Below are 288358 nucleotides of genomic sequence, written 5' to 3' on the forward strand. Positions count from 1 at the left end.
TGACCCTAGGCAAGTCACTTAACCCCAATTGCCTCACCAAAAAAAAAATACTTACATGAAGGGATAAAGTGAGCAGAACCAGGAAAACATTGTTCACAGTAACAGCAACATTGTGTGATGATCAACTCTGATAAACTTAGCTCTTCCCAGCAATACAATGATCCAAGATAATTCCCGAAGGACTCATGATGAAAAATCTTCTCCACATCCAGAAAAAAGACCTGTGGAATATGAATGCAGACTGAATCATACCATTTCGACTTCTTTTTGTTTTTGTTTTCTTTTTTGAGGTTTTTTTTCCCTTTTGTTCAGATTCTTTTTTCACATGACTAATGCAGAAATATGTTTGATGTGATTGTACATATGAAAGCTATATCTGATTGCTTTCTCTCTTGGGAATGAGGAAGGAAGGGAGGGAGGGAGAAAAATTTGAAGCTCAAAATCTTAAAAATAAATGTTGAAAACTATATTAAAAAAGAGTTCCAAACCATAGAACACCTTGAACCTGTGGTTGCCTTCATTTAAGGGGGTTCATTGTGCAAGTGCAATTTTGGGGCTTAGCCCAAAAGCATATTACATGGTTTGTCCTCAGTATAAGAATGTAGGCAAGAGCCCCAGACAACCGATGGATGTGATACTTCCCCCTCAGCAGGAGATGTTAAAATTACATCACTCAAGTTACACAGGAAAGAATCAGGAGTTTCCACCCTCTGTGGAAAGGAATGAGGAACTATCTTAGAGCAGCTACCAAAGATTTCCTTTTACCACCAAAGATCTGTCAACATCAGAAATGGATATGATTTCACACACAAGAATATTAAAGAAGATATGTTACCATCTTTTTTTTAACACTGAACCTTGAGGATATTGGGGACTTTCTATTTGCGTGGCTGCTGAGACCTCCTACATGTACATGTATTTCCCCCAATTATAATGTAAGCTACTAGAAAGCAAGGAATGTCTTGCTTCTCTATTTCTATTCCCAATTCAGCAGTGTTTTGCACATAGTCAATAAGTATGTCTTAAGCCACTATTATGATAAGCTAGGATATACCTTAAGTTCTAAGGATAGAAGGAAAGACAAAAACAGTCTCTGATCTTAATGAACTAACAAAATACATTGAAAAAAACTTCAGACCAATAAAATATATACAGGATAAATGTGTATTGTTGTGGTTTTTCCCTCCTTTCATTCATTCAGTTAGATGGATCTTTTAGATTGCTGAAAAAAGAACTAACAAAACCTGAGATGAATAGCACCCAGGCATGTGGTCTGGGTGAGCATTAACCTTAGGTACATTGCCTAGGAGATAAGAATTTAAAGGAGCACTTGCCTGAAGCCTAAAAAAAAAAAAAGTAGAATGCATATTCTCCAGCCAGTATCAAAAGAAGCTTGACGGAAATGGGAAAAAGTGGCTTTAGGACTGAATCATGGCTGCAGGGCCCAACTAAACAGTCATCAACATTGTCACCTGGGAAGCTGAAGTGTCTGAAAGCTAGATGGTGTAGCATTATGATCAATGGCCACCTGGCTTTTTCCAGTGACAGTGACAACTGAGGAAGCAAGAAGATGCCCAGAGAGCAATGATGCTTCTACAAACTAAGTGTGAATCTCTGAGAACTATGTCATATGTTCATATATTTAGAACTAGAATGGACTTCAGAAACTATCTAGTCCCATTAATCCCTCATCTTTGCAGACTGTATCCTTTCCCTACCCTCAGTCCTTGGATAAGTTGCTTTTTCGGGACTGAGGAAGAATTCTATGAGGGGAATTCTTTTTCACTGGTTTATGGAGGTTTGAGTTATGGAAATATGGGGGGTTTGATTAATTTTCTTGTTTGCATTTTTCTTGTTAACTACATTGTTTCACAATAGCATTAAATCCTTCACTATCTGATTTTCTGGTGATTTGTCTACTTTTCAAATAAAGTCTACACTGCATGGAGTCTTGAGATAAGGATAAATTTTCTTTCCTTCCCAGTGAATCTAGGCCCAACAAGGGGTTTCCCAGGATAGAATGGGAAAGCCCCATTATGCTTATATAATTTTTGTGTTGCTACCTCATGCAAAAGAAAAAAAAATGTTGATAAGGATCATAGATTTGAACTTGAAGGGCCTTTATATATCATCTATTCCAACCTTTTCATTTTACAGATGAGTAAACCAAGGTCCATATAGATTAAATGATTTGCCTGTGGTCAAACAATTACAAAGTGGAAGACAAAATTTAACTGGTTGTTTTCTGAAATATGAACTCAGAAGAGATTAAAAAGTGGTTGCTGTTAGTGTATCATGACCCCCTACTACTGCTATTGCTGCTGCTATTACTACTACTACTACTACTACTACTATCTTCTACTACTACTACTACTTCTACCAATGAACATTCATTTAGCACTTACTATGTGCTAGTCACTGTGCTAGGCACTTCAGAATTATCTCATTTAATCAAAGACAACATAGCTGTCTTCTTTCACCTTTTCCCCCACCATTTAGACCATCCAAGAATTTTCTTTCCTATTCAAATAAACGGTAGGATCCTATAACTATTTTATACAAATACAGTATAAGTCAGGGCTCTATCATCTCTGTCTCCCAGGACGTGGAAATCTCTGGAGAGGGCACCAGGGCCTAAGTGCATACTTAGCTTTATTAGATGGATGTACAGACTCTGCTTGCATCCTTTAATCCTCCAATCTCAACCTGAGGGAAACTCCAAACTTCTCAGGAATAGGACTTGGAAACAAGAACAAAACTACCAGAGAACCATGCCTAGACACATCAACAAACCCAAACTTCTGGAATATACAACTGGACACATCCACAAATCAGTAGTTTGCAACATGGTGTCTTCTGTATCAACCCTCTGATCTGGAAAATGACTTTGTAAAGATTTGATCCCTCAAACTGATTTGATTTGATTTCTCAGATCTGAGATAAAATGTGTTCGGCCTACATCAGCATGCCAAGTTCATTTTCTCCCCACTTTGAAGAAAGGTTCTGACCTTGTCCCTAAGAGCTGCAACTTGAAGATTGGATATACTTGTCTGCTCTTTCTTGGACATCTCCACTATGCCCATTTCCCCTCTAGAGTTGAACCCCTAAAACATTGGCAAGTTAAATGGCATGCTCTGAGCTAATAACACTCTCTGTCCCAAATAATGACAATTTTGGAGCATCTGCCTATACCAGGTTCCCTCTAGCTCCATGGACTTCTTCTTCACCTAGATCACTAATTAGGGAATCATTCCATATGTTCTGCCCAATATTCCAAATCTCACATCATACACTTTACTAGCTGTGTGATTCTGGACAAGTCACTTAGCCTCAATTGCCTTAAACATCTGGGGCCATCTCCTGTTGTCCTGATGCATATCTTTCTGCTGGAACCAGATGGCTCTGGAGGAGAGTGTGAGGTTGCTGACCTTGTACAGGCTTCCCTCACTTAAATCCAATTCACTGCATAACATCACCCTGACGTCATTATCTTCTCAAGAATGAAGGGACAAAGAACAACAACAACCCACAGAAGAAATCTCTCATGGAGACAAGACAATTTTCAAAGCCTTGAGGCATCCATTTTCAATGTGTTTCCACTGGTAAAGAATTCAAGCCTGCATTGTAAGTGTTTTATATCTACAATTTCAATTTTGTTTGTTTGGAAATAAGATCATTAAATATTTTGGGAAATCATTTTATAAAGAACTGAGTACTAAAGAGGGAGTAATTGAATTAATTTAGTTTTTTTATGTATCAACATAATTCAGTTAAGTCACTCAAAATGAATCTTCACATACAATGAGGTATGATTTGGGTAAGTATTTATTTTTGAAATTTTTTTTATAATTTTAATTCTTAAAATCTTTTAGGTAATAAAGGTTACATTGATTATGTAACCCATGTTACTCAAGGTACAGTGAGTTAAGAAACTAAACAGTTTTACAGAAATAGACTTCAGGACATCTATACCAGAGTATAGGAGATATAGATGCCTTGATAATGTGGGGACCAATTTTTAATAGGGGAGTGCTAGCTAAGCGGCTCGCCACAATATTGGGGCAAGGAAGGAAACCCGCAGCCTCCCTCAAAACAGAACAAGATTTATTTTAACAAGAACGAACTTAAAACACAAACACACACACACACACACACACACACAGGATCAGTAGGATCAAGGGAAAGGAAATAAAATTGGGAAAGGGAAATTATAATACCTGAAAAAATTCCACCGCCCACGAATCAGCTGAAAATACACAGCAGAATGTCTATCAAGTTCCAGCTTCCACCTAGAATGCCCAATTCTAGAAACACCCCACACAGTCCCAGCCAATGGGATGGCCGCTCTGACAGTCACATGACTGCCTTCACTAGGCTTCCAATCATTATAATTTTGCCAGGCCCATGTAGGTGTTGGCAAATGGTGATGACGTGAGGTGCCAGAGCCCTGGCAATGGCTACAACCAGTGGGTGGAGCACCATGCGGTCTGCGGAGCCCCAGGCCAGTGCGCGCTGAGGCATAAAAACCTCAAATAACAATTAATTCTTTACAATAATATACCATGGAAGAGCTAGATTATAGTACTTAGAAATTGCATTTAGAGAATACAACCCTTTCATGTTACAGATGATAAGACATTGCCTTAGAGAAGTTCAATAAATTATAAAAGTTCACAAGGATAGTAAGCAAAAGAGGCAGGATTTAAACCTCAGTCTTCTGACAACAAAGCAAGCAGATAATCTTTCCACTATGCCATGCTAACTCTCAAGTAATACTATTGTGTTGTAAAATAAAAATATGGTCACTGATGTCTTCAAATGTTCAGTTTTGCTGGACTGGTGGGGAAAAAGGTCAGACATGAGACATTTAAAGATTTAATGACTAGTGAAAAAATTAAAGCAGTGCATTCTTTATTCAAGAAGTTATTCGATAAATGGAAGAAAAGAAACAAAATGGAAAACAACTAGTATCAGAGTCATAGCAAAGTTGTTGCTGTCTTTTTCTCCAAAATGTTGTTGCTGCTGTTGTTTGAAATGACTTGCCCAGGGTCACATGGCAATTAAGTGTCTGAAGCTGCATTTTAATTCAGGTCTTCCTGATTCTAGGCTATGTCCACTGTACCATGTGGCTGCCCAAAATACTATGTCCTCTTTATATTTGTAGCAATAGTCAAAGAACCTGTGGAGAACAGGGTATTTAATGTGTGTTCCTGAGAAAGTGATACTGAAGAAGTCAAATCCCATAAAAATTAAGAGACCGTACAATGGAAAACACAGGTGAAAAGATTTGTTTTTTTAGAAAGTGCTTTTGCTTTGAGAGTAGAGGAAAAATGAGATGATTGGGAAAGCTTAGTTCCATAAAAGTCCTCAATATTTTCCCCTAAAATATATACTTGCTAGGAATCTAATGAACAACAAGAAGAAGAACAAAGAAAAACTGAAAACAAATGAGCAGTTTTGCAATTGTTGAAATAATTTAAATCACAGAAACAAAGAACTATTGGGAGTTTATATTACTATAAAAATTCAAAGCAATTCTAAATTTCACAAGCAGAATCTACCACGTACTTTATGTTATTGAACTTGAATTTATGTCAAATTTAGACCTTTCCATTATAAAAATGACAGTAATAAAAACATTTAGGAATAGCATGAGAGGTACTTTCTCTTGTAAAATAATGGAAGGGATGGGGCAGCCAGGCAGCGCAGTGAATAAAGCACTGGCCCTGTATTCAGGAGGACCGGAGTTCAAATCCAGCCTCAGACACTTGAGACTAACTAGCTATGTGACCCTGGGCAAGTCACTTAACCCTTATTGCCCCACAAAAACAAAACAAAACAAAACAAAACAAATAAATAATGGAAGGGAAACAGGAGAATATTTGAATCTATTAAAGTATGCAATTGTCCTATCTTTTAAAAGTTTTTTTATTTTTAAAGTATTTTATTATTTTCCATTTACATATAGGATAGTTTTCAACATTTGTTTTCATAGTATTTTTAGTTCCAAATTTTTTCTCCCATCCTCCCTATACCCCAAGACAGATATAGATCTGATATAGAGCACAAGGAAAAAACCTTTAAAAAGAAGGGAAAAAACCAGTTCAACAGGAGAAACAGTATGGTTCAATCTGCATTCATAATCCACAGTTCTATTTTCTGGATATTGAGAACATTTTCTATCATAAGTTCTTTAAAACTGTTTTGGATCATTGCACTGCTGAGCAGAGCCAAGTCTATCACCATTGTTTATCACACACAATGTTATTGTTACTGTGTACAATGTTCTCCTGGTTCTACTCCTCTCAGTCAGCATCAGTTCATGTAAGTCCTTCCAGGTTTCTCTGAACTCCTCCTGCTCATTGTTTCTTTTTTTTTTTTTTTGGTGATGCAATTGGGGTTAAGTGACTTGCCCAGGGTCACACAGCTAGTAATTATTAAGTGTCTGAGGCCGGATTTGAACTCGGGTCCTCCTGAATCCAGGGCCGGTGCTCTATCCACTGCGCCACCTAGCTGAACCCAAAGAAATAGAATTTCTCCAAATCTAGGGTACATGTGATACTATGTCCAGGATAAGCATACTGCTTTTGTCAATTTTTGTCACACAGCTAGTAAGTGTTAAGTGTCTGAGGCCAGATTTGAACTCAGGTACTCCTGACTCCAGGGCTGATGCTCTATCCACTGCACCACATAGCTGCCCCTATCCATATCTCAAAGGATTGAAATGTACTCAGCTTCTATTTATTTACTATTGCAAAAAGTGCTGTCATATTTTGCAATATAGGGTGTCTTTCTTTTTTGTCAAAAACCTCCTTCAAGTAGATGTCTAGGTGGGGCAGCTAGATGGCTCAGTGGCCCTGGATTCAGGAGGACTTGAGTTCAAATCCATCCTCAGACACTTATCACTCACTAGCTGTGTGACCCTGGGCAAGTCACTTAACCCCAAGTGCCTCACACACACACACACACACACACACACACACACACACACACACAAAGTAGATGTCTAGCAGTCTTCTCTCATTTTGCTTTGTTTTATTCTCAGGATAGACATATATTGAAAATTTATAAGAGACCCAGACTGAACATGCAGCAAAACATTCCAGGGTTTGTTTGACGGCTGATCATATTCCCTTGTAGGTCCTTCAACCTCTACATGCCATTTGGTTCATCGCTATATATTTAAGTTTATCATTCCAAGTTTTATAGCATTCCAGAAGTATGCTTATCCTGGACATAGTATCACATGTACCCTAGATTTGGAGAAATTCTATTTCTTTGGGTTCAGAGAAAAGATAATATCCCATAAACTATCCTCCCCACCCTCACCCCAGGGAAAGTCAGCCCAGGAAGAATAGCAGATATATTGTCAATGATGAAATTGTAAAGATACAAAGGGAGTAATTGCAATAAGGATGAAAACCTGGGATTTTTCTAAAGAAATTATTGTGGATGCACAGAGCACTCACTTGTTATATGTTAAAAAGAAATGTCCACAATAAGGAAACAAGGCCAAGTAAGAGAAAATGAATATAGGACTATAATAGGCACTTGCAAAAATGTCACGCATGCTAATGTTCACAATCAACTGAGAATAGGGAAGGAAGCTGGTAACAAAAAAGAGTAGTGTGTTTGTGTAACTATGTTGGGAAATTATTGTTCATCCCTTGTTCTCAAAGAAAACCAGAAATCAGGAGGGTGATGTCTTAACTTGCAAGTGAATTGAATTTAATTGAGGCAGAGTTGTGCAAAGTTATCAGCCTCACTTTCTCCTCCAGAGTCTCAGAGTCCAGTGTAAAGACATAGGTCAAGACAACTGGCAATGGCCCCCATTAGGAGAAAAATGAAGTTGAAGGACAGAAAGTATCTTAACTCACATAGACAAGACAATGATAATTGACAAAAAAAGGGAAGGGATTCCTGCTTGGTCAATTCCTATTCTATTTCTGTATTCTCTGCAAACAATGACCTTTGCATTGAAAATGACAGAAGAAAAATGACTAATAGGGAGTTGATACTTAAAATGCTTAAGGTAGATAGTAAGAAAGCATTTAGCTGTCTTTAATAAATACAAATCATCTGACCCAGGTGCAGTACTATCTTAGGTTCTCAAAATACTGACATACATGATAGCTGAGTCATTTTCAGTGATATTGGAAATATGGAAAATGTATTGAAAAACTGGAGAAAAATTGGACAAAAGTCTCAATTTTGAAAAAGAGGAGAGAACATAGTTTATAAACTAAAGACCACTTAGATTTTGATTCCTGGGAAACTTCTACAAAGTATAATTAAAGTAATTGTTGTTGAATGCCTAGAAGAGACAACTTGAATTCATCAAGTACATTTCAGACCAGATAGCCTCATTTCTTTTTTCCACAGGTTTACTAAACTAGCAGATGAGCAAAATGTTATAGATATAGTTTACAAAAAATTTAACGAAACTTTCAATAAGATGGAAAAGCATGGATTTCTTGATAATAAAATCAGATGGACTTAGAATGGTTGAGATGGGCACAAAGAACAGTTGTTAATTGTTTAAAGTGTCAACAATGAAGTGATATGTCGAAGGGTTCTGTATTTGGCCTTCTGCTGTTCAACACATTAAATAAATGGTTTGGATAAAAGCGTAGATTATATCCTTATGAAATTTTCAGATGACACAAAGGTTAGAGGAATAACTGATTCATCAAATGTTAGTTGATATACAAAAGATTCTTGACAGGTTAAAGCATTGAGCTGAATCTAATATAATAAATTCAGTAAGGATAGTCTTTCAATTGGTTACCAAAAAACCAACTAAACAAATACAAGAAGGGGAGCCATAGACATACAGCAAGTGTTCTGAAAATAATTTGTAAATTGTAGATGACTACAAGCTCAAAATGAATCAGTGGAATAATGTGGGAGCTAAAAAACCCTAAGGAAAAATTCGGCTGTGTTAGGAGAGGCATGACTCATAAAAGGGAGGTGATTTCACGGTCTTTTACCCTTATCATATTTGTCTCAAGTATTGTATTCAGTTTTGGGTGTTATAGTTTAAGAATATCAATAAGTAGTATATACAAATATTTAAATAATACAAAGACAACTAGTAGAGTTAAGGGCCTTGAATTTATGACATATGATGATCATTTGAAGGAATTAGGGAAGTTTAGTCTAAAGGGACATATTCTTCTTAATAAAAAAAATGATACCTCAATCATTCTTCACCCCACTCTATCTCTCTGTGTCTCTATCTCTGTGTGTCTCTCTCCCTTAGTTTCTTTATCTCTCTTTCCTCTCTCGATAAATATATAGATAGATAGAAAGATAGATAGATAGAGATATAGGTATATATTGTTAGGAGATGCAGGGCAAAGGGTACCCTTAATATTTTGTAGCCATTTCCTAGGGCAATTCAGTAAGTTGGGGGATAAGGGTACTCCCAGAACCCACACTAACTGAATTAGACTATATCTGTTGAAGGTAAACATTCATTTAATGTTAAGATAGGATTAATCTGTAGTGTGTTAAATCACATTTCCATCACTTTCTCTAGGTCTGAAAGCTGTAAAAAATTGAAGGTGAAAACAGATGGTGAAGCTGATACAGGATTGGAAAATAACATAGAAGACGATCAGGGGGAAGATGGAATCTAGGAATATTGTTGTTTGTTCTTCATGTTTGAAGAGGACCATGACATCAAGAGGTGATTTCATGACTTGTAGTGAACTGGATTAAAGTGAAGGAGGGCTATGCAAAGTCACCAGCCTCACTCTCTCTCCCAGAGCTATCTGAGTCCAGTGGCAAAATATATATCAGGATGACTGGACATGGCCCCAGATGTTTAAGACAATCAGGGTTAAGTGATTTGCCCAGGGTCACATAGATATTAAGTATCTGAGGCCAGATTTGAACTCAGGTCTTCCTCATTCCAGGGCTAGTGCCCTATCCACTACACCACCTAGTTACCCCTCTAGGTATATTAGTCAGTGTAAAAATGAGGAAATTGATCATGAAGTAGAGCTGGACATAAACTCCTGTGACCAGAAGGGGTATAAGGGCCAGATGAAATGTGAATAATCACACAATTTTAAGGCAAGATAAAAGTAAACAGCAGCAAACAGACCCTTCCTCAAACAAGAATGTCCTGTTGCTAAGTGGTGGGAGTGCATCATGAGGATAGAACATGAAATGTGACCAGTGTATGCCTTACAGTAACTTTTAAACAGTCTGACAAGTCACATAATTCAATTCAATGTACCAAACATTTAAGCATGCACTGTGCCAGACATTAGGTATACAAAGAAAACAAAGAAACTTATTTTTTTTTTTTGGTCATGTCACACCTTTACTCAAGAAAGTTCAATCACTCCTTATTTGTTCTAGGATCAAATACAAATCTTTGTTTGACATTTAAAACCTATCACAAGCTGGCTCCCTTACTCCCCTTCATGTATTCTATGTTCTAGCCAAATTGAACTACTTCCTCTTCCATGAACTCAACATTCCATCTCCCAGCTACATGCCTTTGCCTAGGCTGTCCTATTTTTCTTTTTTCTTTCTTTTTTTTTTTTTTTGTATATTTATTTATTTATTTATTTATTTATTTATTTTTCCATTACATGTAAAGATAGTTCTCAACTTTCTTATACAAGCTTTCCAATTTCAGATTTTTCTCCCTCCCTCCCTTCCCTCCCCCCACCTAGACAGCAGGTAATCTGATATATATATATATATATATATATATATATATATATATATATATATATATATATATATACGCATAATAACATTAATCCTATTTCTGCATTAGTCATGTTATAAGAGAAAAATCAGAGCAATGATGAAAAACCTCAAAATAGAAAAAACAAAAGCACCAAAAACAAAAGAAATAGTATGGTTCATTCAGTATCTATACTCCACAGTTCTTTTTTTTTTTCCTTGGATTTGGAGATCCTCTTCTATCATGAGTTCCCTGGAACTCTTCTGTACCATTGCATTGGTGAGAAGAATATAGTCCATTGTATTCATATACCACAACTTGTCCAGCCATTCCCCAATTGATGGGCATTCCCTCAACTTCCAATTCCTTGCCATCACATAAAGAGCAGCTATAAATATTTTTGTACATGTGGGTCCCTTTCCCCTTTCCATGATTTCTTTGGGAAAAAGACCCAAAAGTGGTATTGCTGGGTCAAAGGGTATGGACAGCTTTATCGCCCTTTGGGCATAATTCCACATTGCTCTCCAGAATGGTTGGATCAGTTCACAGATCCACCAACAATGCATTAGTGTTCAAATTTTCCCACAGCTTCTCCAACATTTATTATTTTCCTTTTATGTCATTTTAGCCAATCTGATAGGTGTCAGGTGGTACCTCAGAGTTGTTTTAATTTTCATCTCTCTAAACATTAGTGATTTAGAGCATTTTTTCATATGGGAATAGATAGCTTTGGTTTCTTCATCAGAAAACTGCCTGTTCATATCCTTTGACCATTTCTCAATTGGGAAATGACTTGGATTCTTATAAATTTGATTTATTTCCCTATATATTTTAGAGATGAGGCCTTTATCAGAAGTACTGGCCACAAAAATTATTTCCCAGCTTTCTGCCTCCCTTCTAATTTTGGATGCATTGCTTATGTTTGTACAATTCTTTTTTCATTTAATGTAATCAAAATCATCCATTTTGCATTTTATAATATACTCTATCTCTTGTTTGGTCAAAAACTGTTTTCCTTTCCAAAGATCTGATAGGTAGACTATTCCTTTCTCTCCTAATTTACCTATGGTATCACCTCTTATGTCTAAATCGTGTATCCATTTTGACCTTATTTTAGTATATGGTGTAAGATGTTGATCTATGCCTAATTTCTGATATACTATCTTCCAGTTTTCCCAGCAGTTTTTGTCAAATACTGAGTTCCTATCCCAGAAGCTGGAGTCTTTGGGTTTATCAAACACTACATTACTAGTGTCATTTAATACTGCATTTCCTGTGCCTAGCCTATTCCATTGATCTACCACTCTATTTGTAAGCCAGTACCAAATAGTTTTGATGACTGCCGCTTTATAGTAAAGCTCCAGGTTTGGTACTGCTAACCCACCTTCCTTTGAATTTTTTTTTCATTATTTCCCTGGATATTCTTGATTTTTTGTTTTTCCAGATGAATTTTGTTATTATTTTTTCTAGCTAGGTAGTCTGATTGGTATGGCACTGAATAAGTAAATTAATTTAGGCAGTATTGTCATTTATACTATATTAACTCTGCCTATCCATGAGCAATTGATATCTTTCCAATTATTTAGATCTGATTTGATTTGTGTGAAGAGTGTTTGGTAGTTGTGTTCATAGAGTTCCTGGGTTTGTCTTGGCAAGTAGACTCCCAAATATTTTATATTATCTACCGTTACTTTAAATGGAATTTCTCTTTCTATCTCTTGCTGCTGGACTTTGTTGGTCATGTATAGAAATGCTCATGATTTATGTGGATTTATTTTATATCCTGCTACTTTGCTAAAGTTGTTCATTGTTTCAAGTAATTTTTGAGTTGATTCTCTAGGATTCTTTAAGTATACCATCATATCATCTGCAAAGAGTGATAGTTTTGTTTCCTCCTTGCCTATTCTAATTCCTTTAATTCCTTTCTCTTCTCTGATTGCTAAAGCTAACATTTCTGGGACAATATTAAATAATAGGGGTGATAATGGACATCCCTGTTTCACCCCTGATCTTATTGGGAAGGCCTCTAATTTATCTCCATTACATATAATGCTTGCTGATGATTTTAGGTAGATACTGCTTATTATTTTAAGGAAAGCTCCACCTATTCCTAAACCCTCTAGTGTTTTTATTAGGAATGGGTGCTGTATTTTATCAAAAGCTTTCTCTGCATCTATTTAGATAATCATATGATTTTGGTTGGTTTTCTTATTGATGTGGTTGATTATGTTAATAGTTTTCCTAATGTTGTGAACCAGCCCTGCATTCCTGGTATAAATCCCACCTGGTCATAGTGTATTATCCTGGTGATCACTTGCTGTAATCTCCTTGCTAATATCTTATTTAAGATTTTAGCATCAATATTCATTAGGGAAATTGGTCTATAATTTTCTTTCTCTGTTTTTGCTTTGCCTGGTTTTGGTGTCATAAAACGAATTTGGTAGAACTCCTTCACCTATTTTTTCCAAATAATTTGTATAATATTGGAATTAATTGTTCTTTAAATGTTTGGTAAAATTCAACCATAAACCCATCTGGCCCTGGGGATTTTTTCTTAGGGAGTTCATTAATGGCTTGTTCAATTTCTTTTTCTAATATGGGTTTATTTAAGGATTTTATTTCCTCTTCAGTTAACCTAGGCAATTTGTATTTTTGCAAATATTCATCCATTTCATTTAGATTGTCAAATTTATTGGCATACAGCTGGGCAAAATAATTCCTAATTATTCATTTAATTTCCACTTCATTGGTGGTAACATCACCCTTTTCGTTTTTAATACTGGTGATTTGGTTTTCTTCTTTCTTTTTTTTAATCAAATTAACCAGTATTTTATCTATTTTATTGGTTTTTTCATAAAACCAGCTCTTGGTTTTATTGATTAATTCTATAGTTTTTTTTGCTTTCAATCTTATTAATTTCTCCTTTAATTTTCAGGATCTCTAGTTTAGTATCTAATTGGGGATTTCTAATTTGTACTTCTTCTAGCTTTTTAAGTTGCATGCCCAATTCATTAATCTCCTCTTTCTCTTTTTTAGTCATGTAAGCATTTAGAGCTATAAATTTTCTCCTAAGCACTGCTTTGGCTGAATCCCATAGATTTTGATATGTTGTCTCATTATTGTCACTCTCTTGGATATAGTTATTGATTGTTTCTATGATTTGTTGTTTGGCCCATTCATTCTTTAGAATGATATTATTTAGTTTCCAATTAATTATCATTCTACTATTTCCTGGCTCTTTCTTACATGTGATTTTTATTGCATCATGATCTGAGAAGGATGCATTTACTATTTCTGCCTTTCTACATTTGACTATGATGTTTTTGTGCCCTAATACATGGTCAATTTTTGAAAATGTGCCATGTACTGCTCAGAAAAATATATATTCCTTTCTATCCCCATTCAATTTTCTCCAGACATCTATCATGTCTAACTTTTCTAGTAATCTATTCACCTTTTTCACTTCTTTCTTATTTATTTTTTGGCTATATTTATCTAATTCTGAGAGGGGAAGATTCAGATCCCCCACTAGTATAGTATTACTGTATAATTTCTCTTGTAATTTATTTAACTCCTCCTCTAAGAACTTGGATGCCATACCACTTGGCACATACATATTTAATATTGATATTACTTCATTATCTATAGTACCTTTTAGCAAGATATAATTTCCTTCCTTATCTCTTTTAATGAGATCTATTTTTGCCTGTGCTTTATCTGAGATAAGGATTGCTACCCCTGCTTTTTTTACTTTAGCTGAAGCATAATATATTCTGCTCCAGCCTTTTACCTTTACTCTGTGTATATCTCTCTGCTTCAAATGTGTTTCTTGTAAACAGCATATTGTAGGATTCAGGTTTTTAATCCACTCTGCAATTCACTTCTGTTTTATAGCAGAGTTCATCCCATTCACATTCACAGTTATTATTACTGACTGTCTATTCCCCTCCATTTTATTTACCCACTTTGTGCTTTCCCCCCTTCTTTCACCCTAGTCCTCCTCACCGACGTTTTACTTCTTACCCCTGCCTCCCCCAAGCTGCCCTCCCTTTTTATCACCCTGTCTTTTCTTTACCCTTTTCTCCCTTGCTTTTGTCCTCCCTTCTATTAGTCCCCCCCTTTCCCTTCCACTTTTGCTTCCCTAAAGAATGCGCTAAGTTTCTTTATCCCAATGAACGTATATGTTATTGCCTCTTTGAATCAAATCTAATGAGATTAGGATTGAAACAATGTTCACCCCTCCTTTCTTTCCCTCTATTGTAATAGGGTTTTTTTTCACCTCTTCATATGATATAATTCATCCCATTCCACCTCCCCTTTCCTTTCCTCCCCTTAGACTCCCTTTTTAACCCCTTAATTTTTTTTTGTATCATCACATCAAAGACAATTTATATTTATACCCTCTGTGTACACTCCTTCTCTCTGCCCAAATACATTTACAGTTCTTAAGAGTTATGAGTATTATATTCCCATGTAGCAATATAAGCAGTTTAACCTAATTGAGTAACCTTTTTTTTTCCTCCTCTGTTTACCTTTTTAAACTTCTCTTGGGTCTAGTATGTTAAGATCGAATTTTCTATTCAGTTCTGGTCTTTTCATCAGGAAAGATTGAAAGTCTCCAATGTCATTAAATGTCCTTCTTTTCCCCTGAAAGAGAATGCACATTTTTGCTGGGTAATAGATTCTTGGCTGCAATCCAAGCTCCTTTGCCTTCCGGAATATCATATTCCAGGCCTTGCGGTCCTTTAATGTTGAAGCTGCCAGGTCCTGAGCAATCCTGACTGTGGCTCCATGATATTTAAATTGCTTCTTTCTGGCTGCTTGGAGTATTTTCTCCTTCACCTGATAATTCTGGAATTTGGCTACAATATTCCTTGGAGTTTTCCTTTTGGGGTCTCTTTCAGGAGGTGATCGGTGGATTCTTTCAATGATGATTTTATCCTCTGATTCTATGATATCAGGGCAGTTCTCCTTAATAATTTCCTGGAATATGGTGTCTAGATTCTTTTTATGGTCATGGCTTTCAGGCAGACCAATGATTCTCAAATTGTCTCTCCTCAATCTGTTTTCTAGATCAGTTGTCTTTCCAATGAGGTATTTCACATTTTCTTCTATTTTTTCATTCTTTTGATTCTGCTTGACTGATTCCTGTTGTTTCATGGATTCCTTATCTTCCAACTGTCCAATTTTAATTTTTAAGGCATTGTTTTCTTCAGTGAGATTATGCTCTTTTTTTTTCCATTTGGCCAGTCAATTTTTGTGCTTCCTTTTCCAAGCTGCTGATTCTTTTTTCATAGTTTTCTTGTTTTGCTTTCATTTCTCTCCCCATTTTTTCTTCTACCTCTCTCAATTGATTTTTAAAATCCTTTTTGAGCTCTTCCAGGAAGGCTTTTTGTTCTTGAGACCAATTCACCGTCCCTTTTGAGGCTTCAAATGTAGGCAATTTGAGGGTATTGTCCTCATCTGAGTTTGCGTTGGCTTCTTCCTTATTGATACAGAAGCTCTCAATGGAGAGGGCTCTTTTTTGCTTCTTACTCATTATTGCAGCTTATTTATTTATTTTTTTAAGTTGAGGTCTGCTCTGGGGGCACCAGGGTCCCTGTTTTGGGCTTCTTGTGCAGGGGTATAGGTGCTGTGTGACCGGCTTTTTACTCTGAGGCCTTTATAGTGTGTGCAGTTCGCCCCCCTGCACTTCCTGTCTGAGCGCTCGCGGCATCTGATCCCGCCTGACCGTTTGTGGAATCCCGGCCAGAGCAGATAGGTTTTTCCACTGTCCTTCTTGGCCATCAGATTTTTGAGCCAGGTTCCAGGGCCCTCAGTTGTTTGGCTGTGGACCATAGCTCCTGCTGACTTGCCCCGACCTCCTTGGCGCTGGGCTGCTGCCCTGCGCTGGGCCTCCCTTTTGCCCGAGTCAGATTGACCTTTTCATGAAGTCTTCTAAATTATCTCTGGTTGGAAGACTGTGTCTCTCTGTCTCTTTGCAGGTTCTGTAGTTTCAGAATCCGTCCAGAGGCTTGATTTAATGTTTTTTATGAGGGAACAGAAGGAGAGCTCAAGCAGCTTGCTGCTTCCTCTCCGCCATCTTGGCTCCGCCCAATGAAACATTTTTAAACTGAAGGACCTTACTTTTTAGGGATGAGGACAATCATTTATTAAGTGCCTACTATGTGTTTGGTGCTTTACAAATATAACATTTGATCTTCACAATAACCCTGAGAGGTGGGTGCTATTATTATCCCCATTTTACAGTTGAGGAAACTGAGGCAGACAAAAGTTAAGCTTGGTCAGGGTTAAATTTGAACTCAGGTCTTTTTGACTTAAGGCTTAGTGCTCTATACATAATGCCACCTTGTATAATTGGGTGTGCATGTGTGATAATTTTGTCAAAAAACAAATAAATATGAAACAAATGCAGTCACATCAGGTTGATGGACCTGGCTAGGGGAGAGGAAGAGATGTAGAAAAGGCCTGGCAAAAAAACCCCCAAAAGTCCTTGATTTGAACTTTGAGGGCACCAACTGATTCCCAGAGGTAATGGTAAAGAGGAAGTGAATTCCTTGTTTTGGCCAATACTTATACAAAGTGAAGAGGGTAGTGACAGAGACAGCAGGAGAAGGAATGTCACATTAGAAAACAGACAGTAGTTCAGTTTACAGGAAGATAAAGCACATGGGAGGGTAATGTGAAATCTAGAAAGATGAGTTGGAGCCAGATCCTAAAGGATTTTAATTTGTCAGAATATTCTGTATTCTATCCCTGATACAACAAAGAGCCTTGCAACCTTGAGACAGTGAGTGAAAGAATCAGACTTGTGTTTTAGGAATATTAATTAGGCATTTGTGAGGAAGGATGGAATAGAGAGAGGAAAGACTAGAGGGGGGAACAATTAAGAAATTATTGCAAAAAATTAGGCTCCAGTTTATAAAGTCCAAGTTGTTTCATGGCTTCTCATTATGAAGAAGGAATTTAATAATTTCTTTAAATGACCAGAATTGTTTAAATGAAACAAAATCACAGGTTAAAACAAAAGCCATGGTGGAGGTGGGGGTGGGCAGCTAGGTGATGAAGTGGATAAAGCACCGGCCCTGGAGTTCAAATCCAGTCTCAGACATTTGACAAGTACTAGCTGTTCGACCCTGAGCAAGTTACTTAACCCTCACTGCCTTGCCAAAAAAATAAAAAAGGAAAAAAGAAAACAAAATCCACAGAGGTGGCTACAGTACAGAGTATAGTATCATGGCATACCTTATGGCAAATCACTAGAAATTTCTAAACCACCTCTTTTTCCTGAAATGAATTTTTCATGCTACAATAGACAACCCTGATTGGAGATATTGAATATTCATAATTTTAAAGAAGAACCTGAATTTAATTTTGAAGACAAAGTTGTTTACCTAAATTTGTAGCTGGAAAGGAAAAACCTGTTCTCATACAATGACACAAATTGGCCATGGAATTTTAGAAAATATTTATTTTTTCTTAAGATTTTTATATTTTAATTTACTCATATTTGTAGAACAGTTGTCCCCCAAGAGATACGCAATATTATATTTCTTCTTTAATGAATCTAATTGTTTAATTGGGAAGAATATTATACTATGCATATTAGCAGAAAATATGGAAACCATGAAAAGACCAAGACTTTGTACCTCTATTTTTTGGGGGGGGGGGCAGGGAAATGAGAGTTAAATGACTTGCCCAGGGTCACACAGCTAGTAAGTGTCAAGTGTCTGAGGCCAAATTTGAACTCAGGTCCTCCTGAATCCAGGGCCGGTGCTTTATCCACTGTGCCACCTAGCTGCCCCAGTCCGTCTATTTTTGAGATGTTGTGGCAAGATGGGAGAATTTGTGTAAGAAATAAACATAGAAGTTGAATCATACAGGGAGAAGCCATTTCTGGACTTACTAGGCTTAGTTTTATGCAGAAAGGGAATATTCCCATATTTAAAACTTTAACCAAACCCTTTAACTGAAGTAAATAGTCAAATTAGTGTCATCAAATAGCTAAGTTCCACAGCTAAATAATATCTAGGCATAAATTGTTCATCAAATCTGGATGAAGAGAATTATGTGGATTTTTTAAAATGTTGACAAAATAGGGGGCAAATAGATGAATGTAACTGGTATTTATGATTATATTCTTATTCTGATTGATTAAATATTGTCATTTTCAACAGAATATTAGGAATTGTTGCCTGTGATTTTAAAGTCAGGATATTTATGCCTGATTTTCTGTCTTCTAGGGGGCTCTTGGAGAAGCGACTGACTACAAATGCAGATGAAAATTGTTCTATAATTTAGGCTCTTACAAATTGTCTGGGGTTCTGAAAGGTTAGATGATTTACTCAGTCACATAGTATTCTCTGAGGTAAGTCTTGAACCCATGTCTTTCTGACACCAATGCTATCTCACTTTCTTATTTTCTCTCTCAGGACATTTATATTCAAACAGATATCTGATAGCATTGATTTGCATGTTTGCTCTAACAATATAGAGCACAAGCCATGTGTCCCTGCCCAGTTTGTCTGTCTTTTGTCTTTATCCTGCTATAGTTTCAAATGGGCATCCATCCAAAGTGTTGTGGACTATCTTGATTCTTTCTGACATCATGAAGATGGCAATGGGAAATATGAACTCTCTACTTATTATCCCTTTATATTTGCCACATACCATCTTCTCTATGGATTATACATTTCTCTCATGACACCTTTGATTCTAATTCTTCAGTATCCTTTATTTGTTAGAAGATAGACTTTGCTCATTATCATCACAAACCTTTCCATTGTGATTTTAGGGACATGTGGTTTAAGTTCTTTAGAGACTGTTTTTTCATATCTTATAAGCATAAAACACAGTAGAATGTTGGGGTATTGAGTATTCTCTGGCACCTCTCTCTCCCAGATTAAGGCCAGGTACATCTCTCCCTAACTATCCTACCAGTACTCTTGAGGTGTTGGAGTTAGTCTCCTCTAATGCTATTGGCTCCATCTGACGGTGCTATCCTAGCTAGGTGGACAGTGGATAGAGTGCCATCCCTGAAGACTTCTTCTTGAGTTCAAATCTTGCCTCAGATAATTACTATCTGTTTGACCCTGGGCAAGTTACTTAACCCTTTTTGCATTCAGTTCCTCATCTATAAAATGAACTGGAGAAGTAATGGTAAACAACTCCAGTATCTTTGCCAAGAAAACCCCAAATGGAGTCACAAAGGGTTAGACATGCCTGAACAACAACGAACCCTATGTGTTAGCTACTTTTATCTAGTTCCATAGTTCTACTTAACTAAGTAATATTAAATAGCTTTTATAAAGAGATATTTAATTTGGATATATGATAATAACAGAAGTACAAACATTCTCCCCAGACATACCTTGGGGAGATAACTCCTCTATCCTTCTTTGGTCCCTGGGGAGAGTGGGCTCAAGCAAGACGGTTTCTACATAGCAACAAGTTCATATGTAAAACCAACATCATTGCTTGATTAGTTGTTGCTTCAACTAACCTGGGATACATTTAGAAGGGCACTCTTTGCTACTTGGGCCATTGATGCTGAGCTGGCTCCCAAATTTAGTAAGGGCTAGATTCTCAGACACCTAGACTCCTCCAATCCCAAATGACACATTTTTCAACTTTTTGAAACTGAAAAGGTCATAGCATTCAATTTCCTTCACCTAAAATATAAGAACCAAGGCCAAGGTAGGCAAAGAACTCAGAGTGATATTCATGAGGTCATATCTTGACACCAGATGGGGAGAAGACTTGAGGCTTCTCCCATTTAGTATTGTTTCTTATCATGAATCAAGAAGAAAGATGTCACTTGAAGAAAAGAGAGCAAAGCAAGGAAAGAAATATAACCAGGAGAGAAGAGACCAAGGCTTTTTTCAGCTATACCTTATGACAATCCTCCTCCCCTAGCCAATTAAAACTTCTTTTACCTACCACTTGGTGAATAGAACATCTTCCAGAATGTCTACACATGTGCATTAAGTGAAGTCTTTATATTATGTCTCTACATAGCCAATAAATGAAATGGCTACTTCATCTAACAAACTTATGACTTTATGCTGAATTGTCTTTAGCACACATTTCCTAGAAATGGAGTTTTTAATTATGACCAGAGATCCTTTTTTCCACTATTGTTTCAAGCATCTGCTGAAGGGATTTTGAAATGAAGTAAATTATGCAAGTAACAAGACCTTTGAAATCATGTAAGATTGTTTTAAATTTTGTAAAAGGAGAGGTAAGTTTTACTATAAATGTTTATACGTATAAGGTCAATTCATTGGCCTCATAATCTATATCTCTTTGAGAGAATGTGTTTTATTTATTTTAGGCTTGATTTTAGCTGAATTCCAGCCTAGTATTGAGCTCCAGTGGAAGTTGAGCTTATCAGAAATCATTAAGACATTCATCAACATAAAGGGAGGAGATAAACCCACCCATGAAGAAAAAACTTCACCTTTGACTTATATTCTTAGCCTCTGCTGTCTGACTTACAATAATAGGTGGTTAATAAATAGTTGTTAAATTGAATGAAATGTTCACTTCTTCCAATAATCACAAAGAGCCTAAGAGAAAGAACATAAAGGGTCTGAAAACGTTTATGACAAAAGCATAGGTTGTAAGGGCAACAGAGCTATCTAATACGCTTATTTAATTACTTTTCCTGAAGCTTCAGAGGCATTTTTTTCTCCCTTTCCTTTCCCAGGCTTGTTTTGATTTGTGCATGGGAAAGCATAGAAAGGATAATGAGTAACTTGAGAAGGCTGGCATTAGTGTTTTCCCTTATGCCCACTAGATGGCATGTAATGGTTTCAAAATACCTTTACTAGTGTGTGTTGTCACCTTGGCTTTGCTAGAACTATAAATGAAAACTCATTTGGTTAAATTGATGCATACGATTACAGCTTTCAAAGTTGGTAACTTCAGAAATTATCATCCTGTTCTCCAATTTCTCTACATTTTTAAATGGGAAAAAAAGCTGATAGAAAATAGGATTTCTAATAAAGGTTTTTAAGTTCCAACTACATCTATCTGGGGTGGGGGAAGATCAACAGCTCTTGGGAGTACTTGTCTCCAACGATAAATTTGTAGTTCGAAATACTGTAACGAATCTTTGCTTAAGTGTGCACATAATTTCCTCATGGGGCTTGATGCCTTTTTTTTCTCAAGGAAGATCGCTCCAAATTTGTATGTATTACTCAGCTAATCTGTTTCTTCTTATCTTTTCACAGTGTAAGGTCCTGGGGATCCGTTAAGCAAGGGGAGGTTGGAGATTACATTGTAACTTGATAATCGATTCACTTTTTTTTGGCGACAACAGAAAAAAAAAAGTATGAAATACACAAAGTAATACCTTATACTTCTGCCTCCATTCTTCTGGTTTAACTATTTTGTTTTAATTTTATCTGTTTTCTCATCTGAAATTTACTTTAAGATGTGCAAATCTCCCCTCAAAGCTGTTTACCTTTCTTTTGGGGGTCTAGAGAACTGGAAATGTAAAGTCCCAATCCCTATTGTAGAGATGTTCATTTCAGAGAAGGGTGTGTTCTGCAAATACAAACAGTACCCACAGATAGTTGCCTAGGGCACAGAACACATCTTTGCATTACACCTTGAGCCAGCATATTCATATCACTTCGTTTTTATTACATGTACCATAAATGACTGTAAAAGTTTGCAAATCTTTCGGAAAGACCTTGGCAATTAATTCTTAAGCAGGAAACCTACCAGAAAAATACTTCCATCAGATTTTCCAACTGTAGCTTTGAAAATGCCTGTTTTGGGTATTAGAGTTTTGCATTGATAGTGATGGTCCATTTTCCTGATGTTTGATTTAGCAAACCCTTCAAAGAGTTTCTTTTCAAAACTGTTTCCAGTAACAATCTCCAGTATTGGTTATGAATTCATGTTCACAGGTACACTATAAAAAGGACATTTGTGTGGCCTTAGGCAGTTGTTATCGTGATGACTCCTGCTCTGTGATTTGTATGCTTGGTAAGGATGAGTGTTTAGCGGCTGTGGAGGAGGGCTAAGCCCCTGACTGAAGAATCCTCTCCTTGGAGGCCATGACCACTCCTGTTTACACGTCTTGTTAAGGCCCCACTAGGTCAGGGCACAGCAATGTAAGCGATCGGTGCGGAACAATGGGAATGAGCCCTCTTCTGCCACATTATACAATTTAATGAGAGAAGAGTGACCAAGCTGGGAAAGGTTCTCCAGATCAATGATTGACGAGAGGCAGGAAAAGGGAAATCCAGAGGACATGGGCACAAGTCACAGATTTCGGCCTCAGGCTTATGCTACCTGGCTATAAAGAGCTCGCTGGAGGCAATTGATCAGAGAGTCCCTGCACTACAGCGGATTCGGATCCTAGGAAATGGCCCCAAGGCCCTCGTCACTAAGGTGCAGGAGAGACTTGGAAGGCGCCAGACAGCTTTATAGTACAAGGAGTAGAGCTTTATAGAGGCTTCAAGTTGGGCTGTGCTCTCAAGTTAAAGTCGCAATCATTTTCTGAAAAGCGGGTGCATGCATACGTGTATGCATCTGTGCCTGTGTGCACATACTCTGTGATCGGGTATTTTTGGATAGGGTAAAGAGGGGAGACAAAACAAAGTTGTTCACTGCAACGAAGAAAAGGGAGGCCTGCTCAGATTCGAGGTAATCTGGCTTTAACGTGACTGCAAGTGGTCTTTGACTATTCCCCCATCCCCCATAGCCTCACTCGGGAAACAAAAGCACACCCCCCTAGTGGCTTGATATCTTCGACTTCCCTCTCTGATGAATAAAACATCCAGAGGCCTCCGGAGGGTTTTCGAAATTCACGCGGAAGCTGGTTCACCAGGCGCTTTGCCCCCAGGGTCAAAACACGACCCCATTCGTTACATTACGGAACCGCCTGATGCTAGACCTCTTACGACTTGGTTAATTTCAATCTGGTCCCCACAGCGGCTTTCCCCTCTCACAGTCTATTAAACCGAAGTCCCTTTGAAGTGGTCCAGAGAAAACCTCTTTAGTAGCCAGCCAGCCCGCCCGCGGGAAAGGACAGTGTCTGTACCAAACAAACGTTCGTGGTAATTCATATAATCTGAGACTGAGCAAGTCAGTCAGTGAATGACCCTTCTGTTAGTCACATATCAAATGTTAAGATGCACTTTCAGAAAAAGGTCAGGCAAGGTATAATCATTCGGGGTGGAGTGGGTAGGGGGGAAACGGTGTTGAGGTCATCGGTAGATTGCGATGTTTCGGTCTCATAAAGAAGCCATAGCCCTAGACATTTTAAATACATTGGGAATTAAATTTCAAGTGTGTGTGAGCGGAGTGGGGGGAGGGAAGGGTGAGGGGTATATCACGCCTTCGCTCTTGTTCGCACACCTGGAGTCTCATTACCTGAGCGCACTCATCTTCGCCCCCTGCCCCCATTTTATTTTAATTAATATCTGAACTGTTATTAGAATAAATAAGCGCACTCATCAAAACAATCAAATGGCCGTTGGACACTTCCTTAGAAGTGGATGCTTTAGGAAAGAATTTAATAGACTAAAAAGGTAGTTAGCTATAATGAAATGTATGGTTGCAAGATTTTTTTAATAAAAGAAAATTTTGATTCCATCACTTTTTACTCAAAAACAGCAGAGAAGATAGTTACGCTTTGTTTTTGTTACCCCCTGTAACTCCCTGTACTAACCAGAAACTCTATATTTTTTTCTCAAGGAAATCTCCCCCATGAATAATCACTCCCTTTCCCCCCTGCATAAAATGATGAATCAGGGTGCAGGTCTCTCTAGGGAGCAAGATTTTTCATCTGCAGCAGTTTACACCCATGCCCATCGAGAGTGGTAATAAATTATTGTAAGGTTGGAAATAAGTGATGATCGGCAGCGGGTGAGTTGGTCTTAGTTTATTTACTGGAAATTGCCAAATCCAGCAAACAACAGCTGCTTCTCTGATCAGCCTACAGCTCCTCCAATTGCCACAGTTTCCATAGTGTCATTCTCTGATCCCGGTACCCCCCCCTTTTTTTTTTGCTTACCCGAATAGTGGATAGTACATAACCTCTTCTAGTGCTTTTTCCTAACTAGCCTTTTAAAGAAATTTAAATCCTTTACGTATTACTTAATACCTCTATGCAAATCCCATCTCAAATTTTAAGTTCTTTCTGATAATAATAATTCTTGTGGTAAATTTATTGGACATTTGCACTTGTTCTATCAAAGTAATTTTGACCAAATAAAATGGCATTTCTCTTTTTTGTGGAAGATTAGTATATTCATTCAATTAAAAAATGCTTCATTAAAAGGTAGATGTGAAAAATGTTGTGCTAGAAGCTGAGGGTGACTGGACCATAATTTAATTAAGCTAAACACTTTTTAAAAGTTAAGTTCCCGCTATACTTAAAGTGCAAAAGGGCACAGTTCCCTCCCTCAAGGAGTTTATAATCTAATAGGATGGTCAGATCCGATGTATATCTATAACTCTTCTCTATCCACATCTCTCTCTCTCTCTAGCTTCATATCTATGACATCAGACTGAATGTGACAAGACATGGATCTAGATCTCGAAGAGATAACAAAACTATACTAATACACGTTTTAAAATTGGTATTCTAAAATCGCGAAGCTAAAAGCTAATTTGGAAACAATGCGAATGCATTACGTTTAAAAACTATTTCTTTATTGGATAAACAAGACTTTTTATAGCACTGAAATATATCAGAATGAAATTGGGAGAAGGGGTTTTAGATTTGTAGTTTTGGTATAGGAAACTTTATCCTTTGCGTTTTGGGATTTATCCAATCAGTAATTTTTATTATCAAATCGACAAGAAATAGTAAATCAAACCACAACACGAATCTAAAGTATCTGTCTAAAAGAGATATTTAACAACATTTTCATAAAAATAAAAGCTAAGGATCTCCACAATTAAATATAATTTGCTAATTTTCACTTAGACTCTGTAACTTCCCGCCGACTATTAGGTGGCTCGCATAGAAAAGCGGCCCCTATTGCATCACAGTTCACATACATGAAGGTGTTAGCTATGAAGGACCAAAGAATGTGTTTTGTTTAGGGAGTTCAGATGTTCTTAATACGATCTCTCCCCTTTGTTCTGATTTCAAAAACAGAGAACAACTTGTTTTTTAAGAGCCTTTCAGCAAGAGATTCAGTGGAGGAAACCGAGAAAGTTTACTAAACCAGATCTAAAAAGAAAAGGTGGGGGGAACCCTCTGAACCTTTGATCTACGTGGCATTGTTATAGTCGACTTAAAATAACAGCCAACTCCGAAGTTGCGGGGGTGGGGGGGTGACCTAAACCTAGAGGATTATTTTACTATTTATCTTATGAAGGTAATTACATGTTTGACCTAAAGTTACTAATTCTTGCAAACAAGAAATTAAATTGCGAAGTTTTTTTTTCAATGACCTTGGCATTTTTTGCAGTATGATAAAGTCTACCTGTATCTCTTATTGGTGCTGAGCAACCCTCCTGGACTTCTTTGGTTCCTTGAGTCTAGGATAACGCGGAGCTATCGTAAGTCGTGGGAAGAGAGACCAGAAATGTAATTAGACAAATAGACAAGAAAGACTGATAATAACCGAAGACACAGGAGACTGAGAGGGCCCAAGCACCTACCCCGTCAAGGAAAAGTGGTTTCTTGTACGTATCTTGAATGGCAATTCAGGGGGCCCAATGTGGAATTGGAACATCTTGCTCCAGCTTCGAGAGGGGGGTCAGATCATAGTTTGGTCTCTAGGGGTCCACTTTATTCCCTTTATTGACAATTCCAGTCCCATAGTAGTGGATTTTATAGACTTGAGATTAAATAGGTAGCTTGGGGGGTCAGGCATCCCCTACTCCTCCCGCTACTAGGAGCTCCAGTTGATTGGAAGAGAGACACTACACTCCCTATCCTCCTGAGGTCTGAGAGAATTTCGAATGCAACACACAACTAGCAATGACTCATGTGGGCTGGGCAGGGGCGAGTGCATTATGCACCTGGGGCCACTACTTTAGAGCTCAATCTGGAGGCGCACTTGCAATGGTAGCCCTCGCGGCGTGAGAGCGCTTTACCAAGGTGGGGGAGGCAGGAATAATGACTGATAGATGCTGCTCTAGAATGCCCAGAGAGAGACACAAATTGCGGTTCTGTTGGGAATTCTGGAGTGACCAACCATGTTTGGTGGCAGGTGCAGCAGGGAGGGGTAGTCCCAGGACAAGTTAATTCCGTGCACTTGGCAAAGGGAAGCAAAACAGCACCAGGGGGTCCAGGGGAGTTGTAGTCTTCAAAGAAGGCAGGGGTGGGAACTGGCCCGCCCGCCCGCCTGCCCGCTACATGCCCAAGGGCCTTGGGAACCGGGAAATGAACCGGCGGTGGCCACTGCGGCAGCTTTCAGTTTTCATTGAGGCTGCTAGTTACTGTTTAACATCCCCACCCACGTTTCAGTTTGTTTAGTAAATCGATCGGTCCGTAGGACTGGGGCTGCTGCCCTGTCGCCATTGAACAAAGCTAATACTCGCTAGAGCATATGGTAAAATCTTTGCTAGCGACTTAAAATAAAATAGAAAAAGAAAAAAAAGGAAAAAGAAAGAACGAAACAACTTAACCTTCCCTCTCAGCTCTTCACCTCATCTCACCGCACCCCCACCCCCCCACCCCGAGTTTCTGCAAACTGCCTCCTCCCAGAAAAGCGCAGTGCCGGACACAGTTGGCGCGAGGGTGGGTGGGGGAATCCACTCCTGAGAGATGCCGTTGCTGTTGCCCAGCTGATTGCAACTCTAGAACCCCAGGGAGCGAGCGACTCAGTCCAGGTGAGTTTCCCCTGGACATCCGACTGCAGCAGCTCATTGAGAAACCAGGTAGCAGTCTCCCGCCGGTCTGGGGGATGGTCTCACGTGCCCAGCCTCTCTGAGCCCGACACTCCCTCCCCCCCCCCCAACCCGGGCTACCAAGAAGGGGCTGGAACGTTTACACCCCCTTCTTCAGATCGGTCAGCAAATCTGAGGGCAGTAACTAGATCCTACCCCCGCTCCCTCTCATGACTGCCCCTGAGGAGGAAGCAGATTTGGAGAAGGGAGTGGGGAGGAGAGATGTGCTATCCAGTGACCAGAGCAAAACAGAGCAAAGAAAAAGTTGGGTTGTTTGGGTGGAGGCAAAAACAATGGTAGCTACAGGTGAGTCACGTGCCATTCGGGTAGTTGGGGGAGTTCTTGGGCCTAGCGGAGGAGCAGGGGCACGTGGGTGTTTGGGGCTGAGGGGGGGAGTTGTGGTGGTTCGGATATGAAAGCTTTGGGGCCCTAAGATTCTAAGCAGGTAGGCCCTTGTTTCAAGAAAAAGTTGCATTTCCTTTCTCTAACCACCTCATCATCTCACAAGTAGCTCTTAGTGATGCTCTTGGAAGAAATGCTTTTGGGTAGTGTCATTTATTAATGTTGCATCATACGTTATACAAACACATGTATATATGTACATTCATGCAAATGCATATGATACAGAAGTTTCCTAAAGTCATAGAACGCTAGCTAGATCTTGGAGAGACTAGAGGAAGGGAACATTTATTAAATATTTACTACTTTACAAGTACCTCATTTGATTCTGACAGAAACACTGTGAGACAGGTGCTGCAATCCCCGTTTTACACTTGAAGAAACTAAGGCAAACTGGTGCTGTTATTATCTCCATTTTACAGTTGAAGAAACTAAGTGACACCCAATGGTTATATAGCTAGGAAGGGTCTGAGGTATAATTTGAGTTCAGATATGTATAGGGCCATTGCAGCACCTAGCTGCCTAGGTGGCATTTAGTATAATCTCTTCCTTTTACATATAAGGAAATTGAGGTACCAAGAAATCCATTTGTGTGAAATTGTTTGGCTAATCGGGAGGTTAAAATCTGTCCCCTTATGTATGGTTTGATTTTCTTTCGACTAAATCTTGTCCCGGATATGTGTGATGTTTTCCAGTTGTATGTATATCAATAGGATGTGTAATGTGTTTATAATATTTTAGTTTCCCTTAGTTAGAATGATTACAGTACTATGTTTACCAAGGCATAAGCCAACATGTGACCAAATAGTAGGATTCCATGAAGGTGTAGGGGTGTGTGTGTGTGTGTGTGTGTGTGTGTGTGTGTGTGTGTGTGTTTTGATACATTGACCTTTTTAGGCATACCTCCAATGAATCATTGTCCATTGGCAGGAAGGTTCATGGCCACCCTTCTTTAAAAAGTAAAATTCACTTCCAAGCCTCATTTTATGAACCCTCAGGACTAGAAGATGCAGAAACACAGAAACTTTTAAAATGTTAATGAGACATCTTGCAAATTATGTAGTTGCTCAGTTCCTTTGTTACCTTTCTCTCCTAAATTACAATCTCTGTCATCTCCCTCTTACTTGATTTCTTCTCCCTTCACTAAATATTCTATTAATTCTTCCTATGTATTTATAAGTTCTGCATGTGTATTATTCCATGCTTTTTATAACTCTGTCAAATACGGATGACTTTATGTTTGTTTTCATTTTCATTGGTGGTGGTAATAATAATGATAGTTAACGATGAGAAAGAGATAATAGTAGTAATAATAATTATAGCTAGTCTTTATTTACTAGTTTATATAATCTCATTTAAGCCTCAAAACAAGTTGTGAGGTCAATTCTGCAAATATTTGCATTTAACAGATGAGGAATCTGGAGCACAGAGTTTAAGTGATTTTCCCATAACCATCCAAATAGTAAGAACCAGAGATAGGATTTGAACCTATATAATCAGTCATCATCCATAATCATTACAAATGTTTCTCTTTTGTCTTCTCCAATCAGGCCTTGCCAGGATTCACTTAACTAAGGCTGAATTATCACAGAGAGGATTTACCTGGTATACACCACACACACACACACACACACACACACACACACACACACACACACACACACACACAGAGGTATACTTGGAGAAGTAAGAAAAGGAATAGCAGTGATCTATCATCCTGGGAAACTGCTTAGTGATCTGGAAATTTAGGAATTTATAGAGTGTGCTTTGTGGTATCTGACCTTGACCCTAACTGATGAATTTAATTACTTGTAGACATACTAGTCACTTTTGGCTGTTAGTGGCACACATACCAACTCACTACAATGCCCGGTATGGGCGGTGGAGCCTTCTTATTAGCCTTTACCTGGTCTCTAGGAATTTATTTGTCCATTTATTCTTAAGACCCCAACCTCTTGACAATTTATGTGCAACCTTTGTGCTAGAAGTGCTAGTAATACAAAAGGCTCTGGAGATTATCAAACTTCTCAGTGGAGCTCTAATCTAGGAACCTAAGAAATCCATATTACCTGATAGCCTTGTGTTCTTCTGCTCACATTCACAGTTAAATTCACCAAAAAATATTTTTGTCACAATTATTCTCCACTATTTAGTACTTCTGTGACATGGAGAAAGTCATAATCTTTTTGGGGGGACCTCAGTTTCCTTATTTGCAAAATGAAGGGCATATACTCAGTGACCTCCAAGTTCCCTCTGATCTATAAATTTAGGATCCTGTTATCAGGAAGCAGGTTCCAGGTATCCTTTGCAGCATCAAATTCTTTCATGTTTGACTAGGTGGGCCCAATTGCCCCTTTTTGTTTTTCCTATAGGATGAGTGTTTCTGGATTAAACTGTTTCCATACAATAGGAACCAGCAGAGTTAGAGTGCTGCTGGGGCAAATGTTTTTTCCCTGACACTCATTCCCTTTTGCTTTAATTCACTTAATAAGTCAGAGAGAGCCAGTGTATCCCAGCTATGGGTAGATTTGCTTCTCTCTTCATGCCTAGATTAGAATCAACTTCCTTCTTCCAAGCAGCCCTTTTTAAATTGGGTGATGCAGCCTGGGGTACCAGAACCTAGCTCCCATTTAGAAAAGGAAGCCAGAGGAGGTGGAGTATGTGAGAATTGGAATGATACCCCTTACTGGGAGGGACATTGTGAGTTCTGGCCTGAAAAGAAAACATGTGACTTCAGCATCCAGAAGTTGTGTCTGCTGTCTGTAGGTAGCTATCAGTCAGTGGTACCAGCCAATTAGCTTGGAGCTGTGTGTGTGTGGATGGTTCTGTTTCCTGTTTCACAGGAGGGTTCTGGGAGAAGCCCCAGGGGAAACAAAGCCTTTTGGTGTCTAGACTTGGACTTGATGGCAGAAGCAGCAGGGGACAGGCAGAATAGGGATACTTTATCCATGTATTTCTCTTTACTAACCCCTAATATACTTTAATAAATACTTAATGCCCAAAGATTGGTGCTACACATTTTCTAATCTAAGGCGACCACTCATTAGATTTTAGACATTATAGCTAGAATTTTAGGTCCTTACAGTTACAATATATGAAATGTTTCCTTGCAGTTGATTTGAATATAATACATCTATATTATATTGCATTCATATTTTTAGAGTCAACTTGGCAGGGAATAGTATGTGTCCTGGAGTAAGAAAGTCCTGAGTTCAAATGTGACCTCTAACACTTAATAGCTGTGTGACGCTAGTAAAGACTGTTTTAGACTCAGCTTTAAAATGAAGCGATTATAGTACCAACCATGTTTGTGTAGAGGATAAAATGAGGTGATATTTGTAATTGTGCTTAGTATAGTGCCTGAAATTTAGTAGGTACTAAATAAATGATGATTCCCTTTCCCCTGTCCTATTGATAGTTAGCTTAATTTATATGGCTCTCATAACTATGCCATAAAATATATACAAAAAAAAATAGCCATGGTATAAAGTTTTATTATACATATTTTAATATGTTTTCCAGAAATATAATCTTTTATATTTGAATAATATACTGCTTAAATTGTTAGAATCCATTTGGATGCCAGACTGAAAATATCAATGCCTTACTAGAAGTCCTTTGCAGTTGTAAATATCTACTGATCACTTATTGATTTGCAGTTGTAGCTGCTATTTGCTTCTTCTGTTGCTAGCCTGTGCTTCTGTGTCTTTATCCTGGAACTTTTTGACATCTTTGCTTAAAATGAGTCACTCCACTGCCATTTGAAAAAGAGCTTCAAATAAGATGATGCACAGCTGTGGAATGTTAGAGTCCAATAGCAACAAAGAAATCAGTTGTCAGGTTTCTGAGTTAGTACTGGATGCTCACTTTGGTAAGATGTTTCAAAGTGGATTCTAGGGACTTGTAAATCCCTTCATCCTCAGAGATTCTGTGCTGTTACCTGTGGTGCGACAACGAGTCCTTTCAGAATTTTTTTCCATTCAGTCTCTTAATAGGAGCTAGTTAAGTGACCTATTAATATAATAATAGTTAGCATTCATGTAGCCTTTAAGTTTTTCAAAGGGTTTGACATATGTTGCCTAATTTTATCCTTACTACAGCCATGGGAAATAAGTGCTATTATTGTGGCCCTTTTACAGATGAAGAAATTGAGGCACAGAGGCTAAGTGACTTGCCCAGGGTCACAGAGGTAATAAGTTTCTAGGCTAGATTTGAACTCAAGTCTTCCTGACTCTATTCCAGCGATTCTATACACATAATCCTCCAATAGAGTGGCTTCAATATAGTTGTATGATTAAACTGTTAAAGAAGTTGGATGTTATATTTGTGGGAAATTAAAGAATCATAGCTTTAAAATTGAGCATGTAACTACTGTCATTTTGATCCAGAATTATTTTTTTGAGAATGGGTTTCTTATAGTAGAAATGCAGTGGCCACTCAGTGATTGCTCCCCTGCTGATCAACATGGAAGCTTTGACCTGAGACATTGTTACAGCCTGGACCAGTTCATTCCTTGTTAGGAAGGTTGGGGCCTCACCATATTAATGCTGTATTTAGCACAGACATGTTATTGACTTTAGTCATACAGCCCAGAACTCCCAAACTCAAGCAATCTACAATTTCGGTCTCCCTAATAGTCAATAAACATTCGGTCAATAAACATTTATTACATGCTTATTATGTGCCAGATGTCTGTCACTGCACCTGGCTGATCTGGAACTTTTAGAACCTATTTTTCTCAGGTTTAGGAATACTGGGTCCATTTCTTGATTCAGTTTTCTATTTTCTTTTGTTTCTTTTGGGTTTTTTTTTGTACTTTATAAGATGTTTGTTTTGGAACAATTTTGGAAGATGTGTTGTCAATTCAAGTCAACAAATAATTAGCATTATATAGAAGTGTTTCTCAAACATTTTCTCTCAGGACCCATACATACGTAATCTCAAAAATTATTAACAACTTCCCAAGTAGCTGTTGTTTATGTGGGTTTTATCTATAGCTATTTGCCATATTAGAGATCAAAATATCTTAGTATTCTAATAAATATAGTTTTGATCTAGTGGAGCCTATGAAAGTGTCCCTGTACCACACTTTAAGAACTACTGCTATGGAAGAATTTACAGAATCTCTGATCCCATAACCAACACAGAGTACAGTGAAAATGACCACCTTCTTATTTTTGGGAATGGCATTTCTCACATTACATTTTTGGGTGTCACATCACACTACTAATTCATTGAGCATGACCGACAGCTAACCAAGCAAGATGCCTTCATCATGAAGAAGCAAGGATAGACCTACATCTTGGAGCACATAGTTCAATTTTAATGAATAATAGATAATAACAACAACAAAAACCAAAACCAACATGGGACTACAAAAGCCCTATTTTGCATACATCTTCTTGGTTATATAGAAGAACATTCACTCTAAAAGACGTGGAGTGACAGTGGTTAAAAAATAATTGGAGTCCAAGACAGCCAAAGAGAACAAGGGAAGGATTTTCTGTATCAAATGAGTTCACCATCTGATACAAATAAATAACATCCCAGACTGCAGAAATAATTTACAGATATAGTTGCTGAACTATTTTAAGTGATGATTAAGAAAGGATGGAACAAGATAAAGGGGTGTGCCATTGGACTAGAGAAGGATAAATATTTTCATTGATTTTTCCAAAGAGGAAGAGATATTTGACAAGTAGCATGATTTCCTCTGCTAACAAAATTTTGGAATGAATTATTACTCTTTTTGGTTAGTGAATCATTAGAAAGGGAAGGGGTAACCACTTGTCGTCAACATAGATTCACTAGGAACCAGTTGTGAAATTCTAACCTAATTCTTCTTTTCACAAGACTGGCAGATCAGAGAACCTCTATAAGTGTAATATAACTGGGTTTCAGCAAGGGAGTTGACAAGCAGTCATTCACAAAGTATATAGGAGAGGGATAGAGAAATGTTGCTATATGATAAAATTAGGGAGATCCATAACTGGTTGAAGTACTGGATTCACAGTGGTGATTAATGGAGTAATGTTCACCTAGACATACAGATAGTAGTTCTCTAGTGTTATGCTGCAGGACTTTGCATTTTTGGACTGTCCTGTTCAACACTGTTACCAATGATGTGGATAAGGACATAGAGGGCATACTGATCAAATCTGTGGGTTATACAAATTTAGGGAAGATAGTTAATATCATGAAATGATTAGGATTGGTTAAGATCTCAGCAGGTTGGAATGGGGTGCCTAAATTTAATATGACAAAATATAATATGGATAAGTATTAAGCTTGGTAATTAAGTTAATAATTGCATAAATACAAGACAGGGGAGATATAGCCAGATAGTTCATGGTGGGGTTGGGGTGGAATAGGAAGGGCAGGCACTCCAAGTTTATTTAAATAAATAGTGCAATGAAATAGCTTTTAAAAAGTGTGATTTTGAGGGGGACCACATTAATATAAATGAATTTTCATAGACAGGAGAAATTGTAGTTCTGTTGTACTTTGCCCTAGTTAGACCATATATGGAGTATTTTGCATATAACATTTTACTGAGGATGGTGACAAATTAGCCTGTGTCTGGGGTGGGAGTGGGGGGTACTCTGGATGAGGAAAGAACTTAAAATCTTGGTACATGAAGACTGAACGAAGAATGTGAAAATGTTTAGCATGGAGAGAAGAACTATGAGGTACACAGTAGCTATCTTCAACTTTTCAAATGCTTGTCATGTAGAAGAGCAATAACATTTATTTTTGTATCTGTCTGAAATACAAAATAAGACCAAGAACAGGGAGTTATAGGGAAACAACCTTCTGTTCAATATATGGAAAATCTTTAAAAATATTTTCCTAAAATAAAATGGAATGCCTTTTGAAGGAGTGAGTTCCTCATCGCTGGTGATGTTCCATGAAGATACATAACTGAGGATGTTTTAATTGGGATTCTTTCACTGGCCAAGACGTTAAACTAGACGATCTTTAACTCCTTTAGCAATTTTAAGATTCAAATTATTTGATGGGTAGAAGTTGATACAATCCGATTTTTCCTTGTTTACCTGTAATACTTTATTATAACAGAATTTCAGATCTGAAAGGATCCTATCTGGTCATTTAATCCCATTCTTGCTTGAAAAAGAATTCCTACTGTAACACACCCAAAAATGCAGTTACTATCCATGGATTATAGACTCATACTGAGATGCAACTCACTACCTACTGTGAAAGACTTAGCTACTCTGATTAAGCCAATGAGTCAAGACAAATCCAAAGAACCCATGATGAAAAATGCTATCTGCCTCCAGAAAGAGAACGGGTGAACTCTGAATGCAATATTGCTGTCACTGTGTGTGTACAATACTCTCCTAGTTCTGTTCATTTTACTTTTAATGAGTTAATATATCTTCCCAGGTTTTTCTGAAACCATCCTGCTCATAAATTCTTATGGAACAATTGTAGTCAGTTATAATCGAATACCACTCATTGATTGATGAGGAGCCTCTTCATTTCCAATTCTTTTTTCACCACAAAAGACCTGCTATACATATTTTTAAATAAATAAATACTTCCCCCACCTTTTTCTTGATCTCTCTGGGATACAGAACTAGTAGTGGTATTGCTGACTCAGAATATGCACACTTTTTTTGGGCATAGTTCCAGATTGTTCTTCACAATGGTTGAACTAGTTAACAACTCCACCAACATTGCATTAGTGTACCAATTTTTCCATATCGCCTCCAACATTTGTAACTTTTCTTTTCATGTGAGCGAATCTGAAAGGTGTAAAGTGGTACATCAGAGTTATTTTAATTTACATTTCTATAATTAATAGTGATTTAGGGCATTTTTCATGAGGCTATTTATAGCTTTGATTTCTTCTGAAAACTACTTGTTCGTATCATCCTTTGACCATTTATCAACTGGAGAATGGCTCTTATTTTTATAAATTTATCTCAGTTTGCTATATGTTTGAGAAATGAAGCCTTTATCAGAGAAATATGCTTTAAATTTCTACCCACTGTCCATTTTTCCTTTTAATTTTGGCTACATTAGTTTTGTTTTGCAAAACCTTTTAAATTTCATGTAATCAAAATTATCTATTTTACTTCCTGTGATCCTTTATATTTCTTATTTGGTCATAAACTTTTACCCTATCCCTAGATCTGGCAGGTATATTTTCCCATGCACCCCTAGTTTCCTTATGTTATCACTCTTTATATATAAACCATTTATCCATTTTTCACCTTATCTTGATATATGGTGTGAGATGTTGATCTATTCCTATTTTCTGCTTTCCAGTTTTCTTAGCAATTTTTGTCAAATATTGAGGTCCTTTCTAAAAGCTTGGATCTTTGTGTTTATCAAACACTAGATTACTATGGTCACTAACAATAACTTTTACATTAACTTGAACTTTATAAAATAGAATCATAGCAAAATAACTTTAATCAACCTTGAATTAATCAGAAATGGATATTTTGAATGGGATACCTTAAATTCTCTTATGAGTAATGCCAATTTTCAGCATTCAAATTGTTGTGATCTTCTCTGAGTAATGATGTTAATAATTGTGAGAGATCGCTGATGTTATCCAATAATTTTGTTAGGTTAATATGTAGATATCTTGAAGGTATTCTATGCATCACATTCCCATCTTCCGTACTGCTTTGATGCTTGACCTTGTATTATCTGCTGCCATCCATTTAGTGGTGTTACTTCTCAACTTTTCAGTTGAAAATGAAAGGCAATAGAATTTAATGGCGATCTTGCTGTTTATGAAGTGAGTTTGAATACTAATTGTGTTACTTAGCTGTGCTCTTGAGCAAGTCCCTTGTTTTGTCTTTTCCTTAGTATTTTTTTAATTCATAAGAATGCAATATATTGTCTGCTTTTAGAGTTCCCTTCAGCTATTTGTCTTTCTCCCTTCTACGTTTCTTTTGGACTCTATATAAATTCATCTTCTTGGGATTATTTAGGGGGATATATATATACACACAAATGTGTGTATGTATATATATGTGTGTTTATACATACATACATACACACATATACACATATATACATACACACACATATACATACACACACACAAACACACACACACACACACACATATATATATATATATATATATATATATATATATATATATATATATATATATATATATATATATACACATACATACACACCTGTACACACATTTGAATATATCCTCATGTACCTGAAAGTATGTACGACTCAAACAGTGGGAGAATCACATTCATACATTTGTTGGGGAAAATAAGACTCTGGAATCATCTCCTTGTCCTGTTTACACATCTGGGTAGATATGTCATCAGGTTATGGGCCTTTTTTTTTTTTCCCTTTTTTAGTGAGGCAATTGGGGTTAAGTGACTTGCCCAAGGTCGCACAGCTAGTAAGTGTTAAGTGTCTGAGGCCGGATTTGAACTCAGGTACTCCTGATTCCAGGGCCCGTCCTCTATCCACTGCGCCACCTAGCTGCCCCCTCATGGGCCTTTTTAAAAAACATTTTTCTTACAATTCTAACCATAGCAGTATAATGCTTCTTGCTACTCAATGACAGTGTCTATTTTGTACTTTTTGCTCTTGAATTTTTATATTGTAAACAGATAACTAAAGTGTTTTAGTTACTTATCTCTCAGTTATATGAATCATATGAGAAAGTGTATATAACACATTTTGCAAACTTGAAAGATCTTTATACATGTGAGTTAGCATTACCATAACAATTATTTCTTTTCTGAACCCTTAGGTAAGTGGTCATGGGTATTCTCATCTTTGTAGTAATGAATAGTAATTATTTTAATTTAAGGTAGTCTGTAATGGTTTCCTACATTTCCTAAGCTTTCCTCAAATTCCAGATTAGCAGCCATACATATTTCTTACCTACATGTGTCAAAATCCAAATTTTTTTGTGGTGTCATATTTTTATATCTTAATCTATAGTTACTATATTACATTGACAATGCATTATTTTCTTAGGTATAAATAAACACATGCTTTCTTGCTCATTTTCATCAAATGGACTTGGCACCATTAATTTAATCATTTTGGGACATAAATAGCGACTTGGTAAACAACTTTTGTCTTGGTTTCCTTAAAACCCTTTTTATTTTTTATTTTATTTTTTTTGCTTTTGTTTTAGGTTTTTTGGCGAGGCAGTTGGGGATAAGTGACTTGTCCAGGGTCACACAGCTAGTAAGTGTCAAGTCGCTGAATCCGGATTTGAACTCAGGTCCTCCTGACTCCAGGGCTGGTGCTATATTCACTGCGCCACCTAGCTGCCCAAAAACCCCTTTTAAATGAGTGGAGGATTTAGATAGAATTAAGAATATTGTAGAGAAGAGGAAACACTGTTAGGCTGTATTTGTGGGTACATATAATCTTGAAAATGGATGATGAAGCTGGAGGAATTGCCCTCCCTTTAGTTGGAAATGAAATATCTGACAAATTGATGGATATTTTATGGACTGAAAAATATTGGGGGATATTGGCTTATAATGCTCCTAAGTGCTTACGAGTGCCTGGAAAATGATGGGGAATTCATCCCCAATTTGGGAAACTTCACTTGGGATTCTGTGAATCCAGAGGATTGCCTGGATTTTCTGAAGAACCTTGTACTTATGTTCATTCTATCCTGTCTTCACTGAGACTTCTTCAATACCAAAAATGAATTTAAAATGAATTATCATATCAATCATATGAGATAGTGTATATAAAATGCTTTTAAACTTTTAAGTTCTTCATACATGTGAGATATTATTTTCATAATAATTATTTTTTCTGAACTCTTAAGTGATCATGGGTATTCCCATCTTTGTTGTAATGAACAGCTACTTCTCTTTTATTAAAAATAAAGTCACCAATTACGATCACCAGGATGTTTAAAAAAATCACTATTATCATCCCATACTCTTTCTTGCTTTCTTTTGTCATTGTGGGAGGTAGAAACCACTTAAATTCTCCGTTCAGACACAGTCCATGTTTCCATGTCCTTTGCCCTCTCTGGAGTGTTCAAGGAAGAAAAAGAAAAAAAAGACTTAAAAGTGCTTTTTTTTTGGTCTGGTCTTCAAAACTCTGACTTTTTCCTCTTCCTGTCTCACTGATGCACACCAACCCTGCCTCAGGCTGACTTCAGTAACATGAAAAAAAATCATGGGCAGAACAAGATCATCATTCAGTGATCTTCTGAATGTGCTCCTTTTTTGTGGATAAGCTGGAAGATTTTAAACTTCCTCACTTAACTCCTTTCCACTATTTCTGATCATTTTGTCATCTAAAAATTTCATGTGCTGGTAAATCAAATGGTGATCCAGAATGTTGGCATGTTAAAATCCAATATTTAAAGAAAAATAAGTCTACTTATAAGAAAGTAAAGTTTTATATATCACTCAAATAATAAAATTAGTCCATGTGAATACTGTCATGTTATATTGCTATTTATCTCATTCACCTTACGTGGCAACAGACTTTAGATTGGAAGTAGGTTTATTGATATTCCATTACTGATTCATTTTTTGGCATACAGTTACACAATTAAATCACTTCAACAGTTTTTACTAGATACTTTTTATTCAAAAAGCAATGTTGGGGCAGCTAGATGGCGCAGTGGATAGAGCACTGGCCCTGGATTCAGGAGGACCTGAGTTCAAATCCAGCCTCAGACACTTGACATGTACTAGCTGTGTGACCCTGGGCAAGTCACTTAACCCCAATTGCCTCACCCAAAAAAAACCCCCAAAACCCAAATAACCTTTTGTGGCAGCTAGGTGGCGCAGTGGATAGAGCACCGGCCCTGGAGTCAGGAGTACCTGAGTTCAAATTCGGCCTCAGACACTTAACACTTACTAGCTGTGTGACCCTGGGCAAGTTACTTAACCCCAGTTGCCTCACTAAAAAAAAAAAACAAACAAACAAACAAAAAGCAATGTTTTAGGTACTGATGACATAAACCTCAAAATGAAATAATATCTGTTATTGGGGAGCTTAAATTTTAATAAATTACAATGCGAGCATAGGTATGTATTATTCAGAGTAAGGGAACAAAGAGGAAAACAGACCAAGAACTCTTAGAATATTTGAAGGAGAGACAACTAATAGGTTGTGTGACGAGGACAAGCTTGTTTCAGAAAGCTAGGTTCTGAGCTAACAAACTTTGAAAGAAGTTAGGTACTTTGAAAGGAAAATATGTATTCCAGAAATGGGAGAGTATTTCCACAAGGTAAGGTGTTAAAAGGTAGAATGATAAAGCCAGTTTGGATGGAAAACAGTATGCATGAAAGTGAGTAGTGAAAAAAGGCTGAAGAGATAGGTAAGCACAATTTTTTTTTTGGGGGGGGGTGCGGTTAAATACCAGGCTAAAGGGTTTTCATGGTTTACTGGAGTCAATACAGAACCTCTGAATATTTTGGAATAGTTCCCTGACGTAATCAGAATTACTCCTTAGAATGATGACGATGACGATCATGATTTGGCAGCTGTGTGGAAAAACTGGATCTGATAAACATACTGTTTAACTTGTCCAGGTAAGAGGTCAATAAGGCTGGAAATAAGTGTTAGACACGTGAATGAAGAAAAGAGGATATAAGGGAGAAATATTCTGGAGAAATTATTGTCAGGATTTGTATTTAGGGGGTAGGGAAAAGGGAAGAGTTAAGGATGATACTGAGGTTACAATTCTCAATGACGGTAAAGATTATGGTGTTTCTAAGAGAAATAGGGAATTTTGGAGGAAGAAAGATCATAGCTTCATAGGTTTAGATTTAGGTCCAGAAGGAACTTTAGGAGTCATCTAGTTTAATCCCTCATTTTACACTGAGGAAACATTCTCAGACAGATTAAATGATTATCAAAAGGAAATACCCATAGGAAATGGCAAAGCTGAGATTTGGACTGTGGTCTTCTGACCCAGAATCCTGCACTGTTTCCTCCATACCAAGATGCCTCATTTTATGATAATTCACTTTGTCAGAGTTATCTATATTTAAAATATGACCACTGATGTCATAACTCCTATCACTGTGAAGAGTGTGAAGGTTAATGGTTTCACATGACTCATTTTCATTCTGAAATGACATACCTGCAAATAACACATGGGAATTATTTACACATTTTAAACTTATCATGATATAAAGGTTTAATTTTCACCAGCTTTTTGGGTAAACTTACAAAGAATTTGGAACCATTTCACTTTGTTCTTTCTTTGAGTAGCATTTGTTCTTTTGTGATTTATGTTAGAGTTTCATTAAAATCAGATGTCTATTTTTAATATATTAGAAAATTAGTATGTAAGAAATTTATTATGTAAAACTAGCAATAAAGAAGACTGTGATCATTGAGACATAATGGAATACTTTGTAATAAAAAATTAAAGAATTAATTGAAAAGTCCATTAACTCACACATAAGAAAAATCTATCATCTGTCTATCTTTTTATCTAAGCATCTGTCTACAGATAAACACATATATGGCTGATATGAAGAACAAAGATATGTCAAAATTTCTTAGTATGTTTAGTTTTGAGTATTCTATTACGTATTTTTTTGGAATGACACAGCTATATGTTAATAACTTTTTCACACACACACTCACACACATTCGTACTCTCTCCCTCTCTCTCTCTCTCTCTCTCTCTCTCTCTCTCTCTCTCTCTCTCTCTCTCTCTCTCTCTCTCCTTTCTTTTCTCCCATTCCTAAGACATATGTATTTATTTCATGTAACCTAGAGTTTGGAAGAGACCTTAGTAGTCAGCTAATTGAAGGCTCTCTCTGATGCATCTCCCCCTTCTAAAATATTCCTATCAAGTGACCATGACCTGTCTGAAAAGGCCTTTTTTGGTCCTTTGGATGTTTTGTATTTAGGAATAATTCAATAATTAGGGTTTTGCAATGACAGTTACAATTTTAAAAGATTGCAATTTATTGAAGATAATTTTTCTTTCTTCCTTTACTTTTATTGAGCAACTGAACTCATTGAGCAACCAATATATAAGCTCTGTGATTTAAAGGCAAATTAAATGATCCTTATTATAGTGAAATTAATCATACAGTGTATATACACTTATATCTTATGTATGTGTTAAGGGGCCATTTCCCATACTTGAATAAATATTAATAGCTACATTGATCCTGTTTGTGCCAGGATTAGCAGAAAAGAATCGTATAACCTACAAAGTAAATTTTATCTAAATATGTTTCTGTAGTACTTGCATTATACATGAATGGTATTTGCAAACAAAAATGAATGAATGTTACATAGCTTTATTATTTAAGATAAAAAATAAGTTGAACAATTTCATTTGAAATATTTATTGAATTATGTGACCATGCATGAGTCCAACAGCCAGAATTTGTTCTCATCAAACTTAATTGATAAATTTTAAATGTTCAAAAATAACTTTATGAAAATAAGTATCTTATGTCAGGGCTTGGTAATTGGCATTTTTGCTTAGATCTAGTAGTATGTGACACTGATAGAGCACTGGGCCTCAATTCAGGAAAACATGAAGTTAAATCTGGCCTCCCACACTTACTATCTGTGTAACTCTTGGAAAGTCACTTAATCTCAGTTTACTTCAGTTTCTTCCACTGTAAAATGGGGATAATAACAACACTACCTCACAGAGTGAGGATTAAATGAGGTAATATTTATAAAGCTCTTAGGACAATGCTTGGCACATACTAGGAGCTAGATAAATGCTTATTCACTTCTTTTCCCATTCTCCCACCTCAGTTGTGCTGAACTCAACAAGAGACCTTGAAATATGTGTGTGTGTGTTTGTATGTGTGTGTATATATGTGTATATATATATAATTGTGGTTTTTTTTGTAATTTTGTTTATTACTAATTTTTATTTACAATATCATTTATAAATAAAAATGACACAAAGCTGAAGTAATTATATAACAGAATTCAACTTTAATTTTTATTAAAGGAATGATAGCTGATATATAAACCTGGAAGAGCAAAAACAGAGAAAGAAAATTATAGGCCAACTTCTTTAATGAATATAGATGAAAAATCCTAAATAAAATACTAGCCAGAAGACTACAAAAATATATAAACATATCACAAATATTACACATGGTGACCAAGTGGGGTTTATACTAGGAAAACAGAGATGGTTTAACATAAGGAAAAAAAATATATATGTATGTATACATATATACACGCACATATAGTTTTTCAACATTTCTTTTTATAACATTTTGAATTCCAAATTTTTCTTCCTCCCTTCCTTCCCTTCCCATCCTCAAGGCAGAAAGCAATATGATATAGGTTATATATTTACAATCACATCAAACATATTTCCGCATTAGTCATGTGAAAAAAGAATCACAACAAAATGGAAGAACCTAAAAAAAGAAAAAAAACCAAACAAAATAAAAAGTAGAAATCTTATGGTTCAATCTGCATTCAGATGACACAGTTCTTTTTTCTGGATGATCCATCATAAGTCGTAAGGAAAACTATTAGCATAATTGATTATATCAATAACAAAAGTAACAAAAACCATATGATTATATCAATAGATGTAGAAAAAGCTGTTGGCAAAATATAACACTCATTCCTATTAAAAAATTGAAAGCATAGGCATGAATAGCTTTTTCTTTAAAATGATAAGAATTATCTAGCTAAAACAATTAGCAAGCATTTTTTTTAATGGTGATAAGCTAGAAGCCTACCTTGTAAGATCAGAAGTGAAACAAGGATGCTTATTATCACCAATCTTGTTAAATATTGTAATAAAAATGCTAGTACTAGCAATAAGAGAAGAAAAAAAAATCAAAAGAATCAGAGTGGGCATTCAGCACATAAAAAAAGAAAAATAAACAGAAAAAAGTAGAGGAAAGGTAGCCTCTTTCATAAATTACCTTGTGTTTTTACATGTCAGTTTGGGTAGTGGTGTGACAAATTTTAACTTCCATTTTTTGCCTTGATATTTAAAGGTTTTCAAGTTTTCATCTGATTTTAAAGTTTCATTTTTGATGCAAATATATATGTGTATATATACATAGGTATAGATATACATGTAATACATACATGTGTATATAGCTGGTAATTCTGATTTAATGCTTAAATTAGCAAAGTAGGAAATCAAATTTATTACCACTTAAGATTTCATGAAGATTTAGGGAAAAGTCATTGAAATAATAAAATACTACAAAGATTAATATCTTTTTTCAGTAGTTCTGAGGTAGCACCAAAAATTCAATTTAAAATATTCTGATCAACATAATGAGCTAAGCACAGTATGCAATAATAATAGTTAAGATTTTTATAGCATTTAAGGTTCAAAAGTATCATAATATTATCATAATAATAGTACTTTCCTTCAAGGAAGGATTTGTAGGATTAAAATGAGATATTTGTAATATGATTTTCCAACCTTAAAATGCTATATAAATATTATCTATCCATTAATCTATCTCCCCCCAATCTCTATTCATAACTGTTATTATTAGCGTGAAAGTATTATAATAGTATAAAATATATGTTCGCCTTCTTGGATAAATAGTGCACAGAGAAGGGCTTTAGGAAGAACATTATAAAAATACCATCGTTTTTCCTTATTTCGAAAAAGAGGAACATTTAAAGTGAATAATCTTTTTTTCAGTTTTCAACTGTCATTAAGATTGAACCTAAATTTTAACGTTTGTTTTAACTTGGTATCTTGATTCTGCAGGGCACTGTTTCTCAGAAAGTACTGTACCTTATCAAACAGGCCTCTAGATAATAAACAGAAATAATTATGGTAGCTTGGGTTAGATGACCTAAATCATGTGGTAAGGTGTGGTTTCTTTTTATACTTCAAAAAAAAAAGTTTATTGTCCTACAAAACCTATTGAAACATGAGATAAAATGTTAAAAGAAAGAACACTGACTTTAAAAGAATATCTTATTGCTTTTGGTGAGAGTTACTGTGATTTGCTCTGCTTTATTAAAAGAAATCAACATTTAAAAAAGTTTTTATTTTTATTGATAGCTTTGTTTTTATATCACATTCATTTCTCAGTACAGCATCTTGCTATTTAATAAGACTTAAAAAGTAAAGAAGAAAGAGCAGTTTGGCAGAACTAATCAGAATATTAACTCTGTCTAGCACATTCATATTCAAGATTTTATGACTTTTGTCAGTATTTCATAAAAGTATAAAGTATTTTATAGGAAAATGAGAATTTTGAACAGTGGTAGAAAGGGATTGGTATAAGGCAAGTTTAATTAGCCAACCAGCAAATATTTATTATTTCCGTACTACATGCCAGGCCCTGTCTAGTCTGTTAACTTCATCATTCAAGGATTCAAAGTATTAATCAGATTACTAAAAGGGTGATAGAATCTCATTGTTAGAAGCAATCCCATAGCTCACCTAGACTGAACAGTTGACCATAATTGACCATGAATCTGCTATATCACATCCAAGAAAAGTTGTCAGAAAGCCTCTTACTTCTAGTAATGGCTATGATCTGTTTCAAATAATGAAATACATGAACTAAGTTAAAGAGGACTGAAGGATAAAGGAAATATGTTAATGGGGAAAAACTGAGTTCTCTCCACCCTTTTTTTATGATTCCCCGAGGAAACATCTAAAACATATTTTTCTTTCTTTCTCTCTCTCTTTCTCTCTCTTTCTCTCTCTCTCTCTCTCTCTCTCTCTCTCTCTCTCTCTCTCTCTCTCTCTCTCTCTCTCCCTTCCTTTCTCCCTTAATTTCTCCCTTCCTTCCTTCCTTCCTTCCTTCCTTCCTTCCTTCCTTCCTTCCTTCCTTCCTTCCTTCCTTCCTTCCTTCCTTCCTTCCTTCCTTCCTTCCTTCCTTCCTTCCTTCCTTCCTTCCTTTCTTTCTTTTTACCAAAATAAACAAACAAACATTAGTTTGGTAGACATGGGGTTTAGTAAAGTTTTTATTATCACTTACAAATGGAAATCCTTACTAAAGTCCTATTTTGAAGTCTACAAATGTGAAAAGTTCTCAATACAGAGACCTGACAGTGGATTAACTCTGTGGTCTGAGTGTGGTGGGGAGAATAATTTCCAAAAGGTTTGTTATTATGTGATGACTAAATTATATCAGCTTATGAAACCAGGAAGGTGTAGAAGGGTCATGATATATGTTGGTGTGAGGAGTTTTGCCACAATGAAATAACGGAGACTGAAACAAAGTAAAGTACTAAAAATTTTCTCTCCCATTCTTATACATGTGTCTATACATATATATGTTGCATATATGTGATTTAATTTTGTGAATACATACATATATATAATATGCATGTGTATGATCTAATATATGTATAGATATACATATATATCTATAATACATATGTATGTGTGTATACACACACAAAGAGTCAGTTCTTGTCATTCACAGTAGTAAATTCTATGAAGTCACTGTGAACAATTAAATAGCGAATACTGAGTCACTATTCCTGGGGGAAATATAAAGTTAGGTTCCTGTAAGCCTTTGGTCACTACATTTACTTTAGATCTTCCCAGAACAGCGTCACATATAGATTAGTTTATTTCCTCTTCCTTTTTCTGAATCAATCAAGGTGCTGCCTACTGCACTCTGTCACCAGTGCTGTAACTCATGCCTAAGTAAAGCTTATCTAACACACTTTTTTTGTCTGTAAGGCACATCACTATCTTCTTTTAAGAACATTAGACAGCACTTAAGCACATGTTTGGGGGCCATTTAAACTAGTGAAATCACCAAGAAAAAGCACAAAAAATGAGAAAAGCTAGCCCTTGTTAGTGGTCCTAAATAGACTTCGAAAAGGATACTTGTTTACATTATGAGATCTAAAACAAGAAGGCAGAACATCACCTTGTTTGACTTAGTATGCCAGGTGATTCAAAGTTTTCTTACTCTCTGCTTATCCATGAAAACATAGTGAGTATTGATTTGGGGGTAAAAAGTAAATTTTAGCTAGTAGGCAAATTTGTAAACATAAAATCTGTGAATAATGAGATTCAAGTGTATATGCTTATGTAATATATACCTTATATATGTGAACACATATGTGTATATCTATTATCAAGGCATAATGGATAGAGAGCTGGCCTTAAAGCCAGGAAGCCCTGGGTTCAAGTTGTACTTCAGACATAAACTGACTGTATGACACTGAGCAAATGACTTGACCTTTCAATACTCTAGTACTCTAGGGCATATATGTATCTAGGTCACACTATGATTTAATTGTTAGAGGGGACCCGAGATGTATAAACTCCTCCTACCAATTCAGATTGGCACCTTTTCTGCAACATATAGTCTTAGACTGTAACCTGGGATAGAGTACTGAGAGGTTAGGTGAATTGCTCAGTGTCAGACAAGCCAAATGTCAATATGTCAAAGATAGGACTTGAACCCAATTGTCTTTGGCTTTAAAGGTTGCTCTCTGTCTACTACATCATGATACTAGATATATAGATAATTAGAGATATAGTTATAGCTATAGAGATATAGATAGAAATATGAATATATCGATGTGTTTAGGAATGTGCAGCCTATGTAGATATGTTTAGTAACTCAAGATGTGTATGTACATTTACATATGTGTGTAGAGAGACATCTATAGATATATCGAATCTATATAGATAATTTGTCAGAGAAAATATGACAAATGAACTGTTATAATAACATTATAATATGTAAAATTCTTTAGTGTAGACTGACAAAATTTGAAAGGTAATTAAAAAATTTGTTTTCTACATAATATAACCTTTGTCTCTCAGCAGTGTGATTAATATGTAATTAATATGCAAAGAGAAGGATAGGTATGGTTTATAATGAAAATACTCTTTTTCCTCATTTAAAAAAGGTTGTAAACTCACCCAGTAAAGATAAGCCCATTGAATTTTCATCATTTGAGAACATTTTAGTGTCAAAAGTATATATTAATATAAACGCAGGAAAAAATCTTGGAAGTAGCTCGTATCAAGACATAAATAGTAAATATGTAGAATATAGTTTTATCTGAGTGTTTTGTATTTTGTTGTGATAATATTTTATTCTATTAGAGCATGAGAGCATGCAAAGGTAAACTTAGCCATTAAATATTTTCTTTCTTCTAGTATTTCCCTGAAGTGAAAAACTTTCTTTAGAGAAGCTAATTATAACAGCTCTCTAATCAGAGCCATACTTTTAAGCCCCAAATGAGTCTTCCTGTCAGTATGTGTGAGATCAGGCAATACAACTATTTTGGAACATTCAAAACCAATTGAAGTGTCAACAAAATTTGAAAAAAAATGTCAGATTATTTCAGGTATGGTAAAATGAGCAAAACAATGTACGTACTAACTAACTAAAAATAACATCTATTCCACACATGTTTCTTGAGTGCTTACTATACAAGCTATTTTGATAGAGGAGTAAGAGACATAGTTCCTGCCCTGAAGGACCTTATAATATTAAAAAATTGATAAGTACCCAAATAATTCTAACAAATCTCAGAAAGTGCTAATAACAATAATAACTAGCATTTTGTTCAGTTTTTTTTTTAGTCATGTCTGACTCTTAATGATCCCATTTGGAGTTTTCTTGGCAGAGATATTTGGTTTACCATTTACTTCTCCACCTAATTTTATAGATGAGGAAGTTAAGGCAAACAGGGCTAAGTAACTTGCACAGGGTCACACAGCTAGTAATTGTCTGAGGCCAGATTTGAACTCAGAGATGAGCCTTCTTGACTGCAGGCCCAGAACTCTATCCACTGTGCCACTTAGCTGCCTTGGCTTGAATAGCATCCTACAAATAGTAAGTATTATAGGCTGTATTTAAACTTGTCAGATATCCCTGACTCGAGATTCAGTACTTTATACAGTGGGCCACCTAGCCACCTCTAAATGTCATGAGATGGAATAATTAGGAGGATGGACATCAGGAGTTTCATTGATGGCTTCATGAAATGGGTTGCATTTGACCTTCGGTTTGAGGATAGGTGCTATTTCAAAAGGCACAAATGGGGGTAATAGCAAGTAGGGGTCATTAATCACTAGGAATTTTACTTTGTTAACTTGCAATTATAGAAAAATATGGGAGAACTTTTTCTTAATTTTTGAGCATTACCTTTAATTTAATTAGACAAAATGAATAGCCTTAATGGATTTTAGCAGTATTACATAACTCTATAATTTTAGTCCCAGATCTTTTAAGCTATGAGCAGAGAGACATGCCTGTGTCTAGACATAAAAAGATGCTAATTTTTACTGTGTGTGTATGTGTGCACAATTCTCTCTTCTTCTCCCTCTTCTTTCCTGCCTCTTTATCCTTGACTCTTCTTTACCTTCTAATTGTATGATATTATTTAAGGTACAGAATCTTACTTGAGGAGGAACTGGTTGCCACAGATCATCTGCAATGACGATAATCACCTAGAATTGATTATGTAAGTTCACTTAAGTATTCCAGCTTGGCTGTGATAGATGCATGTACTGTATTGGTCTTTCCATAGCTTTGGTGTTGAATAAAAGGCATTGTTTTTGAACAAGCAGTAGAGGATAAAAAACCATGAGGAATTAGAAAACAGTGAAAATTCATCTGGTACTTCGAAAGCATAAACCATGCTGTCATTTTGTACAAATACTTTACATTTCTGCTCTATTATAGTACTCTCTGTTGTTTCAGGGCCCTTCATGTGGCTTCTTGTATTACCTTAGTAGTTGCATGGCTGAGCTTGAGTAAATCCCAATTGACTCAGAAATACATTTAATACTTTAGGGATATCTGAACATTATTCCTCTTAGATTATAGGGAAAAGAGATGTTTAGCTGAATGCAGTCTATATTGTGGTAGGAAGTTAGTACTCAGTGTCAAGCAGGTGATATCTAAAGATGACTTTTTGCCCATGACCTTGTCCCTTCTTCCCTATTTCTCCTGTTGAACCAAAATATATATAGATATTAAGGTACAAAGTGCAATGTCTATACTAGGAAGTTTTACATTAATCATATTTGTTTAGAGTTTTTCAAGTAGAATCCCAACAGGGACTGCAGTTAAAGTACTATGCTTTATATTCTTTTTAAAATCAGTCCAAAAAAAAGCAGTCTCATGATAAAAGTTCAAAATAATCAGGGTTCCCCCCCACATGGGGCAACGGGGTTAAGTGACTTGCCCAGGGTCACATAGCTAGAAAGTGTCAAGTGTCTGAGGCCGGATTTGAACTCAGGTCCTCCTGACTCCAGGGCCAGTGCTCTATCCACTGCACCACCTAGCTGCCCCTATCTATTCTTGTTAATAGCTGTAGTACCCAACTGTATAAACCAAGATACCTTATCTAGTTGTCTTTTCCTTTGTGTGTGAAGGCAATAGAATTCCTAATGTGGAGAGTCTTGGATGAACAATTTTGAATTTAGAATCACAAGTTTGACTTCCTCTCATCCATCTCCCTACAACATCTCTGGGTTACTTTACATGTAAGTGATTTCCTAGTAATATGCCTTCTATGGGTCAGACACCATGCAAGACCCTGGATATGTAAAAAGAGATAGTTCAGGCAAAACAAACAAACAGATAAACAAAAAAAATTCTTCCCTCAGAAAGACATATCACAATCAGTGCCTTCATTTTTCTTCTAACTCTCTTGACTAAAACTTCTGTAATCAGGATACCAGCTTTTTTATTCAACTGAAATTATTCTCCCCCAAATTTTCTTGATTCCCAAATATAAGATTTTCTCAAATTTCATCTTCCTTAAACTCTCTGAAGCATCTGACATGGTTAATCACCTCCTACTGGCTATCTTCTCTAGGTTTTTATGACTTTATTCTCTTCTGTGTTTCCTGCAATCTGGCTGAATGTTTTTTATCAGTCTTCTTTTCTCATTCTTCATGCTTGCCATGTTGACTAACAGTGCATGTCCCCCTAGGAACTCTCTGCATGCCTTCTCTTTTTGTTGTATACTATTTTGCTTGGTAAACTCGTTAGTTCTGATGGATTCAACTGTCATGTTGCTGTGACTGATACCCAAACCTATATATCTAGCCTTTATCTGCTGAATTATTATGCATCTTTATCTGCCTCTTGAACATCTCAAAGTAGATGGCCCATAGAGGGGCATCTCAAACTCAACATGTACAAAACAGAAGTTAATTATCTTTTCCACATATACTTCCCTATTCTTAACTTCCCTGTTAACATCCAAAGCATCACCATACTCCCAGTTACCCAGGCCCACAACATCATGATTTATCCCAACTGTAGTGTAATCCTCAACTTCTCATTCTCACTCACCTTACATATGCACTATGTTGTAAAATCTTGTCATTTTAAACTTTAAAACATCTCTTTAGAATACTCCCTTTTCACCACTCATAAAGCCACATCCCTAATTTAGGCCCTCAAAGCTTTTTTTTTTTTTCCCTGGAGTACTAGAATAACTGGGCTCCTGGCCTCCAGTCTATCTCCCACTCATCTTCAAGGATGCTTTTCTAAGGAGTTGGTCTTACCATCTCACCTCTCTTTTAAGTGAACACCTGAAACTCTAGATTACCTCCAGGATTAAATACACATGCCACTATTTGGTATTTAAAGTTCTTTACAAGAGGTCTGAATCAAGATAGCCAAGTAATAGGTCACAATTGCTCAAACTCCCTACAAACCTCTCCTACAAAATGACCACAGAAAACCTTAAATGTAACCTTAAGAGGGAAAGCCAAAAAAAAAAAAAGTCACAGTGAGTCATTTTTCTAGCCAGAGGCATCTCAGGAAGACAGAAAGAGAAAGCTATAGACATGGAAAGAGGTTGGCCAAGAACATGGCCTGGTTGAAGTAGCATCAGTTGGTGATTATGGCATACAGCAGCACTGGGAAGTTAAAGCAATGGCAACAGCACCCAGGAATTGTAAGGAGACTAAAAAACTGGTAAGAAAGATATCCCAAGGACCCCTGTTCTAGAAATGGGCACAGGTCACATGCCATTTGGAACCTCTGTTGCCCATTTTCAAGTTCCAAGTTGCAGTCTCAGGATGGAAAGGAGTGATCCATGGTCATAAAAGAGATTGGGCCTTACATGTAAAGAGCACAGACCAGGAGGGCAGTGGATCACAACACTTTGCAGGTGCCAAAAATGTATAGGCTTACATATCAAACTGTGAAATCAGTCAAACATAATAGATGGAAGTTCAGGCCAGTCATCCTCCTCAGAGGTGAGAAAAGACCACTTCTAACATAAAGTCCAAAGTGATGAGGTAGACTTGAGCAAACAATAACAAAAGAACCTGACCATAAAAACTACTGTGATGACAGGGAAGTTCAAGTCGCAAACTCAGAAGAAAGTTCTTGGAAAACTTCTACAAGCAAAGACTCAGAATAAATACAGATTAGATACAGGCCAAACAAGAATTTCTAGAAAAGCTAAAGAAATTGATAAAAAGGACAAAATTTTTTTAATCATCAAGAATGGTAGAGGAAAAATAGGGAAAATAAATGGGACCTATGAAAGAAAATTATGAAACTAAATTAACAGTTTTGTAACGGTAGCACAAAAACTACTGAAGAAAATTCTTAAAAATTAGAGTTAGGGGGCAGCTAGGTGGCACAGTGGATAGAGCACCGGCCCTGGAGTCAGGAGTACCTGAGTTCAAGTCTGGCCTCAGACACTTAACACTTACTAGCTGTGTGACCCTGGGCAAGTCACTTAACCCCAATTGCCTTACTAAAAAAAAAAATTTAGAGTTAGCCAAATGATAAAAGTAGTATAACACCTCACTGTATAAAATAACTCCTTAAAAATTAGAATTAAGTGGATGCTAATGACTGTCAGACATTAAGAAATAATAAAGTCAAAAGACTGAATAAGTAGAAGAAACTATGAAATGTCTCACCAGAAAATCGACTGACCTGTAAATAGAATAAGGAGAGGTAATTTGGGAATTATTGGACTATGTAAAACCCATGGTGAAAAAGAGGCTAGACATCATACTTGGAGAAATTATAAAAGAAAAACTACCTATATATCTTAGAACTAGAGTTCAAAGTCAAAATTGAAAGAATCCACCTTACACTTCTTGAAAGAAATCTGCAATTGGAAATTCCCAGTAATGTTACAGGTAAGATTTAGAGCCCCCAGATCAAGGAGAAAATATGGCAAGCAGCCTGAAAGAAATAAAATTCAAATACCATGGAGTCACAGACAAGAACATGCATTATTGAGCATCTACCACATTATATGAGCAGGAGGTTTGAGGCCTGATTTTCTGGAAGGCAAATAATCTAGGATTACAACCAAGATTAAACTATCCAGCAAAATAGCATAAATTTACAAAAAGAAAAATTAGATATTTTATAAAATAGAAGATTTTCAAGCATCCCTAATTAGAAGACCAGAGTTGTATGGAAAATTTTATGTCAAGAGAATCACAAAAAGGCAAATGTGAAAGAAAAATCATAATTATTTAAAAAGATTAAACTGTTAACATTCCCATATGAGAAGATGACACAAGTACATTATCATCATTAGGACACTTAGAAGGAGTCTACGTAGATGGAGGGCATAGGAATGAATCTATTGTACTGAATGATTTCAGAAGAATAAATGGTAAAGAAAGAGGTATGCACTGGGAGAAGGGGGAAAGGAGAGCAAGTATGGGGGAAATTATCTTACATAAAAAGGCATGCAAGGAAGGGTTTTTGCAGTAGAGGGGAAAATAAGGGAACTGGGGATTTTTTGAACCTCACTTTCATTTGACTTGTTTCGAGGAGGGAAGATTATATAAGTAGAAATTTATATTACCCAACAAAGAAGTAGGGGAAGAGACTAAAAGAAAGAGGGAAGTTGATAAGAGGAAGGATATATTGGGGGAACCAGTGGACAAAAGCAAAACAGTCTTTTGACAAAAGAGAAGGATAAATAAAAGAATATGATGGAGGGAAATAAACAGTATGCAGTCATAACTGTAAATGTGAATGGGATGAGCTCACCAATAAAATGGAAGAGGATAGGAGAATTGATTAGAAACCAGAATCCGCAAATACATTGTTAATATAATATATGTTTGAAATAGAAAGGGACTGGAGGAGAATCAGTTATACTTTAAGTGAAATAAAAAAGAGGTTGGAATCATGATCTCAGACAAAGCAAAAACAATAGTAGAATCGATTGAAAGATATATTTTGGGAACCTATATTTTGCTAAAAGTTACCATTATATAATGAATAAATATCAATACTGCACATATATGAACCAGATGTATGAGCATCCAAATTTGTGAAGGAAAAGTTAATGAATTAAAGGCAGAAATGGAAAGTAAATCTATACTAGTGGGGAAACTCAATTTACCTATTCAGACCTAAATAAATCTAATTATAAAATAAATACACAAAAAGAAGTTAAATAGATAAATAGAATTTTAGAAAAGTTAGATATGATGGAAGGATATTGAATGGGAATCAAAAGGAATCTGTAATGTTTTCAGTTGTGCATACTACCTTCACAAAAATGATTTTTAGGGCATAAATACCTCGTAAACAAATACAGAAAAGCATAAATATTAAATGTGCCATTTTCAGACCATTATGCAATAAAAGTTATATTCAATAAAGGGCTTTTGAAGTGTTGATTGAAAATTAATTGGAAATGAAATAATCTAATCCTAAAGAATACGTTGGTCAAAGACCAAATAATAGAAATAATAAATATTTTCATTAAAATTATTGACACTTGAGACAACACAACAAAGGGGAAATTTTATTTCTTTAAATCTTACATCAGTAAAAGAGAAATGATCAGTGAATTGGGCATGCAACTTAAAAATGAATGAAGAGGGTCTATCATACCAAGTCTCAAAATATGCTAAAAAATGGTAATCATAAAAGCAGTCTAATACTAGATCAAAAATAGTAGTTTATTAATGCAATAGATTAGCTATATTACATACAGAAGTAAATTAGCAAAGTAACTTTGTGTTTGATTTGCCCCAAAATCCTAGCTACTGGGGCAAGAACTCACTATTTGACAAAAACGGCTGAGAAAATGGGAAAGTAGTCTGGTGGAAACTACATATAGAGCAATGTCTTCCACCATATGCAAAAATAAGCTCAAAAGCAGATATGATTTAGACATAAAATGTGATATCATAAGCAAATTGGGAGAGCATGGAAAAATTGCCTGTCATATCTATAGATAGAAGAATAATTTGTGACCAAATGAGATAGAGAGGATCATGGAAGGTAAAATGGACAATTTTGATTACATGAAATTAAAACATTTTTTGCACAAACAAATCCAATGAAGCCAAAATCACAAGGAAAGCAGGGAACTGGGAAAAATCATAGCAGGTTTTTCTGATACATGCTTCATTTCTCAAATATATAGAGAACTGAACTAAATTTATAAGAATAAGAACCATTCCCCAACTAATAAATTGTCAAAGGATCTGAACAGACAATAGTTACACTTTAAAAATTTTAGTCACTATTTATAGAATGCAGATTTAAACAAAATAATGAAGTACTACCTCATACACATAAGATTGGAAAAGAAAAGTAAATGATGAATGTTGGAGGGAATGTGAGAAAATAAGTATATTAATGGACTATTGGTAGAACTCTGAACTGGTCAAACCAATCTGGAGAACATTTGGAACTGTGCTCAAAGAATATATAACTGCATACCCTGTGATCCAGCAATACTGCTCTTAGGTTCAAACCCCAAAGAGATCAAAGAAAAAAGAGAAAGGATCATTATATACTAAGATATTATATTGTTGTATTATACTAACACAACGCTCTAATGTAACTCCAAAGGAATTATGCATTTGACCTCCAGATAGAGAAGCAAGGAATTCTGAGTGGAGATAAAAACATTGTTCATTGTTCTTCTTTCTTCCTTCTTCCTTTTTCCTTCTCCTTCTTCTTCTTCTTCCTGGCTCATGTGGAAATGTTTTTCATGACTTCATAGGTATAATGGGTATTATATTTCTTGCTCTCTCCATGGGCAGCAAAGAAGTGTAGGGAAGGAGAGCATTTTGAATTGAAAATTAAAAAAAAAAAACACTTCACAATCTGGCCCCTCTTGTCTTCCCAGTCTTTTTACACCTAACTCTTCTCCATAAAGTCTATTATCCAGCTACACTGGCCTATTTTCAGTTTCTGGAACTCAGTAATTCATCTCAGTCTTATTCTTTGGCAACAGTCTTCTACAACTTGAATAGCCCCTCATTCATGTCTCTTAGTTTTCTCAGGTCAAATCCCACCTTTTGGAGACGTTTTGTTTCTCTAACTGCTAATGGCTTCTTTTTCAGATTGCAAAATTTCTACAAAGTAGTTAAAGTTATGTATCTAATTATTTAGAATATTCACTTCTTTTGAATGTATATTTGCTTTTTGAGAGCAGACTTTTTTCTCTTTCCTTTTATCCCAAAGCACAATATTTGACATATAATAAGTACTTAATAATTTTTGAGGCAACAAATAATGGATCTCCCATGAAAATTTTTGTTTGTCCTTGGCCGAAATTATCTATACAACGTGCTTAATAATTTATTTGCATTTTCATTTTGCCAGATGCAAAGAGAAAGCATGGTATCATAGTAGAGAGCTGACTTACATCTCAGAAAGAACTGAGTTCATGTCCTACATACCTAATGCTTCTGTAACTCTGGGCAAGTCATTTCATCTCAGTTCTTTAGGCCAATCTGAAAGATTACAAATTTATAGATATCTAGCTGTTCTACATTGGTGGAAGGAGTTTTCATACAATGAGCTACTTATAAAGTTGAAATAACAACCCCTCCCTCCCAAAAAAATAGAAACCAGAAGTCTACTATCTTTACTCTGTGCTTTCAAATCTTTAGACGAGGGAGGTCTCTGACACTTTGAAGACAATTTTCCATATTTTGCATGATGGCATCCTAGCTTTCTTTGTGCTTGGCAATCTATACTTCTCTCTTCAATCTTTTCTCATTTATTTAGCTATCATTTATTTGCTGATAGAAATTTTTAGTACTGGGGTAAAAAGGGTTGCAAGGCTTACTATAGAAATAAATTAACTGTCCTAAAGCATTGTAGGATTTTGTGATTATTTCTGCCCTAACTTTAAGCCAATAGCAAGTGAAATGTAGAACCTTTCTTTAGCCATGTAGTAGATTAATGCCTAGCCTTTTCATAGACTTCCAGGGATGAACTAATGAAACTAATTGATGTTTCTTTGAACATTATAAATACAGATTTTGAATGTTGTTCACCTTTGTTAATATGAAGTACAATATAGAGCAAAATTTAAAGCATACAAATTCCTAACTAAACTTCACGTTACTAATTGTTTAACATAGCTTCGGTTTTCCATTAGGAATAAGTAAAAAACAACCTTTACTTCCCTGAATTATTCTTAGGATCAGAAGAGTTAGCTGTGGTATTATGGAAGCAGATAACCTGGGTTCTAATCCCAATTCTTGTACTTATTAGCTTTTTGACCTTGGGAAAGTAAGTCACTTAGCCTCTTTGGCCCCAGATTACTCATTTGTTAAGTGAAGGGATTGGACCTCTATGGCCTCCAGCCCCCTGAAATCATATGATCTTCCATCCTGGGACTGATGCTATTGCCCTTAGAGGACATATTTGCTGTTTCAGAGCTTTAGAGTCCAGAACAGAGTAGTTGGGCATCAAAGTTTGCCACTTAAGCTTTCTTTGCTACAACTGACCTAGATTAGCCAACAAGGGGGTTCAGGCAATTTCATAATCTCTTAATTAACTTTTTGTCATATCTGAGAGGAGTCATTGGCTTCCTGCTAATGCTACTGGATCTTATTACCTATAAAAAGTACCTTCAAAGAGAACTTAACCTTTGAACTCCTTCAACATGGTTTCCTCTACTGTGCTTTGGGTCTCAAATTGTCCCTTTGGGGGGCAACTAGGTGGCATAGTGGATAAAGCACTGGCCTTGGATTCAGGAGGACCTGAGTTCAAATCTGGCCTCAGACACTTGACACTTACTAGCTGTGTGACCCTGGGCAAATCACTTAACCCTCATTGCCCCCCCCCAATAATAATTAACTAACTGAGGCAGCAGTTGACCAAGGGAGATGAGTTTCCATTATTTACCAAGTGCCAAGCACTGTCAAATTGTCCCATAAGGCTTTTCTAGCTTGATCTGACCATTCTCAGTCAAAAATACAAAAAGAAACTGAGCTATAAGATTAATTTACATTTTTTTTCCTAATTGAAAGATAATCCTCATGGGATGTATCCATCATGTACTTCCAGCTAACTCCCTCCTTCAGTTAGTTTCTATAGACTAAGTTGAACTTACTGTTTAAACAAGCTCTATAATATCATTCAGTTAGCAAATATTTATTGAACAGCCTCTATAAAAACGTCACTCAATTGGGTTTTGTTGAGAATACAAAGAAGTACAAGACAAAAGTCCCTGTCCTCTGGTATCTTATAGATTAGTATAGAGGATTAGAAAATAAACTAAGATTTTTTCCCATACAAATCAGTACATAAAGACCGTATACATAGTATAAACTACATACTGTAGTGAAAGAAAATATCACTTAACTGTTCTAGATATCAGTTTCCTACTCTCTAAAAAGGAAGGGATACACTGGAAAATTCTATAATTAAGTGAACACTTCTGGCCATATATATCAGGGAACATGTAGTAGAAAATATGATATTTGTATTACTCTTTGAAGTTACATGTAGAGGATTGATAGATGAAGATGAATGGGAGAAGAGAGGCTTTGAGGTAAAGGGAATGTCATCAACAAAGGTTTGAGGCAGGAAAGCACAATATATGCTCAGGGATTAGTGAATAGTCTAGGGTCCTATCTTGGAAACCTAGTGTAGGGGCCACATTTAATATGTGGAGAATTAATTGGGTGGCTTGCCATAATATTGGGGTTCAGAAAAAAATGAGGGACCTCTAGGTACAAAGTTTCCCCTCTTCCAAACTGCCTTTTTAGTTATTTCTCCAAGGCTAATAAGAAAGGAGATTAACAGCCTCTTTTCCACAAACAAATCAGGTTTTATTAATGGGAATAAAATATACAACAAAGGTGAAATAAAGCAAGTGACAAGGGAATACGGGAAGAGAAAAAATGGATGAGCTCCCTGACTCTAGTAAAGACTGACTCAATCCCCAAACTTGCTTCCAGCTCAGCTAATTCGAAGAGCTGGCCTTGTTTCTATTAACTCACCACCTGGGGTCTGTAGTTTCTATGGGAGTCAGCTGTGCAGCCCCTCTCCAGTCCTCTCTCAGAAGCTCACCAAAAGGAAAGAGAGCTCCCAGCCTCAGTGTTCTCTTTTCTACCTTTGCTCTCCCTCCCCCCAAAGGAAGGTCCTTCAAGCTGGATGGCTGAGAGTGATATCCCTGCTGACATCAGCAGTATACGTCTCTCAGGGCAGGCCATGTGTGGCCTATATCTAATCATCCCAAGTAGGTACTTAGTTGGTTTCTCAAACAATACTAAATCAATCAGGTGGGACCCCTGGGTGTCTGCCAAATTCCATTATTTTATCACACTAGACTGGGTCCAGATTGCAGAAGGTCCTGAATGACAGTAAAGGATTCTGGATATTTTTCAGAGTGTGTTAGGGAGCCATTACGTTTTATTTTTAAGTAGAGGAATGGCATTCATAGCAATATACATTATTCTGGATGTATTCAAATTTGGATTTTGAGCAGAGCTGAGAGGAGGTGGTCTAGAAACCAGGACATTATGTACATTATTGAAATAGTTCAAATATGAAGTGATTACAGTTTAAATCAGTGTAATAGTGAGGGAATAAATCAAAGACCTATAAAGTGATATATAAAGAAATAAGAATTAAATTATTAGAAATTAGATACAAATTAGTAATTGCAAAGAGGAAGGATCATAGAAAGAAACAGAGCAGTATGAATAATAAAGGCAAATCAGACAAGGCAGATTCACAGAGAAAAGGGTGGTAGTTAGTGTCAGACAAGTACATACTGGGGAAAATAAAGCAGGTCAGAGGATGTAATATCAACCTTATTAGTAAATCAGGTTTCCAGGTCACCTGCTAAAAGTGATGGAGAGGGACATTGGATTTGATGCTTGAAGATATTGATAGGTACTAAAAATAAATACACACAGAGTCAAACACATGTATATCTATATGTGTGTATATATACATGCACATTTTAATGTACACATGTACACATAAAATTCATACCTCTCTCCAGAGCTCCAGACTCACATTTACAACTACCTATTAGACATCTTATCTTGACCTGGGTGACATTTTAAAACTAAACATGGGGGCAGCTAGGTGGCCCAGTGGATAAAGCACTGGCCCTGGATTCAGGAGGACCTATGTTCAAATCTGACCTCAGACACTTGACACTTACTAGCTGTGTGACCCTAGGCAAGTCACAACCCCCATTGCCCTGCCCCCCCCAAACCCTAAAAAACCAAAAAACTAAACATGAAGAAAATTATTTTTTTTCCCAAATTGAGCTTCTCTGAGCTTTTATAACATTGTTGACAATGGCATTATATTCCTGTAGTGTTTTGGAGTTCACAAAGCCCTTTCTTCACTATAGCCGTGGGAAATAGTATTAGTATTAATGTCCCATATTTTACAGATGGGAAAGCTATGACTCAGAAAAGTTAAGAAATTAGTGTAGTCACCCAGACATCTCAGCACCTAGGCCAGGACTCTTCCTCTTCAACACTCATTTCTCTGTCTCTCTATCTTTGTATGTGTCTCTCTGTCTCTGTCTCTTTGTCTGTCTGTCTTTGTTTCTTGCTGTCCCTATCATGTGCTTGTCCTCACTCACACTCTGTCTCTCTCTCTGTCTCTCTTTCTCCAGAAATTTGAATTGCTCTTCAAGGACAAGTTCAAATGCCACTTTTTCCATTAATAGCTCTCTGAGTGCTGGTGTCCAAACACTTGTACAGACGTGATGAAAAATAGCAGACTCCTTTCTTAAACAGAATGAATGGAAGGTATAAGTTTTCCATTAAATAGCATTGTAGAAAAAAGTGTTGCTGTCAGCTAAAAGTTGAAGTTCAGTTAAGATGAAGAAATGAAGGAACTGCTCTCTGGAAAACTGTGAAAGATGTCTGTAAACCACAGGATAAAGTATCCATAGGGCTCAGTGGAAGGGTCTGGTAGGGTTTAGAATGCGGGGAATAAAGAGGCAGAATTATTGAACTGATTAGGAGTGATGGGACATTGTGGGAGTAAGAAGGGTTTTGTGCCAGGGGTTGCTAATAGGGATGAAGGAAATATAAACATTTTAGGTAGGCTGACGTCATATATTCAGAAGAGAAACAAAAATGACTCTTGTCTACTTTGAAGAAATAGCTATTATGTTGTCATTTCAAATTATATAGTAATTATATTATGTTAATGATATATATTATATAAATTAATGGCAGGGAAAAAGAGAATTATACATGGAATTTGTTTTAGTGGAGGAAATATTAGAGTTACTCCAGTGATCCAAATGAAATGTTAATGTGGGACAGTATGGATTGGGAGTCAATGGGAGGACCTTAAACATTTTGAAATAGGTATGTAATTTAAGATTCTAAATGTGGATTCTAATCTGTTCCCCCAGTTTTGGGGGAAACTGACTAAAGTCACTGATAAAACGAGTTTAGGTTTTTAAGGGTTTATTGGAAAATAGAAAGAAAAAGATTGAGAACAGAATTCCAACAGCCTGGCATTCCTTCCTATCTTTCGTCAAATTTCCTGTGAAGTCCTCTGCCGCCACCACCACCAAGTCAGGAACCCAAAAGCCCCAGAGCTCTCTTCGCAGGCTCCCTTTCCTCCTTCCTGTCTCCTCCCAGAAAATAGGAGGCTCCTCAAGTTGATTGGCTGGTAGCCTTGATAGACAGCACCCATGAGTAAACGTCATTTCGTGATGCTAAGGAAAAGCCACAATGCCTCTGAGGCATTTTCCTCATGGTGGAGCTTTCCCACAGCAAGTCTCCAGTAGGTGGCATCATTCCAATCATTACATAGGGAATGGGCAGACTTGAAGATGACTGCATTTTATCTGGTTCCTGTGCTGTGCTTGACCTTATTTGTCAGAGTTATACAGTATAGAAGGTGGGATTAAAATTGTTTTGCATGGGGAAGACTGCTGGTAGAAAGTGTTTATTGAAGGGCTTAATCCTTTCTTCCTTATAAAGAGAATAGGAAAGTTATGATTTTAAAATAAAGTTAAGCATTGGTTTCCTTTTAGCAGATATCATATGCCTTTGGTTTTCTCTAATATTTCCCCTTCAGTTTAGCTCTAAAGAATATTTTTTGTATAAGGCAACTCATATTGGTTATGTTATCTATGATTTCATAAAATATAAGAAAAAAGGCTATTTCTGCCTTTACAATATCTCTCCTTGTCTCCTAAATGTCACTATAACATTCACCATCTGGGGAAAATTAATTTTTCTGTGACTTTGGCGGAATTTGGACTAATTATTGCCCTTCACTCCAAATGTCAAATCTATAGCCAAAAGGTGTTACTATAAGATCTTCTGGAACCTCTTTTATACTCCTTCCAAAGTTATTATTTCTGTTTGTCATTATGACAAAATATTCTAATCTTTTGGTTTCTTGTCATCATAAGGATAAAATAATTTCAGAAACACTGAAATTATTAGGGTTGGCATATTATAAATAGTCTAAATATTGACTCCATGTAGGCTTATGTGGTAGATGACTTCCCCTGTTCCCCCACATTCTTCTCTAGCTACTGCTGTGTAAAGATAGGGCATCAAAATATTGTATCATTGTCAGGTATCCACGAAATGACAAATCCACCAATCAGTTTTAACCAACCTGCTGCTGTTGGTCATCTACCTCAGCTACAAGTCATGATTCCCTGCATATACCAATATCACACAAAGAATGAGGCTACACAAAGAAATAGTCACTATGCCCAGATGAGAGGGCATTGATATTATGGGAAAATGGAGGCCACTTTTGTCAAAGGGAAAGACATATAGAACTAACAGTGAGACTGAAGGTTCAAATCACAAAACATACTGGGAATGGAATTTTTAAAAAGATTAACTGGTAAAGCACTGGGGTTGGTGTCAGAAGACAGGATTTGAATCCCATTTCTGCATTGTTTGCGTGTATGTATGTATGCATGCATGTTCTTCATCTAGTCTCTCAATTACCTCTGGGTCTCAATTTCCTGATCTATAAAAGGAAGAGGTGTGGCTCCATGGTACAATGCAGCTCTAAGACTATAATCCTATGTTCCTAACTTCTGTCATTTCATCATGGCTTGCTTTAAGCCAACACACAGAGAGCTGAATGACTTCCAGAAATCTTTCTGAGGAGGAAGTTATGTCTGATAAACATCAATAAATGGATCCCATGCTGTACCTTACAAATAGGAGATTTCAGCATGAATGCTGCCAATGTTGGCCAAGGGATGAAGGGAGAAAATCATGGCTGACAGGTAGGAAAATGAGTTTCCCAAATGTTAATTTGCAAGGGTTGAGTCAGAACCATGGATAACAACTTGCCCTATGATTTGATTTGAATAATCCTCTTTTAATATAGTCAATCTTTAACTTTTGTGGTGCTAATATTCTTAGAAAATAGCATGAAATTAAAAACTCAAATGTTTATAGATTGAGTCAATGGGAAATGAGTGGTTAGATTTTCACAACCACCAAAAACTATACTCTTTCACCAGAGATTACTGAAAATATACTTTTGTATATATAATTCTTTATAACAAAACAGTTCTGATAACATGCATTTTTCATAGCACAGTTACCATGAAATAACCCATAAAATGCAGTAATAAAATAAAATTAACATGTAAAATGTTTTTCTTTCTATTAATTCCCTAGAATTCTGTGACTTTTTTTGCTATCTCAAAAAATCACCCCCATTGATTTAAGAAAATATTCACTTTTTGTAACACATGAAATTTACTATATCATAAATACTATACATCAAATAAAATTCTTAAAACTAAAACATTTAATGCTTGAATCTTACCTTGCTCCATGTTAGATGGTTGTGTGAAGGTGTTGTACTATATATTCTATACTTCTGCAAACCTTTCTACCTTGGCTGCCATCTAAAAACAAAGGGAGGTGTTAATGGGACTTCATTTGTTGTTGTTGAAAGAAACTAAGACTGGCATTGTCTCAATATCACCTCTCACACTCTCTCTTTCATCGTTGATGGATGGCATTGGAAATAGTGAAGGACATAGCAGCTTGAAATAATCTGTCAATGACATCTGCTTCCTGCACTGTTTGAGATCACTAAGGATCTCTGAGTATGGGAGCATAGGAGACTTGATTTGATGTTTAAACTTTGTGAGGCATGGTTCATTTGGAACTCTAGTCTATTCCATTAAATATTAATCAGTTTGATATTTTACTTAAATCATATAGGTATTATTAGATAAGATAGGTTCTTATAGTAGGACTCAAACTTTAATCCTGACAAAGATATCTCCATTCTGTTGTGTCTTTTTTTCATGTCTCACCATTTCCTTTATTTACACAAAATAGTGAATAACCATACAGGGTGAGGAAACATGGTGGTTTTAGGGTTTAAACAAGTCCTTCTGTCCTGAATGAAGCATCTGTTTTGAAGATCTGGGACTTGCGGCTTTAGCCCCAGCATTTTTGGGTTTGGACTCAGAAAGCTTAGCAGCCTTGGAATCACTGGATTTGGCTGCCTTGGGATCAGACTTGGTTGCCTTGGGATCTGTCTTGGTGACCTTGGCATCTGACTTGATGGCCTTGGCAGCCTTGGGATCAGACTTGGCAGCCTTGGGGCCATATTTTGGTAGCCTTGGCATCAAACTTACTGACCTTGGTATCAGACTTGTAAACCGTGGGGTGAGTAGACTTGGTGGCCTTGGGGTCAGTGGTTCTGTCAACCTTAGAGTCACGCTTTGTGATCCTGAGGCTTGGGCATTTGATGCCGACCCTAGGGCCTGGATGCTTGGTGGCCATCTTGAGGCCAGCATGATGGGCACTGGCCTTGGGGATTTGGGGCATCCTGGGCCTGAGGAGCTTGACCTTGGAGGCCTTGGTGCTTGGCACCCTGATGAGCTCTGCTTGGGCCTTCATGGCTTTGGCATTGTTGGCCTGCATCTTCTTCAGTCCCTTCTTATGCTTCTTAGCAAAGCGCATGTTTCTCAGAAACTTGGGGTCAACTGCTTTCAGAGACTCGTATTTCTGTGACCTAGGTGTCTTGATGCCATTTTCTTGATTGGTTGTGGGTACTTAAATTTAGGCATCTTTACACCACAGCCTGTGCTAATAGGCACTCCATTGACCGCTCCATTCTGTTTTGATCAAATTTCTATGTCTCAACCCAGCATGGCTGTGATGCCTTGACTTGTTTGAAATTTCCCTAACTTATTTTTGTACCTGAAGACTACCCTGTATCGGTGGCCACTTAGTCATTGGAGTTGACTTATCTTATGACCAATTAGTGGAGATACCTTGTGCTATATCAAGCCCGTGATTACCCTGCCCCACCCTGGTTGAAAAGCCATTTTTAAGGTGATCCATCATGTTTGGCCCTCAAAACAAAGAATATCAACCAATGGCCCCTTCATAGTTTCTGGCATTGAACCAGGTATCAAACCCTATAAAAAAGTTTGGGATTCAGGGGCATCATTAGAGGGTACATGGATCCTTAAATAAAATGCTGTTGGCTTGGAACTCTGCCTCAGTAGTTTTTCTTGTAGAGTAGACATTTAGGACCCCACACCTTGAGGCTGCAGTTGATGATGGCGTTGACACCCTTGATGTGTCTATCCAGCTGGTTGTTTAGGTTGACAGGAGCTCAAGACATTCCAGCAGGAAGTTTATCTAACACCTTGATTTTCTCAGTAAACCCTATCACTGACTTTTTCATGCCTGGGCTTATAGTACAAAGGACTTGCATTAGTATTTGGAGTCATGATTGTGACACAGAACTTGAGTTTTAAAGGAAAACAATGAAACTATGCATTGGATGCGTGGACAGCTCTCTACAACAGTAGTTTGAACAAGACTGGTGAAGTGCCTAGTAGGATATCAGCTATCTCACAAACTTATGCATATTGTGGCTCTTTTTTTCCTTTATGGAACAGAGCCACAAATGTGTGTGATTACAAATGTGAAAGTGAAAATGAGGTCACTAATAAAATCATATGAATGCTTAGAGTTGGTCAAGTTAAGGATGCAAATGTTGGCGATTGAGAGTTATTTGTTTCATTAAATTCTCTAAATTCTTAATCATTGACTGAATAGTTTGTATAGTTTTGTTTTTTATATTCAGTTTTATTTAATTTTAGTTCCAAAGTACTTCCTATGTCTCTCTCCCTCACCTACTGATAAGCCAAGAGAAACAAAACTTGTTACAAATATGTATAGTTCAGCAAAACAAATTTCTGTATTAGCCATCTCCAAGTAACTAAAATAACATATACTTCAGTCTACACTCTGAGTCTATCAGCTTTCTATATGGAGATGGATAGCATATTTCATCTTGAGTCCCTTGGAATCTTGGTTGGACATTGTGTTGATCAAGAGTTCCTAATTCTGGAAAGACAGTGAGCTCTTGAATTCGTGATACAATCACTCCAAAAAACATCCAAATAATATCATAGGAAAATGCCCGGAGCAGCAAAACTCACAGAAGAATGTGCTGAAATCATCTTCTAAACAAGAAGGGCCTTGAAGGTCAGAAGGAGGGAGCTGCTGTGCTGATACAGGAGTCAAGCCCAACCCCACAGTCACCCTGACACAGATCCAGTCCCAGGAAGGCTTCACCAGAGAAAGAGACCCACAGAGCCTCTGAATCAGCTGAAGTACAAGTGTCATCTGGAACTAAGCTCACAGTCTGGTGAGAGGGCTGAACCCTGGGCAGGGGGGAGACTACAGGAATCTATGCTGGTGCTGAGGCAGAACTTGGGTTTTTCACCCCTGCTGGGAACCAGGAGGTAGGCTTGAGTAGCAGTGTACCAGGTGGGGGAGGGGCACAGGATTGTTGGAGTTAACAACCACAACACACAAAGCTGGTTGATTAGCAAATTGGTCTGGGGTCATCTAGGACCAGGGAACAGGCCAGGCAGGTGAAGTACCTGATTCTCTTTAAATCATACCACCTGAGACTTCTTAAGCTTGGGATACTACAGCCTGGAAACAGTGCCCCACTTTAAGGAGCTAAAAGTAAAGTTTAAAAAAAGACAAGATGAGCAGACACAGAAATGTGAGGACCATGGAAAGTTTCTTCAGTAACAAGGAAGACCTGAGGTGCACTCTCAGAGGAAGATGTCAACATCAGGGCCCCTATATCTAAAGCTTCCAAGAAAAATATGAATTGGTCTCAAGCCATAGAGGTGCTCAAAAAGGACTTTGAAAATAAAGTTAGAGAGGTAGGGGAAAAAGTGGAAAGAGGAATGAGGGTGATGCAGGAAAGACATGAGAAAAAAGTCAACAGCTTGAAAAGGCAAATGGAAAAGCTCTCTGATAAAAATAATTGCCTAAGAATTAGGATTGAAGAAATGGAAGCCAGTGACTTTATGAGAAACCAAGACACAGTAAAGCAAATCCAAATGAATAAAAAATAGAGGACAATGTGAAATATCTTCTGGGAAAAACTGTTGACCTGAAAAATAGGTCTAGGAGAGAGAATTTGAAAATCATTGGTCTACCTGAAAATCATGATCAAGTAAAGAGCTTAGACATCATCTTCTAAGATATTCTCAGGGGAAATTGCCCTGAAATTCTAGAAGCAGAAGTTAAAATAGATATTGAAAGAATTCACCGATCACCTCCAGAAAGAGATCCCAAAAGGAAAACTCCTAGGAATATTATAGCCAAATTCCAGAACTGTCAGGTCAAGGAGAAAATATTGCAAGCTGCCAAAAGAAAGAATTCAAGTACTGTGGAGCCCCAGTCAGGATAGCACAAGATCTAGCAGCTTCTACATTAAAGAACTGGAGGGCATGGAATATGATATTCCAAAGGACAAAGGAAATGGGATTACAACCAAGAATAACCTACCCAGCAAATATGACCATAATCTTTCAGAGGAAAAAAAAGGGGACTTTAATGCAAAAGAGGACTTTAAGGTATTCGTGATTAAAAGATCTGAACCGAATGGCAAATTTGACTTTCAAATAGAAGACCCTAGAGAACAAGTTGGGGGACATACCTGGGGTCCTATGTTGGGTGACTGTCTTGTGTCTGAGGCTGGGATTTGGCTGGGATCCCCCTGATCCAAGGGTGGTGCTTTGTCCACTGTGTCACCTAGCTGCCCCATGATGACATCCTTAGGGTCAAATTGAGGGGTGAGAGGAATGCACTGGGGGAGGGGGAAGGGCAGAGGTGAAATCCTACATGAAAGAAACAGGAAAAGGCTTATGGAGTGCGGGAAGGGATGGGAGAGGAGCAGGGTAGGATGGTCCCAGAAAAACCTGGAAAGACTAATGGAAATCGATGTACATTGAAGTGAGCAGAGCTGGGAGGACATTGTGCATAGTGACAGCAGTATTGTTCAGTGAGTAAATGTGAATGACTTAACTACTCTCAGCAATGCAATGATCCAAGACAATCCCAAGGAACTAATGAGGAAGCTTACTATTCACCCCCATAGAAAGAACTGATAAAAAGAACACTTGTGGATTTGTACATATATAACCTGGTTGGGATCTTGTGGAGTGGGGAGGAAAGGGAGGGAGGGAGAGAGAGAAATTTGGAACTCTAAATCTTATGAAAATGAATGTTGAAAACTAACCTTACATGTAACTGGAAAAAATAAAATAAATGTTTGTTGCTAAAAAAATTTTTTAAAAAAGAGTTCCTAATTCTTTTAAAGTCATTCATTTTTACAATATTGTTGTTACTGTATAAATTGTTCTACTCATTCTGCCCATTTTACTTTACCTCAGTTTATACAGTTCTCTCCAGGTTTTTTAAAAAAACATTCCATTCATCTTTTCTTATAGTAAAACCATATTCAATAACATTCATATATCATAACTTGTTCAGTTCTTCCCAAATTGATGGGCATCTTCTCAGTTTCCAATTATTTGCTGACAGGAAAAGAGTAGATATAACTATTTTTGTACAGATGGCTCCCTTCCCTCTTTCTTTAACTGAAGGATGGCCCGAGTTGCTGTATTACTGGATGAAAGAATATGCACAATTTAATATCTTTTGGTACATAATTGCAGATAGCTTTAAAGAATGGCTAGAGAGTTGAAAATTCCACCTGAATTGCCTCAGTCTGTACCTGTTTTCCTGCACTCCCCCCAGTATTAAACTTTTTTTTTCTTTTTGTTATCTTGGCCAATTTCATGGGTTTGATGGTATTTTAGAATTGTTTTAATGTACATTTCTCTAATTTTACGTGATTTAGAGCTATTTGTTTTAACATGGCTATGGATAGCTTGGATTCTTGGAGTCTTTTGAAAACTGCATATTCATATACTTTGGGGAATGGCACTTATTCTTATATATTTTACCTAGTTCCCTATATAATTTTTGAAATGAGACCTTTATCAGAGAAACTTGCTATAAACATTATTTCCAGGTTTCCTGCTTTGTTTTACATTTTAGCTCTACTTATTTTGTTTGTAAAAATATTTAAAAAAATATTTAATTGGGATTGTCCATTTAACCTAACAAGAACCTCTCTATCTCTTGTTTAATTTTAAACTCTTCCCCTCTCCATATTTATAACATGGAATTTCTTTTATGCTTTTCTGATATGTTTAAAATATGGCCTTTTAGGGGCAGCTAGGTGGAGCAGTGGATAAAGAACTGGCCCTGGATTCAGTAGGACCTGAGTTCAAAGCCAGCCTCAGACACTTGACACTTACTAGCTGTGTGACCCTGGGCAAGTCACTTAACCCTCATTGCCCTGCAAAAAACAAAAAAAACCAAAAAAAACCCAACAATATGGCTTTTTATGACTATATCATAAAGGTAGTCATAGTTACTACATCCAAATGTACACATTTGAATCTTTTCTTGGTAGAAGGTTTTAAATGTTGGTATATGCCTAGGTTCTGCCAGAATGCTTTCTGGCTTTCCTAATTTTTTCAGATAGTGAGTTTTTTACCCAGTAGCTAGGATCTTTGGGTTTATTATGTGACAGGCTATTACTGTGTTTATTTGCTTTTATGTCTTATGCACCCAATCTTTTCAAATGATCAACAGTTCTATTTCTTTCTAAGTACCATATTGTTTTTTCATTATTAAATCTTTGTAGTATAGTTTGAGTTCTGGTACTGTTAGACCTCTTCATTCTTGTTATTGTTTCATTATTTTTTTATATTCTTGACCTTTTATTTCTCTAGATGAATTTTGTTTTTTTTCTCAGTCTATAAAGCAATCCTTTCAAAGTTTGATATGACATTGAATAAGTAAATTAATTCAGATAGCATTGTCATTTTTATTACCTTGAATCAACCTATCCATAAGCAATTTCTATTTTTCCAGTTATTTATATCTATATGTAAAGAGTGTTGTGTAATTATGTTCACATAGTTACTATATGTGTCTTAGAACGTGGACTCCCATGTATTTTATACTGTCTGTAGTTATTTTAAATGTTATTTCTCTTTTTCTCCCTGCTGTATTTTGTTGATAATATACAGAAATGCTGATAATTTATGTGTGTCTACTTTAGATCTTACAACTTTGCTGAAGGCAATTGATTCCATTTTTTAATTAACTCTGGGGTTCTTTAAAGCCACTGCATCATTTGCAAAAAAAGTTATAGTTTTGTTTTCTTTTTGTTTGTGCTTATTCCTTCTGTTAAACATTTAAAGAACAATTCCAGTATTATACAAACTGTTAGAAAAATTAGGGGAAAGTGTCCCATTAAATTCCTTCTAAGGCACATATATAGTCTTGATACTAAGGAGAGCTGAAACAGATAAAGAAAACTAAAGACTGATATCACTAATGAATATTGATGCAAAAATTTAAATAAAATTTTACCAAGCCAACTATAGCAATCTATTATATAGAATATATGCAATAACAAGGCTGTCTGTTTTCAGACCAGGATTGTAGGGCTGGTTCAAAACTAAGAAACCTTTCAACATAATTGACAATATTAATAAAATAACATGATTATAACAATAAATGCAGAAGAAATTGACAATATACAATATCCATGCCTATTAAAAATAGCAGAAACATAGGAATAAATGAAACTTTCCTTATAATAAGTAGTACCTATCTAAAACCAAGAGTCAGCATTATCTATAATTAAAATGAGCTAGAAGCATTTCTAAGAAGATGAGAGATAAAATAAAGATGTCTTTTTTCACCATTACTATTCAGTATTGTGCTAGAAATGCTAACTCCAGCAATAAGGCAAAGAAAACGAAGACTCACATTTTCCCCTTGGATTTATTGATCAGAATTTGGTATAGTGCATATTTTATATTTTTGTGGAGGAAGTTTGATGAACAAGCTAGACTATATTTCTTTCTATTCTGCCATTTTGACTTTTAGTTTTCTAGAAACATGAACGTCCTGCTGCTCATACATACATACTTCATTCATCCCTTATACGGGGAAAAAAAGAAATATAAATGATTTGTAAAATGCTGTCATTTATTTGGTTTCTCAAGAAGTATTTATTACATGACTATACTGTGCCAGGGGCTATTATTAAAACACAACAAGGGGGCAACTAGGTGGTGCAGTGTATAAAGTGCCAGAGTACCTGAGTTAAAATCCGACCTCAGATACTTGACACTTACTAGAAGTGTGACCCTTGGTAAGTCACCTAACCCTCATTGCCCCGCAAAAACCCCAAAACAAACAAACAAACAAACAAAACACAAGAATACATTTTTTCAAGGAACTGTCTTCTTGGCCATGATATGCTTTCCAATGATGAGCCTAGATATGTTCAGATATTCTTGTCACCATCTGATTGCAGGGAAATGAATTTCTCAGGCAAAATAGCTCATAAATACCACCTATGGAGCTAGATCAATGCGATAATGAATCTTTGTGACATCTGAATATTGTATTTTGCTTTGTCTTTTCCTTTTTCTGGTGGAAGCATTTATAGCTGGGGTGGTCAGGGAAAGATCATGTAGAAGGTATTGTTTGAAGTAACCTTTGAAGGAAACTAGGGATCCTATGAAGTGGAGGTGATGAGGCAATGCATTCCATTGAAGGTGGGCAACTTGTGCAAAGGTATGGAGACAGGAGTTGCAGGTGTTGTTTGTGACTCATGTCAATAAAGCCACTTTGGCTGGACAGTAGGGTGCATGAAGGGGAATATTGAATAATAAATCTAGAAAGATAAGTTGGATCCAGTTTGTAAAGGGCTTCAGATACCATACAGAATATTTTTTATGTGATTTTAGAGGAGAAAAGCTTTGGCTTTATTGAGATAGGAAAGTAACATAGTGAGACCTCTTTAAGAAGGTTGTTTTGGTAGCAGTAAAGAGGATGGACTGAAGAGAGTGAATGTCTTGACATAGTGATAATAATTAGGATGTAATCATAGTTGCCCATGTGAGAGGAGAAGAGGGCCTGAATTACACTGTCTGAATAGAGAAAATTCTTAAGTGTCCTCTGACTGAGAAGAGAAGAGGTCAACAGGTTGGGAACTATGGTTTTGCATAGATGTGGACATAATGGAGTAGGGGTCCTTACTGCGAGGGAATGCCCCAGATCCTGCTTGTAATTCAACTCTAAAGGTGATTTCCCATTGCTAATTGTATTGACACTTAAGGGATATAAAAAGGGGAATGTTGTGAATTAATGAATGGATGAATGTATTTAGTATGCTATGTGCCAAGAATGTTTAGGCAGGTTAAGAATTCAGATATGCCCAAAGGGCTATGGGACTGTTCATACGCTTTGAGCCAGTGGTCCCACTGCTAGGTCTATATTCCAAAGAGATCATAAAAGAGGAAAAAGGACACATATGTACAAAAATATTTATAGTAGCTCTCTTTGTGCTGGCAAAATATTGGAAATCGAGGGAATGCCCATCATTTGGGGAATGGCTAAACAAATTGTGGTATATGAATGTAATGGAATACTATTGTGCTGTAAGAAACGATGAGCAGGAGGAGTTCAGAGAAACCTGGAAGGACTTACATGAACTGATGCTCTTTGAGAGGAGCAGAACCAGGAGAACATTGCACACATTAACAGCAATATTGTGTGATGAACAACTGTGATAGACTTGGCTCTTCTCAGCAGTGCAATGATCCAAAACAATTTCAAAGAACTCAGGATAGAAAATATTCTCAACATCCACAACAATAACTGTGGATTATTTATGCAGATTGAACCATACTGTTTCTACTTTGGGGCTGTTTTTTTCCTTCTTTTTTGAGGTTTTTCTCTTGTCCTCTGATTCTTCTTTCACAAGATGACTAATGCAGAAATATGTTCAATGTGATTGCACATATTTAACCTATATCAGATTGCTTTCTGTCTTGAGGAGGGGGAGGGAAGGGAGGGTTGGAGAAAAACTTGGAACTAAAAAGTCTATAAAAACAAATGTTGAAAATTATGCTTACATGTAACTTGAAAATAATAAAATACTTTTATTTTTTAAAAAAAAGAGTTCAGAGAGCAAATACTCTAATAACAGAGTTGACTTTGTCTTTTCCTGGCATGTTTTCAACAAGTAGACATTGTCTACATATACAGAGTAAGCTATGGAACTATGAAGAATGTGATATTATTAATAACCACTCATTTTTTAGATTTGTGAAGTGCTTTTCTATGAAATCGGGAGTATAACTGTTATCTCCCTCTTTCATTTATATAGATGTTAAAACTGAGGTTAAATGGCTTTGCTAGCATTATATTTAGTGTTTCAATCTAAGTCCTAACTATGTGGATAATTCTGGTTAACTTAAAGTTATGTGAAATATATCCTCTCTGTAGGAAAAACCTTTGGAGAATTAGACTGTTTATATTATTACTTCAATTCTTCACTGGAGATTACAGCCACAATCATACCCTTAGTGTGTGGTCCAGGAAAAGCTCACTAATCTGAATATACTTTAATCTTCAGTTATATTGTCAGAATGTGAAACTTTATCATGTCTGTATATTATTTTTTCTGTCTAAATCACAGTTACACGATGGAAAAGCATCTAGCTATTTCCCCTGCTTGGGGGTTGGGGGACGGCAGAATATGTCAAACAATAAGTGAAAACAAAAGGCAGTACGTTTGAGTTCCACATAGGAATGAACTGTAACAAGTAGAGCCGTTTTACATTGGAGTAAGTTTTTAATGGTAATGAACTTTCTGTCAGTGAAAGTGTTCAAGTAGGGAGGGTATGACCACGGATGTTAGAATAGTTGCTTTCTAAGGAATTTTAAATTGCTTTGATTCTGTAGGAGTTTCTTAGAGTTATGTCAGGTAAGCTAAAAAATGGCTGTGTGTGTGTTTCCTTTTTTTAAGTTGATGTTCTGGATATTATGTAAACATAGCAAAATAATATTCAAAACAACTGACAACTTAAGACTACTTTCAGAGTTGTTTACAGCCAGCATTTGATATTTGTTTTAAAGCTTGACATTGAAGATTAGACTGTAATGTATAGGAAGTGACTTTTTGTTTTCAAATAGGGAGTTGGCCAAGTTCTGTCACACATACCTCTACCACTTAAGGAGTGAGCCAGGAAGTAAGAGGGTTGGTATTGTTTCTCTGTCTCACAGATTTCTTTGTGTTCATGTTCAATATTTTAAAAACTTCCCCCATTATACTTGGCTCATAGTATCTCAACTGCCTAATCAGATAGCACTAATAGAGTAGGGGTAGCATAGACAAATTGAGGCTTCACAGGGAGTTGGAGAGTGAGAAATCCTATATTTTATTTTTGCTGTCTAGTCAAAAACTTTTGCTCTCCTGGTGACAGGGTATTTGAAATTCTCACATAATACTAAATAGATCACTTGGCTAGATGCTGAGTTCTATATGCTATTTCCCACTCTGCCACTGACTTTTTTGTGCTCTCTTGAAAGCCACATTCTCATTCTTGGGATCAACTCCTTTCTTTTTAACATTTGTCTCAGTTTTTCTCTAAAGTGTTGAAAAGATCAATCAAAATATTTATCAATGATTTGAACTCCTTGTTGAACCTCTAAAAAATTGTATTTTAAATATATTTTATTTCATTAAATATTTCCCAATTACATTTAAAATTTTTTAACATTCATTTTTTTTTTTTTAGTGAGGCAATTGGGGTTAAGTGACTTGCCCAGGGTCACACAGCTAGTAAGTGTTAAGTGTCTGAGGCCGGATTTGAACTCAGGTACTCCTGAATCCAGGGCCGGTGCTCTATCCACTGCACCATCTAGCTGCCCCAACATTCATTTTTTTAAAAAAATGAATTCCACATTTTCTCCCTCCCTCCTGTTCCTCCTCAACCCTTGAGGAAGCAAGCAATATTATGTCAAGTATACGTGTGAAACCATGCAAAACATATTTCCATATTAGCCATGTTGCAAAAGAAAATACAAAATCCCAAGAAAAATAAAGTGGAAAAACATGTTTAAAAAACATTCGCAGTTGTAGCATATTTTTTAAACTCCTATTGTCATCAGTGCAATATTACCCATCTCTCTGTTAGTTATCAAGCTGAAGACCTATTAAGAATGCCAACATCAGAGAGAAATGACTCTGAAGGGAGTGTCTTCTGAAACCAGAACTGGTTTCAACAGGTCGTGTGAACTTTCCCACCTTATGATTACAGAAGCTAAGTGGTGTGTCAGGCTATAAAGTACACTCCTTATCTGACTGTAGGTGAAGGCTCCCTTGTTCAGAAGTATAAATTTTTCTGAACCTTTTGAGTGCCCCATATCTAAAGGTCTGAGATCTTATCCTTCATAACATTTAATAAAGTTACATAGAACTAATAATAATATTTAATTTTGCACCAGTTAATGTAAATTTAGTACATAATGGACTAACAGAGGGTTTTTTGAGTGCTTTCTAAGAATATAAATAATAGCTCTTATTTATGTAGTGCTCTGTAGTTGGCAAAGAACTTGAGTCATACCCATAAAAACCTGTTAGGTAGTACCACTATTATTCCCTCCATTTTGTAGATGAAGAAACAAAGTTTCAGAGAAGTTGAGTGTCCAAGTTGACACAGAAAGAACATGTCAGAGCTTGGGCTAAAACTGGTCTTCTGATTCCAGTTTTAATATTCTTTCCAATACCTTTGCAAGGAAACTGAAGTTTAAACTGGGGATGAGAAAGAAGTATCAGAAAAATCAACATTGTGACTACTGAAAAAATATTTTTTGCATGGCACTATACATTTTATTTTTTTATCATCTAGATATCACTGTTTGAAAGAGAGAAGACATTTCTTTCTATACAGTTGGGTGTCACTTTGTTTTATGTTAAACATATTAGCATATCTGGGGATGTTTCTTAAGAATAGCCCTATTTATTTTCAAGATTACATTGGAAAGTATCTTAGAAATATGCCCTCAAAAGATACAGAAAGGAATATCTGTTAACTATTTTTGTTGAAGTGAGTTTTGAATTCCAGTTTTATATGCTTTAAGGAGAAGAATCTCACATGTGTAATATGGAATAAAGTTATCTGGAAAGAAGCTATTTAAATGAATGAATGAAAAATTAAATGAATTAAATCTTTACTAATCTGACTTTATATGATCTATTAAGCATATATTGCATATTTGAGGGTACATTATATATTACATACTTGAAGGAATAGCATGGTAGAGGTAGAGAAAGAGATTTCTATTTGTACACATGAACCAAAGTATGAAATTGTAGCCTTAAAAGATCCTCTCACCTATGTTAGCTATGATACATTGAAAGTATTTTGTGGGTCAGAGTATTACATAAATTATCACTCAAAATCCTCCACCAGTGTATTTGCTTTTACTTTATTTCTCTTTAAGCAGATGTTTGAAGCTAGGTGGTACAGAGAATAGAGTGCTGAGCCTAGAGTCAGGAATACCTGAGCTCAAAATTGGCCTCAGATATTTACTAGCCGTGCAACACTGGGCAAGTCACTTAATCTCTAATTTTCTCATCTCTAAAATGATAATATAACTCGTACTTCCCAGGGTTAGTTGTGAGGATCATGTGACATAATAATAGTAAAGTGTCTAGTACAGTTCCTGGCAATGCACAATAAGCATTATATAGATGTTAGCTATTATTATTACTATTGTTATTTTTGTACTGGATGGCCCCCTGCTAGGTATATTATAGGTGGGGAGAGGCCTTTCATGTATGGCTTGGATGAGAGGGCCACTGAAGTCTTTTCTAGACCTTAAATATATGATTCTCTTTATTCATTGAAAACACTTAGTTCACAAAAATGGTATTTTATATGATAAAATAAAATTCAACATTTTTCCTCCCTTACACATTTCCTCATAAGCACCTAACTCACTCTGATATCTTCATGGCCACCTGATACTTGGTCTTTTACTTACTGAAGGATTGATGATTAGAAATCTTCTCCCTGTATAAGAGCTCTCCTTAATGAGCCCTCTCAGCCTATTCTTAAAAAGTCCTTTATCTCATCTAAGCTACACCAGAAGGAGAAAGAGTTAAGACTAAGAAGAATTCTGCTGTTGGACTCTTAGAATTCAGAGAGGTTCTACACCTCTCTAAACTGAATTCTTTGACTACTCTCTCATCTAATGTCTCCTCTTTTATTTAAATGTCATCTAACTTTTTATCACAAATCTGTTTTATTTCATAGATACTTTCATAAAATTCTAGCCAGGCAAATAATTTAATGTTCAGACAGCTAATTTGGGTGAATTGAGTTCAAATCTGGCCTCAGACATTTACTAGCTGTGTGACCCTGGGCAAGTCACTTAATCCCCATTGCCCCGCCAAAAAAAAACCACGAAACAATTATTTTGTTCAAATTCTCCCTCTGCCCAGCCCCCCACATTGAAAACACCAGTAAAGCAAAACCAATTATAAATAGATATATTCAATCAAAACTAATTTCTACATTGGCCATGTCTAAAAAATTATCTCATTTTCCACACTGAGTTCTCCTATCTATCATCAGGGGGGTATCATGTTTCATCTTTATTGGAATCATAGTTGGTCTTTTGCTAAAAGGAGTCCAGCACAGTAGTGTTCCATCATATCTATATATCATAAGGTATTCATCCATTTCCCAATTTATGGGTATTTCCTTAGATTCCCATTCTTTGCCAACTCAACGAACGTATAATATATTTTTGTGCATTCTTAGAAAAACTTTTTTTTTTGTTTAGGACTAATCCCTTCCTTAATCTAGTCTCCCTCCATATTTCAGCCCTTTACTGCTTTTCCTTCTGTCCCTGTTCAGTGAAATGTATTTTTGTGACCAGATGTGTGTGTGTATATGTCTCTGTATGTAAATATTTTTCCTTCATTGGACCAGTTCAGATGATAACAAAGTTCAAATGTTAGCTGCTTCCCCCAACTCTTCCTCCATGTTGTATAGATGTCTAATTTTTTTTGCCATCATTATGTGAGATAATTTTCTATAATCTTTCTTTCCCATACTCCTACCTTAGTTTATTCCTCTTTCCCTCTCTTTCCATTTTTTTCTCTTTTTGTGCAGGGCAATAAGGGTTAAGTGACTTGTCCAGCGTCATACAGCTAGTATATGTGAAGTTTCTGAGGCTAGATTTGAACTCAGGTCCTCCTGAATCCAGGGTCAGTGCTTTATCCACTGTGCCACCTAGCTGCCCTCTTTCCATTCTTTTCTTAAGATTATCAGGTTATAACAGAAGTACTTCCAGGACTTCTGTCTAATTAGACTCTCTCTACAAACCCTGATGAAGGTAGGGTTCTGAGTTGACACATATGTCATCAATGGGATGTCAAATAGTATCATATTTCAATGTAAACAGTTTATTCTTGTTTGGTCCTTTATCATTGTACATTTATATTTATCTTCTTAGGTTCTTTGCTCCTGTTTAAGCTTCAAAGTTTCTTTTTCATGAATGCTTGGAAGTCTTCCATTTCATAAAAGGTTTGTTGTCCCCCCAATAGTGTTATACTCTCTTGTGCTGGATGTGTTATTCTTGTCTGTAAGCTCATCTTTTTTGCTTTTGTAGTATTCCATTCTTAGTTCTCTATTATTTTATGGTGGTGGCTGCTAAGTCATATGTGATCCTGACCGTGGCTACTTAGTACATGCATTTTTTCTCTCTGGCTTCTTGCAGTATTTTTTTCTTTGACTTGGAAACTCTCAATTTTGCCTTTGTTGTTCCTGGGACTTCTCATTTATGGATTTTTTTTCCAGGAATTAACTAGTTGATTCTTTCTATTTTTACTTTTCTCTTTGGTTCTAAGAGATCTGAACAGTTTTATTTTAAGAAATGTTATTTAGATCTTATTTAAATAGTAATTATATTTAAACAAATTTGTCATATAAATTATTTATATGAATTGGTATGTATATGGTATTTATAAAACAGTTATTTAGGGATTTAAAATACTAAGTTATATGTATTAGAATTATATCTAGGTTTAGCCAAATAATGTAGAAAATTTACATTATATATGTCATATGTGTGTATGTGCATATTATATCTATATTTGATATATGTATAAAATAATTATATATCACAAATAAAATTTAAAAAATTTAAAAGATATCTTGAAATAGTATGTCTAGGCTCTACTCTCTTCCCCTTCCCTTCCCTCTGCAAATTTCTGACCTGGCTTTAGGTTTAGTAAGAGAAGACTGCTTCTTGATTATGCCTCTGTCAGTCCACTAGGAAGCTCTTTTGGCTCAAAGTGGCAAAACTTCAGAATCCTCACGAGTAAAATGAATCATGAAATCTTGAGTTCAAATCAGGTTCCAGACAGGTAATAGCTTTGTGAGAATGAGCAAATCACTTTCCCTCTGCCTGTCCAGTTTCTTCATCTGTAAAATGGTGATAATAATAGCACCTAACTTCAAGTAATGTTATGAAGATATATATTTTTTTTAAGTGCTCTACAGGGGCAGCTAGGTGGCACAGTGGATAGAGCACTGGCACTGGAGTCAGGAGGACCTGAGTTCAAATCCGGCCTCAGACACTTAACACTTACTAGCTGTGTGACCTTGGGCAAGTCACTTAACCCCAATTGCCTCACCAAAAAAATAAAAAAAGTAAAGTGCTCTGCAAACCTCATATAACTACTATCTATTAACATCTGTACTATCTATTCCAAAGAATTGTGGTAGGTAACAAAGGAACTAATGAGAATGAAGGACATTGTAATCCTTTGTTGTTATTCAGTAGCTCAGTCATGACTGACTCTTTCTGACCCTAAGGACCATAGCGCAACAATACTGTGCATGGAGTTTTCTTGGCAAAGATACTGCCATTTCTGTTTCCAGTAGATTAAGGTAGACTTAAGTTAAATGACTTGCCCATGGTTACACAGTATCTGAGGACAGATTTAAACTTAAGTCTTTCTGACTCCAGGCCCAATGCTCTATCAGTTGAGCCATCTAGCTGCTTCCTTGTAATCCTTAGTATATGTCAGCCATTAATGTCATAATTGTCATTATTAATTAATTCTGTTTTAATTCATTGTTGGTAATATAATGATCATCACTTTTAATAAATGTGCACATGTCAGGGGCAGCTAGATGGCACAGTGGATAGAGCGCCGGCCCTGGAGTCAGGAGTACCTGAGTTCAAATCTGGCCTCAGACAGTTAACACTTACTAGCTGTGTGACCCTGGGCAAGTCACTTAACCCCAATTGCCCCGCAAAAAAAAAATTAAATAAATAAGTAAATATGCATGTGTCAATCTTGAGTATCTTACCACTTTTTAACTTCTACATGTGAATTATATATTTTATACCAACATGTTACTAAATCAATTGTTTTAATAGAAATCTAAAAATTAATTTTTATTGACATTTTAGTTTTACCTTGTATAGATTTACCATATTCTCACTTTCCCATCTCCCAGTCATCTCTTTTAACAAAAAATTAACAAAAAAAGAAAAATAGAAAGCAGAAATAAAATTAGTCAAACCAAATATTGCATCTACAAATTTGATATTATATGCAACATCACATACTTGTGCACCTCTACCCTTACATCTAGAAAGGAATAGGGCAAGATTTCTTCACATATATCTTTTTTGGAACCAAGCTCATTTTGTATGATTATGTAGCGTTCATTATTCTTTTTAAATTTAATGTAAAAACTTATTTTAACATTTATTTCTTTAAAATGTGAGTTCTAAAGTTTCTCTCCTCTCTCCCTCTCATCCCTTCTTATTGAGAAGACAAGCAATGTGACATAGGTTATACATGTGCAGTCATGGAAACATATTTCCAACTTAGTCATGTTGTGAACGAAAACACAGACCAAAAAATACACAAAAATAAAGTTTAAAAACGTATTCTTCCATCTGCATTCAGACTCCATCAGTTTTTTCTTTTTCTGCAGGTAGATAGCCTTTTTCCACATAAGTCCTTCAAAATTGTCTTAGATCATTGTATTGCTGAGAATAGCTAAATAATTTACAGTTTATAATTGTACAATATTGCTACTACTGTGTGCAGTGTTCTAATTCTACTTGCTTCACTTTGCATTTGCTTGTGTAATTTCATATTTTTCTAGGAGGGTCCTGCTCATCATTTCTTATGGCACAATAGCATTCCATCATATACTACAATTTTTTCATCTATTCCCCTATTGGTGGGCATCCTCTTGATTTCCAATTCTTTGCCACTACAAAAAAGAGCTACTGTAAATATTTTTTTTACATATAAGTCTTTTTTCTTTTTTTTTAATCTTTTGGGATATAGATGTAGTATTGGTATTGCTTGGTCAAAGGTTCGTATGGTTTTACAGCCCTTTGCTCATAGTTTCAATTTGCTCTCCAGAATGGTTGACGTAACTTACAACTCTACCAACAGTGCATTAATGTGTCAGCTTTCTCATATTCCTGCCAACATTTGTCATTTTTGTTGTCTAACATATTAGCCAATATGATAATTGTGAGATAGTACTTCCGAGTTGTTTTAATTTGAATTTCTCTAATCATTAAGATTCTCTAATCAGAGCATTTTTCACAAAACTTTTTGTGAGCATTTTAGATAGCTTTGTTTACTTGGTCTGAAAACTATTTGATCATATCCTTTTACCATTTATCAATTGAGGGATGACTTGTATTCTTATAAATTTGACTCAGTTCTCTATATATTTGAGAAATGAGGTCTTTATCAGAGAAATTTGCTATGAATTTTTTCACAGTTATGATTAGTGTATATTTCCCTTCACAACATTTCCCCTGTTTATCATACTCTTTATCTCTTTTCACTCTGTCCACCTCAAAAGTGTTTTGTTTCAGTCTACCACCTCTCCCATTCTGCCCTTCCTTCTTTTAGCCCTACCCCCTTTTTTCTTACCCTTTCCCCTCCTACTTTCATGTAGAGTAAGATAGATTTCTATACACAACTGGGTGTGTATGTTATTCCCTCTTTGGGTCAATTCTGTTGTAAAGTTTGAGCACTTACAATGCCCCCCCCCCACTTCCCCATATACTATAAAAGCTCTTTTATGCATCTTTTATTTAAGATAATTTATCCCATTCTACATCTCCCTTCCTTCTTCTCCCAGTTCATTCTTCTTTATTACCCCTTAATTTTATTTTTTGTAAAATCATCACATCATATTCAACTCATACCTGTGCCCTCTATGCATATGCCCAATTTCCCTAATAATGAGGACGTCCTTAGGACTTATAAGTATTATCTTCCCATGTAGGAATACATACAGTTTAACTATTTAATTCCTTATGATTTCTCTTTTCTGTTTACCTTTTTAAGGTCTTGAGTCTTATATTTCAAAGTCAAATTTTTCTATTTAGCTGTTTTTTAATCAGGAATACTTGAAAGACAACTATTTCATTGTATGTGATTCTCGCTCCCCCCCCCCTTCCCCTCAGGAATTATACTCAATTTTGCTGGGTAGGAGATTCTTGGTACCTTCTGGAATAACATATTCCAAATTCTCTAACTTTTTAATGCAGAAAAGGCACAATCTTGTGCTATTACAACTTTGGATCCACAATATTTTAAAGTTTTCTTTCTGGGTGCTTGCAATATTTTCTCCTTAACCTGGAAGCTCTGTAATTTGGCTATAGTATTATTGGAACTTTTCATTTTGGGATCGCTTTCCTTTTTTGTTTAGTTTAGTTTAGTTTTGTTTTGGGGGTGAGATAATTGGGGTTGTGACTTGCCCAGGGTCACACAGCTAGCAAGTTGTCAAGTGTCTGAGGTCGGATTTGAACTCAGGTCCTCCTGACTCCAGGGCCGGTACTCTATCCACTTTGCCACTTAGCTGCCCTGGGATCTCTTTCAAGAGGTGATTGCTGGATTCATTTACTTTATATTTTACTCTTCAGCTCTAGAATATCAGGGCAGTTTTCCTTGAAATTTCTTGAAAGATGATGTCCAATCTCTTTTTATTTTGATCATGGCTTTCAGGTAGTTTACTGATTCTTAAATTATCTCTTAATCAGTTTTTCAGGTCAGCTTTTTTCTCAATGAAATATTTCATATTTTCTTCTATTTTTTCATTCTTTTGATTTTGTTTGGTGGTTTCTTCATGTCTCAGAGTCATTAGCTTTCAACTTGCCAGATCTAATTTTTAAGGATTTATTTTTTCTTCAGTGAGATTAGGTACATCTTTTTCCTTTTGCCCAATTCTTTTTAAGTTCTTTTCTTCAGTGAATTTTTATACATTTTTCCCTATGGCTAATTTTGCATTTTAAAGAATTCTTTTCTTCTGTGAATTTTTTATATCTTTTCCCATTTGGCTAATTCTTTTTAAAGAGTTTTTCTCTTCAGTGGATTTTTGTGGCTCATTTGCCATTTGATCTATTCTGTTTTATTCTGGTGATATTTCTCCTTTACCAAATTGTCTCTTTTTTCATGATTTTCAGACATCACTCATTTCTTTTTTCCACTTTTTCATCTACATATCTTAAAACAAATTGAATCCTTTTTGAGCTTTCAGCCTGATGCCACTTTATATTTTTCTTTAAGCCTTTGGATGTAGCAGTTTTGACTTTGTTGTCATTTTCTGAATTTTCATTTTGATCTTCTCTGTAACCATTGTAGCTTTCTATGTTGAGGTTATTTTTTGTTGTTTGCTTGTTTTTCCAAACTATTTTCTGACTTTTAACTTTATGTTAAAGGGCTCTCTTCACCTCAGGGTGGAGAGAGCACTGTCCTAAGGTTCAGGATTTTCACGCAGCTATTTTCAGAGTTAGGTCTGGGAATCTCTAAGTTTTCAGTGCTTGAGTGTGTTTGCCATTCTTGTGGCCTATGATCTGTGAGTGACCACAGATACTTTTTTCTGCCTTGGATTTGTGATTAAGTTCCCTGCTGTAGCCTCAAACTCTGGTGTGTTACTTCTCCTCACCCTGTGATGACCCAGGACTGTATCACAGACCCACACAGAAGCAATGAATCAGAGTCCTGCACATAGTATCATTAAAGGAATTCCAGTAATCTCCTTTTGACTCTGTCCAAACTCCTTACTATCTGTGAGACACTGTTATTCAGTTGCCATCAGGGCCTTCTGCTGGTTTGCTGAGTTATATGTTGCTTCTATTATGCAGGAGCATTGCCTTTATGAGACTGATCTCTGCAACAGAGCTTTCTTGCCAGCCTTCTAAATTGTGGACTGGAAAGTTGTTCCACCTGCCCTTTTGTTTGTTCTGCCCCTCCAGATTTCATTTTGAATCATTATTTTAAAGTTATTTGGAAGAAAATTTGGAAGAGCTCAAACAAATCCTTGCCTTTTCTCCACTATCTTGACTCTTCCCTACAATATTCATTACTGATTGTTTAATGGAGTTCTTCTCTATTTACATTGTTTTAGTCCTTGTGTATATTGTTTTACTGACTCTGCTTAATTCACTTGGTATTAGTTCATATAATTCATTCCAGACTTCTTTGTATTTACCATATTTGTCATCTCTTTCACCAGAGAAATATTGCATGATAATTTATGTAATACAATTTTTCTTTTAATCAACATTTATTGTATTGCCAATACTTTGCTACCACAAAAAAAATACTGATATAAATATCATGGTGTATCTACAGACTTTTTTTGGTGTCAATTACTTGTTGGTGTTATATGTGTAGCAATGGAATCTCTAAGTCAGAGGTTATGGACTGTTAATTTATTTGCACAATTCCAATTTGCCTTTGAGAATTATTGTACTAATTTACATATTCACCAACAATATACAATAACGATGCTTGATTTCCATATTCCCTCTAACACTGATGATTTTCATCTTATGTCTTTGCTGTTTTCTTTCTTTTTTCTTCTGGGGCAATGAGGGTTAAGTGACTTGCCCAAATTCACACAACTAGTAAGTATCAAGTGTCTGAGGCCAGATTTGAACCCAGGTCCTCCTGAATCTGAGTCCAGTGCTTTATCCACTGTGCCACCTAGCTGCCTTTCTTTGCTGTTTTGTTGATTGTGAGGTGATAACTAAAGGTTGTTTTAATTTGGATTTCTCTTATTTTCAGTAATTTGGAGTATTTGTTAATATGGTTATAGATAGGTTTGATAATTCTTTTGAGAACTGTTCACATCTTTGATGTATAGCCAAGTCTTAGTGGTGTCTTTATATCCCTGTCCTTTCTCTTCTTCTCATCTGTCACCTAGTGATAATCTTTTTTTACCCTAAAAAAACAGCATTCTCTAAAAAATCCTCAATATGTATATGTATCCTATAAGAAAAATATCCTTTGATGATAAGGAAACAAGTCAATAAAAGTATTTTAAAGTTTTTAAATGACTGCTTGATATAACTTTTATTTTTTGTTTGTTTTTGTTTTTGTTTTTTTGCAGGGCAATGAGGGTTAAGTGACTTGCCCAGGGTCACAAAGGTAGTAAGTGTCAAGTGTCTGAGCCTGGATTTGAATTCAGGTGCTCCTGAATCCAGGGCTGGTGCTTTATCCACTGCACCTCCTAGCTGCCCCTTGATGTAACTTTTGATGAAATACATTTTCATCTAAATTTGGTTTCCTCGGGTTTTTCAAGTGTAGACTAAAGGTAGTGTTACTTATAGAGTAATTTTACAGAATATCCTAAAATAAATTATAGTTACTTAAAATTTCTTAATTAGATTAAATATACATTTATTAGTGGCTGCAAATAAATAAAATAATGTGAAACAACAAAATTTAATAAATAACTAGTGAGTACCTGTTGTGGACAGAACACTGTCACAGGTATTGGGAGGATGCTGAAGGCAGATCTGATAACAACACTTTCAATTAAGGTATTATTTCAAGAAGAAATGACGTACTGATAATTCATTAAACAATTAACAAAAGAAGTTTTACATTTCCTCAATGGCAAATATTTGCAACGAAGAAACATTATTTTCCCCATCACCAAATGGAAATAATTCTGGTTATCTGGAAGGGATATCATGAAAGACATGGTAACTCACCTAATCTTCAGAAGTTCACTAATTTGAAAGATCCTAGACTCTATATTCCTGGGTGGAACATGACTTACTTCTGTCATAGAGGCCAGGGCCAAAAAGATTCCAAGAATTACTTTGTCTCCTTTTATGGAAAATTCATTCCCATTGCAGAAGGGAAGGAGAAGGGAAGAGACTGATTCATATTCTGGGGACATGCTCATAGATATTAGTTAAATTGAAGGGAGTACATATAATTTAGATAACAGTAAATTTCTTTTTTATGGAACTAAGGGTCTAAACTGTTTGAAATTCTCAATGGAAAAAATAACTTTATAAAATATATTCATTAAGAGTCTAATGCACTATTGGAAGAACTATGAACTGGTTGGACCATTTTGGAGAGCAATCTGGAATTATGCCCAAAGATCTATAAAACTTTGTATATGCTTTTACCCAGAAATACTACTAATAGAGATGTTTCCCAAGGTGATCAGAAAAAGGAAAAGAAATTATATCTTCTAAAACAGTTATCTCAAGCTCTTTTTGTGGTGGCAAAGTACTGGAAATCGAGGAGAAGGACATCAATTGAGGAATGGCTAAATAAGTTGTGGTATATGATTATGATGTAATACCACTGTGCTATAAGAAATAATAAGCTGGTTGATTTTTAGAAAAATATGGAAAGACTTGCATGAAATAATGAAAAATGAAGTAAGCAGAATCAATAAAACATTATATACAGTAATAACAATATTGTTGGAAGAATAACTGTGAATGACTAAGTTGTTCTGAATATTTTAAATACTCAAATCAGCTACAAAGAAACTATGAAAGAAGATTCTATCCATCTCCAGAAAAAGAACCGATAAATAGAAGTTTACAAAATATGGTGTTTTGGGTGTGTGTGTGTGTGTGTGTGTTTGGTTGTGAGAGACAGACAGAGAGAGAAATGGTGGCCTTCTCTAGACTGGGGTGGAGAAGAAGGGAGATAGTTTTGAATTTAAAATGTAATAAAAATAAATTTTAAAATTTAAAAATGCATAGAAAGTTCTGAGTAAGATAGACAATAAGGACAGGTTTGGAACTAACATGTTGAAATTATTATGCACTTTAAAATATTGAACATATTAGACACCTGTCATTTCCACACAATTTTCTTTTCCTCTTATTTTATGTGGTAATAATCATGTTTATTGGCATTTCTCAAATTCAAAATATTTTTAAAAAGAAAATAAAATCCTGGCAGTAAAATAAAAACTAAATGTGATGCAAATCTGAAAAAAAAAACCATCCCATATTGAGAAGAGAATAGAATAAAAATCAAAAAAGCAGTAGATCATACGTCCCTTGCGAATTCATTTGCTTACTGAAAATTTTCTGCTTTCGTAATGATTCCAAGTGAGTAAAGATGACCTGGAAACAAATTTAAGCACTGAATAAATTATATTACTGATACCTTCCATTTATCCTATTTGCCAGTTTTCTGGGTACATAATTTAACATCTCAATTAATTTGTATGAAGACAGTACTTTAAAGTTTGCAAAAAATAGATTCACATACCATCTTGTAGAGTAGTTGCTAAAAATGTTATCTATATTTTCTATCTGAGGAAACTGATACTCAGAGTGTTTGACTAATTTGACTATGGGTCATATTGCTTGTTAATATGAGAGGCTGTGTTTGAATATGTAGCTTTATTGCTTTGTTAGTCAAATGTATTGAAAATTTTGTTGAATTTTAACATCTTATACTTAAGTCCCTAGAAAGTATCTTTCTATGTATTAGGGAATACTGTGTGCAAGGTACTATGTTGGGAACAGGGAATATGAAGATAGATATGAAGCTTTCTTCTAGGGTTATGAAGTATGTATGAGTAAATCTGAAAACATTTGAGTGGAGCCAGTACACTAAGAACTAGAGGGTGCTATCAGGGAAGGATTTATGGAGGAAGCACAACCTGAATCTTCATGAAGACAATGCTTAGAACAGTGCCTGATACATCTGAAGTGCCTGCCTCTTCATAAATGCTTGTTGACTTGTGTTGAAGTAAGAAAGTAGAGGTAGTGATGAGAGGGAAGTTACAGTTCAGGTATGTACATGACTTTTGCAAAATGCATTTGAGTATGACATATATCGGGTTCAGTGGATTTATTTAGCTATAACAGAACATGAGTGAGATTGAGTCATTTGAAATTATTGTGGACAAATTATAGTGTGTTAAATATCAACATTTAAGAGTCTGTATTTTATCTGAGAGATAATAGGGAGCTACTAAGTGTCATTTATGTATGTATATATGTATTTATTTATTTTATACATTTGTTGTATTTCTGTTGTCTGGTGTATTTGAAAAGCCAAGAATTTGAGTCTGGTTGTCTTTTGGGGGGGCAGGGCAATGAGGGTTCAGTGACTTGCCCAGGGTCACACAGCAAGTTAAGTGTTAAGTGTCTGAAGCTGGATTTGAACTCAGGTCCTCCTGAATCCAGGGTTGGTGCTTTATCCACTGTGCCACCTACCTGCCCCATCTGGTTGTCTTCTAAGGAATATTTCAAAAATCCTTCTTTATTGAATGTCCCTCTCCTTTTAAAACAAATTATTATTAGGGTTTAGTCTTCAGGTTATGTAACCTTGATTTCCATCTTGAGCTCCTTTGCACTTTTTCATTTTTATTTTTTAATTTATTTTTTACTTTTTGTGGGGCAGTGAGGATTAAGTGACTTGCCCAGGGTCACACAGCTAGTAAGTATCAAGTGTCTGAGGCCATATTTGAACTCAGGTCCTCCTGAATCCAGGGCTAGTGCTTTATCCACTGCACTACCTAGCTGACCGCTCCTTTGTTCTTTAGACCACATTTTTCCTATGCCTGCTTATAATTAGCTGTCATTGCTTCAGCAGTTTACAAATTATTTTCATGTATAGTATCTTATCTAAATTTTCCAATAACCTTGTGAAGTAATTTGGATGGGTATGACTATCAATACTTCACAGATGAACAAAGTAAGGCTTAGGTGAAGTGAATTACCCAAGCTTCTGTAGCTTGTAAGCAATTGAATCAGTACTAGATTTCAAATTTTATGACCCTACATACAGTATCCTTTTACTGTGCTCCTTCTGTTCGTAAAATAATAATAGGTGAGGAGTTAAAATTTGAAAGGAAAAAAAGTTGATTCCACATCAAAGTTTCTTCATGTTTTGAGTTCTTCATAATAATCCTTTAATATCAAGCCTCCTTAGGGAAGAGGCAGTAGTCTGGACTGGCAGTAAATTCATGACTATAGCTGATTTATGGCTCAGAATGCAATAGCTCTTAGGTAAATACTGATAAGTTCTGTATTCTTCTGAGAAGTTCCCACCCAGAAGTCATCCTATCTTTGGAAAGCCCCACAGCTTTAATGAAAATGAAAGCAGAACTGTTTCAAATATAATGTGTCTTTTAGAAACAAAATAGTATTCCTAATTAGAGATGTATAGGTAACTTCTTTTAATCTCTTGAAGTAGAAGAGTCTTCAGTTAATTTAGGAGGTGTTTATTTAATTAGTTCATTTTTATTCAAGAACACCTGAGTATAGACTTTCTTACATTTAAACTAATAATAACTGGCATTTGTTGTTAGCTCCTTTTAAAAAGTTGTTAGCAATGTCCACACATTATGTCGTTTAATTTTCATAGCTACTCTATGGGCTAAGTACTACATGAATCAAGATCAGGTCAGGCCTCGTTATTTCACTGGTACAGGGAACTTCTGGATGAATAAACTCTATCCACATGTACTTCAACAACTTTTATATAATTTATAATTTTAGAAAGTTTCATAGAGAATTGAAAAATTAGTTACTTGACTTGCCTAAGGTAACAAAGAGAGTATATGTTAGATGTAGAACAGGCCCTCAGGTCTCCCTGCTTCTACGTCTAGTTCTCTATCCATCCCACAACCTCTTAATATTCCATACTGAAGAAGTTTACTAAAAGCTAGGCAATTTTATCTTTTTGCTTATAGTACATAATCCAAATAAATAGGATTTGGGTGAGGAACAAAAGACATAGCAAACAAAATGAGAAAAAGAATTAAAACATGTACACAAGCACTAACACTTTGTCCATTGCACTAACTGTCCCCTTATAGCTGACAATAAAATCTTTTGACCTAGAAACTAATCTGACCATGTCACTCCTCTGCTCAAAATCATTCAGTAACTTCATATCCTCAACTAGATGGAGGGATAGACATTTTTTCCTCTCTTTATAACCTCTCAAACCTCTCCAAAATGAAAATTATACACAAGAGATAAAGAATTTCAGATATTTCCACTGCCTAGAACATCAAAAACCATAATGAACTAAAATCTGATGGATGAACAGCAGTCTAATCTCTAATCACTAAGCCCTCTTCCATCTTTGCCCACCACAATATTCAAAGCTGCAAAAGTGCACCTATGCGTTTGCAATAGAATTCAACTGTACTCCCCCTCCTCCTACTGTCCAAAAAACCAAAAGGCAGAAGTTTGCTCTGACTGGGCCTACAGCACTCTCTGCTGCAACATTATGTAAATATGGAAGTAAGAGAAAGAGTGAGTAGAGCAGGACACCAGAGCATAGGCAGCTACTTGGGGCAGAGACTAAGGCTGGTGGGAATTGTGGCAGAGAGAGCTTTGAGATCCAGTCCCTCAGAAAATTGCTATCCTGGGTGACAGAAAGTAAGCAATGGAAAAAATAAAGAAGAAAAAGGACTGAAATTGGCCAAGATCTTAGAAAGAAGAAAACTCACAGACGTGGAGCATAAGCAGACAAACCAAGAGGGATATTAATAATAAAAAGGAAAAATGGCCTCTAGATCAGGAAAAAGAGCTCAGGCATCTAAAAATAATATTTCAAGACCAAAAAATGAATCAACACCTGATGAGGCTGACCACCCTATCAATTCCTAAGAGAGAATGGAACTATGGGATGATGTTCCTGAATAGTATAAATCAGAACTATTTTCACGGGAGGGGGGGACCAGAAACATAGGAAAGAACACAATATTTATAAATGACTTTGTTAAGAAATACATACTATGCTTTTAGTAGCATGATACTTCCTCCCCATTTGTTCATTAAGTTGTACTGATACTTTACTATGGCATAAAAGTAATCCTATATCCCCAAAGGCTCTCCTGGTGGAGCCCAAACACTGTTAAGTTCTCTCAGGTTGGAAATGCCCCAGTGATGGACTGTCTTTTATTTTCCAAAGAGCAGCCTATTTACATTTGAAGATAATCATCAGATTGTCCGTTATGTGATTAATTTTTCTCTTTGGACAAAGCAATTCTCAAAGACCACTTACTAAATTCCAGATACATTCAATCTTTAATGGTGGAGTGATTACCCACGGTAATGAAAAGTATAGAACTTTTCAAGTTTGATGACTTATGGCTTTATTAACATATTTTATTTTCTCTGATTAATATTAAATTGTAAAAAAAAACAAAAACAAAACAACTCATAGAGCATAACCAAGATGGCACAGTGGAGGAAGCACAATAGCTAATTCTTTTAACATTCCCCTCCAAACAATTTTAAAATAATGCCTCAAATTGAATTCTAGAGCTGCACAGCCAACAAAGGATTGGAGTCAGACATTTCTATATTCCAAAGCAATTCAGGAGGTTGGAAAGAGATATTTGTGACAATGGAATAGGGGCTGGTTGAGAGTGAATGTGGTGTCAATTCCAGCTGCCTTATAGGCAGCAACAACAGCATCAGCTCAGGAAGTTCTCAAATCAGAAACAGTAAGATCTTGCAACTGTTTAGAAATAAACTAAAGGGTACCCCTGTGCTATGACTATGTGCAGGACAAAGTGAAGTTTGGCAACTCCATTACCAATACCCACCATGTACCTATACTCTACCCTCATAGTTCCAGAACAGAAAGGGGCACTTGAAGTCACAAGGGAACAGGGTTTCTGAGGAACTTTATAGTTTGAGATTGCAGGGGATCAGAAATCACAACTCTCCCCAGATCATAGGACCTTATAAGTCCTGAAAACTTCCAGCCCCATCCCCCCAATCCCAAACCAGCTCTGAAAACAGCAGTTTGAAAAAGCCTGAAACTCCAGGTCTTCCTCCTCACCTCCTGCCCTGGGAACAGAACCCAGCTTTAGCATGAAGTCTCAAATGAAGAAATACACTGGAGAAATGAGCAAAAAACAATTTTTTTAAAATTATAAAGTATTTTATTTTATTCCCATTACAGGTAAAGATAGTTCTCAACTTTTGTTTATACAAGCTTTCCAATTTCAGATTTTTCTCCCTCCCTCCTCCCCTAGACAGCAGGTAAACTGATATAGGCTATACACACACACACACACACACACACACACACACATACACACACACACATAATAACATTAAACATATTTCTGCATTAGTCATGTTATAAGAGAAAAATCAGAGCAATGACGAAAAACCTCAAAATAGAAAAACAACAGCACCAAAACCAAAAGAAATAGTGTGGTTCATTCAGCATCTATACTCCACAGTTTTTTTTTTTTTTTCAAAAAAAATATTCTGACCATTAAAAGCTACTATGGTGACTGAATATCAAAACAAATTCAGAAGACAGTGATGTCAAAAGCAAGCAAAACCTCAAAGAAAAATGTGAACTGGACACAAGGCCAGCAAGAATTCCTGGAAGAGCTGAGAAATGATTTTTAAAATCAAATAATAGTGGGGGCAGCTAGATGGCACAGTAGTTAAAGCGCTAGCCCTGGATTCAGGACTACCTGAGTTCAAATCCGGCCTCAGACACTTGACACTTACTAGCTGTGTGACCCTGGGCAAGTCACTTAACTCCCATTGCCCTGCAAAAAATCAAATAATAGTGGTAGTAGACAAAAAAAAAATGGATAAAAATGAGAGTTATGTGAGAAAATTATGAAAAGTAATTAATAGATCGTTAATAGAGACATAAAAATGCTGGAACAATCACCTTAAAAAATCACCTTGGCCAAATGCTAAAAGAAGCACAAAAGCTCATTGAAGAAAATAATTTCATAAAAATTAGAATTGGGAAAGTAGAAGCTATTGATTCCATGAAACATCAAGAAACAATAAAATAAAGTCAAAAGAATAAAAAAAATTAGAAGGAAATATGAAATATCTCACTGGAAAATCAGTTGACCTGGAAATTAGGTAGAAGAGAGATACTTAAAAAATTATTGGAATAACTAAATGCCATGTACAAAAAACAAAAGCCAACAGTTCTTATTTCAAGAATTTTTAAAGAAAAATTGCTCCAATATCTTAGAGCCAGAGGGTAAAATAGAAACTTGAAGAATCCACTGATCACCTCCTGGAAGAGATGCCAAAATGAAAATTCCCAACTCCCAGTAGAGTATAGCCAGATTTTATAATTCTCACTAAATCTTTTACAATGGTGGGGGAAGGGAGATAGTTAATACTTCAGCTTCACTTTCATCTGAATTGGTTCAAAGAAGAAAGAACACACACACACACACACATTCAGTTGGGTATAGAAATCTATCTTAACCAACAGGGAAGTAGAAGGGGAAGGGAAAAAGAAAGGTGATAAAAAGGGAGGGCAAAATGAGGTGTGCAGTGGTCAGAAGCAAAACAGACTTTTGAGGAAGTGAAGGGTAAAAAAGTGGGAAAGATAGACCAAAGAAAATAGCATGGAGGGAAGTGCACAGTTAATAAGCATAATTGTGACTGTGAATGGGATGATATCACCCATAAAACAGAATCAGTTAGCTGAATGGATTAAAAACCAGAATCCAGCAATATGCTGTTTATAACGATTTCGAGAGAGACACACACAGAGTAAAAGTAAGGGGCTGGAGCAGAATCTATTATATTTCAGCATATTTCAAAAGGCAGGGGTAGCAATCATGATCTCAGAGAAAGCAATGGCAAAAAGATACCTTATTTTTGTTTTGTTTTGTTTTGGTTTTTTGCGGGGCAATGGGGGTTAAGTGACTTGCCCAGGGTCACACAGCTAGTAAGTGTCAAGTGTCTGAGGCCGGATTTGAACTCAGGTACGCCTGAATCCAGGGCCAGTACTTTATCCACTGCGCCACCTAGCTGCCCCCCCCAAAAGATACCTTATTAAAAGAGATAATCTAGGATGTTACATCTTGCAAAAGGCATCATAGTCAGTGGAATAATATCAATACTTAACATATATACTCCAAATGGCATAGCATCTAGTTTCTTACAGGAAATGTTAAATGAGTAATAGGATGAAATAGCAAAACTATTCTGGTAGAAAACCTCAACTTTCCCCTCTCAGAGCTAAATACATCTAATCATAAAACAAATAGGAAATTAAGGAAATGAATACAATTTTAGAAAAATTAGGCAGGATGGATCTTGAAAATATTGAATAGGAATAGAAAGGAGCATACATTTTTTCAGTTTTACAAGGCATCTTCACAAAAATTGACTACATAATTGGGCATAAAAATCTCAGAAACAAATGTAGAAAAGCAGAAGTGGTAAATGGGCCCTTTCCCAGATCATAATGTAATAAAATGACATTCAATAAAGAGTCTTGGATGCATATATTAAAAGTTAATTGTAACTAAATAATCTTATCTTCAAGAATGAGGGAGTCAGAGAACAAACCAGAGGGGAAAAAAAATCAATAATTTCATTAAAGAGAATGACAAAATTGAGGCAACATGCCAGAATTTCTGGGATACAGCCAAAGTAGTACTTAGTAGAAAATTTATATCTCTAAATGCTTAAGCCTAAAAAAAGAGAGAAAGAACAAATCAATGAATTGGACTTGCGATTAAAGAAATTGGAAAAAGAACAAATAAGCCCCATAAATGCCAAAATGGAAATCCTGAAAATCAAGGGAGAGATGAATAAGGACAAGAGTAAAAGAACGCTATTAAACTAATAATAAAACAAGAGATGGTTTATTAAAAAAGCAAAGAATAAAATAGCTAAACTATTAGTTAAATGATTTTTTTAAAAAGAAGGAAGCCAAATCACCAAAATAAAATTGAAAAGAGTTTATGCACCACTAATCAAGATAAAATTAAACAATTATTAGAGTTATTCAACCCATTTATATACCAGTAAACAAAGATGTGAATTGTGAAATGAATCTCTGAAATGGGTGAATATTTACAAAAATATATAAAATTCCCAGATTAACAGAAGTGGAAATAGAATACTTAAATAACCCTATCCTAGAAAAAGAAATTGAATAAGCCATAAATGTGCTCTTCTAGAAAAAAATTGTAGGACCAGATAGACTTACAAGGAGATTTAGCAACTATTTAAGAACAGTAAACTCTAATACTTTATAAAGTCTTTGAAAAAAAATAGGCAAAGAAGGAAATATATCAACATTCTTTTATACTGTTAATATGGTTTTGATAACTAAAGTAGGAAAAACAAAAACAGAGAAAGAAAACTATAGGCCAGTTTTCCTAATGAATATTAACCTCCCAAATTTTAAATACTAACAAGGAGATTATAGCAATATATTATAAATATCACATAATATAAGCAAGTAGTGTTTATACCAGGAATGCAGGGCTGGATCAATATTAAGAAAACTATAAGTTTAATTGACCATATCAGTAATAAAACAACAACATAAATATGATTATATCAAAAGATGCAGAAAAATCTTTTGATAAAATACAATGCCCATTGCTATTAAAATATTAGAAAGCATAGGAATCAATTGAGTCTTTCTTAAAATGATAAATAGTATCTATCTAGAAAGAAGAACAAACATTTTCTTTAACAGGGATGAGCTAGAAGCCTTTCCAGGAAGATCAGGGTTGAAGCAAGGATATTCATTATCACAATTATTATTTAATGTACTAGAATTGCTCATTGTAGCAATAAGACAAGAAATAGAAGGAATAAAAATAGGCAATGAAACAAAATATGTGTCACAGCAGGGACTGAAGTTCAGCCAGTATTTTCATGTGTTAACATTTATGATATAGGAGTAGAAACTCATATATATTTATAAGCTAATATCCCTTCCTCAATCTTGGAATTTCTACTAGTTCTTTTCTTCTTTTATAATACGGTCATGACATAAATATAAGAAGTGAAAGAGGTGAGCTGAGTGTGAGGAAAATCAGCGACAGATAGAGCTAGCTTCCCAGATCATTTATGGCCCAAAGACTGGCTGTATTGTTTCTGTAGTTCATTAGGGAAGGAAGTCTAAAGTCCTTTACTAACATGTTTCTTTCAAAATTCTTTAAGACAGACTTTCATCTTATTTATAACCTGATAAACTAGAAAAAGTCCACTTGTTTCATGGAGATTTGTATGACAAGGAAGAATATAGACTGCTATCCTGTTATCCTGAACTTTCTATATGCCTGCTGCAAAGGACAAGTGATATTTAAATACAATCCCTACTGGATTTAAGACTTCTTGCTGATCCCAATATCACCTGATAGCCCTAGACAGGCAAGAATCTTGAGAACTATGAAGATACATTTAAAGGAATAGCCTACTTGGATATATGATTATACATTTTGCTGAGGTTTTTTCTGTTCTATACTTAGTTCTGTCACTTATATCTAGTTTTCTTAGATCGTCAGTGGATAATACAGAATGCAGTGTCTATGTTGGGGGGCAATATTTTCCTTCTATGTACAACTACCAGAAAACAATTAAAACACTTAAAAAACTTCACCAGCAAAATTACTCCAACTTTTTAGGCATCCAGGAAACAAAATCAATCTGGGTTTATAAAGAAAAATTGAATAAATGGAAAAGATGATCTTATAATGTCCATTAGTTCATGGGTCCTACAGTGAGCCAATTAATTGTAATTACAATCTATAGCCACATGTAAATGTCCCAGTTCTTTAAAAGAATTACTGTCTGGCTTATGCCAGAGCATTTTGCTACATTAATTGGCTACTGGGTGATCAATGTGTTTAGCCATAGCAACTCATGCAGGCCATCTATTAAAGCATAGAGTTGTGTTCTGCATCAGTGAAGGAAGCATCAACATGGGAGAAATCATAGATCCTTGAATCATTGAAGTAATTATCTCCTTTAGATATATGACATTGTGTGAAGACAAAAGTCTTATGCTCTGATCCTCTCTAACACCTGTGGTAAAACTCTGACCCCTTAACATATTTTACAATGAAAATACATCTCTAGAGTAGAAAGGAATTTAATATGATAGAGGAGAAAGACAGAAAGACAGAAACAAAGAGCAACAGAAAGACAGTGACAGAACCAGACAGAGCCTGGCAGAGTGACATAGAAACAACATATGTATGCATGGGAGACATGGAGAAAGATGAGAGAGAGAGAGAGAGAGAGAGAGAGAGAGAGAGAGAGAGAGAGAGAGAGAGAGAGATGCATATGCACTGTTTTATATATACACATATTAGAAATTAGAATATAAACTTCTTTGTCGTACACATGGACTATCAATAATTCCCCCCCCAATTGTTTTTTGATTGAGTTATACATTTGTAATGACATTTTTCTCAAATCCACCAGCATTCAAGGTCTCTTGGATCACAGTTCAAAAATCAGATTTAAAATGAGAATGGGTTAAATCACTCCAGTTTCAGTATTTTTTTTATCAAAAGACATATTACTTCTCTTTCAGCTCTCCTTATGGTCCTTGTCACAACTGCATGGCTTTTAATCACTCATACATTCCGTGAGTTACTGTGCTGCTGCAACCTTAATAATGTGCTAGTTTGTTTGGAGGATCTCCCTGATAAAGACCTGACAATCTTTCAGGGGATGGTGAGACACTCAAAATAAAAGATGCTCTCAGGGTCAAAGTAGTTTGGCATACTATTATTTTTCACACAGCATAAAGGACATTAAATACTGATTTTTTCATCATTTTCTTTTATCAAGTTTTGATGAAAAACCAAGAAGATTTGAAATTTGAAATTATTCTACTGACAGTACCTACTGGTATATCATGAGAAGAAAGAAACATATGTAACTAGTCCTTGTTCTAATCATAAGATTGTCAACTGTCCTTTTCTATCAGTTCTATGGCTACATTCCATGTCATTAAATTTCTTATATAGCTCCTTTGCCATCAAAAACTAGGAACATTGCTAAATAAAGCAATACAAGTATACCTGGTTTTATGCGATATAATTTTTTTCCTAAAATGTTGTGTGTGTATGTATACACACATATAAGTATAGATATGTTTGTGAATATATACATATAAGTATGTATATACATAAACATAGATCCACACACGACAATAACAGGCTATGGGTGTTAGCTATTCAACATATCTTTGTAAATCCTATGTGATAATCAGAACTTATTTTTGATTATTTATTAGTTTCTTGTTTGTGGTTCTTTAATATGTCTATGAATATATGTACACACACACATATATATATGTCTATGAACATATATCATGTCAAAAACCTAAAGATATCTTTAATATTAACAAATAAGAATATGTAGTAAATGAACATGGATTATAACAACAGTAGAGTACAGGAAGGAAACAAGAAAAGGAGGGAGAGAGAGAAAGGGGAAAGACAAAAGCTACAAAAGTTGTATGTGAGAGGGACGGGTCAGAAATATAGGGCATCATTATCACAATAGTATAGATACTCCATAATCTAGGTAGTTAAGTGATACAGTAGATAGAGAACTGAGACTGGGAGTCAGGGATACTAGAGTAAAAATCCAGCTTCAGATGGTCACCAACTATATGACCCTGGCAAAGTCACTTAACCCTCTGTTTTAGTTTTCTCAGCTGTAAAATGGATATAATAATAGTACCTAATCTCACAGGGTTGTAAGGATCAAATGAAATAATATTTGGAAAGAGCATAGTATAATATTTGGCACATAAAGGCACTATGTATATGCTAGTTATTATTGCTATTGTCATCTTTCATCATCATCACTACAACCATCTCATAATCATCATCATTATATATTTCCTAATTCATAATGGGAGATACTACATAAGAGAGGGAGAGAACACTGGGAATATGATTGGAAGTCATCCATGCAGGCACAAAAGGATTTGGGGAAAAGGCAAGTCTAAATAGAGATGAGGGGAAATAAGGAATTCTAGAAGATACGTTCTCTCAGCTCATTGGAGGAAGACACTGACTTCTCTGGGGAACATAGAGATCAATTTGATTGTAGCAGAGGGTTCATACATAGGAATTCTTACAGCTTAATTTAGAGTATATTGTGGTAGTCCTTCAATGCCAAGTTGTTAAATTTGGAATTACTTTTTGAAATTTTTATTTTCAATTCAAATTCTTTCCTTCCTTCTACTATTTCCACATCCTTGAGAATGCAAGCAATTAAAAACCATTATACATATGAATTAATAATAAACATATTTCTACATTTAGCATGTTATGAGAGGGGATAAAGAAAAAAGAAAAAAATATGCTTCAATCTGAACACATAGTTCTGTCAGTTCTCTCTCAAGGTAGATAGCATTTTTCATCATGAGTTCTTTGAATTACTGTGGATCCTTGTATTATTCAGTTGGATCATTATTATAATATTGCTGTTACTGTGTACAAATGTTCTGGTTCTGCTCACTTCATGTTGCATCGCTCATATAAGTCTTGCCAAATTTTTCTGAAACATCTTGTTTCATCATTTCTTATGGCACAATAGTATTTCATTACAATTATATGCCAGAAATTGTTTAGCTATATCTCCACTTGATGGCTTGCCCTGAGGTTCTAAATTTTTTGCTGCCACAAAAAAGAGCTGCTATAAATTATTTTTGTACATACAGTCCTATTCTTTTTCTTTGATCTCTTTGAAATGCAGACATAGAGAGTGATCTTGCTAGGTCCGAGTATGCACAGTTTTGTCATCCTTTAGGCATAGTTTCAAGTTGTTTCTAGAAGTGGATTAGTTCACCTAGATTTTCAATCCCCATCAGCATTTCTTTCTATCACATAATATGTTATATTTGCATTTTTTTTTTTCCCTTATAGTAGGTTTTTAGAGCCTTTATTATATGACTATTGAGAACTTTGATTTCTTCTTCTGAAAACTGCCTGTTCGGATACTTTGACATTAATCATTTCTGGAATGGCTCTCCACTGCCAGGTGAGGAGATTCAACTTTTAAAATACATATCAAAGTCAAGAAATAGGCTGGGAAATGAACAAACAACAACAAAAAGAATTTGCTATAAAAAAGCTATTAGGGTTGCTGGAAGACCAAAAGATGAATTCAGTAGAAGGCAATACTATGAAAATAGCTATATAAGAAAGCTTCCAATAAAAATGCTAACTGCTAACCCAAGTCCAACAAACCTGGAAGAGTTAAAGAAAGAAAATAAAAGTGGCAGAGGAAAAATTGGGAAAGAAATGATACAATAACATTATGAAATGATATAATATAATTATTTCATATTATATCATTAAGGAATGATATAATAACATTATGAAAAGTCAAATTGACATCTTGGTAGAGAGGCACAAAAAACATCCTGAAGCAAATAATATATTAAAAATACAGATTGACCAAATGGTAAAAAGTGGCACAAAATCTAATTAAAAAAAGAATCTCTTAAAAATCAGTATTGGGTAAGTGGAAACTAATGATTGAAACATCAAGAAAAAAATAAAACAAAGTCAAAAATTAGAAGAAATTGTAAAACAGTTTATTCAGAAAAACAACTTATCTGAAAATAGATCAAAGAGAGATAATTTAAGAATTACTACACTACCTGAAAGCCATGATAAAAAGTCTAGACATCATATTCAAGAAATCATCAAAAATTGCCCAGATTATCTTAGATCCAGAGCGGTAAAATAGAAATTGAAAGAATCTGCTGATCACCTTCTGAAGGAGACTGAAAATCAAAATTCCTATGAGTATTATATAGCCAAATTCTAGCACTCCTAGGGTTAAAGAAGAAATACTTTAAGCCGTCAGAAAAAAAAATTAATACTGTAGATCCACAGTCAGGATCACACAAAATTTAATGTCTTCTCCATTAAAGGAGAAGAGAACTTAGAATATGACTTTCTGGAAAGCAAATTACAACCAAGAATTTATATCTATCCCAGAAAACTGTATAATTGTTTAGTGGAAAAAATGGATATTTAATGAAATAGAGAACTATCTAAACTTGCTGATGAAAAAGGCCAGTGCTAAGTAGGAAAGTGTTGACATTTAAATACATAATACAAGAGAAACATTAAAAAAAACCATAATCATAAAAAAGTAATCATAGGATTCTCAATAAAGTTAAGTTTTTTACATTCCTTCATATGGTTAGGTTCTTTTCTTGTTGTTTACTGATTTTCCCAGATAATTTCTTGGATTTGAACTTCATGTTAAATTTGGGTTTTCCAGAGGAGGCAATGGGGGAGGTGGTGACTGTATTGTGCTTCAGCCTTTGATTTACTGCTACTTTCACAACTAGGTCAAAAAGCCTATATGATTTTAGTGCTTCAAAGGTGGTGGGATTTGGGAAGAAGTCTGGTCCCTGCTTTCCTGCTCTGTGCTCTAGTTCTTCTTCAGGTAAGGTCTCTGCTTCCTGGAAATTGTAACCCTTCTCTATCTTTGAACAGCAAATGGTACCCAAATAGCACTCTTACTCCCTTCTGTCTTCAAGTTCCATCTGGAACTGAGACCCCTACCCAGTTAGGACCTTCTGCTCTCTTGTGTCTGAAAATGCACTTTTCCACCTTGGAACTATAACCCAGAACTGGGGAATGGGGAATGGGCTTGCCAAATGGCACCCTGTCTGGCCCCCAGTGCTAGTCTGGAGGCCCCTGTAGTCTCTTTCTGATCAGGGGTACAGTCCTTTTATTGTCTCTGAACTCTAAGTGTTCCCAGTAACCGTTGCTTCTGCTGCTGCCATATGTCACATCCTACAAGGCCCACAGCAGATACAGATTTTACCCATCCAAACTTAAGAATAGCCCTCACCCTAGTGTCCATGGGCCTTTTTCTCTATCTATCTAAGCTGCTCTGGCAATGGAAAAATGCCTTCACTGTGACTTTTTTTTTGGTTGGTTTTCCTGCTGAAATCCAAAGTTGTTTCAAGGAAAATAGTGTTTGACTTAGGGAAAAGTGCTCACTTTACTCCACTATCTTGACTCTACCCTGGAATTTCTTCTGTAGGGTAGATACTGCACTGAACTATTTGTATTGAATTTTTTAAAAGCAAAATTATATGTTATAAGTTTCTGCCAAATAAAGATAAAAAAAAAACCAGTACCATCAATATCAAGGAGCTTTTAGTTTGATAGAGGAGGTATATACAAATTTATACAATTTCTGTGGCTAAGACCCACTTAGATCTGAATTACAGTTGCCATATGCTTCAGCTTTGTCTTGAAAACTTGGAAGAAATTGGTATTTTTTTCAGCCAGTCAATGGAGGAGGCTCCGTTATGGCCATGGCTATAGCTGGGATAACTCTGGGGGCAGCAATGGGGTCTCGGGGGAATATGTGGGGGGAGGGCTGTAATGTGTTATAGCTAGGCTTTAACATACATGAAATGAAACTCATGGTGAAGGAGCACCTTATCTTCAGCAGTGAGATACTAAACAACAAATACTTCCTGTTGAAAGGATACCTCTTATTCTGCGACATGACATGTATAAGAAGAATATGTAAAGACATAGTATTATTTTGAGATGGGCAAGGGATAGTTTAACCTGCAGTACGTCCTTTGAGTCAGAGATTGTCCAGAATTATCAAACATGAATCAGAATATTGGCATTAGGGCTTCTCGGCATAGCACATTTTGTGGTAAATTGATAACTCTTTTTAAGCCACAGAAAAATTAAATTGCTCTGCCAAGAATATACTCTATTAGATTTTTTAAATTACAGAAAATTACATACACACACATAGATATATTTACACACACATATATATATTAATTTAGTGGAAACAGAATTTTCCTCAGATCTAGAAAAATTAGGGTACACATTCTGTCTCTAACATACACTGGCTGTGGTGGTGCTGGAGGAATCAATTTTCCAGTGCTTTAGACAAATCTCTAAGAGTTATAAATTATAAGTGATATCACAGGCCCAGTCCTTATCCCTATCTCTATAATTATCTCTATCCCTATGTTTATCTCAATCCTTATCTCTAGCCTTATCAGTTATATCTCTGTCCCTGTCCTATTCCTATATCCAGTACTGGTTCCTGTGCTTAACCGCTTTCTCTATTTCTGTCTCTATCTCGATAGTGCTCTATGAATTTTGCTTAGTGTAGGTATTCCCTCCTTTTGATATGAGCATAACTCCTCTAGTACTTAGGTTAATAGTCTTTTGAGGAATTCTCTGCCAGATATTGTTTATCTTGCAGCCAACCTGGTGGTTAGACACCACTGAGCTTGGCTAGGCTGGCACCTGGACAACAAATACAAAGTTCGCAATTTTGTCCACATTTGAAGTTTTACAACCTATCAAGATGTGGCAGAGCTTGTACTTCCTGTATTGTGCTTTCAAGAACCCAACCTCATTCTCTTCCTGAGATAAGACATTGCATAGAAGACACTTTTGTTGAAGAGTAGACTGTGAGCCTCTCAATAAATTTCAGTTCCTACTTCACCTCCATGGCATGTGTGATATCCTCAGTGCTTTGAAGTAATATGTACTTAAAAATTGGTATGGTGTATAAAATTATGGGAAAAGCATATGCATTACAATGATTTGTGAAAACCTAGATTTTTTTTTTGTTCAAGAAAGTTGCATGTAAACAAATGGTTCAATTATGGAGGATGCTAAGAAATATCAAAATATGTATAGTGAAGTGAGCCATAACCAAGAGAACATTGTACACAGAGAAAGCAATATTGTTTGATGAAGACACTGTGAATGGCTTGACTATTCTCAATGATACAGTGATCCAAGACAATCTCCAAAGGACTATTGATAAAATATACTATCCACCTCCAAGGAAAGAACGGATATTGATGGAACCACAGACTGAAGCATACTATTTTTCACTTTCTTTATAATTCAAGTTTTCTTGTACAAAATGACAAATGTGGTAATGTTTTCTATAATAACACTTGATAACCCATATCTGATTGCTTGATCCCTATGGGGGTGGGGGTGGGAGGGAAGGAAGGAGGGACAGAAATTGGAACTCAAAACTATAAATAAAAATGTTTGTTACTTTAAAAAAAGATTGCATAGTAGGAGTTTATTGTAAAAGACCAATTAATTTTATTTGAGTTGCGATTTCAATTAGAATTTTACCTCTTCTTTAACTATTTTAAAGATTTTGATGGAGCCAATTACCATAGAAAACAAGAGTAGTGGATCATGAGGAGCTCTTCATTTATTTGATGTTATTGTTTGAGTTTTTAAGGAGCCACCTTTCTAAAGAAAGCCCCTTTTGCCAAAGGAGGAAGAAAAAAAACAAACACCTAACCTAACTTGTAGTTCATTTTGGAAAAGCTCTAGTAACAATGTAAACATTGTCAGTCACTTTACACCATTCTTCTCCTCTCTCTGCTCTTCTTCACTTGCCCCATCCTTTGCCAAGGCAAAGAATGTGTGCAGGGGCACACATCTACCCACTCATACAACTACAAACACCCAGGCACTAAATGGTTACTCTCTAATTTCAGGCATGAGCAGTTTCAAAGGTCTCTCATTTGAGTCCCACAACTAAATAAACATGCAGGGTTATCATCATTTTACTCTTGCTCCCTCATTTTATGACTCTACTAATGGTTTAGGGATTAGCTGTGTTAATGACTCCTGAAAATGTCCACTTTTAAAGAGTTGGAAGGCACAAAGAAAAGTTGCCTGCTTACAAGTCTTCCTTTTGCTAACCATGGACTACAAAGGCACAGACTTGTTTAGTGCTGCACAGAGGGCACTAAAATGAGTTGGATTCAATTCTGATTGTGACTGGAGGTGACATTTTTTAATGTATATTTAAAAAATGGCTTTACAAAAAAGGAGTATCATTGCTGTGGCTGTGATTTTTGGATACAATTTCCTAAATCTTGAAATGCATATGAATCTCACCTGAGAAAATGTCTTGGATTTTAATTATCAAGTCAAACTTATTACAGAAATCAATTGGACACCTTGATCTGGAAGTCCTCACTGTGCGTGCATGACAAACAGATTGCTAATACGTGTTGCTTTGTATTTTGCATGTGCTGCATTTTACAGATCAATAATAATATAGTGTTTCAGCAGACCCACAGCTTATACTGTAAAGACTTCTTAGCTCATGACTAAAGCTCTACTGGGCCTAGGTGAGGGAAGCTATTTATTTGTCCCTGGTGTCAGTAGTGATTTGCTCTGTTGCCTTGAACTTCCAAGGGAAAGAGAACACTGAAAGGGCTGTAAAGTGTTTTATAGAGCTACCAGGGTAAAACTTTTTAAGTTAAGAATGCTGTTTTGACTGAAATAACACTCCCTACCACACCCCCCATTGGCAATAGGAGATTATCGTATACGAGTTGTTCATTGCTGTTTTGATTAGAAGTACAATGATTTGTCTCTTCTTTTAAGCAATCTTGAATTAAACCTACATATTATACTCCAAATTTCAAAACCTGTCAGTTGCCAGGTTCTTCTAACAGTTCACATAGACATGCCCATAAGGAGATGTAATGGATTAGAAGGCATTGAGGAGGACACATCGTTTTGCTAAGGCAGTGACATAGCCCATTTATTTTTCTCCATGCCCAAGTGTTGAGGGTGAGTTTCCAAATGCCCAAAATGGAAGTCCTATTTTTTCTTTGCTTGGATACACTGGATACACACAGGTTCTAACATATAAAATGGGAGGTCATGTAGCTGCAGCTCAACAGAGCTATCCTTCTTGCAATGCTGAAAACAGTGTGGAAAGCCATTTTGCTTTCAGATAAAATCAGTTTCTGTCACCTAACTTTCTTCTCATCTTTATATTGACACATAATTATTCAATATATAGCACTGGTCAAAAGATATGCCTTTTATTCCCAAGAAGGCAGTACTTTGCAAAATAAATGAAATCATAAGAAAATGATTTGGTAATACAACCACCAGGTGTTGCTATCCGGCTCAGGTTTGGACATTTAAAATTGAAAGCAAAACCAAAGGTAAAAGATATACTCACACTTCTGACTTTCTCCCTCCCACTTGGTAAATAGGAGAGGAATATTCTCTTCAGCTTACCTTTCTCCAGGTGCTGCCAGGAGATGTGACCTTCACTTAGTACATTTTTTTGTCTCATCCCATCCTCAGAGCCTGGAGATTTCCCTGAGGTCCCTCCCTGTTTTATAAACCATCTTAAAATCTGGTTAAATAGTCACTCCATTAGCCTAGGGATATGCAGTAGCCATTATTGATGGTGAAGGTACTTGGTAGTGAAGTAGATAGAGAGCTGAGCATTTAGTTAGGAATACCTAAGGTCAAATGTGAGCCCATATACTTTCTACCTGTATGAACCCGGGCAAGTCACTTAATCACTTATCTCACTTTTCTCAAGTATAAAATGGCCATGATAAAGGACCTATATCTCATTATTGTTGTGAGAATCAAATGAGATACTTGTAAACATCATTTAACAGTGCCTAGTAAATGGGTATTACACACATCCTTATTTCCTACCCCTCCATCACTATCCATATGAAATGTCAATTTCTGTATTTTAGAGACAACAAATTCATTAATAAATTAAAATTTAGATTTTCTCTCTCAGTTTACAGCCCCCTTGCCCAAGACAGAATTCTGGCTGAGAAGTACAAATCTTGTTCTGGAAGATAGGCTGGTGAAGGCAGCTGGTTTTACAGTGAATAGAGCTGTATATGTAGAGGACTCCTGGACCAGGAGTCAGGAATACCTGAGTTCAAATTTGATCTCAGACTTCACTAACTGGGACATCAGATAAGTTGGACTGTTGCCTCTTTTGTACAATGGGAATGCCAATGGCACCTACTTCACTGGGTTGTTGTGAGGATCAAACGAGATATTTGTAAAATGCTTAGCACAGCAGCTTGGCACATACTTGGCACTTAATAGGTACTTATTCCCTTCCCCTTCCCTTGTCCTGCTTCTGTGTATTTCCAGCAGTTTCCTCACATTCTCTATTGTACTCCCTCCCTCTACCCCACCAAATGACACACATGATTAATAAACATACATAACTTTCAAGAAAGTGATGATTGATTATCATTTCTCTCATGGGTAAGATGTTTTCAAGAAACAAATCAGAAGTTAAAACAGATTTTATTAGACAGACTTTTGACAAGCAGCCTTACATCTCAAATAGAGAGAAAGGTAGTTATACATTGATGCTCCTCTTTCTCTTGCAGAAAAATACTTGTTAAACTTCTGAAGACTAGGCAAATGTGTTTTGGTTTTTCAAATTGCCACTCTAAAAATGTATCTTGATCCTTATTCAAAACAGTATGTCTTCTCCCCATTTTAGTTACTTGCTTTCTTCATCAGAGTCCCCTTCTATCTGCTCCTCTATAAAATGGAAACCCTCCCCCCCCAAAAAAATAACTTTTTCTCTGCTTCAGTGTAGTTCAGAAAGTCTTAGTCTGGCAGAAATCAACTCTTACCTCTTGATTCATGAAACTTAGTTCTTCCAGGGTTTGGGGGTGGGGGAGGAGAAGTGGTATTGGTTTGGCACTATTATTCCAAAGATATATAGACAGATTTCAGAATTCACCCCCCCCTTTCCCCTGCTGAGAGGAAATATACCTGATTACATTGATTTCATATAATCTTTGGTGTAAAGATTCCTTTTAGTTGGATGATCCAGTGTAATAGCTCTACTACTGAATATTGGGATTACTTTTTTTAAAGCCATCTATGTCCTAAATTCAGGGTTGATAACTGAGATTAGAATGGTCAGAGCTTCTACCTTTCTCTTACTACTTTACTAATTGTATAGGTTGTTAACATTTATAGGGGCATGGAAAGCTTATATGAAAACAGAATTAGTTACAAGTTTTGCTGTGTGTGTGTGTGTGTGTGTGTGTGTGTGTGTGTGTGTGTGTGTGTGTGTTTTCCTCTTTTGGTATCTGTTTCTTACATTTGAAGTACTTTGTTATAGTGTATAGAGCTAACTTTGAAGTCAGGAAGAGCCGAGTTTAAGTACTGTCTTTAACATGTACTAATTGTGTGACACTAAGCAAGTAATTTTCCTTCTCGGTGCTCTAGGTGACTTTCTACAACTCGAAGAGAAAATGTTGATCTTCAGTGGTAGAGGAAGTTTTCTTATTGGTGTTTTGAATTTCAGTATAGCAATAAAATATTTTTTTAAAAGCTAAAGAAAATGACCATGCCCAAATGCCAGTCAGTGTATAATACTCTGTTAAACATAAAAATATGATTAGTTTAATGGATAAAATTGCATTTGCTAGATGTTTAATAACTGTACAGTGCCTGGTACATAGTAGACTATTTGCCTGAATTCAGTGAATGACTTGCTAATATCAAGGTATGAATCTTTCCATGTATCTCTTCAATTTTTCTTCTCCTTACCATTCTTATTGTCACTGTTCATGTATACTACATATTCAGCCAGGCATTTAAAAGGTCTCTATTCTTTGATCTCTTCTTTGGATTCATTCAGCATATTGCTTCCTAGTTAGTGTTAATATATTATTTGATCAGGGCAGCTAGGTGGCTCAGTGGATAGAGTACATATATGATCTGTATTGCTCAAAATTCTCTGGTGACTTTCCATTGCTTCCCGAGGTAAAATAGACTTCAGTTAGCATTCAGGATTCTACACACCCAGCTACTATATTTCACAGTTCTCCCTGACAATATACCACCTTTTCCTAGCCCTTGACCATAACTGTATATGTAGAGGACTCTTATACATGAGCTTCTAAAATTTTGTCTAATAAAATTTTCTTTAAAAAGCTTTTAAAAAATTTTCTCAGCACCTTTCCTAAGTAGGTTAGTTTCTTTGTGTATTGAATTACTAATTTGGATTATATGGCATTATCATTTTTTACATAGTGAGAAGTTTGTTTTTTTTAAAGGGGGTGGCATTTCTACTTACTGACTATTCTTTTTTTAGATTAATACACATCTGTATATATGTATATTTGTATATGCATGTATGTGAATGTGTGTATGCACATGTGTTTGCTGGCGTTGTTGCAGAAGCAAGTAAACCGTAATTTCCAACTCTTCTACAAACTAGAAGAAGGATGGTTGGTAAGTGAAGATTATCTCCCCCCTTTTTTGGAACTATTTTCAATATAACACTCATTCCTATTAAAAATACTAGAGAGTATAGGAATAGGTGGAGCTTTCCTTAAAATAATAAGCAGCATCTACCTAAAACCATCAGCAAACATTATATGTAATGGGGATAACTTAGAGGCATTCCCAATAAGATCAGGGATCTCCATTATCACCTCTATTATTTAATATTGTACTAGAAAGATTAGCTCTAGCAATAAGAGAAGAAAAAGGAATGAAAGGAATTAGAATAGGCAAGGAAGAAACAAAACTTTCACTCTTTGCAGATGATATGATGGTATACTTAGAGAATCCTAAAGAATCAACTAAAAAACAACTTGAAAAAATTAACAACTTTAGCAAAGTTGTCAGATATAAAATAAACCCACATAAATCATCAGCAATTCTATGCATGGCAAAAAAACTCAGCAGCAAGAGATAGAAAGAGAAATTCCATTTAAAGTTATAGGAGACAATATAAAATACTTGGGAGTCTACCTGCCAAGACAAACCCAGGAACTCTCTGAACAAAATAACAAAACACTTTTCACACAAATCAAATCAGAGCTATATAATTGAAAAAATATCAATTGCTCATGGATAGGCCGAGCTAATATAATAAAAATGACAATTCTACCTAAATTAATTTACCTATTCAATGCCATACCAATCAGACTACCTAAAATTATCTTATGGAGTTAGAAAAAATAATAACAAAATTCATCTGAAAGAACAAAAACTCAAGAATATCAAGGGAAGTAATGAAAAAAAATGCACAGGAATGTGGGCTAGCCATACCAAATTTGAAGCTATACTATAAAACAGCAGTCATCAAAACTATTTGGTAGGGCAGCTAGGTGGCGCAGTGGATAGAGCACTGGCCCTGGAGTCAGGAGGACCTGAGTTCAAATCTGGCCTCAGACACTTAACACTTACTAGCTGTGTTACCCTGGGCAAGTCACTTAACCCCAATTGCCTCACTAAAAAAACAAACAAACAAACAAAAAAAACCAAAAACAAAACAAAAAAACTATTTGGTACTGGCTAAGAAATAAAGTGGTAAATCAATGAAAAAGGTTAGGCAGAGGAGACACAGTAGTAAATGACTATAGTAATCTACTGTTTGATAAATCCAAAGACTCCAGCTTCTGGAATAGGAACTCAGTATTTGACAAAAATTGCTGGGAAAACTGGAAGATAGTGTGGCAGAAACTAGGCATAGCCCAACATCTTACACCTTATACTAAAATAAGGTCAAAATGGGTACATGATTTAGATATAAAAAGTGATATCATGGATAAATTAGGAGAGAAAGGAATAATTTACCTCTCAGATCTATGGAGAGGAAAATAATTACTGTCCAAGCAAGAGATAGAAAATATCACGAAATGCAAGATGGAAGACTTTGATTATATTAAATTAAAAAGTTTTTCTACAAACAGAAACAATGCATCCAAAATTAGAAGGAAGGGAGGCAGAAAGCTGGGAAACAATTTTTACAGCGAGTACTTCTGATAAAGGATTCATTTATAAACTATATGGTGAACTAAATCAAACTTATAAGAATATAAGATATTCCCCAGTTGAGAAATGGTCAAAGGATATGAAGAGTTTTCTGATGAAGAAATCAAAGCTATCTATGAAATAAAGCTATCTATGAAATAATGCTCTAAATCACTATTGATCAGAGAAATGCAAATTAAAAGAACTCTGAGGTACCACCTCACCCCTATCAGATTGGTTAATATGGAGTAGCTTTTTAAAAATTGTGACCCTAATGCATTGTTGGTGGAGCTGTCAACTGATCTAACCATTCTGCAGAGCACTTTAGAACTATGCCCAATGGGCTATGGGACTGTTCATACACTTTGACCCACTGGTACCACAGCTAGGTCTATATCCCAAAGAGATCATATAAGAGGAAAAAGGACCCATGTGTAAAAAAAAATATTTACAGCTGGTCTCTTTGTGGTGGCAAAGAATGAGAAATCAAGGGAATGCCCATCAACAGCGCGGAATGACTAAACAAGTTGTGGTATATGAATGTAATGGAATACTATTGAGCCATAAGAAAGATGAGCTGGAGGAGTTCAGAGAAATCTGGAAGGACTTATATGTACTGATGCTGACTGAGAGGAGCAGGACCAGGACCAGGAGAACATTGTACACAGTAACAGCAACATTGTGTGATGAACAATGGTGATAGACTTGGCTCCTCTAAGCAGTGCAACAATCCAAGACAATTTCAAAGAACTCATGATAGAGAGTGTTCTCAACATCCAGAAAAAAGTATCATGGATTATGAATGCAGATTGAACCGTACTGTTTCTACTTTGGGGCTGATTTTTTCCCTTCTTTTTTGAGGTTTTCCCCTTGTGCTCTGATTCTTCTTTCACAAGATGACTAATGTAGAAATAGGTTCAATGTGATTTTACATATTTAACCTATATCAGATTGCTTTCTGTCTTGAGGAGGGGGGGAGAGAAGGGAGGTGGGAGAAAATCTGGAACTAAAAATCCTATGAAAACAAATGTTGAAAACTATCATTATATATAACTGGAAAATAATAAAATACTAAAAAGGAAAAAAAAAAGATAAATGCCTTGTTCTTTCCACAAAAAAGTGGTGCCATTTCTACTTATTAACTATTCTTTTTTTAGTCTACATTCATATACGTGTGTATATATGCATATATGTATATGCATATATGCATGCATGTGTGGGTGCTGGGGATGTTGCAGAAGCAACTAAACCCTAATTTCCAAGTCTTCTACAGACTAGAAGAAGGATGGTTGATAAGTGGAGATGACCTCCCCCCATTTTTGGAACTATTTCCACTATGAAAAAATGTTGACATCACATATTACAAATTAGAAATTTAATATGCAAAGATTCTCATCTACTATAGGTAGGGTGCTAAGAAATTTTTTAAAAAGCTTTACCAGTGCTCACGAGTATTAGCTCTCTATAATAATGTCATGGGCAGGTTGGGATTTTGTGGACCTTCATGTCCTATGCCTCATATCCACTCCTCTCCTAGTTCCCACAGTACCTGGAATTCTGATGTAGAAATATCAAGATAAATTGTTAGGGTTTGTCTGTAAATTCTGAGTTCCACTCCACCCCCTTCTCAAATTAAACTGTCTTCCTAACTTATTTATTAGAATTGCTCAAGTTGCCCCAAATTTAGGCCCACAAATTCATGGGTCTGGCCTAAAATTAGTGGTCTCCAAAATTGAGACTCATTGTCATTGCCTCAGGTGTGTATGTGTGTATATGCTCACCAATGCAATTTACATGAATCTCAAACAAAGGAATATGATTATATTATCTAAAATGATGGTGGTTCTTTGCCCTTGAACTGGTAGATTCGTGTACCTCATAATGGCTTGTATAATATGAATTAAATCAACCCCATTTTCATACTTTGCTGATACAAGACTTATTTTAAAATGTAGATTACACATCACCTAAGTACTATTGTCTTCAAAAGAGAAGGGATATTTTTTCATAGTCTCTTCTGTGTCCACTGTTCAGCAGTTTTTTGATACTTTTTTGTCTCTTCATCCTTACATATTATACTTCCACATTACCTTGAAGATAGTATTTCAAGAAGTGGCAGAAATTCAGCAGTTTCTTTTTGTCCCCTTCCAAGCAATGAGGAAAAAATATCCAACAACATTGTATGATGAGTTAAGCATTTTCTTTAAGATTTCTTTTTTATCTCAAGTAGAACCTATACAACTTGATAGCAGAGCAGAAACACTGCATTCTTAGTTTTAATAATCCAAGGAGGTTATCTGCATTTTCTCTAGCAGAAGTGAAAAGATACCTTTCATGATTGGGAAAATTTAGTTTAGTATTTTGAAATTAATTATAAATTTAGATAAAGTCATAGGAAACTATACTATTGGTTAAGTGTGGCTTGGCTTATTGGACCTTCAGTTTTTCCCCCATTATTGAACAATTCTAGGAATTACAGCACCGATTTTAGAATATATTTTAGTTGTTTTCTAAAAACTGAATAACACAGAAAAAGTATGTCAACTAATTTATTTCTTCTGAACTACCATTAAAATGAATATGCACTTTTGCATGAGGCTTAATCACTTGGAACTATCTTGGAACTCTCTCCAATGAGTGATTTATATCATTGGGGGTTGAATATAAACTTTGATTTTGAAAATCATACATTATTTGAGGATGAGTTTGTCCTTATTTCCAGAACATTTAGATTTCTTAATAACTAGCTTTTTGGCAAATGAGTAATACCTAAGAACTCTAAAAAAATACCTGAAAAATAGAAAATCTTTTATTATGAAGACACACATCAAATGTTCATATAAATTTAGAAACTATTCAATACTTAAATATGATTTAAATTCTTTACCTAGAGAAGTTATTAGGTTTTAGGAAGTCATAAGAAAAAATATGTTTCTGAAACAATCTTGAACATTCACACATAAAGGCCAACGTGTATCTTTTTTTTTTCAATCATCATTCACTCACATATTTGATTTTGAGTTCTCAAACTATTGCCATATTATATGGATCTATTCTATTGTAGTGAGTGGCCCAGATATGTGTTCTTTTTCACCCCCTGTGCCTAGGCAGTAAGTTTATCAGATTTCTAGGTGGCACAAAGTGGGGAAGAGTACCTACCATGATAGAAACAAGAATTAAAATTTAAATACTTCAAAATACTTGATTTATGAACCAGTTCTATTATGATGAAAATTGAATAGGGAGAAATATAAAACCTATACTTCAGATAGAATAATCACAGCACAAGTAGAAGATGGGTAAGGAATGGGGAAAAAACCATTGAGGGAAAATACCTGGGGATATTAGAAAGCTGCAAGTTCAATAAGATACGTGTGATTTAGTAGCCCCAAAATCTTAGACTGCAATGAAAAAAAACATCAAGAGCTCAGAAGATAATAATAATGCTGCTGTCCTCTTGCCTGGGTTAGATTACATTTGGAATACTGTGTTCTAGTCTGGAGACCATTGCTTATGAGAGGTATAGACAAACTGGAAAACTTCCAAAAGAGGGTGACCAAAGAAAGGAATCCAGAGAGTATTACCATATTAAGATTGGTTGAAGGGACTAGGGAAGTTTATTTTGGAGGAGAAAAAATATTTTGAGAGAAATAATAATTGTATTCAAGTATTTTAAATATTAGCAATATACATAACTCATGTATATATTTCTATATGAACATATATTTATATCACATTAAAGTTTGAAAAGAGCTTAAAAATATCATTTCATTTTATTCTCACAACAGCCCTAGGAATTGGATACCATAATTATCCCCATTTTACAGTTAAGGAAACTGAGGCAAACAGATGGTAAGTGACTTGTCCCCGTCACCTAGCTAGTAAGTAAGTCAGGCCAGATTTGAAATAGGGATTCCTGACTCCTGGTCTACCACTCTATCCACAGAACAACTAGCTATTTTTTTTTGATACTTTAAAAAAACTTAAAAAAATTTCAGTGCCACTTCTCAATGACTCCCACCATCACCACTATAGAATCCACCCTTATAACAAAAAATTATATTTGAGAAAAACAAACAAATACATTAGTCATGTCTGAAAATGCATGCTTCATTCTGCACTGAAACTCTACAACCTCTGCTTAGAGTAGAGAGTGTGCTTGGCCGCCACCAATTTTATGATTGGGGGCTGAGAAGCAAATATATAGTGAAGAGGTTTTAAATCTGGGATCTGTGAACTTTTAAAACAATAATTTGATAACTATTTTAATATAATTCATTTCCATAGTAGTCCTATGTATTTTATTTATTTGCTCACTTATTTATTTATTTGTTTATTCATTCATTAATTAATTCATTTATTTGTTTATTTATTGATTGATTGATTTTTGGCAGGGCAGTGAGGGTTAAGTGACTTATTCAGGGTCACATAGCTAGTAAGTGTCAAGTGTTTGAGACTAGATTTGAACTCATGTCCTCCTGAATCCAGGCCTGGTGATTTATGCACTGTGCCACCTAGCTGCCCCCATGTATTTTCTTTTTTTCTTTTTTTTTCTTTTTCTTTTTTTTTTTGCAGGGCAATGAAGGTTAAGTGACTTGTCCAGGGTCACACAGCTAGTCAGTGTCAAGTGTCTGAGGCCGGATTTGAACTCAGGTCCTCCTGAATTCAGGGACGGTGCTTTCTCCACTGTGCCATCTAGCTACCCCCATGTATTTTCAAATATACATAAAACATTCTTCTGTTAAATTATACAACCTTTGCCTTCCCATATTTCATCTGCTCTATAGACCTCATTCATCAATGGAGTGGTGCAACAGGCCTGTTGTGAGACCCACCAGCCCTGGCTGAGAGTGCAAACTGTCAGCTCGAGAACGACCCACAGGATAGGAGAGATTAGGCCAAGCTATCCCAGAGCAGGGAGCAGGTCTAGGGCTGTGAGGAATCCCCAAGTCCCAGAGACCTCAGATCAGTAAGCCAGTGAGCAGGCTCCTAACCCCCAACACAAGAAGCTTACAACAAGGGGCAGCTAGATGGTGCAGTGAATAAAGCATGGGCCCTGGATTCAGAAGGACATGAGTTCAAATTCAGCCTCAGACACTTGACACTTACTAGCTGTGTGACTCTGGACAAGTCACTTAAGCCTCATTGACACCACCCCCACACAGAAGAAGAAGAAACAGCAGCAGCAGCCTGCTTACAACAGTGGCCTCTGTGCCCCAGGAGCAGATCTCAACTTTAAAAGTCTAAAAATAGGATACAATATGAGTAAGAAACAGAAAAGGGCCCTTACCACAGAAAGCTTCTATGGCAACAGGGAAGACCAAAATACAAACTCAGATGAGGACAGTATTGTCAAAATGCCTACATGTGAAGCTTCAAGGAAGAAGATGATCTGGCTTCAAGACCAAAAAGCCTTCTTGGAAGAGCTCAAAAAGGATTTTAACAATCAAATAAGACAGGTAGAAGAAAAAATGGGAAAAGAAATGAGTCAAATTATGCAAGAAAATTATGAAAAAAGAGTCCACAGCTTGGAAAAGGAAGCACAAAAAATGACTGAAGAAAACAATTCCTTAAAAAAGACAATTGGCCAAATATTAAAAAATCCAGTGAAGAAAACAACTCCTTCAAAAGTAAAATTGGCCAAATGGAAAAGGAGGTACAAAAGCTTAGTGAAAAAAAATAATGCCTTAAAAATTCAAATTGGGTAGGTGGAAGCTAATGACTCTCTGAGATACCAGGAATCAGTGAAACAGAATTTAAAAAATGAAAAAATAGAAGAAAATGTGAAATACCTCACCAGAAAGACAAATGACCTGGAAATAGATGTAGGAGAGATAATTTAAGGATTATTGGGCTACCTGAAAGCCATGATTAAAAAAAAAAAAGTCTAGACACCCTATTCCAGGAAATTATCAAGGAGAACTGCCCTGATAAACTAGAATCAGAGGATAAAGTCATGAATTAAAGAATCCACTGATTATCTCCTGAAAGAGACCCCAAAAGGAAAGCTCCAAGGAATATTGTAGCCAAATTCCAGAATTATCAGGTAGAGGAGAAAATATTGCAAGCAGCCAGAAAGAAACAATTTAAATACCATGGAGCCACAGTCAGGAATACACAGGACCTTGCAGTTTCAATATTAAAAGATTGGAAAGCTTGGAAGATGATATTCTGCAAGGCAAAGGAGCTTGAATTGCAACCAAGAATCAACTACCCAACAAAATTGAGCATTATCTTTTAGGAAAATGGTGGACATTCTGTGGAATAGAGAGATACAGTCCTCAAGAGTTATAAGTATTTTCTTCCAGTGTAAGGATGTAAATAGTTTAACCTTATTGAATAGCTTCTTTTTTCCTGCTTGCCGTTTTATACTTCTCTTGAGTCTTGTATTTGAAAATCAAATGATCTGTTCTTTTCTGTATCTCTATTTGGGCATGTAGGAGTAGTATACCAAGAGGGTATAGCTATAAATTGACTTTGATGAGACAATATAAAGAAAATTAAGGGATGAAACAAGGAGTATACAGGGAGAAGAGGAAAGGGGAGGTAGAATGGGGTAAATTACATCTTATGAAGATGCACAAAAATCTATTACAATAGAAGGAAAGAAGAGAGGGATGAGTATTGATTCAACCTTACTCTCCTCAGATTTGGTTAAAAAAGGGAATGACATTCACTCATTAAGATAAACAAATTTAACTTTCCCTTTAAGGAAGTAAAAGAGTAAAGGGAAAGGGGGGCATTGATAGAAGGGGAGGGCAGAAACTGGGGGGGAAAGGGGAAAGAAAAAGGAGGGGGGGGCTGATAAAAGGGAGGGCAGATTGAGGGAGGCAGTGGTCAGAAGCAAATGCTTGTGAGGAGGAATAGGGTGAAAGAGAAAAAATGCACAAAGGTGAAAATAGGATGGGGGAAAATACACAGTTAGTAATCATAACTGTGAATGTGAATGGGTTGAACTCTGCCATAAAACGGAAGCGAATAGTAGAGTGGTTTAAAAACAAGAATCCTGCAATATGTTGTTTACAAGAAACACATTTGAAGCAGAAAGATGCACAGAGTAAAGGTAAAAAGTTGGAGCAGACTATATTTTGCTTCAGCTAAAGTAAAAAAAAAAAAAAAAGAGGATTAGCAATCCTTATCTTTCACAAAGCAAAAGCAAAAATAGATCAAATTAAAAGAGATAACATTCACACCCAATTGGGAGAAATTCCCTACAGCAAAGTAGGAGGGGAAGAGGAAAAGGAAGGAAGGGTGAAAAAAAGGGAGTACAGAGTAGGGGAGGGGACAGTTAGAAGTAAAACACTTTTGAAGAGGAATAGGTTAAAAGAAGATAGAAAATACAGTAAATATCATGGGAAGGGAATAGGATGGAGGGAAATAGTTTTGATGATTGATTATAATGGCAAAATGTATGGTACCTGCCTTGCTGGGCTATTATGAAGAAAATTCTCTGTCAAGTTTAAGGTACTATATACAGGTTATGATGAACAGGATACTATCAGAAAAACCTGGAAAGACCTACATGAACTGAAGCAGAGTGAAATGTACTATATACAAAATAACAGCAATAGTGTAAGATGATCTGCTGGGAAACATGTGGTTATTTTCAGCAAGACAGTGATCCAATATAACCCTATCTGCAGAGAAAGAACTGATTATTTCTGAAAACAGATAGAAACACATATTTTTTTCCATTTTTTTCTCCTCTTTGACAATTCCTCAAACTGAAGTTTTGGGGTTTGTTTGGACTGTTTTCTCTCACAACCTAGCTAATGAGGGAATGTTTTCCATGACTACTCATGTATAATTTATTTTGAAATGCTTGAGTTCTAGTGGGTGGGGGTGGGAATGGAGGAGGAAGAGAAGTTGGAACACAAAGTTTTTACATATATTGTGGAAAATAAAATTCTATTCAATATTTTAAAGAAAGAGAAGGCAAGAAGAACAAAATCCATTACAAATATGTATAGTCAAGGCAAGAAAATTCCCATATAATCTACGTCAAAGGGGAGGGGAGGGAAGACCCCAATCTACAATGAGTTCATCAATTCCCTTTCCAAAGTTGAATAGTATTTTCATTAACCTAGAACTGGTTGGTCATTGTATTGATGAGAGTTGCTAAGGCTTTTGAAGTTTGTTTTCTTTATATATTATTATTGTATGAATTGTTCTACTTCTGCTCACTTCACTCTTCATTGGTTTATACAAATCTTGAGTTTTTCTGAAAAAAGAAGAGATAAGGAAATAAATTACATCTGCTAAAAGGTACTATATTATCTATTATTTTATTTATTATTATATTATCTATTATATTATTTCATTATCTGAAATAATATCAATACCAAACATATCTACACCAAGTGGTATAGCATCCAAATTCTCAGAGGATAAGTTAAATGAGTGACAAGAGGAAATAGATATAGCCATAGAAACATTTCCCCTTCTAGCCAGTTTTCTGATGCCATGTCTCCTGTCCCATTTTTATAAGTTACTCTCCTATTCCTTTGGCAATTGTGAAGAATTTGTGTGTGTCTGTGTGTGTCTCTGTTGTTGGTTCAGAATGAATTATTAATGTAAGATTCCCAGGAAGAGATGGGATAGGAATGGGGGAATGGCAAGTATTTTAGTTCTTCAAGGTTGTTTTGTGGTTTTAACTTTTTTTTTCTTAATCTGGCCCACAGTTACTTTACTTGTTTTTGTTGTTATTTATGTCCTCTTAGTATCTTATTCAAAACAATTGTTTTCCTTTAAATTATTCCTTTCTTAAGTAAATTGGTCTTTTGTTTCTGTTTATTTGACTTTCTCACAATTTCTACAAGGTTTCCCAGAACCCCCAATTTTTTAATATCTCTTTCTTGTAACACAGTAATATTCCATCATTTTCTGATACTATCTTTTATTTAGCTGTTATCAAATTGTTGGTTATCCACTTTTCTATTAGTTCTTTTCTCACCCAACCCCCCCCAAATACCCAAAATCCCCATTATAATTATTTTTGTAAATATGAGGCTTTTCTTCTGACTTTGACTTACCATTGAACACCAAAAGGTTCTGCTCCCCAAAGTCATTGGCACTTTAAAATTGTTTAACATCAGAAAGTTTCATTTTAGTGAATGACATTAAAGAAGATACATTGCTATTTACCTGCTATTTACCTACTTTGCTACTACAATATTCTATCTGATGCAGCTGAAATCACCTATATAGTTATATTATTTCTCTCTACCAAAATCCAACGTCCTTTTGAACAGATACTGTCTTGTCTCACGTTTTATATCTCTAGAGATTAGTCAAGTTCATTGGAAGTAATAAATACTTAATAAATGTTATCTGTTCATTGATTCATGGGAGTATATATTCTACTGCAGTGAAGTCTAATGATATGTACAATTTAATGAGTTTTTTTTCGAGTATAATTCTGAATTATTTTGTAGAACAATTGGGACAGTTCATAGCCTCACCAACATTGTATTGGTGAACCTGGCTTCTTGTAGCCTCTTGAAAATTTGTCATATTTTTGTCACTTTTTCCTAATGAATATGGGATGAAATCTTAGAGTTATTTTGCTTTCCATTTCTCTTATTTTTAGTGACTTAGAATGTTTCTTTTCATATTAAATTATTATTTTGCATTTTTCTTTGAAAACTGACTTAATTCTTTGACTTCTTACCAATCTCATATATTCATACTATACATTAGAACTTTATGACACATATTTGCTGTGAATATCTTTCCTATTTGGATGTTAACCTGTTGGTAAGTAAGACTGAAACTCATGATGTTGATAGAAACAAGGGAAAAAAAAGTGCATGCCAAGTACAATCTGAAAATCTCCTCTAGATGCTCAAATTATAGATAGGCCATCTTCACATGTGGAATCTCATGCCTCTTAACCTCACAGAATCCCCTACTTGAGTCCTCCTCAGAATGATATAAATATCTTCTAGAATAAGAGGGAATTAAGGAACATTTCACAGATCCACTATTACTTTATGAGAGAATGGAAAAAAAAAATTACTCAGCTGACAAGAGGATCAAAAGATGAATCCAGTACCTTGAAATTTGAGGGGATTTTGATTGTAATTCCTTTGTGTTACACTTGAAATCAACACTTTGCATTAGAGTCTGTTATTTTTTCTTTGCCTTTATTATACATTTTTCTATGGATATAATCCTAAAATCGAGCACTGATAAATTTTAATGACATTTAATTTTAATTGTTATTTTTTCTCAACTTCTTTTTATTACACACGTCTTCCCTTTTGTTCTTCCTCTATGTACAGACTTCTAAGAATCAAAACACTCAATTTCTACTCCATACTTCTACCTTAACAGGCACACTCTGCCTCAGTTTTCTCAACTGTAAAATCTGGAGTCAGAGGATATGGTTTTGGAAACTAGATTGGGCTAATTACTATGTGAGTATTGTTAGACAAGTGTATTCACTTCCCTAGGCCTCACTCACCTCAAGTTCATATATCTAGACATGAGATAATATATCTAGAGATAGAAAGAACCTCATAAACCATCTATTCAAACTGCCTCATTTAAGAAAATTAAAAAAAAGAAAGGAAGGAGGGAAAGGAGGGAGGGAGGAAAGGAAGGGATTAAGCATTTATTAAGGACCTGCTATGTGCCAAGTGCTGTCATAAGAGCTTTACAAATACCATTTCATTTGATTCTCCCGACAACCCTACAAGGTAGGTGCTGTTGTTCTTATTCCCTTTTTAAAGTTGACAAAACTGAGGCAGAAGTTAAGTGACTTCCACAGGGTTATATACCTAGTAAGTGTCTGGGGATTTATTTGAACTTATGTCTTCCTAAGTCTAGGTCCAGCAGTAGATACTTAATCTTTATGAGAATGCTTGACTTGTAAAATGAGGAATATATATATATATGTGTGTGTGTGCATCTATATGTAAACATATACATACATGCACATATGCACATATACATACATTGCTGAGGTATATTCCAATTCCAAAATTCACAATTCTATCTTTTTAACATGATTAAATTATTGTTCCTATCATATTTCTTCTTTGTTGAGTCAGTTATAGTCAAGGACTACTGTTTATGAAGCCTACTATGTGCAATGCATTGTGTTAAGAGCTAGCGACACAAATAAAAGCCTAACATAGTTCTTATTCTCAAGGAACTCCTGATTGACTGTAGGAGACAATACATAAAAAGAAGCTAAAAATCGGGTGGTGTGGGGAGGAAGTTACCTGGCCGACAGGCAGGGAAAATGATTTGAAGAGGTGAGAGTTTCTGAATTATTTCAATTTGCAGAATGAAGATTTTCTGGAAATGATGAAGTCCAGGGAAGTATTATATTGCTGATCACTTGATTTTTCTTCTCCTTTTGCTTAATTTAGAACAATTTCCAACCCAATTTTAAGACATTCAGATATATGTATCACTTTCACTCCAAGGTTTTCATGTGACGCCACTTTTACAGAAAATCTAAAGCCATAGACCTTTTGAGCAGACCTTAGCCATCATCTAGTCCAATCTATGAATTAAATAGAATGAAAGCTGAAGGCTTTCTGAGAGGTGCAGTAAGTTGCCCAAGGTCATTATAGTGGTGATAGGACTAATAGTAAAATCCATGTTTCCTAACTCCATTGAAATGTTTTCCACAAACAAAAATAACCATTAATATTCAATGTACTTCATTATCTTTTTTTATTTAAGTAGTTATTCATTTTAAGTATTGTTTTAATATGAAGAAATATTTTGAATTAAATTTGGTGATTTTTTACATATTTGTGATTTTTTTCAGTTCAACACCAATGAACATGGAAACCTGTTTTATAGATTAATAGATTCAATGCAACAAGCATTTATTAAGTGAAATAATACTGAACACTTGACAGTACGTTGTATGTGACCATTTGGCTAGGTTCTGTGGCTACAAAGACAAAAATGAAAATAGTCCTTGCCCTCAAAGTGCTAACATTCTATTAGGGGGAAGAAATACGTACACCAATGAATAAATACAAAATCTGTGGTGTGTCTGGATTATCCAAGGAGGACTGGCACCTCCGGTGACATAAGAGCCATTTTCAGGGCTCCTCTTCCACCCTGGTGCCTTCCTGACACTCAACTCTGACCTGTAGCTTCAAGAAGATGTAGCATAGGCAGCAGATACAGGCCTGTAAAATCAGCTTGGCAGATGGGCCAAACCAGACTGAGAATAATTGACAGGCCCCAAATTCATCAGTGAGTTAGGGGGGATGTTTACCTAAAGCATGTGAAGACTTCCCCAAGCAGAATGAATGGATGAGAACAGTTTGTTCTAGTGGCCCTGAAGGTGGTGATGCAGATGCTACAGCATGCTTAGAATTTGGTCAGACATGGAAGATGCCAAAGTCATCCACTGTGTCCTGGACTATCTCCAATTGTCTCGACTTTTGTACTCTCCCTGGATTTTGATGCCTGTGGAAGAGAGAGTGAGGCTGATGACTTTGTGTAACTGTTCCTCACTTGTCATGGATGGAATATGTTTAGAGATTGTGAGCATGAGGGAGGAGTAATGGAATCAGTGTGGAAAGGTGAACTGAAACAAAATTGCAGAGGGCTTTAAATTTCAATGCATCCTTCACCTTTAGAATTGGAGACCTTGGTTTTATGGTGTCCAGATATTCTAATTTCATCATGTGTGCTTCACATGTAAACTTCTTTGGCTTAGCACTTGCTATTTCTTTAATTTTTTCTGATATCAAAACTATTTCACAATCTTAAGGATTGACCTGTGATTTAATTTGTATATGGAACTCCAGTTGTGGGAATTCACCCTACCCATTGTGATAAAATAATGGGATTTAGCAGATACTCAAAGGCCCTCCTGGAGATTAATCTAACTGATTGAATTAAGTGAGAGTGATTTACTGCCGATTAGCCTACATCAAGTTAAATAAATTGTAATCACACCTGGCTAACCCTTAGAAGGTATTGTTCTCAGAAGCTAAGGACTTTGAACTTAACTTGAGACTACCTTCAAGTCCAGTGAACAATGATTTGGATGATGCCCACCAATTATTTTGCAAGCAGTGTGTAAGGACCACCTCTGCTCTGGACCTATACAAAGCTTCCACACCTCAGTTTGAAAAGAATTTGTGGTTGAAGCAGGCTCATGGTGGAGGACTTGAGGAGGAACCTGACCCAGGCGGGAACTTTAGGCTAGATAGGCCTTTTCTTACTTTCTTAACTTAGATTTTAAACATCACACCATGCAGGCCTGTACCTTCTCTGCCACTCATAGTTTTAAAAGAGGTGCCTAGGACCCTTAAAGGTTAGGTTACTTGCTTGGAGTATGTGTCAGATGTCAACACTTGAACCTAGAACTTTCTGACTCCAAGACTCACTCTTTATCCACTAGACCAGGCTGCCTCTCTGTCAATGCCTAACGGTCATTTAATGTTACCTTTTCCTGTCTCTCCCCATATACCTAGTGGATCCAAGTCAATCACTAATCTATGTGGCATGTCACTCAGTAGTATATTTTGGAAATTGTTTCCACAGGAGCTTCCGTGGAAGCAGCCAACCTGAGATTATTGACAACCACAGAAAAAGCTGACAGCTTACTCTCTGTATTGATTCCCAACAAATCCAAGCACGGGCTCTCTAGCCACAGTCTTGTAAGTGGCCACTGCCAAGGTTATATACATTACCTTTGTAAGCTGTTTATGACTGGGGTGCAGACTTTTTTTCTTCCTGTTGAGGCCTGTGCATAACCTATTTCTTATGTCTCAGGTTATGTCAAAAGCTTTCGCAAAAAATTTTTCTTTTCATGATATAGTCTCTTGGTAGTCTTCACCCCTCTTCCTATTTTATATTAAACAGGATAATGTGTGTTTCAGACTCCTACATATTTTAGGATATGATATCCATGCAAAACCTAAATTTGAAATTATAGAATTCTGACCTGTAAGGAACTTAAATATATCCAATCTAGTCATTCAATTTACCAGATGATTCAACTGAGGCCCAGTGAAATTGGATTTAAAGACAAGTCAAGACTACGTATTATATCAAGCATTTAATTCCAGACATTGTGCTAAGCCCTGGGAGGCACTGGCTATTGCAGAGCCAAGATCTCAATTCATTGTGCTTTCTACCATACAAGAGTGCCTCGCTCTGTCTCTCTGTCTCTCTCTGTCTCTGTCTCTCTGTCTCTGTCTGTCTCTCTCCATCATATAGATTCATTTTTAAAAGTATAATTTAAAAAACAAGTAAAATTATCAACTATAAATGGGGGAAATGTTGATTTATTAAACAAAACAGCAGTAAAATAGGTAAGTTGAAATTCCACCATTATACAGGCAACATTTATTTTTTTAAATTTTTTAATTGTCAAGATGCATAGCGATCAGAGAATATCAGTTAGGAGGTATCTAGAGAAGCTATCTGTCTAGATCACCCTGTACCTCACCCCAAATCTCATGGACAACATTCCCTGTGCTTCCCCTGTGCCTTACTCACTCCTCCCAAATTTTTTCTTTGTAGTCACTACAACTTTGCTGGCCATCAGCTCTGCCCTGCACTCTCTGTCACCTTTTTGATATCTTAAAACTAATGACCAATTCAACATATTCTGCCCTCTACCTTTGAATCCTTGTTCTTGTGCCATTCCTTTCCAATTCAGCATTAGATAATCCTCTACTATCTATCTGCTCTGATTCCTATGCATAAGCGTGGAATTTTGCTGGAGGAAGCCATATTATATACAGACTGGAGCTATTGGAAATTTACACTGTTTAATCTTACCTGGGCTATGCCCATTGCATGAAAATGCAATTTTATTCTTTTCTGATTAGCTTCTTACCATGCTCCATACTGCAATATGTTCCAGCCTTCTTTCTCTATGCTGTTCCTAGTCAGTCGTTTCCTCTCACCAGCAGTAGGTCATCAAGAAAATCAGGGCCATTTTGGGGGCCCTGTGGCGCAGTGGATGGAGCACCAACCCTGGATTCAGGAGGACCTGAGTTCAAAATCTGCCTCAGACACTTTACCACACTTACTAGTTGTGTGACCCTGGGCAAGTCATTTTAACCCAATTGCCTCACCAAAAAAAAACCCAAAAACAAATGCAACTTGAAGTGAGTGCTTTCTTTTCTCTCCATTTCTCTACCTCAAAATATTCTCAGCATTTTCCCCAGCTTTATGATCCTTTATTCCAGGAGGAAGAGGGGCTAATTCTCATCCCAATGCCAGTGTCTCTACTTCTGTATTCTTGTGTTCATCCTCTCCTACCTTTGTGGTGTGAGGAACTTGCCCCTATGCTGTCCCCCTTTTCATACAATCATCTAAACTGGTCTATTCCTTCAAATCAATCATGCTCTGTATCTTTCTATATTGACTAATCTTAGAAATAAATGGCTTACAATCCATAATAAGTTACCTGCCACTTACATCACCACAATGTAAGAAGAAGCCAAAACATGTAATGAGAAGAATCTTAAGGTTTTAGAAAACCTATATGTTCCACCCAGCCATCCTAATGATTTCCTTTTACTGGGTCACCCAGAGGCCTTTATCTTGATAGTGAGGTCTAGAATGAGCTTCGAATTTGGGAAATGAAAGCTGGTTGTTAAGAAGGTCTCTCACTTTAGTGTCTTATGACCCTTCAGATCCCATGTTTCTAGAGGTCTTTGTCCCTAAAGACAAGAATGAGTAGAGTCTTAGGGCAAGCACAAATGGTGGGCCAGAATAAGCCACTGCAAGGTTTCTGGAGTTTAAGGTTCCCCAGAACAGCCAAAACATCATATTGCTATTTAAAAACATCTATATCTAATCTATATCTATACCTATACCTATCTATACCTAAATCTAAATCTGTATATATGTATATATGTATTTTTTTCATTTTCAAACAAAGAAGAAACTACTTACCTTAGTTATTTCCACTACCTTACCTCCTACTCAATTTTTGTGGGTTTTTTTGTTTGTTTGTTTTGGTGGGGCAATCAGCATTAAGTGACTTGTTTGGGGTTGCACAGCTACTAATTGTCAAGTGTCTGAGGCTAGATTTGAACTCAAGTCCTCCTGAATCCAGGGCCAGTGCTTTATCCATTGCACCACCTAGCTTCCCCCTCCTACTCACTTCTTAACACTTTATGATATAGCTTCTTACCTGAAACTCAGATGTAACTCTTCTTTCCAAGAATACAATAATAAACTTCTAAATCCAATGGACTTTTTTTCTGTACTCATCCTTCTAGATCTTTCTGCATGTTTTCACCCTGTTGACCACTCCTTATTTTTAGAAACTCTTTTCTCTGTGGGTTTTCATGGTGTTCTTCAGGGTCCTCCTGGCTTTCTGGGTTTCTGAGCTTCTGTTTAGTATCCTTTGTTAGACTGTCTGCAATGCCCTCACTCTTTTGTGTAAGTGTATCCTAGAGCCTTGTTCTGGACACTCTTCACAGACTCACAGGTTTAAGTGTTAAGGACAGGGGCAGCTAGGTGGCACAGTGGATGTAGCACCACCCCTGGATTCAGGAGGACCCGAGTTCAAATCTGGCCTCAGACACTTGACACTTACTAGCTGTGTGACCCTGGGCATGTCACTTAACCCTCATTGCCCCCCCCCAAAAGAAGAGTTAAGGACTTCAGCAGCTATCGAGCCCATCAATATTCCATTCTCCCCTGCAAAAAATTCTAATACAAGATAATTAACAAGTGGTCATCTACATTAAATAGAAATCTGCCTCTGTCATCTTTGCCTCTCTTGTTCTATCCTTAGGGCCAGAAATAATAAGTCTAATCCCCTTTTTACATGAGACTTTCAAATGCTTAAAAACTATTATATTCTCAAAATTTTTTTAGTCTAAATAATAAGAATAATAATTTTATATCTCTGGTTCTTTCAGCTATTCGCATATGACATGATCTGATAGACCTTTGCTATTCTTTTTGTTCTCCTGTGGTCAATATCTAATTTATAAATTTGTTCACTGGCAAAATGTGGTACCCCAAATTGAATATAATACTCTATCCCAGATGCGTACAAACCAGTGCAATGTAATGATCATCTTCTAGTCCTACAATCTATTCTTCTGTTAATATGTAGACTTTCATTAGCTAATTTATGTCATTTAAAACTGTGATATAATACACAGTGTGGGGTCATGGATGGGCATATAGTACTAATCTAACAGGGTTATGGAGAGGATCCAATGAGATAATATTTGTTTAGTACTGTACACAGGGCCTGACACATAGTAGGTGCTTAATAAATTCCTCTATTCCTCTCCTATCTAATGAAAGAAGTTTTGGGAAGAATTACCTCTGCATAGAGATTGATCCAGAAGTTTCATTCTTAGATCAAAGGATCATAAATCAAGTACCAGAAGGGACTTATCAGGACATCTAATCTACCCACCTTCCCTTTTTTTTCTTAACAAATGAGAAAATTGAGGTTCAGGCAAGTTTAATGCTTTCTTTCTTTTTTTTTTTGTGTGGCGCAATGAGGGTTAAGTGACTTGCTCAAGGTCGCACAGCTAGTAAGTGTCAAGTGATTGAGGTCACGTTTGAACTCAAGTCCTCCCGAATCCAGGGCTGGTGCTTTATCCACTGCACCACCTAGCTGCCCCAAGTTAAATGCTTTCTTGAAGATCACATAGGCAGTAAGCATTAGAGGCAAGATTTGAATCCTAGTTCTCTGACTTCATAGCTATGCCCTTTCCAATAGATGTTGTTACCTTCAATAAAATTTGAGAGTGGAAGCTGTTGTACTATATTCTTTGTATCCCCCACACTTTGCAAAGTCTGTCACATAGTTAGCATTTAATAAGTTCTTATTAATTGCTTGATTGAAATATTAGATTAATAGACTACAATTATTTTTTCTCATGAGTTATAATTTATGAAAAGCCACAGGCTACTCATACCTAACATATTCTTTCCATTATCTTTTGAGTAACTTGTAATTAGGATTCTTCTGAAGTCAGAGTTTTCCATGCTTCCTTAGCACATGATATTCCTGAGAAAATGTTCGAATTAAGTGATGTACTTTTGTTATAGCAGGCAGTTTGGGAAAATTTAAAAGGCTGCAAAATTTCCCAAATATTTCCCACTTTTCCCTCAATATTTTCCTTAAATTTCCCAATACAACCTCTTTATTCTCCTACCCATTTCTGGGTCCATTTTGTTTGGGAGGGGACAGGAGAGAAGGATCCATTTTCAGAACCTGTTCATGATCTATATTAAAATGAAAGTCCAACCTCAATTCATAAAAATTAAATCAGTATACATTTATTAAGCATCTATTATGGGCCAAGCACTGTGCTAAGTGCTAGAAATACAAAAATAGATAAAAGACAACCTCTGTCCTAAAAGCGATTACAATGAAACGAGGAAGACAATATGCAAAAATATATATACAAAGCTAACTATATACAGGATAAATGTGAAATAATTAACAGAAGGAAAGAAGTAGAATTAAGGGAAGTATTAGGGAAGACTTCGCATAAAGATGGGATTTTTGTTGGAACTTCAAGGAAGCCAGAGAAGTCATTAGGCAGAGTTGAAGAGGAAGAGCATTTCAGGCATGGGGGGCAGACAGAGAAAGTAACAAGACCCTGATAGATGGAATGTCATTTTGTGGAACAGTGTCACTGAATCATAGAGTAGTGGGGAATAAAGTATAAGAAGACTGGAAAGGCAGGAGGAGGCTAGGTTATAAAGGGCTTTGAATGTTAAACAGAACTTTCTGTATTTGGTCCTGCAGGTGATGGGGAGTCACTGGAGTTCACTAATAGGGGAGTGATATGGTCACTACTGTGCTTTTAGGAAAATCACTTTAGTGGCTGAATGGAGGGTGAATTGAAATAAGAGGACTTGAGGCAGGGCAGGACCCACCAGTAGGGCTGTTGAAAATAGTGGGCAGGTATGAGGTGATAAGGGGCTGCCCACAGCAGAGTTGTGGCAGTGTTCGTGAAGAGAAAGGGACGTAAAGGTGAAATAATGGTGGGGAACATAATGGTGAAATCAGCAGACCTGCAAAAGCTTTGTATGAGGAGGGGTGAGGAGGTAAGTGAGAAATGCAGGACTACACCTTGTTGTCAGCCTGAAGAGACTGGCAGATGTGTGTTGCACTCTCTAGTAATGGGGAAGGTAGAGGAGGGGATAGAGAAGGGTTAGGGAGGAAAAATGAGTTCCCAATTTGAGATCAGTTGTGAGTGTGAGATAGGAGGTCAGCAGAGAGATTAGGGGTAGGAAAGGTAGATTTGAGAATCATCACCATAGTGATAGTAATTAAATCCATGGAGCTGATAAAATCACCATTGAAGCAGCATATTAGGAGAAAAGAAGGGGGACCAGACGACATAACTTTGAGGGACAGTTACAATTGGTGGGTGTGATCTGAATAAGGGATCCAGCAAAGGAGATTGAGAAGGAGCAGTCAGATAGGAGAATCAGGAGAGGTGGTGTCCCCAAAGCCTAGAAAGAAGAGGCATGGGAGGAATAAGTGACCACACAGTTGCCAAAGACTTCAGAAAGGTCAAAGACAATGAAAATTAAGGGGAAAAACCATTGAATTAGGCAACTAGGAGATCACTGATTAATTTAAAGAAAGCAGTTATGGGGTAATGAAAAGATAGAGAGCCACATTGTAAGAGATTAAGAAAAGGGTTAGAGGAGAGAAAGTAAAGGCACCTATTATAGATGCCATTTTCAAGGTTAGTCTCAACAGGCAGAAAAGATAGACGATTATAGTGGGGATGGAAAGATCAGGTGCAAGTTTTTTTTTTTTTTCAGGGAGGCAGAGACAGGAGTATGTTTGTAGGCATTGAGAAATGAGCCAATACACAGGAAGAGATTAAAATTAAGTGATAGACTGGAGATGACAGAGGGGCAATCTTTTGGAGAGGAAGGGATGGAATGAGAACAATTAAGTAGGTAGAGGAGTAAGGAGTAATTCCACTTCATCATGTGAGAAAGAGGTGAAAGAGGAGATAGTGGCAGAAGGCATATAAGTAATAGGAGATAAAGAAGAGGGGAGAAGAGCAAGTTCGTGGCAAATAGTGTCAGTTTTTTTTTTCTTTTAATATGAGGAAAGGATCTCAGCTGAGAGTGTGAGAAGAAGTTGAACAATGAGAGGTTTGAAAATGGGTGAGAAATTTTGCAGGAGCTGTTATGGAGAAAGGGATATGAGTTGAAAAAGGAACTAGTCTCCAGTGTAAAAACAAAACAAAATGAAGCAAAACATATCAAATTATTTCCAGAACTAAAATGGAATGCCTGAAGAGGTATCTGATTCTCCCTTATTGGAGATCTTTAGTCAGAGAGGATACATGATCACTTATTAGGTAAGCTATAGCAGGACTTCTTTTTTTTTGAACCTCAGTTGGACTAGATGTCTGCTACAGTCCCTTTGGATTACAGAATTCTGTGATTCTGCTCAGAAATGTTATTTGAAATGTAGAAAATCTTCCTTTGATTGTATCTGTTCTCTATACTGACAAAGTCAAAAGCTGTGACTGGAAGAGTGTTCTGTCATTAGCTAAATGATACCACATCTTATTACATAACCATGCTTAAAAATCAAGTTCTAACCACTGATTGACCATAGAGTGATATCTTAATGGGAAACTGAAGGAGGTGGTAAATCATCAGGAAATTGTTATCTTAACAAATAATCTTTTGGGAAAAAAAACAATTTGTCCTAACAGTACAGTTTAAGTGAAGGCATAATATTATTAAATTCAAGGACAGGGAAATCTTTACTTATCTTAATCAAGCATCATCAAGTTCTTCCTGTTTCTCTAAGTTACTCCCAGATCTTCCCTAAATGTCTTGGATCTTTTATTGTCCCCATTTGATTTCCCACGCTTCCGCAATGTTCCTATAACTCAGTGACCTGGTTTTTTACTTTCAGCTTAAGTATGTATCATAAGGGTTCCACTATGTTATATTGGGGAAGAAGAATCTCTTTATTTTTGAAATATTCTAGCTTAGTCAATTCCAAATAGGATTTTAAATTAAAATAACCTAAATATTTTCAGACATTTTGGGTAATATGTAAATGGGGGAAAGTCAGCAACATTCATTGTACCATTTAATCAATGTACAGTTATGTATGATAAACATGAGAGCATCTAAATTTATAGGTATTCTCAGCAATGAAAAAGATTTAGGTATTTCATAGCCCTATAGATTATTAATAACATATATGATTTTAGAAAAGTATATTAACTATTATAGGCCATCTAAATGTCTTTTAGTTCACTATAACAATAAAAATACTTCTTGATTTACACAATATCTTGTCCTAGTAATATTGTCGTGTAAAAATATTCTGTAAAATGAATCATATTTTTAAATTGACATACATTCTTATTATATCCAGAACAAGGAGAATTAGAATTAGGAAAGAGACAGACTGATTTTTTTCAAGTGGGTAAAAGTTATGATGCTAATAGATGATGGAAAGCCTACTTTTATTCTAACATTTCCCTCAAGAAAGAGCTTTAAATTTAAAAGTATGAAACAACCCTAGTTTAGAGAGAACTGAAGGACAGCTAGGTGGCACAATAGATAAAGCACCAGCCCTGGAGTCAGGAGGACCTGAGTTCAAACTTGGCCTCAGACACTTGATACTTACTAGCTGTGTGACCCTGGGCAAGTCACTTAACCCTCATTGCCCTACCCCCTCCCCCCCAAAAAATATATATGTGTGTGTGTATAATTTGCTATTTCTTAGCAGAAAGAAGTGTTTTAACTTCTGTTATCCAGAAGCAACACTATTTCAGTTCTCTCTCTCTCTTTTTTTAAATTAAAAAAAAAATTTTGGTGGGACAATGAGTGTTAAATGACTTGCCCAGGACCACACAGCTAGTAAGTGGCAAATGTCTGAGGCCGGATTTGAACTCAGGTCCTGCTGAATCCAGAGCCAGTGTTTTATCTACTGTACCACCTAGCTGCCCCCCACCCCCAGTAAATAATTTGAATTGATTTCTTTAGTATTGATGTACTTGATCTCCTTACTCTCCAAGGAACTCTCAAAGTCTTCTCCAGCACCACGGTTTGAAAGCATTGCTTTGCAGTGCTTTGCTTCTTTGTAGTCAAACTCTCACAGCCGTACATTGCCTTTGATATATAGCTCGATTATACAGATCTTTGTCAGCAAGGTGATGCATCTGCTTTTATATTATCCTGTTCAGATTTGCTATAGCTTTCTTCCAAGGAGCAAGGGGCTTTTTAATTTCATGGCTCTGTCCTGGTCTTCAGTGATCTTTAAAAGCCCAAGAATATAAAATCTGACCCTGATTCCATTTCTTCTCCTCTATTTGGCAGGAAATGATGGGACCGGTTACAAAAATCTTAGTTTTTTGATAATAACTTTGAAGTTGGCTTTAACCTCTCCTCTTTCACACCCCACATCAAGAGGCTTCTTAATTCTGTTTCACTTTCTGCCATCAGAGTGGTTTCATCTGCATATTTGAACTTGTTAACATTCCTCCTGACAACCTTGATTCTAGCAATTGATTTCATCCAGCCTGACATTTTGCATGTTCTCTGCATATGTTATTTTTAAAAAAGGTGACAATTATACTATCTTGTTGTACTCCTTTCCAATTTTAAAACAATCAGTGCCTCCATATTTGGTTCTAACTGTTGCTTCCTGGCCCACATACAGGTTCCTCAGGTGATAAGTAAGATGATCTGGTACATCCATTTCTTTGAGGACTTGGCACATTTGTTGTGATTCACACCGTCAAAGACTTAGTATAGTAGATTCAGCAGAAGGAGATATTTTTCTTAAACTCCCTTGCTTTCTCCATAATCTAGAGAATGTTGGCAGTTTGGTCTCTTGTTCCTCTGACTCTTCAAACCCAGCCTGCAGATAGTTCTCAGTTTACATGCTGCTGAAATCTAGCTTGCAGAATCTTAAGCATGACCTTGCCAGTGTATGAATAAGCGGAATTGTTTGGTAATTTGAGCATTCTTTGGCATTGTTCTTCTTTAGGATTAGGATGTAAACTGATTTTTTGTCTGATCCAGTAAACACTATTGTGATTTCTAAATTTGCTGAGGCATATTGAATGCGGTATTTTAACAACATTCTCTTTTAGGATTTTAAATTGCTTAGCTGGAATTCTATGATCTCCACTAGCCCTATTTTTAGGAATGCTTCCTAAAGCCCACTTGAATTCATGTCTCTTGGATGTCTGGCTCTAGATTAGTAACCACACAATCATAGTTTTCATTGAGGTTGAAATCATTTTCTTATATTATAGTTCTTCTGCATGTTCTTGGCACCTTTTCTTAATTATTTCTAATTCTGTGAAATCCTTACAATTTTTGTCTTTCACAAGCTCATTTTTGTATAAAATTGTTCTTTTGATATCTCTAATTTTCTTGAAGAGATATCTTGTCTTTCCCATTCTACTGTTTTCCTTCCATTTATTTTTATTGCTCATTTAATAATACCTTCCCCGTCTCTCCTTGCTGTTCTCTGAAATTCTTCATTCAGTTGGGTATTATCTTTCTGTTTCTCCTTTCTTCAGATATCTGTAGTCCCAGCAGACAGCTATTTTTGTTTTCTTGCTCTTCTTTTTCTTTGGGATATGTTTTGTTGTTTTCTCCTGCACAGCATTATAAACCTCTGTCTGTGGGTCTTCAGTCACTCTATCTACCAGATCTAATCCCTTAAATCGGTTTTTCACTCCCACTTTATGTTCATAGAGTGATGTCATTTAGGCCATGCCTGTATGGTTTGATGGTTTCCCCTACTTTCGTCAATTTGTCTGAATTTTGCAATAAGAAGATCATGATCTGAGCTATAATCAACTCGAGGTCTTGTTTTAACTGGTTCTATAGTGCTTCTCCAATATTGGCTGAAAAGTATATAATCAGTTTATTTCTGTATTGACCACCTGGTGAGTGTACATGTGTAAAGACACCTGTTGGGCTCTGTTGGTAAAGAATGTTTGCTATGACAGCAAGTTATCTTGAGGAAACTCTACTAGTCCTTTCTCCACTTCATTTTGGAGATAGGGTATTATTTCTTATGAAATCACTAATGCTTAAAACAAAATATATTGTTTTTTGTTTTTCAAAGGATGGGAAAGGTAGGCAGGGAGATGATAAGAAAGCACCCAGATACTTTAAATGAATTTACTTCTTTAGGGAAAGATCTGTTAGATATGAGCATTAGCAAAAGATCAGTAGTTGTGGTTTTCATACAGAATGAGAAGTCTAAAGGACTGAATGCATCCAAATGTTGTGTCAGTTTCAAAAAGAGGACAGAAGTAGAGCCCCCCAATTTTTGACTCCTGAGATTGACATAAATTCCCCCCAAAAAAAAGATTGCAAATCATTAAACTCTTTTTTCTAAATGCTTAAAAAGATAGTATTGATTGCTAGTAATCAGCATGGGGTAATTAAGAACAAATCATACTAAACTAATTCATTTCCTTTTACGAGAGAGCAAGAAAATGTCATATAGAGTATATGTGTGAATTAAAGGAAAGTCTTTTTTATGATAGGCTTGTTGACAAGATGAGGACTGCAAGTTGCATGATAGTACATTTAAGTGAATGGTACTTAGTTCAAGTACTATATCCAAAATGTATTGATGAATGGATCACTATCTACTTGATGATTTATAAAGAATGCTATGGGGTTCTGTTCGGTTACAGCAAACTTATCAACAGCTCAGATTAATGCATATTAAGGATATTCTATTCATATTTGCAATTATATTGAACTGTGAAGAATAATTAATGAAGTTGGATGGTATGCAGGAACAATATGCAAAATAATTTCAAGATGGAAATCTGGGCCTAAATTTAGGAAATGAAATTAACAGATAAAGGTAAAGACCTGCACTTAGTTGAAAAAAAATAGTATTACTAGTGAATTGCATAGGAGAGCAAATGTTAAGTGAGTTCATTTGATAAAGATCTGGGAGTTTTAGCTGACTGCAAGATCAATATGACCTCAACCCTGTGACATAACTGCTAAACATTCTAATGCTTGGTCAATCACACTGTGTTGGAGCAGGTGACCTCAGAGGTCCATTCCTAGTCTAAATCTGTATTCCAAGAAGGATAATATAAGAAAAGGTCTAGAGGGAGACCAGAATTCTTATTTTAATCCAATTATCAGTAAAATGTGTACATATATACTCCATGAGTTATAGAAAGGGAGAATTTTCTTTCTGTCTTTTTATTAGGTTATATAGTACAATCATTTAAACATATTTCCACATTAGTCATGTTGTGAAAGAAAAATCAGAACAAAAGGACAAAGCAGGAGAAAGAAAAACACACACACAAAACATCAAAAAAGTGAAAATAGTCTGCTCAATCTGCATTCAGATTCCATAGTTCTTTCTCTGGCTGTGGAGAGTATTTTCCATCATGAGTCATTTGGAATCATCTAGGATCATTGTATTTCTGAGAAGAGCTAAGTATCACAGTTGATCATCACACAGTGTTGCTGTTACTGTCTACAGTGTTCTCCTGCGTCTGCTCACTTCACTCAGCATCATTTCATATAAGTCTAGAAGAATTTTAAAAATCACATTATTGCTGTCTGTAAATGAGATGTTCAACCAATCAAGCAGAATCTGGGTGAACCCCATCATGGGTTTTGTACAGAGGAGTCCTTCATTGGACCAGATGATGTCAAATAAAAAAAATCCTCCAAAGAAAAAATAGCACTTTTCTTATTTTTTCTTTAATTTTTGAAGGGAAAGAATTGATATAGTGTCAGCCTAGCATGAAATAAAACAAAGTGATAGATTCACATAGTAAGGATAGTGCTCAACTAGCTTGTCCCCTTTTGTTCTTCATGACTTTACATGTGTCTGTCCTTTGCATTTTTTGTCTAATAAAGGTAGGATTACATAGTCAATACATAATTAGTTGCAGTTGTTCACCACAGGTATCTTGCTTTAGTTTGATTTATAATTGGCACAAAATGGAATACTCAGTGCTCAAATAAAGTAGTTTGTTTCAGGAGTTCCAACAGACAGCTTGCTTTCAAAGGCGAGCTGAGTAAAGGGTTGAGTTGGGGCTTACATGGTTGTCTTTTTCAAATTTAGGGAGACTTGGGCAGGGAAGATGTGGTGGCAGCCCTATATTCTCATGGAGAGGCTACTGTTCTCCAAATATAACTCAAATGAGAGTTCTGGGGTCTATACCCCACATCATCTAGATGGAGGAAGTTTCTTAATTGTTGTGCCACTCATGTAGAATTGGTTATTTAACCATTTATGCAGCCTAGTTCAATTCTAAGGCTCCCACACTTGGGTATAGTATCATTTTTTGAATGTTAAATTCAATGATGTGCCTTATTCAAGAGTACAAGATTAGAGAAAGGGAATTAGCAGAGTTGCATCCTATATCAAAATAGTTTTTGTGAAATGCATAAGCCAGAGTCAAGAAAGAGGTTAATTTACTTTATTTATGAAGCTCTTCAATTTTTATAATGTATTTCATACAATGCAGGTGTTTTTCTTTAATTTTATTTTCAATTAACAATAATTTTTTCTTCCTCTCACCCGTCTCATTTAAAAGAAAAACAAAATTCTTATAACAAATATGTGGATTTTAAAAAAAACCTGAAAATTTCAAATTCCCCTTGTTCAAAAATGCATGTCTCCGGGGGCAGCTAGGTGGCACAGTGGATAGAGCACCGGCCCTGGAGTCAGGAGTACCTGAGTTCAAATCTGGCCTCAGACACTTAACACACACTTACTAGCTGTGTGACCCTGGGCCAAGTCACTTAACCCCCAATTGCCTCACTAAAAAAAAAAAATGCATGTCTCCTTTGGCATCTTGAATCTATCACTGTCAGGATAGAACAATAACCTCTAAAGCTACTCAATTCTTACTTTGACCATCTCTTTAAGGTTTCCTCTGAAGCAATAAAACAATTCAACTTCCTGAGTTAAATCTCCAAATACCCTCAAAAGGGTGTTGTTGTTTAGTCATGTGAGACTCTTTATGACCCTATTTAGGGTTTGCTTGTCAAAGATACTGGAGTGTTTTGTCATTTCCTTTTCCAGCTCATTTTACAGATGAAGAAACTGAGGCAAACAGGATTAAGTGACCTGCCTAGGGTCACATAGTTAGTAACTTTCTAAGACCGTATTTAAACTCAGAGAGATGAGTCTTCCTGATTCCAGGCTTGGCACTCTATCCATGGTGCCTCGTTCATAACAGACATTTAATCCTTCCTCCCTCCCTTCCCTCTCCCTTCCCCTTCCACCCTCTCTCTCATAAGGAATCATACCCTTACCTGTGTGTGTTCTTCACAAAGGAATATAAATTTTAAATGCTGAAACCTTGCAAGATATCTTGGGGTTTATGGGCTAGATTTCCTTCCCCCCCACTTCCTTTCTTATATATTCTGTCATTAAAAAAACTGGGGCAATTAACTCTTTTTTTTTTTTTTTTAGTGAGGCAATTGGGGTTAAGTGACTTGCCCAGGGTCACACAGCTAGAAAGTGTTAAGTATCTGAGGCCGGATTTGAACTCAGGTCCTCCTGACTCCAGGGCTGGTGCTCTATCCACTGTGCCACCTAGCTGCCCCAGGCAATTAACTCTTTTCCTATGTAGTTTCATTTATGAATTCTTGAAATACAGCATTCAAAAACCAGGCTTCTATAAAGCCCATTTCAGATTGAAATGCACCTACTTGACCATGCCTTAAAACCAGATCACTCTTGTTCTCAATAATAGGTCAATGCCCAAGCCTTCATTTAGTAATCCTTTGGGTTTTGATGGCCCAGAGTGAGTATAAATAGCGTTTGTTTCTGTTTTGGCCAGAACCCTAAGGGTCTTCCCTTGCCAGATTGATTTTTTTTAACTAGTAAAAGAGGACATTTTGGGCCTCATTTCTTACCTAGCCTTAATCACTGAAGGGGTGCTGCCTAAGGCAAACTGAGACCTGGGAAAGACTGTAGCTTATTAAAAAGGCCAAGGTCTCCCACTGAACAGGGGCCATCTCTAGTCATCCTGATCTATATCTTACCACTGCACCCAGATGATCCTGGAGGAAAGAATGAGGCTGATGATTTTGCACATCCCTGCCTCACTTAAAATCTAATTCACCTGCAAGTCAAGACATCACCTCCTGAGAGGTTCTCTGTCCTTCAAGGTTGTCTGGGTCCTCTTCTCAGTCTATACTACTTCACTTGATGATCTCATTAGCTCCTATGGATCGATTTATCAACTCTAAAGCTGATGATTCCCAATATACTTCTCCTTTCCCAAACTCTGCTCACTTCCAGTCTCACATCTTCAACTGCCTTTCAAATACCTCGAATTAGATGTCCAGTAGACATCTTAAATTCATATGCACAAAATGGACTTGTTATCTTTCCCCCTAAACCATGCTCAGCTCCTAGCTTCCAAGTTACCTTAAGCTCACAAACCAAGGAATCATCCTGGATTCCTCCCTATCTCTACCGTGTTATGCATTCTGAGCCTTGGAAAAGATATAATGGCAGTGGGAAAAGCAACACCCTGTATGAGAAATAGAAAGACGTCCAATTCAAGAAGTGGAATCAGGTATTTAAATGGAATCAGGTATATTAAGCCTGGAAAAAGAAGTTGGAGTTTATTGAGAAGTGACATGGTCAGACCCTACATTTAAGCTATATCACTTTGTCAATTATATGCAGAATGGACCTGGAAAAGAGAGGGGCTTGAGGCAGAGGCCATTAGGTTATTACTGCCTTAGTATAGGTGAAAGATAAGAAGAGCCTGAACTAGGGCCTTTATGATTTCTGTGTTAGGAAAGAGTAGACTGATTGAATTAAGTCAAAAACAGTAACTGAGTCTTTGTCACTGTATTAAGGGCTGGGATTACAAATACAACCAGAAAGGCAGGGTGTCCCTGCCTGCCAGAGTTTACATTCTAATGGGGTAAAACAACTAATAGGGAGATTAGGGAGAGGAGGAAGTTCCCATAGGTACATGGGAAGTAAAATATAGATGTATACATACACACAGATATATTTTTTCTTTTGTTTTTTTACCGGATCTGTTATTTCATCAGTATATGGAGAATTCCCTTTACAGTGTTGATTGTGATATACTTTACAATCTCAATCCAAAACCAAAAAATACCCATTTATAAGCCCTTATTATATGCCAGATACTTTTCTAAACATCAGAGTTGTAAAGGAAAAAGCAAAAGTCTGCCTCAGAGAGCTTACTTCTAATAAGGAGACAGATGTGTGCATTAATAGATACATATGAGAGTTATAGAGAAGCTAGTTCATAGAGTGTTGGGCCTGAGTCATCTTCTTGAGTTCAAATCTGGCGTATGTCCATCTAGTAGTTGTGTGACCCTGGGGAAATCACTTAACCCTGTTTACCAAGTTCCTCATCTATAAAATGAGCTGGAAAAGGAAATGGCAAACACTCTGTATCTTTGCCAAGAAAAACCCAAACTGTGTCATAAAGAATTCTGACATGATTGAACAACAACAAATGAGATTCATAAGAGTAGATGGGAGGTAACCTTAGAGGGAAAATTGCTAACTAGGGTGGGGTAGGGTTGGGTGGTGGTGGTGGTGTAGTGGTGATGGCTGAGTAAAGCCTATGAAAAATCGTAATTTGAACTGAGTCCTTGAAGGAAGACAGGGATTCTTTTTAAGTGAGGGCGGAGGAGTATTTCTGGGTATGGAGAAGGGAGATGGAATAATCTGTGTAAGGAACAGCCTGTGAACCAGTATGACAGATAAATTGACTTTCTCCCACCCCCCTATAAAATTTGAGACAGCAAAAGGGACATCTGTATAGAAATGTCTAGCAGGCAGAATGAATCTGAAGATCTGGCTAGAGTTGAGGGCTGGACAGAGTCATACAGGAGGTGGGGGAGAGCATTATCTTACTAGATAACTTGAAGATAATAGATAGTGTGTTCATTGCATAAATAAATTAAGAGCTTGGGCTAAATTTCTAAGTATTTTTCAAAGTACTTAATGCTTTTATTAAATTCTTATTTTGAATGATAATTTCTATCTTATTGAAGGGAGATATTTTGTTTGTTTTGTTTGTATAAAACTCTTGTGAATGGGCATTGATGGATTAACCCTGGTAAATTTAGCACCCTGCCTTAGTTTTAATATTCCCTTTAGCTCTGTAAAAAAACAATACAAAAAGGAAATGGCTTTGAACACAAACAAAACTATAAAATTGAAATAATTTTCTTCTAAAAGAAATGTCTTGTGTATACTAAAGCCAAAAATTTATGTTTCCCTAAAAAAAAATAAATTTTAAAAAGTGTATCTATAGTCAGGTTCTATCTTTCAAATTCTCAGTGCCCAATCTCAATTTTATTTCATCCTGCTCCCAGACCAAATTCAAATTTGCACTCTACTAGAGACAAGAATGTTTTACCTTTAAAATTTGAGTCCAGGTTATACTGCTAGCTTCTACAACTGGAGAGTAGAAAAAGATAGTCACTGTGGCATGTACATGCTTGAGAATTCTTGTTCCTTTTAGTTCACTTAGTATTAAATCTTCCAAGAAAGAATGTGATGAGTCTGTTGAACAATTGGTTAAATTTTAATTATTTTCTAGATATAGTAACTTTGAATAATTAACTCTGCTTACCACTCAGTGATGTGTCGACTGACCCATATCAGGCTGCTTATAATCCTGACACAATTCATTTAACTTTAATGAATCAAAAAATAAAATAAAAAACCAACAACTAATAAACCCAGTATCAATGACAATTTAAGATCAATTGAACAAACTGCACATTTTAGCCCTCATTCATTAAAGGGAATTTTAATTTTCCTAGTAAGGCAAACAATTTCAATTTATAAAACCTAGAAATATTTCTATTAAGTTTATAAAGATAATATAAAGGCTAATTTAAATTTAGTTGACTCACATAGGCAATTACCTTTCCTTAGCTTGTTAATACGACATACCAGTCAGAGTCCTGCCCAGGACTCAGATAATTGCCCCAGTAGAGGTCTAAAGGTAACTTTATAGACACTTGAGTTTGAAAATTGGGCTATTCTGTGTCCAACTTAACTTTTAAAATGTAAAGATTTTGTTTACAAATTAACCTGACTATTAGAATAATATCAGTAGAGATTTAAAAAATGAAATTCCTTCTTATTACTAAATATTGACTTTAATAAGCAGGAAGTTTTATCTTGAGTTGTAAATAGTTGTTTTTATCTTGCTCTTGAACTCTTCCCTCATTTCGCCCCTCTGCATAACTATGGCCAGTGATTCTCTGATTAATTTTTGAATGTGCATGGGAGAAAAATAAGTTACCTAATCTAAGGAAATAATTAACAAACCACAGCAATCTCATGTCCTTTAATTCCTTCAAAAACTTATGTTTCCTGGTTGTGACCGCTGTCCTTATTCATATCATCATTGATTTCATAATTAAAAAAAAATAAATCCATGAAATTTAATTATAACGTGTTGATGACAGTTTGAACTGAAGGAAGTGCTTTCTGTTTGACACCTACCTCTGTCCCTATTTTTTTCCTTTCCACTGTATAACCAATATTTGTTTGAAAGAGATGGTGTTTCCATAGAATTCTTGCCTCAAGATGTTTCTACCGCCAGATGGAGGCAAGAAATCCTTTCTGGGTTAAGTGACAGTCACTGATTTGTGCTTTTGTGGAAAAGCAAATAGGGTTGAAAGGATATAAGAAAAAGGTATTTGGCAGCCAGAAATGCATTTCTCTGGACAGGAAAAAAGAGTAGCATTACCTTATAGCTTTCAGGATTTGAATAGAAGCGACTTAAGTATTTATGAACTATTTTTAATCTTAATCCTGTAAAACATCTGTTGGGAAAATGGAAAGGAGGTTTATAGCGTATTGTTAATGTTAGATAGTAAATTTGTAATTTAAAAAAAATGACCAATATCTTTTTCCAGTTTTTTTGTATAAACCCTGATTATTAGTGGGCAGCTAGGTGACACAGTGTGGCCCTAGAGCCAGGAGGACCTGAATTCTAATTTGGCCTCAGACAATTGACACTTACTAGCTGTCTAACCCTGGGCAAGTAACTTAAACACTGATTGTCTCAAACATCTGGAGCCATCTCCAGTCATCTTGATCTATATCTTGCCACTGGGCCTAGATGACTCCAGAGGAGAGAGTGAGGCTTGTGACTTTGCACCGTATTCCCTGACTAAAATCCAATCACTGTAAGTCATGACATCAACACCGCCCTCCCTCTCCTCCCCACCCCCCTCCACATGTCATGGTCTTCATCAAGAAAGAAGGACAAACAACCACCACCACAACAACCCTGATTATGAGACTAGCAAATTCTACTCCCTTATTCCTCTATTCTATATTAGGGTATTCCTCCTTTACCCTTCATTCTCTTTCCACATTTAATGCCATCAAAACATAATGAATATACCCCCAGGAATAATATTTTTTTCTTCTTTAATTCTCTTAATAGCCATTGAAGACCTTAAAGTTCTGAAGGGACACTTGTTTATTGTCCCCCATTAGAATTTTAGCACTCTGCCATCAAAGAACTCCCAATTGAACAGATAAAATTACCTCTCCAAACGTGTCTAGGTCATTTATTTATTTAATTAATTATTTGTTTATTTATTTTTGCATTTCAGGGTTTCCACTCAGCTCTGGTCTTTACTTCTTAAATACTCAAGAGTCCTCTGTTTTATTAAAGACCAATCCCCCTCCCCCACATAGGATTATATACTCAGCTTTGCCGGCAAAGTTACTTTTAATTGTAGATCTATATAGTTTGTCTTTTGGGAAAAAATCGTATTTTAAGATTTTCTTTAGGATGAGCTACTTGATAGATTGCATGAGGAGAGAAAATGTAGGGCAGATCAACTACAAGCCTATTGCTGTAGTTTAGGTATGAGATGATGAGGGTCTGCACCTGAGTGTTTGCATTGTGAGAGGAAATAAAGAGACTCATAAGAGATATTAAAACAGAAACATTTAAAAAAGAAAAGTTGGCATATTTATTTTAATTAATAATGGTTATATTAGAATTAATAATGGGTCTTTATTTTAGAATTTTTTTAAAACCTCGGTGAGTATTTACCAAGTTATTTCATTATTTTTTTCCTTTGTAAAATGTCAAAACAGCAGAGATAGGCATTCTGTGCTTTTCTCTTTAAAATAAACATCTTTTATCTCTTCAGCTTTTTTTTTTTGCAATATTCCCAATCACTAATAGCACATCCCTCAAATATTCATCAAGAAATGAAATTCCTGAAGATGGAATTCAATCAGCTTTCATGCACATCATTTGCTACAAAATTCTACAGTATGCAGTGTTGCCTGACTGAAATGCTTTAGCTTGTGAATTCGCCATGGATTCCAGAAATTAAAATGGCTGCTCTTACTGATCATTTATCCCAAGTAGCCAAATGCTAATAGGCTGCCATATGGAATGGCTTTGAGAATGACTGGAACTATCCTGTAGCCTCCTTGGAAACAACAAGAGAAGTAAACAAGTACTGGATTTAGGTTTATTGTAGTAGCAAAAATTTTCAGGTCTGACATCAATGATAAAAATGGTGCACAATGAAGTATATACTGGGCATTTAAAAAAAAAATTCTCTTTGTGGTGTGGGAACAATGAATCCTAACAAGAATGGGTTCTTGCTCACAAGCTCAATGCAATTCTAATGTGAATTGCTCCGATGGCAAAGTCACACTGTTCATTTTCTGACTGAACAGACACAGTTCAGGCATGTTCATAATGGTGCTGCGGTGGTGACAGCTGAAAAGATAACAAGCCTCCCCTCAAAAAGCCCTGAGTGGGCAATGAGAGCTTCGAGAGCTGCAGGAACAAAGTTAACATGAAATCTCACATGCTTTTTTTCTTATCCAAGTGGAGACCAAACTGTCAATGTGTGATGCTCAAACACAGAACCTTTCTTGCTGTGTACCGCCAGCCCTCCTGGAGAGGAGAAGTGGAGATACAATGGTATCGCCTTCATCTTCTGTCTACAGCTGTAGATATGCCATTTCACAAAACAGTATTTTGGCAGAAGGGATTGTTTCACTGAATTTGAGAATGTCCTGCTTGGTCTCACCCATGTATGGATTTTAATTTTTTTAAAAGCTATGCCCTCCCTAGTAATGTTTTGTTTACTGAATGTCCAACAGATATTAAATGAGATAGTTATGTGATTTCTAAAATCATTTCTGCAAGTTTGAACTTCTCTCAATAATTTGGGAGAGCTAAATGTTTTATTATTTTATAATTACTATTTAACAACTATGGAATTGTGTTTTCAGCATGATTCCATTACAAAAAACACGCTACTTTTTTTGGTTTGTTTTTGTCTACATATTTAAATCAGATTTGCTGTGACTTTAAACATTTCATTCAGCAATGCTTTTAACATGCTATGATGATAATATCAGAAAGAATGATCTAATTGTGTCAACAGTTTTGACTGTGCATTTATTAGCAAGATTTGAATAATTTCAAGTGGTTTTCCAACCTGAGGTTTTTTGTACAGAAACACAAGCAGGCAGAGAGAAACTTTGAAATACTATGTTACATTGCTACATGCAGTGCTCCTCCATGTTCAGTCTCAAGATGTGTACCCTCTTGAAACAGTAGTTTCTTCAAGTGAACTTCTAGTCCACTTCTTGTTAGGACAAATATTTAAATATGATCTTTCTATATTGACTTTGTGTGCTTAAGTATTGTGGTTTTGTCCTAGCAACTGGCCAAAAGATTTCCTCAAGAGGTGACTGTGAGTCACATTTATTGGGTTGTTTTGTTTTGTTTGTTTTTCTGTTTTGGAGAGAGATATCAATGATTTAGAGAACTCCCAGCGAGAAAACTCCCTTTGTGAATGCAGATCCACAATTACTTAGCAATTTACAATCTTTGAGAATTGCTTTAGGGAAAAGCTTCTTAAACTGTGGGTCCCTTAACTGAATGGAGGGGGTCATGAAAAATGTGGCAAAAGAAAAAGGTTATGTATACCTATTTTATATACCTATATACCTGGGGTCACATAAACATTTTTCCGGCAAAAAAGGGTCTCGCACAGAAAGTTTAAGAAGCCCTGCCCTAGGACACTAAGAGATTAAGTGACTGGCCCATTTTCACACAGGCTGTATGTGCCAGAGGCAGTATTTGATTGAACCAGGAATATATTTAATATCAGGTGAAAATACATCCATACTCTGATTGTTAGGTTATAAGTATACTTGAAGAAATAAGATGAGTGGCCATCTTCTTGACTCGCTATCTCTTTCACTATAGTCATGTTTGTAAACTTTCTCCTCTTTCATCAAGTCCTCACATACGGTACCCTGACATTAACCTTAAAGCAGATTTTTAAAAGGTCTATATTATAGAGAAGATTGAGGTCCTGCAATATGAGCTCCCTCAATGAGCTTTCCTCCATTCCTCAACATATTTTGGCACCTCACCTTCCTTTTCATCCTTCCTTCTGGTCACAAAAGAGATGTCTCTGATCTTCCTACCTGGGTTATTGAAAGAGTTGTAACAAGGGTGGGGCAACTGGAGCTTGTCTTAAGGTTGTAATTTAAAGGGCTCTGGCAGCACCACCCTCTGGAGTATTTCCTCCCTTCTCCAGCAGTGACTCTGTGGAATTGTTGGTGTCTACTTCCTGGCAATTATTCTACCTCTTTCAGTAATTTAGAAACATTTTTATATGCTAGATTATACTTGCTCCCTTTCAACAGAAGCAACCGGGTGAATATGGTCTTTGGCCCACTATTGCTATTTGGCCAGAAGTGAAGGAGAAGGAGAGGGGAGGGGAAGAGCAAGAGAGAAAGGGAAAGGGAGAAGAACAGAAAAACATACATAATAAAAGGGTAGTTATAGCTTTGTCATTTGATTCTATTCCATTTTGAATTCTCCTCTAGAGAAACAAAACAGGTTTAATGAACTAAAAAAGCAAGCACAGAAAGCCATGAAAGGTGAAAAGAGATAGGGCTTGGAGAAGAGACAGCTCAGAAATAGAAATGATAGAATAACAGAATCTCAGATTTGGCAGAGATCTCAGAAGTGTGTTAGTATAGCCTAGATCTAAAGAGGATTTTATCCTATATATAACTGACTCAGGTTATTCTGATCTCCAACCATAAAACATTATAATCAGAACATAAATGAAAATAAATGAACATCAAAGAATACATGAATGAAAAAATTATTAAGCATTTACTTTGTGCCTGACACTGTGCTAAATACTAGGGATAAAAATGCAAATGTTGAAGCATGGTCCCTATCCACAGGGAATTTGGCATTCTAAAAAGGGAAGATTGGTCAGTTCTTTTTATATGAGATACCTTATATTTTCTTCTATTTTTTTCAGTCCTTTGACTTTGTTTTTCTATTTCTTGTTGCTTGGTGGAGTTATTAACTTCTTTTTGGTCCATTTTATTCTCAAGAAGTTCACTGATTGTGCAAACTTTTTAAAAAACCTCTTCTGCTAAGCTATTAATTCACTTTTCTAGTTTTTGTTTTCCATGTTTTGTTTTCATTTCTTTCCAGTTTCTTCCCTCTAACACTCTCATTTACTTTATTAAATCATTTCAATTCTTGCTTCATTTCTTTCAGGAATTCTAATTGAACTTTTGCCAAAATTCTGTGTGGTGTGTGTTTTGTTTTGTTCTGTGATATTCATTCAAAGAATTTTTTGATCATCATCTTGTTTTGAGTTTCTATATTGGGCATCCCAGGTGCTGCATTGATTTCTATATGATAAGATTTTTTTTGTTTACATTTTCCAGTCTTAATTCCTAATTTTAGGCTTTGTTTCCAAGCTCTGTGTACTTCTGGAAGGAAATGTCTATGCCTTACTTGGGAATTGGTATTTTCTTGGGTCTTACTGCCTCTTTCTTTGTGTGTTGAGTGCTATGTTCTTCCAAGATTTAAAAAGTAGCACAGTCTGAGGATCTGCAAACTATTAGTGCACACAGTATTTGGGTCCAGTCCAACATGCCCTCATGTTCTAAACTTTCAGATACCTGACCAGAGTCTGGGTCTGAAAAACAGAACTAGGAGATTGCCTCTGGCTGGTGATGTAGTAGACTGTTGATCAAATCAATCAACCACCAAGTTGCTGGAAGGATCAAATAGTTCAGAGAGACAGAACTTCAGGTACCCCTTTGTTCTTAAATCACTAACCTGATTCTTTATTTGCTAGACAGGCTGGACTGAAGTCTAGATTGGAGACTAGACACCCATGTCAGGCATATAACTGCTGAATACTTTTTTTCTTGCTCCTTTTCTAGTACCCAGTATCAGATCCATGATCATTCTTTTTCCCTTATCCTTCATGTTTGGTAAAAGTCCCCTCCTTACTCAGAACTAGATATTTGACCCAGATCTGGGCTATGTGTAACAGAGTACCTCTTCCTTGACCCTGAAAACATCAATATCCTGTTTGGGATATAGGAATCTTCTTGTCCTGGTCCATAGCTCTAGGCCCTTGTTCAATTCCTGAACTGGACAGCTCTACTCATGAGGGATCTAGCCCCTCTGGTTAGACTTAGCCCCTAGAGTCTGCAGAACTTTATCTGTCTCTCCCTATGCAGTCCTAGATTAGTAGAGTTGCTTGATGATTTTTTCCTTGCATTTACTCATCAGGATTTGGTCAGGTGAGTTTTCCAGGTCTTTGCGGGGAAGAGCTGAGCTACCCTCTTCTCCTGCTCTATTTTGGCTGGTCCTCTATTCAATCTCTCTCTCTCTCTCTCTCTCTCCTCTCTCTCTCTCTCTCTCTCTCTCTCTCTCTTCTCTCTCTCTCTCTCTCTCTCTCTCCTTCCCTCCCTCCTGTCTGTAATTACATGTTGATCAGTTCCTGGTATTTCTTTGCCTAATCTACATAAATTAATAAATCTTTCTAAGGATAATCTTTCTGTAATTTCTTGTGATGATGACCTTATTCTGAATCATCATCATCATCCTCTACAGAATGCACTCTCTATTTTGTCCATCATGCTCCAGAGATCTGTCTATCCTGGAAGCTTTCGCCATCTCTGGAATTCATACACTGGAAGTACCCTCCACCCCTGTGTCCTCTCCCTTTGATTGGGTAGCTTTTCCCAGAACTTCCATTTAAGAAGGCTGCCTAGGTTGGCCATGTCCCCCATTCTCAAGGCCTTTTCCAGTTTCTTTTTATGTACTGTTGTCATTCAATATAGAATGCAATCTCTTTGATAGCAGATTATTTTTTTTCTTTTAGTTATATTCCTAGTAATTGTCAAATGCATAGCACATAGTAAATATTTAATAAATGTTTGTTTACTGATTGAGTGATCTTAAAACTCAATTTTTGTAAACAAAATTCACATTTCAATAACTTGTTTGATCATTTTTTTGTTAAAATGTTATTGATGGAATTCATGTGTATGTTGTCCATAGAGGGATTTTTTGTTCCCACTCTTGCTAGATTTCATCTGGAGGGAGGACCAGTTCCAGTTCTATTCAACAAATCTACCTTTCTTGGGCCAACCCCTCTGCTGACTTGAAGTCTCACATTTCCTACTCCCTTTCAGATATCTGGAACTGGATGTCCAGTAAACAACTTACACTTGGTATATCTAAAACAGAACTCATTATCTTTCTACCAAACCAGCCCTGCTTTTTTTCCTTCCCTATTATTGTAGAGGGCAACCCCATCTCCTCAGTCCCTCAGGGCCCACAACCATGAAGTCACAAATCATGTTGAGTTCCTCACTGTCTCTTAGATACACGCTCACCCCCCTCTTTATCCAAATTGTTGTTAAGATCTGTTGATTTCATCTTTGGAACCACACACTTCTCTCATTTGACCTTGCCAACTTCTCTGGTACAGAACCTCATCACCTCAAGACTTGATTATTGTAATAGCCTGTTGGTGGGTCTACCTGCCTTAAGCCTCTTCCTACTACACTCGATTCTTCATTCAGCCACTAAAACATGAGTCTAATTATGTCTCTCTTTTGCTTAATAAATTCCAGTAGCTTCCTTTTGCATTCAAGTGCATAGAAAATGCTCTATTTGACATTTTTTCTTTCTGTTAAGTTGTTTCAGTCATGGGATAGTCTTTGTGACCCCATTTGGGATTTTCTTGCCAAAAATATTAAGTGGTTTTCCATGTCCTCCAGCTCATTTTGCAGATGAGGAAACTGAGGCAAACAGGGTTACACAACTTGGCCAGGGTCACAGCTCTTAAGTATCTGAAGTCAGATTTGAACTCAGGAAGAAAAATCTTCTGGACTTCTGGGCTGGCATTCTTTTGACTGTGGAACCTAGCTGTCCCACTTGGCATTCAAAACCCTTCATAAATCCTACACCACCTTTACAGTCTTCTGACACCCTACTTCCCAACACATACTTTTCAATTCAGTGACACTGGTCTCCTGGATATTCCACAAATAATATATTTTATCTCTCTGATTTAAGCATTCTCTCGGGATGTCTCCTCATTCTGAAATGCTCTCCCACCTCCACTTCAATTACTGATTTCTCTGGCTCCCTTTGAGTCCCAACTAAAATCCTATTTTCTACAGGAAGGCTTCAGTGATCCCTCTTAATTCTAGTGCCTTCCCTCTGTAAATTATTTCCTTTTTATCCTGTAAATAGCCTTTTTCATATATTTGTTTGCATGTTGTCTCCCCTATGTAAGCTCCTTAAAGACACAGACTGTCTTTACCCTTTTTGTTTGTTTGTTTGTTTGCTTTTTTTTTGGGGGGGAGGTATCATCAGCACTTATCACAGTGCCTGGAACATAGTAAGCACTTAATTAATGTTTATTGATTGATTTTGGTAGAGGTTGATAATGGTTTTATAGTTCAGTAGAACCATAATATTCTTAAACTATCTTCCTGAAAAATTGGACATTTTATGAGTTCTTGATAATATTGTGTTGTGGTATGATTTATATAGTGGAAAATCTTGATATATGTGCATCAAATACTCCACTTTTTCACTTGTTTTGAATCTACTTTACATATTTATGGCATGTCACTAAGGCTGAATCAAAAAACTTTTCTGTTATCACTAAAGATAATATTAATGTTAATAAGTTCTTTGTAAATGGTTATTTCAGTAACTACCAAGTTATTATTGTTACTTTTTATATGCCTAGAACTTTTTGCCTCACCTTTTGTGTTCTTTAGTTTATTTCTAAGTTTTTATAGTTTGGGATCCCTGTGTATGGGTGTATGTGTGATACAAACTGTGGATATTTTTTATAGGTACATAAATATATACTTGGCCTATATTGGGAACTGATGTCCTCAGCTTTTGACACTACATATGTGATGCTTTCAATTAAGAAAGTAGGATTAACCTTAGGTCTGAGAAGAAGCTGGTAAATGGCATTTTTTTTACTAATTCATTTCTTACTTTGTAGCATTTGATACAATTATGAATATTATCTGACACTACCATTTTCTGGTTTTTACAATGAAGCAGCAGTTTCAGTTATTTCTCTTCATATTGCAACTCTTTTGTTTGTTATATGAGTTTTCTCTTTCTCATTAATTTTTTTTTTTTTTTTTTGCGGGGCAATGGGGGTTAAGTGACTTGCCCAGGGTCACACAGCTAGTAAGTGTCTGAGCCGGATTTGAACTCAGGTACTCCTGAATCCAGGGCCGGTGCTTTATCCCACTGCGCCACCTAATCGCGCCCCGTCTCATTCATTTTAACTTGTATTTTTGTTGTGTTAAACTTCTCTCAATCCTATAATGATCAGAAATTTCCTGCATCCTCTTTTTTTAGAGATCATTTCTTTCATATTTGCTTCTCATACATTGTATACAAGGTTTGGATTGATGTTGAATAGGTTTTTTTGTTTATTTGTTTGTTTGTTTTTTTCTTTGTTTGTGGGGCACTGAGAGTTAAGTGACTTACCCAGGGTCACACAGCTAGTAGTGTAAAGTGTCTGAGGCTGTATTTGAAACTCAGATCCTCCTGAATCCAGGTTTGTGCTCTATCCACTGGGCTACCTAGCTGCCCCTGAATAATTTATTTTTAAGTATTTACATAGCAAATGTTAAAATATTGTTGTACATCTTTTTAAATGTGTCTCGGGAGATAATACCAAGTTATTTTATTTTTTATGCCATTGAGATACTTTCCAAATTTCAGTCCAGTATATCCATTTGTATAAGCAAGATTCTTTATTACTAGAAAAATTAATATTTTAGTTATGTTTTCTAAGGTTATTAGAATGAAATGTTTTTAATATTGTGGCATTAGTAGTTACTACAAAATTTGTGTCTTTCTCTGTATGCTCAATTATTTGTAATTTAGTCAAATCTGAATGCCATAAATTTTAGTGGAATTTTGTAATTCAGCAATAATATATCTGTAGTGTGAAACATTGACTGTTTTGTTATTTATAGAATTTATCATTGAGTCATTCTAAATAAAGACTTTTTCAACTCTTTATGGACTGGGTAGAATTCAATATTTTTTCTTCTTACTTTGTCCAAAAAACCCCTTTTGATCCTCTGTTATTTGGCAAGGATTTAGTAGCTCAGAGAAATCAATGCAGACTTCTGTACATGAACAGTTTATTTGTTTTCCTTTGTAAATTCTTGAATGAAAGCTTTAAACATCTCATGGGTGTCTTTATCTTTAACCTAGTCAATATTGGAAGGTGTAATGATTAGTTTCTTTGTGAATTGTTTACCAGCTAATTTCTAACCACAGCTATTGTGGGAGAGGGATATTTGGATGAAGATGTGACATCAACAGTATGTTTGTTCTTTTATTTATTTTTTTTTGTTCACACACATTTCAAAAATATGCTTTGAGGTGCCAGTATCATGATATGGCTTTACTAAGGAATCTGGCATATATTTATGCATACCATAGATGTATTGTTGATTCTGCTAGAGAGCTCTATCACTTCAGTGATGGAGCACAGAGTTTAAGCTAAGTAGTAAAGTAGGATTACAAATGAACTAGAAATAAAACAATGAAGTATCAGATTCATAGAGGGTCATCTAATCATACTTGCTGCCTGTCTGATGCCAAGAGACTCATGACAATATCTTAATTGTTAGGGGCAGCTACGTGGTGCAGTAGATAGAGTGCTAGTTCTGCAGTAAAGAAGGCTCATCTTAAGTTCAAATCTCAGGCACTTACTAGTTATGTGACCCTGGGCAAGTTACTTTATCCTGTTTGTCTCAGTTTCCTCATCTGTAAAATGAGCCAGAGAGGGAAATGGCAAACCACTCCAGGATATTTGCCAAGAAAACCACAGAAGGGGTCATGAAGAGTCAGAAAAGGGTCAAAATGACCACTACAACAACAATTAATTGTTATTTAGCCTCTGCTTGGAGTTTTCCAGTCAATTTACTACTCTACAAGAAGACCCATTTCACTTTTTTGACAGCTTTAATTGTTAAGAAATTTCTCTCTTATGCTGAGCCAGAAACTACTTCCTTGTAACCTACATTAGTTCCACCTTACTTTTTTTATTTTTTATTTTTTTTTAGTGAGGCAATTGGGGTTAAGTGACTTGCCCAGGGTCACACAGCTAGTAAGTGTTAAGTGTCTGAGGCCAGATTTGAACTCAGGTACTCCTGACTCCAGGGCCAGTGCTCTATCCACTGCGCCACCTAGCTGCCCCTCCACCTTACTTCTTATCAGGGCTAACCCATCAACCTGGACAAGGACATTTATTCTATTCCATCTTGTCTTTGTCATCACCATTCTATCACTTATTTTCAGTCTCCGTCTGTTTGCCAGCTCCTTCCATACTTTCTACAAACATACCCGTGGGTCTTCTATCATCACAAACCATTCACTTGATACTTCCATCCCTGCTAAACTATTATCTTATTTTTCTTCTGCCTTTTATTGCTAAATTCCTTCAAACTGCCATCTACAATAGATTTTCACACTTTCTCTCCTCTTATTCTATTCTCAACTCCATATAATGTGGCTGAAAACCTTGCCATTCTACCCAAACTGCTTTCTTCAAAGGTAGCAGTGATCTCTTGATTGCCAAATCCAATGTTGCTTTAGCAAGCCTTATTATTCTCCTTGACCTTTAACACTGGTGATCACTTTCTTCTCCCTGATACTCTCTTCTCTCTATGTTTTTCAGGACACTGCTCTCTCTTGACTCACTTATCTATCAGATTACTCCTTCTCAATTTCCCCATCCAGATCATGCTTCTAATCCTAGGTATGCTGCAGGGTTCTGTCTTTGACTCTCAGTGATCTCATTAGCACTACTAGGTTTAATTACCAGCTACATGCTAAGGATTCTCAAGTCTGCCTATCTTGTTCTGTCCTCTTTCCTTAACCCCAATCTTCCATTTCCAACTGCCCTTCAGATATATTGAACTGGACGTCCAGGAGACAGCTTAAACTAAACATGTACAAAACAAAACCCTCCCCCCACTCCTAACTTACTTATTACTATCTAGGGCAACAACATCCTCGGAGTCTCCCAGGTTCACAACTGGCATCCTTAACTTTTCTCTATCTCTCACCTTCCATATCCAAACTGTTTCCAAGATCTGTAAATTTCACTTTTTCAACAGCACTCAAATATGTCTCTGTCTCTTCTCTAACACTGACTTTGGTGCAGGTCTGTATCACTGTAGGCCCAGACTATTTCAATAGCCTGCTTCAAATTTCTCCCCTAACCCAATCTATCCTTCAACCAGTCACCAAAATGATTTTCCTAAAGTGTCAATATGACTATGTCATCTTCCTAGTTATTAAAATGCAGCGGCTGCTTATCACTTACAGGATAATAATAAAATCCTCTGCTTTTAAAAGCCCTTCCTAACCTAGCACCCCACCAGACACATTTTTCTAGTCTTCTGAATTCTTTATATTTTCCATTTGCTTTTATATCTAGTAACACTGGCTTTCTTGCTGTTCCATAAACAGGAGACATCATCTCTTGGTTCCCAGCATTTTCTCTGGCTGTTCCTCATGACTGGATTGCTATCCCTCCTCCTCTGTAATTCCTGGCTTCCTTTACTTCTTGTTGTTGAGTCGTTTTCAATTATGTCCAAGTCTTCGTGCCTCTATTTGGAGTTTTCTTGGCAAAGATCCCAGAGTGCTTTGCCATTTCCTTCTCCAGTTCATTTTATAGATGAGGAAACCGAGACAAACAGGGTTAAATGGCTTACCTGGTATCACACAGATAATAAGTGTCTGAGTACAGATTTGAATTCAGGAAAATGGGTCTTTCTGACTCCAGGCCTGGCATTTTATCCATTGTGTCACCTTTAAATTCCAACTAAAATCCTATCTTCTACAGGAAGCTTTTTTCCCAATCCTTCTTCTAGTGTCTGCTTTTTAGATTATTCTCTATTTGTCTTGTAACTTGTTGGTACATATTTGTTTGCTTGTACTTTATGTGTCTTCCTCCATTAGTTTGTGAGCTCCTCAAGGGAAAGGATAGGCTTTTTCCTCTTTTTATATCTTTTGTATTTATCACAGTGAATTGCACATAGTAGGTGCTTAATAAATATTTATTGACTGACTTTTGCATTCTGGAGTCACACAACTAACTTTTTATCTTTTTCATATTATGGCTTTTCAAATATTTATATTTGTCTAGGATTTTAAAGTTGGAAAAATATTCTTAGGCATTATCTGGCCAAATTCCATCATATTATAGACGAAAAATCTGAAACAAGAGTTAAATGATATGGTCAAAGACCTACAACATCAGATTCAAGCTTCAAACACAGCCCTTTTCCCTACAAATCCATGGCTCTTTCTGCTGTACCACATTGTAGATTTTATGACTCCCACCATAATCTCTTCTTGATGAAGAACATTTAGAATCTTCTCAAAATCTTATTTACCTTCTTCAGAAAACATTAGAGTTGAAGAGAGAGCAGATAATCTATCTGCCAGTTGTATATTACCACATATAGAAAAAGTAATATCTCAGAGTCTTACTCTCTACCTTTACAAAATGGGAATAATAATACTGGCCCTCCTTAGCACATTGTGAGGAACAACAGTATTTTATAGACAGACATACATGTAATACATAAGAATATGTATATGCCATTAAAATAATTTCTAAAAATTTGTGTACTAAGTATGAATATCCCATTTTGTTTTCCTATGTACATGCTTCTTTTTCCTCTGAAATCTCTCATAAAAATGAAGCTGAGAGGGATGTAGAAGGAATTTGATGTAGTATAATAAAAATTTCTTGTTAACTAAATTGCATATTCCTTTTTATGCATTAATATAATCTTTCCTTTGAAATAATGAGTTCAGGTGTTATATAACAGGCTCACATAGGATATATTGAAAAATAGTAATTATGGAAGCCTAGCTCATCTGTATAAAGTTACTTGGTTTTGCTCCTCCACCAACAAATAGTTAGTAGGATGTCCTTTCTGGTGGGGGTGAGGTTAATAGAGAGCACATTAGAGAAACACACTGTACCTTAAGAAATACATGTTGTCTCAAGTGGTAACATCAGCCTATTCTAAATTCTCCGAAATTATTTTAAAATATTTAATGCTAGAATTTTACCCTCACAATCCTTCAGGCTTGCTTACATTTTTATCTGCAAAATGAGAGGAATAATCCATTTATTTCCAAGATTTTTGTAAGAAAAGCACTACAAAGTAATATAGATATCTGTTGTTGTTGATGATGATGATGAAGACAATGATAATGTGACAATAATACTTTTCTGTGGTGGGGAGAAAGTTGTGTGAATCAAAAGTTTGTAAATATTTTAGACATCTCTCAGTAGCATCTAAGCAGCATATATGATCATAAGTTTTGAGTTGAAAGTGATGTCTTAGGTTTAGTCCAATACACCAATTTAAAAGATAAACAAACTGAGGCCCAGAGAGGGAAGATTATTTTCCCTAGGTCACATAATAACTATTAGAGCTCATAGTAGAACACAAGGCCTTCTGAATTTGAAACCCAGCACTCTTTCCACTGTAGCCCTAGTTTCAGAAGTATGAGTAGGCAACAGAATGCAGTTTTTGTTTTTTTTTTTTTTTTTTTACTGTCAATCTAGATGCTTAAACCTGTTGAGAACACTGGAGAAAAATTAAAGGAAACCTCTTGTTCCATCTGTAACTAGGGAGTACTGTACTCGGAAGCTTTTACTACAAGCCATTTTAACAAAAAAACTTCTGATCATACTGGTTTGTTTTAATCTTGAGATATTTTTGTTTTGTACCTAAACCTATAAAGTCACTTCTAATAATGTATTTTATAGATATTAATTTTCTTGAAGTATACTCTTTGGAAGGACAAGTGTCCTTACTGACACTAATTCTATCTTTTAAAACTAATCATATTTGTCTAGATCTATTTGGCACAATTATTTGATTTGGGTGAATATTTAAAACATCTTGACAATGATGAAGGAGAGTTTTTACCTTTATGTTTTGCTAATAATGTACTGTCTTATGTCTTGTTCGGTTTTCTTTGGATTCATATTGCTCAGTTATAAATGCTATTACATTTATTTTATTTGAAACATATTGTCTTATAAAATTATCGAATGTCAAGAATATAAAATTGAATTTGCTTGAACAATTTATCAGGATTTGATGTGAAACATCCATCATACCAAATTAATAGTCAACCCAACTCCTGCTTTTATTGACCCTTTGAACTTCTAAAATCATACCATGTGACAAGAAGATATACATAGCAGTTTGCCTTTGGCATTCAGAGGTAACATTGAAATTTTATTCTCCAATGTAGTGAAAAGGATAGAAGAAACGTAGAAGGGACTGTTCTTGCCAACTTGGTCACATGTATAGGTGGACTCCAATTTGAATTAAAACACACATACACACACACACACACACAGCTTGGAAGCTTAGTGATGCTCTTTTATTATTTTCATTTCATTTGACTCAGACTTGATAGTCATTGCAAGGTATTTGTTCAAATTGATCATTTCTGAATGTTACACATCATCGCTAAATGTTTCACTGGCATTGTCCTCTGTAGAAGCAATGATGGCCCAAATCACATTATTTCTTTTCCTCCATTTTGTATTAAGTAGTGTAGGTATCCAGCTAACACCAGCTGTCATAAATGATGTAACTAGTATTGCTGAATTGCAGTGCCTATAATGATAATGCCCATTGTAAAAGGCCCTATAGGAAATGCAAATAGACTATCACATTCTGACCTGCTCCTGATGCCTATTTTTTCTCCAGACCAGTATAATCTTTCTGATTCCAGTTAATAATTTAGTCCTAATCACCACCTTATCTTCTGAAAAGGAGAGTCTGTTTTGAATCACAAGGCAAGTGACCTTGAGAGGAGATTTAATATATACAGTGTACTCTAGAGACTTCATGTATCACCTCTTGGTCCCTATGCATAATTTCTCTTGATCCCATGAAAAGAGAAGCTGTGCTGATACTTCCTCTGGTCTTTCTCTTTTTGATATTTCCTGTAAATCTGCCCTAATGATTTTTACTCTATTAATCTTAAGTTGGAACTTTTAAGGTCTGCACTTTAATTTTCAGACATTTGTTACTAAATATGAGATCATAGATTCGGGGATGAGTGGAACATTTGAAGTCATCTACTGTAGACCTAAATTTTTACAAATGAGGAAACTGAGTCCATAAATTAGTCTCATAAAGCTGCAGAGCTAGGAACTTAAAAACAAAGAAACTACTAACTGCTATTATCTAGAAGAATATTATTACATTATAAAGAACTAATAATTTGAATTGGAATAGCTGATTAAGTATATTGAAGATATTTAAAATCCAGAAGACTATTTTGCTATTGTCTTGATAACTTATTTATAAATGGAGAAATATGTTTGCTCAAAAAAGTAGAACAAAATATGAATTTGAAGGTAATTTATTTCCCATCATGAGTTATTCAATTACATAAGGGAGTTATAAAAAAACTGAAAATTTATTTTAATTCATTGTATCAACGTTAAATACGCTTTATCTAGCACTTCTACATGGGGTGGTCTGTGTATGTTGAAAAATAAAATTAAACATGGTATGTAGGTTTATGTCTGTTATCCCATGCTACTGGAGAGGATGAAATCTAATTGGATGTCCACACTAAGTCTGGAATAAATATAATGGCCACCTCCAATCCCTACCCTCTGGGAGTGAGGAAGTATCAGGTTGCCTAAGGAGGGACAAACAGATCCAGATCAGAAACAGCAGATCCAAATGTATGTGCCAGTCCACAGTACGATCTGACCATGGTAGGGGGGGAAAGGGGTGTGTGTGTGTGTGTGTGTGTGTGTGTGTGTGTGTGTGTGAGAGAGAGAGAGAGAGAGAGAGAGAGAGAGAGAGAGAGAGGAATTATGAATTATGAATTTCTGGATCCAAACACATTAAGAATTGCTGTGTCCTCAATGTAACCAATACCCTCAATTTTTAGATGGAAAATTGTGAATCCTATTGCAAACAGGAATTATTTTTAATGCCAATTTTAGATATTTCTAATAAATACCTAGCAGCATAAGTAATTAATATTTAACACTAGAAGTGCCATCGGTTGAAACCTAGAAATTGTTGTTGCTGTTGTTGTTTTAATGTCTCAATATTACTAAGAAGAAGAGACCAGGGCATTTTAATTTGAGGATGGTGGTGGTGTTTGAGTAAGTGGAGACACAAGGAAGGGTCTTTAGAAAATTAATGGATACTTGGAAAAAGAGAAGACCTTTTTGATTTGGAATGAATGGGTATCTTTGTGAGGAGTAGAATTGTTCAGATTTCATTTGCTTCTTATTAAATACCCAAGTAGGCTGAGTGAATTTAGGTTTTCATTCTTCACTATATAATATATTTTAATATTTAGGCATGGGTCATACTTCACATTTGTAAAATTAGATAATATATAAATGAAAATCATAGACATGCCTTTGGGATTTGTGCTAGTTTTCCCTTCAAGGAATAAAAGTGGATGGAACCAGAGGCAAGCCTTCATGTATTTCAAAATGATGACTTTAAAAAAATGAATCTGAGAATTTTTTATATTATTTTTCCATGAAAAGCCTTTTATGGAAATAACCTTGATTTTTATTAGCTTGTGTTCTATTTTAAATCACGCTCTGATGGAATGATTAAATCTAATATAAAGTATAGAGCAAGTTAACAGGCTTAATAGTCCTAAAGATAAGATAGGAATGTTTCTGCTATTATCTTGAACAGTCAGTAATGAACTGAGTTGTTGTCTTCTTTAACTATCGTGCCATTTTCATCCCTTGCTGCATTACTCAAAATAATTTTAAAATAACATGGTATTTTGTATGTCAGTTAACAGAATCATTTCTCCCAGAGGAACATCTTTCAGGTTGGCTGGTTATTCCATTTGAAATCAACTGCTTGGCTGGAAGTAATATTTCCTTGCAGTTTGAGGCAGTTGTCCTGACAGACTCTCAAAACACATCTCCTATAAATCATGAGGTCACAGTTAAGTTAAAAATGACATTTTGCTTGCCTCATGGAAGGTGTTCTGCAAACTGACCATAGTAGAGTGCCACTTAGGAATCCAGATCCTAGTAACATTAAATTAGGGATTTACATTTACTATGTATGTTATAACTATAATAGTAACCATGAGTTACATTATAAGATACATTATAAACAAAGACAATCTAAATTTCAAAATATCTTTATTAAGACTTCACAACTTTATTAATTTCTCCTTAAAACACATATCACAACAAAACAGAGGTAGTAATAACTTAATATAATGTAGCAAACAACTTGATCAATAATAGAATAATTTGTACTAGACATAAAAGCAATTGAAGAAATCCCACAGTCTTTGATGATTTTTCCCAATACCTCAAATGGATTTCCATATCTAAGGGGTAATAATTTGCAAAACATTGATTCAGTGGCTCTCCCCAACTTATCCCCAAAATTAAAAAACAACCCTATTTTAAATCATGTTTGGAAGTATGTGAGATGCAATATGGTATATAGTAGATAAGACACTGTACTTGAAGTCAGAAAGACCTGGGATCACATCATCCTTTACAAACTTTTCATCGTGATTCTATGCAAGTGACAGATTCTTTATCTGTAAACTCAAGGGGTTGGAATGTCTCCAAATTCCCTTCCTACTTCAAATCTTTAATTTTAGAAATTAAAAAATATATATACACACATTTAGTTATGCACATATATACATACACACACATATATACATACACACACATATATACATATACACATATGTGTGGGCGTATACACACACACACATTTGTGTAGTGCTCCTTCTTCAAACTACCCCTTACTTTTACATTACAGTTTGGTTGCCAGGACGTGAGTGACCATTATATTATCTTAAATGTACTAGATAGGTCATCATTCCTAAAACTATAGCTTTCAAGTTCTTGTCAATGAATTTACTCTCAGTAGTTAGCCAAAAGACACAATGAACTCAAAGAAAAGATTTTTACTAAAATGACAGAATAAGCATAAAACCCACAAAATATCCCAGGAGCTACAAAAATCTTGTTTGCACTCTGCCCCCGTATAACCCACCAAATACATATAACATCAGTGGAAAGAACTATTATAAACAATAAGTACACTAATAGAAATCATACTGATAGAAAAAATATGATCATGTACAAAGAACTGTAAAGGACCTGAGAAGTAACCTATTCTAACCTGCTTATTTTACAGATGAGTTAATTGATATTAAGAGAGATAAGTGGTTTATCCAAACCATTCATTCCCTAAACACAGATATTAAGCATCAGAGGCAAGATTTGAATCCAGGTCCTATAACTCCAGAGACAGTGCTCTTTTCATGCATGGTGCCATAACTATCTCACACATTGCCAAAGTACCTCACAGCAACTCTCATGAGGGAATTTATGTTCTTTTTCTTTCCATTGTACCCTTATGATTATTCCCTCAGTGCACATAATCTCATACTTGCTAAGTTGCTCTACTGCATGATGGCATTGCTCATAGTTGTTGGAAAGGGAGAGAAATCCTCCCGCAACCTCTCTGTACTCTGAATGAGGCACAAGGGAAAACAGAGTGATCCCCTTTCAAAAGCTGCATTCTTCCTCCATAGTTGGCTCACTTCTAAACTGTTAGCTATAACTCTGTAGAGAGTATTTCTGTAGAGTTGGACGGCTTGCTTTTTAAAGTCTGTAAGGGGTATGGTTAATCCTGTAGTTATTGAATGTCTAGTTGTCTTGTAATTTTTTCAAGTTTATTCAAGAGCTTCTTCCTTCCCTGTACTAGTGTAAATACAGTCTTTACATTTTCTTTATACCCTTTTTATATACACATGCACATATGTGTGTTTATATGTTTATGCATGTGTGTACACAGACTGTACATATAGAAGGCAATATAATAGGTGACATAGGATTTGAGAAGGGCCAATTTCCTACTTCACAAAGAAAGAGAAAAGGTTCTACATACTACAAACCATAGACCTTAGCTTGATTGTGGTTTCTGGCAAATATATTAAACTTACTATTAATGTGTTGTCTAGTGAACATTTATTATTTTTTTAATTTTGGGGGGCTGGGCAATTAGGGTTAAGTGACTTGTCCAGGGTCACACAGCTAGTGTCAAGTGTCTGAGGCTGGATTTGAACTCAGGTCCTCTTGAATCTAGTGCCAGTGCTTTATCCACTGCGCCACCTAGCTGCCCCTAGTGAACATTTATAAAAGGAAGCATCTTACAGAGTCAGCATAGATTCATGAAGGGGAGGTAATCCAAGAAGAACCTAATTTCCTTTTTTTTTTTTTGACAGTTACCAGAATAGTACATTACTGAAATACTTCAGAGATATTGTTTCCCAATGTTTATATCATTAGTATGGAAAATATGGAACTCTGGTGTAAATAGTAATACAATTAAAAATTGCTTAAATACATGAACCCAAAGGGTTGTCTTTACATTTTCAATATCAACTTTGAATGAGAACTGTAGGGATCTGGGCTTGGCCCTATAGATGGCATGCTTATCCAACTTGCAGATGACATAAAGCTATAGGAAATTTCTAATGAAATGTATAGCAGTGTCAGGATACTTTAAAAAATCTTGACAGGTTAGGGCATTTGGATGGATTTGATAAGGTGAAATTAAATAGTACTGTCACATCTTGCAACTGGATTTAAAATCAGCTTCATGAATGGAAAATCAGGATGAAATGGCTAAGTAGAAGATAATCTTAAAAATTTAGGAATTTAAGTGAACTTTAATCTCAATATAAATAAATAGGGGACCAAAAGCTAAATTAGTAAGGAAAACATTTTTTCCAGGACTAGGACAATAATGCTTCTACTTGACTTTATCATAGTTAAACTATATCTGGTGTATTGTGTCTACTAGGTTCCATATTTTAGGAAAGACAGTGATTAGCTGAAGAATATTCAGAGGACAAAAACCAGTGCAGTGAAGGATTTAGAGTTCATCACATGCAAAGATAAGTTGAATGTTTAACCTAGGGACAAGAAGACTTAAGATGTACATAATAAGTACCTAAAAGTATTAACTTTTATGTTTAAGAGATATAATAGTTGTTCCACTTGGCCTGAGATGACTAACTACAAGTGATTTGCAGTCATGAAGAAGCAGAAATAGGCTAGATATAATGGAGGGGGGGAATGGAGCCTGTCAATAATTGTATCAGTGGTGGGCATCTGGGTGGTGAAGTGGATAAATCACTGGCCTTGGATTCAGGAGGACCTGAGTTCAAATCCAGCCTCAGACACTTGACACTTACTAGCTGTGTGACCCTGGGCAAGTCACTTAACCCTCATTGCCCTGCAAAAACAAACAAATAACTTTATCAATGCTGAACTGTAAAGAGCTATGGTAGATAGTAGTGAACTCGCTCTTATATGGAACTCGCTCTTAAACAAAGGCATACTGTGGTGGGAATTCTTCAGGTATTGTGTAAACTAGATGGCCTCTATGGTGTTTTCTACTGCTGAAGCTTTATGATTCGGTGTAACTTTGTAATATATAGAATTCACAAAACATGTTCTTTACAATGAACTACTATAATTAGCACATGAGTTTAAATCTTTAAAATAACCCACAAAACTAAGGTATGTATGGGTATGTGTGTGTGTGTGTGTGTGTGTGTGTGTGTGTGTGTGTGTGTGTGTGTGAGAGAGAGAGAGAGAGAGAGAGAGAGAGAGAGAGAGAGAGAGAGAGAGAGAGAGATTGGGTATATGGAATTGGTAAACTAAAGCCTTCATGTTATTTAAACTATGCACTATATACTATACATACACACGCACAACTTAAAAAATTTATGCCTTCAAAAAGCTTATATTCTACTAGAGATCAATTGATAATTATTGAAATAATTATAGTGTAACATAAAACTTTGATGGGTCAAAAGAAAAGTGCAAATTGCTCAAGGAAAATGGAACAAAAACTTTCAGCTGTATAGTAGGTAGAGATTGAGAAAGTTTGATGTAGGAAAGGACATTTGAATTGAATTTTGAAGTGAGAGATGTTGATGAAGTGAATCATAGTCATGTGTGGGTTGGCTCTGACAGATTGCATGGAGGCATGCTAGATTTATAATATAGCTAATATTTCAGTTTGCAGTATAGAGTGTATTTTTGAGAATATTGTGAAACAAAGTTAAAAAGTTGGGTTTGGGCTAGATCATGGAGCAACATACATTCCAAGCTGTAGAGTTTTAATTTTATTCTGTCATCAATAGATGGCCACTGAGGGTTTTTGAGTAGGGGTGGCATGGTAACATATTGTGCTTAATGAAAATCCTTTGGAAACTTTGGGAAGGACATATTGAAGAGAAAAAGAATCCAAAGTCATGGAGACCATATAGGAGGTTATTTTAATAGTCTAGATGAGAGTTGATGAGTTCCAGAACTAGGATGAGTAGCTATGTAGGTAGAGAGAAAACTTATTGTGAGGCATACTGTGAATGTAGAATGAATAAGACTTAACACCTGATTTGATCTGTGGAGTGAGGTAGAAGAAAGAGCTAAACAAAACCCTATCTTTTGGAGTTTGAGGTAATAAGCAGAATTGTAGGACCATGAGTAGGAATAGGAAAATTGAAGCGAGGCCAATTTTAAGGAAAGAGTGATGAGTAAAACTTTGAACATGTTGAGCCTAAATGAATGTTTATGGTTAGATGATACTAGATACTAGATGTTTCTTTTCTGCTTACCCAAAATGTGTTTACTATTATCCAGGTAAGTTTTGGAATAATTTCTGACATTTCTATATTGGACCATATTTTCATTTTTAAAGCTAATAAGGATGGAAAATAATCGTTAAATAATTCTTAAAATGTTTTTGTAATAAAATGTAACCATCAAAGCTTACAGTTCAGAAATAGATATACATGTAAAATGTAACTCATTTAAAGTAGTATCAGCTTGGTCTAAGACTTCACTGTACTTTATCATCTTCATGTCCAGAGTTGGTCCTGATACCCTAGTCATTGAATTGAGAAATTCACAAGCAAGTGTCCCATGGGATCTGAAATGACATGTGATGCCTGTTTTGCTTGCAGTCTGTTCTTAATAATCCAAAGTTAACTGTAACTAAGTAACTTATGTGCTTCAGTGGGACAAGCTGTAAAACTGTAAACTTTCTGCATGCTCTATTCTACTCTTCCATTTTCTCTTCTGGTATACAAAAGTATTCTGAAGTGAATTTAAATGAATTTAGTGAGAGGGAGGAAGAATCAGATTTAAGGAGGAAATAATATTAGTATTAATACAAAGGGAAACATTAAAAATTATATAAATAATCCGTAATCTCCCCTAAGGATGGATGCAATATAATTCCTAAGTATCTTAGTACATTCAGTGGAAAGAGTACTACTTTAGGATTTGGAATAACTGGATCTGTTTCCAGCTCTGTTAAATACTGGCTGTCTGAATTTGGAGAGGTCATTCGATTTTTACAGGTCCATCTTTCTTTATCTCAGAAAGTAAAGAGATGAAATTTGCTGCGTTAAAGTTCCTTTTAACTCGTAAAAATATTCTCAGATTTCAAAATGCCTGATTATTTGTGAAGTTCTGAGGTCCATGTAACTACAGGACTGTGTTTTTATACTTAAACATCTCAAAAAGTATGTGACACTATTGTTATTGTGAGCTGTTACATCAAATTTACATTTTCTGGATTTCCTTCTGTTTTATAGATAAGGGCAGTGGGGTTCAGTAAAAGCCACAATGCAAAGCAATATTTTTAAACGTATCTTCATCTCTAGAAGACTTTTATTATCCTGTTTTTTTAAAATCATATGGCTTTCAAATTGAAATGGTGCCACCAGAATTAAGGTACTGCTATTAAAAATAAATTTTAGTGCAAGGAACAATATGTAGTATTTTGTTAGACCACATGGCACAAGGCAAATTAATAAAGACAATTAAATGCCAAATAATCTAAAAAAAATAATGAAATATATATTTTAAAATATGCCTCATTTTATGTACATAGTCTCTTTGAGGCTAAGAACTGTTTTTGTTTTGTTTTGTCATTGTATCCCCAGTACCTAAAAGACAGCACCTTATACATCTTGAGCAATTAAAATCTTCATTAATTTGAATTAATTTGAAGAAAAAGTAAGTTTAACCTCTTGTTATTAATCCTGTACTTGCAGATGTTATTTATACTGAACTAGAGATGATCCTAAAATTCTCCATTCTTCTTCTGCACAGCATTCTATAACTATGAAGCAGTTAAAACTTTGAATTTCTGTGAAAATACAATTTATTTTTAATCATAGTATAATAGAATCAGAGCTGTTCAGGACCTTATATGTCCTCTAGACCAAACTCCTTTTACATTTGGAAAATGAAGTACATAGACCTTAAGTAACTTGGTCAAGGTGAATCAAGTAGTAACAGGTAAGATTTGAACCCATGTCCTCTGACTCAAAATCCAATTCAACTCTTCCATGTTGCTTCTCATGATGATCATGACATCTAGATCGACACATAGAAAAACAGCATTTACATCACATAATTCCTTTCACTTAAAATCTCAAATCTTTTTCCAAAAGACTAAAAAATATTATTCTCAATTTGTAGGTAGGAACATTTTATTCTGGACTTCACACCTGGCAAGAAGCTCTAGTCATAGACAGGTAACCTTATCCTAGGACCGTAATAATCCTTGAAAGTGTTTCTTAGATTTAAATATGGTACAAATAAGGCCATTTATACTTCTTATCAAGTTTCAAATACTCCTCCAGCACTAAAACCAATTAGGTTAATTTCAGAGTATGTTTTATGTAATTTTAAACTACAGTTTAAAACTGCAAAGTTATTTTTTCAACCTCTCTGTCAATGACATCAGTTATCTTTTGCTATAAATCAATTTAAGAAATCTTGCTGGCCCACTAAGTATTGCTGATAAGAGCAGTTGTTCCATGAAACATTCCAAGATTATCGCAAGAAATTGCTTTCGTATACCATAAAAGAAGAAGGAAAAAAAAAAAAACAACAAGCAGAACATGCCTGGCAGAAACAGTTTACAGTTTTACAGCTCCTCCCATTGCAGCACATAAGTCACTAAGTTACAGTTAACTTTGGATGATCAATCACGGATTGCAAGCAAAACAGGCATCTCACACTACCTACCCTGGAGCTCCTGGGCCACTTGCTTGTGATTTTCCTTATTCAATGATGAGGGGATCAGAACCAATTCTGGACATGGAGATAGCAAACTACAGTGAAGTCTTAGACCCAACTTACACAACTTTGGAGTTTGAAACTATGCAGATTCTCTACAATTCAAGTGGTGAGTTCTCATCTGCTCATTGATGTGTCATAAAGGAAGAAGCCAACAAGAAAAGTTAAACTGGGCAAAACAACTTGGTAGTGGTATGTTGTATTAGTGGAGAATATGGGAAATGCGTTTATAGCAACAAATCAGGATCTTTACACTTCATTGCAAAATCCAAGTTAACAACATTAAGGCTAGGTTTATTTGAAAAAGAAAAACCTTGGTCTAGGTAATAAAGCAACTACAGTGTCCTGTCTTAAGTTAGATGGGGATAAGGGAAATGAGGCTTTCAGCAGCCTTTTAGTTGACCGTGAGTTATAGCAAGAAGTAATAATTATTGCCTGTGACTGAATATTTGGGGGACAATATTAGATATTATAGATGGAACAAAGTTTCATAGATATTGTGGAAATTTTGCTTATTGCCTGGTCCTACTGGCTATTACCTTTACAAGTTTCATTTGCTGTTAATGAGAAAATACTATACACATAAATATGTTATTTACTTTTTTCTAAAAATCAATAATATGGAAGGGATTGAAGTTTTTTATCAGAATGGCTCTTTACAAGCTAATGTTTAGCCAAAAGAAGCTCTTGGTATTTTTCTAGTGTAACATTTTAACTTTAAATCAGATTGTAGTTACAAATGGTAAAGTCTTTATGGAATTTAGTTTGTCATTATCTTTTAAATTGACAATATGCTTTATCAAATAAACAATCCTGTTGAGAAGGGTTTAAAATTATAATTCTGTTAACTGCATTAACTAACTTTAACTCATGAGATTGTCTGAGAGTATTTGTGGGAATCTGTGTGGAATTCAAGGTTGATGAAGATGGATATACTCAAGGCATTGATAATATTTTAGCCTACCATAAGACAGTATAATTGTAAATCTAGAACCATATATAAATCAGTCATCCAAAAATTGAGTTCTTTAAAACTTTTTTCAAGTTTTTTTTCTAAAATGCATATTACTTCACTGAGGAATTTTATATATCTATGGGTATGGATATATATATATATATATATATTTTTAGTAAGGAAAATGATGTGGCTTTAATAAGCTTGTACTGAAGTTCTCAATTTAAATTTTGTTTCCATACCTACTTATGACTCAATACATATAGTGATGAATAATGTATATGGTATTATAATCTACTTGAGATTATTTAGCTAGAGCTACAGTTAAATTTTTATATCCAACTTCTGTAATTTTTAATATCTAAAGAAAAGTAAATATATGCTAATGTCATAATAAACAATAATAAGAAAAATGTTTAATTTTCATACTCATATAAACCATATCATAAGCTATTATCAGAATATTCCAGATGAAAAAGGAATAAGTGATTATGAGATTGTGTACAACATGACAATTTGGAAATGTCCAATTTCTAATATTCTAATTTCTTCATTTATTACTTTTTTAAGTTTAAAAGCAACTTTACATAAAAAACCTAAATTTTTGTGAACAACATATTGTTATATATGCTCATAAAAGATTTAAAAATGATTTAAAGTGGGGCAGCTAGTTGGCACAATGGATAGAGCACAAACCCTGGAGTCAGGAGGACCTGAGTTCAAATCTGGCCTCAGACACTTAACACTTACTAGCTGTGTGACCCTGGGCAAGTCACTTAACCTCAATTGCCTCAACAACAACAACAAAAAATAATAAAATAAATGATTTAAAGTATGTAGTATAGCACAGTGGGTTGAACAGTGGAGTGAGAACTGAGAAATCTGGGTTCTAGTTCCAACTCTGTTTCTAACTTATTGTGTGACCTTGGAACAGTCACTGAACTATTCTAGGCTTTACTTTCATTATATAGAAAATGAAAGACCGGGAAAGAAAGTCTCCAAGACTCTTTCAAGCTCGAAAACTCTGTGGTTTTCTGGTTTCTTGTTATCTACATGTAAATAGCTCTGAATTCTTAGTAGACCCCCAAAACTATTTGGTTAAAAAGTTAAGAATATGAGACACATTTACTGAAGAAATCAGTATAAACAGTGCACTTCAATTAGGGTATGTCATTTTCTTTCCCATAAGACGGTTCTGCCACTGAACAAACCAGCATGAATACTCCAGACAACGGGGTCAACAGTCTTTGTGCCATATGTGGAGATCGAGCCACTGGAAAACACTATGGTGCCTCAAGTTGTGATGGGTGCAAAGGTTTCTTCAGACGGAGTATTCGAAAGAGTCATATTTATTCCTGCAGGTACTTGAAACGTCCCATTTGAAGACTTAACATAGCAATGTACTAGATACACTTTGGAGGTTTTTAGGTTTACACAAAAAAATATTTTTGTAACAATGAGTCATATGTGACTTGTATCCACAAACACATTTTTTTCCTAACTAATATGTAAAACTACATAATATAATACTCTTGTAGTTAAATTGTTAGTGTTCAGGAAAAAATGCTAACTTCCAGCACTAATAGATAAAATTAATCTCCTCTACCATACTTTTTCCTCAAATAAATTGATGTTATTAAAATTAGATTCTGTGACTATAGAAAATAAAATTCACAGGACAATTTCTGAAAAACTTAAGCAACTGAGATTTGTCACATTTTTCTTGTATGTGAGAAGAAGTATATTATGGAAAGAATAATAAGACTCTTACCACACATGGATCTAGAATATGACCTTAATCTAGGGAGGTCTTAGTGTCCTCTGTAAAACAAGGAAAATAATACTCATGATACCTACCTCAGGAGTTTTGTGAGAAAAAACAAAACTGCTATGTTAATGTGAACAATTAATCCCACTGTATTTATTAAATTATCACATAATGATAGAGTATGATCCTTTGGTTATCTAGCTAAACCAGGTCTTCCATGTATGTTGTATTTGTATTGTATAAACATGTGCCATTAAAAAAGAGGTGAGATTAGAATGGGAAAAATGTTTCCCTTTCTGATAAAAGGCAAATTCAATTAGATTATACCCCCTTGGGAATCAATCAGATGCTTTCAAAGAAATCACGAGTTTTGTTTCACTTTAGTACAGTTCACCATGTTATAATTTTAGTCCCTTGAAACTCTTAATATCCAGTTCTCAAAAAAAAATTTACTGAGTTCTTCCATTGTGTTTCAAATGTGTCATGACATTTAAAAAATGAAATCTTTCTCACATTTAAAAGTTTTCCTGCTTAATAAAAATACTTTGAATTTAATACTAGCTTATATCTGAAAATCTAGATTTGAAACACTGAAAAATTTTAGAGTGATTTCTTAATTTATCAAAAGATAACCTTAAATATAAAATAATCCTAATAATTGTGATAAATGATTTATCTTCCCCTCCTCCCCTAGTGATAAATAACTTTTCAGGAAGGTAGAAATTGAAATAGATCTCTTTGGAACATTGGGATTGAAACAACTTTAGGCTTAAATATCATGAAAGGGCAAGAGTAGCACATTCAACTAGCAGAAGTTTGTTTATTTATTTACTGTAGTGAATTTCAGGAATAAAGGCATACCCAATTTGTGAAACCTTCAATTCTTGCTGTCCATATAATTAATCATTTTTTAAAATGACTTTTGAAATTTCGCAAATTCTATACTTCCATTCACTGGAGGTTTTAGGATTTTGTCCTTATGATCAAAGGTTACAAGACACAGAAAATATAGGAAAATTATAAAGATTAATTAGTGCTCATTTCAAATTCATTTCCTTAGCTTTCTACCTTAAACTCTAGTCCCATCGTAAATGTTCTGTCACTTCTAGATTGACAGAATAATACTTTGTCTCTTTTCCTGGCTGGTATTATTGGTCTCCTGGAATTTTACTCACCCAAATCACCTCATTTGTGGATGCTTTTTGACCTTATTAAATGTACCACCTAATTGAATTAAATATCTTTTTCCTCCTTGATTGAGACAAAGCCAACGTTACTTTATAGAATTGCTTTAAGAGTAACTTTATCTCTCATTCTTAAACCATATTTATTTTAAGTGGCAATGCAATGTATTTGAGCTCTAGAAAGTACTTTTACCCTTGTAGGAAATAACTAATGAAGTCATAGAGGATAAAAAATTATGAAGATGACCACTGAGAAATATTATTATTTAAGTGCATGTATACTTTTACATTTAAATTAAACTCCTTTAAGTTAGTTTTAACTTCTTTTTCTTTGTAATTAATTGTAGAAATAAGATTAGAAGAATGAAGAAAATTACTATATATATGTATGTATAGAAACAAACAAACAATATATATGTGTGTGTGTGCATATATATATTTATATATATATACATAAAAATATATTAAATACTACCTTCTCACAAACAACTTAAGTGAAGTTAAATTATTTATCCATCATCATACAGCTGAGATAATGAGAATCAGATGAAAAATTAAAAGTAAGAATCTTATATTCTCAGTGCGCTGCTTGCTCTTCACTGCTTCTTTTCAATATGTGTTCTACCAATATCTTGGTACAGGAAGCTTAAGACCTTTAATGACTCATGCTGGCTATTACCATGTGCATATGACAATAACTGTATAAACAATGTGATGATTATAGCTCATTATAATGACTCCACGGAGGTTGTGACTTACACTTTCCAGGTCTGGGATGGTCATGGTGTCCTATAGAGTCATAGTTTATGGGAATGACTAAGTCTTTCATTGTATCCCATTTCATTATACATCTATGAACACAGTGTTTATATATATATATATATATGTGTGTGTGTGTGTGTATATATATATATATATATACACACACATATACACATATATGTGTATGTACATATACTTGTATTTAATAAAATATTTAATGGTTACTTATATGTATGCTACACACATACATATATATGTATACACACATATAGTACTCTAAGTAGTCTACTTCTCTTACAACATAGAAGTTAACAAAGGAATATATAATGTATCATCTTTTTCTTAATCAAATAGGTTCAGCCGGCAATGTGTTGTTGACAAAGACAAGAGGAATCAGTGTAGATATTGTCGTTTAAAAAAGTGTTTTCGAGCAGGAATGAAGAAAGAAGGTAATTTTCCTTTTGTTAGAATATGCCCAGCAACATCATTGTCACCCAATCAAGGTTTCAAGTTTAGTGTTAGGAAAAGAAAAGACAAAATAACTATCAGTAGTGTTATAGCAACTTTACCAACATGCTTTTAAAAATGAATAATCTATTTATTTTAAATAATCGTATCATATAGTTTACTTTGAGATTAAATAATACATCTGTCTGATGTATTTTCTTACCTTCTAAGTAGGTTATGTATAAGAACATATGTGTTGAATAAAATCAGAGCATTTGAAAACACATAATAGGAATAATATTTTCTGCCTATCAGTTTCACAGCATGTATACCACACACAAAAGCAAGCTCCTTATGAAGCACTTAGCCACAGAATTTCCACCTCAAAGTAATAATTTGCTAAAGAAAATCATTTTACACCCATTTTTCTATCCCTGTGATTTAGACTGTTTAGATTTCCCAAATTTCACTTAATTCAGTCAGCACAGTGCCACCCCCCAAAAGAGAAAGTAGAAAACTAAAAGCATAGAACCTGTAGTAATAACATTCTTCTATTTGCATCTTTTTCCTCAAAAGTCTTTCTAAAAGGTCATACTTAATAGATTATAAGATTAATTGGTGATTTTGTGAATGATTCCCATTCAGCCTTACTACCAAGCTTAATCCTTCACTGTGGTTCCTTTAGAAAGAAAAAAAAAGTTGAAGCACTTAACTTTTTGATATACATTTATCATATGTGTGTATTTAAATGTATATTAAGAACATTTTGAATGTAAATGATTACTTTTGTGCTATATGAATATGGAAATCATACATTCTACTTTACCTAGAATTACTATTTAAGTATTAATTCCAATGAGGAGGTTTTAAAAGTGCATATGCTTGACATTCTTTATAGAGTCATATGAAAATATTTTATAAGGTGGTCAGGAATACATTCAGAAAATGGAAGAAAACTGAATACTTTTCCACATTATTATATTTTGAAAATTTTATCTAAAGGTTATTTAAAAAAGAAACTCAGAATGTCATCATCCAACTTCTTATATATCCTTGGTAAATAAATGTTTTCCTCTGCAAATTAAGACTTAGGTTAGAGGAACAAAAAATTGTAACCTACCAGTAAATATTTTTTAACAATAATAAAACTTTAGAGTTTTCCAGTGTAAAAACTGGCCTCTTAAGAACCATAGGTTCGGGGCAGCTAGATGGTGCAGTGGATAAAGCACCAGCCCTGGATTCAGGAGTACCTGAGTTCAAATCCGGCCTCAGACACTTGACACTTACTAGCTGTGTGACTCTGGGCAAGTCACTTAACCCTCATTGCCCCACAAAAAAGAAAAAAAAAGAAAAAAAACACCTATGGGTTCCCTCTTTAGCTGACATAATTGATTAATTGATTAATATATCATAGAAGGCAGAGTTGTAAGGAATTTCAGTGATTATCTAATCTGACCACCTTACTTTACAGATAAAGAGACTGTAACTTGTAACTTGTAACTTGTAACTATAACTTAGGACTTGCCCAAGCTCATATAAGAAGTAGTAGAATCATGATTCAAATTCAGGCTTTCTGCTGAGCAGTGTTCTTTCCATTATATGTTATATTGACTCATAGTGTTGGGCATGCTTCTAAATTCTGCTGTGTAAGTAGGTTTATTTTATGAAAATGGTAAGATCAAATGACCCCATCATCTAATACTACAGCTAAACAACAAAGGGCAAAATGCACACACATGTCTGTCTTTCCCTCTGTCTCTGTCTCTCTGTCTCTCTAACTTGTCTATCATCGATCTGTCTGTAGTGTAGTCAGTCAGTCTATATAACTGAAGTCTCTAAAATTGCTTATTTAGGTTATTCAAATAAAGACTGCTTGGTGACTGTGGGGTATCATTCTGAATAAAGTAGTTGTAACTGTGTATATACTGCCCCTAAAAGATGCTAAGACTCATTTATTGTTATCAGAACATATATGACTTAATACAATCATTTGTTATGCTTCCTTATCATTCTTTGCATAAATCTGGTTAAGCATTTATGGGGAAATGTAATTTTTCTATAATTCATCTTTCTCTCCCCACAGCTGAATGAAGTAAGCTTGGTTTCTCTCGGATTCAAGTGTAGTCACTGAGATACCTTAGCTTTCAAGAAGCTTTTTTTTCTCCTCTACCCTTTTGGAGTCCACAGGGAAAAAAGCCACCTGCTTGAAACTTTTTTCCTTCATGAATGTTTAGTAAACTGCTCAAGAATCCAGGGTCTCCAAGGATAACCACAAGATTATAGGCTTAAAATGACCATAGGAATAGATTTAGTTATTTCCTATTCTTGCCCTAGTGTTTCTCACAGGAAGAAAAGGAAATTTTAGAATTTCTATGATTCACATCTTCTGTCAGTGAATATGTTCTACTCTTTGACCTAGTCAGCATTAGAGACAATTCCCTTTCCCTAGTTATCTTACAGTTTTATTAACTTAGAAAGGAGTAGAATGCAGACTATTCAAAATATAGCAGGGCAGAATGGCTGACCCAACATTTTCTGCAGCATGTGGTAACATGAAACACCTTAAATCCCAGTGTTTCATTATCTCCGGAGACAAGGCTGTCTGTTACTACTTTTTAAAGTGACAAATACTAGCTAAAAGAACATAAGTCATACCTCCCCGCTTTTCAGGGTTGCCCTTCTCAGGGCTATCAGCCACTTAAGTCTGGTAGCAAAGCGGTATTGGGAAAAGAGATCCACTTCTGATCTGAATATTGTTATCCAAATTCCTGCTCTACTAATGACTTAACTTTGTGATTTTAGGCAAGTAAGTCAACATCTCTGAGTTTTAGTTCCTTTTCTATAAAATGGGAATAATAAATTATCTACTCCACAGAGTTGCTTTAAGAATCAAATGAGATAATGTAGGCTATATAAACTTTACAAAACCACATATGTGTAAACTATTATGATTTCTAAATCCCATATACCTGCCACATATTTGCATGTATATAAATTTCAAGTAATTAAATCATTTGTTTATTGCATTCTAGCCGTGCAAAATGAACGAGACAGGATAAGCACAAGGAGAAATAACTTTGAAGGCAGCAACATTCCCTCTATTAATACATTGGCACAAGCTGAAGCTCTTTCTCGTCAGGTATGTACTGGTTACATGTTACCCTCATCCTGTTTGTAGGAGACAGGTGGTTTATCTCCTTGAAAATGTTTCATTTGGGAGGTGGAGAAGTGGGAAGGATATAAGGTTGATTTGATGGATGATGGGGTTTCTTAGGAATTAAGGCTTTTTATTTGAGGACTTACTACCAAGTTTGAAGGAATCACTCAAAACAAGCATATTTAGATTTATTTTGGTATCTAGTTCCTGGTCATGATGAATCCAGGGAAAACCTACAGTTCCAGGGTCAAGCAATCTTGGAAGCTAGAGTAGGGGAGGGTTGGCAAAAGGTACCAGGGGTGAGCAGGGTACAGTCTCAGGTGAGGACATTGGTTTTCTATCCTGTCTGTCTTTATTTAGAAGGTGGTAAGAAAAAAAATACACAAACTGACTAATCAGTTTAGACACTGAGCTCTTCTTGGGGTATAATGTGCTGGTCTCTAATTGAGAGCTTGGCCATGATTTTGTATGGATTTTTCCTCATCAATTCTTTGTTCTTCTTTTAAGTCCTAAATCATATCTGTGGGGTTGAGGAATGAGAATCAGCTGGAATCTCTGCTGGTGATTTTGATCGGGAGGAGGAAAAATCATTTCTGAGTGAAACAATTGAAAGAAAGAAATAAGGTTCTTTTTTTGATGTCTCCTGAATTTGGGGAGAAATTTCTCTGGAAGCCTTATAACTGTTGATTCACAATATTTTGTTTGTGACTAAAAGAAATGTGGGTTGAATGAATCTCTGACTTTGTTTTTATAAATATGCATAGTATGCCAACTTTGACTCCCATGTTCTTTGTTTGTTTAGCTTGTTAAATTGTTTGGTTCTAACTTGGATACAACCAGAAATTCTAAAAAAAACGCACATCCATCAGGAAACATTTCTCAGAATTCTAGGATAGATCAATCTTACCTTTGCATTCTATGACTTGGAACATCTAGAATGAAGCATCTGTCATGAGACACTTTTTTTCCTCAATTATACATAAAAAGGTCACCACTGAACATATACAAGCATATCACATATAAAGTAATTATTTTCAGAAGCAGTGCCATTTTTAATAAAAGAAGCTCAGAACTTCATAACTTTTGCATTTTACTAGACTATTTTAGATGTATTCATTTTAGATAGCCATTATGCACTTATTAAGTCTGGTGAGACACTGTGCTAAGGCCTGGGTATACAAAGAAAGCCATAAAATAGTCCCTGCTCTCAAGGAGTACACAGTCTAATGGGGGCAAGCAACTATGCAAACAACTAGGTACAAACATGATATATACATTGGAGACAATAGGAGATAATCAATAGAAGGAAGACACTAGAATTAAGGGAGGTTGGGAAAGGCTTCTTGTAGAACAGGATTTCAGCTGACACTTGAAAGCAGCCAGGGTGTCCAGAATGAAGAGATAGAGAGTACTTCAGGCAAGGGGGGGCAGCTAGTGAAAATGCCAAGAGGAGTAAGAGATGGAGTTTCTTGCTTGAGGAATAGCAAAGAGACCAATGCTTGTAAAGCCCATTCTCAGAGTCACAAGGCTGTATACTACCAGTAACATAGTAGGTTTTCAATAAGCAATGATTGAATTATTAAATTGTAGCCCACCATTCACCTTTTTCTACAAATTAGTTTTATCACCCTCTCAAACACAGAAGCTCCATCAAGGCATAATTTATATCTAAATTTACAACTAAGGATGTTGGCGCCCAGAGTAAGCAGCATGGATTACTCCCCTAATCAAACTTTGTAATAATGTAATAATGTAAAAATAATGCGATATACACTACAGACAAATTTTGTTAAACAGGATGGAGGACTGGTTGTGATGCAGGTTCCCAGGTGTGTATTATTAAAAATAACTGGTACCTTACTATTTTCTTCAATTATTTTTCTCAAGTATTAAACTCAAGTCATTGAATTTTTGCACCATTTAAATGTCAGTGTCCTAGGAAAACTTTATATTTTAATAATACTTTTAACCAGGTTTAATATGTTTTATTTCCACAGGACTTACCCAGAAAATGCTTTACACTTAGGAGACACTTAATAAGTATTTGCCAGTTTAAATGAGTTAAAATTTTGCTTCTCTTTCAGACATAAACTCCCAACACAGTGTTGGCAAAGTTACATAACACTTTAATGTTTACTAAACCCTTTACAAATGTTGTCCTATTTGATCTTTACAACCTCACTGGGAGGTACTATTATTATTCTCATGTTACAAATGAGAAAAGTGAGGCAGACAGTGGTTAAATGACTTGCCCAGATCACACAGCTACTAAGTGTCTGATTTAGGATTTGAACTCAGCTCATCACGACTCCAGGTCCAGAGCTTTATCTCTTGTTCCACTGAGCTTCCTATATAAACTATAGAGTCCTTGGTTTATAATTGCTAGACTTTTAGCAGCATTACTATTGCTATGATTTTCTTAGTGAAACTTTACATGTCATTTTGATGCAGTTTTACTGAAACCATTTGAATCGAAACTTTTTCCCCTCATTCAGAAAGCAAACCTTAGAATTTAACTGGTCATGGACCATAAGTCTATGTAAACAGCTATTTTGAATGAAGAATAACCTAAGTCACACCCCCACCCCCAATTATGATCTTCCAGCAATAAAAAGTAACTATGTTAAAAAATCAGCAAGTATTAATTCAGCATTATCTTATGTTTCAGGCACTAGTCTAGGTCCTAGAGATATCCATCATGAATCAAACAATCCTTATTTATATGGAGGTTACATTCTAAGAAGGGAGCCCACAATTACATATATTACTAAAATGGGATAAATATTGCATTATGTTGTTCATCCTTTGTACTCTAAGAGGACCAATAATATCGTGATTTGGGGGTCAAGGGACAGTGTGTCCAACTGTGAATGTTCAGTCCAAAAAAGATCCTGGAAGGCTCTCCCACAGGGCTGACACACATAATCCCTTTGAACACTTGGGATAGAGATGTCTCTAAATTTGTGCATCTCACATTTCCTTTGTACTACTGTGATTCTGCTTTGCTCATGGAGCACAGTACCTTCTTTGATGTCGAGTTGCCATGCCAGGCGGTCTCCCATGTCTCACAATTGATAATAAAGTTCTTCAGGGAGACCTTGAGAGTATCATTGTACCACTTTTTCTGACCTCTATGAGAGTGCTTGCCTTGTGCAAGTTCTTCATAAAATAGTCTTTTAGGTAAATATCCATTTTATTGAGGAAATGTGGCCTGCCCATCAGAGTTGTGCTCTCTGCAATAGAGTTTGAGTGCTTGGCATTTCAGCACAAGAGAGGGCCTTAGTATTGGGTACCTTATATTTCCTGGTAATCTTCAGAATTTTTGTAAACAATTCAAATGGAATTCAGATTTCTGGCATTATATTGTTAGACTGTCTAGGTCTCATAACATACAACAATGAAGTCAACACAAGTGAATTAATATAAGGAGAATAAATGCAAAATAGTTAAACAAAGGATGGTTTGAGAGAGATAGGACTAGTGGTTTCAGGAATCAGGAAAAGTTTCATTCAGAAAATGTTACTTAATCTACATCTTGAAGAATGACAATTTTCTGAGGTAGAGGAAAATAATGAGAGAATACATTCCAGATGGGGGTACCATTGGCAAGGGATGGAGATGGGAGATGAAGTTCTCTAGAAAAGTTGGTCAGTACATGAAAAACCAAATACTATCAGCAAAATAACTGACCTATGTGTAATACAGCATCAAGTATATACAAGACATTACAGAGGACTTTGTACGTAGTAGGTTCTCATTTATTATTTGTTGAACTGAACATTCCTTTTGAACAACTTCATACATGAAGGCAAAGAGCAAATATTTACACAATTTCAAGATATTTGGATTTTGACAATCATAGCTTCAGTGACTTCTTAAATCAACAATTAGGAAATGAAAATAGTTTAAAAGTATTTTATATAACTGATGAATGTAATATTCTTCTTCTTGTTAGATTCCAGTTTCAAGCCCCAGTGCAAATGCTGACATAAATGTTAAGAAAATTGCGAGTATTGGTGATGTCTGTGAATCAATGAAGCAGCAACTATTAGTGCTGGTGGAGTGGGCTAAATATATCCCTGCCTTCTGTGAGTTGCCTTTGGATGATCAGGTATACATTAAGTCAATCATGAAAACCACAAAGGAAATGTTGGGTTAAAATGTTTCTGTTCATTCAGTTGGATTGACAAACAGCCTTTATTATTTCTGATGAGGTTTAAAGTGTTTTCCTAAAGCCAATAAGCAGATTTTTTCCTGAGATCCTAGAGAAAATGTACATAGGGTTAATTCATCACATAAATGAATATTGTGTGTGTGTTTGTGTGTGTGTGTGTACTCTTAAAGCAATCATTGGTAGTGTTGCTATTGGTTGGTTCTAGGTAAGTCAAAGAATTACTTGGGTTAAAACTTCTGAAAAGAATGTCACAGAGCAAAGATCATAATGTCATTATTTTTTAAATGTACACTTGGAGAGCTCTGAAATTTCTTGTGCAAAGGAAATCCTAGAAATTATTTTAGTCCCTAGAAGTAGTGAGCTTGGCAAATAAAATTGGTTGACCTCTTGTCAGCAATGTTATAGAGGAGATTCGTGCTTCAGGTGAAGGTTGAACTATTTAACCCCTGAAGTGCTTCCCAATTTTAAGATTCTATTTAAATAACTATGATGGGGAGCCCTCAGAGCAGAATGGAAAGAGTACTACATTAGTACCCAACTTACAATCCTGATTCTGGCTTCAATCATATATGTGACCATGAGCAAATAAATCATTTAACTTCTCTGTGACTTAGTTTCCTTATCTACAAACACTCAACCTAATGATCTCTAAAGTAATTTAACAGCTGTCACGTCCTCTTAGTCTATTCTCCACAATATTATAGATATTCTTATTCACATTTAGGGAAAAATGGGTTGTGGAAAGTCCCTCAAAATGTTGATATTCAATATAGACTTCAAGTTATTAGGCTATGAAGTTAGCTCAAAAAGATTTGTCAGCATGGTGCAAAACCTATTCCAGGAGACTGTCACAGAACATTTTGAGTGTCTAGTGTGTTGGAAGCACATGCTTGTTCTTGTGCTCTGCTGGTATTTAAATGTTTTCTTCCTGGTACTCATTGTTGTGAATGATTTACTGTTTTTTGCATGTCTTTTTTTTTTTTTTTGCATGAGTCTTTTAAAGATGTCACTATATTGACTTAACATCCAGAAAATAAGGAGTGTAAGAAATATCAAATTTGAGAATATTTTTCCTATAAATGTTGTCCAGTGTTTTTAAACTGAAGATTAGGATTTATAAAATCTTTTGAGCAAATCAAGTTAGATACTTAGTTTTACATACATTTAAAACCCCTTCATATCCTGTTCTTAATAAGTTAATCATTTCTCTTACATGATATAGCCAGAAAAAAAATCTATGTTTTCTTCATTCTCCTATACTTAATATCCCCAGATAATATGCCACACCCAATGTAGTGATATTTCCACACCCCTTTGCAAATGATCTTTATCTTTGTGTCCCAGAATTAAGGAAATAAAAAAAAAAAGCAACTTGGGGTGGGGGAGAAGAAGTCTGAAATCCTTTACAATTACAGAAAGAGTAAAAAACCAATATGTATATATATATATATATGTATATATATATATATATGTGTGTATATATATATATATGTATATATGTGTATATATATATATGTGTATATATATATATATATATATATATATATATATATATATATATATATATATATATATATATATATTTACACAACTAAAAATAAATTGGCCTGGAAAGCTTAACTTATATTTTGAAGAGAGCTACTTACCAAGTTGCTAGAACTACAAAATGTGAAATGATTTTTAAAATGTTCCTCTTAACTACCTTCCTGGTATGAATCACATTTATTGACCTCTCATAAAGATAGCTTTGTTCTATAGGTTTTGTTAGAGTTGGGATAGTGAAAATGCTGAGACATGCCAGTATCATAACCTAAACAACACGAACAGGATTTTAACACTTACATGTAGTATTTTTTGTTGTTGATGCCCTTCTGATAAATTCTGATGCATGGACAGGAAAATGAAATATGTGACTACTTCATTTTCTTTAAAGGTAGAAATGTAGCCACATCCTAAAAGTAGCTTCCATTTACTAATGGACAGACACTGTGTTTCCCTCATTAAGTGTGCAGCATTTATTAGATCACTAGTTATAACCATTGTGCCCTGTGCCTCACACAATGACTTAACACGGGGTGAGTGCTTAATAAATGTTTGCCGAATAGATAAAGATATGAATTAATAATGATGAATATGAATATAAAAGGTAGAAATTAAAAGATTATTATTGGGAGTTTGGTAGCCCCAAGGTACTGATTTTAAGGCCAGAATACCAGGATATTTTGATTATTCTAGTTAGTTAAAACAATTAATGGGCTGCCAGGGACACAGAAGTCTGTAAATTAATCAGTTTCTTATTATACTAGATGTTTTATTTATTACTTAATATGTTTATTAAAGAACTAGATATCATAGTAGATAGAGTGTTGGATTTGGAATTAGGAAGACCTGGTTTCAAATGCTAACTTAGACACTTAGTAGCTGTGTGACTGTGGGCAAGTAAATTAACTTCTCTTATCTTTCTTCTTCATCTAAAAATGAGAATAATAATAGCACATAATTAATATGATTTTTTTGAAAATCCAATTATTTCTAAAGTACTTTATGAGCCCTAAAGTACTGTATAAATGCATAATAATAATTAATAATAATAACAATAACCTTTGACTTTTTCATTAAGGTTGCACTTTTAAGAGCACATGCAGGAGAGCACCTATTGCTTGGTGCTACAAAGAGATCCATGATGTATAAAGACATCTTACTTTTGGGTAAGTATCTAGTGAATGCCATCATGTATAAGGCCGGGCACATATTCTTGCATATGTTAATTTTTTCTTTGATTAATGTACTAATTTGTTTGGAGTCTTGCGAATAGAGGTCTATCAGCACACACATGAAAAATTTCAAATCCAGGTTTTGTCTGGATATTTGTCTTTGGTTGATGTCCTCTAATGTACTTTTTAAAGTTTCTGATTCTAAAAATGCAATGGTTTTGTGTATCCACTGATCTGATTTCTATTAATGATAATTGCAGTAGAATGGTTTTTGATGGAGCATGGAACAGTGGAAAGAGTGCTGGGTCCGAGGATATGAGTTCAAATCTTTATACTCATATTTATTAGCTCTGTGAACGTAAGCAATTACCTTACCTCTCTGGCTCTTAGTTTCCTTATCAGTAATATGAAGTATATAGGCTATATACCTCATAAGGTCCCTTTCAGTTCTAAATTTATGATCCTATTATCCTAAAAACATGTGCAAGGTACAAGTTCATCTCCTATAGTTTAAATGACCATAATGATCTGTATCAATCCAAATGGGGAAAAATTAATCACATCATACATGATCAGACCTACATATTCATTTTTAATAGAAAAGGGGAAGAAGTATTAATATTTATTATCCAGCAGCAATCAATTTTAAGAAATAAATAGCTTTTGTTAGCATTGTGAAAATAATTTCCTTATTGTATCCATGCTGCCTTGCCGCCTTCAACTTACAAAGGTGGATGGTCAGTGAAACTGTTGAAGACTTATCTGAGGATGATACACTTGTTGCTTCCCTTCTGGCATTTGTGCAATGCCTTTAATATAGTATTAGTTATTGTGGTTCAGTAGACGTTTTGTCACCCATTATGACTGAGGCACTAAGTATAAATTCATATCTAGTACTGCAGAGATATGCTAGATCCAGCTCAGACCAATTAATGGAACCCGATGGTTATATGTTGAAAGTGATCATTTATAGCTCAAAAATGAGCAAATCAGGGCTTGATTTATTTTGTGGAGTGTCTGGAATTGGGAGAGTGATGTTAATAGTAAATAATAGTAATAATAGGAAATAGTAAACCTAAAAGTATGGTGTATATTTTTGAAAAGCCAGTTGTTAAACATTAAAATCAATATTGAACAACAATAAAATTGTATCATCATGGTGCTGAATATACTATTGGAATGGGAAGGAATTGTCACTAAACCTTTGTAAGGTACTTTAATCTGGCATTTTTAGGTAAATGACTTTTCAGAACAGACAGAAAAGGAAATATGTAACCACCTTTGTATAGATAGATACCCGAGAATTAATATCACTATTAAGAACAGCTAACAGTTCTATAATGCTTTAAAGTTTGTAAATCACTTTGTACATATCCTCACATTAAGATTTACTTCATATGGATGATGGCCTCCATTTCTTCACATTTTATTAATAAATGATTACCTGATGTTAACAGTCCAATGTTTATTACATAATTTAATCCATCACTTGTAGTTACAGAATGGGAGAATTAAAAAGTACACAGGGAGTATTCAATTTAACTATGCTAAGGATCCTGTTAATCTTTGAAAGTTAAAACCATTTTCCTCTGCTTCTGAGAATGGTCATGTAATAGTGATTATTTGGAAGAACATCTAGCAACCAAAGCACTCTCAGCTCTTATTTTTCTTCAGTGTAACCTCTTCAGGCTCTTTAACTTTTATATATTCTTCATTAATGAGTTAGACACTGAGAGATGACTGACAGAACTGAAAGTTAATCATTATGTTTTGCTTTCCTTTGCAAATTCTTAGCTCGTTATAAGCCTGCTCACCAGTGTTATCACCAGTGAGTGAAGCTATTCAAATACATGTAATCGCATTATAAATGTTATTGATCCTTTACAAGGTCTTGAATATTTTTTTCATGAACTTTTTCTGTGTGTGCGCTCTAGTGGTTGTCTGTTTTTGTTGAGGTCTTCAAAAGTTTAACCATTTTAAAAGTTCTTTGGATTTAGAAAAAAAAGGAAACACTTGATGATACTATATTGTTTCTAATATGTTCTCCTCCTCTAGGTAACAACCACATCATTCATCGCAACAGCTGTGAGGTGGAGATTAGTCGTGTAGCCAATCGCGTTCTAGATGAGCTAGTCCGCCCATTTCAGGAAATTCAGATCGATGACAATGAATATGCTTGTCTGAAGGCAATTGTGTTTTTTGACCCAGGTTTGTTTTCAGATGTGCTTTTCAAAAGAAAATCACAATTAAATGATTTATTGAATTAACTTTACTATAATATTTTTTGTTGTGCTATGTTTTGCTTCCCCTTAATCACATAATAATATAATTTAAATCTGGAAGAGACCCAAGTAGCCATTAAGTTGAACCCTTTCATTAAACAGAAAAAAAGGCAAAAATACCTGAGATTCAGTGAAGTCAACTGAATTGGCCAAGGACCCCCCCACATTAAGACTGTCAGAAGGAAGATTTTAACCCAAGTCTTTCTGGTTCAAAGTTCAGCAGCCAAGCTACTCTGCCATACTAACTTTATTCCTACAGTTCCAACTTGGTAACTTCTTTCTTTCCTTTCTTTTTTTTCTTTTCTAGATGCAAAGGGATTAAGTGACCCAGTGAAAATAAAGAACATGCGATTCCAAGTCCAGATCAGTTTAGAGGACTATATCAACGACCGACAATATGATTCCCGGGGAAGGTTTGGCGAGTTGCTTTTGCTCCTCCCTACACTGCAGAGCATCACTTGGCAAATGATCGAACAAATACAATTTGTCAAACTGTTTGGGATGGTTAAAATCGACAATTTACTTCAGGAAATGTTACTAGGAGGTAATTATTTTAAGTATAAGAATTTCTATGACACTAATTACCATTGCATTAAGTACTTAGGAATTAGTTTGCCTTCTTTTTATTTTGGCAATATTTATTTTGCTCTTTGATGTCTCTAGGTGCTATTTTTTCTTTCCATTTGCAATGATATATGAAATTTAATTTTCATATGTTGTGAAGAAAGCCTTGTGATTATATAGAGATTTGAAATATGCTCATATGAATACTAGTTATGTCACCATTGCTCCACATGGACTCTTTTCACGATAGACAAACCCTTCAAAACATGGTCATTGTGATTAACTATTTTTTTTTTGACACTACCACCAAGAATGTTATAGTTTTTCTTTTGGATCTCTGCTCTGCTAATTCACAACATTAGGACATTGAAATAGAAATGCTACATAATTATTCATTATAAGTACCCTTTAAAACAATTCAGTGAGGAAAACTATTAAGCAATCACTGAAAGGGAAAAAATAGATATTGCATCAATGCAATTAATGCAAGGTGTTAGTTAAGACCGTTTTTTAAAAAAAACTCTTTATTTTGATCTAGATTAAATCTACTGTAAAGATTCCTTTCCTTCCATATTATTTGACATATCCTTATGCCCTTATTCCAAAATATAAATAACTCATGATATTAGGATTACGTCAAATGTTACTAACCAGGTTCTTAGAATTCCCTTAATGGCAACCAAACTCCATAATGATTCCAGGAAGAGATAGGCAAGGCCCTTTATTAATATAAAGCATTATGAAATACAGCATTAATTTAAGCAGTGTACAGTGAAGCAGGCATTGTACTTAAAATGGTACTGTTCCCGTTAATTTATTATTGAATTCCCAAAAGGCAATTTGCAATAGCAGCAACATGTGAGATGCCAATAAGAATATTTGGTCCAAAGTGAGCTTGCTATCCACAAATATCACTAATACTAACATGTTCATTATATTTTAGGTGCTTCTAATGAGACTAGCCATCTTCATCATCCTGTGCATCCTCATTTATCCCAAGATCCATTAACCGGGCAAACTATACTTATAAGCTCTATGTCAACCCCAGTGCACACAGAACAGATCTGTAAGTAATAAGTGAACTTTCCATCTTGGTATCTCCTAAGCTTTTGACTTGATAATCCTTTGCATTTGATAAAAAGAGCCCAGGCTAGAGGGAAAAAAATTTGCCCTCTGGTTTCTATTTAAGTATATACCAGTAGCTGGTCATCTAGCAAGTCAGTTAACCTCCTTAAATCTCAATTCACCATCATAAGATGACAGTCAGGCAAACTGCCCTTTTCTAACTGATATGTTTGTTGTGAAAAGAAAATAAGATAATATTAACATACTTTGAAGCTAAAAGTAAGAGAGAATGCCATCAATACAATGATTAATTATTGCATATTTTCATCTTATCTGAACATATCTATAGAGGCCAAAGAAACCAATTATGGTATACCAATCTATTGATGGGATAGCAATCTCCTAATTTTATAACAAATATCATAAGAAGTATCTTCTTTTGAGGCAGTGCCAAGATATGACTAATCCCAAATTCCTTAAAACATCCAAGCTATATATGTCAAACTACTGAGAAAAATGATTTTATTTTAATGTTTCCATTAATATAAGTACTGTAACTTATAAACTCATGGTACTAAGTAGTCAATTTCAATATAATTTAATCAAAATTCTTAAAAGATAACAATTTTAGAAATTATATGACATCAATAGGTCTTTAGAGTAATTTAGAAACGTTTATTTTGTTTCCTTTCTCCACCGATGATATTAGCTTTTCCATTTTATAGCCAGGGCAACTGAGAAAGAGAACTTCTCTAACTAGCTCAAGGCTATATAGGAGTCTGTGGCACTGTTCTTCCTGAATGATGTGGGTTATTCATAAACTTTGAAAATAAAGCATGCCAACATACTCATAAGCATCAAAAATAGCAACTAGCCCCACAGGTTAATCCTAACATTAGCTAGAGAATCTGTATTTTCCCAATAAAAAAAATCAGTCTTCTACTTTCTTAAAATTAGATCTGGTATTCCAAACAACATTTAAGCCTTACCAGACTCTCCTTTTATCTTTCTTTTCTTACAAACTAATATTTAATTAGACCATCACCTTATATTATATCTGTTCACTTTTAACATTTTTGGTTTCGAGTGTTTGACAATTAAAAAAAACACCTGTTTTATCTAGATCTTATACATATACACACACACACATATATGTTTCCCAGGACTCCATTATATATCATATTGCCTCCACAGTCATAGATCCATAGATAATAGCCAAAAGACAAAATAAGGCCTCTAACATATTCCTGAAAGAATTTATAGTTGTTTTTTTAGTAGCCAATGATGGTGCACTTAAAAATAATGGGGAATTCATTTACTAAGGTTAACAAAGAAGTCAGACTTTGTTAAAGAATGAGTACCTTCTATTTTTAGTACCACATAATAGCAAATTATTAACTGATTTTACTAAATCTGTGTTTCACAACAAAGCTTCAAGCTATGGTTTTTCCAGATTCTAAATTAATTTCTTAGCGTCCTGAGTTGGAAGGGACTTTCTAGATCTTCTAGCATAACCTACTCATTTTACAGATGAGGGCAGGAAAGCTGAAAGGACTTGACCACAGTCACACCCAATTAGGAGTTAAGGGAGCAGAGGCAGGTCTTCATATTTTAGAGCCCATGTTGTCTACCCTGTGCAAAGATCTATTCTCTATTAAGGAGTGGCTTAGTCAACGTGATAGAGTCTATACTTTATATCTCCTATCATCAGTAACAACAAATGAATAGGAGGAATTCATTGTAAGTTATAATGATATAGTTTTATAGTAAAGTGTTGCTTAATCCTTAACAAGAGAGAATGCCATGCAATGGAAAAATCAGTTATGGAACATTTAAAAAGAAACACTGATACTTTTATTCTGGAAAGAAGCATTAAGGGGTATAATATCATTCTTTTTAAATGCTTTAATAAAGTGATATGAATCATTTGTGCTTTAGTTGAACTTTTTCATATAAAATGCTACCTGAAACCTGAAAAGCTGTGTGTTTTAGTAGGGTGATGCAAATCTGAGTTAAAATAAGGCCTCAGGCACTTACTACATTGGGTGACCCTGTGCAAGTCACTTAACTCTCTTTGCTTCAGTTTCCTCATCTGTAAAATAAGCTGGAGAAGGAAATTGCAAACCACTTCAGTGTCTTTGGCAAGAAAACTCCAAATGGGGTGGCAAAAAGTCAGACACAACTAAAGCTACTGAATAACTAGTAGAATGAGAAAGGGGCTTTCAGTTGGAGAAATGGATTTAAATTCTGTCTCAGACATTCCACAATTGTGGAACTAGGTAAGTCACTTAAACTTTCAGGGGCTCAGTTTCCTCATATGAAAAGAAGGTAATAAAACTTATACTAAGCAAACACACTTCATGGCTGAACTGTTTAAAAATTCTGAATAAGTATAATCTAAATTAATAATGTTTCATTATGTGAATTTTAATTAATGAAAAGATGGAACATAGTTGTTTAAGATTATAAATGATGAGTTCATGATAGTTCATATGGCAAGCTTTTCTACAAGAGGTATTCAGAGAATTTAATGCACATTTATAGCAATAAAGAATGTGAATGTTAAGATTCAATATATCACTTTTATTTTGATTTGACAACTTGTTTTGTAGCTTTTTGTCCCTAAACAGTTAATGGGCGGGGGCAGCTAGGTGGCGCAGTGGTTTAGAGCACTGGCGCCTGGATTCGGGAGGACCTGAGTTCAAATTCGACCTCAGACACTTAACAATTACTAGGCGTGTGACCTGGGCAAGTCACTTAACCCCATTTGCGCTCACCAAAAGAAGAAAAAAAAGTTTAATGGAAGAAAGAGAACAAATAACTTTCATTTTTTCAAATTTTTACATTATGCTAAATCTTTCCAGATGCATTATAACATAAAGCAACAGTTGTGAACAATGTATAATATTAGGATATGGGCTCAAAATGTTATTAATATTTCTATTTAGTTTTCTTGAACAAATTTCTATTTCTTTTACAGCAACTCCTGAAACACCACTACCTTCCCCACCACAAGGCTCTGGACAAGAACAGTACAAAATGCCTACAAACCAAGCTTCAGTTATTTCACATCAATCTATCCCCAAACAAAAGCAATTGTGATAACACTTGTTGCATTTTAATTTTTTTAACATGCACTGCTTAAATGTGAATAATAGGTGATAGTAGAAATATCTCAGAATAGTGATTAAGGCTAACCCTTGACCAAGGGATTATGGTGCTGTTTTAAAAGGGTTTCTTCCTATTATCTATTTTTTAAAATCTTTGAAAGCTTTAAGACACAAAGGAATAATACAACTCTGAGTTTGGATATAATGTTTTAACTTTTTCTTAGTTGTATATATTTTCTCACTGCTCTTGCACAGTTTTGGGACCAGTTAAATCTGATATACCACTTGCAGGTACCTTCTTAATATTCTTTTAAATCTGTAAATAATTTCTACATAGAGACAAGATGCAGAACTAAGTGTACTTTTTTGCTGTGAATAGAGAGCCTCAGTTAAAACATGAACCAAGACTTGATAAATTAATAAACTTGTAGATTAGTAAATAAAGCAGTTATTGTATAATGGAACCAATTTCAATTAAAAAAACATAACTTGTAGACATTGTTAGACCTTGAAACATATCTTTTGACTCAATAGTTCCATGTATTTGATCCAGAAACATCATCTACTAGGTTTAACTTGTTTGGAGAATTCAAGAAGCCTAATTCATTGACCTAAAAAAGTTCAAAGAAGCACAGGAACATGAAATACTTTAGCTACACTGTTATGTTTTTGTACATGTGCACATTTGTACGTGTTTACTGATAAATGAATAAGCCATAGCATTATTTGTACATTTTAAATCACTTTTTTTTTTAAATAGCACTTCTCTACTCTGTAGGAAAAAAAAAACAGCAAAAGAAGGAAAATATCTGCAGTGATTTGGAGAAATTTTAATTGAGAAAACCCATTCAGTTCAGTAAATTTTCAAGGAGCACAAGGCAAGGAGACTAAGTGAACTCTGTACCTATCAACCAAGCCATAGTATAGTTTCCAGAGGTAAGCAACTGTGTTTTTTGTCTTAAGTAAAAAAATGTCCTTGCCTTTTAATAGACATAAATGTTTACATTATGCATTTAGTAATTATTAGTATTTAGTCATCATGGCCCCAGCAAAGGGTCAGGAAGACATTATTGGGGTTGCCCCCAGAAGCAGTTTTCTACATGTCAATTTTCAGGCTCAGTCTGGGTTAGTATGTGTCCTGAAAGTTATAGAAAGGTACTCTGGCCATTTCAATGCTATGGTTCACTTAATGGCTTCATAAATATATCAGCTAACTCACTCGCTCTTCAAGTGGGAATTAAGTTTTAGAAAGCAGATACCTTAAAAGCTCAGAATGATTTGTGGATTACTAATTATACCGGTAAGGGTGAGAGGAAGAAAACCTATCTGAGCCTGTAAGCTTTTGGATGTTTGTTTTAGAATGTTTCCTTTTTATATGTATAAGGATTCTTTGATTTATTAGGTGGCTAAGGTCTTTTTGTTAACTTTTTGATTCTTTTTTATACTGTTCTCTTTTTAAGACACATTGGAATGTGACTAAAATATATAATATGAAAATAATTTTAGCATGTTATATAAACATATCCAGATAAATTTACCAAGCAGCCACACTATTGAGCTTATAAGATGGGTTTTCACAACTCAATATCATCAGGGAATAAAACAATATTATATTTATATACATTGAACTGCCAAAATAAAAAGTCTAGGCACAGGCACACTAAAGGTTTCAGGATATTTTCAATGTATAAAAAACATTGTTATCTATTTTATAGTACAACCATTTTCATATAATAAAAAATGATAATTTATTGTGAAATGTTGATTTATTTTATAAATGTAAAATTTTTTTTTATAAATTACCTTGTCAAAATCAAAACTACTAGATTTGTTAAATGTTGAAATATAGTGAAATGAAAACTTTTTTCCAAACTGTGATATCATGTTGTTTCATTAAGCTTTCAGAATAAAAAAAAAACAGAAAAAAGAAATCTCAAATCGATTCATTTTCATCTAGCATAAAATGCTGTTATAACTATTGCAAATTCTAAACACTTTGTTATAATTTCACATATAGAAATATATATTGTGATCTCTGATATTAATTTTGTCATATATGAAGAAAAATGAATTAGCAAATTCTAAATCACAACATTGAAAATCTATGGAAATCACATGTACATCTATGTGTATTACAATAGTCCTTTTCAATTTCATACTACAAAGCCTATAACTTGGCTTATATTTTATAAGGACTTCAGCATTTTAAATTATTACCTAGTAATACTTTGCTTCTATATGGTTGGTAGCATTGTGTATTTAATTGGTTATTTTTTATGTCTTCTTCCCTCTATCAGTATCCTGCCTGACTCCATTCTAACAATTCCTTGTACTATATATATAAAAAAGAAAAATCTCAGCATGCATTTAGGCTTTATCTCTTGGTAAGATGAAAGGACTTATTCCTTTAGTTATTTATCTGGTGCAAGATTCTTCTTTAGTCCACAGAAACTAATCTAGAAAGTGATGAGAATGATGACATGTGCCTCCTTATGTATTCCTTGGCTGAAAGATAATGGGAAGAAGCTAAAAATAATATACCTTTAAAATTGTGTTTGACTTGGAAAATCTCATTGTTCAAAATGTCTGTCTAAAAATCAGTTATGACCATTAATTTCTAGCATTTCAACCAAAGGCAAAGATACTAGGTCCTAGAAATGAAAAGCCAAAGCCAAAATGAAATAGCACCTGCAATCTCAAGAAACATATATACTTTATTAACACCTCAGAAAGACATTTGCAAGTAGTTGGGATGATATGAAAGCCCTTATGGAGACATGAAATATTGTAGAAATAGAATGGGATTGGGGCATAGGGCCTGACTTTTCCATTTTCTAGCTATACAGCTATGCAAACTATTCAACCAATCTGTTAACCTCCTGAATCTCAGTTTTCTTCATCTGAAAACAACTCAACAGAAACAGGTACCAGACATGTTGTACAAAAGTAGTACTCCAAATGCTCTTTGACCTTGAAAGGGTGATATTCCCTTTGATGATACAAAGCACAAACCATATAGCTCAGCCACATTTTCTAATACTCATCCATGTCTTCTAATAAATTCATTATAGGTTTTCTACCCAATAGGGTGGTGATCTCACTTCTTTTTTCTAGAAATAAGAAAGGATACCAGTGGAATAGTCATGTGTCCACTGTCATCACCCACATTTGGTGGGGATCAGCCATATTTTCTACTTATAGATTCCCTTGATGGCATCCTTTATACTAATCCTTCATAATTCGTTGTTTGTAATGTAACTATAAGCCTGCTCAATATACCCTTTTGATGACACTTAATTTCATTTCTTTGGTGACTACAGTATTCTGTCATTCAGAGACATACAACAATGTTGGAAGAATGTGGATAATTAAAAAGATAGACCTTTGTCTAGGGAAGAAGCTGGGAGTCAACAGCAAAATAACTTTTCAGTTTCTCAAGGTCAATACATTCTGCTCTCATTATTTCTATAATTTATAAGTTCATTTACATTGCTGGCCAAATACATCTTTCTATACATGTGTATAATCACAGTATAGCATGAATATATGCACATAATGTGCACGTGTATATACACACAATGCATATAGTGTGTTACATAGCTTAAGCACTATTGCATCCAAATTGATATATATATATAGATTGATGATATACATATTGCATTAGCACATATATGCACACACATGCAGTATACATATATATACACTGTATATTAACACAGTGCATAGAACATGGTGGTATAGAGATACATATATATGCACATATGCACACATGTACAAATAAATATTAAACTGTATGTGGCAATAGCTGGTACCAACATTCTGATTACTATAACAAGATTGCATTAGGGATTGTGTTAACACTTGTAATATTCTGTTAAGTAGTGTACTGAAAATAAGTTTCTTTTAGAACAGTCCTACAATATCACTATGGATTCTTAAAAAATTATGACTTCTTTGTCACTGGACATCATTACAAAAAGAAGCAATATCTGGATGAGTCAGAAGAACTTAGCTCTGCTCCCACTCCTTGTCTTACTCTCTATGTCCCACTGGAATATAATTTCACCTATGTGGGATTCATTCAGTAGCATTATCATATTGATGGTTTACCATTTATCTCTGTTGTTGAGATTTCTGAAATACATATTACATAGAAAAGCAAGTGCCTCTTCAAGGATTCTGGCATGATCTACAATCAGAATTACAGAATGCTTGTGATTGTAAGATATCGTAGAGCTGTTATCAATACCTATCATTTGAAATAAGACGAAACTGGAATCCAGGGACATAAAGTTGACTTCCTCAAGATCACAGCCCCTAGGAAGTATTTTTGTATCATCGTGTAAACACAATGAATGATGTCATTTAGTCCATTATTCAAATTTTTCAATTCAACTACTTGACCTACCAGAAAACCTTCCTTTGTTAGCATTCCAACTCTACCAAATGGCCTTTCCTCTGAGTAATTAAGTGACTCAGCTTAGGCTTTGAGGAAGAAAAAAAGGAATGAAAGAAATGGAACACAGTAGAAAGGCTGGAAGCTCTTGTTTTGTTCTAATAAGCACATCATGGATGACCGATTTGGGGTGGCACAAATTGTTTGATATAAAACAATGAAACTAGATGTTCTGTTGCTTTTTTCACTTCAAATTCTCAGGTTTAGCAAAATAATTTTAGGGCCTTCCAGATTTTAGTATCATGAATTCATCCTTTGTTAATTCCATAACTTAATAAGAATTATAACAGAGCTATGTGAAACAAATGTATTACCTTGGGAGGAAAGAGGATTTTATCCTTATTATAGGGCTTCAAACAGGCTGGATGATCATCTTTTAGGTACCATAATAAAGTTCATTCTTGTCTAGTTTACAAGTTCACTACATGACCGTGAGTCTTTTGCATTGTGATTTTGTGAAATTAGAACAAAACACACTACCCACAAAATTTTAACATTGGAAGAAATCACAGTGACATCTATTACCACTATACCTGAAAATATACCTACCATGATATATACAGCAGGTGGTCATCTAGCCACTAGCTAGTGACGCTTCAGTAAGGGGTAATTTTTATATGTTCCTGGTACATTCAACTGACCTTATATAACAGAGGCCCTTTAGCATGTTTGTCTTTTTCTGAATATCCTCAATCTTAATCAGTATCCTTTGTAGACTGTGGTACCAAGAACTTGATCACTGTATTCAGATAGGATATGGCCAAAAGAAGTTTATGGGGATGATAGAGTGGTCTGTTAGATCTGGCTCATACTACCTCAGATACTACCTCTTTAGCCAACTGTTTCCTTTATTAACCACCCCCTGCACCCATGTTTACTCTCTTCAGCATCTCTTTCTTTCAGGAATGCAACCAAAGAAAACAGTTAGAAACACAACTCTGACATTTTGTGTCTAGCTTCTTGTCTAAACTTTGTAGCAGTTAGAAATATTTTAGTGATTCCTTTCTGGCAGTTTTCTTCATGCTCACATAAATCTCTGTGACATTGACTGGGTAAGTTAGCCTATTCAAAGTATCAGTGGTAGAGATAACAATCAAACTAAGCTTCTCTGATTCTATATCCATATCTATGTCATGGGTTAGATAGATTAAAGTCCACAGAAACAGCAAAAGTTAAAAAAAAGGTTCCTCACCTGGAGGCATTTGGCCAGATGGGTGAATCAGGATCCCTCATCTTGTATGGGCTTCATTTCAATTAGCTCAATTTACATCAAAAATCAGTACCAAAGAAATGAAATTATATTTTGACAGTCTGTGCTAGCAAAGGATGGAGCTGGCATTTGACCAGGGGTCTTCATCAAACTCAATAATCAATCAGGTATTCTCAAAGTGACTATGATGGATAAGGTTATTGAGCTATGGGAGAGGTTAATGTACCATTTCTAAATGGTGCAGAAATGCCTGGTTTGATTAATTCACTTATTAAAATGTGTTTTTGTTGCTTTGAACATAAAAATATCAACAAACAGACATGTTAAATTCAAAGAAAAAACTCCAATCTAACATCTTTCTGTCAGGAGGAAAAAAGCCTGCTTTATCTTCAGCTTTCTTTTTAGAGTCATCTATTTTTCAAGACAGAGGGACAGGTCCTAAGTATTTGATTCCCAAGAAAAACGTTCACTTACATTAAAATCTTTAATAGTTCTTTAAAAACTATTTAGATGTAAATCACTGCACCCACATGGACCGGTCAAGTCAGGGATGGCTCCAGATGGGTAATGTTTTGTTAGCTAACTGCTACTACTAGGAGATAATCCAGTAAAATCTTCCAAATAGAGTTTAGGTATGGAATGTGATACGCTGACCCAAATGTGGGTTACGTGGTCCCAAGTCCCCAGTCAAGCACTCAAGGGCACCAATATGTAAGGGTAGAAAAGAGCCTTTATTTCATTACACCAAAAATACAGAAGGTTCAAAGAACTTATAGAAGCTCAAAGGGGATGCAGAGACAAATGAGACTTTCACTTATTCCATTAGCTCCCCTCAGAAAAGAACTAAACCACAGGTTTTAGAACAATGTTTTGATATTCCTCCAAGACTTTCCAACATTATCTTATACCCCAGAATATCTATATTACCTTTCTTTAGACTATTGCCCAGGAGATACATGTAATTTAAATACTTCTCCAAAAAAGAGTTTCCTTCCCTTCAGACATTTACTATTTGAATAATTCATAATAGCAGAAATGGTACTGTCAAGATCACACTCTCCTATGCCATGCTACCACATATAATCATCAATCAGTAATTTATTAAGTACCTTCATTGTGTCAGTCCCTGTTTCTAAGGGTTGGAATGGTGAAAGCAACTAAAACAGCAATAATAACAAAAAAAATTATAAAGAAATCAAAAGAAATAAGAACACCAATTCTTGAATAGTAGTACCATTAGCATACGTTGCTTAAAAACTTAGATATTTCTATCATCTAAAATTTTCATTTGCTTGAATATTCCTTTTGTGAACTGCAATCCCTATATAACTTTCCAGAGGTATAGTTATCAAAATCATTAACATAGATATTGATAAGTTATATCTCCCATATTTTATAGTCTTGCCTTATCTATTCCTCCTTTCTGGTATAAATTATCCCAGTGATGAACTTTCCCTTTGTAATTATTCAGGAGACATCTATATAGCTCATCACTGAGATCATCCTCAAATCCTTTCTAGAAAATACAGTAAGTTATGAAACAATCTGGACTGATTGATTAGTAGAAGGTTTCAGAGCTTATATTCTGCTGTCAGAGCCTTTGAGAAGTTATAATTATTTCTATGCCATAAGGAAATGTCAAAAGAGGACTTTGGCTCATACATGAGTCCATTTTAGTGAAAATTATCTTAACTTATTTAACTTAGATCTTTTAAAATGAGACCTTTAAAGAGGTCAGGAGGGGGAATTATGAAAGTAAATAGGTTCCACTGTGTTAGACTGAATTTAGAAGAATTTAGGTCCATTAATCAGAATTATAGTATATCATAAATCTTGGTATCATTTATTGATCTGAAAGCGAACACCAAGGTCATCTAGTCTAAACCCCATCCCTGTTTATTTTACATAGGGGGAGACTCAGAATGACAGAAATTAAATGAATTGCCCAAGGGCACACAAATAATAAGGATCAAAGGCAATATGCGAATCCAAGTCTGATTATTCCAAAGTCAGTAATTCTTGTCCAATTGCCACTGATCAATTAATCAATCAATCAATATTTCTTAAATGTCTACATTGTCTCAGCACTATGCTAAATTTGGGGTATATAAAAAAAGGCAAAATATGGTCCTTTGCCCTCCAGGAGCAAACAATCTAATGGAGGAGACAAAAACAAATTTGTAAAACAAGCTACATACAGGAAGAATAGCAAATAATTAAAAGAGGAAAGGAAATAGAATCAAAAGGAGTTGGGAAATTCTAGTCATAGCATTAACTCTATATAAAATTCCTGATTAATGAGCATCCAGCATTTGCTTGAAGATCTCTAATGATGTGTAACTCACGATATTTCTGAGTAGTTAGTGCTTTGGGAGTATCCCTATTTGTTAGAAAGTTGTTTGTTTTCCTCATATTGGACCAACATAATCTTCCTTTAAATTCATGCATTGATCCTCTTTCTACCTTTCTTGGCTAAATAGAACATATATCAACATTATTCTGTACCATTTCTTTTTTCACATGGTTAAAGTCATAGTCAGACTTTTTTTTTTCCCTTTTGGGAGTTTCTGACATGTCACTCAGAATAGTGAATACTGTAAACTTTTCTATGTATTTAGATGTTTCTTTGGTAAAGTCCCAAGATGACATAATGTGGAGAGGAAAATTGTGGATTCTTTCTTTTTTTGTTTTCTTTTTTTACTGGGCAATGAGGGTTAAGTGACTTGCCCAAGGTCACATAGCTACTAAGTGTTGTAAAGAATTAATTGTTATTTGAGGTTTTTATGCCTCCTCTCATAGCACATTGGCCTGGGGCTCCGCAAACTTCATGGTGCTCCACCCACTGGTTGTAGCTGTTGCCAGGGCTTTGGCACCTCACGTCATCACCACTCGCCAATGCCTATATGGGCCTGGCAAAATTATAATGATTGGGGAGCCTAGTGAGGGCTGTCATGTGACTGTCAGAGCAGCCATCCCATTGGCTGGGGCTGTGTGGGGTGTTCCTAGGTTGGGGGAGGAGAATTGGGCATTCTAGGGGGAAGCTGGAAAGCGACAGGCATTCTGTTGCATGTTTTCAGCTGATTCCTGGGCGGTGGCATATTTTCAGGTATTATAATTTCCCTTTCCCCATTTTATTTCCTTTCCCTTGATCCTACTGATCCTGTTTGTGGTTTTTTTTTTAAGTTCGTTCTTGTTAAAGTAAATCTTGTTCTGTTTTGAGGGAGGCTGCCCGTCTCCTTCCTTGCCCCAATATTGCGGCAAGCCACTTAGCTAGCACTCTCCATTTAAAAATTGGTCCCCACAGTGTCAAGTATCTGAAGCTGGATTTGAATTTAGATCCTCCTGAATCCATGGCCAGTGCTTTATCCATTGCTCCATCTAGCTACCCTGAAAATTGTGTATTCTATCTCCTATGGGGCTTTCTAATCAATTAATTATCAAGCATTTATTAAGTGCTTACTACATGCCAGGCACAGTGCTAAGCAATAAGGATATAACTACAAAGACTGAAACAAGTCCTACTCTTAAGGAAATTAAATTCCCCAGGAGAACACAACAAAGAAAATTAAAAATTGTGTTAATACAAATTGCAAAACAGAATTTAGAAGACAAGTTGAAAGAACTAATCTATTTTAGGAGATAGCATGTATGTATATAAGTATTACAGTGAATAAGGTCATTTAGGTCATGTGACCAACAAAATAGAAATCCTTATGACCTATAATACTTCTCCAAAACAGATATTAAGCAACAGAGGGAAAATATAAACTGTCTTCATAGTCTAAAACACCAAGAGACAATGAAGGTAAAATATTCTTACAAAGAAAACCAGATCTGAAGAGGTAATATATTCTCAAGCATCCCAGTCAACAGAAATGTAAGAAGTGTCAATGAATGCAGCAGCTGTGAACAGCAACAGCAACAAAGTGACAGTGGAAAGACTATTAAGAAAGTAATTCTAGCTATATAGAAACAGTGTGAAGGCAGATGAAGGTGATAGTGGAGAGGCAGGACTAGGGCATAGTAAGACCAGAACCTTAGGACACCTGTCCCTACAGGTGAATCATGTTATTTGTTGTTGTTGGGGAACCAAATTACAAACTGTGAGGCATGCATGGAAGGGGTAAGGGGAAGAAGCTAGAGGACAATTTTTATGTGTCCTCTTCAAACCAAGCTACTAATGAGGGGAGGTGACTCCTGTGATCTTTCAGGAACAGGAGAGCCTGCAGGAAAATCAATGACGAGTCAGTAATTGGGTCAGGGATAGGGGGGAAATGGGAATGGAGACCTTGTTTTGGTGGTGGGAATGGGTGCCACTGATGAAGGGTCCTATAGGAAAAGATCCCTTCTATGAAAGAGATGGAAATCTTTCACTGATTTTTTTCGAGGGGATTTAGTTCTTGGAGAGATCCCTCATCCTGACTTGAGGGGATAAGAGCACCTGAGGGTACCTGGGACCTAGGGGAGTGGGAGGACATAAACCCAGGGAACAGATTTTAAGGTAAAAGGGGAAAGATAGGTGACCATGGAGGTGGTAAATACCATTAGTAAGCTGCATAATCAGGGATGCAAGTGATTTTGTCATGGGTCAATTTCTTCTCTGTCAGCTTCAGAGATTTTGTATTTTTCTGTGAATAAAACAAAGGAAAAGAGATGGTGGTGATGTGAGGAGCAAGCTGTACAAAGCCAGTGGCAGAAACTGATTAGAGAGCATATCCCCCAGAATGGGTACATTGAAAGTTGTGATTTATTGATCATTGCAGAGAGTAAGAGGGACTAGTATAGGGGCCATGAACCAAAGAATGAAGGTCTACAGTAGATAAAAGGGAGCATGGTAGATAAAGAAAATGAGTGAGGGAGAAAAATCCTTTCTGGCAAAAAGCACAGAAAATTTAATTTTAAAAACTTATGAAGAGGACAAGTTAAAGGGGATGAGAGGAGGGGAGATTCTGCTTGTTTAAAGGAGAGGGGGGAGAAGAGAATAATCATAAAGAGATTAATAAGAAAAAGAATAAGAATGAGAATAATAAACCAGATGAAACCAGGAGAGAAAAAGGAACTAATATAAATGAAGAAAATAAGCATTTATAGATGCCCTACTCCACATATAATTCCTATAAAATAATCAAGTATAAGGTAATGAGGGAAGGAGGGAAACTGGTAGGTAGATGATTTAGGCAAGGTCTCATATAGAATGTAGGACTTATACTGAATCTTTAGAAAAGAGGGTAGATTCTATGAGGTAGATGTGAAGAAGGATTGCACTCTAGTCATGGAGACCAGGGCAAAGGCATGATAACAAGAGTACATTGAGAGGGATGTTAAGCCATTTTGACTGGTTTAAAGTTCTAGAAGGAGAGGATTGTATAATGAGATTATAAATATTGGGTGGGGTAAGGTTATGAAGGGTTTCTTTATTTGAGGTGCAATAAGTAGCCACTAGAGTTGATTAAGGGAGTCACATGGTTAGAACTGAGCTTAAGATAAATCACTTTGAGAGATAAGTATAGGATAAAATGGAATGAGTGGAGAACTTGAAGTAGGGAGTCTAATTTGGGAGTCATTCATTACAATCATCTAGGTAAGAAGTGAAAGGGCCTAAGTGACAACTCTGTGAATAGAGGGAAAGGGTTGCATAAGTGAAATGTGGAAGTTGAAATAACAAGATTCAACAAACAACTAGATACAGAGAGAGTGAGGGAAGGGGGGAATAGAAAGAGAATTCTGAGTAAAGAACTGAGAAAAAGAAGGATCATACTTTTGACAGAAATAGAGAAATTTGGAAAATATGAAGGTTTAGGAGGGAAGATAATGAGTCCTGCTCTGAACAGGCTGAATTTGAGATGTATTAAATAGAACAGATATTTGCAATAGTAGAGGAAGCAAAACATGAAATAACTGTAAAAATAGTGGATAAGACTCAGTCATAATTACCACATTAATCATTTACGTGGAAATCAATATTATGAACATACTTGAAACATTTATTTTCTTTAGTAGATTAATTATCTCTCTTGTTTATCCTCTTGACATTGCTGACTTGCTTAGAAAATAATTTCTTCTCAGATAATATGAAGACAAGCTTCAAATCAGTTTAGTTGTAATTATCAACACTATGAATTAGTGAAGACTAAATGAATGAAGCTTTATGGCATAAAATTACACACATACAAAGACTCCTGACTCTGAAATATGTTATCTTTGTGATTATGGGTATATGGCTTAAGCTCTTAGGGCCCTAGGAAAATTCTTAATATAAAAAGCAGATGAAATGCCAATCTATATAAATGAAAGGAATTTCCAAACAGGGATGGCCCAAAACCAATGAAATCACAGATCTCCAAGCCAAAAAAAAAAAAAAAGAAACAATTTAATATGTATCAAGGGTTCTTAAACTGGGGTCCATAAATTGGCTTTTAAAATATTTTAATAACTATATTTCAATTGTGTATTTTAAATTTATAAATGTGGTTTCTAATTTGTCCCCGCAATTTTGGGGGGAAACGAACTAAAATCACTGATAAATGAGTTTAGGGTTTTTAAGGGTTTATTGAAAGATAGTAAAAGAAAGAGAAAGATTGAGAACAGATTTCCTGTAACCTGGTGATCCTAAACTTCCTAAGCTCCCACTTCTGAAATCAACTGCCACCATGCCAATCTCTCACAGCCAAAGAGGCCAAGACCTCTTGACAGCCTCTGCTTCCTCCTTCCTGTTCCCCTCCCAGAAATGGGAGGTTCTTCAAGCTTATTGGTTCACTGGGCCCGAAAGTGGAAAAGTTCAAAGTTGTTAGCTTCTAAGAACAATTACTTTCTTAAGTACCCTTAAGTACCATCCAGATGTGCTTAACTAGAAGTCAGCCAATAATCCATTCATAAATCAGCCCCCTTATGCAATCCAATCTGTTTAAATTAAACTCCAGGTGGACCGCCCCTGAGTATCTGCTAAATCTCATCTATCACATTCCATTATCTTGACACACAATATATTTTTGGGGGGTAAACCTATATATTGTATTTGATACATTTAAAAACATTTATCTGAGTTCACATGATTCACCCCACTGCCAAAGTGGACTATGAGAGAAAAAAATTATAAGTACCCTTTATACATACAAACATATAAATAATATGATATACCATTAGTTATCTACTCTCTGAAATATATATGTATGTGTATATATATATATATATATATATATATATGCACATTATGTTACAAATGTAGGTTGTTTATAACAAAACTCAATTAGCAAAATACAAAGAAATCACTTTATTTGTTAAATAGTGAATGTGTGATTATTTTTCTCATTTGACATTTTAAGCAATAAATATTATGGATATGGATATATTTTTCCTTCACTAAAAATTTCCACAACATTCATTCCCATCCATCTCCTATTGAGTCATCCTATAAAGCAAAAAGGGAAAAAACAAGAAAAGGAAGAGAAAAAATTAAGACAACTGATTAGTACATGAGAAAAGTCTGAAAATCCATGCAAAGTACTACCCATCTCAACACTCTACTTTTGCAACAGGGTAGAGTAGGAGTACATTTTCATACCTTTTATTTAGGAGCCAGGCTCATTCTTCATCTTTTTGCATCATTGCCTATTGAATTTTGGCATGTTTAGTTATTTGATTTATATTGCTGTAGTTGTATATATTCTTTTCTTGACTCTCCTTCACTACATCAGTTCATGTAAATCTTACTGTGACTCTTTGTAATCATCACTTTTTTATTATAGAATAGTCATATTCCATTAAATATATGTACCACAATTTCATTAGCCATTTCCCAATCACTAGGCATCTATGTTTCTAATTTTTTTTTGCTATTGCAAAAAAGTGTATATAAATATTTTGATTTGCATGGAGATTTTCTTCTTATCAAGGTTCTCCATATATCAGAAGTGTGGTTTTACAACACTTGGGTCAGAGTCTGGACACTTTAGTTGTTTCATTTGCATAACATCAAATCATTTTCTAAAAGTGTTGTAGTAAGCAGTCTTGAGTGGTGGCAGCAGCCCACTTGGGAGAGGGGAGAAGGTTCTCCAGAGTTCTCTAAACTTTAAAAAAATTGTTTCCTGCTTGAAGAACAAGTTGGCCTGGGTTTATTTAAAGATCAGAGAACAGGACAGGTGAGTGAAGAACATGCCTCACCTTAAATCCATCTACCTGGGACCACTGGAAGCTTGGGACAGTGTATCCTGGAATCAATACCCCACTTTAAGAAGGAGTTAACAGTCAAGAAATAGTCTAGCAAGATGAGCAGGCTGAAAAAGGTGCAGACCGTAGAAAGTTCCTTTGGTGACAAGGAAGATCAAGATCCACCCTCAGAAGAAGATAGCAACATCAGGGCTCCTACATCCAAAGCATCAAGAAAAATATGAATTGTCTCAAGCCATGAAGCGTTCAAAAAGGACTTGGAAGATAAAGTAAGAGAAGTAGAGGAAAAATGGAAAGAGAAATGAAAGTGATGAAAGAAAGTCATGAAAAAAAAAAAGGCCAGCAGCTTGAAAAGCAAATGAAAGGCTCTCTGAAGAAAAAAAATTGCCTAAGAATTAGAGATAGCCTGGGAAGCTAATGACTTTAGAGAAACCAAGACACAATAAAACAAATCCAAATGAATGAAAAAATAGAGGGCAATGGAAATATCAACTTGGAAAAACAGCTGACCTGAAAAATAGATCCAGAGAGATTGAAGTATAGTTTTGTTAGATCATCTCTCTAAGTCCTTTTGTCTATTTTCTTTCACAGCCTGACCAATGTGAGGATGTTTTGCATAACTGCATAGTATCACTTATATTGAATTGCTTGGATTTCAAGGGAGGCTTGAGGAGAAGGGAAGAAGAAAATTTAGAACACAGAGTTTAAAAAATCAATGTGAAAATTTTTTTACATGTAACTTGGGGAAAATTCTAAATAAAATGAAAAAAAGAAAAAGAATGAAAATGAAAAATAATGATGAGCATTAAAAAAGATTTCACAATAAAAAGATATTTAGGAACTTGGAGAGAACAGTTTTCAGGTGAATGATAAATTAGAATCCTGACTGCAGAGAAAAAGGAAATGGAGGGCACTTGTATATGGTTCTTGCTACAAAGCAGAGAAAGATATCAAATGATAGCTAGCAGGGGGTTTGAAATCAACAGAGGATTTTAAGGATGGGAAATTAGTATATTTGTAGGAAGCAGGAAATCACCCTAGATAGGGAAACATTGAAGATTTGGAAATGAGTAGGAATGATGGTGGCAGAGTTATCCCTGGAGAAGATAGGATGGAATGGGATAATGTTTGCATATGGGGACTTTGTTTTCTCAAAGAGGGGAGGGTCACTTCTTATTGTTGGATAAGGGTGAAGGAAAACATAAGGGAAGACGTTTTAGTGATGTGAGATGAGGACATGTTGAAATATATTGAAACACATTAAAAGTTTATTATATGAGCATGTCTGTAGAAATAATTTTCTGAATGATCTACACTTGAGGCTTATAACATAATCTTTTTATGCTGACTGCATTTCTAATATTATATCTTACTTTTAAAATCAAGATCTGGGGAGCATCTCTTTTCTTAGATACATTTTCCAGACAATGTAATATTATCTTTTTGGGTCACTTGGGAAATCTTTAGAGACATTTCTCTCTTTGAATAATATTCAGACCTTTGTCAAATGACTTCATGATAATCCAGATTATGTATCTAACAGATAATCTAATGAATGGGATGAATAAACTCAGTTTCCCTACTATTTTATGAAAATCAGTTTCTCTGCCTTAAATCCCTGAGCTTGGGCTCTAATATTATCAGGTTGTTAAGTCTAGTATTAGAAAGGAACAAAGAGGCCATCTAGTTCAGCCCCTTCTTCGTTTACAGATAAGGAAAATGAGACCTGGCAAGGTTAAGTGACTTTTCCAAGGTCCTATATTTGGTAATAGGCAAACCTGGAACTTAAACTTCAGTTTCTGATTTCAAATCCAGTACTCTATTATTTCATATTAGGAAGCAGTAGAGAATGTGACTGTAATAAAAGGCTCTAAGCAGGTTGTTGTAGGTATTTCAAGTGAGAGGTGTCAAGCTTCACTGTCCAGTGCTGCCTGCACAAGATTAAAAATGTAATTGGGGAAATGTTTAATAAAATAAATAAAAAATTCACTACTACATGAATAATGTTAATTTGTGGTTTTTACAATCCATACTGGCCTCTAAGGATCTGTTTCTATTTGAGTTTGAAATCACTGTTCTCAATTGCACATAGTGATACTCTGAATCATTATAAGTTGAGCTTTGTGGCATTATGATATTACCAAAGAGTTTTAAGTATGATTTGTACAATATGTAGAAGACTATGTGTAAGCAGTCGCATAGATACCAGAACTCTTGACACCCAAGAATATCTTGATTAGCCTAAATACGTGCAGAATTGGTTATGAAAGAAATCTAGGATGATCAGAGAATATATCCATAAAAACTAAGTGTAATCCTACAATGAGATACTTTAAGAACAAGAAAGTGGAAAAGTTGTTTGAATTATAGTAAGCATGAAAAGTGAAGGTATTTGCCAAAATTTGTATACTTAGTATTCTAAAAAGGTAAATCAGTTACTGGAAATGTTTCTGTTTGTTGTAAAATATCATTTATATAGTGCAAGTTGATTTTGTTTTGAATTTGTTTGCTCATCAGGATGCCAGGAAAAACCTACATGGTAGAGTGAAATCATGACAGTTATGTTTCCATTTTGATATGGATGAATAGAGTCAACCACATTAGGATTTCTGTTTTTTAAAAAAGACTTTTCTTTAAAAAACAAAACAAAAATTTCCTTTAAAAAATTCATTAAAACAAAGATGCCATTGGTATTTGACCCCGTCTCTCCTCTCCTGTCCTGTCCTGTCCTGTCCTGTCATGTCCTGTCCTCTCCTGTCCTCTCCTCTCCTCTCCTGTCCTCTCCTCTCCCTCTCTCTGTCTCTCTCTACCCCTCTCTCCTTCTGTCTCTGTCTCTCTCCCTATTGTCGTCCTCCTCCTCATTATCATCATTGTCTTCATCCATTTTTCTGTATTGACATGCACAAATACTCATATATTTACTGGCATAGTATTTTGGGGGAAGGACCCCAGCCATGCTTTCTCTTATTCTCCCTCTCCTTTTCTCTAGACTCTTATCTCCTTCTGACCTGCTGCATTTCATCAATATATTACTCTTCTTCTCACACTCTATGCTTTTCAGCACTCCATATATGTGTTGGCATGTTGTTATCTATCTAAAGTATCACTGTAGCCTGGATCTAGAGCTTTTGTCCTTGGAAACCATTTAGTCTAATCCCCTCAAAAAAAAAAGCAGCTAGGTGGCACATTGGATAAAGCACTGGCCCTGGTTACAGGAGGAACTGAGTTCAAATCCTGCCCCAGACACTTGACACTTACTAGCATGTCACTTAACCCCACATTGCCCGCAAAAAAAAAAACCCCAAAAAAAACCCTAATCTGCTTATTTTATAGATGAGGAAGTTGAAGTCCCAGAGAGGTTAAATCATTTGTCCAAGAATACACAGGTCGGGGCAGCTGGGCACAGTGGATAAAACACTGGCCCTGAATTCAGGAGGACCTGAGTTCAAATGCAGCCTCAGCCACTTACTAGCTGTGTGACCTTGGGCAATTAATTTAACCCCCATGCCTCACCCCCCCCAAAAAAAGTATACACATGTCATAGGTGACATAGATAGCATTTGGACCCTGGTCCTCTATCTGTACATGTACATGCTCACAGAACCAGACCCTTGTCCATTTTCAAACTTTCATAATGGATCATAGAGCCATAACGTGCTAACACATGCATAAAAATCCATAATTACACAATTTCCCTATACCTTTCTGAAGTCCTCTGTGCCTTTTCAAAACACCATTAGCCATGAAATATCAGACTTAAAGTTCACTAAAAACCCATACCTTTTATTTCTTCAGTAAACTGTTGTTCAGGCAAGACTTCTCATTATATACATGTTTTTCTTTTAAACATTTGATCTAAATCAACATTACCCTCATTAAAAATTTGTCTTATTTAATCCATCCATTCTAATTTTCTAGATTTTCAGGATTTTTGTAAGTAATGCAGGATCCAATACCTCTTTGTTCAGTTGTCATCATTAAATTTGATGAGCATGATTTCCATGACATTATCCAAGTCATGATAAAAAAAAAATAAATGTTCAGCAGCATGAGGGCCATGGGCAAGAATATGGAACACTCTATTAGAGATCTCCCTCCAATCTTACTTCTATTTCTTCATGCCAATTCCTTGGTTATGTCATTTAAGCAATTCCAATTCATCAGACCATGTCATCTCTATCCTATTTGTTTCTATATTGACCATGAGAATTACATAGTATTTGTAATAATTATTTGTCAAATTCTTACCATAATGGCATTTTCCTTCTTTATGAAAACCAATGAGGGACCATGATAGAATTCATTCATAGCTGTGGAACATCTAGGAGAAAAACAAAGGATTAGCCTTGGCTACTTGATCATGAAGTCTCAGCATGAAATGCCCTCTGCTAATCCAAGGAAAGAGGTTATGTTTCTAAAAATTTAATATAATTTCCAATGTGTGACAATAGTATAAACAGGTGCCTTAATAGATAATTTTGAGTTATATTTTGAATTTATTTTTTTAAAAAATCATGAAAAAGTATGTTCTAGACCAGGGTTTCTACATTTGCAAGGCTTGAAAGACCATGATTTTATTTCCATTTCCCTTAAATTTCTCAGTGTCTTTATGATTGACTATACCAATTTATCTCCATTGAATATTTGGAGAAATGCTCCATACCATAGTAAAAAGAGCAATATATCCAGAGTCAAAAAGACTTTCATTATAGTCCCAGGTTCACTACTTAGAATAATATAATGTTAAGAAAGTTGTATAAAAGGCACATAATTCTCAACATGTCATGTCATTTTCTCCATCTGGAAGAAAAAAAAGAACCTTCTGTAAATGAGAATCATTCGATTGCATGTCTAAAAGCAGCAACAACAGCAATAACAGCAATAACAAAACAATCACAGCCAAAACAAAAGAAGCAAGCAGAGCTTTTGACTTAGAAAAAATCCAGATGACACAAAACCTAAGAAAGGTATGTAAGTAAACTCATCAAGAAATGGAATATTTTCTTTAATGTTTTAGATGATAAGATCAAAAAAGGAACCTGAAAAATAAATTCTAGTAGTTGAAACACTATGGTCCAGAGTAAATAATTTAATCCACTCTATCAATCAGTGTAAAAGAAAAAGATACAATGGAAAAAAGACTGCTTTCATGTACCTTAAATTCTTCATTCATACAGAAAAGCAAATGATAGGTGATTTGAAGAGAAAGGGAGTACTAAAAGATGGGGAGATTTAGCAAAGACTTCCTGTAGGGGGACAGATCTAGATTTCAATGGAACATCAGGGTCAAACTTGTCCAATCCTCTCATTTTATAAATGAGGAAATCCAGACCTGGTTTTATGACTTGCCCAAGGTCACATAGGTAGTGTCAGAGATATTATATGGACCCACTTCCTTTGATTTCAGAGCCCATGTCCTTTCCATCATAATACTCATAGCTCAATGGGAACTTAAAGGGAACTAATGATTCTGAGAGGATGAGGAGAAGTTGTATTCTAGATAAGTGGGTTATTCTATACAAAAGCAAGATGATGGGGCAGCTAGGTGGCACAGGGGATGGAGCACCAGCCCTGGAGTCAGGAGAACCTGGGTTTAAGTCCAGCCTCAGACACTTGACACATACTAGTCGTGTGACCCTGGGCAAGTCACTTAACCCCAATTGCCTCACCATTAAAAAAAAAAAAGCAAGATGATAAGAGATGTAATGAGGACTTTAAGGACTAGCAAACAGATCTTTCACTTTGTCTAGAAAAGGAGTCAAAATGCAGATTATAACCTGTGTGTAACAGGAGATAAGTCTTGAGAGTTACGTGAACTCAGAGAGGTTAAATGATTTGTTTGTGATAACATAGTTAATAAGTTACTTAAGGCAGTATTTGAGCAAGGCTTTTCTGACTCCAAATTCAGCATTCTTTCTACTAAACTAAACTGCTTCTCTCTGAATCTAAGTAATGTGAAATAAAGTGGTAGAAAGGTCTGTAGACAATCAATACAGAATTTCAAGAAGTTCTGGTAGTAGGAGATCTAGGCTAGTTTCTGGCCAGCATTCATCATGGAGGTCTACCAGCAGGTACCAAAACCACAACGTTGAGGAGGAGGACTCCATTCTCTGGAAAGATCCCTTAGGTGTGGATTGAAAAGGTAGAGCCTAAGTAATGTAGTAATGGGACCCAGAGAAGGGATCAGGGAGAGGTCCATAGTTTCTGGACCTGGAGTACAAAGAATGGGTTTGTTTATTCAAAGCGTAATAAAACAGAAGTCAAGCTGAATATTGGGAAGGGGAGAAGCATTGGGACTGATCTGGTGTTGAATTACTTGTTTAATTTATCTAACCAAGGAAAATAATTGGTCAGAGTCTGTGATAAATCTGAAACTACAGGGGCACAATAAGTATCAAAGGCTTAAAAGGTTAAAAGCATGAAAAAGCAAAGAACCAAGCTTGGGTGTTCATTACATTTAAGGCTACTTGGGCAATGAGTGTCTTTCTTTTTTTAAGGAAAGAAACGAAATGAAAAATAAATCCCACATATGTATAACATGTATGAGAAAATGAGAAAAGTCAATAGAGAACTTTTGACTGTTTAAAAACATGTGAGAAAGGATTCACATGGCAAAATATAAGGCATGTTCCTGCATCAATTTTGTCCAAAATATGTACAATCAGAGAACTATAACCTTCATCATCTCATTAGTGAATATCCTGCAGAGGAGACATTTTCTACTGTGGACTCTTAATGTGTCTGCTCACAATAAAAGGGCACAATCTGAAATTGTCTTCCCAGGGAAATGGTAATAGTAACTCTCAAGAGTGCCATTGGATTTCCCCAGCTCAGGTGCTAATTATTGCCCTCTCTCTAATTTACACTTATTGGCAAGCTCCTTTGAAGGAGTCTCCTCAAAGAATTGGCTTTCTCACTTCTGATAAAACCACTATTTATAAGCCAAATAAGGTTACATATAGAGTTTTCACAAGCTTCTTGCCCCATGGATCAGTCTTGGCACCTAAATTTATTGGGTCATTTGTGATGAAGGTTCTCTTTACTGAGAGATAATCTTTATCTCTGAGAGACTTAAACCATTCAAACATTTTTATACCATTCAACAGGTCCTTTATTTTAGGCTAGGTTAAAAAATCTGGTTGATTTTTGTTTTCTGTTTTGCTTTTGGGGCATGTTTCAACATTTTTCTAGGGATGGCAAAAGCTTCCAACATGGTTGGATTGAAATAATAGTTCACACACACACACACACACACATAAATATATAGTACTTTAGGATTTAAGCACTTCATTTTTAAAAAATTTTTAATTTTTTTGTGAGGCAATTGGGAATTGGGGTTAAGTGACTTGCCCAGGGTCACACAGCCAGTAAGTGTCAAGTGTCTGAGGCCGGATCTGAACTCAGGTCCTCCTGACTCCTGGGTCAGTGCTCTATCCTCTGTACCACCTAGCTGCCCTGGATTTAAGCACTTTAGAATGTTATCTCAGTATATCCTCATAACAACCCTGAGAGGTATGTGCTATTATTATCTCTTATTTCTGAGGCAGACAGAAATGGTCCGTCTAGAGTCAAACAAACAAGTGTTTGAGTCTGGATTTGAAGTCTTGGCTTCCTGATTCCATGCCTTTATTGTGTCACCTAGCTGCTTCTATTAATGGTTGATCTTGATCTAGGATGTCAGCTTCTAGCAAGGAGATAGTCTTTCATACTTTCTATGCATATCTCTAGTACAAAAGTAAAAAACAAATGTATTTTATTAATGTTTAACATATATGAGGCACAGCGCACTAGGGATAAAAATACAAGTAGTAAGATAGTCTCTGCTCTCAAAGAGTTTAACTTCTAGTGGAGGAAGACAAATACATAAAAGGAAACTGAACAGTGGGTATTGTGTCTGAGAGAAGGTACCCAATACAGAGGCATTGTAGAGAAATCTAGAGTGCAGCCTAGATTTGGCTTGGGTACATTTCTTAAATGGAGGTTCTGAGAGTAGCCACCCAATCACAAAGAGCAATGACAGAGGCATAGTGGTCTTCCAATGTATGAATTCCATGCTTGGAATGAGACTTAACGATGAAGACTTCCAACATGTACAGGCCGTCCAGATAATATCCTGGAGAGGAATGAATAGAACTGATGGATTTCTAGTTTTATTGAAATTCTCATTACTCTTCTTCCCTATTTACCTAATATCATAATAGCTATTATGTTTCTAAAGAATATTTCATGAAAATGAAAGAAAAACTAATTTTAAGATCTTTCCCTGAATTATTAGTAGTATTTCTTGATAATCATGTCTATAAAATATTTCATAGAGAATCTCCTGTGTTGACATAATTCTGGTGTTTTAATATTGTCACCGTCTAGGGGCAGCTAGGTGGCTCAGTGGATAGAGCACCGGCCCTGGATTCAGGAGTACCTGAGTTCAAATCCGGTCTCAGATAATTGACACTTACTAGCTGTGTGACCCTGGGCAAGTCACTTAACCCCAATTGCCTCACCAAAACCAAAACCAAAACCAAAACAAAACAAAATATTGTCACTGTCTAGTTTTAATATATATTCATCTTTAAACATTTGTCAATTTAGAAGTCCTAGCTTTTTGAGAAATCTATACTTTTCAAATATTCATTATTGTGTAAATAAAATGGCTTTTTTGTCATGCAGACATCATGCCAACAATGTATTTGTGTCAGCTTGCTTAAGTCAGGCTTCTAGCAGCCCATCAAGTAAAAGTGAAATATGACTGTCTTAGAACTTTAAAATGAAAGTTAGGGGGTAAAGGATCCTGAAAATTAGTTTCACTTTGAATGCCACTGGCCTCTTATTTTAATTTTATGGTAATAAATACCACAAGGAATTTGGGAGTGTTAAAGGACTTAGGTCTGATGTCTTGTGGTTGCATTATTATTCACTTTTTCTCTTCTTGATGCAAAATTATGTTTCTCAAATAAGAAACACTTTAAGAAATATAATGTGCACCAAATAGGATTACAGATCAGTTTTCATCTCCTTTAGCTTAATTTCCCATGAGTAGTGGTATACAGATTTTTTTTAAGTGCCAGGATTTGTGGCAACTATATCATGAGTCTTGGAGGTAAAAACATAAGCACTCCAACTAGGAAAGACCCCAAGGCATTGAATACTCAACACAATAAAAAATGCCCATGAGTATAAAAAGAGAAGAAAAGATCTTTCTTATATGTGGCAAAGGAAAGGTGCCAATGCACTTTCAAGTTTCTTGACAGTTGTGCTGAAAAGTAGTTGGATGAATGAAGAAAATAAGGAAAGAATGATAGCCAAGTGTGGAGAGAAAGACTCAAAACTTTGAACCATGACCTTGGACCTTTTAGAAATAACCTGTTCTTATACAGCCAGGAAGTAAGAAAATCCTCCTCTGGGATACTTAAAAGTACCACCAATTGAATATTTGCATATCTGTGGCTGTTTTTCAGCCACCCCAAAAGATATTCACTTGTTACTCTTCTCCTGTGCCCTCTTTCCCCCACTGTACTGCTGTATTGTTCTTTCCTTTATGAATACCAGGGCTTTCATTTTCAGGTCTTCCTTGTTTCTGCAGCAGGGAATAACAAGCAGATTTTGAGCTAGCTACTCTGTTTTGCTCTTTAATTGATTCATAGCAAGTGCTTTGTGTGAGTAAAAAAATAAGTTTAGAAATCTCTGTTGAAGTTTATAACGTCCCTAAATGTCTATCTATCTAGATATCTGTCTACATATCTACATATCTGTATCTAGATAGATATAGATAGACCTATATAGTTATATACAGATATATCTAGATAGATAGATGATACATAGATTGATCAAGAGATGATAGATAGATAGATAGATACACAGATAGAAAGACAGATAATCTCTTCAGCAAAGCTTGTGATAAGTTCTATAAATCTTGTTTGATCAAGAAGATTGTAAATCACTGTTATTTTTCTACTTGTTGCTAAAAGTTAACTTGAAATTCATTCTGTCAGGAATTAACTGTACCAAAATGATTTCCTGCCACATGAGCCAAAATAAAGGTTTAGGAAAAACCCTGACAAATCACATAAAATGGGCTAGGATGAAATGAAGTAAATATGATGGGTGGGAGAGACCAAGAGCAGAAATAGTGAGGACTTGGGAGTAATGGAGAGACATATCCATATTATCTAATGAGCCTTTGATTATTGGGTTCCAAGTTACCTTGTGAAGTACCACAAATGCATATACTATGCACTAGTATATAAGAAATGTTCTCTATAAAGTTAGTTTCAGCTCCATAAGTGAATTGTTCTCCCTTTATTGTTCTCCCTGTTATGCTAAAACTAAAGTTGTCACTCTGGTGCTATAACCAATGTCATAGATCATAGACCTCTTAAGTGTCACTTTTTTGGGTCATTCTTTGCTTTTCCATTGTTCTTTTGGCTCAAAGAGATGAACAGTTTCAAATTTTTCTCCCCAGAAAAGAAAATAAAGTCAGTAGGTGTTACAGTCAATAGAGTGCTGGACCTGGCATAAGGAAGAACCGAGTTCAAATCTGACTCAAACATTTACTAGCTATGCAACCCTGGGCAAGTCAAATAAGCTCTGTTTACCTCAGTTTTCTCAACCATAGAATGAGCATATATTAGCACCTATCTCAAAGAGTTCTTTTAAAGATCAAATAAAATTATATTTAAAAAGCGCTTATTACAGTGCTTGGATTATAGTAGGTGCCAAATAAATGCTTATTTCCTTTATTTTCTCCACCTGATAAGTGTCAATAATGACAATTTTATAGTACACAAAACCATAGGTTTCCAAACAACTTTAATTGTATCTCTTATATAATGCAATGTTGTTGGAGCTGTGAACTGACCCAGTCATTCTATAGAGCAATTTGGAACTATGTCCAGAGGTCTATAAAACTGTGCATACTTATTGATCCAGCAATACCACTGCTAGTTCTATATCCCAAAGATATTTTTACAAAGAATGGGGAAGACTTATTTGTACAAAAATATTTATAGCAGCTCTTTTTTTTCAAGGTCCCTGAGCTAATTTTGTGTTCTAAATTTTTCTTCCTCTCTCCCTCCTCAACCCTCCCTATGAGATCAAGCAATTCAATATGTCATACTGGTGCAGTAATGCAGAACACCTTCATCTTCCTTGAAACTGTTTTGCTTTTTTTATGGTGGCTAAGAAATGGAAATCTAAGGAATGTTCATCAATTGGGGAATGGCCAACCAAGCTGTGGTATGATTGAGATGGAATATTATTGTGTTATAAGAAATGACAAGCAGGGTTATTTTAGAAAAACCTGGAAAAATTCTATAAACTGATGCAATATAAAATTAATGGAACTAGGGGAATACTATAAACAATAACAGCAATATTGTACAATGAAGAACTGTTAATGACAGCTATTCTCAGCAAAACAATGATCCAAAAAATCCCAAAAAACTAATGATAAAGCATACTATCAACCTCTAGAAAAAGAACCGATATTGTTTGAATACAGATGGAAGTAAGTCATTTTTCATTTTTTTCTTTCATTCTTTTTCTTTTATTTGAATCTTGTACAAAATGAATAACATGAAAATATTTTACATGATTACACATGTATAACCTATGCCTGTTGCTTATCAATCAGATATAGAGGGAGGAGGGAGGCATTAAAAGAGGTATGAATTCAAAAGTTGGAATTCAAAATTTTTTAAAATATATTAAAATTATTTTAGTATATAATTGAAGAAAAAATAAAATGTGTATGTGTGTATAAATACATACACACACATATATACATATATATATAATATATATATATATATATATAAGATTATCCCATCACTAAGCAATATCTCTTCCTTTGAAGTTCACCGTATTCAAACATATTAATTTATCCAGATTCTAGTGGCCAGTATCACCCTATGAGATAATCTCTTTCTTTTCTCAACAAATTCAGTGTCTAGCTTAGTCTTCACTATGCCTCCTGTCCTTATACTAGAGGACTCCAATATGCTGATTGATGTTCCTTAATGACACTAACTTCTCCAAACCTTAATCTACTCAATTCCCATGACTTACTTCTTCACTCCATCTCCATTAGAAATGGAGATGATACCCTTAATCATTCATTATCTCAAAATGTTCCACTTCTATGTTCAGGAACTCTGAAGTTTTTTTTAATTATAATATTTATTATTTAATTTTCCCCTATTAATTATGAAACCAACTCTGTTTTTCCTTCTCATCATGACATTCAGTCTCTCTATCCCTTCATTCTTTCCCAGTCTTGATCCATTCATGAATCAATTAAACTTTACAGTCAAATCCCACGTCCTTTTGTCAGATAGACCACCACAACTTGCTAAATCCCAAACATGGATTACTTCCACAGTCTGCCTCCTTCACTTCTATTCTTGTGTTGCTGAGTAGACCTGGAAAAAATTGTGGAATTATAGTAATTACATGCACTACAATTGTACACCATATAAAATCCCAATAACCAGATCTGCCATGCCAGCTCTCATTCTTGGGTTACTCCCATAATGTGCTGCTTTCCCTCCTATTCACATACTGCTCAATGAAACAGGAGAAAATCATTCAACTGTGCTGACTGGGTCCACACCAAGTTATGTTACATAATATTAACTTGGCCCTTGCTAAGACAAGGCAATTCTTCTATATATCGCCAAAACCAATTCACTACCCTACTTACTAATTCAGTCTTTTCCAAACTTTTTCATCACTTTTCAGGTCTCCCTTGGCTGCCCCAGACTCACACCCTCGGCTGAGATCTTTGCTTAACAATTCACTGAAAGAACTGGATCTATTTGCCAAAAGTGCCTTCTTTTCACACAATTGAGATGTCATCCACTACTATCTCTTTCTTCACTTCTGTATCAAAAGAAGGGCTTGCCCTTCTCCTTTATAAGGCATACTCTATTTCATGTACAAGTGATCTCCTTCTATTCTATCTTTTCTAGAAGATTTGCCCTTCTAGCACTTTTGCTCTCTAAATTATCTTCTGTCTCTCCCTGTCTGCTGGTTTGCTCCCCCTTGCCTACAAATATGCACATTTCCCCATGCTAAAAAAATTCACTTGATCCAACCATTCCCATTAGTTATCATCCTATATCTCTACTCCATTTTGTTTCGAATCTCCTTTAGAAGACCATCTACCATTGATGTTGCCATTTACTTTTCTTTAAATCTCTGCAGTCTGGCTTTGGACCTCATCAATCAACAGAAACTGCTGTCTCCAAAGATATCAGCGTCTTCTAAATGGACAATCTAATGACCTTCTCTCAATCCCCATCCTCTGTAGCCTTTGAAACTGTTGATCACTCTCTTCTCTGTGATTCTTTTTTCTCTTTAGGTTTTCTTGCCGCTGCGTTCTCCTGGTTATCCTATATATTTGACTGCCATGTAGTCGTCTTTGTTGCCAAAAATGGTCAAGAAAATTTACAATATGACATAGGAATACTACCAAATTATTTGATGGAAATATGGTTTTTATACATAAACTAGGGAGAGTCTCAACAAAAAAAGTAACCTATGGACCAATATCCCTAAGGATCATTGATAGAAAGATTTTATGACTTTGTTGCATTATAGTTTGTTTTTATACAATGAATATGGGGTTGGTTCAATATTATGAAAATATCAACATAATAAACCATATCCATAACAAGAAAAACTGTGATTATATTATATCAATAGAGACAGGACAAAAAAGCTTGTGACCTGATATAAGAGCCATGGCCAGAAAGAGAAAAGCTAGAAAATGTAGGAATAGGTTAACCTACTCTTAATATTAATATTTATCTCAAGTGAGGAGCCATCATTATATGTAATGGAAATAAACTAGAGGACTTTTCAGTAAGATTATAGTAAAGCATGGATTTTCCTTATTTGATACAGTATTTGAAGTGCTGCTCCCTATCCTAAAAAAGATAAGAAAAATAAATTGAAGTACTAAGCATAGAAAAAAATGGAAACAAATTGATCACTTTTTACAAATTATATGGTAACAAAGTTAGAGAACTTTTGAAATTCAATTAAAATTTAAATGATTCAAAGGATATAAAACAAATCATCCCAAATTATCATCATTTCCATGTATTACTAATAAAACTTAGGAGGAAGAAATAGAAATAAAAATCAAATAACTATAGAATATATAATTGATTTTGGTTTATATCTGCCTCTCTATATTGTATGTACATAGCAACTATATAGACACAATTATAAAATACTTTTCTACAAAGATAGATCTAAATAATGGTAGAAATATTGATCATGGCAATGCTGCTTAACATAATAGACTTATTCAGTCCTATACCAAACAAGCTTTTAGAGCTAGAAAAAAATAACAAAAATTCATCTGTAGAAAAAAAAGGTAAATAATCTCAAGATAAATTATTTTTTAAAAGGAATCCCAGAAGGACTAAATCTCAAGGTGTACTACAGTGTAATAATCATCATGATAATTTGGTATTGGTTAAGAAAGAGGTTAACCCCTCCTGCCCCCCCAAAAAGAAATCTACAAAGAAAGAGGTTAATTAATAGAACAAATTTGGTACATAAAATATCCTAAATGCTCTCCAGATAATGGAGTAAAAATTCACTATTTATTGAAAACTAATGAGAAAAGTAGATAAAAATTAGCTAGAACCAAAGTAAAACAAATATCTCACGTCATATTAAAGAAAATCTACATCTAAGTCACATACATACGTGACTTAGAAGTAAGAATTGCATCATGAATAAATTAGAAGAAAAATATGAATTACCTTTCACATCCAAGGATAGAGAAATATTTCAGGGCAGAAAAAAGGCTAAAGAGGATCACAGAAGAAAATGAACAACTTTCTTTGCATAAAAGTAAAATAGTTTGCATGTGTGTATGTGTGTGTGTATGTTTACAAGCATCAGCAACATATCTGCATAAATAAGTAAAGGATTAATGGATTGATAAACTTTACAAAAATCAGAAGTCCAATGAATAAATATTTTAAGAGCAAGATCCTAAAATGATATATTGATAATTGATGGAAAAATAAATTAAAAACAAAATATATGGAAATGATGAATAAGACTAGGAGTTGGTTCTTTGAAAAGGCTCACAGAATTTATAAAATTTTAGCCAACCAAATTAAAGAGGAGGGTAGAAAATCAAATGAATAAAACTATAAATGAACAAGATTGCATCACAACAGACCCAGAAAAAATAAAATAATATGATTGCCTATTATGCACAGTTATGATATTTTTTAAACAAGAAGAAATTCTGAGAATCAAAAGAGAGGATTGATTACCTTAAAAATATTAAATATTCAAACTAACAGAAGTCCAAATAGACTTTTAAAATAAACTATGAAAAGGAAACAGAACTAGCTAACAATAGACTCCTTTTATGTTCAAAATATAATCTTATTACCTAAACCAGGGAAAGATAGAGGAGAAAAAAATTAGATCTACAAATCAATGTCATTAATGAATATTGATTCAAAAATTTTGAATAAAACATGTTAGACTACAAAAATTCCTCCAAAAAATCATTCATTATGACCAAGTTGTATTATACCAAATATGTAAGGATGTTTCAATATTAGGATAACATTCCCTATAATCATATATAAAAATAAAAAGATCCTAAACTACATTGTTATTTTAATACATTCAGAAAAAATGAAGCAAAATACTCATTTATACTGAAATCTTACATGCTATAAGCATAGTGACATATTTTTTTAATATCATAAAAGTATTTTTCTAAAACTGAAAACATTCAGCATAGGCAATGGGCACACTAGAATTAACACAAAAATACTCCCCTTGGTCTTAATTTATATAGTGCTAGCAATAACATTTAGATAAGAGAAATGAATCAAAAGTGGAAATAAAGGCTAAGCAGAGATAAAACTAAATCTATTGCTTATGACATGATGGTTTTACTTAGAGAATCCTAGAGAATCTGCAGTGATACTAATTATGACAAAAATTTCATCAGAGCTTAAGGCTAAAACATAAATCCTTAAAAACAGGATTTCTACATAATGTCAAAATTCATGAGGCCATAATAGAAATACAAATCCCGTTTAAATAACAATGAAATACATAAAACATTCAGTATCAATCTACCAAAACACACAAAATATTTGCAGATTCAATTACATATGCTCCTTAAAGAAATAAAGAATATCATAAATAGCTGGAGGAGTATTTGGTAATGAATAGAAAACAAAGGGGTAGTTAATGTTGTAATGGTTATAAAAGATAGGCACCTTAGTGCATTGTTGGTAGAGCTATGTACTAGTACTTGCATTTAGAAAGCAATTTGGAATTATGAAAATAAAGTGATTAAAATGTATATTCCCCGACTTAGAAATGTCACTACTCAGCTTATATATGAAGGCGCTCTTAATAATAAGAAAAGCCCCATTGTCAACACTTACAAGGAAAAAAAAACAAACTAGAAACAAATCAGATTCTGGGAAATATCTCAAGAAATTGTGGTATATGAATGTAATCAAATATTATTGTGCTTTAAGAAACAATAAATACTATGACTATAGAAAGCCATAGAAGAACTTCTATGAACTAATCTGTAGTGAAGTAAGGAGAGACAAAAAATTATATACATAATTACCATGTGATTGGAAGCAACCATAAAACAATACAAAGGAAATGTAAAATCACAAGGGAAACCCTCTGCACCCCCCTCCAAAAAAAAAAGAGAGAGATATAAGAAAATACTTGCCCCTACACACACTCATACACATTTGCAAAGATAGTGGTCCACACTGCGGAACTTTATATACAATTTCAGATTTTGTTATTTATAACAATTGATCATTTCTTCCTGTTAAGGTTATTCTTTATTATATGAGTAGCTACTCTGAAATTGACTCCCACATCTTAGCATCTTGGAATTCGCACTTAAAGAAAGGAGTCCAATGATACCCCTACATGAGTTCTTTTCTTATGTCCCAGCTGTTTTCTCCCAAAGTATTAAAATAATATATTAAAAAAAGTTTAAAAAAAAACCCCAACATTTGAAATTACTTCATAGTGACTTTTCTGTGTAAGTGTTGCATTTATTTAAGTCCCTATGATTCTTTCAGGCAGGGGTTATTTTATTTTATTATTTTTTTTCTTCTCATTCAGTTCTGAGCTTAGTACCTAGCACAACACTGCTCAATAATCATTTATTATATTGCCTTTCTTTGAACTGAAGTAAATTGAAGTAAAATTACATTCTTTTTGCGGAGGGCAGTAATTGGGGTACAAAACAGGAAGCACCTAAAAATTTTTGAGCAGAATAACATGACACTACCACCAAGAAAGCTTATTCTGGCACTACTACAAAGCATGGATTAGAAAGAGAAAAATGGATGCAGTTAGTCCCTGAAGGGACATTATTGCACTATTTCATGCTGAGGGTAACAGGAAGGGGGTATCAGTTATGAAGGACTCTACTCCTATTCAATGCTACTGAACATCACTAAATAATGACATATATCCATTCTGATGAATAGTGACTAGACACTTGTGCCATTCAATCTCACCTAGACCCTCATGTCAATACTCTAGATGCTTGGGCAGCTAGGTGGCTCAGTGAATAAAGCACTGGCCCTGGATTCAGGAGGATCTGAGTTCAAATCCGGCCTCAGACACTTGACATTTAACTAGCTGCATGACCCTGGGCAAGTCACTTAACCCTCATTGCCCTGACCCCCCCCAAAAAAAATAGTACTCTAGATGCTCAGCACTGCTGATTGACTTCCTGTGGCACTTTCCAAGCCATTTGTTTGTCTTTTCTCCTCAAGCCACCTCTAACAATCCCCTTCTCTCTCTCCAAAGAAGAGCTTTCCTCATTCTTAGTAGCATGTGCTGTCAAGCTATCCTTTTCAACCCTCCTTTACTTTTTAGATTAGCAGATCAGGACTTCAGTGCTTGCCTGGGCAGTTCTTCTTAGTATCATATCCCAGTGATATAAAACTTGAATTGGGGGGCAGCTCAGTGGCACAGTGGATAAAGCACCGGCCCTGGATTCAGAAGGACCTGAGTTCAAATCCAGCCTCAGACACTTGCCACTTACTAGCTGTTTGACCATGGGCAAGTCACTTAACCCCAACTGCCTCATCAAAAAAATGAAAACAAAAAGCAAAACCAAAACACAAAAAACCCCCCAAAACAACAACAAACAAACTTAAATAGAAAAAGATACTAACCAACAATATAAAAGGATATCTCTGGGCACATAATTGCCTTAGAAAGTCACATAATCTATCTTTTATTGTATTCTTATTTCTTTTAGTTTACATCTCCCAATTCCATTTTAATCTTCTTTGTGCAGTATTCTGTAGTATTGGTGGTCCCAGGAGGCCTCTTGGATATGTGTTTAATGCTTCTGTTACAGGTTATCCTGAGGGCTTAAGGCTGTTGTAGTTCAGGAGAACTAACTATGGTGTTTCCCAATAATTATTCATGTCAATTAATTCATATCAGTATCCATATCAATTCGTATCAATTATTCATATAGCTTAATTAGATTTTAGAAATATTTATTAAGTCACCATATATGACATTTAAAACATTCAAGAGTTTCTGGGTAATTAATCATTATATTAATCATACTAGAATTTTATCAATAACAGAGGTCAGTGGCACTCTAGAATGCCAAAGACCCCTCTTGGTGATGGGCTCATAATTTAAATGCCCTTGGAAGAGTGGGTGTTTCTGAGAGTGACAATCAACTCTGATTCATTAGTAATTAGTGAGAAAATGAATATTATAATGAGAAGTGGACTTATCCAATGAAAGACTGAGAGAGGAACATGAAGTCATTCTGTGACAAAGAGACTATCTCTACACATAGATCATCCCTAGCCTTGGGCAATTTAGACAGAGGATCTCCCTCAACCCAATCTTGCTTGAGTTGAACACAGTGGGCGGGAATTTACCTTAGATAAGATGATCTAGGTGGGGTAAATTTGTGGCAGAGTTCAGTAATATCCTTCAAAGGCTGGGCTTTGAACAAGGAAATAGGACCAGGACAAAGACTTGATCTCCCCCATAATTTATTATTAATAATAATTTCTCTCAAATAATAACTGAAACAACATAGCTACAATACTATAGTGAAAATAGTTGGAAGGAAGGAAGTAGGCATTTACAATCTATCGGGTTCCAAGCACTTTACAAATATCATCTCATTTGACGCTCACAATAACACTGGGAGGTAGGTGCTATTATCCCTCCACCCTCTATTTTTACAGATGAGAAAACTAAGGCAGATAGAGGCTAAATTATTTATCAACGGTCACAGAGCTAGTAAATGTCAGAGCCTGGATTTAAACTTAAATCTTCCTTACTTTGTGCTCAGTGTTTTATCCACTGTGTAACTTGTCTTCCTCAGGGCACAAAATGCAGAATACAAACACCCCTCATCCCACTTCCTGACATCTTCAGTCTCAAGGGAAGAGGTGGTTCTTTGGTTTGCCAAAGACAACCCCTACATGTGTGCCAATAATCTCATTCCTTCCCATCTTCTACAGGAGCTTTTTCAATCATTCCCTTCCTCAATATAATCTCCAGTCTCTCTGTATTCATTTTCTTTTTTTTTTATTTACTGCTTATAAACATGTTGAACCCCGCCCTAACACCCAGTTCTATTAGCCAATATCTCCCCTCCCTTTGTCTTTACATATCCCTAAAATTAATGCCATGGTAACAATTATTGTGTCCATTTCTACATTTTCCTCTTTAGATATAGTTTTGAGTCCCCAATCCCCCACCATTGACATTCTTCAAATTGTCTGAGTCAGTAGTTTCTATTTTAAATTTCTGCTTCAATTTAAAATTATTTTGTTTAAAGAGATGGGTTTTCTTGAGATGCTTTATATTACATTTGAGGCAGGAGAGGAGAAAAGTACATGGGACCTTAAGAAGTGATAATTTTGAAAAAGTATCCTACTGCATTTCTCCCCCAAAGACTTCTGAATGATTAGTTTTTTAGCTCTTTATAGCAGTCATTTATCATGATTTATATTATTTTGAGAAAGTATATTTGCTTTAGGTATGTTAAATGTTTATGGAAATGAAGGCTACAGCAAACTATTTAGCAGATGTATTAGCCATTTTAAGGTTCTAAATCACAAAATTTGTTTAAAATAAAGTATATTCAAGGGTGGAAACTCACTTTATGAGTGTCATTCAAATCAAAACGAGAAGTAAAGTGGAAAATTGAGGTTGTTTTTCAGATTTTTAAGTTTCAAAATCACTTTTTCAAAAAATATAGAGATAAATAAAGCAAAAGTGTTGCTTTTATTTTTTACCTTTAATAATCCACATAATTGCTTCAGTTATTCATTTTGCTCTTGCAGACATGGGCAAGCACAGGTACCACAGTATATATAATCTTAGACACAATGTATTAGGAAAGTGGTTTTTGGGAACTAAATATTAGTATGTTAGATATAAAGTATAGAACCAATTTGTTTGCCCAAGGCCTTTGAGAGATGTCACCTGACCTTGTACTGACTAATTTGACTGATATGGACTTGGGACTTGGGTGTGTCCTATTACCAAACCAGTGAGTTATATAGTGTTCAATTCAGTTTTACATTTTATTTATGGCTATAAACAACTCTGAGATATCTTATAAAGCATTCTATAAATACAAGATTATTTTTTGTCACGTCTGCAAAGGTAATTTCCTAGAACATTGAGATTGTGTCTTCATTTGCCAACTATGGCATTGAATTGAAGACATTATCTTGATAATTCACAGAATCTGAGTTGAATATAGTTCAATCCATTCATAGAGTAATAATCCCCTCTACAATATAACAGGCAACTAGCCATTAATATCTTTGTGAAGAATACATAATTAAGGGTAGAACCCACCAAATTCAGAGAGAGCTCTTTATTCTTTTTGATAGCTGTAATTCCTAGGAAGTATCTTTCTTACATCAAGCTTAAATTTTCTTCCTTGCAAATTCTGCTCTCTATTCCTAGTGATGTTGTTTGTGTAGCCACATAGATGCTGTATTGCTTGCACAGACCTGAGTTATAAAACAGAGGGTTTATTATGTTCCACTAGTGACAGTTTGCTTATCACTAATGTTCCTATACCTCCCTACTTTTTGTTTGTTTTTTGTTGGTGATAAAGATTTACCAATTTCAGTTTTTAGAATAGATTTAGCCAGCATTATCTATGAATTATATGGATAATTAAGGACATGAGGATCACTAGTGTTAATAATATTCTGGAAGATAGCCAGACTTTAAGCACTGAAAGAATACCTCTTAGTACCCACTTCCACCAGAACCGGGATATTATATGAGTAGAGGATATCAATACCACTAAACAAATGTTGGATATTGTTTTTCCCAAGTTGTGTGTCACAATGCTTCCATGCTTTAGCAAGGCACCCTGGTTGTTTTGCAATGTCCTGAGTTACTTCACCTCCAGTGTCTGCCTATCTGTCACCTGGTTGACCCTCACAGTCACTGCATCTGTGTGCAACGCAGAGGCAAAAGCTCAAAAGTCACTTGGAAGAACCAAATATTATTAAACAGGATTGTTAGCCTACATAAAAAAGAACAAAGAAGCAAATAAAACTCACTTCAATTTGTAATGTGGATTTTTCAAATCTAAATACATTCATAATTATACAAAGATAAAATAGACCTGAAAAACTAAACTTTAGATGTTGGTTTAAATAACTGTTGTATATTTCCTAAAATGGAATAGAAAGGTCAGTATTGATAGTTGCTCTTTTGGTTTGTGTGGAATACAGAGTCAGATTACATGTCTGTTCATAACCAAATAAATTTCATAGACTTTATGGTACGTAGTGCATAAAAATTAGTCTGAGAGTCACAAAGACTTGCAAGTTCAATCATGTGACCCTGGGCAACTAATTTAACTTGCTATTGTTTCCCCCTGCTCCCCAAATTCTAAATGATAAATAATAGACCAGTTTCTAATCTATATCATTGGAGGGAGTTTCCATATCAAGACTGAACTGATGAAAATGCTGTAGAAGTCTTATAGACAGACAAATTCTTCTTTAATAAAACAGTGATCAATCACCTATTATGTGCATAACACTGTTTTCTTTGTATCTCCTCCCAGAGAAACTTAGCAGGAGACAGAGCAGTTGTGAAACTTTTAATTCACTATGCATCTTCATATTGCAAGAATGTTCCACTAAATAAAGCAAACACAATACAATTTATTTATATTTGTAATTAAAAACTCAATTAGTAAATATAGTGAGTTTTAAACAATGTCCTTTAACTAATAACTATGATTTTAGATCATCAATAAAGTTATTCCATTCTACTCAACAAACATTTATCAAGGCCCTGTTACATCCAAGGTACCAGAGATACAAAAACAAACAAATGAACAGATGGAAACAGTGCCTGCTCTCAAGGAGCTTATATTTTACTCTAGGGGTGAGGAATAACAACGTATATGTAGAGGAGGATCTGGATAATTGAAGTCCAGTTCTTCAAATATGTGCAGGGGCTTTGCCAGCCACCAGACCATATGGATACTTGGTGAATCTGTTTCTAGAAATTCATGATTATTAGCGTGGAGGGGCCAGACTCTCCATTTCAAATTATAAACATTTATTCTCTGAATATTTCTTGTCTTACTGCATAGTGAAAAAAAAAAGAGGCTGTTTGATTTGGCTGCTGAAACAGAACTGAGGATGCTCAGGGTCCACCTGAGAATGAAATAATGAGCTTGCAATGAAAATGGCCTGCCCAGTAGAGAAATGTTAATCATTTTCCTGCTCATAAAGTGTATGAAATTGTTCTCTGAACTCTAGAGGGCTAGTGGGAGAGGGTATTCTTTTCTCACCTTCCAGTGGGTCAAATTGTGAATGCATAGGATTGTGGGTATGCTTGAGTATGGTAGTAGACCACTTCTTGTCTGTGTCACCTTTCTTTTGTATAGGGTCATGTGCACTTAAAAAGGTAATAAGAGCTATAGTTAAATGATAGGGGCCTAGATCAGAATTTTTCTGTAACCCTAACCCCCTTTCCTCCCCCGCCAGCAATCTGTTTGATCTAGTCAAGAGTCTATAACTGCTGTAGTTCAGATTCCATATCCTTGAGCAGATGAGCAATTCAGTTATTTGACAGGAAAATCCTAAAATAACAAAATTCATTTGGTCAAATCATGGTAAAAACTACTTCAACTAGCACTTTAGTGTTATCCCTAGAACTCTAAAGAGGAAACTGTAGCCAGCCTTGTTCTGAGAACCTGACTTTCTAGTTTCAATAAAAGTTGGAATAATAATGATACCCAGAGTATATAATCGCTATAGAAATAACAATATTTTCACTCTAATGAATCTGTGACACATCCAGCAATTCAGGAATCACCCCAAAGACATCACTTTGCAAGCCAAAGATTCTTCATGTTTAAGTGCTAGAAATTAACCCCAATTTCATTCTACTCCTGGCCTTAGAGACCTGACCTACTCTCTTTTCCAAGAGGGGTAAACCTGTATGGGTTTTTTTAGGGTAAAAGAAGTCAGGTACATGTGGCAAGTTTGTCTTTAGTTTCCCAAATTAGAGAGGTACTTGCCACACAAGAGGTTGTTTCTTTGTATACTGATTTCCCCATAGTGCTTTAGCATTAATATTAACCTTTCTGTTGTGTTGAATGCCTTCCAGTAAACTCTCAGGCATGTCACAGATTGGAGACAGAGAGAGAGAGAGAGAGAGAGAGAGAGAGAGAGAGAGAGAGAGAGAGAGAGAGAGAAGGTGAGAGGAGGGGGAGGGTAGAGGGAGAGAAGGAACTGACAAACTAAATGGAAGTGGGATGATTCTTAACAAAATGGGCAAGTTGTGTGACCTTAGATGACTCACTAAAGGTTTCTAGGATCCCCTACATTTCCTCATTTGTAAAAATAAAGTGATTGAACTAAATGATTCTTAAGGTCCCTTCCAACTTATAAATTTCATGACTTTAAAATTAGACTTTAAGAATTCATAAAATTGTATTATTCAGTACAGCACAATTGTGGTATGGGAAAATGATTTTTCTACCTACTCAGAAGATGAATTGGAAAGAGAAGAAAAAAGGCAGGGATAAAATAAGACACTGCATCAAAGATACCACTATGTATTGCGATAGTATTGCCAACCTACCCTGCTTTCTTTTTCTTACACATGACACTCCTTCTGGAGATTCCTAACATCTAGAAAACATTCCTTATACCATTTTTCCTCTTAATATCCCTTGTTTCCTTCATACCTCAGCCCACTTGCCACCTATGGCACTTTCATGGTCTAAAGTAGCCAAATTCAAACAGTTTTATTGTTCTCTTGATGTAAAAGTGGTGAAGATTTTGATCAGAACAACCCTGAAAGAATGTCTACTCAATGATACAGTGATTATGGTCTGTGAAACATGTCCTGATTCTCCCAACCCCATTGCCTATTGACAATGCTCTCCTCCAATACTTATTTTTATTTTATTGGGTCTGATTGTACAATGATTAACTGTGATGGACTTAACTCTTCTCAGCCATACAATGATCTAAGACAATTCCAAAGGACTCATGATGGAAAATGCTCTCCACGTGCAGAAAAAAAGAACTGTGGATTCTGAATACAGCTTGAACCATACTGTTTCTACTTTTTTTGAGGTTTTTCCTTTTTTGTTCTGATTCTTCTTTTACACTATGATGAATGCAGAAATGGTTAATGTGATTGTACATATATATCAGACCTTTTGTCTTGGGGAGGGGGAAGAAAGGCAAGGAAGGGAGAAAAATTTGGAACTAAAAATCTTATGAAAACAAATGTTGAAAACTGTTTTTATATTACCAGGAAAATAATATAATACTTTTATGATTTTTTAAAAGAACATATTGCAATGGCTATTATGACACCACTAAATCTTTATTTTTTCCTTTGTTTTTTTTTGTTTGTTTGTTTTTGCAGGGCAGTGGGTATTAAGTGACTTGTCTAGAGTCACACAGCTAGTAAGTGTTAGATGTCTGAGGCTCATTTTGAACTCAGGTCTTCCTGAATCCAAGGAGAGTGCTTTATTCCCTACATCACCTAGCTGCCCCCTCAGCTAAACATTTTTCCTCTTGAATGTGGGAGTGCTAGGAGAATAGGTTATTGGGGAGGCCGAGGCAGTTTCTGGCCTTGAGTAAGTTTAATTTTGAAAGCCTTGAGGAGACTGAGAAAAGGGCTCACAAATATTTGCAAATTGTTTTCCTTTCTCTTCTTTGCCTGGTAAAACATTTTGCTGAATAAATTTGGTCCAATCAAAAAAATATTATGTTTGCATTTGGTAAGAACTTCTATATCTACAAACCTCCTTTAATAGAATGTAAGCTCCCTGAACTTGAAGGCTGTTGGTTTTTGTTGTTGTATTGAGAGCAGTTAGCCTGAAACAAGATAGAGGCTTAATACATGCTTGTTGATCAGTTAAAATAATGTGGTAGCAGGCCAGTTGAACCCAATAATTCACTGAGACATTGGATAATTTTCAACTCTGAATGAAGACCTGAATTTAAGAAACCCTCCTCAGATATGTACTAGCTCTATGATCCTGGGAAGCCACTCAACACCCTGGGAATCAGATTCTTCATATGTTAAAATGAGAGGATGGTGTAATCCATGGCTTCTCAAGTCCCTGGTAGGTCTAAATCTGTGAGTTTATAATACAAAAATTTCAATCCTCTGCTTCTTGGAATTCAGTGTTGCTACCTACCAATGTTCTAAAATTTTGAACACTAGCTCCTCCCAAGAATTTTAGTAAATTATCTTCAGCTACCATCTAGATATCTCCATTTAATGTCCCACAATCACTTCAAATTCAACATGTCTAAGCAACATAACTATCTTAAGAAGTCGTCTCCTGATGTTGTTCCTAATGACTTTATTATACCCTTAATCATTTATGTTTTAAATCTCAGAGTCCACTCAGTTATGAAATTCTGTTAATTCTGCCTACATATCCTTTTGGATCTATCTCTTCCTTCCAGCTCTCATTTAAACCAGTCCAGTTTTTTGGTTGCCCTCTGGACAACCCTGTGAAGCTGTGGACCTGTTGAGTTTTCATTTCTGACTCCCTGAGAGACTTTGGAAGAGATTCAGAGAGGAAGTTTGATAGAGACACTGGTCAAGGGAGGAGGCAAGATGTGGGCTTCAGTGAAAAGGAGGATGCCAGTGCTGGTATCCTATTTTGATTCTCAGTGTCAACAACCCCAGACAGATATTCCTATGAGTGAGGGTGAAATTATTTTCTCCCTGGTGGAACTGAGATTTCATCATGTTCCCAAGTGGCAGGGTTCTCTAACTTTTGTGTATTGTATAACCTAACCTGTATGGCTTTCCAAATTATTAAATTTCTTCTTGTTTTTATAAATATATTTGTTCACTATCTGTGATTTTGTGTAATAATTTTATGGTGGGAGAAGAACCTAAATTGCCAAGATAAGGTTAACTGTTAATCTCTAAGGCAGAAATACTTTCCTCTCCTTCTCTCAGTGCCTAGGTGATGTACATTTTATCTGGAACTTTACCAAAGGAGTCATCTGCATAGACTGCAAATATGTGATTGTGATTGGTAGCTCTAATTCCAAGTGTCATATTCTGCCTTCCCTCCACCTGCAAACCCCATCCAACAGGAGAGAACAAGGAGTTTATGGCCAAACACAGCCATTCTCCTAATCCTCATAAAGGTGGAACCACGGTGTCCCACCCATTTGGAGTGGGGATTCCAGATCCATTAGTAAACTCCAGTTATATGTGGTCCAGATAAGCCTACTTTATTACACAGTAATTATGTTACATTGCTTCCATCCTATTCATTTAGTTTTATCTCTCCTTGGTTACCTTCATGTATTCCACATAGGAGTTAAATACAACTATTGACTATCTTCTGGCAATGGGTAAATTATTGTTTAAACTTTAGCTTCAGTCCCCAAGTTGTAGGCTTGGATAAATTTTGATATGTCTCCTCTTTATTCAGAAGAAGAAAAAAATACAATTCAATAGTGGGCTCTATTAAAAGAAATTTTACCACCTTTATAATTTAATAGATGGTTTTGGGAGTTGCTTTGGCCAATATTTTTACTGACTTACTCTAAATCTGGTAACAAGCCTGTGACAATTTAGCTAATCTAGTCTTCAGAGAATGAATATACAGTTTATCACTAGGTCTGCATTTGAAAACTTTCAAGTTTGGTTGAACCTGCCAGAGATTTTTTTCCACTTCTACTCATTGTAATGTGATGCAGAGCTGAGGAGCAAGCTGATTTCAAGAACGCTGGGCAAATATAGAGAACGGTACTATGAGATTAGAATTCAAAAACCCACAATAACCTGTACACCATGATAAGGCATACATTTAAGAATTCCGAAGGGCTGATGACAATGGTGATGATGGAATGATGATGATGTTACCTTTTCGGTGGGATATGACTTTTTATTACAGGTGAGACTTGAAGCTAGGTCTTCCTGAGGTCAGCTGATAGAGGTGAGCTCTCTATCCACTTTGTCATACTTTCATAGCATGTATTATGAATCCATAATTCTTACACTTGTGTTAGTCTCAGTTAAAAAAACATTTTTATATGTTATGTTATTTGATCCTCTTTACAAATCCATGAGTGTGTAGGGAAAGTATTGTTATTCTCATTTTATATATGATGAAAGTTAGACTCAAAAAGGCTCAATGGTTTGCCCAAATTCATAAAATTAATAAATGAAAGGGAAAAACTCCAAGTTCATTGTTGTTTTGACTACATAATTTTGCATCCTTTTCATGGAAAATATTGGCTTTTTCAGCTATCAGAATTATAGCTGCAAACCATCCAAGGATCGTATAATGTGATCCATTTGCTTCCATTTTATACAGAAGGAAATGGAGTCCTACAAAATTTGCCTGGGGTCACATATCTACTGGATTTAGGAATGGTAGGTGGTGAGAAAGGGAGAGAGCTACTGGGGAAACATTGTCATTTATACTCCTTATATAAAGCCTTAGGTAATTGGTGATTAGAGGGAAGGATGGAAAAAAGAGTGGTACATTTGTGTGTGTGTGTGTGTGTGTGTGACAGAGAGAGAGACAGAGAAATAGAGATTGAAGCAGAGACAGAAGCAAAGAGGAGACAGAGATACAGGAAGAGAGAGGGGAGACATGCGGTCATGGAAGTGTGGTGGAATGAAAAGAGCATTGCATTTGGAATCAGAGAAATTGGGCTCAAAGTTCAGCTCTGTCACTTACTACCTGTGTGACCATAGGCAGATAATTTGATCTATCTTGACTTTAGTTTCTCTATTTGTAAAATGAGCATGTATGACTCTAATCTCTAAGATTATATGACTATATGATATAATATTATAACCAGATTGAAGTAAGTGGGGTGTTGGGTGACAGGGAAAACCATGAGTGTAGGATCAAGGGAAAAAGGGGAAAATGGACAGAAAAAAGCTCTGGCCACCACCCTGTATCTCTAGTCTCTTAATCTTTGGTGTAAGCACAGGGCACCTGCTTCCTTCTTACCTACTAGAGTAGGGCAGTGGAAAGAAGTCCAGTCCTGGAGGCAGAGAATCTTGATTCAAATCCAGCCTCTTCTGCCTTCTATCTAAGTGAATTGGGGTTAAGTCCCTTTACTTGTCTGGGATTGTTTCCTCATCTGTAAAATTTGGAGATTGGAAAAGAGGAGCACTATAGTACTTTCAATCTTTACATTCATATGCCTGTATACTATATATCTCTAAAGGGATAATCAAAGACCTGTGCTACCAAGCAGTCTCACATGGTAAACCTTCTAGAAAAGAATGAAGGCTCTTGTTAAGGGCTCTGGGCCATTGGTATGCACCCTGCGAAAATTCATTTTCCCTGAGCACATCCACAAACATTAAGTCCTCCTTCAAATAAAAAAGGAGGTTGGAGACTAACTGAGGAACAGATTCAATTTTTCAATATGGCATTAATAGTGGGAAAGCAAAGAGACAGATTGTGTTGACAAGGAAATAAGAATGGATAATGCATTTAATGGCATGTGTTCTAATGGAAAAAATAACATACTTCATGAGATTGTCATACTTGAAAAAAATGTGGCTACCATTCATTGTTCATATATGGATGAAAAGGGTTTCTATGGTGGCAGTGTATAAATCATATAAAAGAGTACATTTTGGTAATAATTTCAATGAAATAAAGTAGAAAAATCTTTCCTTTTGCTTGCCTTCACTTTCTTTTCTATTATGCATTCCCTGAGTGTTCTTTGATTGTATATTCAATAATAATGTTAGTAATAATGCCAACATACATCTAAACAAGAGAACAGTGTGGATCAGTGATTAGGGCAGGATGGAGGACAGAGGCAAAGCTATGTTTCTACCAGAACTCCAACTGAGATAATTCAGTAATACTACAATTCATCAAAACAGTAAGAAAGGATCCCTAGTACAAGCACCATAATGAAAGGAACCCTGGATATTGCATTAGAAGACCTGAATGCGAATCTTGTTCTGCTATTTACTATTTGTATGATCGAAGGGAGCTATTAAATGACTCTGGGCCTCAGTTTTCTTCTTTGTAAAATGAGATACCTAAGGACATATCCTGTGAGCCCTCATGAAGGGACCATGTTTGCAAGGGAAAGAATTTTGATCCATATAAGAACACAGATGGCCAAGAGCTCTTGGCCAATTATAGGAAATGGGTGATAACTGAACAGTAAAATTAATGAATGGGAAAGGACACATTTGGAAGTGAAGGAATGTTATTTTCAGATTTCTTATGTGGAAAATCTGACAGTAGAATGTAAGTGATTTTTTTTTTTTCTGGAACTCAGTGGAGAACACAATTTCTATGGTCTCATGCTTGATTAGATCTGTATCTCCTCTTCAATGTTGTCAGCAGCTTCAGAATGAGGGGTAAAATGATAAGGTTGCCTCATACTTGTAGGACAAAATAAATAAATCAATTAGCCAACAATGAAGAAATTTTAGTGTGACACCATTCTGAGCATGACAAATAGAAGAAAAGTGGGTAAAGTCTAATTTCTGCTTATATTTTGTAGGGACTGAAAGCCATATTAAATTCATTTGAATTTTCCTTCCTTAATATAAGACATATACAAGCTACCTTGATAGAATGTAAGTTCTTCAGGTGTTTGGAATATATATATTTTTAATTTCTGCCTTTTTATCCCTAGTATTTAGTGTAGCGCCAAATCTATGTTTCTGTTTAACACCATGCCTGACACATAGTGAGCCCTTCATAAATATTTACTAATTGATGAATTAAATGAATTTTAATTGCATTAAATGCTATTCATTGGCATTATGAATTACATTGAATGAAGTTAGAAGAAATTACATTATAGGGGTAGATAGTTCGTAGAAAAAGGTCATAGGTACACCTGGGTGGCACAGTGGATAGAGCACAGGACCTGGAGTCAGGAGGACCTGAGTTCAAATCCGATCTCAGACACTTACTAGCCATGTGACCCTGGGCAAGTCACTTAACCCCAAATACCTCACCAAAAAAAAAAAAAAAAGAAAGAAAAAAGAAAAAGTTCATAAAAGAATAATTAGATGAAAAAGGATAAAATGAGCTTTTGCCACCAAGGTCTTGGTTACAGTGTATTCGTAATGATGCTGTTAACAGAAATACTAACAAACAAAATGAAGAAAAAACATTGATCAGGAAGTTCTTTAGGTGCCTTAACTCCAGGATAATGATGTCATTTTAGTCCCCTTTGAAAACAGTGGACAACCAGCATAGATAATGATGAAGAATAATTGCCATGCATGTAATATTTTGAAATATATTATCTCATTTGACCCTCACATAAACTTTATTGGGTAGAAAACCTTGGGATTAAAAAAAAAGGAAGAAAAAGAAAGAAAGCCTAGAGATCATAGAGTTAGAGTCGAAAGGGGCCTCAAAGGTGAATGATTTAAATAATATATATTTTGTTAACTGTTTCAACAGATTTAGTTTTCTTTGTAATCCTATGTACTTTGCTTTATGCATTTAACATACTATTCTGAAAAGAGGCCCATAGACTGGATGAAGCTTCCAAATGGATGCATGGCACAAAAAAATATAAAAACCCTTGATCTCATTCAACCCCTTAATTTTATAAATGAGAAAACTGAGCCCCAGGGGTTTAATTATTTTGCCCAATTTCATACTAGTAGCTGATCCAGGATTAAAAATTAAGTTCTTTGACAACAAACCCAAGGTTCTTTCCTCTATACTATACTATCCTTTAACAGATAGTACAAGTATTGTTTTACCAGTTTTGTAGACTAGGATGCTGAAGCTCCGTAGGTTAGTGTCATATACAAGATGGTCAACGGAAGAGCCAGAAATAGATCCATGCTGTTCTGACTCTGGGTATTGTTACTTCAAATATATCACATGCCTAATGTCAGGTTACCACAAGAAACATCCATTAAACATATAAGTGTATTATACTGTTCTAGGAACTATCACAAAAGAGGTGAATATTTGTGGTGCTTATTCTATAAAATGTAATTTGAAATGACTCTTCTGCAAATATAAAATCACTGTTTTATCTATATAGTGACAATAACAATTGACATTTATTAAACCCCTACCGTGGGTGGAGCAAGGTGCCGATTCTTCAGAGAGAGACAAAGTTTAGAGAAGCCTTTGCTAATGTGATAAAAGAGGTTATATTTCATGAAAGGGATAAGGCATGAACAGAGAGTAAAGCAATAGACTATGTTATACTTGAAGAAGAATGTTGGGATTAGCCAGGAGAATCCTGAAAGGCTTTATTGAGCAGGTGCCACTTGAGTTAGGTTTTAGTGAAAACTTGTAGGAAATTAATAGGCAGAGGTTGGGAGGGAAGGTATTTCAGGCAAAGGGAATAGCATGAACCAAGTTAAGAAGTCATTAGAATGGAGAACATACTTTGGGAGCAGAGAGTAATCCAGTTTTTTTGGAACATAAAATATATAAAGGGGTATATTAGGAAATTATGTTGAAAAGGCAAGGTAGTAACAATTTGGATAAGAGCTTGAATTACAGGGATTCGTGGATAATTTTTACGCAGAGAAAATCATCAGATCTATGCATAGGAAAGATGATTTTGGCAGTGATGTAAAGGTTAACATGGAGTGAGAAGAGAATGAAGATGGATATCTATAAGAAGACTATTTCAATAGTACAAGTGGATGTTAAGAGGGACTGACAGGTAATGAGGGGGTGACAAGGGGAATAAAGAGTATAGAATGGGAGTTTTGGAGGTGGAATCAATAGAACTTGAGAACAGATAACACAAAGGTTATCAATAAGAGAATCTAGATGAATGAATGGTGGTACCACAGACAGAAGCAGTAAGTCAGATAGTAGAGCAGATTTAGGGGTAAAGATAATGAGCTCAGTTATAGATGTTGAATTTGACATTCCTGTGATTATATCAAGGAGAGTAAATCTTTTAAGCATCTTTACTCTGAGTAAATGTCCAGAGCCTTATAATAAATATGGAACAATATTGCAACATGTGTAGTTGTTTTCATATCTCTTGTACTATGTCAGCAAAAGGTCTTTGCTGATGCAAGCTGATGCCTGTGTTCCTGTGATGTTGCACATAGTGATTTGAGATTCATTTGCATAGAGGTGGTATTTGGAATCATGGGAGTGAAGGCGATTGCTAAGGGAGAGATAGTAGAGAGGGAAAGACAGAACTTAATAAACTTATTTATTAAGTGAATAGGAATCGTTATAGAGCAAGCAAAAGATACCAAAAAGAAGAAAATATTTGAAAGGTAAGAGAAAAAACTATGAAACTATACTGAGGCAAAAGCCAAGAAATGAGAGGAATTTAGTAGAAATGGGTAGTCATCAGAATTGAATGCTTCAGAAAATTAAGGGGAATGGAAATTTTTAAAAACGTCAATAAATGTGGGCATCTAGTAGTGCAGTAGATAAAGCACTGGCCCTGGATTCAGGAGTACTGAGTTCAAATCCTGGCCTCAGACACTTGACACTTACTAGCTGTGTGACCCTGGCCAAGTCACTTAACCCCTATTGCCCTGCAAAATAAAAAAATAAAATAAAAATATAGAAAGTAAAAATGTGGCAATTATATGAGCACTGGAGCAGTCTAAGCATCATGAGGGGAGAAGAGGGAAGCCTGATTGGGAGGAATAATAGAAATGGTGAGGGAGTCCAAGCATAAGGTACCCAATCCCTTTTCCTCAAGAAATTCATCAGTGACATCAAAGAGAGAAGGGGGGGGGGTTAAAAGACACGAATAGGGGCAGCTAGGTGGCACAGTGGATAGAGCACCGGCCCTGGAATCAGGAGTACTGAGTTCAAATCCGGCCTCAGACACTTAACATTTACTAGCTGTGTGACCTTGGGCAAGTCACTTAACCCCAATTGCCTCACTAAAAAAAAAAAAAGACACGAATAGATTTACTAAATTTGAGGTATTGAGGAGATGTTTGTAGTCAAATGCATCAAGGCAGAAATGAGGGAGAAACTGAAGGTTCATGAGAAAACTTGCTATAGCAAGGTCCTAGAGATGGGCAAGTGGGTAATGGAATAAAGAGCAGACGGGTATCATTAATGTGTGGAAAGGAGGGAGTTTAGATGATTCTTACAATCTTCGTGTAGGAATGGAGGAATTAAATTAAGAGAACTCTCATCAGGAGACTAACATTCTCTATTAAATATAAGGTTAATTTAACTGTAATAAGTGTGATGAAGAGAAGAGGGGAGAAGAGGAAGAAAAAGGAGGAGAGGAGAGAGGAGAGAAGAGAAGAGAAGAGAAGAGGAAAGAGGAAACGGAAGAGAGAGAGAAGAGAAGAGAAGAGGAAGAGAAGAGAAAGGAGAAGAGAGAAAGGAAGAAGAGGAAGAGAAGAGAAGAGAAGATGGAAGAAAAGGGAAGGGGAAAGGGGAGGGAAGGAAGGGAAGAGAAGAAGGGAGAACAAAAAAAAACAGAGAAGGGAGGAGTAAGTAGAAGAGACTCAGAAGGGAAGAGAAGGGAAAGGAAGAGGTCTGGAATACTTCTTGTGAGATGGGAAATTTATAAAGTCTAGAGTAGAAAGATTTTTTCAACAGCAGTAAGTAATCAGTTGGGTAGTAATATACCACATAGATAGGTATTCAATAAAAAAAAAAAACTTTAAAGTTTCTAGTTAATTTGAACTTGGACAGCTATAGAAATGGTATGTGTCTATATGTGTTTATTGAGATAACATCAAGATGTGATTCCCCCTACAGAAATAAAGATGCTCAGTAGAGATGACCAGGAGAGGTCATTAAGTTTTAAAGTCCTTCAGATAATGACTAATTTTAGGACCTCCATAACCTTTATAGAAGTAAGGATGCTATAAAATTTACAAGATCAGAGAATCCATAAACCCAGTAGGGACCCTCAAAAACCATGATGGGCAATCTCATCATTTTAAAGGTAAGTAGTTAATGTCTCAAAGAGGTTAAATGACTTGGCCAAGATCATACAAGTAGTAGATGACAGAATGATTCCATTCAATTCAACAAACATTTATTGAGCACCTCCCATGTTCTGGGAAATGTACTAGGTACTGGGGATACAAAGTTAGATAAAATAATCCCTGCATTCAAATTCTATATTCTATTGGGGAGGAAATGCCTTGCATATAAAATTTAGTTCTAAATATAATCCAAATGATGTTCATGGAGGGGGCACTGATGAGTGGAGGGTACAAAATAGGTTTCCAGTAGGAGGTTGTCCAAGGGCCACCTGAGGTGAGGTTTCATGGAATCTAGGCATTCTACAAGTCAGAGGACAAGAGGAAATGCATTTTAGGCATGAGGAACAGAATGTAAATTAGTATTGAATCCATTCTCTCTACCTTAGAATTGGCTTGGGTTGCCTAGAGCTATCTGAATAATTCAAGTACTTTGATTCCTTAGTGCATATCTATTAGGAAGAAATTGAGAAGTTGTATTGCAACAGTTCTGGAACATTTTTGCTCACTACACAAGTATTTTTGCTTTGAGGAGTTGAAGCTCAGTGAATATTTAAGTTGCAAGTGAACAATTTCCCTTCTTTAAGAACAGTCATTTTTTGAGTTCTTTAGGCATTCAAGGTCTGAAAGATTTTGATGTTAGTGCATACATTGATAGCCCATAAAACCCAAGGGGTCTTTATCCCAACTGTTATTTACATTGACAAATTGGATCATCAAAGTGTTGACTAGTCCATCTCTTCTGCAGAGTTCTGTGGGTAACAGAAAGAGGTGGAGTTTTCTCTAATTTCAATAGCTTGAGACTTCATTCTAGTGTATTATCTTCCAAATCAATAGCCAGTTACAATTAGTATCTCCCTTATATTAGTGACTGACCAGTGATTAGCCCCTCAATATATTTAACCAGTTAATTATAAATTAGTCTTTACTACGGGATATTTCTGAGATGATAGAACAGAACAGAAGTACAAAGATAACCTTTCTAGCTAAGGACACACCCTTCCATTTACTAACTTGGTCCTTTGGGAGATTGGGCTCAACTTTAAGAGGTTGCTACAAGCATTTGGCCTACAAGCTCAGTTCTAAATGTGGCTTAACATTAGAAATATCTCCTTTACTGCAAGGAATAGTGTATTGGATGCTGTAGGTGCCCTCGCTACCACTGGGTCAATTGGTCACTGGTATCTCACCAGGTATAGGTGCTGCAAAATCATGTTTCATTTCAGTTGCTGGACCTCTTCCAATGTCTCACCAAGTTTCCATGGTTCATGGAGCATGGCTTCTGGGAAGTTGTAGTATAAACTTCAAGTGTTTTGAAGCTCATATATGTACAACCATCACCAATATTCCTTCCCCTAAAAGCTGAAAAGAATAGAGAGACAGAAACAACAGTAGGGGGATTATACATACTCAGAGGGCTTGGCCAGGTAAGGGATAAACTTCTAAATCCTCTCTCCCCATTAGATTATTACAGAATGTCTCCTCTGTGTAAAGCTGCCTCACTAGGCTTCCAATCATTATACTTTTGTCAGGCCCCATGTAGGCGTGGGCAAGTGGTGATGACGTGAGTTGCCAGCACCATGGCAACAGCTACAACCAGTGGGTGGAGCACTTGGAGGTTTGTGAAGCCCCAGGCCATGGCATGCTGAGGCATAAAAACTCAATAACAATTAATTCTTTTACAATCTGGATTGCTGTCAAGAAAAAAAAAAAGATAAATGTGGGTGTTTTTTGTGAGTATACTAAGTTCTGGATCATTAGTCAATTAAAAGTGTCCCTCTTCACCACACAGTTAGTTGACAGCAAATAATCATAGAATACCTGAGCATGTGAAGAAGTGCTCAGGTCAGTGGCACTGTGCACTCCTTATATTCCTAAGGAATGATTCTTGTTGATCAATAGTCCCCCATTACACGTGTGTTTTGTGAATATCACATTTAATTTATATTCATTAGGCAAGTAAAAGCTATATTAAACAAAAATATTTTTCATTTACCTGCAAAAACATAACATCTAAAATGCTTTGGCTTATCCAGTGATTAACCTTTTGGAAATCACTACTTTATTATAGCTTTAAGAAGTGGAGCATATTTTGGCAGTATGGGTTACCCAGGATGTCAAAGGGTTTAAAGACCTCTAGATTTTAATCACTTTATCTGAACATGGATTTGGTAACTGGGAGTCTCTTGAACTTAGAGATCAATTGGACAAGTTTTTGTGAAGGCAGAGGTTAGCAGAGGAGGTAGTTAAAAGGAAAATCCTTAAATAACAAAAACGCATGTTCTAGCACTGCATAATTAGAACTGTGACATAGGGAGAACGGTGTTTCTTGCTAAGCAGAGAAAATTCAGAATCTGTTGGCCAAGGTTCAAGTTAGCATCAGAAAGAGATTTATTTTGCCAGAGGTCTGGGGCCTTGTCTAACACCTAGTAGCTGAGAGAAAGGCATACTTAAGGAGTAGCCTGGAAAGAACTGCAAGTCATGCTTGATGATAATTGCAGACATCAGCAAGAGGAATCTCCTGATTGGGGATGGCAAATGGCTGAGAATTTTAATAGGCTTCTAGGAGAGGGTGGTTCATGGGAAGGTTTCTTCATGGGTTGTATTTTAGATTTTTTTCTTCAGTTTTTCAAAAAGACTTTTTTCTTTAATTTGGTGAGCTTGATGGTCGAAAGGAGAGAACTTAATGCTTGAAAGGCAGCATAGTGGGTGGGCAGGGTCAGATAGTGCTTCATTCATTCATCTGTCTATCCATTCACTATTTTATTTACATAGCTATCTATTCACTCATCTATTTCTTTTCTTACCTTCAAATTCATATAGAAATTGATTTATTTATCCATGCATCTATATATCCATTTATTTATTTACTTGTTCTTTGTTTTGTTGTTTGTTTCTAGCTAGACGTGGTTTCATTGGCATAGAGAGCTCCTAATGAAGGAAGGAAGAAAGGAATGAGAAAGGTAGGAAGGAAGGAAGAAATAACCCTTACATTACATACATAAGCAGAGTGAAACAAAACATTGCCATATGGGTCACATTAAAAAATGATTGTTTTATTCTGGAGATTAATTCTATATATTAATTCATTATCTCTCTCTTATAAGGTCAATATTCTTTTTCATGAGTCTTTTGGAATCGTTGTTCATCATTTCCTTGTTCAAAATTCTTAAGTGTGTAAAAATTGTTTTCAGAATATTGATGTTAGAGTATAAATTATTCTTCTACTTCTGCTCACTTCAGTTTTCATTAGTTCCTACAAGTCTTTCCATAGCAATTTGAGATCATGTCTTTTCCTCATTTCTTACAGAACAGTAGGATTTCCTTTTTTTCATCCACCTTGACTATATCTTTGATTTCATTAGGGGTAAGGAACTCCTATGGAAAACCCCTTTCCAAGCCAGCAGATGAAGATCAGCTCTTGCTCTGCACCTTACAAACTTGGATGCCTGGGGAATTGAAATATGCTTGGCCCAGAGGCATAACCAGGATCTGAAAGGGAGGATTTAAACCCATGGCTCCTAGGCCAAATTCCTATCCACCAGAGCATGCTACCTTTTACTATATAAATATATTATAATTGCTGTTGTTAATAATAACAATAAAAGGGGGCAGCTAGGTGGCACAGTAGATAAAGCACTTGCCCTGTATTCAGGAGGACCTGAGTTCAAATCCAGCTTCAGACACTTGACACTATCTGTGTGACCCTGGGCAAATCACTTGACCCTTTTTGCCCCGCAAAATAAAAAAAAAATAATAACAACAAAAATAGTAATCATATTTTGGTCTTTGATGAAACATTTGTTTGCTAGATGTTACAGTGTATAGAGCACTAGGCCTGGAATCCGGAAGACCTGAATTCAAGTATGCCCTTAGTATGTAAGTCACTTAACTTCTGGCTGCCTCAATTTCCTCAGCTGTAAAGTAGGTATAATTATCTTATTTACTTTGCAGGGTTGTTGTGAGGATCAAATGAGATAATATTTGGAAAACATTAAGCATAGAGCCTGGCACATGGTATATGCCATATAAATGTTTATTCCCTTCCTTTTCATCTACTTTTTTGACCTTTCCAGAATGCCTTTTGGTTCAAGACTAACCTCTTTTAGGTCAGTCAGTTTGAGTTTCATTGCTCGTTGGCCTGGATAGGTAAGGCATTCAGATACCTTCTCTTATAGTAAATATTTTTGAAAGACTGTGTACTTGAGAAACTGGATAAACAACCCATTCACAAAAGTTAAGCAAAGGAAAACCTAAATTGTAATAAAAGAATGTGGGTCCTGTATTGAGGTGGAGAGGAAAAATTTAAACCTGAAAAATCTCTAGAGATGGGGAAAAAAGAGAAGGGATGTAGAGCTGAGTTAAACTTCAGGATTTTGCTTTTGCTTTTCTGAAAAAAAAATTCCTCACACTAGATTAATTTCTCCCAGTTTGGGCTTAATACTTTTGCACAGGCCTAAAAGAGTAGTTTGTCTTTTCAAGTGAAATAATTGAGAACTGCTGCAGGGTAGCAATGCAATTGAGCAGATTTCAGGCTCTGGCAGAAGCTATTCTAGAAGCAAAGCTCCCCAGATACTCATTCAAATGCCCTTGTTCAAACACGTAATGAAAAAGGAGCAGGAAGAATTATATAATCTCCCACATAATGATTTGCAAAAGTCAAGGCTGCCTTCAAAGATTAAGGGGTAAAATAATTAGGAGTCACAGGGACACTGTCAAAGAAGTGATGACAAAAATGTTTACTCTCCTCTGACAGTACCTAGGCTACAATTCTAAAGGCTGAGATAGAGAGAGCATAAGTGCAAGAAGGGAAGCACATTTTTAAACATCATTGCTCTCACAGACCAGCTTGGGCAGGCTGAATTTGACTCATAGTGGAACTTGGATATTTGTTTTCTTTGGTAAATGAAATTTTTAGAGGTTGAAGAGCAATGACATATTCATGAATGATCTGATTAGAGAGACCATGATAAATGAGGGAGAAAGTGATAAAAGCTGAGTTTTATCTTAAATAAAGAAAAATATGGCACTGTGGATTTATTGAATCATACTGCTCGGGTGTGTAACCAATACCCAATGAAGACAGTACTTGTAAGCAAGTAAATTCAATTTTATTTTATATTCTTTAATATAAAATTTATTTTTATCTTTAAATTTATCTTTAAAAATTACTGATGTCTTTTGTTTTTACACCATAGTCCCTCCTGATGAGCCTTGCCTTATTATGGAAAAAACAATTAAGCTAAGCTACCAAAGAGTGTGACTGCCAGTGTATTCAATACCCCATACCCACAGCGCCCTCTCCTCCAACTCTCAATTGAACATCTCTTCTTCAGGGAGTGAATTGGTTCCTATAATTGCATAGTATCCAGGTTTGTTTAACTGTTCATTTATTTTACATCACTGATATCTTTGGAGCATTTTCTGGTTCTACTTTATGTAGGTTCATTTTACATACAAGTTAGAGTAGCTGGTCTTTGGACAATAGTCTTTCTTTTCAGTTACAAAACCCTAGTTGTAGCTGGATATAGTCTAGGGCAATTAGAATAAATTCTACCTAGTAAGTTGAGAGAAATTCACTAGGAATCTTAAGGGAGAAAATTTTGCAGAAATTAGATTTCTTTGTCAGTTCACGAACCAGTGAAGAACACTAATTTAAGTAAAGTAAATATTATTGAGTTGTGAGAAACAGACTATGAATCATTCAGTAAAACACAGGAAGACTTGCATGAACTTATGTAGATTAAGACAAATCAGGACAACTATGTAAACAATTACTAAAACAAAGTAAACAAAAATAATACTGAAAGTCAGCTATATTTCTATTAGTCACAATAACAAATTGTAGAAGACATTGTCCTGGAGAATAAATGATGAACATATAGTACTCCCCTCCTTTGGGGATATGGATATGAGTACTTTTGCTCAGTTTTGCTTAACTATTTTGCTTTGTTACTGTTGTTCTTTATGACATGATTGAATATGCATGAGGTATATCAGTAAATGATGGGATATAAATAAAAACAAAACCACATTAAATAATTTTTTTTTAAAAGCATCAAAATTTGTAGTCATCTAAAATGGGCCTGGTGTTGGTGGCTATGTCTTTCTTGAAGACACAGAGTGGTGGGATTTTTGCACTTTGGGAAAGCTTTTTAGACATCACGGTGAGCAGGTGTACTTATAAAGGGAAGTCACTTTATTGGGAGGTTGGCCTTAGTCTGGCATTGCATCACTAGAAATTTGATGGAGAGAGAGAGAGATATCTCTAGTCAGACCAGGAGCTCTCTGGAGGCATCCCACTAAGATGGTTCAGAACAGAACTGTTGGGAGCTGCTTAGAACATCAAGAGGAGCTATACCTGTCACTGCTTACTGGTAGCTGCATAGAGTAACAGGAAGAGACATCTGTCGGGGGCGGTACCTACTCATGATTCTAAGTGACTAAAGCTATATTCAGACCTTTCAAAGAAAGCCAATCTTTGAAGGGTATCTATTCTTCAAGGACTCATTTATAGATTACTATTGTTTTTCTCTTTTAAATAAAACTTTATTCTTTAACATTGTGAAATGTTCCCTTCTAAGTGAGGAGTCAGTTTCAGTACCAAGTGTATGCTTTATGTTCTACCAAGTTGTCTGATGAGAACTATGAAAAAAGAGTTAAAAAAAGTCCCCAGAGTGTACCTGAGTCCTTTTCTTCTAGAAGGGTTTTGAAAAAAAAAAGTTTATAGTAGGACCATTGAAACATAGGATTAAGAGCTGGAAGTACCTTGGAGATCATCTTACCTTGACTTGTCATTGGAAAAACAAGGAAATGAACTCAGAGAAATTAAATAACTTGCCCAAAGTCTTATAGAGGTTAAATGGAAGATCTGGGAACTGAACTCAGGCCTTGTGACTTTAAATATGGTGTTCCAGATTTTAACCTTTGGTCTGATGACTGCTACTTGCCCAGAATTTAAAGCTAGCTACTATAGTTAAAAACTCAAAATTTTAACAAATGCAACATCTGGAAACATCTGGGCACTTTATATATTAAAGGTTTGACCAAATCATCTCTGAGGTTCTTCTTTCAGTTCTCAGATTCTGTGATCCCATAAACATCTCAATCATCTATTTCTAAAAATATGATAGATTTTGAGTTGTAGAACTTGAAATTTATAGAATTATCCAATGAACACAGAACATACTATCATACCTACTCCCCACTTACTAACAGTGCTAGTCAAAACTAATATAAGAGTCCCGAGGGTTTCATGGAAGTGGTACAGCTGTAACAAATTCATGCCAAATCATCATAATACAGCTAAAGGTTTTTGCACTCTAAATAATAAAACACACCTCAGCTACTGGAATGAAGGGAAATAATTTTATTCAATTTGCATCTAAAATTACAAGCTATCCTACAATGTTTATTTGGACTGACACATTTTAATTAGAATAGTCATATTATCAGTGAATATCAAATAGTTCATATAGTACATCATTCATGCACCTGAATAAAAATGACAGGGAATATTAATATGGTAGCCACACAGCACTCTAGATAATTGGTTTTTTTTCTTCTCTTTCTATCACCCTGTTCCATTGCCAGTGGTCACATTTTGAAGTTGTGGATTTGGGGGAGAAGTCTGCAATGGAGAGAAACAAGATAAGACAAATGATCTACTTGAGAGGAAGAAAAAGAAAGAACTTTGATTTAAAGGGCAAGCAAAGAAGTACTATTGCTTATTGATATTCTGAATAGAACAGAGATGAAAACTTTATACATTATATATGCTTTTCATAAATTGTTCATATATGAACCAATGTGAGATTTATGCCACATATTTAACATGTGACAGGTATTCTATTTCATATATGCCATCCATTTCATATATGGCAATTATGTTGTATGTTCCCTATATTACACATTCTCCAGGATTGTTAGTATCCAATTTCCTGCCTCCATACATTTGCACAGGCTTTTTTCTGTCCCTAGAATATTCTCCCTTCTTAGTACCTCTTTGAGGTTTATCTCATGGGCCAAATCATTCAAGAAGATACCCTATTTCCCCAGGTTTTGAGTGTCCCCATCAAATCTCTGTGTGTTTAATTTATAAAAATCTTATACATTCTTATCAGTGATTTCACTGCATCCTCCTAATCAAAATATACAACTACTAGCAATAAAAATTACCTAGATTAGGTGCATACCTCTCAGGAAATGCCTCAAAGGCTTACTTCTGCCTGGTGTAACCTTTCTATAAACAGCCTCATAATGTCTAAGGGTTTTGACCCCCAAGGAGCCTTGTGTCGCTGAAACTGAATTTTTATTTTACAGTTGAGTTGAGAGTATCCCAAGTGCAACTTGTGAAAGTAAACCTTGGTGCCAAAATTGCTGATGATAAGCTCTGGAGTATTGGACTAATGAGGTCACAGGACCATCAGAGTAATGGTTCTCAAAAATATGCTCTGGAAATCCCTAGGCCAAAATATTTTCATAGTGAGGTCAAAATATTTTCATAAGAGGGGCAGCTAGGTGGTACACTGGATAGAGCACTGGCTCTGGAGTCAGGAGGACCTGAGTTCAAATCCAGCTTCAGACAATTAACACTAGCTGTGTGACCATGGGCAAGTCACTTAACCCCAATTGCCTCAGTTAAAAACAAAACAAAACAAAATATTTTCATAAGAATACTGAGACTTAAAAATTTCTAATGTGATAAACATCAATAGATATGATCCAAAGCAAATTTGGGGGAAGTTCATAATAATCTATGAGATTGTAAAGGGGACCTGAGACAAAAAGTATACCCATATATAGAAAGGAAGTCTTTAAATTCTTGGTACCTTCCTTCTAGATAAGGATTTCAGCTCTGAATTCAAAAGCTCAGATTTCATAGCTGCTGGGAGATTATTTTTAAGAGCTTTGAAAATAAAAAAAAGGCAATCCAGTAACTTTGCTGACAGGATTTTTGTTGTTTAAGTCAAGTTATTCTTTTGAAGTTTTAGAAATATTAACTCATGTTAAATAGCAGCTCTCTTGTTTTCACTTGGGGACTAAATTTTGTTTAGTTTGTAATTGACATGAATTTTTAGAACCATAAATATTATTTTGTTCTATAGCATACCTGGAAGTTTTGGATTTTGGCCATGGAATTACTGCGTGTAACAGAGAATGAGATATGCATTGTCAAACATAGCTACCTTGTTGATTTGTTTTTTTTTTTTTTTTTGGACTACACATATTTGAGAGAGAGTGCTGATAATATAATTGCAGGAATTGAAATTGGGAATTGGCAAAAAAAAGACTTGGTTAAATATATTTAAAATGCATAGAAAATTGTAAAAAAGGCAGAAGGGAACAATACAATTTTTTGCCATTTTTAAAAAAAATTTGTTAATGATTGTGGCTTGCAAAAAATAAGTATCTTCTATTCCTTGGCTGCATAAATTCCTCTGAACATTTTGAAATCAAACACATTGTTGCTTTCCTAAAAATGAAATATGTGGAAAAAAAAGTTTTTTAAGTGAGTAGTGAAGTTGTGTCCTTTCCATAAAATTATTTCCATAGTATTTCAAAGGATCTAATTACAGAGAAATGCAATCTGCTACATTATTCTTACATGTATATGTTGTTTTTTCTTTTTTTTTTGGTAGGGCAATGAGGGTTAAGTGACACACAGCTAGTAAGTGTCAAGTGTCTGAGGCTGGATTTGAACTCAGGTCCTCCTGAATCCAGGACCAGTGCTCTATCCACTGTGCCACCTAGCTGCCCCTTACCTGTTGTTTTAATCCAAAATATTTAAGTGGGACATCTAGGTGGCACAGTGGATAGAGCACTGGCCCTGGATTCAGGAGGACCTGAGTTCAAATCCAGCCTTAGACACTTGACACTTACTAGCTATGTGACCCTGGGCAAGTCACTTAACCCCAATTGCCTCACCAAAATAAAAAAATTCAAAAAAAGACAATAAGAACAACAACAACTCTCTTGGCTAATTATGATAAAATTTATATACTTTGATTATATAGAGGAAATGGTGTAAACATTTCAAAAGATAAGGTTAAAGACAAATGAATACAAATAACTGTAGTTGAGTAATACTGTCTTTATCATTGTACTAATATGTATGTCTTGCTAAAGCAGTGAGGAAGATTAACAATTCTCAAACACCAAAATTCTTGGGGGAAAATTCAATAATTAAATTAAGATTGCCAAATAATCACCAGGACTTGGAGAAACTATAGTCATGAAAGCCAATTTATTTATTTATTTTTTAACATTTGGAGTATAGTTCTTGTGATCAGTTTAAAAACAAATCTTGCAAAATGAAGATAACTGGGCTTTGTAGTTCCATTTGATTCTTGAGCCAAAAAATTTGGCTGGCTCTTGTGTACAGCTGCCTTTGGTAAATTACAAAAAAAAAATAAAAAATAAATTATTTCTGGAATATCAAAGATATTAAGAATAAGATTTGTGGTCACTATGCACATAGGGAAAGTGTTTTCTACATTTCATCACATGTATATTGAAATCAATAAGACTAGACAATGAAGACTCTTCCACTGAAGTCATTTGTTCCTCAAAGCAACTGTTTCCCCCTAAGAATATTTTTTAACAACTTAGACATCTAAACAGATAGGGAAAGTCATTAACTGCTGGTGATTTTATTTTTTACATTTCTGGTAACAACAACAAAAAACATTGCTGGGGGCATCTAGGTGGTACAATGAATAAAGCACCAGCCCTGGATTCAGGAGGAACTGAGTTCAAATTCACCCTCAAGACACTTGACACTTACTAGCTGTGTGACCCTGGGCAAGTCACTTAACCCTCATTGCCCCACCCAAAACAAACAAACAAACAAAAAGAAGCTTAAAAAAACATTGCCACCACATCTGGTGCATGGAATGTAAACTGGCTATTGTGAAGAAGAAACATATTAATGTACCAGAAAGATCAAGGAGCTATAAATTGGGAGGCTTGTGGGGGATATTAAAAAGGTCTCTGGGATGAGGGGTGGAAAATTTAGTTTCTAGCCCAGGCTCTGCCACGCATTTCTTAACCTTAGACAAAGTATTTCACCTATTTGAGACTTAGTTTTTGTTTTTTTAATCTCTTAAGTCAAGTTATAAGCCAAAATTATCACTAAGGTCTCTTTAAGTTCTGGCATACTGTGATTGAATTTATAAACAAGTGGAGCCTGAAGAAGATTATGCTTATAATATCACTTCATTTGAATTCTATAGTCTCATTAAAAATCCACCAAGAGGGGCAGCTAGGTGGCGCAATGGATAGAGCACCAGCTCTGGAGTCAGGAGTACCTGAGTTCAAATCTGGCTTCAGATACTTAACACTTACAGCTGTGTGATCCTGGGCAAGTCACTTAACCCCAATTGCCCTCACCAAAATTAAAAAAAAATAAATTTAAAAAAAAATCCACCAAGAAAGAAACTCAGTAAGTGATTGACATCTTATTCTAATGTTTCCATGTATTTGGGAAGTTTTTAGATAACCAATGTGTAGATTCCATATTTTACACAATTTGATATAGACCAACATAATCCCAATGAGCCCAATGACTCCTTGAAAGAACTGGAGCTTAAGGAACCTTTTACTTGCCCAAAGAACTTGTGAACATATAGAAAGAAAAATGAATCACTTTTCCTTTTATAATACAAAGTGCTAGGGCAGCTAGCAAAATTGCCTCATTAAAAAAAAAAATTTTTAAATACAAAGTTCTGTTAATATGTACATTCAGCTACTCCACTGATTATATTCTCAGATGTGAGTTTTTAAAGTGAAAGAACCCATTTAAATTGATGGTCTGTCACTTAAAATTAATTAAGTTTAAGGTCATTTTGAATACAGAATCTCACTTCAGTTCTTAAGGAATTGTGAAGACATGTAGGCCCAAACAGTACCTGAAAAGGAATTACTTCTGTCATACTTATCTGGGGAACATCTAGCCTTTGGGGGTCAAGTCCATTCAAGTTAACCCAACATAGTTACATACCTACTATGTGTAGGATTCCAACCTAGATGTTAGCAATACAAAACCAAAATTGAAAAAGAGCTCCTGCCTTTAAGAAGCTTACATTGTGGGCATGGGGGGTGGGGGTGGGTAGGACAGGAGAATTAAGTACCCTCTGGCTTGCCTAAAAGGTCAACCAATAAACAGATAAGTAAATCCAAGATAATTTGGTAATTTGAGAATAGGAACAACTAAAGAGGTCCAGAGAAGCTTCCAATAAGTGATGTAACCTGGTTCAAGCCTTCAAATAAGCTAAGAATTTTAAGGATAAGGGAGTGCCAATGCATAGAGATGCAAGATTGAAGGTTGTATATGGGGAATTAGTAATCTTATTTGATTGGGCATGTTTATAGGTGGCAAAAGAGGGGCAGTGGATAAGTAAATATTGAAAATAAGAGATATTGACAATAGGGGATGAAAGAGGTTAAGACATACAGAATGTGATCAAGGGCACAAATAGAGATATCAGTTTTGGCATGCATTACAATTACCACTTCATCACAGACTGGGGAGAAGAGAAGGGATGATATGTTGAGGAAATTGAGTTAACTTTAAGTGATGGCATGCTTTTCCTTAAAAGAAAATTAAATTTGCTTTTCCACAATGTTCATCCATTGTGCCTTACTCTACACTCTGAAATATGGTAGGAGAGAAAATACTGAAGGCAAATTTTACCTCTCTCTGTCCCCCCTCTACTCCAGTGATAATCACAACATATATAAACTTCTAAATTTAATGTAGGTGTTTCTATAGTACAAAAGTAGTAGGAAAAAAATCTACTTTTTAAAGTTTTAAAAAACTCAAAATGGTTATTATAAGTAGATATGTTCATTATATACAATACATACTTGATTCAGTTGATTTTAGCAATGTTTTATTAAGTACTTACTGGACACACTAGCTGCTGGGAGAAGATACAAAGCTTCAGACTTTTTTTGTACAGTTATTTTCATAGCTAGTTGTGGGGATCTGTAAGTTTTCAGTTCTTCCAAGGTCATATGATCTAAAGATACATGTATTTACTACATTCCTGGCCTGTGCTATACTCTATGAGCAACCACAAGCCCACTTTTCTGCTCTGCCACTGTGATCAGTATCTCTATTTTTCTGAGGCCATAAGTTTTGCATGCTAGTGCTCCTCTGGAACTAAAAACCAGGCCTATAATCCAGATTGACATATGGACAATGCAACCATGTCCTACACCCAGTGCCACCAAATTGACTTTAATCTCTTTTTGACCAGTTGCTTGATGCACTAACAGTTTATGGGATGAGAGCTCTGGAAGCTGCTGGCTTCCTGAGTTCCAGTCTGCTGTTAACTTGTTAAAGCATTGCCCATGTTGGACTGTGCTCCACTCTCCTCCCAGTGTGACAGAACTTTCCTGCTTATCTTTTAAATTATCGTAGGTTAGAAATTGTTTCACTTTATCTTTTTGTGTGTTTTGCTCCAGATTAATTTTGAAATTTATTTAAAGTAATTTGGAGTGGAATTTAGGAGAGTTCGGGGGAGACTTTGCTTTCTCTGTTACTGTGGCTCCACCTTCCACTGGTTTTGCTTTGCTTTGCTTTTGGAAAAAAGGAAGTAACAAATGTTTTAGGGGCTGTGGGGAAAAAGGCACATTAAAGTACTGTTGGTGGAGCCATGAATGGTTCCAATCATTTTGGAAAGAAATTTGGAAATTATGCACAAAAAATAATTTATGAATTTTTAAAAGAAAAAAAAAACAGCTAGCCTAAATTGCATGGAATCAGGCTTTAGATATAATTTTTACCACAGATATAGTTGCCTGTCCTCATGCATATGACACCTAGTTCCTTTGACTGAATTCTTTTTCTCTCGCTCTTTTTGCTCTCCTAGACTCTGCTTTCTCACAAGGCCCCATTAAAAATTCTTATCTTCTACATAAAATTTTCCTGATACTCCATAATACTAGTGTCCCCCTTTTTCCCATAGATGTTTCCTATTATCATGTATATAGTGGTATATATTTGTATCACACACTAGGCTGTAAGCTAATTGAGGGCAGGAAATGTCTTTTTACTATTTTTCAATTTCCAGCAGCTAGCCCAGTTTCCTGGCCCTTAACAATGCATGTTCCTCTTAGATAATTAGAAGAACTGAACATTTACGGGTTTCCTAGAAGTTTCTCTGAAACATCTTCACAAACCCCTGAAAGCTTGGAACAGTGTGCCTTCCACCCTGGAATCAGGGACCTACTTTAACAACAAGTTAAAGTCAAGAAATACGTTGAAAAAATGAGCAAACACCAAGAAAAATTTCTGATCATAGAAGTTTACTATGGCAACAAGGAATATCAAACCACACACTTAGAAGAAAAATAACAAAGTCAAAGTTCTGAAATCCCAAAGCTGCAAGAAAAATATGAAATGGTCTCAGACAATGGAAAGGCTCAAAAAGGACTTTGAAAAATAAATGTAGTTTAGGGAAGCTAGGTGGCACAGTGGATAAAGCACCAGACCTGGATTCAGGACAACCTGAGTTCAAATCTGGCCTCAGACACTTGACACTGGCTATGTGACCCTGGGCAAGTCACTTAACCCTCACTGCAGTAGAAAACAAAACAAAACAAACAAACAAAAAAACACCACCAACAACAAAAAGGAAAATAAATGCATGTTAACTCACTATGACATATGTCTCTATTGATATTAATTTCACTGTGATATACACATTTTCATTTGAAAGAGGTTACATAATATTTGTACCTAAAATACATCTCTCCATTGCTCTTTGGATAACACAAAATTTTAATTTTTTATGGATGAGCTATTCGAGACCTATTGTACCAGTAGAAGAAGATTGGTGCTGTTAAAAAGAAGTTACCTTTTTTTTTTTTTTTAAGCGAGGCAATTGGGATTAAGTGACTTGCCCAGGGTCACACAGCTAGTAAGTGTTAAGTGTCTGAGGCCGGATTTGAACTCAGGTACTCCTGACTCCAGGGCTGGTGCTCTATCCACTGTGCCAACTAGCTGCCCCTAAGAAATTACTTTTTAAAGGATAACTTGGAGTAATTAAAAGAATATAATAATTTACTAAAGGCAATAGGCCCTGGTCTCAATTTTTATACCATCACTAACCCAGTTCAATGTTCATCTGATATCCATTTAAGTTATTTGAATTAATGGACCAGGTATAAGGTATCTTCATCCAATTCCATGCCATAATCTAGTCAACAGCACTCCTTATTCGTGTAGCTTTTTCTGTCTTGTTCATTAGGCCTATTTTTGAGTGAATTTGGATCTCATTTAATAGACTCTGCAATGTTTTGAGACTTGATGAAATCAACATAATGTCATTCCCCAAAAAAGGGATAACCCATAAAGAAAAGACAAATACAAACCTAAATATGTTGAACTTCAATATCAAATTTTTCATGATATTGAAGTAGGAAGATACAAAAAAAGTAAGATATGAAGGGTGAATAATTTCTAAATGAATTTAATGATTTCTTGCAGTCTTTTTAGGAACTCCAGTTCTTATCTTTATTTTAGGAAATCTTAACATACAGGTTAATATCTCTTTAAATATATTTATCTTAAAGTATATTAAAATGATAACTGAACTCATGGGACCTGAAGAGATCATCAAGTGACATTAATTATTGATATAAAAGAGTAGATAAGTCAGGACAGGGCCTTGGGCAGGGGTAGGGGTAAACCCATTTTTTTCTCCTTAGTCTTTCCTACATCAATGATCCCTTTTCAACATTAAATCTTTAATTTATTCTTTTCCTCTAGCTGATCCACTATCCTTCATGGAAAAATAAATAAAATCTTGGTAGCCAATATTGCAGAGAGAAGCCAGGAAGTTGCCTGAGATCTCCTGAGTTTCCCTCAAAAACAATATTAAATCAAGCCTCTAAATGGATTCTGAAACTACAAAACCTACAAAAAGACAAAGAGACACAATTTTCCAACTTGGGATAATTTGGAAGACTTAAGAAAAGCTCCATCTCACTTGGGAAAAAGGGGAACACAGTGCAGCTCAGAACAGCACAATGCAGCACAGAGTGGGTCTTATCAAGTCAGCAGAAGGCTCTTGGCCATAGCACAGCAGTTGAGGCTTCTTGGTCCTGGCTCTGTAGGCTGGTGGCATAGCAGGTCAGTTGTGAGACCCACCAGCCCCAGCTAAGAGGGCAAACTGCCATCTACAGAACCACCCACAGGATAGGCGTGAATTGGCCAAGCCATCCCAGAGCAGGGAGCAGGCCCAGGGCAGTGAGGAATCCACAAGCCACAGAGGCCTCAGAGCAGAAAGCCAGTGACCAGGCCCCTATGTCCCAGCACAAGAAGCTTAGAACAGTGGTCCCTGTGGCCCAGGAGCAGAGCTCAACTTGACTATTCTCAACAATACATTAATCCAAGACAATCCAAAAATAATATTGAAGAAGCATACTATCCACCTCCAAAGAAAGAATTGATATTGATGGAAAAGACTGAAGCATACTATTTTTCACATTCTTTCATTAAATGACAAATATGATGATATTTTGCATGATCATATATGTATAACCCATATGAGATTGTTTGCCATCTCATGAAGGAGGGAAGGAGGGGAGGGAAAGAGGGATAGAGATTGGAACAGAAAAACTTAATAAACATGTTTAATCCGGAAAAATTTTTTTTTAAAGTTCAGAGAGGGATGAGCTGAAAAGAGTTCAAGAGGTATATATGTATTTAGATACACACACAAACGTAAATATGTTGTGCATTTATGAGTTATTTAGGTCTTTTATAATAATTATATTTAAACAAATTTGCCATATATATAATTTATATAAAATGATATGTATATGTTATTTATAAAAGTTATTTAAAGATTTAAAATACTGAGTTTTAGAATATATTAGAATATTATTAGAATATAGCTACATATATCTAAATGTAATAATGTAGAAAATTTACATTATATATGCCATATATGTTTGTATGCATGTATTATATCTATGATTGATATATGTATAAAATATAATTTTATATTGCATATAAAAATAAAATTTAAAAACAAGTAAAAAATAGGCCATAATATGAGTAAGAAACAGAAAAAGGCCCTTACCATTGAGAGCTTCTATGGTGACAAGGAATACCAAAACACAAACTCACATCAGGACAATACTGTCAAAATGCCTACATGTAAAGCCTCAAGGGAGAAGACGCATTGGTCTCAAGACCAAAAAGCCTTCTTGGAAGGGCTTCAAAAAGATTTTAAAAGTCAAATAAGAGAGGTAGAAGAAAAAATGGACAATAAATGAAAAAAAGAGTCAACAGCTTGGAAAAGGAAGCACAAAAATTGACTGAAGAAAACAATTCCTTAAAAAATACAACTGGGCAAATGGGGGAAAAATTGGCCAAATGGAAAAGGAGATACAAAAGCTTACTGAGGAAAATGATGCCTTAAAAATAATCATTGGGGGGGGGGCAGCCAGGTGGCGCAGTGGATAGAGCACCGGCCCTGAAGTCAGGAGGACTTGAGTTCAAATCTGGCCTTAGACACTTAACACTTACTAGCTATGTGACCCTAGGCAAGTCACTTAACCCCCATTGCCCTGCAAAAAAAAAATCTATCTATCTATCTATCTATCTATCTATCTATCTATCTATCTATCTATCTATCTATCTATCTATCTATCTATTGTTCTATACCTCTTTTGTGCCAGAATGCACAAAACCCCAATTGCCTCACCAAAAAAAAATTATAATAATAATAATAATAATTGGGCAGATGGAAGCTAATGATTCCATAAGACACCAAGAATCCATCAAGCAGAATCAAAATATTGAAAAAAATAGAAGAAAATGTGAAATAACTCATTGGAAAGATAAGTGACCTGGAAAAAATATCCAGGAGAGATAATCTAAGAATTATTGGTCTACCTGAGAGCCATGATCAAAAAAAGTCTAGGGGGCAGCTAGGTGGCACAGTGGATAAAGCACCGGCCCTGGATTTAGGAGTACCTGAATTCAAATCCAGCCTCAGACACTTGATACTTACTAGCTGTGTGACCCTGTGCAAGTCACTTATCCCCCATTGCCCCACAAAAAAAGAAAAAAAAAAGTCTAGACACCATATTCCCGAAAATTATCAAAGAGAACTGCCCCAATATTGCAGAATCATAGGATAAAATTGTCATTGAAAGAATCCAATGATCACCTCCTGAAAGAGACCCCAAAAGGAAAACTCCAAGGAATACTGTAGCCAAATTCCAGAATTATCAGGTGAAGGAGAAAATACTTCAAGGAACCAGAAAGAAGCAATTAAAATATCATGGAGTGAACCACAGTCAGGATTGCACAGGACCTGGCAACTTCAACATTAAAGCCTGGGAAGGCTTGGAATTTGATTTTTCCAGAAGGCAAAGGAGCTTGGATTGTAACCAAGATTCAACTACCCAGCAAAAGTGAGCATTATGTTTCAGGGGAAAAGATGGACATTCAATAAATTAGGGGACTTTCAATGTTTCCTGAAGTCCAGAACTGAACAGAAAATTTAATCTTCAAATATAAGACTCAAGAGAAGTATATAAAGGTAAACAGGGGAAAAAAAGTTATTCAATAAGGTTAAACAGTTTACATCCCTCTGTGGGAGGATAATACTTTTAACTCTTGAGATTTGTGTCTCTATTAGGGGTATAGTTACTAAATAGACTTTGATGTGATGATATAAAGAAACTTAAGGGGCAGAATAAAAGGAGAATGGGGGAGGAGAGAGAAGGGGAGGTGGAATGGGGTTAATTACATCATATGAAGAGGCACAAAAATCTATTACAAAAGAGGGAAAGAAGGGAAGGGTGAGCATTGTTTCAACCTTACTCTCATTAAATTTGATAAAGAAACTTAGCTTACTCTCTAAGGAAATAAAAGGTTAAGGGGAAAAGTGTGTTACTGATATAAGGGAGGGCAGAAGCAGGGGAGGAATGGGGAAAAAAAAGGAAGGGAAACTGACAAAAGGGAGGGCAGATTGGGGGATGCAGTAGTCAGAAGCAAAACATTGGTGAGGAGTAATGGGGTTAAATAAGAAAAAAAGAGTACAAACAAAGGGGAAAAGAGGATGGAGGGAAGTACACAGTAATCATAACTGAATGTAAATGGGATAAACAACAGAAGCGAATAGAAGTGGATTAAAAAAAAGAAACTTCCAATATGTTATTTACAAGAAAAACATTTGAAGCAGATACACATGGAGTAAAGGTAAAAGGTTAGAACAGAATATATTATGCTTCAGGTGAAGTAAAAAAAAAAAAAGCAGGGCTAGCAATCCTTATCTCAGACAAAGCAAAAGCAAAAACACATCTAATTAAAAGAGATAAGGAAAGAAACTACATTTTGCCAAAAGGTACCATTGATAATGAAGTAATTTCAATAGCAAACCACTCTCAAATACACTGATCCAATAGATATGGATGATGCTAGCCAATTAGCTTTCAACAATGTGTATGGGCAAGCTCTGTTCTTGTCTGCAGCAAGCTTACACAGACACTCTCTCTTTTTGGCCCTGGAACTTGGTCAGAGCAGGACAGAGCCCACTAGGGTTCCCCATTTTCTCTTTTTTCTCTCTTCCTATTATCCTAGCTTAGGCTTTCCTATCTTCAGAGCCATGTGCACTCTCTTTACTAATATTTAATATGCTTTAATAAATTGCTTAAATGCCCCAAACTGGTGCAGAAGGCTCTAATTTCTAAATACAAATAATAAGTAATAATAATAAGTAACACAAATATAATAAACCCCAGCTAATTTCCCTACACATTGGATGGAGATAGGGTGACCACATATAGTTTTTACTCGCCACAAAAATTAAGTGGATAAATATTTACAAAAACATAAACTACCCAGATTAAACAAAGAGGAAATAAAATCCTTACGTAAGCCCTTCTTAGAAAAATAAATTGAACAAGCTATCAAAAAAAAATCTCCAGGGTCAGATGGGTTTACAAGTTAATTCTACCAAACATTTAAATAACAATTAATACCAATACTATAAAAATTATTTGGAAAAAATAAGTTAAAAAAAGTTCTACCATATTCCTTTTATGATGCAAATATGGTGTTGATGCCTAAACCAGGAACAGCCAAAACAGAGAAAGACCATTATAGACCAATTTCCCTAATGAATATCCATGCAAACATCTTAAATAAAATATTAACAAGGGGATTACAGCAATTCATCACCAGGATAATACACTGACCAGAAGGGATTTACACTAGGAATATAAGGCTGTTTCAATATTAGGAAAACTATCAACATAACCACATCAATAAGAAAACTAACTGAAATCATATGTTTATCTCAAATAGATGCAGAGAAAGCTTTTGACAAAACACAGCACTCATTCCTGTTAAAAACACTAGAGGGAATAGGAATAAGTAGACCTTTCCTTAAAATAATAGGCAGCATCTACCTAAAACCATCAGCAAACATTATATGTAATGGGGATAAGTTAGAGGCATTCCCAATAAGATCAGGGTTGAAACAGGGATGTCCATATCACCTCTATTATGTAATATTGAATTAGAGATGTTAGCTTTAGCAATAGGAGAAGAAAAAAGGAATCAAAGGAATTAGAATAGGCAAGGAGGAAACAAAACTATCACCAATGGCCCAAGACAGACCCTGAGGTCACCTATTTTTAGTCGGTGTGACACAGATGCTACCTCTAGCAAGGGATATTAAGAATTAATGGTCTTGGGGCAGCTAGGTGGTGCAGTGGATAGAGCACTGGCCCTGGAGTCAGGAGTACCTGAGTTCAAATCCGGCCTCAGACACTTAACACTTACTAGCTGTGTGACCTTGGGAAAGTCACTTAACCCCAATTGCCTCACTAAAAAAAGAAAAAAAATAATTAATGGTCAAATAGATAATAGGAGAGCAAGGGGAGAGAAGTGTCACGCAAACCTGGAGAAGAGAAAATTTCCAGGATGAGATGATCAACAGTGACAACTTGTTGCCACAGAACTCAAGAAAGATGAGGACTGAGAAAACACTATTAGGAGGAGATCAATTCAACTAAAAAGAGAAAAAAGGAAGAAATTAAAAATCTCCAACTAAAAATTAGAAATCCTGAAAAATCAAAGGAGAAATTAATAAAATTGAAAGAAATTTTATATTATTAATATATATTAACTCTGTAATTAATAAATTTAGGAGATGGTTTTATAAAAAAAAAAACAATAAAATAGATAAAACTTTGGTTAATTTGATTAAAAAAAGAAAGAAGAAAACCAAGTTACCAGTATCAAAAAACTATCAATCTTTGCAGATATGATGGTATACATAGAGAATCCTACAGAATCAACTTAAAAACTGCTTGAGACAATTAACAACTTTAACAAAGTTGCAGGATACAAAATAAGTCCACATAAATCATCAGCATTTCTATACATGACCAACAAAACTCAGCAGCAAGAGGTAGAAAGAGAAATTCCATTTAAAGTATCAATGAATGGGGGTGGAGCCAAGATGGTAGAGAGGATTCAGCAAGCTGCCTGAGCTCTCCTTCTGTTCCCTCAAAAAGAACATTAAATCAAGCCTCTGATTCTGAAACTACAGAACCTGCAAAGAGACAGAGAGACACAGTCTTCCAACCAGAGATAATTTAGAAGACTTCAGGAAAGGTCAGTCTGACTTGGGCAAAAGGGAGGCGCAGCGCAGGACAGCAGCCCACTGCTGAGGGGGGTCGGGGCAAGTCAGCAGGAAGCTGCGGGCCACAGCCAAATAACTGAGGCCCCTGGATCCTGGCTCAAAAATCTGGTGACACAGCAGTACAGTGAAAAAATCTACCTGCACCAGGCAATAGGGCAAGTTGCCAGCTGGAGGGCCACACATAGCATAGGCGCGACTAGGCCCACTGATCCTAGAACGCTCAGACAGAAAGTGCACGGCGGGGGAACTATACACACCATAAAGGCCTCAGTGTGTAAAAAGCTGGTCACACAGCACCTATAACCCTGCCCAAGAAGCCCAAAACAGGGACCCTGGTGCCCCCAGAGCAGACCTCAACTTAAAAAATAAATAAATAAGCTGCAAAAAAGAGTAAGAAGCAAAAAAAGAGCCCTCTCCATTAAGAGCTTCTGTATCAACAGGGAAAAGGCAAACACAAACTCAGATGAGGACAATACCCTCAAATTGCCTACATGTGAAGCTGCAAGAGGGATGGTGAATTGGACTCAAGAACAAAAAGCCTTCCTGGAAGAGCTCAAAAAGGATTTTAAAAATCAATTGAGAGAGGTAGAAGAAAAAATGGGGAGAGAAATGAAAGCAAAACAAGAAAACTATGAAAAAAGAATCAGCAGCTTGGAAAAGGAAGCACAAAGATTGACTAAAGAAAATAATTCCTTAAAAAATTCATCTGGCCAAATGGAAAAAAAAAAGGTGCATAATCTCACTGAAGAAAACAATACCTTAAAAATTAAAATTGGACAGTTGGAAGATAAGGAATCCATGAGACACCAGGAATCAGTCAAACAGAATCAAAAGAATGAAAAAATAGAAGAAAATGTGAAATACCTCATTGGAAAGACAACTGATCTGGAAAACAGATCCAGGAGAGACAATTTGAGAATCATTGTACTGCCTGAAAGCCATGATCAGAAAAAGAGTCTAGACACCATATTCCAGAAATTATTAAGGAGAACTGCCCTGATATTATAGAATCAGAGGATAAAATTGTCATTGAAAGAATCCATCAATCACCTCCTGAAAGAGACCCCAAAAGGAAAACTCCAAGGAATATTGTAGCCAAATTCCAGAATTATCAGGTGAAGGAGAAAATAATCCAAGTAGCCAGAAAGAAGCAATTTAAATATCATGGAGTCACAGTCAGGATTGCTCAGGACCTGGCAGCTTTAACATTAAAGGATCGCAAGGCTTGGAATATGATATTCCGGAAGACAAAGGAGCTTGGATTGCAGCCAAGAATCTATTACCCAGCAAAACATAGCATTCTCTTTAAGGGGAAAAGATGGACATTCAATGTCATTGGGGACTTTCATGGTTTCCTGAGGAAAACACCAGAACTGAATAGAAAATTTGATCTTAACATACAAGACACAAGAGTAGTTTAAAAAAGTAAACAGAGGGGAAAAAAAAGTTATGCAATTAGATTAAACTGTTTACATCCCTACACAGGAAGATAATACTCATAACTCTTAAGAATTGTAAATGCATTTGGGCAGAGAGAAGAACTTTATACAGAGGGTATGAATATAAATTGTCTTTAATGTGATGATACAAAGAAAATTAAGGGGTTAAAAGGGAATCTGTGGGGAGGAGAGGAAAGGGGAGGTGGAACGGGGTGAATAACATCATATGAAGAGGTGAAAAAAAAACCTATTACAATAGAGGGAAAGAAAGGAGGGGTGAACATTGTTTCAACCTTATTCTCATTAGGTTTGATTCAAAGAGGGAATAACATATACATTCATTGGGATAAAGAAATTTAGCTCATTCTTTAGGGAAGTAAAAGGGGAAGGGAAAGGGGGAGGACTGATAGACGGGAGGACAAAAGCAAGGGAGAAAAGGGTAAAGAAAAGGGAGGGGTGATAAAAAGTGAGGGCAGATTGGGGGAGGCAGGGGTAAGAAGCAAAATGTTGGTGAGGAGGAATAGGGTGAAAGAAGGGAGAAAAAGTATAAAGGGGGTAAATAGAATGGAGGGGAATAGACAGTCAGTAATAATAACTGTGAATGTGAATGTAATGAATTTTGCTATAAAACGGAAGCAAACTGCAGAGTGGATTAAAAACCAGAATCCTACAATATGCTGTTTACAACAAACACATTTGAAGCAGAGAGATACACACAGAGTAAAGGTAAAAGGCTGGAGCAGAATAGATTATGTTTCAGCTAAAGTAAAAAAAGCAGGGGTAGCAATCTTTATCTCAGACAAAGCACAGGCAAAAATAGATCTCATTAAAAGTGATAAGGAAGGAAACTACCTCTTGCTAAAAGGTACTATAGATAATGAAGTAATATCAATATTAAACATGTAGGTCCCAAGTGGTATGGCATCCAAATTCTTAGAGGAGACATTAAATGAGTTACAAGAGGAATCAGACAGTAATACTATACTAGTGGAGGATCCGAATCTCCCCCTCTCAGAATTAGATAAATCTAGCCGAAAAATAAATAAGAAAGAAGTGAAAGAGGTGAATAGATTACTAGAAAAGTTAGACATGATAGATGTCTGGAGAAAATTGAATGGGGATAGAAAGGAATATACCTTTTTCTCAGCAGTACATGGCACATTTTCAAAAATTGACCATGTATTAGGGCACAAAAACATCATAGTCAAATGTAGAAAGGAAGACATAGTAAATGCATCCTTCTCAGATCATGATGAAATAAAAATTACATGTAAGAAAGAGCCATGGAAAAGTAGAATGAAAATCAGTTGGAAACTAAACAATTTCATTCTAAAGAATGAACGGGTCAAACAACAAATCATAGAAACAATCAATAACTATATCCAAGACAATGACAATAATGAGACAACATACCAACATCCATGGGATGCAGCCAAAGCATTGCTTAGGGGAAAATTTATAGCTCTAAATGCTTACATGAATAATAAAGAGAAAGAGATTAATGAATTGGGCATGCAACTTAAAATGCTAGAAAAAGAACAAATTAGAAAGCCCTAATTAGGAACTCAATATTTGACAAAAACTGCTGGGAAAACTGGAAGATAGTATGGCAGAAATTAGGCATAGACCAACATCTTACACCTTATGTAAAATAAAGTCAAAATGGATGCATGATTTAGACATAAGAGGTGATACCATAGGAAAATTAGGAGAGAAAGGAATATTCTACCTCTCAGATCTTTGGAAAGGAAAACAGTTTATGACCAAACAAGAGATAGAGAATATTATAAAATGCAAAATGGATGATTTTGATTACATCAAATTAAAAAGGTTTTGTACAAACAGAAGCAATGGATCCAAAATTAGAAGGGAGGCAGAAAGCTGGGAAACAATTTTTATGGCAGTACTTCCGATAAAGGCCTCATTTCTAAAATATATAGGGAACTAAATCAAATTTATAAGAATCCAAGTCATTGCCCAATTGAGAAATGGTCAAAGGATATGAACAGGTAGTTTTCTGATGAAGAAATCAAAGTTATCTATTCTCAAATGAAAAAATGCTCTAAATCACTAATGATTAGAGAGATGCAAATTAAAACAACTCTGAGGTATCACCTGACACCTATTAGATTGGCTAAAATGACAAAAAAGGAAAATAATAAATGTTGGAGAAGATGTGGAAAAATTGGAACACTAATGCATTGTTGGTGTAGCTGTGAACTGATCCAGCCATTCTGGAGAGCAATTTGGAATTATGCCCAGAGGGCTGTGAAGCTGTGCATACCCTTTGACCCAGCAATACCACTTTTGGGTCTTTTTCCCAAAGAGATAATGGAAAGAGAAGTACCCACATGTACAAATATATTTATTGATGCTCTTTATGTTGTGGTAAGGAATTGGAAATTGAGGGGATGCCCATCAATTGGGGAATTGCTGGACAAGTTATGGTATATGAATGTAATGGAATACTATTGTGCTATAAGAAACGATGAACAGGAGGAGTTCAGAGAAACCTGGAGTGTCTTGCGTGGACTGATGATGAGTGAGATGAGCAGAACCAGAAGAACATTATACACAGTATCATCAACATTGTGTGTTGACCTACTGTGATGGACTATATTCTTCTAACCAATTCAATGGTACAGAAGGGTTCCAGGGAACTCATGATGGAGGAGGATCTCCAAATCCAGGAAAAAAAAAGAACAGTGGAGCATAGATGCTGAATGAACCATACTATTTCTTTTGTTTTTGGTGCTGTTGTATTTCTACTTTGAGGTTTTACCTCATTGCTCTGATTTTTCTCTTATAACATGACTAATGCAGAAATATGTTTAATGTTATATATATATATATATAACCTACATCAGATTACCTGCTGTCTATGGTAGGGAGGAGGGAGGGGAGGGAGCGAGAAAAATCTGAAATTGGAAAGCTTGTATAAACAAAAGTTGAGAACTATCTTTATATGTAACAGGAAAAATAAATAAAATAATTTATTATTTTAAAAAAAGGTAACAGTAGATAATATAAAATACTTGGAAGTCTACCTGCCAAGACAAACCCAGGAATTCTATGAATACAATTACAAAACACTTCACACAAATCAAATCAGAAAATATCAATTGCTCATGTATAGGCTCAGCTAATATAATAAAAATGACAATTCTACCTAAATTAAATTACTTGTTCAGTGCCCTACCAATCAGACTACATAAAATTATTTTATTGAGATAGAAAAAATAGTAACAAAATACATCTGGAAAAACCAAAGGTCAAGAATATGAAGGGAACTAATAAAAAAATGTACAGGAAGGTGGGCTAGCTGTACCAAATCTGAAGCTATACTATAAAGCGGCAGTCATAGAAACCATTTGATACTGGCCAAGAAATAGAGTGGTGGATAAATACAATAGGTTAGGCACAGGAGACACAGTAGTAAATTACTAAAGTAATCTACTGTTTAATAAACCCAAAGACTCCATCTTCTGGGATAGAAACTCAGTATGTGTCAAAAACTGCAGGGAAGACTGGAAGATATTATTGCAGAAACTAGACATAGACCAACATCTTATACTGCATACTAAAATAAGTTTAAAATGGGCACATGATTTAGACATAAAGGGTGATACCATAGGTAAATTAGGATAGGAAGGAATAGTTTACCTCTCAGATCTATGAAGAGGAGAATGATTTATGACCAAACAAGTGATAGAGAATATTATGAAATGCAAAATGGATGATTTTGATTACATTAAATTAACATTTTTTGTACAAACAGAAACAATGCAGTCAAATTAGAAGGGAAGCAGAAAGCTGAGAAACAATTCTATAGCCAGGATTTCTGATAAAGGCCTCATTTCTAAAATATATTGGGAACTAAATACAAGTCATTCCCCAATTGAGAAATGGTCAATAGATATGAACAGGCAGTTTTCAGATGAAGAAATCAAAGCTATCTATTGTCACATGAAATGCTCTAAATCACTTTTGATTAGAGAAATGCAAATTAAAACAACTCTGAGGTACCACCTCACATATGTCAGATTGGCTAATATGACAACAAAGGAAAATAATAAATGTTGGAGAAGCTCTGGAAAAATTGGGACATTAACCCATTGTTTGTGGAATTGTAAACTGATTCAAACAATTGGGAGAGCAATCTGGAACTTTGCCCAAAGGGCCATAAAACTGTGCATATCCTTTAACCCAGCAATACTACTAATAGGTCTTTATTTTGATGAGATCATAGAAAAATACCCACATGTACAAAAATATTTATAGCTGCTCTTTTTGTGGTGGCAAAGAATTGGAAACTGAGTGGATTCCCATCAATTGGGGAATGGCTAAACAAGTGGTATATGAATGTAATGGAATACTATTTTGCTGTAAGAAATGATGAGCAAGTGATTTTAGAGAAACCTGGGAGGCATTACATGAACTGATTCAGAGTGAAGATGAGCAGTACAAGGAGAACATTGTACACAGTATCAACAACATTTTGCAATGATCAACTGTGAGACTTAACTTTTATCAGGAATACAAAGGTCCAAGTTAATTCCAGAGGATGCACGATGGAAAATGCTTTCCACATTTAGAAAAAAAGAACTATGGAATCTAGATGCAGATTAGTTTCTACTTTTATTGTGTTTTTTTTTTTTAGGTTTTTCCCTTCTGTTCTGATTCTTCTTTCACAACATGACTAATGCAGAAATATGTTGAATGTGATGGTACATATATAATCTATATCAGATTGCTTGCTCTCTTGGGGAGGTGGGAGAAAAATTTGGAACTAGAAATCTTATAAAAATGTTGAAAACTATCTCTACATGAAACTAGAAAATAATAAAATACTTTAATGAGGAAAAAAGAAATAAAATCTTTCTGTCTTTACATTGCCCTCCCCTAGAGCTACTGTCAGTGATAAAAGGATGTCTTGGAGCTACCAGACCTGATACCTACTATTTGACCCTGACATGAGCAAGTCACTTCATTGAGGCTCACTTTCTTTATTTATATGGTAGGGATAATAAACTTTACAGATGTATATTCCTCAAAGATTTTGAATGATAAAATGATTTCCAAACTTTAAAGTGCTAAGTATTATCATTATTGATATCTTATCTCTTTCCTTCCTTTACTCCCACAGCATTCTAAAGACTAGCCTATAATCCGGGTTTCTAATTCTGCTATAGTTTAACTTTATGAGAATCAAGGCTCTATGGTTAATGGATAGAGCAAATAAAGGAAATCATCAAATTATACAGAAACATTAGGGCAAATTAGTGGTGGGTGATCTGTGCTGGTCCTTGTAGTAGCTGGGAGAAAGATTTATGGATAAATGGTCACTATTAGTATGGATGGGGAGGATGAGTTGGATCTTCTGTATTTAAGTTCTTCACTATTGTTTCATGAACATTTAAGAATGTATGATGCTTTTATCTTCTAACTTGTGACAACTTCTAATTACTAGATATTTGAGCATATTTCTGTTTTTCAGTTTGTTAGGTTGAAGATGTAGGTGCAAAACAACTATTCTGCTATTTTCCCTATCATATGATTTAGAAAGCTACATTTTGAGAAGGGAATTGTTTCATTAAACAGGCTTAAGAGGAAAGTAAACAGGTGGCAAAGGGCTTCAGTGTGTGCTATATCAGGGTTGTTTGGAAGAACTAATAATGTTTTATTTAGAAAAGAGAAGCTTCAGGAGAGATGTGATTGCTATTAAGAACTTGCAGAGATATCAAGAGGAAAAGGTAATAGACATTCTATTGGCCTCATAGGTTAACACTAGGAGTATTTGGTAGAAATTGTGAAGAGGCTCAAACACCTTGAGTAAAGAAATGAATGCTTTCTAACCCTTAGAGCTCTCCATGAGTAGAATGGCAAGCTTTGGTGAGTATTTGGTTGCTCTTCATTGGAGACCTTCAAACACAGGCTCCATGATCACTTGCTGGGGTATTATAGAGGAGATTCTTGTACTGGTAGGCATTAGACTTTAGTCAAGACTTCTAGCCCTGAGGTCCTGTGATTCTGTGACTATATATTCTTTTTTTTTTTTTTGTGGGGCAATGAGTGTTATGTGACTTGCCCAGGGCCACACAGCTAGTAAGTGACTATATATTCTTTAAAGTATACACTCTACCCCAGTTTCCCAAAGCTTTTTTTTCTTTTTCTTTTTAATAAAATTATTTTATTATTTTCCAGTTACATTTAAGGATAATTTTCAACATTTGTTTTCATAGGATTTTTAGTTCCAAATTTTTTCTCCCACCCTCAATTCCCTCCCTCCTCCCCAAGATGCAAAACAATCTGATTGTACATATATGTACAATCTCATTAAACATATTTCTGCATAGTCCTATTGTGAAAGAAGAATAACAGAATATGGGAAAAACTTCAAAAAAGAAGCCCCAAAGTAGAACCAGTATGGTTCAATCTGTATTAATAAGCCACTGTTTTGTTTTTTTTTTCTGGATGTTGAGAACATTTTCTATCATGAGCTCTTTGAAAATGTTTTGGATCATTGCACTGCTGAGAAGAGCCAAGTCTATCCCCACTGTTCACAATGTTGCTGTTACTGTGTACATTGTTCTCCTGGTTCTGCTCCTCTCAGTCAGCATCAGTTCATGTAAGTCCTTCCAGGTTTCTCTGAACTTCTTCTGCTCATCATTTCTTACAGCACAATAGTATTTCATTACCTTCATATACCACAACTTGTTTAGCCATTCCCCAATTGATGACCATTCCCTTGATTTAGAATTCTTTTCCACCACAAAGATAGCTGCTATAAATATTTTTATAAATGTGGGTCTTTTTCCCTCTTCTATGATTTCTTTGGGATACAGACCTAGTAGAGATGCCAATGGTTCAAAGGGCCCAGCTTCCTAAATCTAAGAACTATTATGCTCTTTGTTTCTCATTTAACACTTTCCCATTTTTTCCCTTGGAACAATACCAAGAGAAATATTGAAAGTATTATAATTCTCATTTTAAAGATGATCCTTCCTCTCAGCAACTACCAAATTATAGATCTATTTTCTCTTTTTCATGACTTTTTGAGCACAGTCTAATACACTTGAGACTAGCCTTGATGAAGAATATAAGAAGGAATCAGGTAGGTTTTAAACATCTTTACAATAGCACAGCTGAAATGGGAAAAATAAATGTTATAGCAATGGCTATTCTGTATAAATAAATAAATAGCCATAAATAAGCAAACATGTTATACATGTATTTATACACATTTGTTTATAAACATTTCTATACATGTGCATATCTATACCTATATAAAAGGGACAGAGGAAGTGAGAGAGGGGGGAGGAGACTAACAGAGACACAGAAAGAGAAAGACAGGAGAGACAGAGAAACACACACAGAGACAGAAGGAAAGAGAGAGTGAAATTTCCATGTTACATAATCACACATGGTGAGAAGGTATGTGAGGTGGGGTTGTGATCTATGTAGGTGGTGTGATCTGCTCAGAAGAAATCCCTGATAAGTCAAAGTACCAAAGGAAAGTTTATGGGTTTTATAGCTTCCAGAGAGCCATAGAAGTTAAATGATTAGCTCAGAGACAGCCCAGAGAGGATGGTAGAAGCACATAGGAAAGCAAAAGAATATGGTCAGAAGAAGAGGGAATGCAGCAGTGTCTAATCAGTCAAATGGCAGTGAAATGAGATACAGTTTACAAGACTGGATGAGAATACAAGATGATTTTTTTCAATAGGAAGACATTTTCTACAAATAGGCAGTGGTGAGTTGAAATTAGGTCTTGAAATGTTCCTATGATTTCACTGGTATAAGGAAATCTCGGCTAAAGAAACTCCTATCACAGGATCAATGCCTTCTCTAAATGATTCTCTTATTTAAAAAAAAATCTGCATATTTCATAAACTTACTTGAACTCGGGTTCTCCTGGCTTTAAACCATCTCTCTACCCACAATACCATTCTGCCTTTATGTGTTGATGTCAAGAGTCAGTCAGCAAGCACTTATTAAGTGCTCACTTTGTGTCAGGCACTATGTTAAGCTTTATGGAGATTTTTAAAAAAGGCAAAAGAAGTCCCTGCTTTTATTAAGTTCACAGTGTTCTAGGGAGAAAACGTGCCAACAGCTATGTATAAATTATATATATATATATATCAGGTAAAATTGGAAATAATGAGAGGGAGACACAAATATTAAGGGAGATTGGGAACGATACTTGTTGAAGGAGGGCTTTAAAATAGAATTTGTAGGAAGGAAGTAAAGCCAGGAGTAAGAGATGAGGATGGAAACGGATTTTAGGTGTGGGATGAGCAATGAAAATGCCAGGAATCTGGAGATGGAATGTTTTGTGTGAGGAAGCGCAAAGAAGTCAATACCATCGGATCTTGGAATATAACTAGGGCAGGAAAGTGTAAAAAAACAGGAAAAGGGGGCGGGTACAGACTATGAAGGCCTTTGAATGCCAAACATAGCATTTTTCATTTTATCCTGGAAGTGATTGGGAACTACTGGAGTTTTCTGAAGGGGTTTGGGGAAGTGACATAGTAGGCCTGTACTTTAGGACCATAAGTTTGACAGCAGAATGGAGTATGGACCAGAGTGGGAAGAGACTTGCAAAAGAGAGCTTAATCAGCTCAATTAGCGGCTACATTAGGAGATGAGAGGCACAATAGTAGATATTATATTAGATAATAAAACAGCCAAGCTTAACTGGAGCTACACACAGGGAGACAAGTTTGTCATGGCATTTACATATATATGTATATATACTTTTTATACTTATTTCTTTTGGATGGTGTGTATTTATGATGTTATGTCACCCAGGTTCTTTAGGGGCACCTAAGTCTATCCTCTCTATCCCATGTTTAGCAAAGGAGAGAGGTGGCACTTTTACTCAGTTCTTTTGAGTACAAGTAAAATGCTCAATCCATTATATCATAGGCCCTCCATGAAGTCTTCCTTCAATCCCCATCCACAACAAATATCTCTGCATCTAAGTAGTGAGCTCTTTATAACACACACACACACACACACACACACACACACACAAATATGGGATTGCTGAAAGATGCAAACGTGAATTCTACTTCAGGCATTTTCTAGGTGTGTGAGCCTAGGCATGTCATTTAATTTTTCTTAGCCTTGGTTTTCTCATCTGTAAAATGAGTTTATTAAAACACCTACCTCTTAATGAGGGTCATGAGAAACCTACCAACCTTAAAACACTATATAAATGTGAGCAATTATTACTATTTTGGATTTAACTCTGTTGGAGTGGTCCAAACAATATACCATGGACAACTTGACCTTCAGTAGCTATACCACTTAGAAAAGTAGGGGTCTCTATTGAGAAGAAAGGACTATAAGCATTGCTATAAAGGAGGCGCTGGCTCCAAACCCTGATGCTTTCATAAACTGGGATTAAAAGCTTCCCATCTTCCCCATCTCTATAAAACTTCTGTTTACCATTGCCATCAGCAAAAATGCTCTCCCACATATAGCTCTACATAATCCAGGTGGGCAAGGACCACCTGTGCTAAAGGGAGAAGAGTTGTACCCCTGCCTTCATAGCTGCCATTGCTTCCTGGTCAACCCCTCATTGTAATTGTAGTAGAGGGCAGTGATGGAATAAAGTAACCATGTGTCTTCTGAGTTTCAACATATGGTCCTACCAAATATCATTTGTATCATCATGTGCTACTTTCTATTATATCTGTTTTTTTAATCAATTCCATGGGTTCAAATTAGTGGGGGCTGCTACAGATGAGGATATATAACACTGCTGTTATCATTGCCAGTACCATTACTCTGAACTTGGCTTAAGTCCAGTCCCATCACTGGGAATATAGGAGTATGAAGTGTCTACGGGATGTCCAAAATAGAAGTTTCTAACACAAATACAAGATGGGAGGAGCAGGGTTAGATAGTATTAAAAATTCAGTTTGATTCACTAGTGTGATAAGTTAGTTGAGTCTTGGGACTCGTATGATCTCTTTTGGGGAGAATTCCCCAGTCTTAGAATTATACTCAGGAAGACCTCCCATCCTCTGCCGCCACCTGAATGGACTCGTATTTTCTGTCTTAGAAGCTGCCTCTAAGAAAAACTACTGCAGAAGCCCCTTCTTCCACCAGGTGTAGCACCCCACATCATCAACTTCTTCAGCTCATCATCCATTCCGGAGGACAAAACACATAGGTGAATTACTGTTGATCAGTTAGGCACAGTTCTTAACCTTCTGCATACTCCCAAAATAATTTCTTGACAAATTGCCTATTTGAGGACAAACCTCTTGTTCTTTTAAGGCACTAGAGAATATATTTGTCTTCTTCCCACTTGCAAATTAATCCAAGGCCCTCTGTCCTTATTAATAATTATTCCACAGATCAACTCTTCTGAATCCTACCCCCAATGTCCTTTTTTCCCCTAACATGATTGTAATTTTCAAATGTGTTTATTTATGCATTTGTTTATTTGTTTTTTTTAATTTTTTTTCTCTTTGTTTTTGTAGGGCAATGAGGGTTAAGTGACTTGCCCAGGGTCACACAGCTAGTTAAGTGTCAAGTGTCTGAGGCTGGATTTGAACCCAGGTCCTCTTTAATCTAAGGCCAGTGCTTTATCCACTGAGCTGCCCCCATTTGTTTATTTTTAAATGTTTATTATCTTTCCCTCTTTCCTTCCCACTATACCTCTACCTCAAAAATGATCCTTTAAAAAAAAAAAAGAAACCTTCATAACAAAGTTTCATAGCCCAGGCAAACACATTTCTCTATTGGCCACGTTAAAAAAGTGTGCATCTAATTCTAATTCTTCAGATTAAGTCCATCACTTCCCTAGGAATGGGTGGGTAGCATGTTTCATCTGCATTCCTCTGCATCTATGCTTTATCATTGTATTCATCAGAGTCTTAACATCTTTTAAAATATTTTTTCTTGTTCTTTTTTGTTTTGTTTTGTTCTTTTGTTTATCTCTTTTGTGGGGCAATGGGGGTTAAGTGACTTGCCCAGGGTCACACAGCTAGTAAGTGTCAAGTGTCTGAGGCCAGATTTGAACTCAGGTACTCCTGAATCCAGGGCCAATGCTTTATCCACTGTGCCACCTAGCTGCCCCCTAAAATTTTTTTTCTATAATATTGTTGTATTTATTGTTCTTTTGGTTCTATTTTTATTTAGCCTCAATTGATAGAGGTTTTCATTACTTATGGCAGAATAACAATTCATCACTTTCAAAAAATCAGAATTGTTTAGTCATTCTCCCATAAGTAGGCATCTCCTTAATTTACAACTTGGGGCTACTATGAAAACACATCCCATAAATATAATGTGTTTATATTTGTGTATATGTATGTGCATGTGTGTCTATCTCTCTCTCTATATATATATATGTAGGTATATGCATATGTATATATTTGCACATACATGTATGTATATAAGCCCGCATGCATGTGCACACACATACACATATACATAGATGCATGTGTGCATATATACATATTCATGTGTATATAAAGATACTATTCATATATGCATGTATGTGTATATGTGTACTATGTATGTATATATGTGTGTGTAATATATGTATCCTTTTCCCCCTTTTTTGATTTTTTTTTTGTCATAGGCATAGTAATGCTATTTAGTTAGGTCAAAGTTTAGCGACTTTTGGAACATTGCTGCAAATTATTTTCAATAATTGCTGGATCAATTCACAGCTCTATCAAAAATATGTAAAGTATGTCTTTATGTTTGTCATTCCCTCTAACATTTGAAATTTTACTCTTTTTTCATCTTTGCCAATATATAAATGTGAGGTAGAATCTTAGATTTCTTTAAATTTGGTTTTTCCAATTATTATTTATTTGGAGACTTTTTATATATCTTTCATACCTTAAATTTCTTCTTTTGAAAATTATTGGGGGCAGCTAGGTAGCACAGTGGATAAAGCACTGGCCCTGGATTCAGAAAGACCTGAGTTCAAATCCGGCCTCAGACACCTGACACTAACTGTGTGACCCTGGGAAAGTCTCTTAACCCTCATTGGCCCCCTCCCCAAAATAAAACAACAAAACAAAAGAAAATTACTGATTCATATTTTAAGATCATTGATCTTTTGGGGAGTGACTTTTATTCTTATAAATGTAAGTTATTTCCTAATTTAGGTTATATAGGAGTTATTTATCAGAGAAACATTGGAAGTATTTTCCCCAATTAAGAGTTTTCCTTCTAGGAGCAGCTAGATAGCACAGTGGATAGAGCACTGGCCCTGGAGTCAAATCCGACCTCAGACACTTAACACTCAATAGCTGTGTGACCCTGGGCAAGTCACTTAACCCCAATTGCCTCACTAAAACAAAACAAAACAAAACAAAACAAAAAGAGTTTTTCTTCTGTGGGGCGGAGCCAAGATGGTGGAGAGTAGCCAGCAAATCGTGTGAGCTCTCTTTCTGTTCCCTCAAAAAGAACATTAAATCAAGCCTCTAAACAGATTCTGAAACTACAGAACCTGCAAAGAGACAGAGAGACACAGTCTCCCAACCAGAGATAATTTAGAAGACATCAGGAAAGGTCAGTCTCATTCGGGCAAAAGGGAGGCTCAGCTCACCACAGTGCAGCATGCGGGAGAGTGTCGGGCCAAGTCAGCAGGAAGCTCTGGGCCACAGCCAAGCAACTGAAGCCCTTGGATCCTGGCACAACAAGCTGGTGGCTCAGGAGAACAGTGGCGAAACCCACCTCCACCAGTCAAAAAGGCAGGTTGCCAGCTGGGGGACACCACAGGAGAGGCGCCAGAAGGCCTACTTATTCCAGCACACTCAGAACAGGAAGTCTAGGGCCAGGTCCACTGATCCCAGCTTGCTCTGACAGGAAGTACAGGGCCAGGTCCACTGACCACAGCACACTCTGACAGGAGCCCATAGAGGACTCAGGGTAGAGAGCCAGTGACAAAGCCCCTATGTCCCAACATAAGCTTGAAACAGGGACCCTGGTGCCCCCAGAGAAGACCTCAACTTAAAAATATATATATATATATATAAACTGCACTATGAGTAAGAAACAAAAAAGTGCTCTCACCATTGAGAGCTTCTGCGTTGAGAGAGAAGAGGCAAACACAAATTCAGATGAGGACAATACTACCAAATTGCCTACATGTGAAGCCTCAAGAGGGAAGATGAATTAGTCTCAAGAAAAAAAAAAAGCCTTCTGGGAGGAGCCCAAAAAGGATTTTAAAAATCAATTGAGAGAAATGAAAGCAACACAAGAAAATTATGAAAAAAGAATCAGCAGTTTGGAAAAGGAAGCACAAAGATTGACTAAAGAAAACAATTCCTTAAAAAATTCATCTGGCCAAATGGAAAAAAAAAAGGTGCATAATCTCACTGAAGAAAACAATGCCTTAAAAATTAAAATTGGACAGTTGGAAGATAAGGAATCCATGAGACACCAGGAATCAGTCAAACAGAATCAAAAGAATGAAAAAATAGAAGAAAATGTGAAATACCTCATTGGAAAGACAACTGATCTGGAAAACAGATCCAGGAGAGACAATTTGAGAATCATTGTACTGCCTGAAAGCCATGATCAGAAAAAGAGTCTAGACACCATATTCCAGGAAATTATTAAGGAGAACTGCCCTGATATTATAGAATCAGAGGATAAAATTGTCATTGAAAGAATCCACCAATCACCTCCTGAAAGAGACCCCAAAAGGAAAACTCCAAGGAATATTGTAGCCAAATTCCAGAATTATCAGGTGAAGGAGAAAATAATCCAAGTAGCCAGAAAGAAGCAATTTAAATATCATGGAGTCACAGTCAGGATTGCTCAGGACCTGGCAGCTTTAACATTAAAGGATCGCAAGGCTTGGAATATGATATTCCGGAAGACAAAGGAGCTTGGATTGCAGCCAAGAATCTATTACCCAGCAAAACATAGCATTCTCTTTAAGGAGAAAAGATGGACATTCAATGTCATTGGGGACTTTCATGGTTTCCTGAGGAAAACACCAGAACTGAATAGAAAATTTGATCTTAACATACACGACTCAAGAGAAGTTTAAAAAGGTAAACAGAGGGAAAAAAGTTACAAAATTAGGGTAAACTGTTTACATCCATACGTGGGAAGATAACACTTATAACTCTTGATAACTATAAATGTATTTGGGCAGACAGAAGGATTATACACAGAGGGTATAAATATAAATTGTCTTTGATGTGATAACATACAGGAAATTAAGGGGTTAAAAAGGGAGTTTATAGGTAAAAAAGGAAAGGGATGGTAGAATGGGGTGAATTACATCATATGAAGAGGTGAAAAAAACAACTATTACAATAGAGGGAAAGAAGGGAGGTATGAACATTGTTTCAACCCTACTCTCATTAGATTTGATTCAAAGAGGGAATAACATATACATTCTTTTGGATAAAGAAACTTAGCTTATTCTTTAGGGAAGTAAAAGGGGAAGTGGAAGGGGGGGACTAATAGAAGGGAGGGCAAAAGCAAAGGATAAAAGGGTAAAGAAAAGGGAGGCGGCATGATAAAAAGGTGGGCAGATTGAGGGAGGCAGGGGTAAGAAGCAAAATGTTGGTGAGGAGGAATAGGGTGAAAGAAGGTGGGGGAAGTACAAAGGGGGTAAATAGAATGGAGGGGAATAGACAGTAATAATAACTGTGAATGTGAATGGGATGAACTCTGCTATAAAATGGAAGCGAATAGCAGAGTGGATTAAAAACCAGAATCCTACAATATGCTATTTACAAGAAACACATTTGAAGCAGAGATATACACACAGATTTAAAGAATTAATTGCTATTTGAGATTTTTATGCCTCGGCTCACACTGGCCTGGGACTCTGCAAACCCTACAGTGCTCCACCCACTGGTTGTATCTGTTGCCATGACACTGGCACCTCACATCATCACCACTGGCTGATGCCTACATAGGCCTGGCAAAATTATAATGATTGGAAGCCTAGTGAGGGCAGTCATGTGACTTAAGAGCAGCCAGTCAATTGGCTGGGGGGGCAATGTGGAGCTTCTGGGAAGGGGGAGGAGAGGCCGGCATTCTAGCTGGAAGCTGGAAGGCAACAGGAGCTCTGCTGTATATTCTCAGCTGATTCCTGGGCGGTGGTATTTTTCATGTTGTATAATTTCCCTTTCCCCATTTTATTTCCTTTCCCTTAATCCTACTGATCCTGTTTTTGGTGGTGTTTTTTTTTTTTTTAAAGTTCGTTCTTGTTAAAATAAATCCTGTTCTGTTTTGAGGGAGGCTGCCGGTCTTCTTCCTTGACCCAATATTGCAGCAAGCCACTTAGCTAACACTCCCCAATTAAAAATTGGTCCCCACAAAGAGTAAAGGTAAAATGCCAGAGTAGAATACATTATGCTTCAGCTAAAGTAAAAAAAGCAGGGGTAGCAATCCTTATCTCAGACAAAGCACAGGCAAAAATAGATCTCATTAAAAGAGATAAGGAAAAAATTACATCTTGCTAAAAGGCACGATAGATAATGAAGCAATATCAATATTAAATATGTATGCGCCAAGTGGTATACCATCCAGAGTCTTAGAGGAGAAGTTAAATGAGTTTCAAGAGGAATTAGACAGTAATACTATACTGGTGGGGGATCTGAATCTCCCCCTCTCAGAATTAGATAAATCTAGCCAAAAAATAAATAAGAAAGAAGTGAAAGAGGTGAATAGAATATTAGAAAAGTTAGACATGATAGATGTCTGGAGAAAATTGAATGGGGACAGAAAGGAATATATCTTTTTCTCAGTAGTACATGGCACATTTTCAAAAATTCACCATGTATTATGGCACAAAAACATCATAGTCAAATTTAGAAAGGCAGAAATAGTAAATGCATCCTTCTCAGATCATGATGCAATAAAAATTACATGTAAGAAAGAGCCATGGAAAAGTAGACTGAAAATCAATTGGAAACTAAATAATTTCATTCTAAAGAATGAATAGGTCAAACAATAAATCAAAGAAACAAACAATAACTTTATCCAAGAGAATGACAATAATGAGACAACATACCAAAATCTATGGGATGCAGCCAAAGCAGCACTGAGGGGAAAATTTATAGCTCCAACTGCTTAAATGAATAAAAATTAGAAAGAGGAGATCAATGAATTGGGCATGCAACTTAAAAAGCTAGAAAGAGAACAAATTAGAAATCCCCAATTAGATACTAAACTAGAAATCCTGAAAATTAAAGGAGAAATTAATAAAATTGAAAGCAAGAAAATGATAGAATTAATCAATAAAACTAAGAGCTGGTTTTATGAAAAAAACAATAAATTAGATAAAATATTGGTAAATTTGATTAAAAAAAAGAAAGAAAACCAAATTACCAGTATCAAAAATGAAAGGTGTGATATGACCACCAAAGAAGTGGAAATTAAATCAATAATTAAGAATTATTTTGCCCAACTGTATGCCAATAAATTTCACAATCTAAATGAAATGGATAAATATTTACAAAAATACAAACTGCCCAGGTTAACTGAAGAGGAAATAATATCCTTAAATAAGCCCATATTGGAAAAGAATTTGAGCAAGGCATTAATGAACTCCCTAAGAAAAAATCCCCAGGGCGAGATGGGTTTTCAAGTGAATTTTACCAAACATTTAAAGAACAATTAATTCCAATATTGTACAAATTATTTGCAAAAAGGTGAAGGAGTTCTACCAAATTTGTTTTATGACACAAATATGGTGGTGATACCAAAAGTAGGCAGAACCAAAACAGAGAAAGAAAATTATAGACCAATTTCTCTAATGAATATTGATGCTAAAATCTTAAATAAGATATTAACAAGGAGATTACAGCAAGTGATCACCAGGATAATACACTATGGCCAGGTATGATTTATACCAGGAATGCAGGGCTGGTTCAACATTAGGAAAACTATCAGCATAATCAACCACATCAATAAGAAAACTAACCAAAATCATATGATTATCTCAGTAGATGCAGAGAAAGCTTTTGACAAAATATGGTACTCATTCTTAATAAAAACACTAGAGAGCTTAGGAATAGGTGGAGCTTTCCTTAAAATACTAAGCAGTATCTACCTAAAACCATCAGCAAGCATTTTCTGTAATGGAGATGTTAGAGGCCTTCCCAATAAGATCAGGGGTGAAACAGGGATGTCCAGTATCACCCCTATTATTTAATATTGTACTAGAAATGTTTGTGTTAGCAATCAGAGAAGAAAAAGGAATTAATGAAATTAGAATTGAAAGGAATTAAAGAAATTGGTGGAGCTGTGAACTGATCCAACCATTCTGGAGAGCAATCTGTAATTATGCCCAAAGGCCTATAAAGCTGTGCATACCCTTTGATCCAGGAATACCACTTTTGGGTCTTTTTCCCAAAGAGATCATAAAAAAGGGAAAAGGACCCACAAGTACAAAAATATTTATAGCTGCTCTTTTTGTGGTGGCAAGAAATTGGAAATTGGGGGGCTGCCATCAATTGGGGAATGGCTGAACAAGTTGTGGTATGTGAATGTGATGGAATACTTACTGTGTAAGAAATGATGAGCAAGCAGATTTCAGAGAAACCTGGAAGGACTTGCATGAACTGATGATGAGTGGGATGAGCAGAACCAGAAGAACATTGTACATAGTATAATCAACATTGTGTGTTGATCTACTGTAATGGACTAGATTCTTCTCACCGATGCAATGGTATGGAAGAGTTCCAGGGGACTCATAATGGAAGGAGATCTCCAAATCCAGGAAAAAAAAAAAAGAAATGTGGAGTATAGATGCTGATTGAACCATACTATTTCTTTTGTTTTTGGTGCTGTTGTTTTTCTATTTTGAGGTTTTTCCTCATTGCTCTGATTCTTCTCTTATAACATGACTAATGCAGAAATATGTGTAAAGTTTTATATATATATATATAAAACCTATATCAATTACCTGCTGTCTAGGGGAAGGGAGGGGGGGGAGGGAGAAAAATCTGAAATTGGAAAGCTTGTATAAACTAATGTTGAGAACTATCTTTATATGTAATTGGAAAAAAATAAAATACTTTTATCAGAAAAAAAAGTTTTCTTTCCACTCTTAACTGTATTAGTTTTTTTTTCTTTTGTAAAAACTTTTCAATTTTTTATAATAATTTTATCTTTTTTGATCCTCTCTGTAATTTATTTGTCATAAACACTTTCTTTACCCACATATCTTAGGGATAACTTAATGCTTGCTCTTCAGATTTGTTTATGATGTCCCCTTTTATATCTAAACTATGTATGTCTTTGGAATTTATACTGGTATACTCTATGAAATGTTGATCTTTTCCAATTTGTGCCAACCTGTATTTGTTTTCCAAATAGTTTTGTCAAATATCCCATTAATTGAAGTCTTGTTTTTTTCGCCAAAATATGATGTTACTATGTTTATTTGTTCCTGAAAGTTGGGCACCAATATGACTCTAATAATGAACCTTTCTGTGTTTTAACCAATAGCAAATTGTTTTTGATGATTACTGCTTTGGGGTATACTTTGAAATGGGGTAACCCCAACTTCCTTTAAAAAAATCATTTTTCCCTTTAAATTATGGACCTTGTTTTTCCATATTTTTATTATTATATCTATTTCTTTAAAATTATTTTGGTAATTTTATTTCTACATCACTACATATGTAAATTAGTTTAAATAATATTGCAAATTTTATTATGTTGAATCAAATTTCCTATATATGACCAATTAAAAATTATGTCCATATTTTCACCCAGATTATTTTATAGCTGAATTCACATGGTCCCTGGGTATGATATACTCCCAGATACTTTATATCCTTTCTACTAATTATTTTTAAAAATTAAATTTTATTTTAATTTCCAAATTCCCTTTTCCCTTCTACACATTCCTCCATTCATTGAGAAAGCAAAAAATATAATACTCATTATACATATGAAGTCATTCAAAACATACTTCTATATCAGCCATATTGTTAAAAAAGGAAGCAAAAAATAAAGAAAAATGGTTCAATGTGCATTGTATATCCATTAGTTCTCATTCTGGAAAGTGGATAGTATTGATCAGAATTGCTAATTATTTAATATTTGATTATCATTACAATATTGCTATTATTATGTATATTGCTTTTCTGGTTCTTCTCACTTCACCTTGATATAAGTCCAGGTATTTTGAAACTCTCCTCTTCATCAATTCTTATAGCACAATAATATTCCATCACAATCATATACCATAAGTTGTTCAGCCATTCTCTGGTTGATGACATCTCTCAGTTTCTACTTTGCCACCACAAAATAAGCTGCTATAAATATTTTTGTACATATTGTTTTTTTCTTTTTATTTGATCTCTTTGAAATACAGATATAGTAGTATTGATGGGTGAAAGGGTATGCTAATTTTATTGCCCTTTGGTTATATTTCCAAATTGTTCTCCAGAATGGCTAGACCAGTTTATAGCTCTACCAACAGTGTATTAATGTATTTATTTTCCCATATCCCCTCTGATACTTGTCATTTTCCTTTTATGCCACCAAAATTGCTTTTATTTGCATTCTTCTAATTATTGGTGATTTGTAGCATTTTTTCATATGACTATTGATAGCTTTGATTACTTTAAAAAAAAATGCCTGTTTCTATAATTATGTTTAAGGAAATTTCTCTTTCTAGCTTGTCTTAAGCCATTTTGTTGGTAATATACAGGAATGTTGATGATTTGTGTAAATTTATTTTTTATCCTCCAACTATGCTGAATTTATAGTTTCAATTAATTTTTAGTTGTCTCTTTAGGCTTTTCTAAGTAAATATTCATATAATCTGTAAAAAGGATCTTTTTTTCCCCTTCTTCTCCTATGTTAATTCAAACAATATCTTTTTTTCACAAGCATTTCTAGCACTATGTTCAATTGAACTCTTGGTAATTAATATTCTTGCTTAACCCCTGATCTTAGTGATAAGTGCCAAAGAGGCCAAAGCCTACACTCCAACCCATGGCCTCCTTTTCATCTTCTGGAGGTTTATCACATGCACTATGTAATGTGTAATAAATTTCCCTTTAGCAACAATCTCTCACTGGCCACCTGTCCAACGTATAACCTTAAGGTTCTACTCTCACTCCATATCCCTCTAGGAATAAGGGGAAAAAATCTTTCATTTCCTTTTATTCAGTCACATTCTGACGATTCTCACTATACTACACCCAAACCAACACTTCCAATTTTTTTTTCACCCTGTTCAGTACCCTCTAAGCAGATCCAATCTCCCCCAAAATAGATTCCCTTTAAACTTCTTTTTCAGCTTTCTTATTTCATGAATCTATTAGTCTAAAGAAAAATTCTATATTTTGGGAGAAAACATTACAGGATGCATCTATTTATTGTTTTCTTCACAAATGTTTACTGATCCATATGAATTACTTCTAGGTAAGTAGTAAGTACTTTTATCCTTAAATATAGCTCATTAATATTTCTTTTTGTTTTAAAAATTAACATTCTTTTAAAATTCATTCTGCAACTGTTATATATTCACAGTAAGCCATTTGTGTGATATCTTTCCAAATGCCTTTGTAAAAATTAAATTTATAATTCTATAAGGCAACCAGTGCAAATGCTCTTCATCTGTCATTCTGGCAGTATCTTCAAAAAGTCATGTACATTTGTAAAGTAAAAGGCACTCTTCCTGGATTCATACTGTCTTGTTAACTAAAACCCCTTGTCATCACAACATTTTCATTTATGTTACAAACTAATCCATCAACAAACCTGCAATCTAAATGATCTGGTTTCTTTCTTTATGTTGATTTTGCGAAGGTGGGAATTAACATTTCCTAGTATTTGGAGATACCTGCACAGTTCTAACAAAAGAGAAAATAACAAGATTGTATTTTTAATGCTCAATAACCTGGTATTTACTAAGGATTTTATGATTTGTTTCAATTATTAAATTTCATCCTTATGCCAGTTTCCATTTTCCCTATTGTTATGTCCCATTTTTGCCCTTTTATAATTCAATATGTTATATTGGTTCCAATTCAGTCTTCAAAATATGTAAGAACATAGTAACTACCATATAAAATGATTATTGTGGTCTCACTATCTCAGAATCTGTTTACCAACGGAAAACCTGAAGGAGTTTTCTTTAAAAATAGATAGATGTCTCCTCTGACACTGACCATATAGGATCACTTAGAAAAATCTAAAGACTCAACCAAAATTCAACTGAAACAATAAATTCATCAAAGTTCAAAAGTATAAATTAAATCTGCATAAATCCTCAACATTCCTATTCAACAAACTGCTCCAATACAAGCTATAAAGAGAAATTCCTTTCAAAATAACCAGAGAAATAGGCAATTTTTAGAAGAAATCAAAATTATCAAGTCACGTGAAAATATGCTCTAAAACACTAATAAAAGACTATTCTAACTGTAGTAGAAACCATGTATGAATATATCACTCATAAATTTATCCAAAAACTTAAAAAAATACCTCTTTTCTACTTGTACCACTTCTTGAGATAATGAGCTCAACATAGTTATTAATGGCTAGGTAATGTGATACAGGGAATAGAGAGGGCTGACATGGAAGTAAGAAAAACCTGAGGTCAAATTGTCCCTCTAACATATACTGGCTGTTTGGTCATTGTCAAATCATTTAACTTTTCAGTGGTACAGTTGACTCTTGAAGACTTTTTTTGATGATCTCTTTTGCATTTTTTTTGGAATGTTCCATATCACTTGTGAGGCTCCACATTTTTTCCAAATATTCCTGAATTTCTACTTTTACTTCCTTCACAATTCTATAATGCATGCTTTATGATCTCAGTGTTTTAGGATGGAGAGAGGCCTGGCTCTGATTTCATTGATATAAAGAGCTACTAGATGAGGAACCTTCATTTACAAATTCAGGTTTGCACTTTCTTTGCAACTTAACATTGCAAAGAGTTGCCTAAAACACCGAGAGACTGAATGTCTTGCCCAAAGTCACACAGCCAGTATTGTCAGAAGTGAGATTTGAATTCATAGCTTAAAATTTAAGACAGTTTTCTGTCTAATACACCACAGCTGCCTCTCAGCATTTTACTGATACTTATTTTTTTTAATTGCATTAAATCATATAAAATATGGTTTAATAAATGGAGGCTCAGAATTCAAAGTTAACATCAAAACCAAACCATTCTGTTCAATAGAAACTAAGATTAGGAACTCCCTCCAGTTGTGCAGCTCAGCAAGGAACTCATCTATAACTTATGACTGTTATGAGTGGCCAATGGTATTGAGAGGTTAATGGATTTATGGTCACAAAGTTATGATGACCTGCACTCTTGCAGCTAATATGGATCAGAGGAGGAACATGAACCAAGATCCTCTCTCAAATACTGCTACTTCATCCATTTTGCTATAATTCCTCTTTTATATATTTTTCCACAATTGTGAACGGGTATCATCGATTTTCTGGCTGGTTTCTTTGCTTTATTTCCTCCAAAAACAACTTTAAGAAATGTTTTACACTCTCTTTTAAAAAGCTCTACAAATTTTTTTAAGCTGTTTAATTGCTAGCTAACAATTTCACTTGCTTTTCTTGGTTCCTTGACCTCTTCGATTTTTGGAATGTTGTGCTTCTTCTCAATAATTATCTTCCTTGATTCTCCCAATTAGATATAGCTGAGAATTTTTTTTTTGTAACTATGGAAGTTTTGATTCTCAGTATACATTTTTCCTTATATCGAATTAAAGTCTTATAAATTGTCTCCAGACATCTCTTTCTTTTGCTTGCTGTTTTTAAAATTGCATTTTTGCCTATTTGTAGCTACTGCCTACATTTGGGGGGGGCAGGGCAATGAGGGTTAAGTGACTTGCTCAGGGTCACACAGCTAGTAAGTGTCAAGTGTCTGAGGCTGGATTTGAATTCAGGTCCTCCTGAAACCATGGCAAATGCTTTATCCACTGCGCCACGTCGATGTCCCCTATTGCCTACATTTTGTCATAACTCCCTTTCCTAAAATTGAATAACTATATGATGAGTTCCTTTGTTTTCCTCTTCCTCATGAGGATGTTGAATTTATTTGTATTAAGAACACTGTGACTTATAAGGAAACTTCAAGTTATTTAGAGGACCAGTTCTCTTTCATTAGTTAGTGCTATGCCCTCTGATATGCTCTCAAGTCAGCTCTTCCAAGAGACAGATCTTTCTCTTTCTAAAAAGCCTTGCTTTCAGTTTTTATGCCCATTAAAGTATTCTATCAGTCTGTGTGGGTATTGGAAGTCACAATTATTATTACTTAATTAAGCAGCTTTCATTACTTCATAGGATCATAGACTATAAATTTAAAACTAGAAGATACCTGAGAGGTCATAAAGTTCAACCTCTTTATTCTACAAATAAGGGAACTGAAGGCAGCTAGGTGGTACAGTGAATAGAGCACTATCCCCGGAATCAAGAGATGCTGAGTTCAAATCCATCTTCAGACATTTCCTACCTGGACCAGTAACATAACCATTTTTCCTTCAGTTCCTCATTTGTAAAATGAGCTGGAGGAGAAAACGGCCAAACATTCCAGTATCTTTCCCAAGAACAACTCAAACAAGGTCACAAAGAGTCAGACATAACTGAAATGACTCAAAAACAGCCACAAGGAAACTGAGGTTTAGAGAAAGTGTGTCATACAGAAGTGTCTGGGACACAAGTGTCCCAAATCTTTCTGACTCCAAGTCTAGTGCTCTACTGAATTTTCACCATCTTCCTATGATCTAGATATTAATCCTCCATTGTCAGTCTATAAATGTTCACCTTCTATATGTATTTTATATCTCTTCCTTTTATTGTCTTTTATATATTATACAATTATTGTCTACACTAAGCTGATCATCTTTATTCTTACTATAGAGTTTGTAGCTGAGCCACTTCGACAATGAGAGATTGACACTTGAGCAGAGCCAGGAAAAGATGGGAAGGATTTTAAGAGGTGGAGCTCATGGGAATTGTGGAAGAATGGCCAAATCCAGACAGGAGGAGTATTATTATACTTAATTTTGCAACAATTCTGCCCATTACTACTTCATCTTTTTGTTTTCTCCCTTCATTTCCACTATCATTTTTTGTGTTCTTAAGCGTGTAATTGGTAATTGGAGAAGACCATTTATTCGCTCCTCCAAGTCCCCTCTGTTGGCCTGAGGAACTTTCCCAGGGAACAGAATATATGGCATCTCAAAAGCCTCTTTGAAAATAAGCCCTATGGGAATTAGGTCGCTTTATGTCTGTGGGTCCCAGTTTCTATATCAATAAACTGAGGAGGCTGTAATGTGCTTTTTAAAGGTTCTTTCTGTCTTTAACTCCAATGATTTGAAGTATCTCTGATACTAGATATCTCCAAGCCATAACTTGTATTTGTTTCTGTTTACGCATTTCAGTCATATCCAATTCTTTGTGACCCTATATGGTGTTTTCGTGGCAAAGATACTAGAGTGGTTTCCATTTCCTTTTCCAGATCATTTTACAAATGAGAAAGGTGAGGCAAATAGGGTTGTGACTTATTCAGGGTCACACAGTTAATAAGTTTCTAAGGTTGGATTTTAACTCATCTTCCTGACTCCAGGCCAAGTGTTCTACCCACTGCACCACCTTGCTGCCCCAGCCATGGCTTACTTCCCAGTAGTCAAGATCAATTTATGTTTAGGCTTCTAGTGATATGGGTGAGCATTGACTGAAAAAGTCAATTAAATCACCTCACCACAAGTAAAAGGAGTGAGAGGCTGCTAAGTCTTGGTACATTTACCAAGGGAGAATGGCTCAAATATTCAATAAGTATAAAGAAGGCCTGGAACCCTTCCTAAATATGATAGGAAGTCTCTTTAGATTGGTTGAAAGATATGGTTATGACTTCTGGGGCATGTAGTAAAAAAAAACCCAAACAAAAACATACATCAAGAGGTTCAAGTGCCTGGCAGTACAGAGAAGAGGGCTTTCCAATTACCCTAAAAAACTCTCTAGGCTGTTTTTGGGCATGTTCTCATGCCCAAAAATGAATCATGATTTAGTATCTTATCACTTAATTTAAGAGGGGATAGGAGACTTGATTTGTCAATCAATCCCTAACTTTACAGTATAGTAACATTTATGTTTTATGGCTTTGCTTTTATTTTCTAATCCTTTATCTATTTGATGTTCTGCTCCTTGGAGTGAACTCCTTCCTTACCTATACACCTCTAGAAATTCATTATTTCCTTCAAAACTCAGCTCAAACATCATCTTTTGCATAAAGCCTTTCCTGATCCCCTCAGTAGCTCATGCCTCACCACAAAATTATGCTAAATGTATTTTGTATGTTTTTAGGCATAGGAAACATGGAAGAGCAGATATGACAAATCTTTGGAACCAGGAGAAACTGCACTCTAGTCCTGTCTTTGACACATTGGCTGTGAGCCCCTGACTTACTTACAAAGAAGGTAGCAACCTGAATTGGTAAAGGCAGTTTCATCATTTAGAAATTTCCCTATACAACAAAATCACAGTTCTTATGTTTTGTATATGCTTTCATAGGTGCATGCTATCTCCCTGATAGAATTTAAGTCCTTTGAGAGCAGTAATTGCTTTATTTTCTTACTTAGTATCCTCAATGCTTAGAACATTGCCTGACTCTGACTCTGCCTTTCTCTGTGTCTCTCTGTGTCTCTTTCTCTCTCTTTGTATATATGTGCACCCTCTGTGCATATATATGCTCGATACTATATACATACACACATGCATGCGCACATGTATGTGTACAGACAGATACATACATACATACATATGCTTGACACTAAGGACTTGATCAAAGCTTATTGGTCACTTAATTAACTTGTTGGGTCAACCCTAGTACATGTATTTTGTGAGTCAGAATTGTGTTTTCCTATTATACGTTCTGATAGATCAATTTGTGAAACCAAACCTTTGGTCTTCCATATCATCCATCAGCTTATACTCAAAAACAAAAAGAGATTTCACCTGCTTGTTTGTACTCTCTGAAGAACCCAGAAAATAACCCAAATGGCATCATCTTTTTCATTGTTTAACAGCAATACCAGCAACTCACATTCATATGGTTTTTTAAGGTTTGCGAAGAGCTTTAGAGACAATATCTCATTTGATCCTTACAACAACCCTGTGAAGTAAGTACTATTTGGCTGCTAGATGGTTCAGAGGATAGTGATAGAATTAGAATCAGAAAGACCTGAATTTATATCTTTCCTCAGACTTTTACTAGTTATATGACTCAGGGCAAGTCACTTATCCTATTAGACTCAAATTTCTGTAAAAGAACAAAATAATATTTAACAGGATTGTTGAAAGGATCAAATGAAATGATTAATGCATGTCAAGCATTTTACAAAATGAAGTGCTATATCAATGTTGTTTATCATAATCATAATTATCATCAATATTATCATCACAAAGGAAGCAACTGAGGCTTAAAGGTATTGAGTGATTTAGTCAGTGTCAAGTAGAAAATATTTGTCTGGATCATATGGGTGCAACCCAGATCCCCTTGACTCCAAGGTCAGCACTCCATAGATGACTACTGGCAAGATTTGTTTAACCTATGTGTTGTTTTAATACTTATCTTCATTTTTCTCCTAAGTTTATTACTCAAGACTTTGTTCTTTCTTGTTACATACCTTATTCTTTTAATTAAAAGTTATTATTTTGCTTTTCAACTCACTTAATGACATAATTTACAATCCTTTACTTTTTTGGAGGTAAAGGAAATTCTAAAATATGGTCAAATCATTTGGTGATTTATACTGTCAAATGAAGGTATGCCCTCCATTTAATTTTCTTGTAAACTCTCAGTGAAGCACATTGTTGTCTCATATACATATTTTGTTTTTCATTTTGGGCATGGTAACACATTGGGCAAACACCCTCTTGGAAGAATTTACAATGACTCCCAGGGATCCTATTCATTTAGAAGCTGGGAGATGATAGGGTAGAGAAAACAAAGTACTGAATTTAGAGCCAGAAGACTTGAATTTGTGACATAGCTCAGCTATTTACTAGTTATGTGATCTTGAGCAATTCACTTACCTTATCTAAACCTTAGTTTCTTCATCTATATAATGAGTAGCCTGAACTAGATAACTAATATCTACTTTGGCTCCTTCCAGCTTAATATCTACAATCCTA

The 288358-nt window shown here is 35.5% G+C and overlaps 2 protein-coding genes and 1 long non-coding RNA gene across 5 annotated transcripts; 2 read left to right on the forward strand and 1 right to left on the reverse strand.

Annotated features, from left to right (window-relative positions):
- The first annotated feature begins 27196 nt into the window (after positions 1–27196).
- Positions 27197–191580, forward strand: HNF4G (hepatocyte nuclear factor 4 gamma). 3 transcript variants are annotated; one of them, XM_043979625.1, is made up of 11 exons: positions 27197–27517; positions 169753–169924; positions 171863–171901; positions 172632–172726; positions 175757–175863; positions 179837–179992; positions 182676–182763; positions 184825–184977; positions 185359–185595; positions 186559–186681; positions 189661–191580. In XM_043979625.1, exons 2-11 carry the CDS (start codon positions 169779–169781, stop codon positions 189780–189782), a joined length of 1266 nt encoding a protein of 421 aa, XP_043835560.1. In that variant the 5' UTR covers positions 27197–27517; positions 169753–169778; the 3' UTR covers positions 189783–191580. The 3 variants fall into 3 exon arrangements, with proteins under 3 accessions (XP_043835560.1, XP_043835561.1, XP_043835562.1); XM_043979626.1 differs by lacking the exon at positions 171863–171901 and having other exon boundaries at positions 189661–191579; XM_043979627.1 differs by lacking the exons at positions 27197–27517; positions 171863–171901 and adding an exon at positions 167600–167717.
- On the reverse strand, positions 64484–86584 carry LOC122748519 (60S ribosomal protein L29-like). Its single transcript, XM_043994154.1, is given in 4 exon segments — positions 64484–64726; positions 64728–65142; positions 65144–65170; positions 86394–86584. Coding segments are annotated over 4 exon segments (876 nt in total).
- A 17972-nt stretch (positions 191581–209552) lies between the features above and the next one.
- Positions 209553–248530, forward strand: LOC122735221. The gene is made up of 3 exons (XR_006354111.1): positions 209553–209764; positions 241011–241073; positions 245704–248530. It is a non-coding gene; the product is annotated as an uncharacterized LOC122735221 (long non-coding RNA).
- Positions 248531–288358: the final 39828 nt, after the last annotated feature.

The sequence above is a fragment of the Dromiciops gliroides genome, chromosome 1 (assembly GCF_019393635.1).
Source record: "Dromiciops gliroides isolate mDroGli1 chromosome 1, mDroGli1.pri, whole genome shotgun sequence".
In the NCBI taxonomy this organism is placed as follows: domain Eukaryota; kingdom Metazoa; phylum Chordata; class Mammalia; order Microbiotheria; family Microbiotheriidae; genus Dromiciops; species Dromiciops gliroides.

Coding starts and splice junctions, on each gene's coding strand:
- HNF4G (XM_043979627.1), top strand. CDS start 167,600: ATGATGAGGGGATCAGAACCAATTCTGGACATGGAGATAGCAAACTAC. Junction 167,718..169,752: donor GATTCTCTACAATTCAAGTG/GTGAGTTCTCAT, acceptor CTTTCCCATAAG/ACGGTTCTGCCACTGAACAA. Junction 179,993..182,675: donor AGTTGCCTTTGGATGATCAG/GTATACATTAAG, acceptor TTTTTCATTAAG/GTTGCACTTTTAAGAGCACA.